At 39.9% G+C, this 254,160-nt stretch overlaps 4 protein-coding genes across 10 annotated transcripts; 3 read left to right on the top strand and 1 right to left on the bottom strand.

Annotated features, from left to right (window-relative positions):
• Positions 1–61,388: 61,388 nt before the first annotated feature.
• On the bottom strand, positions 61,389–81,184 carry OSTF1 (osteoclast stimulating factor 1). Of its 2 annotated transcripts, XM_080362582.1 has the most exons (10): positions 81,012–81,184; positions 70,975–71,021; positions 70,285–70,335; positions 70,138–70,201; positions 68,251–68,304; positions 67,700–67,807; positions 67,186–67,235; positions 66,993–67,071; positions 66,426–66,524; positions 61,389–63,620 (listed from the first exon to the last, which is right to left on the bottom strand). In XM_080362582.1, exons 1-10 carry the CDS (start codon positions 81,043–81,045, stop codon positions 63,562–63,564), a joined length of 645 nt encoding a protein of 214 aa, XP_080218708.1. In that variant the 5' UTR covers positions 81,046–81,184; the 3' UTR covers positions 61,389–63,561. The 2 variants fall into 2 exon arrangements, with proteins under 2 accessions (XP_080218708.1, XP_080218707.1); XM_080362581.1 differs by lacking the exon at positions 81,012–81,184 and having other exon boundaries at positions 70,975–71,335.
• Positions 81,185–81,438: 254 nt separating this feature from the next.
• NMRK1 (nicotinamide riboside kinase 1) lies at positions 81,439–90,675 on the top strand. Of its 6 annotated transcripts, none has more exons than XM_080363157.1 (9): positions 81,440–81,539; positions 83,961–84,020; positions 84,417–84,507; positions 85,146–85,194; positions 86,610–86,781; positions 86,860–86,931; positions 87,949–88,055; positions 88,958–89,092; positions 89,505–90,675. In XM_080363157.1, the coding sequence occupies exons 2-9, from the start codon at positions 83,992–83,994 to the stop codon at positions 89,522–89,524; spliced, it is 675 nt and encodes a 224-aa protein (XP_080219283.1). In that variant the 5' UTR covers positions 81,440–81,539; positions 83,961–83,991; the 3' UTR covers positions 89,525–90,675. The 6 variants fall into 6 exon arrangements, with proteins under 6 accessions (XP_080219287.1, XP_080219283.1, XP_080219285.1 ...); XM_080363159.1 differs by having other exon boundaries at positions 89,003–89,092; XM_080363160.1 differs by having other exon boundaries at positions 81,468–81,539; positions 84,393–84,507.
• A 5,958-nt stretch (positions 90,676–96,633) lies between these two features.
• CARNMT1 (carnosine N-methyltransferase 1) lies at positions 96,634–118,328 on the top strand. The gene is made up of 8 exons (XM_080363156.1): positions 96,634–96,969; positions 99,640–99,835; positions 100,837–101,000; positions 107,548–107,688; positions 112,297–112,475; positions 114,089–114,202; positions 115,076–115,179; positions 115,464–118,328. Exons 1-8 carry the CDS (start codon positions 96,638–96,640, stop codon positions 115,563–115,565), a joined length of 1,332 nt encoding a protein of 443 aa, XP_080219282.1. The 5' UTR covers positions 96,634–96,637; the 3' UTR covers positions 115,566–118,328.
• A 214-nt stretch (positions 118,329–118,542) lies between these two features.
• Positions 118,543–227,155, top strand: TRPM6 (transient receptor potential cation channel subfamily M member 6; the record flags this gene model as incomplete). Its single annotated transcript, XM_080363155.1, has 39 exons — positions 118,543–118,926; positions 157,320–157,399; positions 158,203–158,241; positions 165,238–165,421; positions 165,798–166,011; positions 166,855–166,979; positions 167,749–167,920; positions 169,244–169,418; positions 170,772–170,895; positions 173,162–173,234; positions 173,354–173,454; positions 178,857–178,991; positions 179,503–179,556; positions 181,416–181,556; positions 183,320–183,454; positions 184,478–184,758; positions 185,801–186,029; positions 186,642–186,797; positions 187,695–187,829; positions 188,854–188,982; positions 190,997–191,248; positions 192,210–192,384; positions 194,029–194,143; positions 195,814–196,013; positions 198,324–198,456; positions 200,216–201,360; positions 202,078–202,190; positions 203,113–203,239; positions 204,133–204,230; positions 206,562–206,620; positions 207,983–208,008; positions 212,640–212,690; positions 215,152–215,217; positions 217,448–217,734; positions 217,996–218,078; positions 218,611–218,816; positions 220,745–220,796; positions 226,018–226,124; positions 227,034–227,155. Exons 1-39 carry the CDS (start codon positions 118,594–118,596, stop codon positions 227,153–227,155), a joined length of 6,432 nt encoding a protein of 2,143 aa, XP_080219281.1. The 5' UTR covers positions 118,543–118,593.
• Between the last annotated feature and the right edge of the window lie 27,005 nt (positions 227,156–254,160).

Below are 254,160 nucleotides of genomic sequence, written 5' to 3' on the forward strand. Positions count from 1 at the left end.
CTGTGAATATGGTAACAGTTGTTAAAGTTTTCCTTTGCTGGCATGATTGCTTGAGGGTCTTAATAGTGTTCAACATACAACTGACCTTAGAAATGGAAAGGCCTAATATTTCCACCTATGCTGTTCACATGAGTGTTTAAAAGGACAAACTTTAACAATTAACAAGTGCTTAGGTGATGTATATTTAAGATTCACCAGTGTGAAAACTGCTTGGCAAAATCCATACTTAAAACTTAGACTCTGTCTAAGTATATATATAAGTATATGTATATGTATATAAGTATACATATATGTATATACACTTATACACACATAGATACTCCTAATATATAGGTACAAGGACAATATTGAACAAAAACTTATTTTTCCTATTCATTCAAACCCAGAAATGTATCGTAGAAATAGAGCAAGGATCATGGAGAGCTACAGAACAGACCCTTCTTCTAAGAAAGGACTGTAACAATGAGGTTTGTGTAAGACAGATATATGGATTATTCTCTAGAAGTATTTTTTAAATAGTTCGCTTTTATTGTCTATTTTAAAGTGCCATCAGGGGTGCCATGTATGTTGAAACAGGCAGGGCAGGCTGAACTGTGAAGGTATTTTTCTCCAGAAGATAGAATCTAAGACACCAGCTACTGCAGAACCTGCTGTGCATTGTCCCATGAAAACATGCTAGAAATAACTGAAAGTTGAGAAGCCCTTTTTTTGCAGTACTTCACAAATGTTTGACCAAAGTAGAGCTACGCATATGCACCTCTTGGCCTCTAACAGCTCTTAGTAGTATCTGGGAAGGCTCATCATTTGTTAGCCATTTGACCTACAGTTAGAGGACCTTCATAAGGAGTCTGGAAGATTTCTTTCTCGGTGATGTTCAGCAGTGAAGAGGTGTTTGATTATCTGCATGTTTCTGGAGTAGGTAGTAACAGAATCAGAACAAAATCTATTTTGTTTCACTTGCATGCTATAGGGAAGCCAAAGAATAGAAGTAATGCTCTTTATTTGCTAAATCTATGAAGCAGTATGGTACAATCAAGTGCGCTACAGCAGATGAGGATAATTGCTGGAAAATCCAGGAACTATATAAATTCTGTAACTGCTGTTTCAGAAAAGCAAGAAAGGCACTGAAAGACATCACAATCAGTATAAATTTTTTGAAGCAAGGCAGATTGGAAACCTCCAACTGGGGGAGAATTAAGTTACATCAATTTGATTTGAGTGAAAGTACAATTCAAACAGAGTACTGAAGGTAAGGAAGTAACTGTAACTAGGCACAACTAGCCTGAGAAAGCAATTGGGTATGAATGCTTTAAATTTTTATTTATTCATAGCCAGTTGAGCTGCTGAAGAGCTAAATCTGAGCTTTAACTTTGCAGAAACACAAAGAACAATATTTCCTTGTTTGTGATCTTGATTTGAGAAAGGGTGTTGACTCACAAAAAACAACTTCAGTGATAATGAATGACCTGGTTTTTTTTGAGAAACCTACTTCTCCATTCTGTTTTGATAAAATTAGAGAGTAATTCCACTCTGTGATGATATGCTGCTTTTAGCAGTGAGGTTAGTGGAGTTAGGAAGTGGATTGTCTTTGGTAAGGAAATGAAGTTTAATCTGAACAACTGATCTATACAAAACGGAAAGGAGAAGTAATCACTTCCTCTCAGGAGGAATGGAGTCTCAGAAGCTAATTCTCTAATAAATGAGATAAGGGAACTGGAGGCCAGTACTGATTAAATTAAAGGTTTGAAATCAGAAATTAACAGTAAAGCAAGCTGTCTGGAGAGAAAACTGCTACCAGTTAGGGTGTGTTGTGTAGGGGATCACTCAAACTGCTTCAAAAAGAACTGGCAGAGACTGACCCTGTAGTAGAATTTGAATCCCAAAAGAAACTGCATTATTATGCACGGAAATCACTAGAGAAGAAAGATGGCACTATCTAATTTAACAGAAGTGGCCTATATTTAGTATTTAACCCCAAAGTAGTGCACTAGAATAGCTAATTTAGATTGATAGAAGTATAAAATGCAGTGATTTCTAGAAACTTTCAAGGACAGAATAAAGCGGATGTGTGGTTTGAAGGCACTGGGTGAAGCAAAATCCTGAGAGAGTCCCTTTAGAGCTTCTGACAATAAAAGATACACTTGACCTTCAGACTATCAGCAAACTCAAATTCTTAAAAAAGATGGATTGAAAATCAGTTTAAACAATAACAAGGACAGTGACATTTTGACTGCTTTCTTGTGGACTGTCTAGACAAATAGAAGACCTTAAGTATTAGTCAATATTTTAAATAGGTTTATTGCATAGAGTGTACTCGGTTTTTAACATTGGGACTTATTTTCATATACTATATAAAATGTATTTTTTGTGCTGGCCTGGAAAAAGTGGAGGATCTTGTTAAATTTCTTAGACATAGTGCATCAGACTCGTGAGTTGTTGAAGATGGGTAATAGCAACTGCTCTTACAAGCTCTTACCAGCTGACAAGAAATGCATGTGAAGCACTTTCTGACCATATCAAATAGACTTCTTAGTCCCATTCAATGAATCTTCATGTTACTTTTAGATAGCCATTCCCAATGGCATTTCAAATGTATTAATAAGTTATTTCTCTTCTTGCTGCCAATCAGGGCTTCACATTAGCTCATCAACAGCTGTTTTTCAGATATTCTGAAATCTGTTCAGCTGAGTCCTTAAAACAAAAAAGAAAGTCCAAGAACTCCAATAGGGGGAAATCTCAGAGAAGTGCAATAAGAGAGATGATGTAGAGGCTTTTTCATTAAACTGGCTACCCAGAATCATTAGGATTAAGTGTTTTCATTTTACATGTTATGGTGACGTAGTATTGAATTAGAGCATTATTAAGTTGTTCTTTTCTTTTTTCCTTCCCCATCCACTCCCTGCTCCCCCTGTTCCCCACCCCACCTCCATCCTGGTTTGCATCATTTTTGCTGTTTTAAACCACCACAGCATTATAAAATCATACAGCTTGTTTAAAATAAATAGTAATATTCTGTCACTTGGTGCAAATACCACTGCAGAGCTGCACTGTAATTTCATGGTTTTTGATATGTCCAGTAACAGTAGAATAAACACTTTGAAATTAGCAGTTACTTTCTCTCTCTTTATAATTATTTACAGCACCAAAGCCTGTTGTGTTTACCTTGAGAGTCTTATAAGGCCCCCTTTCTTTAACAGCCACAGTCATGATTCATTCTCATTCTGTATGCTTGGGAGTTTTTAGCAGTAATTCAGCTGACACCAAGAAGTTAGTACAGATCTAGGCTTGTCACGTCCAGCCTGATGACAGGTGTAGTAACATCTGTGTGACTCTGGTCCTTTGACCAAGTTGCTGCAGTAGCTAGGCAAGGGTCCCAGGGCTTGATCTCGTGGTTCCTCCCAGCCTCTGAGGTATGGTTGGCATTTAGGGTAGTAGAACTCAATGCAACAAAAACTATTCAGAAAAATAATTATTGGGAAAAATTTGTTTATACTGGGCAATAGCATTTCTTGAAAAGGATTTGTAGAATGATAGTCTGGCTTTCTGTCTTAAGTGGTAAGGGTTTGGGTTTGAATTAATAGGAAAAAGAAGTTTTTGTTCAATACTGTCCTTGTTTCTGGAACTGAGTACTGGACTAGAATAATTTGTTTAGCAAATGAGGTATGGCTACATGATGTCATAACATACTTAATCCTATGGGCTGTGTTCTTGGAATATACGCTTTGGGTAAAACAAAAAACCTAAAAGCTCCCTCTCAGGTATTCAGCAAATAGAGAAATCACCACATCAAAGCCATGTTGAAATAACTTACCTCAACAAAATAAACAAATGTGTTGGCAGTTCTCATTCTTCTTTAAAAATTGTCTCATTTTAGTATTGGTCCCTCTTCAGTTCCATCCAGACAAGTAAATAAAACAAAAAATAATAGAAGTCTCTCCCAGTTACTGAGAAAATGGAAAAACAAACAAACAAACCAAAACAAAACAAAACAAAAAAACCCCTAATACTGGGACTTTTCTTCATGCTTTCCCAAGGTCTAGTTTCTACACACCTGGTTTAAAAAAAATGTCAACACAAAAAATATTATAGAAAGAAAATCTGAAGTTCCTCCACTGGAGAAAAAATAAAAAAACAAAAAAACCAAAAAACAACAACAAGACACAACAAACACCACCACCAACAAAAAAAACCAAAAAACAAATAAAACAAACAGTCAACAACAAAACCCACACACATACAGAAAAAAACCCCCACCCAAACCTTAGGAATGGAAAAAAAAACAACCTCAGATTCTTCTGAGATGCCTGTCTTCTAAAGGTAATCAGTTCAGCTGTGGTTTCTGACTTTCCAAGATTTCTCTCGTATTGTGCTCAGGATTATTTTTCCTTTTTAGTTTACCCTTGCTCCCTTTTAACTTTTGAGACTAAATAAACAGTGGAAGTAAATGCTTTCACAATTATCAGTTAAAAAGATGCTGTCATGGTTAGTTGGGCTTTTTTAATCATTACCAAATTTTAAAAAATCTTTTTATAACACTGCTGGTTTAATAATTTCCTTTAGGATCATACCACTGAAAAATCATTTCTAACTGAACTCATCCACATCTGAAATACAGAGAAACAGAAGAGATTGTTCTACAGCTGCCCAGTTATGAGCACAACTCTGCTGACATAGGCTTTGTCTTTTCTAAAAGGTGAGGGGAAAACAACTTTCTTATTATTTTCACAATACTGAAACTTTCCATCTAAGCCATCATGGTATATCACTGATCACAGCTGAGCTGTTTGACTTAGTGAGGAAAGCGGATTTAATGAAATTTGGTTGTGCACACAGTTTTCCAGATTGAGGATTTCTAATGAAGCACAGTATAAAAACACCACGGCATCATGAACATACACAAGGTAGGCAACCTGAAATCAATCAAAAAGTTCATCACAGGTTTGATATGTACATGTACTACTTCATCTGAGCCATAAATACCCAAAGTGTTCTGATTTCCCCTGGAAATTCCTCTTTGGTGCTTTTTTTCTCCATTTCTCATTCTTCTTTTCACATGATTGTGGTTTTGAACATGTGGCACATGTGAAAATCTGACTAAGGTTTCAAAAAGATGTAAAACCAATTGTTCCTGCTCCAAGCACATCCATTACTGCACATTTTAGGACATAGGACCTCAGAAAGTCCTGCTAGACTGACCAGATTACTGGGTAGGTTCAGTTATAGTGTTATTACCAATCAAATTATAATCACAACTGGAGGCTTTAAAGAGATGAGGAGCCTGTTGTGCAAGGGCCTACATTGGCACTGATGTCAAGGAACATTGGTTACTATTGATATCAGGATTTTATTTCTGGTAATATAGAAAGAATAAGCCATTTTCTCAAGGTCACACGACAGTTGAGTAGCCAAAGCTTAACTATAATCTGGATTTTCTGAAATCCTGCTTTACTGTCTTATCTATTATACCATATTGTATTTCCTGTTTTAATCTGGTAACTCAAGAATTCCCAAAAGGCAAATAAAATTGGAGGCCACTTCTGCTTCTTTCTACATAACAGCTCCTTCTTTTGCAGTGTCTGCAACTCTGTAGTGCAACATTGCTCTTGCCTTTCATTCTCAGCTGCAGTCAAATGTCAACAGTAAAGACAGAGTTGTCTCCCATGCGTAAGAAAAATCCAGTTTCCCCTTGCCACAACCTGCATTACACATGCATGATGCAGGAGGGAATGAGGCTAAGGAAGTCCTCAAGAAAAAAATGTGGTTGTTTTCCAGAAGGGTATTAGTGCATTATCTTGCAAGCACTCACAAAGTACTGAAATGTTTTCAGATTGTTTTGTCCGTACCCCTGGTGAGCATGGGACATAAAAATGCAGGTGCACTGCAGAAGAGAATTGCGATGTTGCTAGGTGATTTCATATAAAATGACTGATACACTTGTGTGTCTATTGGTATATTTTGTAAAGCTGTTAATAACATATCAAGTAGCCACAACAGATGGAAATCTAACTTGAACTTCCTATCTTATTCCAGAATAATCCAAGGCAGCAAATATTACTCTGTAGTTAAATTGAAAAAGTACTGCAGACAACCCGTAGCAGGATTATTATGATGTGAATTAATAATCAGACCTGGTAAAAACAGCAATTCTCATATTTCAACACTAAAACAAGCTGACTCGTGGAGCACACAGGAGCAGATCACAGCATGCACTCTACACCAGTAAGAGCCAAGCGCATAGTGACAACATGGCCCTCTGAAGTACAGCCTCATATAATCACAATAGCAAATAGCAATTTGCCCTCTAATGAAAGGTAGAGAACACAACCTCATAAAAACAAATTAAATCTCAGCATCAAACAAGCAAGCAATGATATAAAATAAGAGTAAACCTTACCCAGGATACAATTACTTCAGAATGTGATTTCTCAGACGTCTGTTATCTATATGTTTTCTCAGTTATTGCAGGCAGGGTTTGTAGCATCACCTATCATTAAGATTGCTTAACATCTCTCATTAAAAGACCTAGTTTCCAATTGCTTATAACTTTGCCAAAATATAACATTAGGCTAAAGTTTTATGTTGGATGTCTGCTTTGTGTAATTTATAAAATGTTAACCAAATATCCTCAGCTGTGTCTAAGGTCGAGAACGGAAAGAAATGAAGTTTTGTGGAAAAAGAACAAAGTTGGGAAGAGGGGCTAGAGAGAACTAATAGAGCTTGACTGTTAGTACTTATGTTTCTTCATTTGAGGTGAGTTCAGGTATTTCTGCAGATGACTATACTAAACCTGTAGACATATGTTTAGTGTCCTGAATACAGCCTAATTGCCTTCTGTAAACTGAGGGACTGACAGAGAACCTGAAAGTCTTAAATAAGACAAAAAAAATAGCATCTTCTGAGCACTCAATACAGCTTAGCCTGTTGTAACATTCCAGGTACTAGCTAGTAGTTTGTGCTGGACTTGAAATATAGCTGTTATTTAATCTCTGTGGCCTTTTTCACATAGTGATGAACAAGATGACTGTTCTGAAAATGGACTCTACATTTATAATGAAAGTAATCAGACCATGCAAGACATTCAATCAGATGTTGTGAAGGGTAATGCAATATGGCTGGCCAAATCCTGATGTCTTCTAAAAGCACTTATTTCAGATTTTTAGTCTTCTGAACTGATTCTGATTTCACATAGGTTTTACAGGCTTAATGGAGGTGTGTCAGAAAGCAGATTCACTTAGCTATTTTGGCCTTTTGAATATAATAGTAAGAAATGTCTTCTCTCTCAGGTCCCAAGTTTAGTCATTGAAAAGAGGTACATTGATCATGTAGGAATTCGGGCTTTCCCCCCCAGAAATGTAGCAGGATCAATAGCCCAACTGAAGTACACCTGTACCAATGCACAGAGCATGGGCAACAAACAGGAGGAGCTGGAAGCCACTGTGCTGCAGAAAAACTATGATGCAGTTGCCATCATAGAAACATGGTGGTATGACACCCAGACCTGGAGCTCTGCATTAGATGTCTATAAACTCTTCAGAAGGGATAGGCAAGGAAGGAGAGGAGATGGGGTAGCTATGTATGTGTTTTTATATCTAAAGCTTGATGAGGGTGACAATAGGGTTGAGTGTTTATGGGTAAGAATCAGGAGGAGATATCCTGGTGGGAGACTGTTACAGACCACCCAACCAGGATGAAGAGCCAGATGAAATATTTTGCAGGCAGGCAGCTGGGAGAAGTCTCACGATCACTAGCCCTTGTTCTCATGGGAGACTTCGACTTACCAGGTGTCTGCTGGAAATACAACACAGCAGAGAGGAAACAGTCTAGAAGGCTTCTGGAGTGCATGGAAGAAAATTTCATGATACAGTTGGTCAGTGAGCCAGGTAGGAAGGTGCCTCACTGGACCTGCTGTTTGCAAACAGAGAAGGACTTGCGGGTGATGCAATGGTTGAAGGTCACCTTGGGCATAGTGATCGCAAAAGGATCAAGCTTTTGATTCTTGAAGAAGTAAGGAGGCTGGTCAGCAGAACTGTTACTTTGGAATACAAAGAGAGTCCAGGAGTACCAGGAGGCTGGTTGACAGAATCCCTTGGGAAGTAACACTGAAGGGCAAAGGACTTCAAGAAGGCTTGTCACTCTTCAAGAAGGAAATCTTATAGGTGCAGGAACAGGTTGTCCTGGTGTGCTGAAAGACAAGCTGTTGGGAAAGAAGACTGGCCTGGCTGAATAGAGAGCTTTGTCTGGAACTCTGGAATTAAAGGAGAATTTATTACTGTTGAAAGAAGGGACAGGCAACTCAGGATGTCTACAAGGATGTCCTGAAATTATGCAGGGAAAAAACTGGAGAGACCATAGCCCAGCTGGAGTTTAATCTGTCTGTTGCAATAGAAGGCAACAAAAAATGTTCCTATAAATACATGAACAACAAAAGGAGGACTAAGGAGAATCTCCATCCTCTGGTGGATGCAGGGGGAAACATAGTGACAGAGGATGAGGGAAAGGCCTATCTACAAGAAGGGCTGGAAAGAGGATCCAGGGAATTACAGGTCTTTCAGTCTGACCTCGGTGCCAAGGCGCAAAACATCTTGAATGCCATCAAGAAGCATGTGCAGGACAAGCAAGCAGTCAGGCCCAGTCAGCATGGATTTATGAAAGGCAGGTCCTACTAGACTAACCTATCCTCCTTCTATGACAAGCTGACCCACCTAGTAGATGACAAAAAGGCTGTGGATGTTGTGTACTCAGACTTCACCGTATCCCACAGCATTCTCCTGGAGAAGATGGCAGCTCATGGCCTGGATGGGTGTACTCTGCAATGGGTAAAGAACTGGCTGGAGGGCTAGGCCCAAAGAGTTGTGGTGAACGGAGTCAAATCCAGTTGTTGGTCGGTCACAAGTGGTGTTCCCCAGGGCTCAGTATTGGAGACAGTTCTGTTAAATCTCTTTATCAGTGATCTGGAGGAGGGGATTGAGTGCACCCTCAGTAAGTTTACAGGTGACACCAAGTTGGGTGGGAGTGTTGATCTGCTTGACCCAAATTCTATTAACTCATGGCATGGGCAAGCTGCTTTATTCCTCTGTGTTATCCTTCTTCCCTCCGCATTCTTCTTGTCATCTCTTCAGAAGATTAGAGCCTATTTTAATTTATGTACCTACCCACTCCCTTTTATGATGGGACCTTAATTTTTAGATTTTATTCTGGTATTGCTAATTCTTGATTTCTGTATTTGTTGAGAGAGCAATCACCGCTTCAGAAAGTTATAATTTAACATGAAAGAGTTAATAATAAAAGCTTAGAGTCTGTCAAGCAGAAAATCCTGATTTTACTTCCCTTTGAAGTTGAACTGCATGAGGAATATGGGTAGGAATGAGATGCTACATTACTATCACAAGCAGTATTTCACTAATGTTGAAAGCAGCAGACTAGACAGTAATCTGCCTAATGTTGCAACATCAACCTTATCATTTTATTTAGAAATAGAATTCACAAGCTGACTCTGATTGATCTAAAGTTTAAAATCTTTTAAAATATACCTTACTGTAGGGTCAGGAAAGAGGACAGGCAACCTCTGTGTTGTGTTTGTCTTCATAGTTGTTTTACATAGACTAAAAGAGGTACATAACAGGGAAGACAAATGTAGTGTTAAAACTGCTAAACATAGAAAGTAAAGCCAAGGTTAGGAAGTCAAAACAGCTATGATCTGCTTAGGTCAATAATTATTTTATGATTTGGTATCGTAAAAAAGAAAACACTGTTCTTTTTGACTGCAGGAATTGTTACACATAGTTATGAGCTAATTCCAACTATGGGACAAAATCATTGTGCTCTGGACACTAGCTTTTTCACAGCCTTAGAAATTAGACTTAGTTAGTGATTGTTTCCTGGATGTCATTACAAATTCTCAGAGGCCTTTTTTAGAATATATTACAAATGCTAACAGATTTAGCATTTTTCTGTCAACTGAATATTAAGTATTCATAGTACAGGAAAAAATAAAAATTAATGACAATAAGATGAAGCTTTAACAAGCAAACACACGTTTGGTTTTTTTTTAGGCTCAATGTTCTTTACTGTTTCTATAAATGATCTGGATGCAGGAATCAAATGCACATGAAGTTTGCTAATGACACTAAACTAGGAGAAGCTGTGGACTCCCTCGAGGATAAAGAGGGCTTACAGAGAGATATAGGTAAACTAGAGGGCTAGGCAATCACCAGCCTCATGGAATGTAGCAAGAGCAAGTCCAGGATTCTGCACCTGGAACAGGGTAATCCTGGTCATATGTACAAATCTGGGGACAAGAGGCTGGAGAGCAGCCCTGTGGAAAGAGATCTGGGCGTTTGGGTTGGTGGCAAGTTGAATGAGTCAACAGTGTGCCCCAGCAGCCAAAAGGGTCAACCATGCCCTGGGATGCATCAAGCACAGCATAGCTGTCTGGTTGAGGGAGGTGACTGTCCCACTCTACTCTTGTGCTGGTGCAGCCTCACCTTGCGTGCTGTGTGCAGTTTTGGGTGCCTCAGTATGAGTAGGACATCAAAGTATTAGAGTGTGTCCAGAAGAAGGTGGCCAAGATGGTGGAAGGCCTTGAGGGCAAGACTTACGAGGAACTGCTGAGGTCACTTGGTTTGTTCAGCCTGGAGAAAAAAAGGCAGAGTGGTGACCCTATCACACTCCACAACTTCCTCAAGGAGGGCAGTGGAGGAGAAGGTGCTGATCTCTCTCTGGTGACCAGCCATAGGACACAAGGAAATTGAACGAGGCTTCATCAGGGGAAGTTTAGATCAAACCTTAGGAAAAGGTTCTTCACTGAGAGGCTGGTCAGTCACTGAAACAGGCCCTCAAGTCATGGCACCAAACCTGTCAGAGTTCAAGGAGTGTCTGGACAATGCTCTTAGTTACACCATTTAGTTTAGGAAGTCCTGCAAGGAGCAGGGAGTTGCACTTGAAAATCCTCCTGGGTCCCTTCCAACTTGGGATACTCTATGATTCTATGATCTTCCTTATCATATGATGTGAGCTGCAGCATCCTTTGAGGATGAAGCAATTTATGGTGTGTAAAAGTCAACACACATAAGTGCCAAAATTTCCCAAACTGTTGAACAGCTTCATGTTATTCAACAACTCCTAAAGCCACAGTCCTGCCTTCAGGTATACTGCCATGCATAAACTCTGCAACAACTCAAATCAAGAGTCCAGTGGGAACTCTTCTCCTTGAATCATTCTCAGAGCCTATTAACATGCAGGATGGTCAATCCAAGCATGGCTTTGTGAACCTGCAACTCTTCTGAGGCTGTGATGAGGACTGAATCTGTCTCACCTTCTGACCATTCTGCTAAGAATGGAGAACCCTTCAGCCCATGCTCTTATCTCAGTGACAACCAGCCTCAAACACCTGCTGTAACATGGTAGGGGAACCTACTTCAGATCTACATAAAATCTTCTGTTGCCTTCCCAATGTTGAGAGCATCCCAGAAAGTTAACTTGATTTAATAAATGGGTTTTGAGGAAAAGACTGGAGATAATTAAAGAAGCATTGTGTAAGGAACTAATTAGTGTTGGGTGCAGAAATTGAATTGCTTCTCCATCTCCAGCCACTTTGTATGCCATGCAGTAACATCTGCTCGTGACAGTAACATCTAAGTACCTTCCAGTACTGTAGTAAACAACAGTTTGCCCTGTTACACATCTTCCTATTCTAATTTGTTTCCCTGAGGACAAATGTGTTGTGGAGTGGTTCTCACTTTGAGTTTCCTTCTGGGTACTGTAATACATATGTTAAGAAAAGAAGTTCAAAGAAAAGAACTTTTCACGTAAGCTAACTTCTTCCTCCTCCCTCAGCCACAGAAATCATAGGTCTAGATGCTACTTTGAACATCAACCTTTGAACTTCACCATTTCAGATTCCCCAGGTAGCTGTCAGCCAATAATTCAGTTACATATGTATGCTCAGACAAGTTTCCAAGTGACACTTCTGGGAGATCTTTCTCAGGAACCAAGAAAACTCATTCTCACCAGGCAGCTGGATGTTGATAGTAGTAGAAAAATTCCAGACATGTTTGACTATTTATGAGATAAATAACAGTTTATTAGGAAAGAGAGATTGTGACAGACTGAGATTCTGCATGCCCATTGTTAATGTTTTGTCATCAGTCCAAGCTGATGGTAAGAGAAGGAGGTAAGAAACAAGTCCTCTACCTTGAAATGAGAAGAAATTGCCACCTTTGCCTGGCATTTCACAGTATTCTAAATAACAGGATATTGTTTGAGAAGCACTGACACAGCTGCAGATTTTGGCTGGAGAGGTGTCTCCATGCAACCACAATAATTATTACCATTTCAGGGAGGCTGATGAGAAAGTCTTTGGATTAGTATCTTTCTTGCTATCAAGGGTGCCTCTGACCCAGAAACAAGAGGAAAGAGTCATATTCAAGTTATCTATTTAGACAGGAAATGAAATACACGTTTTCTGAAAAGGGCAGAAGGAATTAATGATAAGATCACAGCAAGTTCTAATTAATATCTTTCTAGTCTGCCTTTTCTTCAGGGTTTGGGAAAGTGTCCTCTTCTTAAACCACTGGTATTTACAGCTTAATGTTTCAGAGTTTCCTGGGTACTTACGGCCTACCTTGCTTCAATAAAAGCAAAGAGATACAAAAGCTATTTTTGGTAGGACCCAGATGAACTAGTGCTGGTAAGAGCTGACCAGTTCTTGCAAAATGCTGTACCACCAAGACCCCAGCAGAAATCAAGTAGATACAGCTTTGTTAGAACACCCCTTGATTTTTCAACACTTTCGTTACCAGTTGCAGGTTTCTTGGAATCATAAGCTTTAATGTGATAAGTTTTGTGGGCTTGGTTTTGTTTTGACAAACCTCTGTGCAAACAAATGAGAGATCAATGTACGTCATGGCAGCATTCTCTGGAGACATAAAGTCGTATATAAAATACTACTTAGCACAATGATTTTATTAGTCATTTTTCACCCTAAAGTATAGTGACTTTTTAGTTACAAAAGTGTTATGCAGCTAGAGGGAGTATGGTCTTCTGTTTGCTAAAATGTGCTTTTGTGAAAGACAACCACATTCAAAGGTTTGTTTTTTTTTCTGTTCTTTCCCTGACTGCTCTTTGTCAATTATGTTCAACCCGTCACCCCCAACTCTCTCCACTCCCGTATACTTGGCACTGCATGTACTTTGCAAAGCTACAAGGCAGGCAACCATAACAAAAAGAGACCATTACATTTCTTGAAAACAGGAGCGGAAAATTCCTTTTTCTATTTTCTAGGGGGAAAAAAAATGAATGTCACATCTATATATTTCATTTAAAAACAAACATCAACAAAAAATCGGATCAGCCTCTTCTATCCCAAGGCTGCCTTGCAAACATACTTTCACTGTTATGCATGAAGGATGACAAATTTAGCTAGGGCTTGAAGAAAGAAAATTCAACTGATGGCAAGTAGACAAAGCCAATTCTCTTGGTTATGGATACATAAAGGAGTCATGAAAAGGAAGAGAGAGCAGGAAAAAAAAAATGAAAGAACAGAATGCACGTTAACTGGTTTACAGTAAGAGCTGTTCCTCTACCCTGTGACTGTTTTTCAGAAGAGACATCCCAGGTAGACATAAATCTTGCCAGTCTACTGGAAACAATGTTTCACCTATGAGACCCAGACCTTAGCCTCTCAAGTTTTATGACATAAAAAGACATCTTATCTGGAAAAACGGCTATGAAAGACTAGTTTTCTAGATCAGGCAGCTCTTGAGAACTGTTGAAGCCCTTTAAAAAGGAATTTTGACTGCTTAGCTCTTCAGAGGCTAGCATCTGCTGCTGAGACCCACTGGAGCAGGTGGTCTTCCTCTCTCAGAAAGTGGTGCTGAGCGCCAGGCAGAAATGGGCACTTTTGGAAGCACCACTGATTGCTTTCTACATAGTTATTTAGTCTTCCCATCAATGTGGCTTAACTGACATCAGCAAAATTTCAGTGGCATGGAAGCAGTGCAAGAGAGTAGGAAATTGAGCATGAGCCTCTGAACACTGGGAAGCAAACCTGTTTATCTTCTTCCTAGCTTACTGTCTTTCTGCCCTTTTTCTTTACACTCAAATACTGACATAAATTGTTTCTCATAGCTGTGTCTTTTCCTCTTGTACTTAATTAACATTTTTAGTAACTTTTTAAAAATTAGTGTTCAAACTTAATTGAAACATCCAAACAATTGTTACAGTTTGGTGTGCTGCGTTTCTGGCATATGGAGTAAAAGCTCAGTTTCAGTTGTAGCAGATTAACTGGGGCGGGGGGGAGGGGGGAGAAAGAGCAGCTATATTAACATGGTTGCATGGGATTTTTTCAGTAGGGATGTTGCTGATTGTGGATGAAGTTCTGGACAGCACTGGGATGCAAGAGTTACACTCACTTAACAGATTAATTGCTGCAGTTTACAACCAGCAAGAAAAATCACTGACTGGATTTAGGGTCCAAATGGTTGTTTTATCGGTGTAGACCCATGGCCTGGGTTTACAATGAGTGTCAAGTGACCTTAGCATCCTCATTGCTACATTGTCCAGTGCTATACTTTTACTTACCTTGTGGTGTATTTTAGACTCAGGTGTTCACCCACCTTTAGCCTGCATGACATCGCTATTCGTAATTTACAGACTTCCACAGAACTCTTGTATTAGCCTGTGCACAGGCATGATACTGTCAGAACAATAAATTGTGGTTTAGCTGCTTATGACAAATGCACAGAAATGCAAGAAGAGTAATTACATTTTTCATTAAATTTACTTCAAATTTAGGCATTGGTTATGATAAACTCTTACATAAACCATTCTACAATATTTACAGGTCATGTGTCAGAACAAACATCTTCTTTACTTTCTGAGCATTTTGAATGACTAGCCTTTGTCTTCGCAGCTTGAACAGTTCAGTGACTTTGTTGCCAGAAATCTAAGGGTACACACTTTAGAGAGAAAGGGATATTAAAACATGTCTATGAAGTCTTCTCCAGGAGTGACCTGAAACCATTTTAAAAATAACACTCAGTTAAAGTTTGATATCTTTTAACCCTGTCAAAATCCAGTATTGTAACTTTCAGCAAAAGGCTAGGATCCTTTCTTTTATGAGATTCTCATAAAGACCCCAGAAGATCTGTGACAGATCAGATTTTAAGGACCTGACAGTGTTACACATAGGAAAAACTTCTGATTACTGTTCTTAAATGCTGGCCATCAGCGCTGTGTCTGGGGCAGATCATGTTTCAGAAGGATGTTTTGTGTCTGTGGAAGCAGGAAGACACTCTCTGGCAGGTGATTTACATGTTCCATTAGTTGTTCTTTGGTACGGTTGAGGGTTTACGGTGGTACCATGATTCTCCAGGATGCTGGCTACCTGACAGCAGAGCCATACCCTGGATTACAGCCCTGCCTTGGACTATAGTATGTCTCTGTAAGAGAGAGGCAAAGCCTGAGCGTGGGCTGTCCCATTGTGGGGCTGGTCAGGGTTCTAGGATAAGATTTGGTGCTGATGTACAGAGCACCAGCCAAAGGAGTGTTCCAGGGAATGGAGCACCTCCTCATCCCACTCTGTGCAAAGGAGATGATGTGGACTGCATGGGTAGCTGAAAAGATACAATACCGAAGTGGGACACACCAGACAGCTTCCTTTTAGTGGGGTGCAAGAGACTTGAGTGTTCTGCAGTTCCCCACCTGTCAAATAGGATAAACTCTGTCAGGTAGGCTAGTGCTGTTAGGAGGACATGCATTCATCTTGAAGGCCATAGGAAGCCCAGGGCCTATGAAGAACACTAGCAAGAAATAAATGATAGATTTCAAGAATTGTGGGCATCTTCAATTAATCATACAATGCCTGTGCTTAATGCACATACTACAAAAACAGTGGTTTATGCTCAGCTTTTGACCTGCAACTGAAGAAAATGTAACATTTATCAGCTGTAGCCATGGTGCCTCCTCCAGGATGATAAGGATGTTTTACTGACCAGAATTCAGAGAATGAGAGTACTCATGAAGATCTGGCAGAATTCCTCGTGGTAAAAGGATCATTTTAATAAGGTATATTTAGCATTCCATACTTAATTGGGCAGAGAAGAAAATACTTGGCAGGGATTTGCTTTACATGCTGTATCCACTTAAGGAACAAGAAAAACATGACTCCTTGGAGGAATCTTCAAATTATGAGCAGTTCAACAAAGCACCTGGGGGACTGCATTATGTGTGCATCACATAGAGAGGTTGGCACACAACTCCTGCACTCAATAAAGTCTTCAGTCTGAAGGTCTATACTGGCTAATAAAAAATAGATAAAACAGTATTAATGAGTTAGTGATGTTTCAGTATTCCCCTTTTACAGCTGATTCTGTGCAACTCAAAATTGTCAGAAACATCTGATAGACTACTGGAAAATGGTGAGCATTTTCAAGTTGGAAGGAAGTGTTTTGATCTGGATTAGCAGTTCAATGAGAACCTTTGCAGATGGGAGGTTTAGACTGTAAGGAGGCAAGCTCTTATCACAGAATCATGGAATGATTCTATTTGGAGACTCTCAGGATCATTGCATCCAACCATAACCTAACCTAATTTTAGCACTAAAACATGTCCCTAAGAATGTCGTCTGAATGCCTTTTAAATCCCTTCAGGGATGGTAACTCAACTACTTCCCTGGGCAGCCTGTTCCAGTGCCTGATAACCCTTTCCATGAAGAAGTTTTTCCTAATATCCAGTCTAAACCTCCCCTGGTGTAACTTGAGACCATTTCCTCCTGTCCTATCACTTGTTACTTGGGAGAAGAGACCAACACCCTCCATGCTACAACCCCCTTTCAGGTGGTTGTAGGCATTGATAAGGTCTCCCCTCAGCCTCCTTTTCTCCAGGCTAAACAACCCCAGTTCCCTCGACTGCTCCTCACAAGACTTGTGCTCCAGGCCCCTCACCAGCTTCATTGCCTCCTCTGCACTCTCCCTAGTATTTCAATGTCCTCCTTACAATGAGGGGCCTAAAACTGAAAACAGGATTCGAGGTGCATCCTCACCAGCACCAGGTACAGTGACACAATCATTTCTCCAGTCTTTTTGCTGCTGAAGAGGTTAGAACTGGTAATGATGCCAAGCTAAACTGAAAAGTCTCTTATAGTGACTGAATTGACTAACAATTTTCTGGTTTTATCTTTCGCACAAATAAGAAAAATGAAACAAAATCTTCACTTCATTTAAGAACAAAAAGTGGAATAACATGATGATTAGGAGTTCTTTATGAGTGGAAATCTGGAGTTTAATTCTTCTTTTCTTTTCTCTGATTTGAAAGGAGTGAATCCAGTATGTTTATCTCAAACAGCACAGCCCTGAAGAGCAACTCCTTCCATGTGTCATGACATAAGCAGGTACCGCCTGATTGATTTCACATAGAATCATGATATGCCTCTTGTGGCACTTCCCTTCAGTCTCGTCAGATATTTTGCACTGTTTATCCATACTTCCTTTTTCTTACAAATTAAGCACTAAATATTGTATTGTAGTCCAGAAAAAAAAAACCTCCACTCAGAATTAGTGGCCACTAATTCTATGACTCTCATAGAAAAACTTATTATATGCTCTACCAATGTTACTACTGTCTTTATTTTAATTGTACTACCTATAGTTACTACTGAAAATTGTGGCTATTTACAATCTGATGTTCATCCTGATCTCATTGGATTATTAGTTTTTCACCTTGGCTAGGGGTTAATTGGTAAGCAGGTCTGTGGTATACACAGAGTTAACACAGGAGATGTGAGATGGATGGAAAGGAAGTCATAAATCCTCACCACAGATTGCTTTATTCTCTGACACAGATCCAGTGAGGAGCACTATCTCAGAATGTTAATATGTTCCAGGTCATTTCAGGATGCCATCAATGGCAGTGATGTGTTGGCCAAGACGTGGATTAGATATCCTAATAAAAGTCTTTGATGTCTAGATTCACTAAACTAACAAAAGCTCTAATAATAACCTAACATGGTTTACAAATACTCTTTGATAATGGAGTTTTCAAGAAGCCTTAGCAGGTCTTCGGACTGGTTCTGACTTCGGTCAGCCCAGGGTGACTGTGATCCTGAGTCATGCACAGGGCCAGGCACCAAAGATGTGTGCTTGGTTATTTCCAGCTGTTCTTCATGCTCAATAAGAGGTGAAGGAGGACAGAGGCTCTGCTGTGGAAGACACTGTGAACATGCTGCAAGGCTAAGTGCTTCTTGTGTTTGTTTGAACTTAAAGAGCTTCAAAAGGCACAAAAAACCCCAAAGAAACAACCTAGCACATGCTACTTACCTTATAGGCAAGGCCAATAGTCAGTGTCTTCTGTCTAGATTCTCATAAAACTTAAAATGCAAACCTGTGAAGGAAAATTAGAGGGGTACTGTCATATCTTTCTCTGTAGTGGCAGTATTAAAAACTGATACCAAAGACTTCCCAGCTAGGAAATGCACATTTTCCAATTTATCTCTCACAACTTGCAGCAGTATATCAGTATTTCTACCGGTACTAAAGGTATTTTTTTCCATAGCAAGTCTTCTTTTGCAGAGAATTACTCCCTTTATCACTGGGGCTAGTATACATTACTTACATTTAAAGCATTTATGGTTTTGTGCATTAAACAACAAGGTAAAAATTGATCCACAGCATTGGATTTTGTTGAGTAAGAGTCAGATGTAAGTCACATTGACCATCAGAACCTACTTGTGTCAAGAGTGTACCTGAGTTACTCCCCTGGCCAAACTTAAAAATGAAGAAAAAGAAATACAAAATTATTGCATTCGCTTCTCAGATAGGTCTAAGCAATGAAAGTAAGGCATTACATAAAAACTATTTTTCTAGATCAATAGCTACGTTAAAACAATGGGAACATATTTGCTTGTTTTGTAATAGACTTGTTTCTCAGTAAACTGAACAAGAAGAAGCTCACATCTGTAGGGGTTGAGGTCAGGGGATTTCTTTGCAAGGGTGCTGCTCCTGGTATGTAATTAAAACCATAGAAGAAATCTACCTAAACAAACAATAGCTCTGTTATGACAAGACTTGCCAGATGGTGCTTGGTCATGGAGATTTACAAGTATTTTTGGTTTTTTAACATGTAAGTGAACTTCCTTTGAAATAAATTTCTGTTGCTGAGAGTGGATTTATGCAGGGGAAAACAGGGGACTTTGGTTTCTGCTTAATCCTCCCTGTATTTAGGCAGTCAGGAGGATAATATAGCTACCTAGCATGTCAGTGAATTGCTCCTGGAATCGATTGGGGAGCAAGGATTGATTGTCCCTCTTCCAGGGATACAGCTGCCCACAGACCAGTAGGCTCAGTGGTACAGTGTGGTGTGATACTCCACATCATCCACTTCTCTCTTGTTCCCAGGAAGCACTGCAGGTCTTTGACATGTTGTTCTGCTAGGGAAAGAGATCTACTGAACACATAACATGTTTTGTGCTCAAAGAAAAGGGCCTTGTTTTCTTCAAAAAGGAAGTGTGATTTGGGGGAAAAAAAAAAAAGGAAGGTCTAAATCCCCACTTGGGACTTACCTGTTTTCTCACTGAGGTGTTTGATGGACTTCTGTGAAGAACAGCACTTCTAGGGGGGCACAGGCCAGAGCGGGCTCTGTCAGTACCATCAGTACCAGCTGCCAGGTCAGGGTGGTGAGGCTCCCAGTATGAAGTGCCACTGCCCCAGCAGTCCCTCTGGAGACAGCACTCCTGGGGCACCTCTATTCCTGTTCCAAAGGGAGATTTTAAACCTGGAAATTGTCGCCTTCTCTTCCCCACAGTCCCTTCCAAATTCTCTTAGCTCAACAGTTCTCATTTTTTCTTCCTCATCTTTTGAAAATACCAACATTAATCAGAGCAGAACTTCTGAATTTTTATTAGCTCTCCTCAGAGAGAGGCAACGTGCTTTGTGCTTCCAGTAAACATATCAGTCTGTCCCTACTTTGCAGATGAAGAAGGTATAAAACACAGATAAAGCAGCTTCTTTGAGGTTGCACAGAATATAATGACAAAACTGAGAACAGTGGTGCGGTCCCTCAACTTTTGCTCTGCAGCTGTTGCTCCAGGGAAGGTATCCTGTGTTTAATGCAGAGATCACATGATCAGAAACTGTGTCGAAGTGTTTCCCAAATCAGGAAGATTAGTTTAGTTCTGGGGTGCTAAATTCTGTTTCATCTCAAACCTCCTGCTTACAGAAAAAGTCAAATGTGTGTATTGCATGTTTGGGTTGTTTCAAAGAGTCTGGGTCCAGATGTGCAGGGAAGCAAAGGCTTGAGATACAGCTGGGCTGCAGCACATTAGTTGTTAATCAATTGATAAGTAACATTCTTGAAGCTTGTCGTTTATGATGGACCAAGAACTGTCACTGATCATAACTGAACTATTGTACAAACACAGCTGTGGCAAAATATTTTGGACAAATATTCGACATGATGGTGAAGTACATGGCAATCATGTGGTATTGTCTCATTAAACTACTGTTTTGTGATCAGCTCCACCTGCCTGTCATTGAAGATGTTTCCTATTGCAAGCACTTCATTTTTAAGCTGAGTTTTTCTGATGCGGCTGTACAGATCGAACCTCAGAATGAATTTAAAAATTAACCTATATGAGGCCAGTGTGCAAACTTCTTCTCCACTGACTTGTCATCTGCTATATATGTCAAGATGACAAGTAACTTTATGAAATGCTGAAGTTTGTCCATTTCATGCGCTCATGCTTTTCTCTTATCTTGTCAGGGATCCAGAGAAACAAAGGTGTCCAGATGCTCATGCACCTTAAAGAAGAAGGATATTTGCTTCCTGTTGCCTTTTGGGTATGACTAGGTCACCAGGTGATGCTACACCCAGAGGACAGCCCCACATGTATCCTTTTTTAAACAGTTCTATTTCATTACAATTATAAAGCAGTTACTAGTATGATTCTACGTTTAACAATTGTAGAAATAGATATTATCTATTTCCTTCACAGCAATGCATGAAAAACAGAGGAGAAAATAAGCATGGAACAAAAATGTGAAAATAACACAGAATGTAAAACTATTAAGTACAATGAGAGATACGTAATAGAGGTAATTAGAGGCAGGCTGACAAGATTCTGCTCCCTTGATAAGGAAACAAACGATTCCGGCCAACATCTCCCACCTGAATTGTCACTATACATTGTTTATCTATGGTTTCACATACTGTTTCTTCTTGCACTACCTGCAACATGACTGATAAATAACTGATAAGTGAATACAGGTAATGCACAACCTTAGAAGTTGCAGCTGGACTTTTCAGGGAACTGAAGTTCAACAAGACACAGATTATTTTGTAGACCAGGAGGTGTGCAGCGGTGCCTTTCCAGAAGCTCCTGCTGTGCTCTGCATCTGTCTCTCCGCTGTGAGGCACTCAGTGATGTGCAAGAGGGTTTTCCAGATCTGGGTAGAAACAAGCTTGCAGCAGCACAGAGATGCAGTAGCAGTGGCATATATCAGTGCAGTGGGGGCTTCACAGCCTCTGGAAGAAAGGTGGCACTGAGATGGATTTACAGTGTGGGCTCAGCAAAGCAGTGGGAAAAGCACTGGTGTTCCCCACTAGCTGGGCAATCAGTGAAGCGGGAAGGGTCTGGTAGCAGAAAGCCAGGGTCCCGGCCAGGGATGTGGGTAGAGGTCTGAGGCAGGGAGGCTTGTTGCACCTCTGAACACCATCTCAAGAGAATTGCAGTTACTGACTTTTAGCAACAACTCCCAAGAGCATGAAACAAGTTAAGAGCAATCAGAACAGAGTAACAGCCATGGCTGTAGTGGCTTGGCTGGGAAGAGAGAAAGGATCAGGCACCAGTGCCTCTAGTCCTTCCAAGGATCCTAAGGGATTGTGAGTGAAGAGACACAGCAGTAAGTGATGAGAGTTTGGTTATGCGGAGATAGAAATAAGAGTCAGCTCTGAGTCAGGACTTGAGCAATATTTTATTTATTTCAGAGCAGGACCCTTCATGGGATGGAGCCCAGCCCTTGTTGTGGCCATTGGCAGCAACCAGTGTATTACATGGAGCTATGCAAATATAAAAGTTATAACTTCTCTTCTTTGTTGTTTTATGCTTCCAAACTTTCACATGCTGTCTAAGAGTTAATTCAAGATAGTTACGTGGAAGGAGAAACATATGCATGGCTGTGACTGACTATCCCAGCCACACACTAGTTGTGGCACATACAATGCTAAAAAATATGCTGTGATATTAATGAAATGAAGAAAGATTAGGCCATGCCTTGTCTGAACATGACATGTTGCTTCACCAGTTGTTGGTTTTATTTATTGGTTTACCATTGTCCTGCAATTTGTTTCCTTTAATCTCTGGGGAACCCCATTGATTTGTGTTAACTGTCTCCATGCTTCTACCTTGGTGATAACCTTCAGGACTTTCCTTCTTTGAATCTATTCTGTGTCTGTCTCTGTCATGATGTCTTTTGACATTCAGACAACAAATGGCAGACTCCACAAAAAGTCTCAAGGAGCTGACTCTCTTTTCAAACCCAATTTCATATTCTCATGCACAAAAAACAAACCAAACCAAACCTAACAAACAAACAAACAAAAACAACAACAACAAACCAACACTTTTACACGTCCCATTTTAAAGGAAAATTGATGTTATTTGCTTTTGCCTCTCTTCTACATGTCTGAATTTCTAAGCTCTTCAGTCCAAACATCATGTCCAGCGTTAAAAGTTTTATGGGCCTAACATGTATTACCCTGATCCTAGTCTATGGTCCTTGTGCACCATAAACAAGCACAAATTCCAGTTATTGTAGTGAGTGTCCTGGTTTTCTTAAAAACAAGTTTCTCTTTCAGTGAATTTTGCCTGTCAGCTAAAGCCTTCATATTAACTGCATTTTCCGGGAGAAGCAGACACATGTTTTGGTAAACCTAGCAATGGAATGCAAACTTATTGATAAGGACGGATGGACATCTCGCGAGAGGGGTGACGAGAAACAACTGACCAACTGTGTATAACATTCCATTCACGTGAATACTTCATATAAAAGTGGGAGATCACGAGGATCTCGCCCCTTTTCCCTTTTTTCTCCTTTTTCCCTATGGCCGACATTAGGAGAGGACCTTGCTAGTTGTCCCTGCGAACTGAGGCCTAGTGAGAGACTGAATGCAGCTCTGGTTGGCTGTGGAGTCTAATCCAGGACTTTGGGTGCCAGCTCTGCAGTTGCTGAGACTTTCAAGATTGGTTTTGTATATTTTGTATTATTTTCTCTATTCTTATTAGTAGCATTAGTAAAACATCTTTAATTTTTTCCAACTCTCTTCTCTTTGTTCCTCTTTTCCTCCCAATCGCCTGTCCTTAGTGGAAAGGGGGGAGAGGGAGGGGCAAAAGTGGGAAGGCGGGGGGGGAAGAGGGGGTTAACAATACATCTGCCAGGGTTTTATTGTCACCCCGCAATCTTAACCCTCGACAGTGGGGGTGTATGGGATGTAAAGGCTTCAGTATTGTTGAGTTTACAAGAGTTTGATGTGAGCTCATCTGAAAGTATGCATGACTGCTCTGAAGGGGATGAGGTTTTGTTTTAATTTTAACAATAGGTTACGTCTTTCCAAAGCTGTTTTTGAGCACTGTGCAAAATGGATCCATGAACAAATTTGGACTCGCTGGCTGAAAAACAGTCTCTGCCATTTCTGCCTTCCGTCTGAAGTAGATGATGTGATTATATGGAATAGGCAGTTTCTTAAATAGCACTGTTGTTTTTGTAGGTTAGTAATTTTTATAGTTTAAAAACTTTCATGATGAAATCACGTTGTTCTAGCCCAACAGCTAAGTTTTACACACTGTTGGGGCTGCTGGGTTGCTCAGATGGATGGCACAAGCAGATGCTGTCTTTGCTACCCTGCTGGCCTGCACTGAACAAAAGGGAGGCATTTTTTCCCTTCTCCAGTGGTTTGAGAGGTCAGCGTGTTCATTGTTTAAGTGACACTGACATAGAAAAATAACATAAAGGTATCCCTATATGCTCAGCTGTCACTCACTTTTATCCTCAAATTTTGCTTAAACTGAATACTTGGTAGGATGCCTTTTCTACTACTATTATTGTTACTATTACTGTTCTTTCAGCATCTGTGGCTACTTTTAGCTCAGGGCCACAGAGTCAATGAGAAACCATTTCCTCTGGCACAAAATTACTGAATGTCACTGTGTTAAATCTTACTCCAATCAAATAATAATACATATAATTAAGAAATTATGGCATTGCTTAAGTGTCCCCAGCTCTTTGATCAAAAGGTCTAATTTAATTTGAAAACATGTGGCTGTGCTGATGTCTGGGCCAATCAGTCTAGACTTGAGCAATGTGTGTGGGCCAGATGCAGAGTTTGGCTGCTCTCTTCACTGAAGTTTCAACCTCCCTTTTGAAATTCCTGAAGTGCTGGAAGTGGAGGCAGTGGGTGTTTTTATTTCATTTATTTGTTTTAGACTGAAGACAGCAGCCAGATTATGTCTGATCATAGGACTGCTTTATCTGGTAAGACAAGATGAGCTTTGGAAAAAAAAGATTCTCCTCCAGAAAAACAATGAAATTTCAAAAATGGAATGTGAGGAATTAAATGATCCTGGAAGCTGAAACCTTGGACACTCGCACCTCTGACATGAGTGCTTGGCTTGGTAAATCCTCTGTCCAGCTCAGCCTGCCCTGAGATGTGTTGGGAGCACAGGATGGCCTCCCATGCTAAACCACAGGGCAGGGATGGGAGAGGTGAAGTTGTCTCATGTCCTGTTTACTTACATATTTGCTTAGTTTAACTTCCAACCTCCAAGATTCACCTGCATGGTCCTGTCCAGGTGATGATTTGTGTATTGGAATATAGCACCAGACCTGAATATATATGAGTATCTTGAGTGTTCAGGGTCTGTCTTCACTGTAACAATTACTGATGCAGAGAAAAAGCACTAATTCTCTGGAGCATTCATACCTGAGCCATTTTGAGGAAGGCAGAAGGTGACCACATTCATATACCAGTAACTGAGGTTATAAATACGCACCGATGACCATGGCTTTACCCAGACTCCACCAGGTGCTCTGACTCATCTTGCTCCTGCATGGCCCTTCCCACTTCAGCCTTATTTCTCCCTCTGGGAGGTGAAAAGATGTGTTATAAAGAAACTCACAATGGAGAAAAAATGTAGGGTGCTTGTCTCCAGCTTATATTTAATAACAGTAAAATCAAGTGGTGGCTGTATTGATATGAAATATCAGAATATCAGCTTGAAATCTGTTTTATTAAATAGCTTGCATGTGGGCAGATTATGTGTAATTTTTAGTGTTCTTTATTAATTTTCTTTTTATTAAATTTTTCAAGTACAACAAGATCTCTTATGATATTATCATTTTCAAATAATGATAGCCTGTTTGCCTTGGGCACTGGTGGTTTATAAAACTCTCAAGCTAAGACTTGTTACATTTTCATAATTAAGGCTCTATCCTGTATTCTTTGATATTACCACCCTCTATTACCTTTAGAGGGAGTTTTGGATATATAGGCAATCTGTTATGGAGCCCATAATAACAGAGAAAAAAGTGAGCTAACTCTTTTCTTATCTACAGCTGTATACACTAATAAAACGAAGTCTACAATATGTAATTAACTTAGTCGTGGACGATATATTTAGTGAGTACAGAAAAAGATTGTTCACTTGAACTAAAGACTAACCAACAAACAAACAAGAAGAATAAAAATACTTTATGAGTAGTTCAACAGCCTTGCAACATTGTTGTCAGAAACATCACTCAATTCAGCTACTGCTCTAGCATTTCATTCGGAGCCTGTGTCATGTATTTGTGACAAAGAGATGTTTGTTCTTGATCCCAAGCTTTCCAATGCCTAATTAAATCACTCCTGAAGCTGAATCACAGTGTATCTTTTGCATATAGTGTTCTGTGCCTTTTGACTTAGAGGTGAATTTAAATCTCAGTGCTTTTGTTAAAGATATCAGTCTTATAGAGGGAAAAACCTAAATTTGCTTTGAGCTTCACGCACTCTGTCAAGTTTGGAAATATAGTAGCAGCTACAGATGAGTAAAGCAGGGCACATTGGCTAAACCCATGGAGAACAACACCAAGAGGTCCATCCTGGCACTGTTCCTGCCAGGGAGATGGCAAAGCAACTGCTTAACGGCTTTTCTGAAATCTCTCAAGCAATTGCTCTCTCTAAAAGACCCATCTTATCTAGCTAGTCACTGAGTGTTTTCCTCTTTAACAATTCTATAATTATTTGTTTGTTTTGAAACACATTTAGCAAGAAGTTTTATTATTCTGTAGTCTCTTTAAAAAAAGCTCTCCTTAGGTGCTTTAGTTCTGAGGGACCAATTTATCACAAGTCAGATAACAAGATGCAGACACCTGCAGACTTCTCTCTCCGTCTATGACAAGACTGTGGGCTATTCCTTTTCCAAAAAATTGCACACAACCAAGACTCACAAAATGAAATTATTTTCACATGTTTCAAATTATCTTAAATATGTTCCCATGTTTTCCAAAAAGTGTTAATATGAGGATTTAATTCTAATTAATGTAGCTTTTCTAAAGCTAAGAGTGTTTTAGGCTAGAGAAATGCTATTCTTCGTGTTATTCTTAGCTAATTCTGTAGTAGACTTGTACATCATCTTGCCCCTTTCAAAGACCTATGTCTGGACTGCAGGACAGCCCAAAAGACTCAGGTGTATAAAACTATTTGTTGTAGCTCCCAACTGTCATTCTGCAGTTGTAGATCTTGTGAAGTCAACGAATTTTGCTTTCAAAAATGTCAGTACATCAAATTCTAACCAGAAGAACCAACACCATGAATTGTAGTTCAGCAGCCACCATTATTTCAGAAAGTTGCCACCATCTTAACATCTACCATGTTGCTAGGAAAGCAGGAAAAAAGATTATTCTTCTGAATAGCACTTGTTCAAGAATATAAAAAATTCAGCAAAAATACTGTCTGAGATAATAAGATTAAGAACAAAAGAAAACTGAAATCCATGCAGCCTCATCAAACAGAGCTAGACTGATGATTTCCCTTCTGCAAATAGGAACTCATCTCTGATGTCAACAAGTGAGGCTGTGCTGGTCATATTGGGTTCTTCTGAAGAGTGATGGTGTTGAACAGCATCCATTGGTGGACAAGCCCTGAAGACAAGGGCTTATCTGAAAAGCTCTCTTGCTTTGACATTGACTTTAAAACTTTGTACAAACTGATGTCCTGCCTCCTCTAGTAAAACCTGTCTTGCTGGAGTTTTTCCAGGTAGCATTAAATAAATTGGAGGACATAGAGGAAAAGCTCTGTATTCTTCCTAACAGAGCCAACCAGTCTGCCTGGGATGAATGGAAATGGTGTTTCTCTGGATACCAGATTCAAAGGCCCAGGAGCTCTACCTTTATATCAGCATTTCTCCTTTGCTGATTTTGCTGTTAAACACAGCCCTGTCCCCCTCATGGCCCCTCTCATTACTTCCAGCCTCTTCCAGACACAGTCAGGAAGGTTTTTCCTCACTGAGCTGCCCTGAGCAGGTGAGCAGAGATGAGGGTGGGTGGGAGCGAAGGCTGCCAGGGCGCAATGGGGAGATGGGCAGCATGGTGTGGTGCAGGGAGCGGTTCTTGTAGCTGTGCTCAGCAAATCTGTCTGCACATCAGGTATCAGAGCTATCAAGAGTGACTACGATATCTTGGTGGTTAAGGCATTCATTGCATATCTGGGAAGTGATCCAGAGTGCGTGTCAAACCTATGGGCTTTCACTTCCAAAGGCATTCCCAAAACTGTCCCAAAAGGAAAGCTTTTTATTTCCATTTAAATGGAACACCTGATTCAGCACAAAATACATTCATCCTTTTCTTTTGTTCAGGAAAAAAAAAAAATAGAGTTCATGTAAATGTTGAGTTTTCCTTGGTTTTCTCCTCACCTTTTGACTTCAGCTTTTGAACACAGTTGATAATTTATTCACATACCCTTGGTCAAACACAGGGGCTTTGCTATAATATACAGTTCCTTGCAGAGAGGACAATATTTTTTTAAATTCCCCTTATTGTTTCACCTAACAGTCATGGTACTCAAGATGCACTTTTTTTCAACCAAAGGAGCTCAACAGAATCCTAAAAATTAGCCTTTAATGGTAGGATAAACATGCTGATGAGTATCAGGATTTCATTCTGCTGATTTGAAATAAGCAATTGCTTCTGAGCAGCAAAGAAAGTCAAAAGTGTAACCAGAGGACATGACTTTAGGAATAAGAATGAACAAAGTTGCAAAAATTAATATCTTCATTGACTTCGCATGACTTACAGGTGTCTGGGAACTTGCTAACAAGGCTGCCAGTACTCCAAAGTTTCGGAATCACTCTTTTTAAATAAAAGTAGCTAGGGGTATTTCTTCCAGAGTCAGAACAGTCTCCAATATGTGTAAAATATCCCTAATAATGCATAACTATCTGCTTATTCCAAAAAGCTGTAATTCAACCCAGAGGCATTACTAGCAAATATGATCAACTTTAAGAGCACAGTTTAGGGGGCTATGAAAATTAAATTGCAAGAAACATTTCTGGGAGTGCATTATAGTTCTTGCTTTTCAGTTGAGAGCAAAGATTATTATTATTACTGTACTGGCATTTGTGAGAAGCTCATGCAACAAGGGTAGATTATTGCATAGGGAGATAAAGGACACAACGGCTTGAAAAGTGTAGTGCTGACAAATCCAGATTACAAGGAATCAATCAAAATTTTGGAGAGCAGCAGAAAATGAATGTGTGACCAACACTTTTTCTGCCATTAAGATTGTCACTCTTTCATTTATCATTTTTAGATCATGGGTCAGGTTTTCTTGTCATTTATGAGCAGAGTAAATGAGGCCCAACTTGAACAAAGTCACTTAATGGCAAGCATTTTGGCAGCTTTGCTGCTTAAGTCAGAATTTCATTAGTGATATAGGGATGGAGGCACTGACACTGGATACATACTGGGCATGTAATCTGGGGCCCCTGTGCTAACACGGAGACTAATTGAATCATGGGTCAATTGATGAAGAAAGCTAAGGTAGCTGTAGCAAACTGCCAATACTCCATCTACCATAAAGTTTAAAAGGAACAGACCATAAAATATTTTATTGGATAGGGAAATGTCTGGACACCTCGTGTCTCTGACCCAAGAGCTTATGCTTTCTCTACCTGACTGTGAGCTGCAGCTCCAGTTTTACATGCCAACACGACAGTGGGATTTGAAGTAGGTGGAATTATCTCAGTTTTTTAAAGTTCTAGTTGTCCAAGTAAATACAAGTACTGGATTAATTTGTCCTTATGTTTCCTAACACTGCAGTTTTCTTTTTCTTTGTTCTTCTTTTTCTTTTTATTCCTTTTTTTTTTTTTCCTTTTTTTTCTGATATTTCTGAAGAATTCTGGTCTGTGTGCATGGACCTCTGTGCTTAGTTATATATTCATGTTATGTAAGGTGGAGGTGCTTGCCTGGTATTATGTAGAGCCATGTAGAGATACAGACTTAGCTCCTGGAAGCAGCATAACCAGTCATTAAGACTTTCCCTTAAGACTTTATTACCTCTGTATTTTGTCTTGTCTAGTTATTCCCGCCACAACGATAAGGACCAAGCTGCTGCTTGCTGGCTGCAGGACTGGCTTGTAAGGGTCACCTCTGTACCCCTTTCTGGGACATAAATGTGTTCACTAGGGAGTACATCCAATAAAGCTATCAACATCAAAATGCAATAACCAGCACAAAAGACTAGGGATTGTAGAAACAGATCACTGTGCAGGTATTTAGCTAGGTAAACGAGACTAAGAAGAGCCGTGAGCCAAAATCCATGGCACGTCTTTGAATTTCATCCCTGGAAATCTTATTTTAGAGCAATAGTGAAGACAGGTAGCTGACGTTGCTCTGCACCCATGTCCTTGGGTGTACACACACACATGCGCATCTACACAAAACCTACTATATCAATGCACAGGCATATTCTGTAGATCCTTGTTCATTCCTGCAGTATAGTTGGTGAACTGGAAAATTCAGTATTTATTATAGTATAATATTTTCACTCTTCTGAAAAATGTCCTATAGTTCAAAGTTACTTGGATTTTTGCTGTTGTCAGTCTGAATGGGCTCACTAGAAGTCTCGCACAAAAAGCGGTTTCTCTTGTGTTAGTTAATTCAAGATTATTATATGTAAATTTTCTCTATGGGTATCAGAATCATAGTGTTTGTAAATATAATGGATGATTAATTAGCCTACATGTACAGAACAGCTTTTACTTCAAAACATATAATAGACTCTTCTGAGTTGTCTAACACAGTAAACTGTCATTTTACTGTGGTCCTTTTATGATAGGGAGTTTATGCATATGTGTCTGATTTTAGGAGATTTTCTGATCTAAGTGCAAACCAAGAAGGTCTGGATGACTAAAGAATTTAATCTCTCAGCCCTGTACCACCTTCTCAGCCCTAGGCTGGCTGGACAGCAATTGAAAATTATTGCTACTTGTTGCATCACACAGTATAATGTGAAATGCTGTAAATTCTAGCACACTGCCCAGTGGGAAGATAGAGTAGTGGTCAGCTGGAACAGTGATATGAGGAAATGGAGGAGGAAGTGCCACTCCTGAGGCCCAACACCAATATTTACAGTTGCATTTGCTGTATCCGTACCTTGGTAATCCTGGATGGAAGATTTTATTTTCCTTTAAGACCCTTTCGAGTAATTTCTGCTCTCCCTGCTTACCCAGTTGTACTGCAGAGCTTCTCTTGTTCAGCCAGGCAACAACCTGGGCCCTGCAATAAAAATAACCAAACGTAATCACCTACGACATGAGATGCAATGGTCAAACAGCATCTCAGTAATTGAAGGGCTTTACCAAAGCAGCTGTGGTGAGATTAAGGGCTTCCTACCACCTGCATTAGGCAGTTGTCTTGATGCCAGATGAGACTACCCCAACAAGGCAGATTATGACCATGGTGTGTGGGCTGGGACAGTATTGGGTTAAATAGCTAAATACCAAGTCATCTAAGCAATGTAAGTGCAACTGCTTTAATGAACTAGTATTTTATAAGTGTTTCAACATTTCCACATTCTAGAGTGATGTCAAGTGTTAAGATAACTGGAGGATGCTCTTGACTCCTCCAAGCCATGGAAGAAGAAGCTGGAGGAAGTAGTTCCAAGGAAAAGAAATAAGTTTTAACTGGAAAGTTTTGAAGATCAGTCATCAAACAGCATTCCAGTGCTCTTCTAGCACTGGGCCTTCACTGACTCCTTTGCTTGCATGTTAGCACTGCTCAATGTAAAACCACCCCCTATTTTCATGGGGCCAAATCTAAACCTTTCTGGAATGGAGCGAATTCTGCAGATGGCTCCCTGTAGGAGTAGAACAAATGTGTCACAGAATTAAGCATGCACCAAGGCCAATAGCCAGTCTTTGGATTTTTTGCATCTACAAAAATATTTTTGATTATGTAAGAAAATCATAACTGTTTTAAAAATAAAAACAAAATAGCAGATTAGGGTAGAATTTCTATCTTTGCAAACGCATCCCAGTTAAAGATTGGACTTTCCACATGAAGCGTGACATAAGTAGTACTAACAGACCATCAACATGTTTTCTTGATAAACTGAAAGCATGGGGTTTTTTTTTCTGCTGAATTATACCCAGTGTTTTAACTAACCTCACCTAGTACAATCCGACCACCATGAAGGGCTAGAAAACTAAGAGGTTGTTCATTTTTTGCATATTCTACTGGCCTATGGACAGTTGTAGCTACTGGTCTCATTCCATAGCATAAATTCAGCTATTACAACCTATTTTGGAATCGGAACCAGAACTGGAGGTGACCAACATTTTAAAATCCTGTAGAAATGAAGGTGAAAATGATTTATATTGCACTTACTGATTTTTTATTACAGAAACAGATGCTGGAGTTTTAGTGGCTGAAATAATCAGCCACAGAGCTAGTAGGTCATCAGTCTGCTTTCCCCACCAAGTGCCACAACTGTAAAACAAAATGCACATTCCAGAAACTACAGTTTTTATTGGATATGCCAAAACTAGCATCTAGAGGATAAGTATATAGATGGGGGGGAATGGAAAAAATCATAATAGCTTTGCATGATGTTGCTTAGAACACTACATTTTGTAAATCCACTGTGTCTCCAACCAAAACACGGAAAGTGTTTTTCCTTTGGGATGGAAAATTGGAAAGGAAAGAAAGGGTGAAGTTTTATAACAAAATAACTGAGGTGGCACAGTGCTCAACAATACTTGCTACCTTCAAAACACTACAAATCGTGACTCTCAAGAGCTGTTAATTGGGTATTCCCCCTGGTATTGCAGAAGCTTAAAAGCAGAAATATGAAATAGATGTTGATGATGCACTCGGGAAACTGAAGTAGAATTTAGGATTTGCTAGCTCATTTACCTGTGCTTGCATTATGCATGTCTCTACATGGGACATTCTTACTTGTGAGGCGCAAACAAAACAAATACAGTCCACTGGTTCAAACTACATGGGATTTTTTTTTCTACATTTTGAAAATTTTATCCAGTTTTCATGTGGTTGATAGCAAGGGAGAGTGAAGGCACCTACTGAGACAATAGGGGAGCAGTGAATTAATGATAAACTGAGACTGAGAAATAAAAAGACTAAGTGAATGTCCTTGCAACTGCGTTATTTGGAGAAGCTCTTGGTACTTAAAAAGCATTTTACCTAAAAGATGTGTGGCTTGCAATTGTTGAAGATACGAAATAAGTTAAATAAAGATAAGGCCAGAAGAAATCTTCTGATGTGACTACAGGTCCAATGTTTTACTGACGATTAAGGGGATTTCAATTCACAAATCCTGAAAGATCCAGGACTAGGGGATTTTAGAGTAAAATGGTGGGAGCTAAATCTCCTGAGTCCCTCCATATGTTAAATTCTAAACCATTCTGAAAATTTTACTGAGAGTCTTTATGGGCCTCCAACTGGCAGTTCATATGAAGTTGCAACGTGTACATAGTATGTACAATGCAAACTGGAATGAACAGGAGGATGCATGAAACTTGCTCCGAATGACTGTCTTTACTTGGAGGAAATAAGCTGATTCTGCAAGGGACACAGATCAAGGTTATAGGTCCTCTTCAGAAAGGAGAAAGGTCAAACTATTTCCCAGTTATTGTTCTGCTCATTTCCTGATCATGCAAGAAACTCTGTTTGTTGAGATAAAGCGCTTTTTGTGCAGGTGTACCGTCCAGTTTGTAACACCATTTCTGCCCCTGTGGGCATGAGCTGTGAAAGCTTTTATGTCTGTCTTGGGTCAAAAAAATCTGCACATACTTCCTTTGGGAGTTAAAAGCCCAGACTCAATAGCACCTTCCAAATCATCCATTACGAAAGCTCATCAGATGAAACCTCAAGAGCTTCAGCTACAGTATTGCAATTAAAAGCCTGGCCCTGGTATGCAGAGAGCACTTGCTGCATGTATGAGCAGAACCACTTCTGGCACTGTCAAGCTGCACCTGCCAGAGCTGAGGTTGAATGGCAGTTCATAGGTAACCAGCAGATTACAATAACAAGCAGCTAAAATGATGCTTGTCTCCAAAATTAAATGCAAGGTAATGAGTTGCCCTGGTTTCAGCTAGGATAGAGTTAATTTTCTTCCTACAAGCTGGTATAGTGCTGTGTTTTGAATTTAGTATGAGAAGAATGTTGATAATACACTGATGCTTTGGTTGTTCCCAAGCCATGTTTATAACAGGTTAAGGACATGGCAGCTAGGAGGCTGCAGGTGCACAAGAAACTGGGGGCTGAGGGGCAGAGCCAGAACAGCTGACCCAAAATGGTCAAAGGGATATTCCACACCATATGATGTCATGCTCAGTATATATTTTGGGGGAAGAAGAAGCAAGGTAGGGACATTCAGAGTGGTGACATTTGTCTTTCCAAGTAATTATTACACATGCTGGAGCCCTGCTGTCCTGGAGATGGCTGAATACATGTTGCCAATGGGAAGCAGTGAATTAATTCCATGTTTTGCTTTGCTTCTGTGCACAGCTTTTGGTTTACTTATTAAACTGTCTTTATGGCAATCCAGGAGTTCTCTCACTTTTTCTCTTCTGATTTTCTCCCCCCTCCCAGCAAGGGGGAGTGAGTCAATGGCTGTGTGGGGCTTCGTTGCTGGCTGGAGTTAAACCACTACACAAGTTCAATTGGCTGATGAATCTTTTTTATTTAATCAACAACCACAGTATGTCATTGACAGAGCAGAAATAAAGCTTTATATTAGAACACAGCAGTTTTGCTTCTTGGTAGAAGATACCTATCCAGGACACTTCTGATATCAGGATTTCTTTGGCTTGTCCCTGCTGTTTACAGACATGAGATGGGAAGAAAGAAAGAGCTCCTGTTGAAGTTAACCTGCCTTAAGCAATCACCAAAGGACCTCTAATAAGAGACACTACAGAGCAGTATGATACGTTGTGGCATTTCCCACACTGCTGTTCCTCCACTGTGGGCCATATTGGCGTGAAACAGCTACAGACTATGATGGCAGTATCCTAAGGCTTTGATGTTGCTACCTGGCCAACAGGAATCTGTCCCCACTTCTGGATGTGGTGTTTCCCATAGAAACATAACTTGAGGAAACCTTTAGGGAAAAAGGTAAATACAGCTTTGCTTAACATCATAGAAGTAATCCACCTTACACATAAATTTCCCAGACAGGAACATAATTTATGACCACCCTGAATCCAAAGAGGATTGACAGGTTGTTTGGGGTTTTTCATTTGGTTTGTTTGTTTGTTTGTTTGTTTTTGTTTTCTTGAAACAAATAACTGTTGCACATTGGGCATGACTCTTCACCACCTTCTTGCAGCTGATGTGATGATGTCCAGACAGCAAGTGGCTACACCCTATAAAGATGATAAATGAGGGCTCTAGGTTTTCATAGACTTGTATTTTATCTGCAATTTGGATTATTTCAGGAGAACATGTAACACTTTTCTCAACAGTCTAAGATGCTCCTGTACAGTGTTTTGTGTTGCTCATTTGTCTGTGTGCTCTTGCCTGCTTCACAGAATCACAGAATCACAGAATGTTAGGGATCGGAAGGCACCCTCAAAAGATCATCTAGTGCAATTCCTCTGCCGAGCAGGAACACCTAGATGAGGTTACACGGGAATGTGTCCAGGTGGGTTTTGAATGTTTCCAGAGTAGGAGACTCCACAACCTCCCTGAGCAGCCTGTTCCAGTGCTCTGTCACCCTCATCGTGAAGCCGTTTCTTCTCAAATTTAAGTGGAACCTCTTGTGTTCCAATTTGAACCCCTCACCCCTTGTCCTACCATTGATTGTCATCAAGAAGAGTCTGGCTCCATCCTCATGACACTCGCCCTCTTTATATTTGTAAACATTAATAAGGTCACGCCTCAGTCTCCTCTTCTCCATAGTAAAGAGCCCCAGCTCCCTCAGCCTTTCCTCATAAGGAAGTTGCTCCACTCCCGTAATCATCTTTGTTGCCCCGCGATCAGTGGCATCTGGTTGTCAATCAGAAACATGATGTTAACGTTGTCTGTAAAGGATCTTTTAATATACCACACTGGCATCTAACTAATGTAATTTTGGCTGGCTTTTTTCTTCCCTTTCTCCAAATACACTTCAAGGTCATTTCCAGCAGATCGTGTAAGGGTGGAAAGGGTAATGGCAAAGTGGTAGATGTAGGTGGTCTCTGGCCTGGTGGTGTTCCCTAAAGCCCACAGGGAAAGAAGGGCTGTCAAAGCTGAGTGGGAAACAGGGATAGCTTGCCAAAGAGATCTGTAATAGAATTTACATGTTAGTGACAATCTCAAATAACTCAGCAAAGCTTAGAAAAATCTACCAAGTGAATTACCTCCTTTATTTGCTTTTCTGTGTTCTAAAAAAAAAATAAATCTGTTGTGAGTATTCAGCTGTCACCATTTCACGGCTGGAAGCCCAGACATGTTAACAAGAAGGCAAACCCACATGCAATTATGTGATTTTGGAACACTCGGAAGACATCGCCCTGTAAACAAAATGCACAGTGCATCATGTAGCCTATGTGGTGACATTGAAGGTAGTGGGAAATATCACCTGATGTGATACTACAAAGTCCTATTTTGCTTCCTGAATTGCATCTTATGAAGGTTGTTGTTACAGGTATAAAACTGTAGATGCTAACATTATTAAAATTGAAGCCTACAGAAATGAGAATTTGCCCTATAACACTACAGTTATGAACTCACCATCGGCTGAAAACAGGACAACCTCAGGACAAACCTCAGGACAACCCTGGAAACCTGTCTGGCACTTATCAAGTTACCAGCCTGAATCATAGAATCACAGAATCATAGCATAGTTTGGGTTAGAAGGAACCTTCAAAGGCCATCTAGTCCAGCCCCACTGCAATGAGCAGGGACGTCTGCAACTAGATCAGGTTGCTTAGAGCTCCGTTTGGCCTGGCGTGGAATGTCTCCAGGGATGGGGCATCTACCACCCCTCTGGGCAACCTGGGCCAGTGTTTCACCACCCTCATTGTGAAACATTTCTTCCTCATATCTAGCCTGAATCTCTCTTCCTTTAGTTTAAAATCATTACCCCTTATCCTATTGCAATAGGCCCTGTTAAAATATCTGTCCCCATCTTTCTTACTGGCCCCTTTCAAGTGCTGAAAGGCTGCAATATGATCTCCCCAGAGCCTCCTCTTCTTCAGGCTGAACAACCCCAGCTCTCTCAGCCTGTCCTCACAGCAGAGCTGTTCCAGCCCTCTGATCATTTTTGTGGCCTCCTCTGGACCCTCTCCAACAGGTCCATGTCTTTACTGAGGCCTCCAGAGCTGGACACAGGACTCCAGGTGTTCATGTGGCCTCAGGAGCAGCGAGGCTGCACCCTTTGACAAGGGTGATGTGTGCCCGGCGTGCTTGGCACACCTAATGCTGCAAGTGTTCACTCTCGGTCGGACTGGCATGGCAGGCAGGTGGCAGGCAAGAGGGAGGGAGAACAGGAGAGGCCTGGGCTCATGTTGATTGCCATTTCTCTTGCACAGCGTAAGGCTGATAAAATAGTTATCTGGTACCAGTGGTAGGTTCATCAATTATGTTATAAATTAGTTTATGTAATAAAATGGAGAAACTGATCTCTAAATATGTGTTTCTCTGTGTAATGTGGAATAACACTCCCGTGTTTATCTTGTAGAAGAGTGCATAATGTTATGTCGTAACCAGAGAATATAGTTTTACATTGAGACCTAACTTTAGTTATACAGGAATGTGCATACTTAGGCAGAATTGGGGATGCTTACTGTAATATTTACAAGTGGTGATGGGACCTAAGTGTAGAACTAACCAGTAACCTTTAATGAACTATTTTCATGGGAAAGTAAATGTAACCAGACTTTTAAATGAAAATGTTTTTTAGATTCGGAGTCATCCTAAGAAGTTTTTCTGGGCCAGGGGTGGAATTTGTGGTCAGCAGAAAGCAAAGATCTGAGATCAGGGCTTCCCAAATCCCAGCTGAATACATTACAATCAGATATTTTACTTACATGAGAAACAATCTTCTGAAAAGTCTATTTGCCAATACAATTCAGAGCAAATAAATGCCAAAGGCAATTCTTCCTTTTCCTTGTTTGAAGTGGACTTCTGATAAACTTCATCTAGAGTCTGAAAGCACCTAATGGTTCTATTATACTTGACCATTATTTTTGCTATAAATATTTAACTGTAATCTTACTATTAATAAACCTTGCAGTTTATACGGAATATTTTTTGAATGCACACAGCAAAACCTAACCTGTGAATTCTTTAAAAGAAGGTTGATCTTGCAACGGAAATACCATGATTAATGGGTTGGTCCTTGCATTTCTTTTTAAGTGTCCTGCTGTCCTCTTAATCAAATGAAAGTGCATGTAGTGACCTGTAGTTGGAGGCAGGAACTGTTCATAGGGAGAGATTTTTATCTTTTTTCACCTGTCTTCATACGAAGCTCATTTGCAAAAGCTTTCACAAACTCCATGGTATGAATACCCTTCAAAGGCAGAACTCCTTTGCCTCTACATCATTTGCAGCCTAAAGGGATCACATTGGACCATCTATGATCTTTTGTCTTTCTAACATTTAGTCCAAGCAATCAGAAGGGGAAAAGAGCTGTAAAACGACATGGCCATCTACTGATAGAAAACTGTATAGCTTCTAGAAGATGTGCAACTGGAAGGAAGGGAGCATAGTTTTCAGTACTTGTTTAACAGGAGTTTTCCGAAGATGCCATCCTCCACAGTGGGAAATTTCACGAAGACCCAACAGCATTTAAGGAAGAGCAGGTGTAAACTACAGATCATCAGATTACTACTTACAGTTTATCCATCTAGGAAAGAATACTGGTAGAATTACAGCAGCATAAATCCTCCTGTGGATAATATGTTGTTGATATGTGTGTGTATGCATTAATTTAACTGTTCTAATTTTATGCAGGTAGTTATGCTTTCAAGTGCTCAGTGCGAACACAGCCTAGAGGTAAGCAAGTCACTGCAGGATTTCAGATACTTGAGGAACTCCAAGGTCCCTTCTTCCCCGTTTCTTCTTTTTACACCATTGGAAATGATCAAAGATTGTAGAAGTCCCTGGACTGTGAAAGTGGTTACACATGATACAACGTAAAGCTTTAGTCAGTCTTCTAGGTGGTGTACCACTGATACTCTGCAAGAAATAAAGACCTCTATTCAAAACTATAACATCTCCAGTTTATATTTTACTAAAAACAGCTGAGAAAGATGTTAGATATTTAGACACTGCCTTGGTAGAACCAATATCGAAAACACCTAAATGAATGGATATTGTGAAAAATAAAGCCATGACAGTATTAGAGGGGTTACCCCTCAAGTTTGCTTGTGACTCATTCTTCCTGACCCTCCTGAGCCTCTTCAGCATTGCTGTGACACAAATGTCAGCAAAGTAATTGTCTTGGGGACTTTCAGGCCGATTCACATCTGACATCTCTGTGAATGCACTTTTCTCTGCAAGGATGTATAGAGAGCAATTAATGGTTCTTCTGTGCGCTGTTCTGCCAACTAAGTTTTGCACCTAAGGATCAAGTTTGATATCAGCTGCAGCCATTTCAGACATGGTGAAGTATCATCTCAAGGGAGACTATATCAATTAGCCCCGGTTTTAACAAATCAACATTTTTTTGCCTTTAAGGGGAGGGAGGGGTCCTTCCAGAAAGAAATCACCTCTTCGCTCCATACTGTGCATGAATATAAAAATTATCTGAAGAGAAGGTGAGATGACAGAAGTAGGCAGAATTTAAATGCCAAGCAGAAACTAGAAATAGCAACATTTGACAGAGGTGAGAATAAGCTGCTACAGATTGAGGCAGAGATGCAATATCTTTCAATGAGCATTAACACGCTGCCTTAAAACTAGAAAAACAGAGTTTAACTTTCCCTCATGGAGTAACATGATGAGTGGATCTTGCATATGAACTGTGCACTAATAGCTGGATGCTTATGTGGATATGTGTATACTTGTACTCTGTGTGAAGGAAAGAAGTCAGAGAGGTGTGGTCAATGGGGCAAAGTCTAGTTGGAGGCCTGTACCTAGTGCAGTGCCTTAAGGGTCAGTACTGGGACCAGTATTATTCAAATATTCATAAATGACTTGGATGAGGGAATAGAATGCACTGTCAGCAAGTTTGCTGATGACACCAAACTGGGAGGAGTGGTTGACACACCAGAGGGCTGTGCTGCCATCCAGTGAGACCTGGACAGGCTGGAGAGTTGGGTGGGGAAAAATTTAATGAAATATAACAAGGGAAAGTGTAGCTTCTTGCATCTGGCCAGGAACAACCCCAGGTCTCAGTATAAGCTGGGGAACAACCTGTTAGAGAACAGTGTAGGGGAAAGGGACCTGGGGTCCTGGTGGACAGCAGGATGACCATGAGCCAGAACTCTGCCCTTGTGGCCAAAAAGGCCAATGGCATCCTGGGGTGTATTACAAGGGGGGTGGTTAGTAGATCGAGAGAGGTTCTCCTTCCCCTCTACTCTGCCCTGGTGAGACCGCGTCTGGAATATTGTGTCCAGTTCTGGGCCCCTCAGTTCAAGAAGGACAGGGAGCTGCTGGAGAGAGTCCAGCGCAGAGCAACAAAGATGATTAAGGGAGTGGAGCATCTTCCTTATGAGGAAAAGCTGAGGGAACTAGGTCTCTTTAACTTGCAGGAGACTGAGGGGTGACCTTATTAATGTTCATAAATATATAAAGGGTGACTGCCATGAGGATGGAGCCAGGCTCTTCTCAGTGACAACCAATGGTAAGACAAGGGGTAATAGGTGCAAACTGGAACACAAGAGTTTCCACTTAAATATGAGAAGAAATGTCTTCACGGTGAGGGTGACAGAGCACTGGAACAGGCTGCCCAGGGGGGTTGTGGAGTCTCCTACTCTGGAGACATTCAAAACCTGCCTAGACACATTCCTGTGTAACCTCATCCAGGTGTTCCTGCTCCGGCAGGGGGATTGGACTAGATGATCTTTTAAGGTCGTTTCCAGTCCCTGACAGTCTGTGATTCTGAGTGATTTTGTGTGTGTACATGTGAGTGCTCCTGTGAGTATGATGATGCAGATACCTTCTGATGTATTGATATACAACAAGAGTCACCTTCCTTGCATCATCTGCTACTGCCATGTCCAGACAAGTGCCTCAAGATATTCCGATAAATTTAGATACATAATTCATTTTAGGAAGAGTGTGGACATAAATATATGTATGTGTGTGTGGAGAAGATTTACTGGTAGTTGAGTGACCCTCTATGATCAGATGGATGAGCAATGGACAAGTGGAAAGGTTCACAGGCTGACAGCTTCTTAATGTCCATGTAACTAGGAGCCCAAAACAAGTTACATTCATCCTCAATGCCTAAGAGGAAGACAAGAGCAAAATCAGTTTTTTCGTTTCCTGCAAGGGCTGTCTGAGTTACTCTATTTTCTGACGTGACTTCTCCACAGTTAGAAATATGCACTGATAAATATTGTATCACAGTGGCTATCTTTCGGATGGAAGCTGGAAAACCCGTTGTCAGAAGAGGATAACAGCACTTGGTATCTAGCTCTGGGTTAGGTCAGTAAAATAATGGAAAGTGACCTTTGACAACTGCCAGCTTTTAGGAAATGCATGTGTTAGGATGATCAGCTGAGGAAGGAGCATATATGGTACAATGTGACACCAAAGGGCTGAAGTTCACCTTGTTCTGTTTTTGGTCTTACATTCTGTTTTATCTTTTTCTGCGGTTGAAGTCTTCCTGTTAACCAAACTCTTCCTGCTTCACTCTTTGAGAAACCCTCAGCAGTTACACAGCCAGAGGCTCCGATTACTGAGCTACTTCAGTCTAACATAAATCCATGCTAATTCTAGGAGAAGCGATGCTGCTTCACCACCACTCATCACTGCTGCTGGTACAGGCACTTGTGAGGCCATATGTCAGGATGGGTGAAGCAAGTGATTCATCCAAAAATGCTTGGTGTGTGTCAGCAGGAGCAGTATTCACACTGGATTAAAGTAAACCTGCAGCTTGTGGCCCAGATGGCTTGTGGCCCAGGTGTCCATAAAAGGCTGTGTGGGGATGTGGGAGCTGATAGACAATCAGAAGGGGCACATGAAACCAGCCATCTGTCACGATCATCACATCCTCTAACACAAGAATATGTCATTAGTCTCCTTGCTGTGTCCTGGGGAGGGAATTAAAACACTTGACCAAATGATGCCTCTAAATTTTTCCACATTTTTCCTTCAGTCCAGCACGGCCTCCTTGTTACATCGAGACTCTGCCTTCAGCCTAAGCAGCTTTTCTATTATCTTGAACTTTATCCAGGCGTCTGACCCAGTGTCTGCCTTTGTGGTCATTTGTTTATTGAAAGCAATGACCTAATTAGACATAAGAATGAGATCTGTCCTATATAAATGATCTAGGTATTGGTTAAACGTTGGTTTCAGTTCAAGGTTAGCTATCACTTGTTCACTTTTCCAAGGTTTTCCATTCTGCATCGCTGGTTTCTGGGGGCAAACTCTGGTCCAGGTAGCTCTGACAGGCTTTGTGAGTGTTGATTTTTTGGTTTACATTTGAATGCACAATTCGTGCCATGTGGCTTGTAGGAAATGCCTTAAATCTGTTTTTTGAAACACTGAAAAAATTGCCTGTCCTGACTAAAACAGGTGAGGTTTCCCCTGAAATTATGAAGAGAGGGATTTACTAGATCTGGCTGAGGCAAAACCACTGCTAGAAACTTTTGTATGAACAGTGCCCTGTACCCTGAATGCCCTTACCTTAAGCCTCCACAAATTTCAGATCTCCAGGAAAAATATGAATCAGTTGTCTCATAACAGTTAAGAATAAAAATGTTCTTAGAAAACGAAAGCTGCTAAATCCCAATGTGCTCACATTTCCTGGGGAGCTGACTGGCTTCCAGCGATGATAAACCAATGCTCAGCCCACGGGGATGTGGAAGATTTGAGGGCATCATCAACAGGGAATTAAGTGTTAGCTTTTTACTGACAGTTTGCTTGTGTAAATGCAGCAACCGCCGTGACATTTCTCAAAAAAACAAAAAAAGGGTATTTGTAAGATTAAAGTAGGGTTTGGTCTTTTTCAGGAGAGAAAAGGCAACAGAAAAGGTATTGTATGTGAATCTTGATTATGTTTGAAAAGCTGAGATGTCTAGTACTTCAAATTGAAAGTTTTCTGTCACAATATTATGTAATAAAATTGCTGAATATGAGGTAGTTGGTATAGGTGTCAGACTCCCAACAACTTACCAGGAGTCTGAGTTCATGGGTATTGCTGAAATTTCCAGATTACAAAGATGAAGAAACTACTGTTTTCTCTATCCAACTAGCAATAATGATGGACCCTGGAAAATTATTGGTCAGCCTTGCCTAAGGAACCTTACGAATGTGCATAGTAAAACTAATAAAAGTAATATTGCCATCTACCCCTGGCTAATCATCAGCAGTGGGTAAAACTCTCTACACTTGACTGGTCTCCAAGGGCTGGCTCTTGGTTTTCCCATTCAAAGTGCTTGGCTGGTCACTCTGCAGCAAGATGGTTTGATTCAGGAGGGGATCAAATCTATGCTAGAGACTTCCAGTGGTGAATACCTGGCCTTTGTAAGCCCATGTTTTAATGAAACAGAAAAAGTTTTACAGCCTATGGTTAATTCCAGGGTGGTTAGGGAAAGACTGCTAGAGAGCAGTTTGTACCGTCACAAACTCAGATTTCAGAGGACAATGTAGACCTTTCAATTGCAATGTTTTTAGTGTTAAATTTAACAAGTGGTATTATAATATCTTATAGTTAATGTATGGGAATATAGCGGAAGATTGGCGAGGAGGTTGGTTAAATGTAAATATGCTCAAGTGACTTGCAGCTGTCTGTAGAAAAAACACATACACCACACTTATTGTTTTACTGATCCTGTGTGCTTGATGAGTAGAACCTCTGTGTTAGATAACACAGGCCTGTGAGAAACTCTAGGCACCTTATCACTATGTCTGAGATTCCCGCTTTGTTGTGAGAAAGAGCGGGAGGCTGCGCCTGCCTGAAGCCTTGAAATACACGCGAGCTCAGCAGGCCCGGTGATCTTCCAGCAGGGCTGAACTGACCAGTGCCTGTGTCCCCGCTTGTGTCACCTCTGCCTGGGAGCTCAGGTGCCACTTCGGAGATCCCCCAGAAGAGAGGTAACTGAAATAAAACTCACTCTTTGCAATGCATTCGTGGCCTCTGGCTCTTCTTGTGATGTGCCTGTGCTTGTGCACACAGTTAGTAAGATTACTTTTAAGCATAAAAAAAGCTAGTATTTTTTAAATAAAACATAGCTCTAACCCATTGGATTTTCTCCATGCCATGGTATACAAAATTCAGAATTTTGTGGTACCAAAATTCAGATGGCTAATGTTTCTGCTTCTGAAGCACTTCCATGAATTTTGATATTCTATGAATCCACAAGGGATGGAGAGCAGTTTGTGATATACAGTACAGTTACTCCATACTGACTGGAATATATCTTATTATAGAAAGGAAATTACCTACTAGTTCTATACCTTGCTGTTTCTCAGAATTCAGGATATTAGATTTTTTCATATGAAATTAATTCAACCACTTTAAATGAAGACAAAACTATTTTCTCTCTCCCACAGCCTGATTGGCTGACCATATTTTAAGTCAGTTTTACCACAAAATAAGGATATCTCTCACTGATTTTCATTTATATTTTCAATATTGTATTTTAGAAAACAAATATGCTCATTGCTCTTATTATTTTACCAAATGAGCATTTCCAATAAAATTGTTGTTTATACTTGTGCAATAATTGTACGTGCAGCCTGTGTTGTGTTTATATGTTGGAGCACATGGTGTTCCAGCTTTTAAAGAGAATGACTATGTCCTACAGAACCAGAGGTATCATTCAATAGACTTTTTTTTTTTCTGTATGGAAAATGAAATTGAGTATGACTTTTTAATTGGATATGAGAGCTATTTAGGTGTACTTTGAGACTAAATCTGATGTGCCAAATGCGTTTAAAGACTGAGCCATGAGCAATGTGTTAAAATTAGAATAGAAGCAGTAGATCATACAGTTTGGTTCCTCCAGCACACTGTTGTGGTTTTTGCAATGACCTATACCCTATTTTTCATAAAATGACCAACTGGTCACTTACCGTTGGTGCTACATTTGGTCAGTTACACCGTGTCAGAGACTGCACCTTGTAAGCAAGACCATATTTTTCCTAATCTCAAAAATAATGGATGTATCCCCAAATAACTGGGGCTTACACTTTACTTGAAATTTTAGATCTGCTTCATACTTGAGAATTCAAAACACACTCCGTGTTGTTTGTGTTTTATCTAGCTTTTGAATACAATTGCCTGAGTGGGGCTGTGTAAAGTGAAAGAGCGTTTGTATATTTGAGTGAGATGGTCCAAACCACACGGCGAAAAGGCAAAAAAAACTATGGAACAACAAGGAACAGAAGGTTAGCATCCAGAGGATCTTAATGCTTCTTTATGGCACCACTGTAGTTGAGGGAAAGATCTAAACATAAGTGATACAAAAGTGAACAGCTAGTCTGTACATGATAAGCATTTGGTAATTCCACAAAATAGGTGATTTCTTTGTACAGCATGAATTAGGATTACATATTAATAGCAGTTTTGTGTCTTCCCACAGCAAGAGTATTGCTAGTATTGCATGTCATTTGGACTGATGATAATTTAGCAGAGGTATTTAAAAATTGTTTACAGGATCAAGACTAATCTTATTAATGGAAAGCTCCTTTTAATTCATGCAGCTAATCGAGAAGTCAAAAGTTAATTTGTGTTTCATTTGGGAATGTGAATTTGTGTAATAAGTGAAGAAAGGCAATTTACAGTAGAAATAGCTTTATAATCCTGTTTTTCAGATGCTGTTTAAATTGGTGATATTTTTATAAGTAAGCCAATTTTCAGCCATTAATAGTTATCAACTTTGCATCATTGCTGCATACAGTTACTATGTTCTGTGCAAAATGCCTGCCTTATGGAGTTTGCAGCTCATTGAAAGTATGTTTCAGAGACAATATGTGATGCTTCCATGTTAGGGTGAAAAAAAAAGGAGCTGTGAGAAGAAGAGGGACAAAAGTAGAAATAATATCCCTTCAACTCAGTTCTCTATAGCTTTCATAATAATTTCAAAGTGTAATTCTTCAACTTTGAAGAAACATTTCTGATCGTGTGTTTGCTAAAAAAGGGACTAATGAGGCAGAAGAATTCAAGACAGTAAAATGCATCCAAATGTGGCTTACTTAGTAAGCACACGTAGAGGTAAATTGAGCCACGTTTTAGCTGTTGCATAACAGCACAACAGTTAAGAATTTATGGAGTTCATCTCCCAGTTCATATTTGCATTCGTAGATTTTACTAGACTGATTCTCAAAGTAAAGTTAAAAATGTGGGTAAGGATTACAATCTTGAGTTCTAATCAAGCACAGGTGACAAATTGCACCTACACCTTGGCACTGTGAAAGGAATTTCTTCTAATGAGATTCCTTGAAGAATGCTTGTTGCCTTCAAGAACTGAGTTTTCCTTCTGGCTTCTACACCAAAACAAATCAGGCAGTTGGCAAATCTCTCTGCTGTTTTTTTTCCCAATCTTTGAACAGAGGTAACAGCATTTTCCTGAAATTCTTCCCTAGGAATAAAATTTCTGATGACTAGTGAGCAGGAGCATGAGCAACATGTGGGACTAGAAATTAGCCTGTACAAAATGTCTGATGCTCGATCCTTAGATTCAAAAAACAGTGTAAGGAAATTGCTGAAGGATGAGGGTGGATAATGCATAGCTAATGGCGATAAAGACCCACTTGTGGTGAAATACGCTCCGATAAACCCAATTTAAAAACTAGAATGATCCAATGTCTGTGAAGGAACAGGAATACTTTGATTCAGAGAGCCTTTCTACTCCACTTAGCCTATACTCTGTTTTCTTCTAAGCATAAATTTCTACTGCATTTCAGTATGCAATCATTTATAAAGATTATTTTTAAAAAATTTTTACCTTCTACACTGATTGATGATCTTATAAAAGCTTTTTACTAAACTTAAATCTTTCCTTGCATTCTTCTTAAAACTCTCTATGTGAATCTTTCTATGTCCCCATACATGACCAACTGAGACTGACTTTTATTTTGAAGCTCAGCCTCAGCATAATCAGTATTTCCAGGTTTCCATGATCTATTCATGTCTGGTTTACAGAGGGAAAATATTATTTCCACTTCTGTAGTGAGATAAGAATGATACAAAAGAGGTTTCTACATATTTTGTCTTGAAAACTTGTTTTTCTCAATTTTTTTAAAACACTGGGCAGTTTCCTAACGTAAGCTCCTAACATAAAATTTCATACCCAGTTCTCCATCAAATTTCAGCATTTCAACTATGTTCAGAATTTTGGAAAAATCAGTGTCACCCTCTTGTAGCTCTGTGAAGCAGACACCTCAGGCTTCACTGCATTTTCAAATTTATTTAAAAGTAAGTTTCAGGAAAGATGGTCTAAGAGATCAAAGTAGAACTTGCCTCTTTGGCAAGCTGTTGTCCATCACACAAGTCAAGATAAGTTTCCAAGGAATTTCTTTCCCATTAGATAACAGCAAACTCGATAACAACTACTGCCACCATCAGTAATTTGGGAAAACAAGAGTATATTCTGGTAAGTGAGTGAAACAAGTCAAAACTAGTAAGCAGCTTCCCACTGGCTTAGTGTTTGCTCTCCAGGGTCAAGTACAGGAGGGAGAGATTGGAAGAAGGGAGAACTGTACAGCCAGGAGGAGCATGAAAGGCCCTTTATTTGTCCAGGCCAAGTTCCAAAATTAACATATTTCTTTTTCTAGTGCCTTCATGTCAATTCTTTGACTTATCTGGGACTGAGGAGACACCAGCCTCTTCAGAAGAGGAAAGCCATTCCATGGCCGGAGGTCTCCTGGGAGCAAGGACACAAACTTGCTTGTGAATGTTAAACTCATCTTTCAAGCCGACACCTGACAAACAGTACTTGTCATATCTTTGTGATAAAACAATACCAGTGCACATGCCAGACCAGCCTTTGCCAAGACATTTGCTGTACCATTTAAGAAAAGTTTTCAGAAATGTAATTCCTTGTAATCCAACATATCTACTTCAGTTGCAAGGGTAAGTAACACAGTAACTTAAACGAATAACAAAGTGACTTATCTGAACGTGTGAAATTTTAAAAATAAAGATGCAGTCCTGATTTTATGAAAGGATTTTTTTATTGCAGGACTTGATTGTTTTGTTTTGTTTTGTTTTGTTTTTAATTTTAGGACTACAAAAAAAAAAAAAAAAAAGAAAGCTGAAAAAAAATCACCGTAATTGCTTTGTGCATGGTGTTTGTCAAAACACAGGGCAGGGGGTTCAGACAGGTTTTTACACCAAGAGCAGGATTTAAGCAAAAATTGCATTGCTTAGTGTGGCTTTATAAAGAGTTTATTGCTTCTGCTTTCTCACTCAAGTGACCAGAAGAATGTAATACAGATGTTCTTTAACATAAGGGATGACTGGTCACAGTAACTAAGCGTCAAATTAAAATTGCATGCATTTTTCTCAGAGCAATTTTAAGAGGAGGTAGAAAATCTGCAACCATTAAAAAGGTATGTCTGAGATCACAAAAGAATATCCTCTCTTGCAGTACTTAAGCACTACTGAGTGCTCTTCGAGCATTCACAATATAATTCTGAAGCTACTTTAAAGTGCTGCAGACAGTGTGCTTTAATCTTATGGGGGCATCCAGTAGGATACAGAAAGGAAACTTGCCTTACAGGTTGCTCATCTTCAAGTTATCAAGTTTGCAAAAACATATTAGCTGTTGCAGTAAGGTGCTTTTTTTTTTCCATGTAGTGTCTTTGTTTCAAATTAGTTCCTCTAATTACTTGAATATTTGAATGCCTCCCTGTAATGCTGGGAAGTTTATGGGGTTTATTACTAAAGCATTTTCATTGTCTATTTTTAAAATTACTACTTTTCAAATAGAATATCATAGAAAACAAAAATTTTATAGCGATTTGGAGCTACAATGCTACAACAACTAGAAGTTGTGGGAAAAAAAAAAGAGTTTGTACTGTATATTTCAAATAATATATTGGTAAACATATTTCAAGCATCTTCCTGAGCAGCTCTCCTTTTTAATGACCACTGATACTGTGTAAGTAGATTTAAGAATTAGTATAAAAATGATGGCAGCTATCAAATGAGTCATAGTTTTTTTTTCCTGTAATATGATAGGAGAAAAAGGCCTGCGTCAACATTTTTTCTGAGGAGGTTTGCAACACCTGGTCAGGGGATAAATTCTAGAAAAATTGAGGAGGGTCAGCAGCTTGAAGAGCACAGGCATCAATTCTAAGAAAAGGCTAAAACTGACTTCTACTACTTTATCACTGCTGGAATTTTGCACAAGTCTTGCCAGGAAACGTTACTTCTAGAAGTCTGTTTTTCTCTTAACTGAGTATATTTGTAAGCCTTTTCTGGCCATGTAAGGATTCATTTCCTAATACTTGAGACAGCAGTTAGGATGGGAGCCTTGGAGCACACAAGGAAACAATACACTCAGCCTTTCCTAGGAGAGAAAACTTACTGTAAGAATTCGTGCTGTAACATTAAATGCTGGGAACAGGGGCAACCGAACTAAAACCAAAAAAGGTCAAAAGTGAAAGAATTAAAATCCTGCAGTGAAGGCAGGAAACATCTTCATTTTCAAATTGAGAAAGACAGATGTTAAATGACGGGGAGTGAAACAGGAAGGCAGGAAAGAAGCGGGGCCCAACACAGTTATAATGAAAGAGGATACTTGAGCCAAATAGATTTAAGCATATGAAAAGCAGGAAGCTTCTGAAACTAATGTTGCCTTCGCTGCATTTCCAGCAGGTGAAGGGAATGTAAAGACTCATTAGGAAAACAGTAATTTATTTCCTCCCTACTGAGCACGGTGAGGGTGCATGGGCCAGGTTTATTTACTCCGTGGGTAAAGCTCAGGTTCAACTAGAAAAGGAGAGCAAAACTGAAGTCACTGGTGCAAAGTAAACTTCGTAAATTCTGTATGCCAAAAGCTTGTCAAACTGCCAGATCATTTGGCTGCATTTCTTGACAGAAACATTCCAGCATGTTAGAGCAGTGAAAACCAGAAGATCTAACAAAAATTTTGTTGCACCTTAAACTGCCTGTTTTATACAAGTGTGACTAAGGAGATGCAAGGTCATACTGTTTTGCAAGTATGTTAATAATAATTACAATACAGCAGCAGCCAGTTGAGCCCTCACTTAGGAAGATGAATGTGCAGACAGGACACTTGGAGCAAATGCTCTTAGATCAGAGAATAAAGCAGGGAAAGGCTCCCTTCTGAGCATCTGATGAATGGATCATTAACACATGTGGCTGTCAGACTAGCAGCAACCAAAAAAGCTCTCTTTACCAGAGGAAAATATACCGCAGGGTGTCATTAATGTGCTCTGACCTAATGGCTCCGAAATGCCCAGTTTTCTGACACACTCGGTGTTCCACACAGCAGGAGTTTCTTTTATTTTTAATATATTATTTATCCAAGTGTGTACTGTCTGGAGTATCACAGAAAAAAAAACAAAACAAAACCCACAACGTTTTGATAAATCTTCCTTCCATGTCCCAGTGCTAACAAGAACTTGTAAATGGGAATAAAACTTGGTAAATGGAAAAATTTTAAAGTGGGGTAAAAAACATTACAGTAGCTACCCTAGCCTGGGTTGCCATCAATAAATGGCAAACGCTCACTCAGTCAATTGACTGAGTATGGATTTATCACCAGGACAAACATGGTGACACTGTTCCTGCTGCCACTCATGGTGACTTCAGTGTCGGGTCAAACTAGGGGCCTTCACCTCATCTGGCACAAGTAAACATGAAGAGGGTTTGGCTCACCATGACTTCTGTCTTCAGGCAATGAAGCTCATACACAAATTTTCCAGCTGGGAAATTGTATTCGCCCTGTCCCAATGAACTGTTTTGGTCAAAAAAAAGGCACCTCACAGTGACTGCCAAATCATCTGAAAGGCAGCAGAACAGTCCCTTTCTCCTCAGTCCTCTGGGCCCCTCTTTCCCCCAGTTCAGGTGAAAAACTGCATATTAACACAATTTATCTATCATGTGTGGAAGGGATACAGTACTGTAACTATAAATTCACTCAGCATAGTCGACTGTGGGTAAGGTGAATTGATTTTCCATTCTCTGTCTCTCAAAGCTTATTTCCTTGAAAAGAGACAAGTCTGGATACAGCCTTGGTAAGCAGTAAATCAAAAAGTCTTTTTTTCCTTACTGTATATTTGGATAAGTTTCAGTGACCATTGCTTTTGTTTTTTTAAAATACTTTCAGTATTTTTATACAATAATGTATCCTAAGGTCACCCTGGGGATGTTGGGAATAGTCAGCAAGGTTAAGAGCTCAGAGATTCACTGAATCAGCTCATGTACTACAGCTTAGGCCTCATGTTTGAGCAAAAGTACCTTGTTATTACTTATAATAGTCTATAAATTCTCCTTTCTCCAAAACCTGGAATATTTAAGGTTTCTGTTTAGGATTTTGGGGTTTTGTTTTCTTAATCTTTAGTTCTGTATATTTCCTAGGTGTTGAGACATTGTAGTCAGTGCAATAAAAGTTCGATTATCATTACCTACATACCATTGAAAATACCCTGTCATATAAGCTCAATTTCTGACTCAGGCTGTTTATGATTCAGTTCAGATACAACAAATATGGTTTATAAGGAGTAGCAGAATTAAGAGAACCCACATGGTACCAGATTATGTATCAAAACATCTTCAATTTAATTTTGAGTGGGAATAGGGTTGTCTGAGTAGAAGGGCTTTGCTCCAGGAAGACAGTTGTAGTAGTAATAATGCTGAGGGTAACAACGGGTAGGATTTGGGGTTACATAGAAGGGCCAGTAGATCAACATCTGATTTACAGGAAACCTCTAGCAGCCCTGCTGTTCACTCAAGGAGCTCGTAAAACTGAATGTAGACAGGCAAGGCACCTGATCTAGGAAACACACGTGGACATCAAGACATGTCTGCCACCCAGGGCTGCTTTTGAGTGAAGCCTAAAGATGCACAGTTCCTCAAACACCACGACATCTTGCTCAACTCAGCTGCCAAGCAGTCAAAAAACTGTCAAAGTAAGTGGCGCCTGTCTGCACAAACAAAAACCTGCGTGGTAGGGAGCACTGTCAGCTTTCTTAAAACGCCTCTTAAACTTTGCTCTCATCAGCCCCCTGGCCACACAGGCACGTGCAATGCTGAGCAGCAAGGGACGCTGCTTACGGCCCCTTGCTGCTATGTGTGAGGTGATTTTGCTTTGAAGCAGGAGTAACTCATTCTCATACATTTTACAGCAGAAAGCTAGAAAGCCAAGTTTTGTTTGTTCTTTTGATTTCTCATTTTCTCTCTGGTTCTATTTTTCCATCCAAAAAACTATTTCATTTCCACGTTGTTTTTTTTCTTTTCTTAGCACTTTGTTGAAGCTTGACCTCTTTTGCCTCCCAGCAAAATGTAATACATTGTTGTACTACAGGTGTTGCAATAAGAGAAATGCGAACCAAATGTGAACCAAATCATTTCACCATAATCTTATAAATAGGACACTTGTGAGCTTGTTTCTGTCATGGATTCACCATTGAATCATGGAAAATAAGTACTGCTTGGAAAATATTTTACAAACAAACAGCACGTGCCCTTCTCCAGCCAGCTGAGGATTTGCAGGAAGGTCACTTGGTGGGTGCCGGTGGTGGACCTGCACATGGGTGGTTGCAATGCTAATAGGTGCAGTTCAGGTGCAGCTCAGGTGCAGTCAGCATCAGTTTATGCTGCAGGTGATAGCTGGCTACCCTAAGCACAAGATATGAGCAGCAGAGGGAGAACACCGAGGCTGGGAAACCTGGGAGCTGTATTTAGTGCTGTTAGCAGTGACCTCTTGTGGCTCCGGCAATGCTGTGACGGGAGAATATTTTGCTTGGGGTGGGATGGGAGGCTGCTGAGAACAGTCTGCATGGCAGCTGTCTTATCTGTTGCTTTGCATATGTTGTTGCCCACTTTCCCCATCCTGCCCTCCAGCATCGATGTGTGAATTATCCACCTGTATGTACATTGAATCTCTCCTTCTAAGTCTCGTCTGAGGAAAAGGGTAAGTTGCTTGAGAGGTAGTTTTAGATGCTGCTAAAATTATGGGTTTTCAAGACTGTTTCTACCCTGCGTTTCTACCTATTAATTTCTCAGTCAGTCCCTCGTGTATGCTGGTAGTTTTTGGCCACCTTAAATTCAAAACACAGGTGCTAACAGGCTTTCTCCATGAAGCCTGCCCCTGGTTATGTACAAAATTTCTGGGAAAGTACAGGAGTTTTTTGAGAGGAATATCACAAAACCTGTGATTTCTTGGACATACGCCTGGATGTTACTGCAAGAAACTTGACAAAGACAGGGGTCCATGTTGTAAGACATCTAGGGCAGGGAGTGTTTCAAGTGCATAAAACATCCGCATGACAAAATCAAGAACAGCACTGGCAATATCTAACAAGTCCACCCTGCTTCGAGGAGTCTGGTCTATAAGCTTATATCTCACTGACCTACCCTAATTAATCACTACCCAGTGATCAGATAAGGAATGAGAAGATTGGGGGAGGAGGCAGAGGGTGCTCCAGAAAATGTCTTTAGAGAAGTCATGGGAGCTGCTCTCAGTGTCAGATATCCATGCAATGGCCACTGCATGACTGAGTTTATTGTCTGCATTTTCTGGTCAATCCAAGGAATAGTCTGAGGCGGGTGGGTGCAGAAATTGATGTATCGGGAAGCTCTCAGGAATTTCTGGTAGAGTTTGAGAAATGCACTTGTCACAGAACAGGGGTTTGGGATCAAATGAGTAAGAGGTGAGGGTAAAAAGGAAGACAGCTCTTTTTCTTTGGACATTGTCAGATTAAAAGGAGGAAGATAACAGGATGCCTGGTTTTAACTTATCATTCCTCTTCTAAGCAGCCAACTATTATAGTATTTGCCTTAATAATTCATGTTGCTGAGACTGCTGCTCTGCTGGTTACATGCCTGCAAACCAGCACTGTCCTGAGTCCCCTCTGTTTCCTCTCACGCACAGATGACACGCAGAGCATGGCTTACTGCAGTAACACAGTTTACATTCATATAGTCCCGCTTTCCATCTGGCAGACTTATGTTCCACAGTCAACCTTTGGGTGTCCCTAAGCTGTTTTTTTAATTGTATGGCTTTTTGCAAAAGTTGTGTGGCTAAACAAGATAGAATGATAGAGGGTAGTGGACACAGAACAAGCAGTGCAGAATCACTCTCGTTGCTCATACCTGTAAGTGCAATGTTCTTCTGCACATTGCATCTCTGATGTGTCCTGTACAGTGATTTATGAATTATCATCTGTGATCAGTTGCCATTGTCAGTAGACAGATGTGTGCCTTAAACAAACTGTGAGTGTGAGTCATTCTGCTTGTGTTTAGATGTTTAAATAAGCAGCCACTGTAGTCCTTCTGTCACTTCTGGAGTGTCAGTTAGGTCTATAGCATTTTGGGGCATTCGATTTCCAGATTGTAGCTACCTAGTAGGAACTGTCTCAATATATTCCTTAGTAAATACAGCACAAGTTATTCATACTGCTGCATAGGCATGGGCTTCCTGTGTTTTCATGTTCTGCTACGGAGACCTTGAACCTGCTCCCAAGGCTTTGGGATGGTGTCAGCAAGTGTGAAGATTTGAAAAATCTAAGGAAAACAGCTCATTAAAAAGGCTACATGAGCATCATGAAGCTGAAAACCAGGCAAAATAACAGATTTGACTCGAGATTTTATTGCTGTAACTTCCAAGAGTTAGTTCAATTTGCTTGGAGCTTTGTCGAGGGATAGGTCCTAGACCTGTAACAATTGTAAGGAGTGAAACCATCAACCTGCCAGCAGCAGAGCTGAGAGGTAAGCACACAATAGGTATCTCCGACACCTGACCTCTTTCTGGGAGCCATTCTTTTACACAGTGCTACTGTCAAAAGAACCACAGAACTGCTTGCACTCTTTAGTTCTGTTTATATCCAAAAAAGATGAAGTATAATAGCAGATCACAAACAGATTTCCAAGTATTTAAGTTTTATCAAATTTGAAGAAATCAAGGCCATTCAAATGGCTTTTTGTCATCCTCAGACACGAAGACTAGTGCAGAAAATGGATCAGTCCCTGAGAAGAATGCCACAAAAGTATTTGCAGACAGATCCCCAGCACACAGATAAGTTGTTGCTTTGTATTTTATTAGCATTTTCTAGATCCTCCAGACTTCACAGAGTTTTCCTCCACTTGTATGTATCTCATAGCTTCAGGACACAGTAGCAATTACTAAGAAAACGTATGAGATTCTTCCAGTATCATGGACTGATCATAAAGAGGAGGTGAAAGCCTGTAGTCGTTTCTCACCTCACACCAGTTAACCAGGTATGAGGTAAATTAGGTGACTCAGAGGAGAAATGAGCGTGGCAACACATGGGGCAATGTAGTGTGGTCACTGTCACCTTTTACAAAATGGTAAGTAACATTTATAGTGGTGGGCAAGTCAGGTCAGTGAGTTGCAATAATGACCCATCAGACAAATGGAAAGAGGTCTTTCATGTACACTTGTTAAAAGCACTGTTGAAAGAAGAGATTGGAAGGTACCATTGATTGTATTCCCTCAGAAGAAGCTCAGAAGTGTCCATCAGTCTAGAAGAGGTGCACAGTGGAGCAGATTTAAAGAAGGATGCAACTGGTGTCTGAATGTCACCCAAATACCTTACTCTTGACATTCTTCATAAGTGAGGAAAGGCTGGTATATATTACCCCTCACATTACTGATGCTTATTATCATGTGCTTTCTGAAAAGCTGAGGAACAGCTGAACCCCAAAGTGGAGCAACAGATCAAACCAAAGGTGATACTGGAAGTCAGTGAGCCAAGTAGTTCTCTGTGGGGTAGCCATCGTTGTCATCCCAAAAATGGAATGGGGAAATCTGGCTTAAAATTCTAGAAAATTAAGGTCACTTCAAGAGTGTGTTGCACAAAGCCCCAAGGATGTGTGTCCCAAACTCTTATTAAATGATACAGAATACAATTTTTTATTGCTGGGTTTCACAGAAGAGCTGTTGGGGACACCTGTGCTCAAATCCAGTTACTTCAGTGATCTGCTGCTCACATCCAAAACAGGCAGCATGCCTGGTGATTGTATTCCTCTAAAGAGTGACTGAAAGTGTTGCTTGAGTCTTTTATAAGTTTCTACACAATGAGACATAAGAGACTATCTTAACTCTAACCTCCAGGTGTGTGCTAGCTTGCTTGCGGACAACATTCCCAGAGTATCTGGTCAGGGAATGGAAAAGTTGATCTGAATTTTTCTAAGAATATAGAAGCTGTCATTCTTTTACAGAGAAAAGAGGTGATCAAGGAAAAAAAAAAAAACAAACCCCACAACAAACAACAGCAAAAACCAAAACCAAACAAACAACTAAACAACAAAAACAAACCCTACAACAATGTCAACCAACCAAATGGAACTCCTAAAGCATATTGGAATTGCCTTTTATACTTCGGAGAAGGTTCTTAGCTCGGAACAAGCTTTAGCTTTAAAAAAATATTACAGTGGAAATACACACCAGACTAGGGCTGCAAGTTGTAGTAATCCAGAAGAAAGAGGAAAAACATACCCTTAAAAATTAGCAGAAAAGTGGACCTGCGAGAGCACTAAAGGCTTTGTGTGTGAGGCTTTGTTTCTATATTAGTATTAAAAGCTTCCATTGAACTGGTAAAAGACAATCAAGTGTAAGAATGCCACTTATAAAATTCAACTCAATGAAATTAAGTCTTGTAGCATTACACACCAGGAAGCGGGATATAGAAAGTTTCAGGGCTTTTATTTTGTATCCCCTACCCAAGACACCCATCCTATTCTCATTTAACTTCTGATAACTTTTACAGCACATCAGCCAAATTCCATCACAAAATCTGATTGCTTGGGTTGCAACGGTTGCAAGTGGAGAAGCACTGTATAAAGTGAGCTTGTAGTGCTGGCTTTGCAGTGATATTAATAACTCCTTCTGCTACCAATCGATAAAGTAGCGAAAAAAGAATAAAATCTCATTCAAACATGCACGCACACACACACACAAAGCCGCAAATAAACTAACCAACCAATTAAAACAAAACCCAAAACCACTAAAACAACGCAATGCCAAATTCACGCCAAATTTGCCACCCTCAGCTGCTGTGTGCCAAAAGGTATCTGGGATGACTAACTCATTCCTTTGAATACAGCAAGGATTGGCAAGAGCAAACAAAAAGGCTGAGAATGCTTTAGAAATTCTCTCTCAGAAGACAAAATTAATTTTAAGGAGAGATCACAGCCTGAGCAAAATCACAGTTCCCGATTCTCTAACTGGATTCTCTTCATTCCTCCTTCCTGGGTGCACAACTTTGCACCTGGCTTTCTTAAAAATAATGCTTCATTTGAACAGATCTTCATAAATAATAAACTGCACCATTATTTACTGTTTTGCAAGTTTGTTATTACATCCACAGATCTGGATGTAAATAATTGATATAATTTGTAAGTGTTACATAGTTTTCAGCATTTAACAGATCTTTGCCAAAACAGACCTTTTCCTAACATGTGAGACATTAAAAATACCCTGGGTTGTAACTGTATTTGAATATTATGTCACAAGTTATATGTTGTATGAAAACAGATATGCTGTTTCTGAAAACTGGTAATCTTCACAAATAGCATCATCAGGTTTGATGAGACACTCAGGATAACTGGTTTTACATTGCTAGCCTTTATTAGTAAACTCCATTGTATCAAATTTCTGCAGGCTTACTGCAGCTGTGCTTTCCCATGTACGGACAAAACACTAGTTTTCTTCTGTTTGACTGGAATTTTCTGGTGTTCAGGGTTATGTTCCAGCTTTAAATACTCATCTTTAATAATGTTAATAGCCTTTCATACTAAGGAGCTGGAAAATATTGCATCTTGGTACATGTTAATGGATAATACGTGGCCTGCGCTTATCAGATTTTTGATGCTTGGAAAAGATCAGCCAAATCCTCCTTTTCAATTAATTTTATTACAATCTCCATTTATGCTCTCTAGTGCAGAACTGAACATGATAACAGTCTGGTGAATTAGGACCATGTCAAACGGTTGCAACAGCTAACAGAATTAAGGTAACTAAGAATGCAGTGACTTGTCTTGCCTACAAATTACATCTGCTCTGCCTTTAAAAGTGAGAATTAAGTCTTTCCAAGTAATTGGTAGAAGGTCAGGAAATCAAATTAGCAGAAAAAATGTTTTTAAGGAAGGAAAGAGATACAGAGTATCTGGACACATAGGGGAGCAGGAAATTACTAACCACAAATCTTCCTACTGATGAGAAAAGCCATTTGCAGTGGTTCTGCCTCTGCAGTGGTTTGTGCTTTTGAATTACTCTTGTCTGACTGGAGAACGCTCTATAGCCTTTTAGCAGGATGAAATCTGGAAGCATTTTGATTACTCCACAACTTTCCACTGCTGTAACTCCTTGTGGAAACTTTAGAAAAGTTCTCACAGCATTTTAACTGAATTGGCCACCTTATCTGATTAGATCGAGTTGTTAAAACTGAAGTAAACGCTACCTCAGGACTTCAATCAATCTACATAAGTTTCTCTTAAGTACAATGCCTGCAACTCAACCTGCCTCTCACACGACTTTTTCATTAATAAAATGGTTACTGCTCTCACTTTCAGCATAACTGCACACAGTCCAGACACATTTTTTTTTCTTTGTTACTCTTTTGTTTTAAACTCATAGCTAGGCAGTATGGTGTCAGATCTCCATGGGATTTTCCAGGAAAATAGCTTTAGCAGAAAAGCATAAATTAGCTTTTGTAGAGAAGTAAAAATTGATAGACTGAGAAGGAAATGTACTACTCTTCCATGAATTTCAGATTACGTGAAGTGTGTCATAACTTTACCTACTTTAGGGAAATTATGTGAAAAGATAAAATTAAAACCTTCAATTAAAAAAGCCCCAGGTAAACTACTAACACTCCAGAACTACTTGTGATATAGAAGTCTGCTGAATATGAAAGGCATTAAAATTGGATGTAAATTTTGAGGATTTAATTCTGATTTTATGTTGAACATCTTCAAAGAGGGTTAAGGATTCAGTTCAGCATGTCCTTGTAGACATGAAGTCAACTGGAGGTCTGACTGCAGCAAAGCTGTGAGCAGAAATATAGTACATTAAGCAACACAAATCGTGAAAACAAAATCAGGTCTGTACTGATCTTAAAAACAGAGTTACTCCATTTCCTATGTATTTTCACTGGTTTCCAGAGACTTCAGACCTTCAAAACAGAAATATGAATATAATAAACTTTTAAATGTTCAATTTGCTTAGTGGTACTTCATGTCTTCACATATGTTTTATGCGAAATCTCACTAAAGTCCTTTAAGTTAAGAGTCAGTCTTCAGAGAGATGAGGAAGAAGAAATATGGATTTTCAATCTAAGAAATAGCACATACTCCAAATAATCCACCTCTATAAGAAAAAGCTCCCAAGCGATGGTGGAGAACAGATATAGATCCTCTGATATGTGCTTCAGGATTTCAGTGAAAGCTCTAACTCTCAAGGGAACAGGGTGAGTTATGGACCCTTTTCTGGCTGCAGAAACTTAATGCACAGGGAACAGCTGAGCACCAGTATCCTGCCAAGATCTGTGATGTTCTACATGCACTAAAAAACCCACGTAAATTACTGTTACCTTTGCAAGAGGCTCCCTCAGCCTCCAACCTCAGGAGGTGGTCACAATCACAGGAAATTGCCCCAATTCTGTAACTGAGAGGATCAATATTGGTTGGACCACACCAGTTTTTCCGGTGACATTGCTCATGGGTCAGCTAAAGATCACTCTCACAGAAACCTGTCTCCCAGGAGAGTTCTCTGGCATGCTACAGACCTGCTCTACAGAGCCCACAGGAAACACATTAAACTTAGTAGAATGAAGTAGAATAAAGTAGTGATGCAGCTTTCTACAAGAGGCTGCTGGCTGGACTTCAGCATCATTTATCAGACAGGAAACATGAGGCATCAAGTAAATGGGTACCTGGTAGTTTTTTCCCTGCCATAGGCAGACACAACCACCATTCCAAATTCTGCCCTTGAACTTGTGATGTGAAGTTACATTTTTCTGAACTGCTTTTGTACTATCATCTTATTTTTAGATTCTCTGCTTTTTTATTGTGTAACTTAAAAAAACAAATAAACAAAACAACCAACCAAATTAAAAAAAAAAAAAACAACAAAACAATCCAACCCAAAAGCCAAACCAGACCAAAAAAAACCCAAAAAACCACCTTTTGCCTTTTCATCTGTTCAGCAAATGAGGATACTGACTTGGTATCGAATTAATTTAATATAAAACTAACTTATTTTGAAGAATTCTGTTTGAAGTTATTCAAAACCATTTCTACTTGTTTCTGTCTCCCAATATGGTCAAAGCACAGTATGACTAACATGGTCCTAAAACACTTTCTGTAACCTCAGCTTACATCTGTCTCAAGAAGCAGCAAATTGATGGCCTGTTACTTTTTACTGTGCCCTATGTACAGTTTCAATGGCTTCATTAGAAGCTGTCAGTGGCTGAAAACAAATCATTAATTCAGTGATGTACACCGAATGCTCAAACATCTGACTTTGTAGCACATAACTGAAATGATCACAAGGTCAGGCTAAATTACTTTCAGCAATCTTCGGTCCTTGATATACAACACAAACACAAGCAACACAATGCTGTCTTGAGAAATTAGGATTTGGGTGGCAGGGAGGGTTCTAGACTGGAGAGTGTGTTAGGAAATAGGCCACTGAGTTTAAACATTTAGTGTGAACTTAACCGTTCTAAGCATATTACATTTCAGGTGATAACTGAATTCTGTAAGGTGGGTTTTTCTTAGTAAAACAGCATAACTTGAAGATTATCTACATGGACTCTCTAAGAACCATACTAAAGTAAATTCAATAAATATCTCATTTTCTCCTGTAGAAAACATGGATTAAGCATTTGATTTTTGATGAAGTAGAAAGAAAATGTACTGTTTTAGTTTGAAAAAGCCTCAAATGAATCAGAACAATTTCTATCTTCAAACAGCACTGCACTTCCAACTGGAACAGAGCTGATTTTCAAAAGAAAGGCATGCATGTATTCAACCAGAAGCATGAAATATGGAATACCCTTAAATGTGCAGTCAGCAAGCCCCATGAGCTTGACAACTTTCACTTTGCTGCTCTTCTTAAAAGCCTTTTCTTCTTCTTGTTACAAACCTGAAAGCAGCTCTCCTTGGAAGGAGTCTTATATTTATCCAAGAGCCTGCAGTGACACACACATCGGAGAAAAGTAAGGGGAGTAAGCAGGTTTGCATAACTAGTAAAACATCGTATCATCTTACTCCAGCTGTAATTTCCTCTAATTAGAAAACTTTTGCTCTGGGTTTTGTTTGTTTTTAAATCAAAACTTAACTGCTAGAGTTAGGCAAAAAGTAATTTATTGCCTGGAAGTTTGCACAGTGATTTGTATTTCACAAGATAAGTAGAAAGTTGCATGAGGAAAAACAAAGTCGTGAACAGAAGAAAAAAGCAGCAGTAATTTTGGTCCTAAAACCAAATTATAGCACTTGTTATCTGCCTTCTGATGTTATGTGCCTCCTCCAGGACACTCCAATGAGGACTTTACAGGCAAACTCTGAGCCCAGCTTCTGCTCTTGTCACCATTATGCCCTTGCAGCACCTACATCTGTCTGCAGAAGAACAGTCTTCTCGCAGCAGCTAATTCCACAGACCTTGCCATAACATTAAATTTTTAAATCAAATGCTGCAATTAATTTGAAGAATGTTGATCCCATGGCAGCAGAAGGTATCATGTTAAGACTTCCTTACGAATACAAACTGCCTCCAAAGCTTGATAGAGAAAACAGTGACTTGGAAAATGTCACTCTCTCCATGACAATGAAGAATTTTGACCTTGTGACCTTCATTCATGCAGGAAAAAGATGCGTAACACTTTTTTTTGCTTGCACTGTGAAATTGCATCATGTTAATCAACAGTATGTATCATGTGTCTTGAGTGTGGCAGAAGTCTGAGTCTAAGCTATTGAAAACAGCTGTCCATAAAATGTGAAGCAGGACAGTCTCTGTCTATTACAGGTCATGTTCAACCATGGTTCCAATGAAAGGTAGAGAGAAAAACTTGGTGTCTTTGGTTTTTATTTCTTCCTCTCTAGGATCTTCAAGTTCACACAAAATAAAACATTACCGTTCAGTTGACCACAGTATTTCACAGGGTTAAAACACTCATACTATGGTTATAACACTTAAACAGTTTAGAATCATATCTGCAGACTGTTTGTGCAATGCCTCCATCTTACACGGTTCTCGTCAATCAAATGCTGCCTTCTTTGGTAAGTGCTCATTTAACAAGCTTTATTTGTATCTAGTTCTTTCCAGAATAATAAAAATACAAAAATCTGGTTCAATATATTTTGAAGTGGGATGTTATGAGTGCTCTAGGCTTCTTTTAATCACTAAAAGACTTAGTGTGATTTTCATTTATCCCCAGTCTTTCACAAGTGCTTTTCATTTATCCCCAATCTTTCACAAGAGCTTTATTTTTTTTTTTTTATTTTTTTTTTTTTAAGCATTGCAGACTGCTGTGCTGGACTCAATCTGTCACAGTTGCTCATAGGGAAGTTAGCAACAAAAAAGGAAAATGAGATTGTATCTCATATACTTGTAACATTTTCTTACCACTGCAGTAAGGAAATATCCCTCAGTATGGCATAATATTTGGCAATTTGAAGGAAATACTTATTTTTAACTCTGCAGGGAAGCTTGAAAGTGGCCTAATTTATTTTTTATTTCTCTTTAATTCACAGGAAGAAGCAACACATTTTTTAAATGTTTATTCAGCCTCAAATACCTCTTCTAAAGATTCCTGTGGTATATTTGATATACATCTTCCCTCATTCCTTCAAATATACTTAAGCTTTGAGGTAATGTAGGAAAAAAATATAAGAACACTTTTAAAAAATAAAAGCAAGAGATCAGTAAAAAAAAAAGTTATGCAGGATAAATAGAAAAATATTCTGTATTCCTTTCACTAAGAATAGTTTCAGCACAAAGCATTTCAAAAAGCAAAATAATCAAGTCGTTAAGTCCAACATTAAGCATATTTGTCAAGCAAAACTGACTTAAGCAAGCATTTCACCTGAGTTTACATTTCAGGGATTGAGCCCACAGCAATAGAGAAAACAAAGCGTCCAGGGCAGATGATCCCATGTCATTCTACCCCTTACTTAGAGGGGTACACAAAGGAATGGGGGGGGGAATAATAATAATATATATATATAAAAATTATATATATATATATCTCAAACCTTGTCTTGTTGGTTCTGTGTGGGCAAAAGATGGTCACTTTCTACAGCAGCATCTCTACTCATGCCTGTCAGCCAGTACTGACTCTGCCAGTATTATCCGCACAACAGAAGCTATATCCAGAGAGATTTTGGGAAATTACAGCAGTGGTGTCCTGCTATCCCGGAGCGACCTTTCAGTTTGAGGAGTGTATTCATGAGACACAAGGCACTTGCTGGGAAGGCCTGAGATGAAACCTGTGAATTTAGAAGGTGGTCCTCTGCCCATTCAACAACAAGGGTATGCCACATTTCACCTGTGAAATTATTCCAAGGGAACTCTGATTTAAAATGTGGCACTTTCTGGCACACATGAAGATTATTCCTCTGGAAAGCATGATTTCATCCTCTCATTTATATACTATATTGCAAGACTGCAACAGTCTAAGAAAAATATTTTTACAGTTGTAAAGATATGTTTTGGGAATGACATAGGAAACACAAGATATAGTTCCTCAAGCTGAATCAAAAAAGCTAATCAGAGTCTTCATCATCGAGGTATTCCTCTGCGTTACTTAATGTTCGGACTGTACCTGGAAAGAAAGAAAGTTCTATCTTAATCCAGGATATAATCAGGAAAAGCCTCATATTTACAATGCTTGCAAACCAGCATCTGAGAAACCTGATTTCTCTGACAGTTAGAGATACTAAGGCTACACAGATGGGGCTGTAGGTCTGGATCTCAAAGACAGGACTAAGCCAGTAGCCACATCACCTACATATGTGATTTGGCCTGTTCCTGTGAACTTCAAGAGCCATCTTCTGGCTCAGTGGAACCTGTACAGCAGAGCTGGAACTCTTTAATTCCATTTTCTGTATGTATTACCTTTGAATTGCAAAAGAAAGGATGGGTAAGTTGGTTGAAAAGCCTCTATGATTTTATTCTGAGTGCCCAGCTGGCTGCCGTTCTCTGCTTAAAATCAAAAACATTCCACCTGTTCTCTCTGTCTTTTCTCACCTAGGGTTTTTTCCTGAATAAATATTTCTTAGCCCTATTTATGAGCTTTTGCTATTGAAGGACAGCAAGCAGAAAACAGCAGTATTAAAGTATATTCACGAGATGTGCAGCAGTGCTTGGAGAACTACATCTACCTTTGGGACTGCACAAAGATAAACAGCATGGGCTTTTTGTGATAGATAATTATTTGGCTACAGATTTTCAAATATATGGGAATAGAAATACAGATTATATATAATGTATATTATATTGTACTACAGGGAACCACGAGATCCTAGTCAGTCATAGCTTTGCAATAACATATTAAAACAAAGTATTAAAAATATTGGGTGCAGGCATAACAAGACTGACATAATTCACTGAAGTGATAACCATATTATCCTGGAAGAAGAAAAATAAGTGCATCTAAAACTAACCTGCTCAATGGTTTTGGTAAAAGAAATCTAAGACAGAAAAATATTTTTCAAAGGAAGAAAGGAAAGAATTTGTAGAGCCCTGTGCTGAAGGGGCCATACTTAAAGAAGAGACAAATCTCATTTCTTCTGGATAATTAATTGTTCCCTGGTTCAGGAGCAAAAATGACATAGTCTTTTTGCATTTCTGTGACAAGATTTTAATAACTTTCATTTCTTAGAATATACTTCAGTAATCATAACATTTGAATGTGTGTGTATACATGCAAAACACGAAACTGAACATTTAAGTGGAAGGAAAGTAAGCTTCCCTGGATAAAAAATTTTATAGATGGACTATGACAGAAGCCATTTCTACATAGGAACAGATTTGAAACCAGGGACAGGAAAATTACTGATATCAGAGTGAATCTGGAAGATTATAATTGTTTCACTCACAGTCACTGGAAATACTGAAATGTACTGAAGAATGAAATGAATAAAAATAACCAAGAAAACACAAAATACAAGAAGGGTATACAGATCAGCGGTGTCACAAAGATTATAAAAGGCCAATTAAGACAGAAAAACTAACAGGGAAGCTAATACTGAAACTGCAGGTAGACTAAGAACATCAGCTCTTTTATCAAGGCAAACAAGAAAGGAGAGTGTGCAAGAGTACCAGAGACTGGTGACAGAGAAGTGATGAAGGATGAAAAATCAGTCAGCCACAAACCAAAATTAATTTGGAGGGAGTGAAGCAAATGCACTAGAAGCAAAAGATTAGTTACCTAGCAATCACAAAAGGAAACATAATTATTAGAGACATTAGAACAGAGAATACTCCTGCACTGGGTGCCTACAACTGATGAAGATGAAATAAGTGCTTCTAACAGAGATTAACTAACATTAGAAATAAATATGGAAACAGAAGAAATTCTGCCCTTTGTAACAACTGCTTTCTTAGGAGTCAAAACTGATGGAAATAATTTGTCAAGGTTTTCTGGGAAATCATGATACTACTTCTGTCAAAGAGCTGGACAGTATTTTTGCTGCAATTACTCTTCTTGGTCTTCTAAAGCTGCAGTCAGCTTTTCCACCATTAATTCCCAGATCTGCTAACTGCTTACAGGTTAGCATTCCTCTGTTCTCGCTTAGGCCTGTGACAATACAGTTGCTAGTCTGGATATCCCACTGATACAGGCTGTAACTCAGCATGTGTTTTTCAGTAATTTTTCATCTTATTTGTAAATCACCTAGGGTTTCCACCTGAAATTCAGCCTCCTGAAAGCTACAGATAACATTAATCATGCAATACCGAACAAGTAAGTCTCTGCTATGCTTTTAAAAATATCCTATCTCTTTAAATGTTTTGTACATGGACACTGTGCTATTAGAAGAGATGAACGCAAGTGGGAGGCAGTGAGACTATTTTGATAAAGCATTCTTTCTTTATTTCTCTATTAGAGAGCCACTCAGAGAGACACAGAAATAAGAAATTTAAAATCATTAGCAGCAAGAAAACAAAAGAAGAGCATCTGTTAGTGTTTGTTTGGCTTAGTTTGGGGGAACAGACAGGCGTAACGGAGAACATACCACATCATTTTACTCTCATACCCTGTCCCTTGTGGCATACTGCTTTTAAAGTACTTTCTATCCTTGCTTTCTTCCTGTCTCTCCACTCTGAAGTGCCTGTCTTCCATTTCTTTCCCTTTCCTTACTATTTCACATCTTCTGAACTCTTTTGCCTCTCGCTGACACCAGATGGCATTTTGAGTGCTCAGCAACACTGAATGTGATAAACCACAGGTCTCTATCACAGCTCTGCTGAACTAATCCTTTGAAGGGAACTCTTCCAAACACAACCCTTAGCCTATGTAGCCCACAAGTGTTTTTACAGCTATGAACATAGTGATACTTAGTTGAAAAATTAAATGTCCTTTAAAACAAAAAAAAAAAAGTATCAGAGTAAAAAAAATCTGAAATACCTGCACTCTGTTTCTTCTTAAGCAGGGAAGCGCAAGCTGCATTGGTTGCCATATCTAAAGCCAGTTTCTTCTCATTGTTCTTCAGATCTGTTCTTGCCCCTTTATAATATAAAATTTTCATCATGAATCACTGTCTCAGCTATCTCTTGAGCAATGGTATTATGATACTAGTTTCAGTAGCATGAGTGGAACAGTAATGGACAAGGGAATCTCATCTGTGGACCATTCTGAAGCATACTAAGAGCTATGGATGCTCTTCCATGAGCTACAGTTGGCTAGGGAACTCGCTGGCTGCTCTATCTTTCCAGGAAGCAGGTGTCATTGCTGTTCTGGGGTTAAGTGCTTAATTTTGTCTGTAAAGCAGGATGAAATTTATCTCGAGCAGGTAAGATGTCTACTTTCCAAATAGCTGCCATAATTTTCTGCAAGGCTTACAAAGTCAGGAAGGTAAGCTGGCTAAGGATTTTACCTGAGTTACAGCAAAACAGTTAAAAAAATACAGATTAATAAACATTCAGGAATCTAGTCTGCCACACAAATTGTTGAAACCTTGGTGAAGATCTTTACCCTTTGCCAGCAGCATCTCTACAATATCTGCATAACCTTTCCATGCAGCAGCATGCAAAGCTGTGTCTCCCAATTTGTTCTGTGGAGTTAGAGGAAAAGCAACAGGATTAAAACACAGCAAAAAAACCTTCAGCTTGTACCAAGGATTAATAACACCACACCTCTTCTGTAGAGGTCTGTTGGTTTAACTTACCTGTTGGTTTAACTCTAGATTTGCCTGGGTAAACAGAACATCCACTATATCTGCAGAAAACAGGGAGAGGGAAAATAAAGATAAAAACTTAAGGAAACAAATGGGATTTTTTGCAATTGTAGTATAAATTTTGTCTAAGATTCAATGAAAGAGACATCCAATCAGCTAACGAAGATCTGTAACAATCAGACAGCATTGAGCAACCAACCATTAGTCACAAAGAAATGCTACTGCATAAAATAGCCAAAACAATACAGCACTTCTTTTTTGTTTGTCCTGCTTCCCACTCTGCTTCTAAATGTTGCACTGATTTGAATGTCTGCTTCAACAGCAACAACAAAACGCACAGCGTTTGATGGAGCTGAACCTTCCCTCTAGCTTTAACTTTTAAAAGAACCAGAATGATCTTTAAAAAATCCTGGCTTTATTATTTAGTACTGCAATTTCAGCAATCAGTCTAACAAGCAAATGAAGAAAACCATTGAACAGTCATTTTGAATTAATTCTCTATTACCTTTGTGGCCTCCATGGCATGCCCAGTACAAAGCTGTGTTTCCAGCTTTGTCTAAGCCATTGACTCCAACTCGGTTATCCAAACACTCTCTCAACCAGCTCAGGTTGCCTGAAAGATAAATTCAACGTTCATTGTTTTTTTTTCTTTGAATAAAGAACCATTAAAGGCACATAGTTCTTTCTGAAGGGTGTGAGCCCTCCTATGAACTTATTAGGAGAATAAGTGTTTAGCACCAACACCTACAATTCATAAAACAACCAAAGTAATAACAACCATATTTACTTCCACGCCCAGAAGACCTTTAGACCCCTGTGTGGTTAAATGGATGGTACCAAACACTTTTACTGTGTATACAATCACGGAGTGGCAATTCTTTCAGGCTGTAAACCAGCTCAGCTTCTGAAAGCTGCAAAACTTACCAGATAACTTATCCAAGATACCAGACAACCAAAACAGACAGGACATCTTCATTCTAAATATACGATTATTTTGAAAGAAAACAAACAAATCATCCTTCAGCACTATACAACTAAAACTCAAATCACACTTACCACGTTTGGCAGCTTCATGCAGTGGGTTATCAATAGACTCAGCTTGCTCTGCCACTGAAATGAAAAAGAGAGTAAATTCTAACTACTTAGAAACTGAGCAGATATTTCATACCAGTGTGGAAATAAACCTTTGATTTATTCCAGAAGAACCAGTAATACATATTCGACTCTAACGTGAAAGGAGATTTGTGACTGATGGACTAGTCAGATGCACTTCAATTTCCTGTGTATGGGAAAGCAATTCAGAGAAGAGCTTCAAAGAACGGCATCAAATCAATCAACGGTTGCAAGCCACCAGGAATCCAGAAATATTTCATCTCAGCTGTTATTTCTCTTTCTACACTTGTAAGATGGTTTTGAGCAACTGCATGTGGCTAGGCTTTAAAACTACAGCTTGCCATCTGTACTTATGAGTGAATTATTTCTAAGAGGTCTGTGAAGGGTAACTAGAAAAGTCCACTGTCAACAGGCTTCTTCTTTGTTTTATGGAGACTTTTTATTTTCCCTGGAAAATTGCAGGAGTTCTGCAAAACAAAACTGCTTAAACAATGTATGTAGTGATGGGCAGACTGAAGTTCAGGCTTCTATAGACCTTTTCTTAATCTCACAAGCTTCATGTTTCACTACAGAGGAGCAGAGTGCTTTTCAGTAAAGCACTCTGGAAGCAACTTTTCCAAACTATCTCAATAGGAACACAAACTGAATTTGCAAGTTTTTTGCCTTATTTTGAATATTACACACTTCAATGTTGAAAAGAAATTTGAGTATAGGTAAGCATGTATAAACTATCCTTGTGAGTAGCAGTGGCCACCTCTGAGAGGTGGCAAGAGTAGAATCAGTCTGGAAGTCACAAACTGTGCTGAAATTTGATGCGATGTTCTCACCACAGGCTTCTATTCATGTACTTCTACTTATCACAAGTCAGTGCAGGGAACTGTAGCATTACTACCATAATACCTTCTAATGAAGAAGCAACAACATAAAGCTACCGCAGTTTCTAATGTATTAGCAGTTTAGATGCAATCTTTCATGTGACACTACTACTCTGCCCACATTTTCCTGGAAGGACTTGGAAGTATTGTGCTGTGTTGTCTGTACACATGGCCTTCCAAAGTGATTTTAGTTGAATCTGAAAAAACAATTTCTGTTCAGTCCAAACTGGTACAGGATATTTAATCCGCAAGAAAACAGTGTTTTCTGTGGCTGAATATATTCATTAAGAAGAAACAAATGGCAAACAGAACAGTTCTATCACTTAAGTGGGAAAAAAAAAAAACCCACAAAGGTCTACAGAATTGCTCACAATCTGTTTTAGCTTCCTGTCCATATGCAGGTTTACTTAACAATTCCAGTATTGATTATCTATCTCTGTAAGAAGCCACCGCACGCTGAGTCAGACTTCTTGATCTGAAAGCTACTAAGGGCTGTGGCTGTCCATCCTGTCTGCTAAAAAAAAAGGCAATATACAGACTGAAGTAATATAGCCAAGACACTGCTAATGAGAAGATCTTAAACACTGCAGTGTGTTCATTGAGAGTATTAAGAATACAAGTCAACCACTTTCATGCGCCACCTGTAAAACCATTATTTAGATCCATCCAAGTGCTCTTGCCCTCAAAACTGAGAACATCTATTGCTGTTACCTGCACAACCAGAAACATGAACAGTGAGCAAACTCAAGGTGCCTTCAGGTTATAAAAACATAAGACAGCCTGTCCATTGCTGGTGTACAGTGCTGACTGATACTGTAGATGTATCTGAAACATTTTGGTAGAGGACTGTTAAACGCTAATACTGTGATCAGTTTCTGGAAATAAGTGTATCAGTACTCAGTGATTTCCTTTGATTGTGAATGATCTCACCACATGAAAATATTATAAACATTACCATAGTTGCTTGGAATTAGTCCAGTTCTCCCTTTGCAAGTTCCTTTCCACCAATTTGTATCACTCTGCAGAGAAAAGTTAAAATATTTCAGAGGGGATAAGCTGCATCTCAGAAGTATTCAGACTGTATGGGATGTGTTAGACTCACCATGTCTGAGATGTAAATGATATCTCCTTCTTCAAAGTACAGTTCATCTGGCTTTAAAAAAATAAAAAGGAAGAGTAAACAAAAATCTCAATGCGTGCATTTCAGTAAAACAAATACTTGGAAAAAGCAGAGTACATTCATCTCTTCTTTCCAAAGAACGATAAACCTAATTCTCTAGCAACTAGACAATATTCTCGCAGTCTTTCATACTGTAGTTTGACTTGCCTACAGGTAACTTTCTGGAGCTGTGACCTTCCTAACAACTAAAGAAAAAGACTGTGGCCTTTACAACAGAACATTGTGCAACAAAAGCAGTGAAAAGTATCTTGTATTTGTTAACTTCATTCCCTTTTTGGTTGGTCTCAGTTCATCACATGTCTTAGTTCTCAACGCTTTGTTGGCTTTGGAAGAAAAGAAAAAAGTCACTTAAACTGCTGATCTTAGATTGCAGGTAACTGACATTAGAGAAGAAAGTATGTTGCTTTTAAAAAAGCTGGACTTAAAATAGGAGAGTGGTGATTTATCAGACAGTTTTAGTCACATTAAGAACCTACATCCACCAACAGGCTTTTTTACTGAAAATATAGTACAGCAAGTCTAATACATCAACCCTAGTAGAACTGAAGAAAAGTTATTATAGACAGGACTAAAACTAAGCTGCTCAAAACACTAAAATCTAGATGTACTTACCGTTCTGGGCTCAAATGTATACAGGGCCCTGAACACTTTAACCTGCCCTAAAAAAAAGAAAAGAAAAAACAGTATCAGTATCACATCTTCTAAACACAGCATTCATGTACAGTCCTCAAAGCCAAATAAATTACTTTTCTTAATCCTTAAAGCTGCTTGCTGAATGAATTTATGCTATGTCTCCATCAATCAAAATCATGATGAATAAGACTTAACCCAGCAGCATGGGTTCTGAAGGCAATGGGCCAACTGATCAGTGAAACGTAAGCTGTCTCTTGTGCACACCTAACAGTCTTCACAGATCACCATGCAAGTCACCTAAAGCGTTGCCAGTGACTTCTGAGGCAAATTGTAGTTTCAGTCATATACACTCCCACACACTCATACATGTTGGATACATTAATAATACCTATATTGTCAAATGATACAAAGTTAAGGGAAAAAGGAAAGAAACAAAGCAACTACCAACATTTGCAATATGTTCTCATCCTTACTTCAGTTGTTACTAATTAGGAAAATCATGCAGTAGCAAAGAAATCATTGCATGTGAAAAAATGGCAAATGGTCATCAAGTCCTATTTATGGAATGTACAACTGACATGGCACTCTGTTCAGATGTTTAAAATAAGCTATAGTATTTACAATTCCACTAAGTGGGCAATGTTTATTTTAATAGGACAGTTTTGAAGACACTGCCAGCAGCATCTAAGCCAAGAAAAGATAACCTTAATGCAGGGAGGTACAAATGTTATTGCATAAACTGCAAAAGAAGTATCCCTATAAAAATTAAAAAAAAAAAAAATCCATATAGGCACATTTCAAGAGCACAAAGCAGAAAGTATAAGAAGAGTACAGGAGAAGAAACATGTATCTTATGTAATTCTATTAGCTGAACTGCCGAAGCCCACTGAACTCAGTGGAGAAATGTATTATGTAGATTGTTCTGTATTGTTTACTTTTAAATATCTTAAGGATGTAGCTGTATTTCAGGGTCTTCCACTATACTTTGCATGTTTATATAGATTAATTAGTGATTGAAACAGTATTTGCTGCATCAGGACAATGCATTACCTAGACCACACTTAGCCCAGGCTAGTTTGTATCCTCAGAGAAACTGATGAGCTTACTATCAAAGGTTAGTACTGTATAATAAAGTGCATAAAAAAATCTTGTGTAGTATAATACACAGAGAGAACTGAGTAATGCGACAGCAGGCTTCCTTGTATCTCAAGGATAAGCCTTTAAGCTTCCATGAAGAACGACGATTGCTTAAAATTTTTTTGCCCTTTTTTTGCTAGATGTACTCTTCATTACCCCAATTGTCAAAAATCATACTGACAATAGTAATCATTTTCAAAAGTTAACTTAAGGCCTTTAGAACTGTCAGTTTAAATTTATATATGCTGACAGGCTTGAGAAAGGAGGAAGGTACTCAATTGTATAAGATGACATTTTGCAGTATACTCCCTGTCTTGAGGTGGCTCTTAAAAGATGTTTCTAATAATTCTGGATATTCCTCAGCAAAAGCCATGCCACAGCACATATTTATGTAGTGGCATTTACCACATCACAACTACTAAGCAAAACTTTTCTGTAGTCCTCTGTCTCAGGCTTTTTTGGGGCAAAGCGTATGTAAAAGTTTAACCATAAAATCAATCCATGTAAATCTTCTAAATTGCTAGATGTATACAGAAATTGTATATATGATTTTTCTTCCAATTTGTAACTGTATCCCTCCCAGATCTTATTTTTTAATAACACTGTACATCTTCAATTTGGCTTTACTGGTTCTCTTTCTCACACAACAGCCGTTTACTAGAGATAAAAGGTCCAACACTTCTTAGACCTTTGCCTCAGAAACTAAATACCTGCACTGTGGCAACAGCTAATAAGGATGAAACTTTTGTTCTGTCTGTTACCCATACAGAAATAATGAACAACAGTAAACAGTAATGGGTCTTAGATCTAAGAGCTTCAGAATTAAATGTCTGAACTGCAGCTGGAGATAATTTAAATGAAACAAAATAAAACAAAATAAAAAGAAGAAAACAAAACAAAATAAAACAAACAAAAAGAACAAGATGGCAAAACAGGATGGGTGACATAGAGTACTGTCCCTTCTCCTTGGCTTTCTTACACAGATGACAGCAAAATGCAAGACAGAACTGCACACTGGCGACTCTGGCAACTTTAACTTTCACCCACGGATTTTCAAGGTTTTATGTAAGTAAAAGGAGGAAATGTACAGCAAAAGGGAAGAATAAGAAATATTAAAAGGGGAAATGAGAATAGGGAAAAAGACAGTGAAAAGCAAGAAATACAGATATGTGTGTCATATGTGTGACCTGTAATGATGTACTGCATCTCTGTCAACAGGTCTTCTAAAGCTATCACACCCTAAGGCAAAGAAAAGAAGAACAAAAACACTGATGCCGATAAAAGTCTTGTTGACATGTTTTTTAAACAAAAAGGAATTTACACTTGTGGGGTTTTTCTGTGTTTTGGTTTGTTTCTCTCTCTCTCTCTTTTTTTTTTTTTAAATTCTGTATATCTGAAACAGAAAGTTACTTCCGTAAATGCCAAGCTGTGGTATCACACATAGTGCAACACATTCTGAAGTATTTTCCAGTCATCAAATACAAAGTACAGATTTTTGCATGTATAGAACTGCAGGTCTGGTTAATTTTGATTTTACAGCACAATACGTGGGAGTTAAGCACTACTCATTATTGGCACCAGTCTTTTAAACGTTTCTTGGTAAACAGACATTAAACCTGGTTATGCTTCTGCATTTAAGAGCTAAGAGCAGGACTTCAGCACTTGGTATGGCCATTATTTGTGCCAAATTTTAAGGAAAAAAAAAATCAGTGTAGATTATTTAAAGTAACAAAATGTAAGGACACAAAAGACACATTAAAACTCAAATCTCCGTTCTGCCAATACTGATGAATTGTATCTTACTATGTACATGAGCACCAGTAATCACCTGAAGTACTTTTATCTAGCAATGCCCATCCCTAGACATGCAGATAGACTTATTAATGCGTGTCCTTTGAAGAAGCAAAAAATTATAAAGTGCTCAATGACCTCCTGTGCTCCTCCTTACTACCATCTCTCCACTATGAATCACGTAGTATGATTTATGTAGGATGGAGAAATAATACATTAGCACTGATCTGAACTTATCAAAGTTGACTTACTGCACATCCTCATGTATTTCGAGAAGACACAGTAAGTAGAATACACAAAACACAGGTACCTTTTCAGGATTTCAAGGCACCAGATAAACATTGATTTTATTCTCAGCATGACTAAGGAGGGGAGTATCCCTTTTAAAAACAGAGTAAATGGAGGTCCAGTGCAGTGATGTGTCTCACAGTAATTCTTTTTCTAAGTGCAGGGACAAATTTAAATGGTTCTTCTCTTCAATCCCATACTTGAGTCACAAGGCTATCTTTTCCCTTCACATGCAATTTGCATTAAACATCTGTAAAACAACTATCTGACAAATAACAAAGGTAACTTACTATACATACTAAACAGATGCAACTATTCTTAGCATACAAACTTCCCCAGCCATAATTTCCCAAACCCTCACCCAGCAAAACAACAGGGTAAAGGAGTCAAATTAACAATTCTCTCTAACCAGCAACATAAACCAAATAATTTATCAGGCTAGGCCAAACCCATGCCTTTCAAATTATTTTGGATAACGTCTCCTATAAACTTCTTCTGCTTTTATGAGAAAAGGAACAGGCAATTCAGATTTCTAACATGACCCTCTCCCAGATAAGTGCATAAAAGTGAAGAAACTGAGGTAACAGCTTCAAAATGCAGATTCTGATATGTATTGAACTAAAGCAAGATCACTGCTGTGCTTTGTAATACAAAGTAATAAAAAAGAACATTTTCTCAAAAAAGCAGGAGTTTTTGTTCTATTCTAGAACTTTTGAGGTTAATTTTTAATTAATTGCAGCATCATTATGAGATGGTTTCCAAATAAGCGCTAACTATTTTCGCAACACGGAGTTACTGTTTCTCTCACAGTGACGCTTCTTTTTCCCACTTCCTTTCTGCTCTTTTACCCCAGCTTCTCCATACCATCATCTTTTATCTAACTTGCCACCAAAGCATTCTCTGCTTTCTGCTTTCCTCTTATTTGCTTTCACCCCTCAAAGAAAAGAAAAGAAAACAACAAAACCAAAACAAGCAACCAAAACAAAACAAAACAAAACCACCAAACAAACAAAATGACCCACTCTGCATGGCATTACTTATTTTGGCATTTGAGTTAGGCTGAACTTTCAGCACCAAATGGGAGGGAAAGCCATTTCATTAACTGTCAATTTATACTACTTCCTCGACCAAAAAGAGGTGCAAGAGCCATTTATTTTATTTAAGAAAATAATTATGGCAGGAGGCCAATGTTCACAGCAGTTTCTAAGGCCTAGCCCCAGTGAACTCATGTGAGTCTTTTGTTACCAAAAACATTTTATGATTTCAGGCTTCACCTGCCATTGACAGACACAATCAAATCTCATTGAGGCAAAAAAGATTTTACAAACCAGATATTGATTCTGATGCAGCATATTTTCATTAGCTACATTTAATGAGCAGCTCTAGACTACCAAAAAAATCAGAGTAATGAACTTACTTTAGATAAACAGGCTCAGTGCGTGTCACAAAGCACTTTCAGTGCCTGTAATACAGGGAAAGGGTAACCTCCCTACTAAAGAAAATTAGAATTGGCCATGGTCATCTATGGATAAATTAGAAAACTGAACGTCTATCAACTCCTATAAGGGTTCAAGCTAAACCTGGGCTAATTGTCATCAGCCATCTTCTCCCTTGCTCCCATAAGGCTGCACGAGAGCAGCTGAAAATCAGGTACTGTCTCTAGCACCAACTTGATGGAAAATTACTAATTTGAATCCCCACATGTAACAAATGAGACAAAGAGAAAATATGTATACAATTTAGGATGGTGTGAGGGGGAAAGGACAGTTTGCATGTTCCAGGGCCTATGCTAGTTTTAGAGTCTCTCTCACAGAATATGCATAAATGGGAATATGAATTTTGATACACGGTTAGATTTCTCTGAAGGAACCAAGAGGCATTTTCTGCCTCACCTCACAGAAAGCATGATGGCAAAAGGACAGTGTGCTTTTTTTCTCAATAATGGCCTAAGAACCTTCAAATAAATTACATAACCTGGCAGTGTACACCAGCAATTCAAAGTCACAATCTTTTGGTCAAGTGATAATATCAAAGGTAAGATACAAGTCAGAATAATTTTTTATATACTTGCAGTTTGCCTTAGTAAGCAAAGAGATGTTTGTGTTATGATCTGCATGTCTCTTAGGAAATGTACAGTTTCATTCAAGGACATTATTGGCCAGACTGAAACATTTTTTCTGGCTTCTTAGGAACTGGAAAATAAGGTGGTTTACATCCAGGCCTTCTAGCATGAATAACAGTAATGGAAATACATTCTACTGGACTGCTACTTGTATTTTGGCATTTTGCTCACAGGATCTTGCACAGAGACACAACGGAGTACAACACAGCATTTGAGGACTGCCACAACTGAGACAGTTCCCACTTTAGAGAACCATCTTCCATTTCTAAGTAGTGCTTGTTAGAAAGGGGAAGTGAACACACGGCACACAGAGGGGAGGAACACAGGGGAGGAAGCAGGGAGGGTATATTAAACAGACAACAAAAAAGCCAATGAATCTGTTCAGGGACATGTTGAAAAGAATGCAAAGGGTAGGCTGTGCCAGTGTGGGTGACAAACTGGGGTAGCCCATGAACAACCATGGACTATACCACTGAGTATCTGGAGCTGTAGGAACAAATAGTATCAATATTTGTTTATAGAAAATCAGAATTAAGAATATTCTCACAGAAGATACCTGTGAACACAATTTCCCAAATGAATTTTGGCTGGCACAATTTGATGCTGAAAGCTTCTACTTCTTACGAAAATTATTTCTGCAAATACACAGAATTTCTTCACTTGTAGGAAGCTTGTTTTTTGCTCCAGCAGTTTGCAGTACGAAGAGGGTTTGGGGTCAGAAATGAAAATTTAAAATTCCTGTTGAAAGCAGACTTGGAACTGTTTAATTGTTCCTCTGTTGTCTCTTTCACCTTAGAGCTGATGACCACAGCGTATTTCCCCACATTCACATACTCACACCTCCCCAGCTAATAGAAACCTTTCTTTGACTACAGGTCTGCATGTGACTCAATGAAGGTTTTCGGCTCCTGTGAATGCTATCACAGCTTCTACTTTACCTAAGATTTAAGGTGAAGTGAACCTGATTGTGAGTCAAATTCAATATTTATCTTCAGAATCCTCTTATTAACTGTGACAACTACTAGTGGCTTGAAAGTCAATAGACCTACTTCAAGAAGTAACCCTTTATATTACATATGTTATGTTTCCTCCTGCCTCTCTTCCTCTCTATTGGCATAATTTAAAACTGTAAATTCCTTGGGACAAAGACAGGTCTTTCTCCATAAAATCTAAATGTTGTGTGAAGTCTAGGCCAGGATCAACGAACCTTACTCACTCCATCTGGAGAACATGAAAATAAGTAAAGTTTCTTTAAAATATCAATACACCACTTTCATCTCCCCAAAAGCTGTCGCTGCACAGTAGGAAAGGCCCTAATGAAAAACACACGATAAGATAGAGAGCACAGTTCAATGAGACAACTAGCAGAAGACAATATAGCTTGCCAAGTTCAAAGGACCTAATAAGTAACTTTTGTAAATAGGATTAACATCCAACACAATGTTTAAGAGGTTTATGAACTCTGCAATAAATAATGTAGTTTGAGATATCAATAGAATTTTTGAAAGACAGAAGAGAAACCGTACCCTTGCATAACACTGACAGAAAATAAAGTGTCTACAATTTTCAACTCCCACTTCACTCCTTCAGTAGCAAGTTTAAAAATAAAATATAGTTAGAAAACAGTAATAATACAGACCCCCAAGAGAAAAGCAAAGCTAGGCACTTGTGGGTTTTTTTTAAAAAAAGGTCTCAAAACACTAGAAATTAAAAGCCTTCAAAAGCATCTAAAAACAGTAATTACCCTTTACTAAAGGGATAACGACAGAACCCAAAATACTAGCTCAAGTGTTGGCAAACATATCAGATGACTGTCTAATACACATTGATGTCAAAATCTGTAACTGAAATCCTAATATGTTGTGCATGCTACAAGATTAATAGAAGAGCCTTCCGTCAGATAAAATGCTCTCATGTACTGAAGAAAACCACACTTAAGGCTATAGCTAGTTAGTGTTTCTCCTTTCACACCTCCTTTTTTCCACACGTTTTTAAAGCACTATCTAGTCATCCAAGTCTTATGTCCAACACCCCTATGAGGAACAGTGAACATTCACTGTTTTAGAAAGGATGAATTTCACTTCCCAGCCACCTGCTATATCTCTTTTAATCTCTACCTAGCCTGCACTTTTTTTTTTTTTTTTATCCTGAACACAGAGTAAAGGACTACAGCAACCAATGTCTTGTTTTTCTTCTGTCTTGAACTGTGGCAATGCAGCAGCAAGGCAAGCAGGTTTGCCACTCTCTGACACAGGGTCACAGCCCAGTTTACAGACTGGATACCTGATAATAGTCAGTGATGAAAAATTAACACAGGTTGATCGAATGCACTAGGACATTCCACGAAAGCTACCAAAAGAAACATCATTACGCTGCTGTTGCAAGTGTTTCAACACTGCAGTTTCTGTGTTTTATCTGTCTTTAGTTAGCACATTTTAACATCTATAATACTGAGGGACTGAATGACAGTACCATAGGTGTAACTGATATTATAGACAGAACAAAGCCAGACATACAACTACCGAAATAGTTTGGAGTATGCTAGAAGGCAGCCTGTTCCTTAAAATGCCTTGAGAAAAAAATAACACGTTAGCCTCCATAAGATTCTCTTCAAAAATTAGGGATTTGGCAAAATTAATCTTTTTACCCTTAAAGAGCTCTGAAAGCCACTACCTTCTCTTATTCTCTTCCTCTTCCTTCTTCAGCCATTTATTTCTACCCATTTCCGTTTGCTGTGTCAAGCACTCATGCGGTAAACCAGCTCAGCAAGTTCATTACACATAAAAATAACCTAACATAGAAAGTCAGAGCACAGATCCAGCTTGTCACGTCATTAAATGGAATGGAAAGGGGGTGGCAGGCAGTGGAGGGGGTAGGGAACCTGTCCTTTTGATGGAAGTATGCATTTTATTACATCAAGCATACCACAAAACTCCACACTGGCAAACTAGTGAGAAACACCTAGTATTAGACATAACACATCTGAGTCTGAGAGCTCCTGCAGGTCAGGTCGGGCTAGAGCCTTTAACTCCTATAGAATCTAAGGTTAAATTTAATTCTTTTTTTTTTTTTTTTTTGTAGATAATAAAATTGAAGTATCAACTTAATGGGAAAAATCTATTGTTCTTACATATTTGGCTGTTAAGAGGCACACCACACCCTTTCAGTAGCTCACAGATTTCTTCCGTATGGGTTTTCAGTGAAAGTCCACAACAGCAATCCTTCTATTACTGCCTTTTAATTTCAAGTAAGCTGTTTTCAAAGAGGCTTTGCAAACTGCAAGGCAGAGGAAATTCTTCCAAGGATGAAACTGCATTCAGAGAGCTTTAACACATTTTCTTCCATGGGAAGGTTGAGATCGACGGTTTAAATGGCCTAAATTAGGTTTGCACTTACTTGAGTTCAAATTAAAACTTGTTTTGTGAGCTGTCTAGTTACAATACGCAAGTAGTTTATGTATTTAGTTATTTCTAAAAAAATACTTATTTCAAATAATATTTAAAATATTGAAATTCAAATGTATCTAGGGATCAGATAATCATATTTTGGGAGACACCAGCTAGTCCTATCTATTTAATTGCATCCACAATGAATATTTAACTTTAAAGTAAGAATTCAGCCTTTCATACTGGGAGATGATATGCAAACATGAAAAACAGCAATTGAATTTTCCTGATCAAGTCCTTATTTAAAACAAAACAAAGACAACTCTATATCTAATGGCTTAAATTTTGACAGAAGAATGTACGTTTACCCGAAATATGCCATTTATATTCCAAGGTTTAAAATTGCAACTTCCAATGCTTTTTTCTACTTGTTTTTAAAAAAATCTGTGATTGTTACTAATTTTTTGAAACTGACTTTGCAGTAAATTAATCTGAAAAGGCTGCAGGCGCATGGAATTTATGCATTGATAACTAAATGCACTAGAAAGGGCAATGTGCACATCTGCACCAGGATGTGGAAGGACACATCATGAATTTGGCTGCGGAGAGTCCTCCAAGGCAAAGCAGTGGATGCCACAGAAGAAGAATAAAGTAGCACGGAGCTATACTATAAAACCATTTTCATCCATCAGCGTATCGCTAATAGATGCAATCACAGGGCAAACGTCAGGGTATTGCAACGCCTGTTTCTCAAGAGGTTAAAAGGTTTCCTGTGCCGCTCATCGCACGCCAGCCTCCCCTCGAAGGCGCCGCTGCACCGCGGCGCCCGGGCCGCGCCTCACGGGACGACGAGCGGGGACGAGGAGGCTCCGCGACAGCCCGCGACACGGGGGTCCCGTCCCCTGCGATGGCTCTGTCCCCGGAGCTCTCGAAGGTTCTCCCGAGTCGGAGGAGGCGCGGGATCCCGCCCAGACACGATGCCTGCGTGACGAGGGCAGCTCCACGAACGCTTCCAGCGGAGCCGCGGGCGCTGGAGCCGCCGGAGGGGCTGCCCGCCCCCCGGCACCGAGGAGGCGATGCGGAAGTTAATGGCGGCGGGGCTGGGAACAGAAGGGGTAGGCGGCCCTGCTCCGCTCCCCGCCAGCCAGGCTCCCGGCTCTGACAGCACCGACCCGAATCCCAAGCCGTCCACGTGTCAGCAGGCAGCGGACCGCCCCACGCCCCGCACTGACTTCGCGCTATCGCTGAGGCGGTGGGGGGCGACGGGATGGGCCGCCGGTCCCCTCCCTTACCTGGTTTGGCCGGTTTAGGTGGTGGCTTGGACATGGCTGGGGCTGGGCCGAGCACGCACGGGGACGCGGCGACGCGGCGATCAGCTGCCTACAAGCAGGACCGCGGTGCCAGGCAGGGCGGGCGGCGGTGCAGGCCCTCGCTGGGCTCCCGGAGCGGTGCGCGGCGGGCGGCGGCGGCTGGAGGAAGGAAGGGCGGCAGGCAGGGCGGCCGGGCGGAGCCGGGCGGGAGGGAGGAGCCGGTGCTACAGGCAGCGCCCCCCAGCGGCGGCCACTGGCGCTTCGCCAGCCCCAGGCAGGGCCCAGCCAATCCCCGCGCTCGCCCAAGCCCCGCCCCTCCCCTCCACTCTCTCCCCCTCCCCGCCGGTGCCGTGGCGGGCGGGGCGCAGGAACGGAAAGCGGGCTGAGGGGGTGGCCAGTGGGGTCTCGCGCCGAAGAGGCGGTTGACAGCGGCCGTGCCCGAGGAGTGCGGGCGAGTATCTGCGGAGCGGCCGGCGGGCGGGCGGGCCGCGGCGTGACCGGGCGACACCGGTGAGTTGCGAAGTGCCCTGTACCGGGCGTGTGACAGAAGCGTCCCGCCCGCGGGGGCTGCCACACCCGGCCCGGCGGTGGGCGCGCCTCGGACAGGTCCGTAACCGGGAGTAAGAGGCGGGGCGCCCGCGTGGGAACTCCTGGGCCGGGACCGTTTCCTCAGGGTACCCTCACGGTGTCTTTACGCGGTGGTTAAATGTTAACTCAGCGGCTCTGAGGTGTTGTGACCGCTGGGAGAGGTGCGGGGCTCCGTGGCAGTCGGAGCGCACACCGCTTGGCGCCTCCGCCAGCCCGGGCGTGCGGTGATGGTGCTCGGGAGAGGGGGTTCCTACCCGGGTCCGGTGGTGCCTTGAGGGAAGCACGCCTCAGCTGTTAACCCTGTACTGGACCTTTGTCACGCCATGCTGGTAAAAACAGGGTGATAGCAAGTCTGCGTTAGAGTTATCACAGGTTTATGTTCTGTTTAAAAATGCTAAACTGAGCCTGGGTAGAGTCATTTAGGATTTTTGTGTTGCAACACTGATGACAAATTTGCTTTTGCAATTCATGTTATACATTAGTGAAGAGGGAGGAGGAGTTGTGGAGTTTTTTAATCCTGGTGGGTTTTGCCTGAAACTGGGACTGACTTTCACATACACTATGACGTAAATTAAAGTCCAAAGCTCAGCATGTGTCCAGATGTTATTTAGTTTGTTATCTAGCTTTTTTTGTGGGACAAAGGCTAGACGTTTGGAGCACAAATCTTACTGATGGTTTTTAGAAAAAACTTTTTTTTTTTTCAAATGGACCAAGCATTGTGATTGCCTGAGAACAGAACATCTGTTTTCACTCTATGAATAGATAGGTGATACCATAAACACGTGATGCATCACTGAACTTCTTAGAAAACCCCCTCATGCTAACCTATAAAACTTGCCAGTGCTAGCTACTGTAGGTATGCAGCACCGTTGTAGAGCAATGGCTGTAATACTGATGATGACTTGAACTGGTCATTATGTCTTTTTTAATAAATTTTAATATTTTTTTTTTATTTTTTAACAAAAAAAGCATATAGAGCAACCATCCAAAGATCACATCACAGACCTGAACTTCCAGTCATTACACCAAGAGCAAAAGGATATTATTATTTTTAAATGTTACTTTGACAGAAATAGTGTCTTTCATACTGATGCCCTGTAACAGTCTTTTTGTAGTATAGTACTGATAATTGTTTGTCATGAAGAGGAGATGGTGTTACCTACTCAGTCCTTTCAGGTCTTAGGTGTCATAGGCCTTATCTCCTTAAGTGACCTAGGAGGACAGAGCAAGTGAAAAACAGGGTGTTTGCATGCCATTGAATAGTTATTAATTAGTGTGTGCTCATGGAAAACAATGTTTGACAAATGTTAAACTGCTTTGACAAACTCTGTAGACTAGTGTTGTCGCAAGAGAAGTAGCCTCATTACTACTTGTCCTGCTACACCATACTTTTGCAGGCACAGGTAACTGGATGGTAAACTGGAGGGAATTTGTTCAGCTGAAAACCAAGTCTTCACCTCCCTTTACAGAACTGTTTTTCAGCTGAAGTAGTTTTACAGTTCACTATGGATTCTGCAAACACTTGATCCAGGAGAAAGTTCTAGGAAAAGAGCCAGGGAAAGACAAGATTGCGTCTGCTGGTAGCTCTGACTGCTGAGTGTGTTCAGCCACCCAGAGCTGCAGGGTTGGTTTCTTGGCAGCACCAGGGATATGGGTAGACAAATGTAACCTTTTTCAGACTTTCCGGTTTTGATCTTTCCTGGAGAAGACCAAGTGCTACCTGGCCCTTGACGGTGCTAAGTCAGCTAGGATGGCTTAAACTGACTTTACAGATTATTCTGTGTTGGAGCAGAGGATGATCACTTGTATGGTCTGTGATGTTAACTCTGACAACAAGGGAGTGGTGAATTCTTATGTTGCTGAGACCAGATTCATGAAACAGTATTTTAATGTAGGGTTTCTTATAACCATTAATGAAATTTTTAAAACATCTTTCTCCTCAGCATGTCTCCTGTTTCTTTTTCAAGTTTTTTTTGTGTGTTTGTTTTGCCACCACAGCTTCTGTTTACTTAGTCTTTTTTTATACTGTTAATACTTGAGTTAGCAATTGTGCTTTTCTTTAGGGACTCCTGTGATGTTAATATTGGTAGAACTCTCAGAGTTTCCCCAAGATGACAAAAATACTTTCTAAGGTAGCATGCATTGAAATCTGTGATGTGGCATCTATGTTGCAGGCTTTTTTTAGCATTAGAACAAGCAGTTGAGCTGCTGACAGTAGCTTTGCAAAATTAAAAAAAAAAAAAGACAAAAGGACACAAAATAAGTCTTATCTATAATTGGTATTTTTTAATATAATAGCTGCTTTGCTTGTTAAGAGTTTTCAATGGCTGCTATTTTTGACAGTGAAAAGGAAGAACTGACAAGAAAATAAACTATGAAAGTATGGGTTATTGGCCTTGGAGGGTAAGTATTAGCAAATTAAATTTCCTCTACAGCTCAAGATTGATCTTCCTTTCAGAATGATGTAATTTCTATTTCTGCATGTATATTTTTTGAAAATAGATTACAAATACACATGTATTTGTCTCATTTTATGGCACGTAACTCTTAAGGAATTGTTCTGTCTCAGCTGGAGATGCCAGTTACCACCTCTTTCTAACCTCTTTCCTGGAACTGGTAGATTTACTGTCTGAAAGCTGTTGGAACCTTCCAGAAAATTTCTAGAGGTAGAGAGTATTTAATGTGGATACATTCTTAGGGAGTTTGGATTGTGTCATTTGTGTGTGAGCTTGTACATATGTTTAAAAGATTGATATTTTTTTTTTATTCATGCAGTTTTTACTATGTTTTGTAACTCAGTGTAACAAATGGGGGGAAAACAACGCTGGCAGGAAAGCTTAAGAAAATGCTTCCCAACTGTGATATAATCTCTCAAGATGACTTCTTTAAGGTAACACTATTGACGGAAAAAACTGATAGGTAAAAGTAGTCTTGAGTAGATTTTACTATAATTTCTTCTCTTTTCAGTTCTCCTATCGATAAACTTTTAAAATGTATACTTCTTAAAATAATGTTGACTTCATGAGAAAAACAAAGAAAGAGAGCACTGGGGTAATTGAACTTTCAGTGGCCAAAACCACTGAGTATACTCAGTAAAAAGAAGTTTACTATCTTCTTTGATACCTTTTTTAAATAAGAAACAGGTATACGTTGGATGCATGTTTCAATTTACTTTGTGCTATTCAGTTTAATGATAGTGTGTTAAACCTACATCCATACAGCAATAAGTAGTTCTTTATCAAAACAGAAAAACAACTTTTGCATTGGTGTTTGTTAAGGAGGGTGAAGCAGTTCTTATTTCTGGAGTAAAGCGCTAATGAACTTAAGAGGTGTGATTTGGAGAGTTTGTTACTATAAGTGAAGTATTTGTATTTTAACAGTTGTATACAGCAGTTTAATTTTGAAGATAAATATAATGAATTGGGATACAAAAGTGTATAACCCTTATGTTTGTAACTGAAGAGCATATATCTGTGACAGTGGTAATAAAAGTGGCCTTGAAAATATTCTATTTTTTTTCCCCTTCAGCCAGAGTCTGAAGTAGAAACAGATGAACGTGGATTTAAGCTCTATGATGGTCAGTAGCTTGTGTTGCTTTTAAACACTGTGCTGAAATTCTGTTGTGCTCAGCTTCAACACTTCTTCCACTCCACCCTGCGCCCCTCTTCCCTTCTGAGCATGGCAATAACCAAATGGTTGTTTCAGAGCAATCCTTTTCTCCGTTTCTTTCAGCTCACTGGAATAAATAAGGAAACTTGCTCAACTAGTGAATAGCTCAAGTTACTGCTTGACCTTTCCTTTTCTCTTTTGAATCTTTTCCTGTATTTCTACAGTTGTGTCTGGTGCACTAGCAAAAAGTACTGTTAAAAGCCTTGGCTTGCAGCACTGGCATAAGCTTAACCTCATCACTTGCTATGTAATGATTTTTTTTTTTTTTTCACTTTGATAATGAACTCATGGGCTATCAGCACTGAGTCTTTTTCATTGTCATATTACACATCAGTCAAAACTTGGGTCTAATCCTGATACCTTTATTTCATGTTAGATCTCACATAGAGGCCAAATGTTTTGAAGTTCACAGTTAATGCTGGCTCAATGTAACAATTTACTTTTATAGACTTCTAGATCCAGATCCATTTTAAGCCAGTGCTTTGATTCAGGTCATATCTAGTTGTGAAGAGTTCCGTATTAGCTAATCTCTGATACTTGGTGATCACAAAATGTATTACTCAGAACATTGGCCAGAACCTTAAATTGTACCTGAAAACTGACTCTTACCACCTATGAAGTCTCTGGCTCAGCTTCTAGACTTCATGAAACTGGAATGTGTAAGTGGAGGGATAAATTGAACATTCTGGTTCAAATATCTGGATTTAATGCTGCTCATGAAAGCTCCTCTAAAATGTGTTCTCTCTTATGTTATCTCAAAGGCTGCCTTCTCTCTACTATTCAGTATTTATTCAATATATTCTTACTTGTCTACAGATAAAAACAGGTGCTGTGTTTTATTGTTTTGCTTTGTATGCCATCCTACTTTCAATCCATCCGTCCCCACCCTCCAAATATCTGAACCCGATAAAAACCCAAAGCAAATAATTTTCAGTGCCTGCCTTTTACATCTGTGTCAGTGACAACTGACAGAAGGGTAAGTTTTTACAATTTTTGTGGACTAGCAGAATGCTCCCTGAAGTTCCTATTGTCAAGAGGACGGCTGTGAAGTTTGTTTACACACTTTTTTTGTGCCACAAAGACACCACACTCACCAGAAATACCCCAATCCTGGGGAAAGCTTTAGTTTCAGAGTATCATCAGTTGTGAACATGGAACTACTTATATGCATAAGTGAGGATTTTTGGGGTAATCCTGTTCCCTTTTGTTCAGACTTGCATGTAGATTATTTGATTCTTACTGATTAACCTAGGGGTACTTGGGGTTTTGGTTTGGTTTTATTCCTTGTTTTTAAGGGGTGCCTAACTTCCTGTTTTCATCTAGTACTTGATGCCCTCTATATGGATGAAATGGTGAAAAGTATTCATGATTGGATAAAAAGCCCAACAAGCTCAGGTGCTGGGACAGAAAAGCCACAGAATACATGTGACAATCTGAAAAATACCGAAGATGTTTATATTTTGATTGTTGAAGGCTTTCTGCTATACAATTATGAGTAAGCAGTATTCTGTAACCTAATATATTCAAAGCTGCCCTAAAAAGGAAGAGGGAACTAAATATATTATTATCTTAGGCCACTTAATGATCTGTGGAATAGAAGATATTTTTTGACGCTTCCTTATGAAGAGTGCAAAAGGAGAAGAAGGTAAGGTTATGCAGTTATTGCTCACAGGGGTTCACTGTATTCCCTAACCTGGAGTGGTTCTTTTGTACTAGCTTTTCTTTGGTTCTTGCCAAACATAAGCTATTAAGGTCGTCTGTCCTCTATGATTCCCAGTGAAAACTGTGTGGGTATTTAACCAACATTAACAATAGCATGCTGAGATGTATAGAGTTATTTTTTGCTTGTTTTGGTGTTTTGTTTTGTTTTTGTTTTAGAGCACAGGGATATTTAAGTGTTAATTTTTTAACAAACACTGAAAATAGAATTTATTGTCCGGATAATTTATTTGAGATTACTGACTGTGTATTGGAGTTAAACTATGTTTAAAATGAGAAACCATTAAAAATATATTAGGCAGTATTACCCTTGGTTGGATACAGCTATGTGATGATTATTGTTAAAGTAACAATGTCCATATGTGATTTTAGTGTATACTTTGTTTAAACCGTGCATTGGCTGTACCATATACCTGATTTAGAGTATTGAGACAGTGTCTGACTTGCCTCCAGATTGGAGCAATACATGTGCACAAAGTCAGATTCATCTGGCTGAGTGAAGAAATCCTCCATTCAGATGGCTTTGGTTAGTTCTGCTTCTTGGTTGCTCGCTAGACTCACCTCTAAAGGACTTCAGTGTTCAGGCTGGAAGTGACTAGACAAAACTGCTAGTAATTTAACACTTGATAAACCTGTATACCAAATAAAAAAAGAAAAAGTAATTTGTTTTGTTAATATTTTCAGTGCAGCTTAAGTTATAATTAGTACCTTTTTCAATTAGAAAACAAACTAAACTTTTACCTTATCTTAAATGTAATTTGTTTGGCAGAAGTAGATGAGTTAGCAGATTATATTAAAACAAAAGAGCCTCCTTTACTGCAGCAGTTATGCAGCCTGCTAGTCTGTTTTTTTTACTGTTTTGGTTAGATGCTCTTATTAAACCATCTGACACTAGGAAAAAAATGTAATGCATGTACGGGAAAGCAAATATATTTTTGTGTAGCACCAGAGTCTATCAGCCAGCAGATACACCGGGGTACTTCGATGGACACGTGTGGCCTATGTATCTGAAATATAAAAATGAATTGGAAGAGAATGCAAGTAACGTTGGTATGGTACCCTTAATTTTAAACTTCTGATACGCTTAAGTGTGTTACTTGTGCAGTTTTTGTTGGGTTGTAGGGCTTTTTGAATGAGACAAAGTTTTCTTCAAATTTTTTGTGGCACTTGGACAGTAGGTTTGGAGCTTTTGTTGTTTTATTTTTCATGTCTATAGGGCTTTTGTTTTTTCTTTTTTAATAATGATAACTATGAAGTTAAAAAATAGAAATGTTCTGATTGCTAAGTCCTTTTAACAAGCTAGTTCATGTGTGTACGTGTGCATACATGTGTATGGCTAAACAGGAAGCTTCTGAGACAATAGCTGTTGCACTAGCTGAATTCTTCAGAACAGAATTGAAATCCTGCTGAAGGCTGAAGATACTTTCTAGGTGCTGGATGTGCAAACTACAGCCATCAGTCTTGCAGAAGAAGTGTCCAAGCTGAGCCAGCTGATAAGGCACTGCCATGGGCTTGTGTGCTGTTCACACTTGTACAGCTCTTGGACTGCCTTCTTCGGGAAGGCAGGGCCTGAGGGAGGGCGGGCAGAGGAAAGAGATGTCAGGTTACTCTTCATCAGCAGAAAGAATAGTGCACTGCTTCTTACTGTACAGTGAGAATGGGAACTGCAGTGCCCTGCCTTGACTTTCTCAAACCCTGAAACTGAGGAAGAACCTGAGTTCTTCCACTGCATATGTACCTTTCTGCTGAATTATTCCATTGCTCTAGAATTTTATAACTAGAATATATAATATTATAACTAGAATATTTTCCCCTTATGTTATTTTTAACATGTAAAATGAATTTGGGAAATTAAAAAAAAAAAAGAGAGGTACTGTTCTTGGTTTTTATTTTTAAATCGGTTCTGATGGCACCCATAGGAATACTGAAGACTTTGCCAATTGCTATTACAGATAACTGGCACAGAACTCATGAAAACTTTTTCTTTCATCTTTTAGTTTATTTGGATGGAACAAAATCACAAGAGGAGCTTTTATCTTTTGTGTATAGTGATACAATGCAAGAATTAAAAAAGCTGAGGGAAGGAAGTAAGTAATGTTACTGTAAATTGTATCTGCTTATCCCATTCCAACTTAACAAAAAGCTAATCTTTTTATGTGGAAATACTGCAAGGATTATGTAGATCTATTTCTCCTTATGTATTATTATCCTTATACACATTTGTCCATTACTTTAAGTCACCATAATCTATAATTTTAAGTTCCTTGAAGCTGGATGTTCTGAAATAATAGGTGAATCCACTGTTATCTGATGATGAAATAATAAAGAAAAACAAAGAGGGGAGCAGAAGGAACATGGGGCAAAACATCAATGAAAGCAGACATGTTGGTCTATTAGTTTCTAATATACAGTACGTTACATGCAGTATGTACAGTGATGTCATGTGCAGACAGAGAATGACACTACAGGTTAAATGTATACTTTTCATTTTTATTGTAGATCAGCAGGTTACAGCATAATGTAAAAGCCTGGGTTCCACTTCATATGAATTGAAAACCCCAAGACTGTTAGACTTGGCAAGCCAACCAACTGAGCAGATGTTGTGTACGTCTACAATAGTAGTTCATACAACACAAGTGGATTTGTAGCGACTATTAATTCCGTAAGCCTCAGATGTTGTTGAGTAGTATCGACAGTGCATTATTCTTTAAAATGCCATTAATCAATTGTGTTTTGTTGATCTTTAAATATGATTGAATATGTACATTTTAAAGAATATAAACATGTTAAGCATCCAAAACTAAAATATAAATATGCAGTTCTGTTGGATTAATATGCATATTTGAACATGGATTAATGCAATTTGAAATGTTCATATAGAAATGACAGTGTTTACCCCTATTTTTATGAGCTTCTAACTGCTGTTAGACATAGAGGAATTAGCTATATGTTAGCTAATACTAGATCTAAGGTTGTATAAGCTTTTACACTGCTTACTCAGGACCTGAAACTGTTATTGAATACATCATAACTGAACTTACTTAGACTTGCTAAATACCTCTGTGGTGTTTGTCAAGTAGTTTTTGTGTTTTGTATTGATTGGAGCAGTTGGGAATGGATATTTTAAAAAAACCCGAACACCTAAAGAGAAATCAGGTTGCTGGAAAACATGGGGGAATAAGATGGAGAGAATGCAGGTGCATCTCCAACAAGATTAAGTATATGTGTTGTGTAGAGATCAAGGATCGGGATGGTACAGACTACTAGACAATACATGCATGCTTCAGGGAGAAAGAAGGAAGAAAGAATTCTTATTAATAGCTCAGATTGAAATTATAGTAATGAAGGTGTTCAGAAAGCAGGTATGCTAAATGTATGCTAGAGCTCTGTTATAGAATTTGTATACCTTTAGATAAACTAGGAAACTGGGAAGTTGAACCATATTTGGTTGCTGAATAAGTAATGTATTAACTCTTACATTTTCTTTACACTATCTTAAATTTTTATCAGCCAGAAAAAAAAATCAAACTACACACATGAAAAGCAAAGGATGGAGTGTATTCCTTACTATATGTCAGCTGAACTGATCACAGTGACTGCAATGTAATCTTTTATTGTTAACAGTATTAAGACTCTTAAACCTCTATATAAGAAAAAAGTCTTAAACAGATTAGAGCTGTGTAAAGCTGTGTTTAAGACAAAGTGCTTCCAAATACGATTTTGTATTATTATTTTGCAGTAAAAATACTTGAAGTTGCATTTGTTCAAATTCAGTGATGGACTGACTGACTTCAAAGTGTATTTTTGCTTTTATTTCCCTTTGAAAAGGCTACAACCGTGAGATACAATAATGCTTGGATGGTTGTGGTGGGTTGACCCTCGCTGGCCACCAGGTGCCAGTCAAGCTGCTTTATCACTTCCCCTCCTCAACTGTGAAGGTGGGGAAAAAAAGGCTCTTGGGTCAAGATAATGGCAGGGAGATCACCCAGCAATAACAGTCACAGGCAAAAACAGACTCGGCTGGAGCAAATTAATTTAATTTATTGCCAGTCAAATAGAGTAGGAAAAGAAGAAATAAGAACTAATATTCACACACCTTTTCCCCCACCCATGCCTTCTTCCCTTGAGTCTCAGTTTCTCCAGCTTCTACCAGCAGCACAGGGGGATGGGGAATGTGGGTTGCAGTCACTTCACACATTGTCACGTTGTCTCCGCCAAACCTTCCTCCTCACCCTCTTCCCTGCTCTGGCCTGGGGTCCCACCCACAGGAGACTTGGAGAACTTTTCCAAGCTGGGTCTTTCCCATGGGCTGCAGTTCTTCACAAACTGCCCCAGTGTGGGTCTCTTCCATGGCATGCAGTCCTTCAGGAACAGACTGCTCCACAGCCTGGGTTCTCCATGGGGTCACAAGTCCTGCCAGCAAACCTGCTCCATCCTGAGCTCCTCTCTCTGCAGGGCCATAGGTTCTGCCAGGAGCCTGCTCCAGCACAGGCTTCCCATGGGGTCACAGCCTTCTTTGGGCACATCCATCTGCTCTGGTGTGTGGTCCTCCCTGGCCTGCAGGTGGGTGTCTCCTCACCAATGGACCTCCACATGGGCTGCAGGGGACAGCCGATCTTACTATGGTCTTCACCGCAGGCTGCAGGGGAGTCTCTGCTCCAGTGCCTGGAGCACCTTCTGCCCTCCTTCTCCACTGACCTCGGTATCTGTAGGGTTGCTTCTCTCACACGTTCTCTCTTTCAGCTGCTGTTGTGTAGCAGTTATTTTCCCTTTTTAAATGTGTTATCCCAGAGACACTACTGCTGTTACTGATGGGCCCAGCCTTGACCAGCAATGGGTCCATCTTGGAGCTGACTGGAAATGGTTCTCTTGGACACAGGGGAATCTTCTCGCAGAAGCCACCCCATTACCAAAACCTTCCTACATAAGCCAAATATAATATGAAAGGAATAAATTTTTGTTGTCGCGTTTCCCATCCCTTCACAGAATTTGTAGGCTTATGGTGCCCCTTTGATAAACTTTTGAAGTATTTTGTTACATGGAGAAATGGGTGTTGGTTCCAGAGGAACATAAGGAATCCTTTTATGAATTGAGAAGGATAGGAAGTGAAGAGTTAAGACTTAATGGGCTCCTCTTAGGAGGAGGAAACATTTCAGTACTGGAAGTCCTTGAGTGATTTTATTCAGCAGGTTTAGCCACGATTGAGAGGAGTGAATGAACAATGAAACTACCCAAGTTTGCAGACAATACCTAGCTTTCTCAAGCGGTCTAACATTGGTCCAGTGGCAGGAGTGCAGTTTTGTGAGATCCTTCCATGGACAAAAGTGGTAGATGAGTCCCAGTAAAGTTTTATGCATTTGAGGTGTAAATCATTTATCAGACTATAGATGGTACTGAAGTTGTAGTTCAGCAAATTGTAGTTACAGCTCAGGGCAGAGACCTTTGACAGTTCTTCTGAAAACATGAACCACAATGTGAAGCTGCATCAAAATATTAGGTAGGCGTCTCATGAAAGGGTATTGTGAACAAGACTGGTGGTGCTGCTTTGCTCTTGTGTAAAACTAGTGGACTCAGGTTTTTGGTATTGGGCAGTTCCAGTTTCTACATTTGGAGGGAGTCCATAGTGGAGTTAAAAGAAGGGCAACTAATGTGATCAGGTGAATGGAACATCTGCTTTGTGAGGAGAGACTGAAAATGCTGGGACTCTTGTCTAGGTTTTGGTTAAAACAAGACCAGTTCTCTTTCAGACAATTTTTCCTTCAGGTAAGTTCTTCTAAGTAACTGCATTTTTCTGAAGTGGGCTGCATGTTTTCCAAACACTGTCCACTATAGAGCTGATAACACCTGATGTTTACAGTTTGACTGAGCTAATGGTAGGAATGGTATGCAGAAAAGGCCCAGGTTTATCTTTTATTGCTGTAGTGGCCAAGGCTGCTGATACTTGTTTCCCTGAAAATAAGACCTACCCTGAAAATAAGCCTTAGCATGATTTTTCTGGATTTTTGAGGATGCTCAAAACATAAGTCCTACTCCAAAAATAAGCCCTAGTTACAGTTCATTTAAGAAGACAATTTAAATAGTGTCCAGGCAGGTATAGATGTAAAAAAGTAATAAGTTTTGGAGCAAAAATTAACAAGACCCTGGCTTATTTTCAGAGAAACAGGCTAAACTCCTTATTTCCCATAAGTGAGTGGGTCGTACTTGCAGGGAGGGTTGGACAGAACAGGTGACCCAAATTGACCAATGAGGTATTCCATGCCATACACATAATACACAGTTTAAAAGCTGAGAGGTCATGAAGGTCTCACTTTATTTGTCCATGTCCGCCATGTGAAGAAGACCCTGCCTGTTCTCTTGCCTGCAATCCTGATCCTGGTTGCAATCCATGCCCTCCTGAATCCTGTTTCTGTCTAATGTGTAATCTAGTCCAGGACTTCCTCGTGTCTGCCCTGCAGCCTCTGCTAGCGGCTTGCCATGGCCCCCGTGTTGCTCCAGGAAATTCAGTCTTGGTGTTGTATAGTGTTTCTTTGTTTATTAGTATTATTAGTAAAGCTTGGGTTTAACTTTCCAGCTTGTAAGTCGCTTTCTCTTGTCCTCCTATGGCCTTTCCTTAGTGGGTGAAGCAGGGGGTTTAATAGAGACCATCTGCTACAATTTATTGTTGTTCTGCAATAAACGGTGACAAGACTTCACTCTGGAGATGAGAAGACTGAGAGGAAAAAAGGTGAAGGTTTACAAAATCTTCAAAGCCATGAGTCAAGTGAATGCAGAAATACTATTCACCACGTACAAATACTAGTTTAAGGGGCACTCCTCCACGTGAAACAGATTGAGGTAGTACTTCACACAATGGTGAGCTCCTGAGATTTATTGCCATAGGAGGCAGATAGTACCAGCAGGTTCAAAGGGATTGGGAAGATCCATTGATGCAGGACCCATAAGAAGCAGTAAAAGAAGCGGGCGGGGCTGTATAAACTGGCCAGGCTCCCCTGTGGTGCCTAAACCATGTGTCCTCTTGACAGTTGCTACAACAATTCACATTAGTGGGAAAAGAAGATGAACTCTTCTGAGTCTCTTCATGAGATAAGGTGTTTCAGGTGCCGGTATAAAAACTTACAGAACTCCCCTGCAATGTGTGTATGGTAGCAAGATGAATTTGCTTTGAAGGTGTTACAGCCCCTTACAGGAATAATCTGGTCTGCCCCTGGCCGTTGTCTTTTGATGGCCAGGGCTGTGCCAGCTGTAAAGTATGTGAGAAAAGTTCCTTTTCCCTAGGTTTCTCATAGCAGGGACTCGGGCATGGATTCCAGAAATTCTTCTAAAATAAAAAATTTATTCACAAGGTACAGTGTTGGCAGCTTGAACTGGGTGTTTCCTGAAGAGGGGACCCTCAGCAGAGGAAAATCTGTGACAATTATACCCCCACAGTCCAAGCCACCACCCCCTGCCTGTCACTCTGGGCCAACTGCAAAATTTGGGTCTGGAGTCTCACTGTTCTTCATTGCATCTCTTCATTTTTATTGGGCAGGCTGTCAGTTAAACCTCTGGCCTTCATTTGCTGTTTTTCACCTGCAGTTGTAGAACATAGGTTCTTGGCAACAGCCAAAACATTCCTCTGGTTTGTCTTCTGTTAGGTGCAGTTCTGTTCCATTACTTACCTCCAGGTATGCAGCTGCCATTATCCTCTCTAGCTTGAAGACTCTCAGGCCTTTATTTACAATACAGAAAGTTCAAAGTTTCACAGCTTACAGAAGTTATGCTAAGCAAACTTACTTATGCTACGCAAATTCTATATTAGCAGTTTCTAAACAAGTTCTACAAAAAGCAGTTGTCAAGGTTTAATTGCAAGGTGACAATAAACCGTGGCAGATGCTCTCTGTTACCCCCTCTCTTGCCCTCCCCTCAGATAGGAAAAAGTGATAAGGAGGAAGAAAAAGAGACTCCAAGTTGTAAAGGTTTTAAAGGCTTTACTAATGCTACTAATAAATAGGGAAAATGGTACAAAATAGACAAAACCAATCTTGAATGTCCTGTGCGGAGAAGACGTGGCTCCAGTGGCTGCAGGGCAGGCACCCAGAAGTCCTGGGCAGGACTTTACAGCAAACTGGAACTGGATTCAGGGATGCAGAGTCTTAGGCCTTGGATCCCAGGCATGGGTGACAAGCTCCTCTCCAGATGCCAGCCATGGTTGAAGAGAGTGAGACCCTCATGATCTCCCTCTTTTATAGGGTATATGATGCGTATGGGATGGAATACTCCGTCAGTTTTAGTCACCTGTTCTGTCCGCCCCTCCTTGCAAATACACCGCTTTCATGTGAAATCTTATCAGAATTCCTGGTTGTTACAGTAATAAATCTAAACATGAGCTTCTTGTGCATTCCACTGGTCATCTCATCAGTCCTGGAGCGACCAGCATCTCAAAAAACGTGCAGCTGACTTCAGGAAAGTGCAGTTACTTAGAAGAACTTAGCTGAAAGGAAAATTCACTAAAAGAGAACTGGTCTTGTTTTTAACAAAACCAGGACAGCAGTATACTAAATAATTCAATAAGCTAAGGCAGTGTGTTCTCTAACAAGTGTTCGGGGAGAGCTGTAGGACAGGAGCCCATTTTTCGTTTGTGAAGAAAGGATTTTTTTTGGAAGTCATGTTGCCTTCTGCTGGCTGCAGCTTTAGGTTCTCATAGCCAAAGGAAAGCTTTGCTAAGTGTCTTGCATATGTTTATAAACGTGGTGGTGATAGAAGTGGTGTTGTTCTATAGGAGGCTAAAGGGCTGCAGGTTATACAGGGTGTTTCAGAAAGATGGCCCCAATTTGAAATTGCTGTATCTCTGCAACCACTAACTGCCCACTTGAAAGGGCAGGGCACAGAGTTTCCAGTTATTTCAACCTGATTACTCATTAAACCATTTGTAAATTTTTGTGTAATTGTAACATGTTGCCATCGTCAAATACAGTGCTTTCAAACTGGGCCTACCTTTTTGAAACACCCTGTATATAAGAAGCGCAGAAATGCAAGTACAGGATTAGTTTGACATCAAGAAGGTGTCAACATGTCAAAATAAGAGAAAGACCATTGAAATGTAGTGTTCATAAATTCTTATGTAGTAGCAACAAACTTTTTTATCTCACAGAGCTAGTGCTGCCAATGTTAGCGTACCAAAAATCTTCTCGTGTTACGTTACTTGGTTAATTGCACGAGTACCACCTCCTGCATGGCTTTTAGCAGATGGTTGATGTAGGACAGTGCTCTTCAGGCTCTCAAACCGAGGAGGGGATGGTCCTTACGAAGGAAGACGAGATTATCTCCGGGGGTCCCTTCCAACCCTGACCAATCTGTGATTCTGCGATCAAACATTGTCCGAGGCTCCCGCTCCTCCGCCACGGGGCTGCCCCTTTACTGCCCACCTCGGCTGGGGAACGCCCGGTAGCCCCAGCCCCGCCCGAGTGACGCTCCCGGCCCCGCCCGGCCCCGCCGCGCGCCGCAGTGCGCCTGCGCGTGATCGTCTTCTCGCGAGACTGCCTGCCTGATCGCACGGTCCAGCGCGCTCCGTGCCGCCTCCCTCCCTGCCGCGCCGGAAGTGAGCGCGGGAGCGTGCGCGCCGGGCGCGACCGTTGCCGGCGGTGGTTGCGGGGATGTCGGCCACGTGCGCTGTGTCCCGCAAAGCGCAGCCGCCGCTGCCGCCGCGACCCGCGGCCGAGAGGGACCCGCCGGCCAAGGCGATGCGCAGGGGGCTGCGGCGGGGCCACGAGGAGGAGCGGGAGCAGCTGCCGTGGCCGGGGGAGAACGCGGGCGGTGGAGGCAGCGAGCCCGAAGGGGAGCAGGCGGCCGCGCCGAGCGAGGAGCGGCGGAGGCGGCAGCCTGAACAGCCGAGGGTGCTGGCGGCCAGCGGGGAGGAGGAGGCGGAGGAGGAGCGGCTGGAGCGGGAGCATTTCCGGAGGATCATCAACGCCTTCCGATACTACGGGTAACCGAGACCGGCCGCCGTGTGCGGAGGCCCTGCCGGGGCCCCGTCCTGTCCGCCGCGTTCTCCTCGCACCTGCCTGGCTCCCAGGGCTCGGGAGCTCGCCGGCCGTGCGGGCGGCGCTCCGGAGCTCTTGGCTCCTGTGAGCCTGTGGTGCGTCCGCCTCCCGCGGTCCTGCTCCGGGAGGCGCCGTGCCTGCGGCGGGAGCGGCAGCCCGGGTCGGGAGGGAACCTCCGCTCCCCTCACCCCGCTGCGTGCGCACGAAGCTGCCTCGATGCCCTTGTCAGACAGGAAGCACAAAAAAGAAAGCCCAAGGCACCTCGAAGTGCGATGCACCTGAAAAGGGTGTAGAATCTCTCTTTATAAGTCAAAATGCTTTGAGACGCTGTCAAGTACTCGAAACGACAGTAGCACCTGCTGGCAGAGACGCAGGATTGTTGGGGAAATTTTTGACAGACTGTTAATTTGCGCTAAAGACCTGTTGTTAGGGCTAATGGATGCTATTTTGTTATAACTTGGGTTTTTTAGACAGCTATTGAGTCAGAAGGTGTCTTTATGGCCCCATAGGTGTGAGGAAGGACCCAGCTTTATGTCTGAATGCATTAGATGGAAGAGGAGACGAAAATTACTCAAACTGCTAGTAGGGGGGGACTGGCTGAAAAAGTTCAGTCCTCTGTAGTACTTTGGTAAACAGTCTCTGTTACTCTAGGTTTGGGAAGCAGATTTGGGATGTAGCTACACTGTGTATTTCTATGCATCAGTTGACAAACCCGCATCATGTGAATTTTTATTATGTGCTTCACCTTTTCTATTAACATTAGACAAGTATAATTTTTATGTGATGGTTCTTGGAAGGAGTGGGTGATTTTTATTCTGTTTGCTGTTTTTATATAGGGATTTTTTGTTTTCCAGGACTACTGTTTGAGTGGGAGGTTGGTCTAGATGTTACTTCGATGTATTTTTCCAAACTGAATTCTGTAATTCAGTTTGGCCATACTAAAGACTTTATGTTAGTGCAACAGTCAACTGTAGTTTTCTTACATCCGTGATGTAATTGCATCCTCAGGCCTTAGAAGCTCGGAACATCTTTCTCAACCTGAGTTGTTTTTCTGAGTTGTTTTTGAATACTTCAGTTTCAATAAACACATAACAAAAGGATAGGGCTCAAATTTTCAGTACAGAAATTGAATTAAATTACCTCTGCCTTAAATAAATAACACTGAATATAAGCGAAGTTACATATCTTGGTAGTTAAAAATAATTTAATTTGAAACATCTGTGTGAGTAAGGCAATAACACATTTTCAGGTGAGTCCACACTAAAGTTACTGTGGTCTTGAGGCTTCATTACTTGTATGTAGTTCTGATTACAGTGAATTATTAGTCCTGCTAGAAGGTTGCAGTTCAACATGAAAGAGTGGAGTATCATGGTTGAAAGAATTTTTCTGATAAAACTTTCAAGATTATGTTAAGCTGAGCTTATATGCTTTATATAGTGGATTAGTTTCTTTTTGTTATTGTTCCTTCTCTTTTTTTTTTTTTTTCTTAAATGTAATTTAAAACTGGTTTAGCTGTTGCAATGAACACGCTTTTCTCAGTAGCACATATGTAATGTTGGAGATATTAACTCATCAAATTTCTAGACTAAAATTGCAGCAGTTGCAACTTATGCTCTCTGATGGCTAGTTTTCAATTCCGTGCTGCTGACACAAGAGTTTGAGAAACTGAGTTATGACTTGACCTGATAAAATGATTTGCTGCTGCCAAAAGGGGCAGTATGGCTTGTCCTGGTTTTATGACCTCTTTAGAGTCCCTATGACCGTACTCAGCCAACTTTCCTTGCTAAACTGGCAGAAATCAAATCAAGCAAGTCTGTGTCAGGGTCTCTTCAGGGTTAGCAAGTTAAATGAGCTTTATGATAGGTCTGCTGAGTGCTAGAACAAGGTGGAGGGCAGCACTGTTTTGGGTGAGGAGAAGGAAGAGAAAAGAGAAAACAGACCTCTTTCTCCTGGCAGTAGATTCATCTTTTTAGTGGAACTTTTATTTTGGGGAAATGGAAGAGTTATTTTTAGCTTGGATCAGTTACATGATCAAGTAACAGTACTCGTACTTGAGGGGAATATGCAGTTAAAAGAAGGTAGCTTAGTATCTTAGTGCGACGGCTAGAATGCCAGTATGGTCCAGCTGTGACTTGTACGGTTCTTTCAGTAGTAGTTGCTTTTGAATATCCCTGTTTCCATTCCACTTCTTGTTATTTTATCCAAAGCTTATCACTACATTCAGCAATTCATTCCATTAAAATTGAATTTGTGAAACAATCTGGCTGGTCTTTATGGGTTGGAGACTGGCTGTTCATTAAATTTTTTAGATCTATGTATTGATCACCTGTGCTGGAAGTGAATGGCAGATGATAAAACTGCAAGAAGAAAACAATGGCCCTCTTAAACGGCGACATGTTAAAAAGAGTGGTAATATAGAACTAGGCCTTAAAACAACCATTTTGCCTAAAAATTATTGAAAACCCGTTTTCTAGTGAGGAATTACAAAATCTGGTCACTTTCTGTGTCTAAAGAAATGAATAATTGTAATTGGAGTAGTTTAAAGTTAATTATCTGTATTTAGTGTGTGTATTGCTTCTAAATATCTCAATGACCTTAAACTTTTTGGTTTTTAGAACGAATATGCATGAACGAGTGAACAGAACAGAGAGGCAGTTTAAATCTCTCCCAGCTAACCAGCAGAGTCTTCTTCCTCAATTCCTTCCTCACCTTGACAAGATTCGGAAGTGCATTGATCATAATCAACAGATACTACAGACCATTGTGAATGACTGTGCTCATATGTTTGAAAATAAAGAATATGGAGAAGATGTATGTTAAAATGGACTTTTTCATACTCCAAATTTAAATTTTGTATGCTTTTGGATTTTCTGCCTTATTTTTTTGTAACTTTAGGCTTCCTGACTTTCTTTCCTTTTGCCTTTCTCCTTTCTTGCTTTTTGTTTGCTTATGTTTTCTCACTCTTGTCTTTCACATCTTGTAGAGCTGATGTTTAATAAAATGATTTGTGGTTAGTCCTTTAGTTACTGTTAAAAAAACTAATGGTGAATCTGGCAAATGACAGTAATCATGTATTGTGAAAAAGCAGTTTTTCACTCCAGAGTTCTAGCTCTACCCTTATTACATTTCGAAGTTATTTTTTTCAGTTGACAGTTTAGAGCATATTGTCTGTCTTACTGTAGGTTCTTATATGTTATTGCATTCTAAATCAGTTACAATTTTAGATAGGCCAAGTATTTTTAATGTTATCATCTGAAAACTTTTTCACTACTTATCTGCTTTTTCAGTGTGGCATCTCTACCAAAAAAAATTGCACTCAGACTGGCAGATATGGAAACTGAAGTCCTTTTTTGGTATCTGCAGGCAGGGTACAGTAATGGGCAACTCTAACATGAGCTGCTCAGTATTGCCTCATGAGTACCTAAAGGGATCCTCTTCTCAGTGTAAGCAGTTCAGACTCTGCACTAGCAAAGCCCTAGTCCTTGAGTGAGGACTATTGATTATGCTCTGCTATGCCATACTTTTTGCATTGTTTTTTTGATGTGGAATCTGGTCTCTTTGGTGCTGAACTTAAACCAGCAATTTTAATTTGTGTAGGATTCTAGGTTGGATTTGAGCCCTGGTGCCAGGAGTGAAAAGCGAGTGCTTTGTCAGCTAAAACTCCCAGCAGGCCTTATAGCATGGCTTTTATCTGTTTTTTTATTTTGTTTGTTTGCTTGTGTGGTTTTGTTTGGTTTTTTTTTCCCTAAGACTGAAGAAACTTCATACGTTTTCCATTAACCTTTTTTTTTTTTTTCTTCCACTTTAATCAGGGAAGAGGGAAGATTACACCAGCTTCAACATTTGACATGGATAAATTAAAATCCACCTTGAAACAATTTGTGAGAGACTGGAGCGAAGAGGGAAAGCCTGAGAGAGATTCCTGCTACCAGCCAATCATTAGTGAAATTGTAAAGAACTTTCCGAAAGAAAGATGGTAATAGTGTTTTAAGACTTTTTTTTTTTTTTTTTTAATTTAGGTGTCCACTGTTGCAGAAATCTAACAAAGTTTTTATGAAGTAATGAAAAATTTGGATTTAAAAATATAGAAATTACTATGAATACAGTGGAATTTATTTTTTGATCAAGAAAGTTTTTGTTTCTAGTGCAAGGTGTTGGAAAAGAGCATAATCATAAACTTCACAAAGGAATAACAGGTAAACCAGGGATGATTGTTTTTTTGCAGCTTGATATGGTGGGATATCTGTTCATGTTTAAGTGACCTTGGGAGGCTGTGGAGTTAACTCAGTTGTGCTCAGTGAGGTAAAGTTTGCAGATTCTCAGAGGGCATGTACTGCATGAACTGTAGATAAAAGGAAGGATCTTTGTGACAACAAATATGAGTATTGTCTTTCATGGTAGAATAAGAAAGGAGGGAAGAAAACTTACAAGCTCTAGTGCAGCTTTATTGCACTAAAAATTTATGCTCTAAATACTGAATTCTAGCCTTGATTTCAGACAGATGTTACAAGGTAAGTCTTGAAAAGAGCTTTTCTGCATCTGTGAGGGTAGCTTTGTAACCGCTTTAGCTTGTTAATGCCACCAAAATAGTAATTGGTGCAGGGGTTTTTTTAGGTAACTTTAAGTAGAAGTATACTGGTAGAATCTCAGAAGATACTGCTGCTGTAAGAATTCTGTGTGTAATGTTTCTGCAACTTAGTCAGCCAAGTCATCATAAAGTACTTTTCAGTTTAAACTTAACACTTATAATGGGAAAATTTGTGAACTTTGTACTCATAAATGTAACAGGTCAGAACTTAGGTTTGATATAGCTGGGTGTTTCCATGGGCTTTCTTCTTTCTCACTAATTGCTAATAATGCACTTGTGCCAATTTGAAAGCAAGTTCTGCTGGTCATCTTTTAATTTTCGTTAATCAAGATTGTTAGTGGTTGCAGAACATGGAGTGGTTATCATTGATTTCTCCTTTGCTTTGGGTTAACTTGTCTCAAGGTGGACGCACCACTAAAGACGCTTTTTCTGAAGGTAAACTTTCTGCAATATGTTTTTAGTGCTAATAGTGCCCCATGTAAGATAAAAATGAATTAGATACTATAGGTTACCTGATGTACCTCTTATATGCACATCTGTAGGGAGAGTCATAGTTTTGAAAGTAATCATTCTAATCTCGAAGATAGCACATTTTTCTCTGTATGCTGGCTTTTAAAGCATTTTCATTATGGGAGAAGTAACTTAAGTCACGTCTTAGAGATTCATGACTGAATTTGGAAAGTCTTCTAATTTATCATCAAGGATCACTATTTCAAAACATCCAGTTGGTATTAGGAAGCAACATGTGGTAACAGGTTGGGTGAATCTGAAGTTGATAGCTTTGTGCTTCTTCACCAGGAATTCTGTTGTTGTCGTCAAACACACCTGATATGACAGTGATTCTGTCCCTGTTGTCGTGGCTCTGAATTCCCAGTTAGGGTTTTTTGTCTCTACAGAAATCTCAAATATCTCCAGTAAAAGTTGGAGTTTGTCAAATTAAACATTTTTTATTTATAAAATATGTATTACATACCTATTTATTTAATATTAATTATTGTTATGGAGCTGTAGTAGCACTTATGTAAAACCTGTTCTCTGTGTATGTATTGTTACTTACTGCCATCAGCTCGCTCTTTTTCCTAGTAACAGAGGCTCTCCAGCTCAGGTATACTTAGCTTTTTGAGGCAAGAAGCAGTGTATTAACTGTCAGTGCTGCCGCAGCCTTGTGCAAGAAGTAATTTCCCTGCCAGGGCCGGCTGACTGGCCAGTTTGTTCCTTTTTCAGAGTTTTGAAGGGGAGCAGTTGTTTCTAATTGAACAGATAGACATGGCCTGAGCGGGCTGTAGTGAAGTTAGTCTGACTGTTGTGTGTAGTGGATGCAAAGTCCATTTCCTCTGGAGAGGACTCACTGTGGGCACTAATAGGGGAAGATGTTTCTTTGGAGTTCCAAGTGCTGCAGTCTCTTGAGATGATGAAAACGCTGGAGTAAAAGTGTATTTTTGGCACTGGGTGATGAAAATAGCTTTGCCTTGGTGTCTTTTGGGTTGAAAATTATGAATAAATAATTCCTTTAAATAATAAATAATTCCTTTAAAGTTGTCAATACAAGTCACCTTTTGCTTTTTAATGTTTTCGATGGAATTATACATTCAGTTTCTAGTTAACAATATTTGTTAAGATTATTGATTTCATGCATTGGAATAATATGAAAAAGGAGTTTAAATTTTTTAATCTATCGTGTATATCTCGTTCCATGCATGCTCATGTTGCTTTGTTGCTCTTTGCATGATTGGCCTGTATTGGTTCAGCTGTTATGCAGAGAAAGGGAAAATAAATGAAGTGCTCTATGTTCTTGCTTTTCTGTCATGTGGAAGAGATACAAGCAAGGGTAAATAAGAACAGTCTTGTGATAAGGTGCTAGCTATCTTGTTTTTCAGCCCAGTCTTCTGAGAAGACTGTCGTCTAAAAATAAAATAGCAGAAGGTGTTTCTACCTCCCATTCCTCTTCAGAGAAAATTCCTTCTTTCTGCTTAGCACCTTAACACAGACTCTGTTAACAGGATCAACAAAGCAGTTATGTGAAGTCCCATGAGACAAGGTGTTCCTGAAGAACTGATAGATTTCATTTATTATTCGTGTTAGAATTAGTTTGAGCTCACAGGATGTCTATAATGTTGTCTGCCTTTTGATGATGCCATTTAAATTTCTTGGATTTCTTGGATCTGAATGAAACATGATTACTGCTTTCTGTAGGAGAAAATACTAAAACATAGATACATATTATTTCTTGAAATATTATTATTTCTTGTTTGTTAAAGCATTTTTATGTGAAACATTAAGTTGAAAATCTAAATGAGCATACTGATGTATTATTTTTTTCCTACTTTTGTTTTCTTTATTTTCTTTCACTTCTACTGTAACTGTTCCTCCTTATGGGAGAGGATGTAAAGATCATCAACTTTTGTCCAAAAGGAAGCAAAGAAATTATTAACCTTTTAGTTAATTATAATTCCACAGTGGAGAACGGTAAACCTAAGGTATTTTCTCCAAAGTTTTCTTTTATTCATTAACTTGGCCTCTGAAACCACTTGAAATTTTAATCTATCATGCAGTCCAGCAATTCATTGCATTTTCCAAGACGCTAAGTAGGACGGCCCCAGTCACTAGTGCTTAGTTTCCATTTTATCTGAAAAACACAGCTTATTATTTGTTGTAAGGCTGAGCTTGGCTATACTTTCTGCATGTGCTCAGCCACATTTCAAGGTATGGTAAAAGTTCTGCTGTTTACCTTATATAAAATGCATCTGTCTCTATAGGGTTTTTAATCTCATCGTAATTTGTGCTTTGCCTAAACTTGCTATAAGCATTGGATTTAAGAACAAACTATGTCTTTGGTGTTACTGCAGTCCACTGAAGGCTTTGCAAGTCTTTACATGGAAAACAGCTGCTCGAAACAGCTGCTTCTCAGCTGCTAAGGTTGGAGAATAGTTGGTCTTCAAATGATTGTGCTTTTTAGCTATCTTCATTATTTTATTTGAAAAATAGTAGTTAAAAAAATTCTGTGAATGTGATTATGGTAAGTAATGAAAAATACTATTAGACCTGTTCACTATCTAAATTTACAGACATTACAGATAGAAGACATCAGGAAAGAAGCAATCCCACAGTGTGATTCTATGCTGTTTTCACTGATTTCTGTGTGTATGCTGTATATTAGCACTTACCAGTCTTGGCTAACACAGGGTTGCAGTGTTTATTTAGTTTATGAAAATGAGGTTTGTGTTTAGTCACAGACACTGACCTTTCTTTTACTGAACTTCAGTCTACCCCTTCAGCACCATCATTTTTTTTGTTAAAGCACGTTAGTCATAGAAATCCTCCTGCTACTGGCTAGTTTGGGGGTAGTTTTCACTGTGGATAACCATGGATTATTATCAGTTATCACAGTAATTTTTTTAGTTGTCTTTGCTATTGCTGCAATTACATATCCACTGGAAAAAAAAACCAAACAGGTCTTTCTAGCCTCCTAAGTTATCTTATTACTTCAGCCAGTTTCTGTGCTGGTTTTTAGCTGTTCCGATGATTCAAATGATAGCATAATACAGGCCATTGAAGTGCTCCCACTATCACTGGGTTTGTACCTTCATTTTTTAAAAAATCCTTCATTTTTCACTAAAAATGCCTTTTAAGTCTTGAAAAGCTAAAGGTGTTTGAACATTGCTTTTGATAGCTGGACACTATCAACATTCAGTACTTGTTATGCAGTAGGTTTGCCACATATCTAATTTCTCATTATAGCTCTTGAACCAATTTGGAAGGCTGATATCAGTGTTATGGCCTCAGGTTTGATTATATTGTGTTCTATTAGCTGTGCCCTGTATGCTGAAATGAAGTTGGTGGCCACCACCAGACCCTAGCAACAGATATGAAGAGTGTAGATAGAAATTAAATTGCTAACAAGTTTCCAAACAGACTTTAATTCCTTACTAAAGGTGCAAAGGGAAATTAAGTTAAAATCAACTATTTTCTAGGAGTGGGAATTGGGAAAATTAGTTCAGAGATACAAAAGCTTTATATTTACAAGCAATTTAAAATAAACTCGCCTGTTAGAGGCTTTATCTTGTATTAGGATGAATAAAGGTGCAGATTTCAAAATGTGATTACACCTGCATAGTTATTAGATTGTTTTAAGAGAAGTGTCTTTTCTAATCAGTGCCACTTGGAAGTGGCATAGGGCTTTTCAACCCACTCATTGTAGAAGCATCCACATATAGCCGCAAAAATCTGTGTAAAGCTAATCTGAATACATCATAAATAAAGTTATATATAAGAAAATAAATAAAGTTAGAAATACATTTAGGATAACATTGTACCACTACAAATAGAAAAAAATAAGATTGTGTTTTTTCTAGCTTCCCTTAGAAAGTAGATTTTCTTCCTTGTTCTTCTGAGTTCCTGTTTTCAAAATTTTCATCTTGATCTGGTAGTTTTCCCCTTAATTAACATTTCTTTTTTCAGTAGGACTTTCTGGCTAACTTTCTTCTGGCTTTCCTTCTAGAAAAGAGGTAGGGAGAACTGTTGCTTTGGAGAAGTGCTCTTAAGTATTAGCGAAGTCTTGATTTCCTGCTTGTTAATCAGAAAATGAATCTTAAAGTATAATGGAATGGAAATGAAAATCAGAAATGAGAACAACTTTGGTTTTCCATCTGGGAGGCTTCACTAGTTAGATGATTAAACCACAAACTGCAAGTCACTGTTAAAACTGCTTGCTTTGTTTGTGTGGCCTTTAGAAAATAATAATGCTTTGTTTGGGGTAATGTCTTCAGAAATGTACTACTTCTCAGAATTTACATAACTCCCTCACTCCTCTTCATGCTTATGCAGCATGTTCTTTTGAACACTTTCTGGCATCCTGAATTTTTATGTAGTCAAAGACTTTGCATTTTGTTTCTATTTTATGTTTGGAAGTACTGATTGTGGCTTCCTTTGTTTAGTTGCATATAAATTGGTACATGTATGTTTTGTCTTTGAAGGTGCCACGCAAAAGGGAGGGTGGTCTGAGTGTACACACTTGGCTTGTTGGTATATGAAATTATGAAGTCTTGTTTATCACTGGAAATGGAAAAAAATATTTATTTTTAGATCATGTGTCTTTCAGTTTGGTGTCGAAGCAGTTTTTGTTTTCTAAGTGAAGCTTTGATTGTATTGTGAGGGAGGGCTGATGGTTAGAATACGTATATATTACCTTTTCTGCCTGAAAGAGGAGAGAACTTTGAGATTCCTGGTTCTATTTATTAGTTACTAAAGTTGGAGATGGGAGAGATTTTTCTAGGTATCTCAGTAAACACACACTGCTGGATGTCTTCTGGTTATCTTCAACTTGATACCTAGACAGGGAAAGTGGAGGGTTAGGGGCATGCAATGCATTTTGATTTAGAAAATCTTACGTCACTTAATGTGCTTGAGTAAAATCGGTGAACAGCATATGTAAAACCCACAATTGCTGAGAAGGTAACTACTTTAAGGCTTTTACAGTCCAAATTGCTCATCACCTTATGGAAGTTTGCTTTGCTTTGTGTTTCAGATGTCAAAATATGTGTTTTCCATGTAATGTAAGCAAGAAGATTTCTAGAATATTTACTAGCAATCAGTGCACCTCATAGAAAAATAAATGGTGATATTTCACAGTGTTCTTTCTTCTATTCACTTAAGAGATTTCTAGGTTGATAACTGCGAAAGTTTGCAGAAAAAAATGTTTTGTAATTATGATCTGTATTCTGAATGAGGGCTGTATATGTTCTTTTGAGTAATTTTCTGTGGTTGTTTTGACTGTACAGTTAGCCAATCTGAGAACTCACTTGGTTTGCATTTAAAGTCATACAGGAAATATATTAAAATATCTAAGTGTATGGGGAAAAATATTTAACTAGCCCTCTGTAAGTTTTGTTAAGAGGTATCAGATAAAGACTTAACTATTATTTTTGTTCTGTTGCAGGGATATCTCCAAAGTTAATATCCTGGTACCTGGTGCTGGGCTAGGTAGATTGGCGTGGGAAATAGCTATGCTCGGTTATGCTTGCCAAGGAAATGAATGGAGCCTCTTTATGCTCTTTTCTTCTAACTTTGTACTCAACAGGTACATAGCTTATGTTTTACTTACTGACTGAAACCTAGGGAGGCAAAATTATAAATGAGAGAACCTTGAATAAATAAAACTCAAAAGAATAGATTTGTAAGTCCTAACATAGGACACACATAACCACTTCTGAGAATGTTTTAATAAAAAAGAAAAAAAGACAGTGGGATAAATAGGGGAGGGAAGCATTGTATTGTGATTCATTAAAATTATATCAGGTAATATGGCTTTTGTTATGAGACTTAAATCCCTAGATTGTGCTGCAGATCTTCTGCATAATGTTGAGTAGATTTTATGATTGATTTCACGTCTGTTTCTGTAAAATGCACACTTAATCACTGGTGTCAAATATGAACTAGTTAGTATGTGCATGATACTTAGTGGTGGTGATTAATAACACAGGAAACCTGTTGAAGTGTTACATTCCATACAAAAATTTTAGGCACTGTTTTGACATGAAAATCACTAAAGCATACTAATCCACTTTTTAGGCAAGTCCTGTCACTGAGTAACAGCGAAAATCATATAGTTAATGTTCTACAATTATGCTGCGGTACTAAATTTGAATGTAGTAAATTTCACTTTACAGGTTTAATTTAGAGTGATGTTTCTGTATTTGGTATTCTGTCACCTGCATTGGAAGAAAGAGGAGGGGGGACTATGGTGGGCAAATATGAAAGAGGTCTGGGGGGTGTTTTATTTTAGGGGGGAGCTGCTACCAAGTTCAGAGAGACAGAATTTGCCAGTTAACTCATTCTTCAATCTGAGTTAGACACCTTTGCTGAAAACACCGAAACTATTGGCTTTTATTCTATATTACTGTGACATTTTGGAGCCCTGTTTGTCCACAGAGACAAATTTGTCTGATTGTCCACAAATCCATTATATTAATAGCTTACTGTTCAGAAACAAGGAGAAAACACTGTTTATTACAGCTGCTGCATGTGTGCTTAAAACAGTAGTGGTCAATGTGATGAAAACAGGTGTTTGGTATAGATTTTTGGTCTTTTATATTATTCTTAAGTGACTCATCTGCTGGTGAAAGTGTATACTACAGTTGAACTGGTCTAATGCCTTGCAGCTGCTGAAAGAAGGTCACATTCTTCTTGTCTTTACCTATACAGCCCTCCTGGCTCTTAGGCTCTTTGAAACTTCTGAAATCATTTAAAGCAGCAGAAAAGTATCGATATCCCTTCTTTGGGACCACTGATCAACTGTCATAGTGGTTCAAATCTGAAAGTTAACTTCACTCCTAGTTGCCTCTGAAGGCATGGGTTTTGTCTTCCTTAAATAATGAGTCTTGGGCCTATATGTGGAATTCTCCTTAAGACCCATGCTTAACTTACAGTAGTAATCATTCTTAGCCTGTAATGCTCATATTTTTCTAATGTATATAAGGTATTTAGTGAAGAGGTGTATGTCATTTAGACTTACTAATAGTATCATATCTTGAATAGCAAAATTCAGTGTTGCTCAGCTGCTGTAATCTTCAGCTTTGCTGGGCAGATTATCAGTTGCAAGTCTTCCTGCTAGCATGGAAGAGAATACTGCTAACCTGACTCTTGAGTTTCAGCTGGTTCAGTTGAAGTCTCACCAGCCCTTGCTGCCAGATCTCATTGTGGACTTCTGATGTCTGTTAAAGTTTTAGGGACTTTTGGGATCTATCATTTTAGTCTTAAGTGGCTGTTCCCAGTTAGCCTTCTGAAATGGACATATTTGCCTTCTTGGAACTAGAAAAAAACAGCAACGATCAGTATGAGCTGGAGATACTAGTTACGGAACAGTTGTAAGAAAGAAAGATTTTGCAAATCAGCTTTCAACTAGTCTTAATTTAATTAACTTGCGTTCTCAGTTGCTAAAATCATGAGAATTTTGCTAACGTGTTTACAGTTTGGATCCACCTTCTTTCTCTGACTTTGGTTTATATTTAGGAAGACAAAGTACTGTATTGAGTGTCAAGCCAACTACTGCAGTGGGCTCCTAGCTGTGGTACAGTGACTTAAGTCTTCTGTACACAAAGTGGTATCTGATGATTTTTATACGTGTAAAAAAACCTTGATTCTCTTAAATTTTGAACTTTTGTTAATGTGGATAAAGTTACATAACATGGTATGGAGAGAGTGTGTCAAGACTAGCTATGGTCACTGTAAGTATTTGAAATTAATTATAGTGCATTATTCCATTGAGGAAGCTCTTAATTTGAAAATAAATTGACCCTGGAATAGTTAAGCTACAATGGCTGCAGCACTGCTACAGTCCTTGTATGGGAAATTGTGCTTTTTCTTGTATGGATAAAGTTCTAATTGCTCTTATATTTTTCTAGTGTTTAGATGACTTCTGGTTATAATGGCAGAGGTGATCACTGGCAAGGTACAGACATATGTAATTTAGATGTTTTGGAAGAGCAAAATCTGAAGAGCGTAATCTGTTTTCCAGCTTCTGGAAAGCATACTGAAGTTTTCAGGCAGTCTAGAGCTGGAGGACACACGTTACTTCCCTTTGACATCTGGTAGGAGGGGAAACAACGCTATGCTGGTGTCTGTGTGGAGGAGACAGGAGCAGCTCGTTGATTTGCTGTTTCCTGCAGCTGGAGATTCAGAGTACAGGGTCAGTAGCCTCAGTCCCATAGCCCTTCACTAGCAGTAGTCCCACTTATTTGAGAAAGCTCAGTTGAAATAATAGAAAAATCACTTTATACTGAAGTCAGAGTAGGGTTAGTTCAAAAAAGTTTTAATACCAGTAATGTTCATGCTAATAATTGACTTATCTTTACTTTCTGAATATAATGTAGTCTAGGTGAATCTTGACGCTTTGAGAGAGCTGCTTAATTTATTGCATGTCCATGAATACATTAGGATTAAAGCAGTTAAGCATTTTATCTGTAAATCAGTTGCCAGAAGTAAGATTTTACCTACCCATTTTTTCCAGAACCCTGTTTTTTAACTCAATAGTGAATAGTAAATGCCCTACCCCTATGGAAGAAAGTGCATCACAGTTAAATATATTAGAAGGAGAACTTAGTAAAAATTACTGAAACTGGAAAGTGAGGTTTTCAGGCTTGAATATGAACACGAACTGGTCTTCTGTGTTAGGTCGGGAATTCCTTTTGGAATTTTTTGAAGGTCCACATGAATATACTTTGCGTGGGGGAAAGAAAAAGTACGAGGAGATATGTGTTCCCTCATAGTATAGCCCAGAAAAAAAAAAAAAAAAACCAACTTTCTAATCTGCTCAGATCTCTTATTTTCTTTATCTTACTTTTAGGGAAGTTTTCATTGTTTAAAAAAAATGGTCTGAGGATAATACAAATCAACTGGAAGCATACGGAGAATGCTAGAATGGTTAACACACAGCTTTTATTGGCCAACATGGAGGTTTTGGGTGTGTTTTTGTTGTGATTTGTTGGGGGAGGAGTGTTGGTTTTTTTGAATCAAAATAGAAATTCCTTTCTTGAAGAAATTATGCCCATATTATGAAGGGTTTTTCCATGCTTTTTTTTTTTTTTCCTCACACTGACTGCATATATCTGATTTACATTTGTTTATTCATTATATATGGAGACAGTCAATGAGTGCAGTATGCTGCTGCTCAAATACAGGAGGTTTTGTGTTATTTTTTTACTGACAAATGAAATAAAAGTATTACATGGAGAGGGTAAAAAATGTTATTTCAAAGACTTTACCAAAGATGTTTTCTATCCCCTAGTCAAAAGATGGTAGTTCCTATAAACTGGTAGATTACTTGCAGCTTGTTTGATATGTGTTTTGTGGGACAGATGTGTCCTCTGTTGTTTCTGAAAGGAAGTGGCTTAATTTTTAAATCATGAACTTATTTTACAGAACTGTGGGAAGTGCTGCCTTTTAGATGTTAATGGTATTTTTTTAACTCTTTAAAATGAGTTGACTTAGTCGGATCAACTTAGAAATTTTATTTTACAGAGACGTGTACACAGCATAATTGCAACACTCTGGATGTTACTAACTTAAAATGACACCCACTGCAAAACTAATGTGCTTTACAAAATGGATTTTATTTATTTTTTGAAATCTAAAAGCACCCTTTCAGTTAGCATCCGAAAAATGATTTTGTTCTGCTGTGCTTCAAAACCCCTATGATTATGGTTCAGAAAAGATACAGAAGTCTAGAATGAGAACAAATGTTTCCAGTAAAATTCATGGAACTAATCTTACTCAATTTTTTTAATAGAAAAAAAAATGATCCAGAAAGGCTTAGCTTTAGTGAATGTGCTAAGTCACAAATTTCATTAATCTTGCAAAACAGTCTTGTGTATTTTCTTTCTAGTGGAGAAATAAGTCCAGGAAAAGGGTAAAAAGTGGGAAAATAACTGCCTTTTTAATTTTAAGATTTTATTTTTGTAGTGATGATTTGTGTGTCAGAGTAAAACTGGTTTCCTTGATCACTTCATAAATTGATGGACAGTCTGAAGTATTATGAGCTATACAAAAGTGCTTTAGAAAATGTATAGTATTTGCAAGAACTTTATCATCATTACAGTGGATGTTGGCATAAGTCTTTGAGTCCTGCATTTCTAGATCATAGATAAGTGTTTAGTTGAAACTGAATTGTGCTGATTTCTGTATTTTGCAGATGCTCTGAAATTAACTCGTGTAAGCTTTATCCCTGGATTCATCAGTTTAGCAATAACAGAAGATCTGCTGATCAGATACGTCCAATTTATTTCCCTGATGTTGACCCTCACAGTCTTCCTTCTGGTTCGAACTTCTCTATGACAGCAGGGGATTTTCAAGAAATTTATTCTGAGTGCAGTGAGTAAATGCAAACTTCCAGGTTATCCGTGTAACTATATTTTCAGAGTATTCATTACAGGACAGTTAATGAATACAAATAGAAGGGAACTGTTATCTACAAGCATTAAGCAAAAAGTACTAGTTGCTATAAGATTTTCTTATTCCAAATCACATTTTCTTTTCCTCTTAGTTATAAAAAAATATGAACATCTTCTTGCTTAACAAATTTTTGCTAAAGTAGTCTCTTTCAGAATAAGACAGCATAGTAGTATTACAGAAAGGTTTACTTGATTTATAAAAGTGAGGTTACAAATAGAATGTAACAAGTAACTTCTTTAGTGTAAAAAAATAGAATTTTTTTTTTAATTGACTCATTTTCTGTTGTAAAAGCAAAGCAAACTTTCAGTAGTAGTAAATTCTAAATGAAACATATATACTTTGTTAATATAATAGTAAATATTTCAGAAGCACATGATGGGGACAATAATTATGAAGGACTGAGACTTCTGTTGGTAGAACTAACCACTTATTTGTGATACCAGGTTAATTGTGCTGTCCTCATTGCAGCTATGAAGTAATGCTTTATGACTAACCTAATGCTGAATTAGCCTGCAGAAGACTATCCTATTTACTGCTTGCTCTGACAATTACAGATTGAGGATTTGAGCAAGGGTCATACTTACCCATTTCTTTTTATCTAGTCTAATATTCTAATATATGCCTATTTAGAAGTCACTGTTTTTTCCTTACACAGTATTGGATTATCACCTCAGACATGTATCTTCTGCCTTTTGGTCCCTAGTAGACAAATAGCTGTTTTTCACTAGGATTATATAGCTATTGATCTGCCCTTTACTTGCAGCTACACTTGCAGATATTTTCTTGTAGGAGCCTTCCTTACAGTTGCTTAATTTTCTGAAGGTTCTTTCTTACATTAGAACATCTTATACTAGCATAAGTTGACACTTCTATTTTTTTTTATTTACAGAACTTTAAATTTTGCAATTTCAAGGATATATGTTTACAGAGAAACAGAGACTCATGCTCTACATGGTAGACTTTGAAAGATTCTGCTTGTTAAATTAGTAAAAAACAGTTGGAGAAATACTCAGATACTGGATAAAATGTGGTAAAGCTATATGATTTGTGAAAGTACACTTTAGTGTACAGACTTGTGTTGTTCTAGGTATTAACTAGAGAGACCCCAAATTACTGGGTGTTTTTGCAGTTGTATTTTTAACAGTTGGGGTAATGAAGTTTGTAGCTCAGATGAGTAATAGCACACTTGGGCCTTCATTTATATAAAATGTTCTATGATGTTTACATTTTACAGTATATAATACCAATCTCATATGTGTATGAAAAGTTTTATTAAATGTGTAAATAGTGTGTTTAATATTTTAAAGTTTGTATGTGTATACACATATATACTTAGGTCACCGGAGCCAAAATTTACCTGTTGTTAACATAAACTGAAATGAAATATTTTATTTACTTGTAAATTGAATGAAGAGCTTTCAACTGTTGTTAGTTCATGTTGAGTGTTTTATCAAGACTAGGCTTAAATGATGAATTTTTACAAGGGTAGAAACACTGAAACTAATCTCTTGTATAATTTGCTTTTTATACAGATACCTGGGACTGCATAGCAACTTGCTTTTTCATAGACACAGCACATAACGTTATTGATTATATTGATACTATATGGAAAATACTAAAGCCTGGAGGAATATGGATAAACGTAGGCAAGTGTGACCAACCTCTCTTCTTACTAGCCCTGACTTATATTTGATCACGTAACAGGCATCTAGTACTTGAAAGGAGTTCTGGGAATTAATGTCTGTGCTGAAAACTCCGTAGAGGTAGAAACATCTACGGCTTGGAAGTTATCTCAGATGTATTCAGAATATGTCCAGATGTTCGATAGTTACAATCAAATCAACCCCATGTGATATTTAAATACAGAAGTAAATCTTGCTGGTGGCAGGTCTTGCATTCATGAATCAAACATTTGTTGTTTCACATATGTAGTGTCTTGTATTATTTTTTACCGTTTTTCAAAAAAAAAACCTGACTTGCTCTGTGTGTAAATACATCCTTACATTTTTTTTTTCTTACTCTGTCTGATTTGTGCTAGCTTTGGGAATCAGATCTATGTATGCCTTGTCTCAAAAGAAAAGAGACTTACATTAAGCCTCCCATGGTGAAGAAATAGCAGACAAGACTCAGGAGATAAAACATTTTGTGTCAGTCATTACACCAGTCCTGGCCAGTTCCAGAATGCAGGCAGAACTCCCAGGTACACCACAGCATGTTCTGCCTCCTGCTCTATGGAGACAACAGTGATGCTAGGCTGAAGAAGTTTTAGGATACAGAAAACACAATCTGGTGTGAAATGAGACTTCATTTTTGAATAAGCAGCTGAACTAATATGTTCTTATTTTGCATTGATTCTGAAATGATTATAAAAAATCACATTTAAGTGACAGAAATGCGTTCTTCTGTCTGTATTTGAATGACTCTGGATGTAAGCATTCATTGCATTTTCAGTATGTGCTGTTGATTTTTAAAACATTTTCATGTTTTTCATAGCCATTTCCATTGTATCTTTACTCTAGGTCCTCTCCTTTATCACTTTGAAAACTTGGGAAATGAACTTTCTATAGAATTAAGCTATGAGGATATAAAAAATGTTATACTGCAATATGGATTCCATATAGAGGTAAGAAGATGCTGTAGTTTGCAATGAGTAGCGTTGGTATCAACCAGACAAACTCCTTTGAATAAGCCTTTATGTTAAATATAGTTCATCATAATGTCATATACTGAGAACTTCTAGGATAAAGGTTTTTAAGTGTGTTGCAAACTATTTGCTGTCCTAATTTTTTAAAAAGCGTTTATAGATGGGCCTTGAAATCTAGTAAACATCTAGCAATTTATTTGTTAATAAGAGAAGCATGTACAGTTCTTGTAGAGAAGGTATTTTGAAAACTGCGTTTTTTTCAGGTGGAGAAAGAATCTGTACAGACAACTTACACTGTGAATGAACTCTCCATGATGAAATACTACTATGAATGTGTGTTGTTTGTGGTGAGAAAACCAGAATAAAAGTGGTCTGAATACATCAATCAGAAAAAAAAAAAAAAAAAAAAAAGAGAATGAAGTGGACTGGGGGATGTCTGGACACAACCTCAAATCAGTGGTGCCTTCTTAATAGGATTTAGATAGTGTCTATTTTCTTAATGTCTCTGTTGCTATCCAGACATGTACTATGCCATACACATTTGTAATATACTCATGAAAAAGGAGGAGGAGATACTGACATACACTGTCTTTATGTTTAGAATGCATTAAAAATAAAAGCAAAAGTGGTTTCTTGGGAATAAAATGTAACATTTGCTATAACCAGGCTGATTCTCCACATATGCTGCCTGATTTTTAATGGATTTATAATTATTTTCTTTATTTAATGATGTTAGGAATGCATAGAGGTGCTTACTGTACTAGCTGTGTCACATTTAGAAAAGTATTTCTAAATATATACTTAAATTATGAAGTCTGAAATGTTTGGAAAGTGATAAAATTATTCTTGATAGATACAGTAGCCATCAGAACTGTTGCAGCATTTTCTGTAGAACTGAAAAAAAGTAGATGGTTATAGAAATCCTAATCTTTGTACCACTGTTAACAATTTAATCAAAATAAAGAACCTGTACGCAATTTGAAACACTATGTGAAAACAGAGTACTGAGTAAAGGAGAAGCAGCATGTCACAGAGAAGCGGTATGTTAACATCAGTTCAGGAATAACACCAATTTTTATGAATCTCTTAGTGTTGAAACTGAAATACGTTAGGTGCTGTCTTAAAATATATTGATATTGAGTCACCTACTTACTGCTTATGCCAAAACAGTGAAGCAGTAATGTTTCGCTAAGCATAATTAACAGAAAGTCAGGTTATACCTTGATCTCTTTCCTTTTTTTGAAGTTGGTAACATAGCTGAGTTCTCAACACCATTTGTAGGTAGTACAACAGAAAAATCTGTTTCTCAAAGGGGAAAAAAAAATTACCTGTAAATATTGTGTTCTGTAACCTAATCATCTCTACCAGCATGTGCAGGCCAGTTGGTAAAGCAGTTTCCTTGTAACTACAGGCACTTTACCACTGTGACTTTAGTGACTTCTTGATTCCTTATCCTACTTTTTTTTTAACTCAGCAGATGTGGCTAAGGTGATAATTTACAGATTTTCATATTATACAAGATTATGAATCTTCTGTCACTCAGAAGTGATGTAAATGAGAAAACAAATTAATAACGGCTGAGAGGAGGTATCATGTGAGCCATTTTATTTTCTTAATATATTGATTACCATAAGTATCATTTTCAAAAATTTCTTCAAAATATAAAAATGTCATGATAAGGAATCAAGGGGGTTTTCATATTTGATCATAATGGCACTGGACAGTAGCTTGCTTGCTTCCCCTTAGTTCTAATCCTTTTTTCATGGCGATGTCCTAGTCACAACTCTTTGATAGATCTATTACTGGCTTTCAGATTTTTTTCCATTAAGGCCAGAAATTTGTGCCTTTGTTCTGAAATTGAAAGTCTGCAAGGAGGGAAAACACAAACTTTTTTTATAGTTTCAACACTGCATAAGAAAACACATGCCTGAGTATGTTCAGTACTGTATCTCTTTCTGCTCAGAATTATTGTTGAGAATAAAGGCTTCTTGCCTACAGAAGTTTTCGATTAGAGCTTTGCTTAAAATAGTCGTACTGTGTCTTCTTCCTAGAAGTGCACCACCGAGATTTAGCTCCATAAATGAACTGTCAAAGTTCTACCCTGCTCCAAGAAAAACGTGTTTGCAACACTGCCATTGCAACAAGTAGATAAATTATAAAAACCCTTGCACACCTAAAAATAAAAATTGCTCTGATTTCGTTATTTTAGTATTTATTTTTGAGGGACTTGGTGATTCTTTGCTTTCATTCTGATTTTTTTTTTCTGTAGATAGAACATGATTAGTATTTTACTTTATTTTCAAAGTCCTTGAAATAAAATGAGATTAGGCGACTGTGGATTATGCTTTTGCTGAGTAGCCTATAGATCTGTAATATTGCCCAGTTTCTGCCTCCTCTGCAGTCTGTAGTTGACATGTGATTTTCTTGTTCTTCATAAGTAGGCAATTGCACTCTTGCTTTTGGGTTGAATGTTAATATCCTCTGTTCTGCTGGTTTTGTTCTTGGCCACCTCGCATTGTCATAAGTGCCATTTTTGGTGTTATTTTTAGGAAATTTTTTTTTAGTTATGTCAGCTGTATAGTGGTGTGCTTTCATTTCTCATCTAGAGAATGCCGGTTTCCCCCCAATGTTTTCCTTTTAAGATTTAACAGTTGCGTTAAGAGATGGAAGCAGAATAGCTTTGTCAGTGAACTTCATGAGTAGTGTTTTACCTGCAGTACTATTTACAAATGATGAATTTGAAGAATTTATATCTTTATGCATGGGGATAATTGTGTATTATTGACTGTGATCATATTCCTATTTTGAATTGTATACATGGGGGAAAAAAATGCTTAAGGTGTTTGTCAGCTGAAGCCGAGACCATTTCATTGAGGTTGCTATTAAACCGCACATGGTATTGGGTGTGAAATAAAATGCTGCATAATCTTCGGTGTGATACTTCTTTACATGGAGCAAATTTGACAAATGTAAAGTGTCCTGTATTTTTATTTATATATAGTATGCTCTAAAATCAGTTATGAAGGAAAGAATGGGAAGTGTTGTGTCTGCGTGAGCTTCCCCCCGTTTTCAGTGTCTGTAACAGACTTGATTTTTCTTGGATATTAAAGTTTGCGGTATGACTTGTACTCGCTCGTGTTTGGTTCATCCTCGGCCATGGGTGAGATGTCGTTCTCGGGTGCCTCATCCCTGCCTGAGCGGGGCGGCCTGACGGACCGCGAGGGCGGGAAAGCGGCCCCGCCCCCAGCGGCCCCGCCCCTTATGGGCCGTGGGGCCGGCACGGCGCGGGCGGCCGGCACGGCGCGGGCGGCGCATGCGCCCTTCCTCGCGCGGCGTCGGTGCGTGCGCGGCGGGAGACGCGCGCTCCGCGGGGGCGCCGGCGCTCGGCCCCTCATGGCCAAGCGGCGCGGGGAGCCGTTGGTGTGTCAGGTGCCCTCCAAACGCCTCCTGCGCGAGCCGCCGTCGCCCGCCCGCGGTGCCGCGCCCGAGCGGCGCCCCCGGGGCGAAGCGGCGGCCGCCAGCCCCGCCGCCCCGAAGCGGAAGCTGGAGGAGGTGGAGGCGCCGCCGGGCAAGCGGCCTGGGCTGCGGGGGAGCAGCCCCCGCGGGGAGCAGGGGGATGCGGGGGGCAGGCGGCGGCGGCGCGGCGGGCCCGCGGTGCCCCAGGACGAGCAGACGGCGGAGGGACGCGCCGGTGACCGGGGCAAAGAACGGGCCGCCGTTGCTGAGGTAACGCGGCGGGGCTGGGACGGCGGGAGGCCGCCGGGGCGGATGCCGCGGTGGGCGGGCCCGGGCTGCTCGCCTCCGGGCAGGGAAAGTCGCCGGCGGTGCTGGTGGCAGCCGAAGCGCTGCCGTGGGGCCGCCGGGGCGCGGGTGTCCCGGGGAGGCTGGCGGGACGTGCGGGCGGAGCGCGCGGCCCCCAGCCCATGCTGTGCCTGCCGCTGTCGGTCGGTCGTGGGCTGTAGCGCTTTTTTTCTGTTCTTCTTATCCCGAGGCAATGAAGTAGCATTTCTAGTTTTTGGATTTGTTTTGGGGTTTTTTTTTTCCCCTATAGAAAAACTGAAGAGAAACAGCCTGTCTGGAGTTCACTTTAGTTAATCCTATCTTCAGCCACATTCCCATCCTAAAGCATGGTGAAAGCCTGAGGAGTTTATTTTGATGGTGACTCTTGTTTGAAGTTGCATATCAGGCTTACTACTATATCTGACAACTTACTTTTTTAAATTTTTGTTCAGGGTGGGCATTTATTAACTATATCAGAGCTATCTTTTAACCAAAATGTCTAGTAAGGGCAGTGGTCAAGTGAAGAGGATCAGTTATTTAATGATCAGGATATAATTGAAATACACAGTTGACTCCTGACACTGCTAATTGTCTTTGAACAATGTACATTCTTCTCCATGGCCTTGACCACATTTTACACAACAGGCCAGAAGAAAAGACACGGTACTAAGAAAGTTTTCTTTTTGGGAAAAACAAAACAAAACAAAACAAAGTGATAAGTCAAATTTGGTGCCTGCCTATAATTGTGATATATGTAAACTCACCATTCCTCTCACTGGAACCTTTTCAGTAAGACCAGAGTATTTAATCCAGTGATACAGATGTTGCTGTAAGTATAATCAGATCAGATAGACTTCGAACTCCACTCTTAGACTCTGCTTTTGAACAGTTGGGGTCTTTGATAGTATAACACCTTTCTATGATCTGTAAAGAAAGTTGTGGCTTTTCTTTCTCAGGCTGTGCCTTGAGATGTTTTCATATTTGGTTGTTGGAGGGGTTTTTTTTGATGCAGGAGCAGGCTGTCCCTGTGTGCCAGAAGGCAAGCAGGCGGGGAAGAAGGCTGGCCTGGCTGACTAGAGAGCTGTGGCTGGAACTTGGGAATAAAAAGAGGATTTATAACCTTTGGAAGGATGGTCAGGCTACTCAAGAGGAATACAAGAATACTGTGAGGTTATGCAGGGAGAAAATCAGAACGGCCAAAACCCAGCTAGAGCTGAGCCTGTCTGCTGCTGTAAAAGGCAACAGAAAATGTTTCCATAAATACATGAGCAACAAAAGGAGGGCTAAGGAGAATCTCCATCCCCTGATGGATGTGTTGGGGAAACATAATGACAGAACATGAGGGAAAGGCTGAGGTACGAAATGCCTTCTTTGCCTCAGACTTTAATACGCAGAACAGTTGTGCTTCAGGTAGCCAGCCCCTAGAGCCAGAAGACAGGAATGGGGAGCAGAATGAAGCCCCAGTACTTCAAGGGGAAGTGACCTGCTACACTACTTGGACACTCACAAGTCTATGGGGCCAGATGGGATACACACAAGGGTACAGAGGGAGCTGGTGGAGGTGATCACAAAGCCACTTTCCATTATTTATCAGCGGTCCTGGCTAACCGGGGAGGTCCTAGTAGACAGGAAGTTGGCAAATATGACACCCATCTACAAGAAGGGCTGGAAAGAGGATCCAGAGAACTACAGGCCTGTCAGTCTGACCTTGGTGTCAGGAAAGGCCATGGAGCAGATCATCCTGAGTGACATCACATGGCACGTATAAGAAAACCACATGTGATCAGGCCCAGTCAGCATGGGTTTATGAAAAGCAGGTCCTGCTTGACCAACCTGATCTTCTATGACAAGGTGACCCACCTAGTAGATGACCAAAAGGCTGTGGATGTTGTGTACTTAGATTTCAGTAAAGTCTTTGACACCGTATCCCACACCATTCTCGTGGAGAAGCTGGCAACTCATGGCCTGGATGGGTGTACTCTGTGATGGGCAAAGAACTGGCTGGATGGCTGGGCCCGAAGAGTTGTGGTGAATGTAGCCAAATCCAGCTGGTGGTCGGTCACAAGTGGTGTCCCCCAGGGCTCAGTATTTGGGCCAGTTCTGTTTAATCTCTTTATCAGTGATCTGGATGAGGGGATTGAGTGCACCTGTAGTGACTTTGAGGATGACACCAAGTAGGGTGGGAGTGTTGATCCTCTGCAGGGTAGGAAGGCCATACAGAGGGATCTGGGCTGGCTGGATCGATGGGCTGAGGCCATTTGTCTGAGGTTCAGCAAGGCCAAATGCTGAGTCCTGCACTTGGGTCACAACAACCCCAGGCAGCACTACAGGCTCGGGGAAGAGTGGCTGGAAAGCTGCCTGGCAGAGAGGGGTCTGCGGGTGTTGACTGACAGCTGTCTGAACATGAGCCAGCAGTGTGCCTAGGTGGCCAAAAAGGCCAACGGCATCCTGGCTTGTATCAGGAATAGTGTGGCCAGCAGGACTGGAGAAATGATTGTGCCACTGTACTCAGTGCTTGTGAGGCCCCACCATGAATCGTGTGTTCAGTGTTGGGCCTCTCATGGCTAGAAAGACATTGAGGTGGTGAAGAGAGTGCAGAGAAGGGCAACGAAGCTGGTGAGGGGCCTGGAGCACAAGTCTTGTGTGGAGCAGTCAAGGGAACTGGGACTGTTCAGCCTCTAGAAATGGAGGCTGAGGACATCAGGCTGTTGACGTCACTGTCTACAACTACCTGAAAGGAGGTTGTAGCATGGAGGGTGTTGGTCTGTTCTCCCACGTAGCAAGTGAAGAGACAGTACAAGGGGAAATGGCCTCAAGTTATGCCAGGGAAGGTTTAGATTGGATGTTAGGAAATAATTGCTCACAGAAAGGGTTGTCAGTCATTGGAACAGGCTGCCCAGGGACGTGGTTGAGTCACCGTCCCTGGAGGTGTTTGAAAGGTGTTTAGATGAGGTTCTTAGGGACGTGGTTTAGTGCTAGAGTCAGGTTATGGTTGCAGTTGATGATCTAGAGGGTCTCTTCCAACCTAAATAATTGTATGATTCTATTCTCTGAAAAGTAAATTATCATTTGGTTGAGATTTTCTATGATATTTTCCTTAGAAATCATTCTGTATAAAATGGTAAGAACAGTTAATAACAGAACAGCTGAGTAACTCTTCCTTGTTTCAGTTTCTTTTACAAAAGTTTCTTTTTATTATTTTGTACTGATGTGATACATGTTAATGTTTTTTTGCCTTTTTATTTGTCTCTTTTCAAAGCAAGAAGAAGAATTCTGTCAGTATAACTCATTCCTGTATTGGAGAGCACCATTGCCTACTATTGATTTGTCTGATATTCAGAACCTACATGGAGAGACTCCACCAGAAGTTAAAACTCCTTCAAGGACTGATACCATGGAGACTGAAATGGAGACCTGATCCATTGTTTCAGTTGTACATCTACTTGCAGGAAACTTGTTTCCATTGGGATTCAGGTTTTTGTACTTGGGAGAAAAATAAGCATGCTTCTGCCTTCTTGAAAAAACAGTGTTATGTCAGTCTGTGAAAGCAACTCTGAATTGCGTGAGTGGAGGGGATAATCACTATTGGGTACTTAATAGTAAGCTGTTGGGAGGTGCACAGTGTGGAGGATGCTATGATGTCTAGCAAGAATGCTTGAAAACATTGAGACAGACTAAAAGAATACTAGAGAAAAGTAAAACTTTGGAATACACTTAGAAGAAACAGGTGAATATGTTACATGTCAAAAGGAAATGGAAAATTGTTTTGCCTGTCCTGAACAAAAAGATGTAACTGTGGTACCCAAAAGTGAAATATTTATCATGTGAATTTATCATAAAAGCACACAAACTGTAGTGATTTTTAGTGTGGGGTTTTTTTCTGTATAATAGCTCAACCAAAAAATAAGAGCCTACCAAACCAGACAAAACATTCCCTTTTCTATGCAAACCAAAACTAAGTGTGGCAGGGAGGGGGAAGGAAAAGGGGATCTTCTCTTCTTTAAGCTGACACTGCTCTGAAAGTTTTTCACATTGTCCTTGTGAAGTTCTTTCACCACCTCCTTTTCACTTTACCCAAACCAGTGGGCTGTGAGTTTCTAGGTTTTTGGTCCATTCTCAAGTTAATGCTGTTCTTTGTGGTGTTAACAGTGGCATTGAAATGGCTGGTGTGCACAGATGTGTCAAGGAAACTTAATGCAATATAAAAGTACCACACACACTTTTCAAACTTAACTGCCTGAGGTGTAGCTTTTGTAGAGACCATGAATCTTGCAAAAAATTTTTACAGAAGTTCATTGAATTAGTGTTTTTTGCTGTGAATGGCAAACTTCATGCTTGTCTTTGTAATTTATTTACAAGTTGAAGTACAATTAGAAATGCTTATCTTCAATAATAGACTGAAGCTGTATGAACAGAATGTCAGATTTTGCAAATGTGATTTGTCTTTAAGCATAGAAAACACTGTATTTTTGCTGGAATTATTGAAGAAAGCAGCTTGTGTTGTTCTAGTTTTTTTGTTTTTTTTTTTTAATAATGTCATTGCCAATGAACAATAAAGTTTTGCCTGTGCGTATTTGAAAACTTTGTGACTATTACTCTGTGAAGTTCCTGACTTTATATCTTGGGATCGTTATTTCTATAACTTTGTCTTTTTATTAAGTCTTTGCTCAGTTTGTCAGCTTTCTTATAAAACATTAGCAAACTGTGATTTGGTAACTTTTTTCAGTATTTGTGCTGTAAGCATCTGTGTTTGTTCTTTGTATATTGGTTTAGATGTTAGGGTCTCTTAGTACCCTCAGAAGAAAGGAGGTGCCTTAGTGACAGGCATTTCGTGGCACTTGTTTGGATGTGCTTGTACTTGCTGTCAGATATCTGGATACATATTTAAACAATTTATTTTTCTCACACATTTTTAATTCTAATTTTTTAAGTCTGAATACATCAACTTGTCTTAGGAGGTACTGAAAAATGTTTTTAAAAACAAGCTCCTCTTCTGGCAAGAATGCAACTGCTATTTTGTGTTTTCTACAACCAAGCCAAGTAAGTGAAGAAATGAATTTATTTATTTATTTATTTATTTATTTATTCTTTTACCCTGTATTTGTGGGTTTTACGGTATGTCATACCATCCAGTATTCTCAAGATCCAGTATTTTGTGGTATCTTTGGAGACATACTTTACTCACTTAAAATCTGCTCGGAGCTTCATACAGAGGGGGTATGTCCCAGCAACGGACAGCATTTTAGCACTAAAATCTCTCTCTGCTATATTCACAAGACAGAAGAGATTTTATTATTGTCTTTAAAGTATAAATTTGAGGTATTCCATCACAAAATAAATAAGCCCTTCAAAACAAATAAAGCTTGCACTGTGTTGTAGGCTGTATGTTTATTTGCAATTTATGCAGTAGGCCGGCACTTGCCTATTTGCTTGTTCCAGTGGTGGGCTCTGGGTTATGGGCTGGAATGTTACAGCTACTTTCACAGCATTTGCTGTGATGATTATTTTTTTTTCCATTAATCTGTTTGCAAATAGAGGCAAATCTAAAAGGTTTGTAAAACATTTTGAAATTAGTCTGAGAGTTTGGGTTATACATAAGGCTGGGCAAGGTAAATTGGAGTCCTGATAGATTACATAACCTTTGCATTAGAGTTGTCGAAAGGTGTGGTCAAGACATGTCCTTGCTCAGTGTCTGGTGTCTCTGGATGTCTTATATCACTGGGGGCTACCAAAACACTGGTCTTGGCTTTAACTCCATTTTGTCTAGAGAGCTCTTGTTGAAGAGCTGTACATAAACTATAAGTAAGCTTAAGATGTTTTAATTTGCATGTGCACTCATATCCAGTGAGAATAAAATGTTACTTTGAAATTCTGAGACAACTTGGAAGTGGCAAAGTACCAGCCAACTTACGACCTTCATTTGATAAGCTTTCAGGAAAAAACCTGTTTAATTCTCTCTAGGTAACCTGGAGTTTCCTTTTCTCTAAGCCGTTCCTCCGTAAAAAGAACAACCAGTGTTACGAGAGTAAGAAAATGTCTAGCATAGCAACAGAGATCATCTGGGTATTACCCAGGCTGATAAGGGTGTTGCATCTGGAAGCAGCACAGTAAGGGTATGGGCATACTGATGAGAAGTGAAATGCTGGAGTTAAATATGCTTCAGAGCAGATTTAAACAGCAAAGTAGTATTACTTGCATGTCTGGCTTTTTAAATTTTCTGTCTCATTCTAAACTTGAGGCCTGCTTTGTATGGTCTGATTTGTGTTAATTGAAGGCCTGCACTATATTTGTGGTTACCAAGATAGATAAGCATCCAGGAGAAGCTTAAAGCTCAGTCCAAATCAGGGAAGTGAGAACTACTATGAAAACCAAGCTGCATTGATGGCCATGTCTTGGTAGACTGTGGCAGAAGGAAAGTAAAGAAAAAGTGGGTAATGTAAGACGGGTGATGATGAAGTAATTTAGGAAATGGGTGCAGGCATAGTTGGCCAGGAGAACAATGACATGTAGCAGGATTTTCAGCGTTGGCTCTATCTTCAGCACAGCAACATCCACAATAATTTGAATATAATGACATATAATATAAACAGTGAGTTTATTAGGTTTCTCACTCTTTTGACAGTTACTGCTTGGCAAGGCCAGTAATTTAATGGACATTTTAAAAGTCCATGCTTATGTATTAATATATGGGGAGCTGGAAAATCCACAAGATCCTTCGTGTAGAAAATAAGTGCAAATACATGCTTCCAGGTGCCACCAAACATAATTACTGTCCAGCATTTGGCAGCTAGTTCTGGTTACAGCAGGTTCGTTATGGGGAACTCATGTATATTTTTGTGAAAGCATCTGATTACAGCTGCAGTAAGAGATGCCAAACTGAACACAACCTTTTGGTATAGCAGAGCTAATGTTCAAAGAAGCATTTCAAAAAAGCTGGTGTGCTTGTGCTGACTTAATTATTTCCATGCCTACAGTTATAACCTCAACTATAGGTGGCAATACATGTACATAGTAAACTACAGTGAACCTGGAAAATGTTTTGGGTATGCTTTTATTCTGAACTGCTACTGAAAATTTAAGCAGTGACATCATGAATGTTAATCACTTCTTTACTGTGATACATACATAAAGGCATATCAAGCCACAAGTTCTTGACTGTAAGGTCACACAAAGTCTTCAGCATAATTGGAGTAAAAACATTTTGTTGAATTTTTGGCTCATCTCTTGTTTCTCTTCACGCCCACCCGCCCCAAAAAGAAAAAGCTGTCAATTTAACACATGGGAATTTGTTGTCACTACTTCTTAGCACCATTTCCATTTGATACTGGAAACAAGCTCTATCTGATTGTGCACTGGATGGAAACCTCGGTTGGTCACTGAAGGCTTCTTGAAATGTACTCATTAAATACGGGGAAGAAAAAGGTAAGGGCTAATTAATAAGACAACTCATTAAGTAGTGTTTAAATGCTGGTATATAGGTAACAATATATTTGAAATGTATGAGGAAATTTCAAATTACTCTTGTAGGAGGGTATATCAATTACTCTTATTTAAAGGTTGCATATTTCAAATTCCTATTTCAATCTTTCTTGTATTAGAGAATTTGATGTTGACACAGCAAACTATATTTTATTTTCTGATACTTAATTTGCAAGTGAACTCACAAGTACGTTTGAAATGCTCTTGGTCAAAAACCCCACAGCACTAGTCACTTTGAAGGACTTAAAAATCATTGCTAGTTCTTTGAAAGCCATACAGGTCATAACTTTTTCACTACTGAAGGCAAAAATAGTTTTCTTACTATAGATATGTTACCATTCCCAGGGGATGGAGGCAAAGTCAGGATTTTTTTGTAAATTTATTTTGATTTTAAGAATCATTGTGGTAGATTTCCTGGTTTTGTTTTGTCTTCTTTTATAATAGTGAATTTTTGAAAGCAGGGATATGGACTGGCTAAACATTACCCTTTTTTCCAGTTACATGAATACTTGGGGTTCATGTTTGGGTTGGAATATGATGAAATAAGTGGCTTACCAAGTAACCAACTGAGAAAAGTAAACAGAAATAGTATTGTACTACCCTCAGTGAAGTGTGAGCCAGAGAAAAGCTTTTTCATGCAGAGCTATGACTGGAAATGAACCACATCTATTCACTGTTTTCTAACACAGGTGAATTTTCTCATGTCCATCATTTGAGCAGTGTACAGTACTCTTCCAGTTAAATTGGAACACACAATAATTAATTCCATTGGATCTACCTTAAGTGTGAAATGTCCTTTCCCTGAAGCTTGATGCTATATAGTAGATATCTCCTTTTGATGCTTCAACTTGTAGACTGTTGTGTACACATACACAGGCACATCGCAAGAAGAGCCAGAGGCCACGAATGCATTGCAAAGAGTGAGTTTTATTTCAGTTACCTCTCTTCTGGGGGATCTCCGAAGTGGCACCTGAGCTCCCAGGCAGAGGTGACACCGACGGGGACACAGGCGCTGGTCAGTTCATCCCTGCTGGAAGATCACCGGGCCTGCTGAGCTCGCCTGTATTTCAAGGCTTCAGGCAGGCGCAGCCTCCCGCTCTTTCTCACAACAAAGCGGGAATCTCAGACATAGTGATAAGGTGCCTAGAGTTTCTCACAGGCCTGTGTTATCTAACACAGAGGTTCTACTCATCAAGCACACAGGGTCAGTAAAACAATTCCTGTGATATATGTGCTTTTTCTACAGGCATCTGCAAGTCACTTGAGCATATTTACATTTAACTAACCTCACCAAATCTTCCACTATATTCCCATACAGCTGTGAAACTTGCTTTCAGTTTCTTTTACTTCTTGGCATTTAAACAAACTAATTTTGCTTCTGATTGCATAAAAAAGCAATTACAATGTAAGAACTACTTTGGCATAAAGTACGCTACCAGAATCCTATGGTTTCATGATTGCCAGTTGTAAACTGCATTTTTTTGTTTTATCTAATAGTCACAAAATGTTGCATCTATGTATCCTGTAATCGTTTTTCTACTTCAGCCTTTTAGGAACTGGAGAAACCTGTGATTTAAAAGAGGAAAATCTACTTCAGACAAACTCCTGTATTTCCAAATGTGTAATGTGCAAATACAGAGACACTAAAGACAGCTTTTCATTGTTTAAATTGAACCCATAAAAATACTTCTCAAGTATGATTATGAAATATCAGGCTATGATATGAGAAGGTATGGCTAACAAGCAAGAAGTGTTTACACCTTGGATATCAATAGCAATATCAAACTTGAAGTGTAAATATCATTATGCCTTAATTTATATGACATGGCAAGGCTTCGGGGAGAAATTATGATGGTTTTGTTGTCCAATACATTGTCGTTTTTTTTTTCTTAGAGTCCATGCATACAACGCAGGTATGCCCAAAGTGCTTTAAGGATACAGCTTGGCCAGTGGAGTCCCTTAGAGTCAAACAAATAGGGACTGAGAGAGCTTACTAGCATATGTATTTTCATGCCAGCACATAGCATAAAAGGTAGAATAAGCTCCCCAGTATATTTCTCATTATTTTGAGCTGTGAGACAGATTCTGGTACCAGCATTTCAATGCATTCCTTTCTCCCGTGTTTATATTATGCAGCTCATCTGTGAATTTCTTGGATTTGTCAGTGCTAACTACTCCAATCTCAAATAATTTTGAGATGTCTGTTTTATCTTTGTTCAGCTGGTCTTGAATTATTGTGGGGCCAGAATGGCTAATTTATAAAGGCCAGTCATTTCAATGAGTTTAGCAATCAAAACACCCAAATTCCTTAGACCACATTATATGGTGATTACCAGTGTTTTATCGTTGACTTAAAAGAGTGATAATAGTGCATTATTAGATTTTCAGTAAGGAAAATAAGAAACACTTTGCCTTTTAAAGCTATGATTTCGAAGGTCTCTGTATTTCAGTGGTACTGCTTTTCTACAAGTTAGAGTACTGGAATTTGGCTTCTTCAGATGTAGTGTTCTAACTTAAAGATCTGCAAATACAGTGTACTCATTGTCGCGGTTGAGATGGACAAACGACATGGACCAAATTCTTTCCAGATGAAAGTAATAGGTGCCATTTATTGCTACAAGTGCATTTTTATACAACTCTACCAGTTCATGTGTCTTCTCACTATTGGTTACAAGTTACAGCACTAACATCTCATTGGTTAATTTTTCTATCATCCATGTTATTCTTCTATCCCCTTCTCTCTCACGGGTACATCTCTCCTCTCTCCGGATATTCCTTTACTCCCATCCTTCTCAAGGGTAAATCTTAATATCTCAAGGCTGATCTCTACTCTCATATTTTCTGTCAAGGATTCCACAGACCCACTGCAGTTTCCCACAACTCATGCTATAGAAGATGTGTGCTTTCAAGACAACTCACAGTAGTGAGCAGTAACTATTAGTGTTTACAAGAACAGGTCCTTGTTTTTTATCTTGAGTAGTCAAGAAAACAATTAACAGTATTTTTACTGTGTTTTCATTAAAAAGTAGGGTCTATCTGATCACATAAAATATTTTTTAAAAAATCATCAGTCACATCACTTTGAGCCAACAATGCAACCAGACTCATTTCCTATCAGGGTGGTCAGCTTTTCCTCAGAAAAAAAAAAAATACATTAGCTGTTTTCATATAAGAGGTAAGCATTTAAGAGAATTATTTCAGTTGCTAATACAGATTTCTTTGATGTAAAAAACTACTATTTTAAAAATACAGTAAAACAATTAGCAACCGCATATTGGTATAAAATTATATAAAGGCCAAGACCCTGGGTCATAGCAGCAGAATATTATTGTAGAAATGGATGATTTGTGCAGGGAAGAAATACGAATTAAACTTCTTAATTTGTTGAGTAGAAGGAAGCTTAAATTTACTTTGCTTTCTTCTTACAAATCTAGGTACCTAAAGGTGAAACGTAAGCAGCCAGCAACAAACAGCTAAGTTAATCAGTTTGAAGGTTCACAATATGCTGTGTGTCTATCATGTAGTATGGGATAGCTCCTGAAAACACAGCCTGAAAGCAACAGTTATCATAACAGCACCCTGCCTAGCTGATGCCTGCATCTCAATATTGTTACGTGGTACTGCTGCCTGTGGTTGCCTACTTGCAGCTTTCAGCGGGAAGTGGTTGATGTGATGCCCTGCAGACCAGATCCAGCTCACAGGGTGAATCCATATGGTCAACTTGCCTCTTGCATCATGGCCTTGCCATCAGGCTGTGCCAGATGAGGAGCCTTTGCCCAAACCCCACAGTTGCTAGGACAGCCTGTGAAGCCCAACAGCCAAGCGTTTTGGACTCACCCGCATGTCAGTCAGCAATTATATCTTGCAGGTATAATGTGCCTTCAGCTGCCCTCAGCCTTTCGAAGACTGGCCAGGGACAATACTAGTCCCTGAAAATCACTCCATCCTCTTACACTGGATCATCTCTCATTGCTTTAATTCTTCTGCAGATGTGTTCTGCTCTGAGAGCATCTGTGCTCAGTGTACTTGACTGACACTCTAATAAGTGTCTTCAGGTTTTCCTCTTGCCTCCAGGCATGGGTCAGTAAAGGACAGAGTTCTTTCTTTCTATGTGAAACATGGTGCTCCCTGTACATCCATCACTGTTTGACCCTCAATTTTTAGGTAAATAACTTTAAGTTAGCTCAAAATAAAGAGGTCACATGGACAAGGTTCTTTTTTTTTCAATCTCAAGCAGGGTTTTTTTGTTTGTCTCATCTGAAGCTTGAAGCATTTGCTTTAGCATGTCTTTGAGTGTCAATAGTAACACAAACCTCCATCCTCCCAATTATACCTCTGTGAGAAAGATGCATTTTATCTGGTATGAAGAAAGGAGGGAAAGAAGAGAGCAGATTTTAAAAATTGTTTTAAACTGAAGATTTGAAAGCTCTGGTGTCACATCTGGAGAAAGTATCCCTGAAGAATCCATATGCCTGTCATTTGACTCAGGCCAGGAAGCTGACAAGCCACAGCTCATCTTCTAGGAGGACTCTGAAAGATGACACACATGAAAAATCTGTTAACCAGTCTGAGGGATACAAGGAATGGTAGGATGAATCCTGTGACTGGTGTGCCATGATGGATGGTTACAGCCTGTTCAGAAGGGGCACGCAGGGCAGGACAGGTGGGGGGTGGCACTGTATGTAGCAGAGGGGCTGGAATGCACAGAGCTGGTGGTTGGCAGTGGCAAAGCTGAGAGCCTCTGGGTAAGGATTAACGGACAGACAGAGCAGATGTCGTTGTGAGTATCTACTATAGGCCACACAGCCAGGATGATGACACTGATGAGTTATTCTTTAATGAACTAAGCGAAGCCTCCAAGTCATCTGCCCTTGTCCTTATGGGGGACTTCAACTTGCTAGATGTCAACTGGGAATATCATACAGCTGACACAAACAAGTCTAAGAAGATTCCTAAAGCATCTGGATGACAACTTCTTGGTGCAGGTATTAAGGGAACTGACCAGGAAAGGTGTCTTCCTAGATTTGATTCTCACTAACAGAGAGGGTCTTGTGGGTGAGGTGGTGACAGGTGGCTCCCTTGGCCACAGCAAACACAAAGCAGTCAGGTTCAAAATCTTTGCTAATGGGAGGAAAACTGCCAGTAAGGCCTTAACACTAGATATGAGGAGTGCAGACTTCAGGCTGCTCAGAGAAATACTTAGTAAGGTTCCTTGAGAGAAGCTTTTGAAGGCATTGGGGTCCATCAGTGTTCATCCCTTTTTAAGTGCCACCTACTAAAAGCACTGGATCAGGCAATTCCAAAATGCCAAAAATCTAGCAGGCAAGGCAAAAAGCCAGCTTGGTTGAGCAGGGATCTTCTTATTGAACTATGTCGAAAAAAATTTATATGATCAGTGGAAGCAAGGTCAGGCAATATGGGGGAACTACAGGGATGCTGCTCACCACTGTAGGGAGGAAATCTGTGCTGCCAAAGTATAATTAGAATTGAAGCTGGCTAGTACTGTGAAAGACAATAAAAAAGGCTTTTTAAAATATATTAATGGCAAAAGGCAAACTAGAAGTAACATTGGCCCATTACTTGATGAGCATGGTCACCTTATTAACAGGGACATAGACAAAGCTGAGATGTTTAATGCTTTCTTCACCTCAGTCTTCAACACTGATGATGGACTTGGGGTCCCCCGTAATCCTGGGTTAGAAAAACACGGCTGCAAGAATGATAAACTCCCAATAAATCTGGAACTGTACAGGTTTTGCTACTCCCTACAAGTTGATGCAGCCTGATGGAATTCATCCAAGGGTACTTAAGGAACTGTCTGTGATTTTTCAACATTCTTGGGAATCTGGAGAGGTCCCAGATGACTGGAAGCTGGCAAAGGTCCTAATCTATAATAAGGGCAACAGGGCTGACCCTGGCAACTAGAGGCCTGTCAGCCTCACTTCTGTGCCTGGCAAAATCATAGAGAAGATTGTTCTGAGAGTTATTGAAAAACATCTGAAAGACAACACAGTCATTGGTCCCAGCCAGCACAGGTTCATGAGGGGAAAGTCTTGCCTGACCAACTGAATTTCTTTCTGTGACAAGGTTACCCACTTATTTGGCCAAGGGAAGTCTGTCGATGTGATCTTTTTGGATTTCAGTAAAGCCTTTCATACTGTTTCTCACAGTATCCTCCTGGACAAGATGTCCAGCACACAGCTGGATAAACACACAATGCAGCAGGTGAGCAATTGGCTGATGAACCGGGCTCAAAGGGTTCTAGTAAATGGGGTAATGTTGGGCTGGCAACCAGTCACTAGCGGGGTTCCATGGGGATCCATCTTAGGGCCAGCAGTCTTCAGTGTCTTCATAAATGAGTTAGACACAGGACTTGAGAGAATACTAAATAAGTTCACCAATGACACTAAATAGGGAGGAACTGTTGAAACTTTCAAAGGCAGAGAGGCGCTGCAGAGGGATCTGGACAAATTGGAGAACTGGGCAATCACCCATGAAGTTCAACAAGGGCAAGTGCCGGATTTTGCACCTGGGACACGGCAGCCCTGGCTGTACATACAGACTGGGGGATGAGATGCTGGAAAGCAGCTCTGTGGAGGGAGATCTGGGGGTTCTGGTCAATGGTAAGTTGAACATGAGACAACAGTGTCCTGGCAGCCAAGAGGGCAACCATGTCCTGGGTGCACCAAGCCCAGCATTGCCAGCCGGCAAGGGAGGTGATTGTCCCGCTCTGCTCTGCACTGGTGCGGCCTCACCTGGAGCACTGTGTGCAGGTCTGGGCAACACAGGATAAAAAGGATATAAAGCTACTGGAGAGTGTCCAGAAGAGGGCTGTGAAGTTGTTGAAGAGTTTGGAGGGGAAGCTGTATGAGGGAGGGCTAAAGTCACTTAGTTTGTTCAGTCTGGAGGAGACTGAGAGGAGACCTCATGGTGGCTACAGCTTCCTCACAAGGGAAGGAGGAGGAGCAGGTGCCAAATTCTTCCCTTTAGTGACCCCAAGGGAATGGCAGCAAGATGTGGCAGGCGAGGTTTAGGTTGGACATTAGGAAAAGGTTCTTCCCCCAGAGGGTGGTGGAGCACTGGAACAGGCTCCCCAGGGAGGTGTCACAGCCCCAAGCCTGACAGTGTTCAAGAAGAGACTGGACAACACCCACAGACACATGATGTGAACTGTGGAGTTGTCATATGCAGGGACAGGAGTTGGCCTCAATGATTCTTGTGGGTCCCTTCTAACTCAGGACATTCCACTATTCTTTGATTCTGTGAATGACAAAGCAAATGGGAGAGAGGCAGTGTTCCACAAGGCTATTCTATAAAACCCTTAAGGCTTTTTATTCTCAGAAGCAGGGATTGTGTTAATGTTCGAGAAAGGCCCATCAGAAACTTAGAACATACTTAAGGTGTTACTGTTTAGTTACACATATCATCTGAGGAGTCATCTGATACTGAAGTAAGAACAGCAACTGAAGTGGTTGTCCTTCAATCCTGTATCTTCCTCATGCTTTTCTCCATTATTATTACCTTATAAAAATAGATCGTGCTTCTCTGTCACTGTGACAGGTTTCTTCTCAAGAGATAGAGACTGCTACATCTTAAAGCTGCAGAACACACTCCTACACTGAGTCCTCCTAGGCCTTCTCCACTAATTTTCCCACCTCTATTAAGAAAATTGAGTAACAGAGACCAATGATGCCATCTGAAATGTTATTTCTCAATTCTGGACAGTGATGTCCTGCTGTAGGAAGCAATACACTGGTTTCCATGGGACTATGACTATAAACACAGAAACTATTTGTGATTGTAATGACACTAAATTTTACTGTCACATTTTGGGTCTGCACTGACTTCAAAGGTATTTACAGAATGCATTTCGGAACAATTGATGGTTGGATATTTGTGACTGACCATCAAGCTGACAAAACCGACACCACTATATTCCTGAGTACTTCCAGACTCTAATAAAAACTTTTTTTAAAGCCATTTTTTCTCATAGAATAAGTTCTGCAGACAGTCTTCTTGACTTTAATTCCTCGTGCAAATACAATGTCTGAACTATCTTGAAGGATTTTGAGCCATGCTCAGGTATTGGTAACCACTTGTTGCAATCACTGAATGATATGACTAAAAACACACCGTAAGAACAAGTGGCTGTGTATAATTCAGTGTCCAAGTATGTCCTCATTCTTGCCTCCTGTGAACCATGTGAACCAGCACCTGATGGACATTTATATGACTGTCTGGGTTCTGTCATCCCTAGCTTTAATTCAAAAAACCACAGTTTATTTGTGATGAGGGAAGTAATGTTCTCCTTCTTGGAAAAGCGTTTGTTGGCAGATCAGTGTCCAATATCAATGTGTAGTTAGCAGAAGGAGGGAAGATTTACTCCATTCAGACCGGGAATAATCACTACTTAGTTGCACACTGTGAGATAAGCAATAAAATATGACTTAAGTTCACTTCAGAAGGTTGCCTCTACAAACTCTAAGGCGAAGGGAAAAATTGAGGCAGAAGGTTCTGTTCTAGTCCAGAATCTGCATGGTAAAAGAAGACTGAAGTTGTACTCTATAAAGAAAAATAATCTGCTACCGTGTCTTTCCACAGCATGCTAAAGTAGTAGTTGAAACAGTCAACACCTGATGTGTGTGTGTGTACGTGTTCAGTGTATCTGCTGCAGGCCTTTGGTGTTGGATTAACTCAAGAGAATTTTTCGTTTATGTTGGAAATTAAATAAGCATAGTGGCAGGCTGATTTGCTGATGATGATATGGACAGGGAGAAATCTAGAAGCAGTCTTTACCAGTTTTATTCAATGCTCCTCTCTTTACTGCTTCATCAGTTCTTGAAGATCTGCTTGGGCACCAAGGCAAAGGTAAAGTTTGATCATAGTCTTATGAAACTCAGTCTCTTCAGCATGTTTGGAGATGATGAAACAAAGAAACTGGGAGTTCAATATAAAACAGATGAGCTCATAAGATGTAGATTAGTTTTGACTTTTTCATTTTAAAATCTCAACATTCCTTTAGTAGATACTGCCTGATTAAATACAGTTGATGGAAAAAACATAGAATCATAGATCATAGAATCATTTTATTTGGGAGAGACCCTCAGGATCATCGGGTCCAACCATAACCTAACACTAGCACTAAACCATGACCCTAAGAACCTCATCTACATATCTTTTAAACACCTCCAGGGATGGTGACTCAATCACTTCCCTGGGAAGCTTCTTCCAGTGTTTGGCCACCCTTTCCATTAGGAAACTTTTCGTAATATCTAACCTGAACCTTTCCTGGTGCAACATGAGGCCATTTCCCTGTGTCCTATCACTTGCTACTGGGAAAAGAGACCAACACCCTCCATGCTACAAACTCCTTTCAGGCAGTTGTGGACAGCGATAAGGTCTCCCCTCAGCCTCCTTTTCTCCAGGCTAAACAGCCCCAGTACCCTCAGCTGCTCCTCACAGGACTTGTGCTCCAGACACCTCATCAGCTTCGTTGCCCTTCTCTGAACTCTCTCCAGCACCTCAATGTCTTTCTAGTCGTGAGAGGCCCAACACTGAACACAGGATTCAAGGTGGGGCCTCACCAGCACTGAGTACAGTGGCACAATCACTTTTCTAGTCCTGCTGGCCACACTGTTCCTGATACAAGCCAGGATGCTGTTCGCCCTTTTGGCCACCTGGGCACACTGCTGGCTCATGTTCAGTCACATGTCAGTTAACACGCCCAGGTCCTTTTCATCCAGGTGCTTTCCAGCCACTCTTCCCCGAGTCTGGGGTTGTTGTGACCCAAGTGCAGGAGTCGGCACTTGGCCTTGCTGAACCTCATACAATGGGCCTCAGCCCAACGATCAAGCCGGCCCAGATCCCTCTGCATGGCCTTCCTACCCTTCAGCAGATCAACACTGCCACCTAACTTGGTGTCATCTGCAAACTTACTGAGTGTGCATTCAGTCTCCTTATTCAGATCATTGATAAAGAGATTAAACAGATCTGGCCCCAATACTGAGCCCTGGGGAACACCACTTGTGACTGGCCACCGACTGGATTTGAATCCATTCACCACAACGCTTTCAATCTGGCCATTCAGCCAGTTCTTCACCCAGCAAAGAGTACATCCACGCAAGCCATGACCTACCAGTTTCTCCAGGAGAATGCCGTGGGATACATTGTCAAAGGCTTTAAGAAGTCTAGGTAGATAAAATCCACAGCCTTTTCCTCATCCACTAAGTGGGTCACCTTGCCATAGAAAGAGATCAGGTTGGTCAAGCAGGACCTGCCTTTCATAAACCCATGTTGACTGGGCCTGATCACGTATGGTTTTCTTGTATGTGCCATGTGATGTTACTCGAGGTGATCTTTTCCATCAACCTTCCCCAGCACCAAGGTCAGACTGACAGGCCTGTAATTCTCTGGATCCTCCTTCTGTTTCTTCTTGTTAGATGGGTGTCGTATTTGTCGACCTCCCCAGTTAGCCAGGACCGCTGATAAATAATGGAAAGTGGCTTTGTGATCACCTCCACCAGCTCCCTCTGTACACTTGAATGGAGCCCATCTGGCCCGACAGACTTGTATGTGCCTAAGTGGTGTAGCAGGTCACTAACCATTTGTCCTTGGAGTACTGGAGCTTCATTCTGCTCCCCATTCCTGTCTTCTGGCTCTAGGGGCTGGCTACCTGAAGCACAACTGTTCTGCGTATTAAAGTCTGAGGCAAAGAAGGCATTTCGTACCTCAGCCTTTCCCTCATCTTCTGTCACTATCTTTCCCCCCCACATCCATCAGGGGATGGAGATTCTCCTTAGCCCTCCTTTTGTTGCTCATGTATTTATGGAAACATTTTGTGTTGCCTTTTACACCGGTAGCCAGGCTTAGCTCTAGTTGGGCTTTGGCCCTTCTGATTTTCTCCCTGTAAAGCTCGCAAAATCCTTGTAGTCCTCCTGAGTAGCCTGACCCTTCTTCCAAAGGTTATAAATTCTCCTTTCATTCCCAAGTTCCAGTCACAGCTCTCTATTCAGCCAGGCAGATCCTCCTCCCCACTGGCTCATCTTCTGGCACACAGGGACAGCCTGCTCCTGCGCCTCTAAGATTTCCTTATTGAAGAGCGACCAGCCTTCCTGGACTTGTTTGTCTTCAGGACTGTCTCCCAAGGAACTCTGCCAACCAGCCTTCTAAACAGATGCGAGTCTGCCCTTCAGAAGTCCAAGGTAGCAGTTCTGCTGACCACCCTCCTTACTTGTCCAACAATAGAAAACTCGATCATTTCATGCCCAAGGCAGAGTCCAACTGACAAATTACCCATGAGTCCTTCTGTATTCACAAACAACAAACTCATGGAGTGTGTGGAAGGCAAGTTCCTGACACAGCTGTTTTGATGGGGGTGCAGATTGGCTTATCCTCTGCAGCACCTCCAACTTAGTTGTACCACCTTCCCCAATATTATATTGTTCGGTTCCACTTGCAGAACCTCATACCTTTTTTGCAAGGGACCCTGGGAAGCTGAGGAAGTCACAGCAGAGACCCTCCTCCTGTGCTGGGCAGGAATGTGCCACAATTACAACCTGTCCTGAGTCACTATGTTCCACCATGCAGAGAGAGGGTAGGCAGTCCTCTGTGCTGTGAGCCCTGTCTACCTGCTGGGTCTGCCCAGGGGAAGCTAGGGTGTGACTCTGGTAGTCTATATTCCTCTCGTACTCCCTGATACTCCTCAGCCTCCTCACGTTCTGCCTGAGCTCCGTCACTGAGTGGAGGAGTTCCTCCACTTGGGCACACCTCCCACAGCTGTGCTTGCTGCTGCCGTCCAGTATTGGCGTAAGAGCAGGGCACACCCTGCCGCCTGACACCTGGGTGGCAGTGTCCTCCTACCAGATCTCAGTCATCACTTGTGCTGGGGGCTGGCCTTACAGATGCCATGGCTTTCTGCTGGCTGGATACCATACCCCCTGGTGGAGCTGGCAGAGTTTCCCCGCCCTTTCTGCACGTCCTTCCATGCGACCTGCATCGTCCTGCTCTATTTGCTTGCTCTGGACAGCAGGTATGATCTACCAGAACATAGTGAACAGAGTGGGTATCTGGATGCTTGTGCCTACAGGCACTCCATGGCAACAACAGAAACAAAGCCATTCCTGTTTTGGTTAAAGTTTCTGTTAAGCGTATTATCCTCCTTTAAGATTGGTTTTGGTAGGAGATTTTTGGACTTTGAAAACAATGGGAGTTTATGCATTAATTAATGCAGTCATACTTTGACATGTCTGCATTTCATTTACTTAGGACTTGAAAACCAGAAGGTGTGAACCTTTGTTCCCAATGGGCATCCAAGAACTGAGCTGGCCACACTGCTGTTGAAGTGACGGTTAGACACTGGGAATGTAAGACTTATGAAAAAAGAAGAAGAAAGTATGGACAAGCAAGATAGCGCTGATCGTAAGGTAAGTCTGTAGAAATAGGACTGATATTCTGCAGTAGGACTGCAGGAGAGAACAGCTCATCAGTTTCGATTTCTAGACCCAAGAGGATAAAAAGGACATGATAGTTATGTGGACTTTGAACTACTAAAATATCTGTTATAAAACACACCACACGTGTTTTCCTATCAGTGAAGTGCTGGGAACTGGGTGCAAGAATTTGCAGAATGAGAACTCGTTTGTACAGCTTTGCAGAGCAGATTTTTAGGTCTTTGTATTAGATTACAAATGCTGAGTCTTGATTTCAGGGAAGAATGAGAATTTCTCATGTCTGACAGAAGATGCACAACTTAGAAATAAATGGCAGAAATTCAGAATTAAGAAAATGCTTGCAGTTGGAGGGATATATACACCTATCTAAGTTCCAGTCAAAGTCCAGGGCATCTGCATGTGCTGGGATTTCCTACAGGGTTCAGGTTCATATGAAGAGTGGGCCTGGTAACAGTGACTGATATGTCTTACTAAAAGAACACTTCTTTATTTCATTTCTAAACAATGCTGAAAAAAGTAAATTGTGCTGAAAATTTCTATGCTGAGGTAGGATGACTCATGTGAGAAAAATTAATCGAAAATAATTTAATGTCTTAAAAGGTGCAGCTAGGGAAAGAATGAACAGGCTGTTCATCACCTGCTAAAATTTCTAGCGGTGTATTCTGTTATTGGAAGCCATAATGCTTTTTTAAGGCCTGCTATGTAAGAAGTACAAGATAAGGAGTCTAAAGACAAAACAGAAGCAGTGTAAGAAGCAGAAAACTTATGTCTGGCAGGGAACTGAAACAGTTTTCTCATCCTCTTTGTCTTTCAAATAGTAGTTTATATAAAACCACTGCAAAATATAACAGCGAATGTTTCTAAAGGCTCTGAGGCACACCTCAAGGGCGAGCAGGCTTTTCTGCTCTGGTTGTCAGGGTGCTGCTGAGACTGGGTGCTTGACCTGACAGTGGGAACATCTTCTCTCTGGTGCTCTCGCAGGCTCCCTGTGCTGAGCGAGCGCGGTCTGAAGGCAGGACTCTCCTGTAGGAGAGGAGGATGTGGTAGAGCTGGGAACCACAGAGGAACATGAGACTTGTCTGGGCAGGAAAATCAGAAATGGAGGGATCACAAAATGGAAGAAACATTTAGAAAGAGTAAGTGGGTGGGAAATACAGATAAAATCCAGAGAAAGGTAGACATTTGAGTCACAGTCAATACAATGGCACAGCTGAAATGAACAAAATGAATGAAACATTAGGTAAAAAGCGGGTAAGAGGGCAGGGCAGAGTAACTAAAGAACTGAAGCGCTTTAGAGGAACAACTGAGACGCACACAAACTCGAGCCAAAAACCGTATTCGGAGCTTGGGATACTTTCGACCCGGTTTCTCGACGTGATGAAGAACTTGGCAGGGTGGTGAAGCAAAGCGCCGCTGGGGCCGGGGGGAAGCGTGTCCGCGGGGGGCTGCGGAGCCGGCACCGCACCCGCCTGTCGAGCCGCCGGGGGAGCGGCAGCGCAGGCAGTGCCGGCGCTTGGCTGTCCCGAAGTGGAGAACCTCGCCTGCGGCAGCGTGTACCCTCCGATAGCGGGGAAAAAAAACAAACCAAGCAAACAAGCAGCCAAGAAGCCGGGGGTAAAGGACGGCGCCCCGCCACTGCCGCGCCCCGCGGACGCAACGCCCGCCCTCCGCTGCCGCGGGACAAGGATCGCCGCCGCCGCCGGGCATGGCGGCGTGGCGGGACCTGCTCTTCTCGCAGCTGGACTCGGTCTGCCGCGGCGGCCGGGACTGGCGGGGTTGCAGCTGGCGGCACCCGCCCCGCGATCGCTGCGCGGCGGCGGAGGATCGGTGGCCGCGGGCTCCCCCGCAGAGACCCCGTCGGGGCTGCCGCGAACCAGGCGCCCCGCAGGTGAGGGCGGTACAGGCGGGGACGGGGCGCGGAGGGTGGCCTGGCCGGGGTCTCGCCGATCTCCGCCCAGGGACGGGCTGCGATACCCCCGCGGAGGGCGGCTGCAGCAGGAGCGGGAGAAGTTGTTAAGGCTGATCCCCTTGGTCCTCATCGGGATCAAAGTCCCCTCGGCCTGAGGGAGAAGCAGCGGGTGATGGGGTCACCAGCTCACCGGCGCTCGGCATGGAGAGATGCTCTTCTTTCTGTAGTGGTATACACTGCACTCACCCTGTCATGACTGGAATTTGAGCCCATCAGTAATGGCATCAGACTTCATCTGAAAGTCCAGGCAACCTGGGGAGTCACCAGATCTGTTGGACTGAGGAAAGTTCAGGCTACAGGGGGCTGTTTTGCCAATGATTTAATGCCCTGTTTTCCATGCTGATCACCGCCCTGTGCTTCTGCAGGTGTGGACTCGAGTGATTTTGTACACACACCTGCTTGTATTCTAGCAGCCATAAGAGGCTTCCAGCAAAAAGGATTGCCCACGCTTCTAGCAGGATATCGCATGGTGATTTTGTGGTGGTGCCATTTGAATGCCGTGAGGTTTACAATGGTTAGATGCAATATGTAAGATAAGTGCCTCTGGCTCCAGTAGATGTTCACTGTTCACTTCTTTTTACCATGAGGCTGACTGAAGCCTTTCTTAAAAAAAAAAAAAAAAAAAGAAAAAAGAGTAAATGTATGTGATTGAGACACTGGGATTTTAAGAACATATCTTTGCTACTATATGTAAAATCGTGAGACTGGATGCTATTTCACACAGATCATTCTGTAGCAAAATATGTAATGTATCCATTTCTGATATGTTTACTGATATAAGAAGCACGTTTACAGTGGAATATTCTTTGTATTTCTGTTTATGAATATAATTTTCAGAATACGCAGTATGTGCTTGTACAATAAGAAAAAACGAGCTAGTGTGTGAAGTCTGGAACACCTGAAGTTAAACCACAAACTCCTTTCCTTGGTACCAAAATGGACTGCCCAGGTTTTAGAGATTTAATGTATTTTGGACCTCCCAGGGGAACTGCAGTGTTACCTATAAGAATAAACTCATACTGGTGTGAGACTATAATGAGTTTAAGGAAACACCTTTTTTTTGTTTGTTTTTTTTTTTTAAAGAAACATGTACTCTGAAGTTGTGAAATCAGTTTATAGACTTTTTTTTGGTATATTTAAACTAGTAGCAGGCTTATATTGTAGTATTAAAACACATGATAAGCAGCAAATAGATTATGTTCGAACTTAAGTTTCCTTAATCGTTTTGTGGCTTGATAATGGACAAATGCCAAAGCTTTCTTGGCTGTCACAAGGTAGGAGGCACAGAAATTACTAAGTAGTCAATGTGCTGAAGTATTTTGTCCCTGAAGTAAGGAGTATAAGATTAGAAAACATAAGATTCGTACAGAACCATACCAGAGAAAGACATTTCTCTGCCAGATTCGCCTTTTTTTTTTTTTTTTTAAAGTTTGTTTATGTTGCAGGAACAGGGAGCACATTATTTGTTGTCTCTTCTTCCTCCCCACCTCCTGACATTTGTGACCACCTAAGTGGAAGGCAAAAAGTCATGTAGTAGTTTAAAAGAGCAGAAGGTAGATGAGTTTGTAATTTCTACAGCTTGTAAAGGAAAATGAGGTCTTAGTAGATGTCTGTCTGTCCATGCATGCAGGCAATTGTGCAGTGCTCACAGTACTCAGCTCTGGGCTGCAGGTAGTGTTTTCAAAAACATCTAAACAATTTATGGGCCTAGGTCCCAGTTTCCAAAAATGTTGTTGAAACATAAGAGTGTAGGTCCCTCTGGCACCAGCGAAGCTTTGCATATGTCATGGCCGCTTTGTTTACACAGAATCTCAGGCTCTGGGCAGCTGCATCATGTCACTCCTCTGTCATTCCAAGGAGTTCTTGTTCACATAACCGCAGTCGCAGGTACCCAGAGATAATAGAACATGGGTTTTAATGGTTGTGGGGCCAGAGTTGTCCTCGATTTATGGTATTGTCTTTAAAGTGGGGTTGTGGTACAGGACAGCATGGCGGGGACGGCTGCAGCAGTAAGAACAGGACAATCCCTTTATGTTGCTAATCGGCACAACTGATGACTGATGTTACAAACAGGATGGCACAGACCAGGCTGGACTGCTGTGTCCCATCTATCGTGTCCATCAGTGTGGATCTAATCTGGTTACATTTGCTGAAGCTGAACGAAATTTCCCAGGGGACAATCTATGTGAACTATGTGTAATACTCTTCCTACTTTGTTTCCTAAATACATCACTCTGTCATCATGATTTTTCATGACTCAGTCAATCTTCAATTTGTTTTTCACTCGGTAGCACCATGTCAACTGAAGACGTGGGTCCCTCCGGGTATCCCCCAACAAGCCAATCTATAGGCTTTTGGGTGCTACTTGGGGAGGTGGTAGGTCCAAGCTGAGTAATCCAATTTTTGAAGAATTGCACTAATGAGTCTGAGACTCCTCAGGCTGTTCAAAGCACAATGGGAAGCTGAAGTGCCATGATTTAGCAAGTTTTTATCTTCCCTTGGTGTTGTTTTGCTCTGTCAACTATTGTGTAAAGCTTTGCGGATTCTTGTAATACGTAAACATATTGTAATACATAAACATATTTCTGTGTAACATGCATATTATGTGAATCATTGCGATCCACTTTGTATGCTTTGATTTACTAGTTCCTTTGCTTTATGTTCTCACCTCTAACATTTTACCTCAGTTTTTGGGAGCTGGTCACAACTTCTGCCGGTCCTGAAAGAAAAGTAGCGCATTTGGGAAGCCATAGCTCTAGGTAAAACGCTTAAACCTCAAGAAAGGCAGGATTTATTAGGCACTTGTCTTCATTCTTTTCTTGGGTCTGGCGTTGCTTTGTGTCTCTGACATAGTGCAGTTGCTGTACCTGCTGTTCTGAGTTGTCCAGTTTCCTCTATCCATTGTATGGGAGCAGAAGGAACCATCTAAAAACTGTTTTTGGGGTTTCTTGCAGTTTTCACTAGGACAGAAGCTGTGTGCTCTCATGCTCCTTGCTGATAACTGAAAAACAGAAAAGGGGGTTTTTAAAATCCATTGATGATGTGACATCTTGTTGTCACTGCTTCCAAATCAAATGTTCTTGGGCTGCTAATGAAATGGGTGTTTCTGTTTTTTCCAAATTACTAAATCTCAGGGATGAGAATTGAGTTTAGCCCTTTTCAGTGTTGCCAGTAATGATGAAACTGCATAGGATCTGTGATGGAGCAGACACTCAGCTGCCAGCCTTCGGTGGTTTCAGGTGTAATGGTCTGGAACTTGGTAAACAAGGCTATGGCTGTGCCTTGGTGCCAGGCCCTCAGAGTCAAAAAATAACACATTTTCATTAGGAAAGTGGTTTCCTAGCTGCCATGTAGTGCTAGGGATTACACAGAGGCGATGATGGACTTGGTCACGTCTATAAAGGGCTGGTAACCTGTTGTGACTTCAGTGTTGGGTCAGGTTGCATTGCTGAGGTCTGATTGTGGATATAGTTTTTTTTACCAGCCTGTCTGGGGTGGGACAATCCCAGATTTGATCACAGTCCTACTGCTATGAACTACTGCACTTGTTGACATTACATTGGTGCAATTTAAGCCCCACAGAGGGGTAGAGGAGCTTCTACTGGTACATCCCACAAGCTTACAAAATACTTTCGTCCCTCCACCTGCTGACTCACCAGCATCTTGAAAGGGCTGGGTGGCGGTGGCAGGTGACCTCAGCCCTTGCTGTGAGCTTGCCCTGTCCCTGCCCCTGGCAGTGCCCTCCTTGCCCCTGCTCCAGCTCTTGCCTCACCCCTCAGGCCAGCGTTGGAACACGGATGGAGCCAGGCAGCTTGGTGAGCAGGGTGCGCTCCCGGGAGGCTGTGGGGCTGCGAGCTGGGGAGAGATGTCGGTAGCAGGATGGAGCAGAGACATTTTGGGTTGCAGGGCAGTGTGCCTCGGAGCGCAGCCTGGCGTGGTGGGCGCCAGGAATCGCAGCCCTCCTCAATGCCAGGAGGGCAATGGTGGTGGCTGCCAGGTTGTCCTGCACAGCCCAACATAAACAGCCCTTGCAGGTGCTCCTCGCTGCCTGGCCCTGGGGAAACACACATTTTGGGGGTCCTTTTGGCATCTGTTGCAACCTCTAGTGCAACAAGCCAGGTAATAAGGCTGGCATTGCAAAATGCATCTTGGCATGTGAGGCCGAAGGTGCAGAAAGACCCTGTTCAGGGTGTGTTCAGGTGGCCATGGTAGTAAAGGGGCAGGAGGACACTTCCATCCCTGCAGTCCCTGACAACTGCTACCTGGCTGTGGCTGGATCTTCCTCCAGCTGGGTCAAGTCAGCTGTTTCTGGGTCTGCAGCATTCAGTGGGTTAGCAATATGACTTACATTTAAAAGCAAGACAGGAAAGCTTTTTTGCAAGGTGGTGGGTGGGCAGGACTGAGGAGACTGATGAGCCACGGCGGTGTAGGAAATGCAGAGCTATGAGTGTGCCTTCAGCCTCCTCAGAAATTGTCCAAACCTGCTCCGTCTCTTGGGAAGATGGGATTTCAATCTTGTGACAGTCTTGCTGTATGCAGCTGTCAGGCCCATTAAGATTTCATTGCTGTGTGAGACAAGTGATGGAGCAAGAAGGGCAATGCTGTCAGGAGTGAGAGCGGACAGTCATGTGGCTGAAACGGTGAGCTGTGTGGCTTGCTCACATCCTTTCAGTTTCATAGTATTACAGTTTAATACAGATTGCTATCAAGCTGTGACTTACTGGAACCTTCATGCTTACTCCAGCTGAATTTCGCAAACTGAGTTGGCTTTCCACTTTAGATACTTCAGATACTCTTCAGAGTCACCTCTTTAGTCAATGTTAATCCCTGTTAATATTAATCCCTGTGTTGTGAAAGTGTAAAACAAACAAAAGAAAGCTCTGAAAATTACCAGCAATTATTTTTATTCTCTTCCTCCTGGTTTAAACCAGGAAGAACTTTGTGCTGTATAATCTTGAATTCTTCACTGGAGGAATGCATTTGACCTCTGTGATTGCTCAGTGCCAGGTAGGTGAGACCCAGCTTTAAAAATAGCAAGTTTATTACCTCTTTGCTAACATTAGATGTCGAATAAAGAAGCAGCGCTGGCTTCCACTGATCTCAAAGTAGGAATCTGAGCAAAGCCTGAAGCATCATCTTGACCCTCTGAATAGCACACCTGAAGCATCATTTTCTGCCTAAATTTTGACTTCTTTAAAATGATTGGCAACAAGATTGTTTCAAAGGGACACATAACTTGCCTTGATTTTGTGGAATTTTCTTATTACATTGCATTGGTTAACAAAAGAAGACCAAATACTTAATATTCTTTGGCATATGAATGGTACTACTGACCTCCAAAATATTGTCAGTCAGGTAGGTGGGAGCGTTCATTCAGAAAACCCTGCAACTTTTGTCTCTGAAAGAGACACAGTAAAATAAAGCCGTTCCTATATCTAAGGATTTATAATGATTTGCAAGTATAGTTTGGATTAATTTGCCATTTCTCACCCTATTACTGGTGCCAGCTCTTGTTTGCCACAAGTTTTGTGTGTATTTTATAATTTATCCCGCAGTTTGGACTGTTTTCCTTGTGTTAAAATCCTGAGAAGAATCTTTCTGTATCTTTATGTATGACTAGCTTGTTCAATAATCCACATTTATGCTGGTCATTGAATTTACTTTATAAGAGGAGATGATATACAGTATTATATTGTCTTTTATTAATAATGCTGGCAATGTAAAATGTCAGCTTTTAGCTTAAAGCACAGATTTTTTCGTTGCCTGTATGGGCCACAGTTATGAAACTGCCAGATCCAAACTTTGTCAACAATTGCTGTGCTTCTAGAGCAGTGGGTTTTGGAGTGGCCTGTTGAAGGTGGAAGGCCAAATTATGTTTCATGTCACAGAGACTTTTTGTCATTTCCAGTTGGAGAATGGACCAGGAAACCGTTTTTAAGTAACTTGAAAATGTCTAATGCCAATGTAGGATTTTTAGCAATGTTTTGAGGGCCTGTTTTCAAGGATAGGGCTGAGGAAAATTGTGATTGGAGATTTCTTGCGTTTAGCTCATCTGCAAAAGCCTGGGCTGTTGGCAGAAATGTTAAGGTGAGGGCTTGTGTGGCCTCACCTCTCTAGTCCAGTGCCATGGGCTGTGCAGCGGGACAACAAGAGTCTCCTTGGACCCTCCACCTGCAAACCAGGGGTCCCTCCATGAGCACCTGCACCTTGAGCTGGGCATGCCCTTGGGGCAGTGCTGTTTGATGTGTTTTTCCAAAGCATTACATGTTCAGGGATAGCAGAAAGGCTTAGTTGATTAGTTAATAAACTTAGAAAATAAAAATTAATGAATTAATTAAAGGCCTAGTATTTCAGACTGAGCTGAGCTTTCTGTCAGTTGGCTTAGGTTTGTGCTCCAGTGGTCAAGCTGGGGCTGCTTTGACAAGGGAAGAATTTTGTATTCAGTCTTTCCTGTGTTTTGCTGTCATGACCCCACCTCTATTTGCATTCAGAAATATTCTTCCAATTGAGTTGTGTGGTCTACTCTGAGATCAGAAGCAACATGTTGGAAAGCTCATTAAAGGTGAAGGGTTTTTCTTTTACTGGCTAAGTTTGTGATCAAAATATTGGAAACATTTTTATGAGCCTTCAATGTAAGGCCCTGATCCAGAAAAGCACTTAAGCATACATACTTAGCTGTTAAGTGCACTTGATTATATGTGAGAGAAAATGCCATAGCACACTGTTGGTTGAAAACGGAATTTATATCTTTCTGAGAAGCTGATACGCTCCATTTGTACTAAGGAAAATAATCTAACATCTCCTCAGTATGACTAAAGATTTTTAACAATTTCCATTATCCCTCTCTGACTTGGGGTCTGCATTTACTTTGCAAGCATAGGTCACTTTGCTTCTGTTAGTGCAGGCAGTGTATCTGTGAAGATCTGAAAATGTGTTTACAGTGGATGTGTTTCAATTAATTACTAGGAAACAATCGCAGAAATTCTGCTGTGATCTGAAATGGTATGTTATCTTTAAAAGAGCAAAATAGCAAAACTTTCCACTGCTATTGAATGTGCAGTCTGCCTGCAAAGGCAGTTTGGAATTAACTGGTAGTTGTCTTATTAGTGGACACGGTGAACACATTCAAATGAAATTATTTGCACAATACTTTGCAAGTCTTTTTGAAATGTAGTGATGAAATTTTTCTTGCCAATCGAGTTACTTGTAATGCAGTATTCCCACAGATGTAGAGAGTCCTGAACACTTGGGCAAAGGAGTGGGTAAGAAAGACTGGAAAAGCAAAATATGCTAGTTACTATCAGATACAGTGATGTACTGTAGTGATGGAGGCCAGGGGAACTGCAGCATGTGTTACAAAACCAGGCTGTTGTTCTCTAATAGGTTAGCCTGAACACAAGGAAATTCTACAAGACCTCAAAGTTTGTTGAAAACCTTACATTGGGTTCGTATTTTATTGCACATGACCCTGGAGTTTTACAATGCACTTCCACCCTACATGGATCTGCAGTGGTATTCTTTATTACAATCAGTTGTTATATTACTTCATACCATAAGCATGCATGTGATGGATGCTGAGCCAGAAAGTTCCTGCCCTGAAAAGTTTATGCAAGACAGCCTGCTAAGTTGGAAATCTCTTTAATGCTGGCAGTAATTTACCAGTTGCTGTGGGATGCAGAAATACTGCTGAAGTCCTGGTTTTACTTAAGAACTATTATGCATAAAATAGTGAGACCTGCAAGTCCACCTTGGCTTTTATAGCTCAAGATATGTTTCCAGGGGTAAGGGTTCAAGAGATACCCATGTGCTTATAGGCTGAGCTCTTGTGAAATAGTCTTGAGTGTTAGCTTACAAGAACTCTGGCTGCAATTCAGGTATTTAATGTTCTTGCAAGTGATTTGCTCTATGTGTAGTTAATTTTTAAAAGCGCTTAAGATATTTTAGGACACTGCTGAACACAGAGGCTGGATGCTTGCAGTGGCTGTAATAATTGTGTATTTGAATAAGGGTTGGTCACACTCTGCACTACGCTTACTTCTCACCGGTATGCTTTCACCAGAAAATGGTGTCTACCACCTTCCCGGGCACTGAAAATCAGTTTTGGATCTTTTGGGTGTTTCTAATTCTGGCCATCAGCAAGTCCTGAGGCAATTCTACTAGCCCCATGGTGATCTCTTGCTCTGATTTAATAATTTTGAGGGTAACAAATAATTTTTTAACTGGAGAGTTATTTGATGGTTTTTTGGTTTTTTGTTTTTTTTTTTTTTTTTGGGCTAAGATTTTGCTAAACCTGCCTAGCAAGGCAAAAATATTGGCTATACTAGTTCATATCTTCAGGAAAATACATATTCTTGAGAAGTGACGTAGAAAAGTGGTTGTTTGGTGGATTTACCACACACACACTGTGTGCAGAGCTGAGGTGTGGTGCTTGGCAGCACTTTTCAGCTCTTGGAGTAGTGCTCTGGCTAAGACACAAGATAGAAATTGTTGCTCTCTGTTAGCAGTGCAAATTTGTTGCAGTTTCAGTAAGCGACTTATAACTCGATTGTTCTGGCTAGTTTCCAGCAAAACTGTACTTTGCCTAAATGAACTAACCTGTTACTTGAAACTGGCTAGTCATTATATGATTTCTCATTATATGCCCCTGCCTGGATCTACAATGTGTCATTGCGGGCAACTGCTGCTGTTTCATCCAATAAATGGTTCTATTTCAATAATGGATAAGATTATTCTGACACAGAAATATGTGCCTTTTCATTTTGTTTTGTTGGCAATTGAACAGTGTCCGGAGCAGCGTGCTGTTTCATTACAAAATGTGTGTATCCGTGCCTTTCACCCCAAAGGGGACCTAACTACAGCTAACGACACTAAAAATTTGTTGTTTAGTATTGGCGGTGTAACCTAGTTTTCCTGAGGTTGGTACTCAATCAATGAACAGTGCTTATTGTCTAGTCTTGAAGGGGCTGAATGTTTCCTGCAGATCTTGGTTTAGTAAAGCTAATTCCGGAGCTCGACAAATGCACATTAGCCCCTACTTATCAGTGTTTAATTGGTGCAGTGCATCTAAAGGCTTTGACTCTGGCAAGTCCTTTACGAGGGGATGGGGCAGTCCCTGCGGCAGAAGAAAGCAGCGGCAAAAATTGAAGCATTCGCCCGTTTGTGCTTGATGAGTGGTGAAATCGGGGCAGGTGGTCCCAGGGCTGTGTCTCCTGGTCCTCTGAGACTGGCAGTGTATCCCTGCTTGGTGGCCCCAGCAGGACGGGCGTGCGGTCCCTCACCTTGCTGATGGAAGCCCTGGGTTTCGGAGGACAGATTACCTCTGTGCGAGGCTGAGGTTTTAAGTTTTGTCTGCTCTCACTCCCCATAAGCAAGAGTGGTGCAGGTGTTTCTCTGGATTTTATGCTCTGATCTCTTTCTTTAATTCTGGAAACCTTAATTTTTGAATGCTACATATGTTTAACCAATTTGACCTGGCAATGTCCCTTTAATACCATATTATGCAAGGATCTCAGACTTTAAAGATATTGGAGAAGTGATTAAAAGCAATTTCTAAAAACTACTCATGTGCCTTAATTTTCAGAGCCAGACTATTGCCACTCCATTGACTAAATCAGTCTAGAAATCTCCAAAGCCTCTTCTGTGGCAGGGAAGTATAAGCAGCAATCTTAATCCTCAGACTGGCAAGAAATGAGAAGGCAGAACTCCCAAACAAAGGTCTCAGGACTTTCTGGAAAGGAAATTGGAAGGAGAATAGCAATATAAGCTTGGCTTCAGTTCTTCTATATATCAGAACAGAAGCTTGCAAGTCAGAAGGAATATGTGGGTGTATTGCTGTCTCCTACAGGGTTTGGTGGTAGAAAGGATATTGGTTGATGCTCTCTGAGGTATATGTACCTCACTGTAGTGATGGGAGAAATTTTAATTTGTTGTTGATATTTAAGTAAATGATGACAGTTTTGAAATATTAGCCAGAGTTTTATGAAGGGAAATATGTGTGTTCCAGAGATATTTTACAAAGCTAGGAAGCACGAGAAAAAAAACAGCAGTACAGACGTCTGCTCTTTTCATTTTTACTTGCTCAGCCCTGAACTCATGGATGAGTGTAAAAAGCATAAAGGTTTAAAACACTTTTCCTGATTACATAATTAGTTTAGAAACATAGGTAAAGCCTGAGATTAATAAATTAATGTTATTGTTATGGTGTAAATGTTAGATACCAAGTGAAGATTTCACCCTATACAAAATTAAGAATAATGGTAACTGTGTTGCATCTTACAGTGTTTCACTTTTGAAATCTGTGCTTCATGAGATGAAATACGGTGATTTAGTCTTGTATTTTATTTTTTCCTATGGTTGATTGGAATCTTAATATATATATTTTGAAGTACTACCATCGGTACAGGAACTTAATCAAAGAAAAAAATGGTGGACTTTGCAAATAGTGTTTTTTGCTATATTCACGTTTATCATTTGAGATGAAAATAAATGTTAAAATTCCAGGCTTCATCAGGATCATATCACAGAATCACAAAATGTTAGGGATTGGAAGGGACCTCAAAAGATCATCTAGTTCAATTCCCCTGCTGGAGCAGGAACACCTAGATGAGGTTACACAGGAATGTATCCAGGTGGGTTTTGAATGTTTCCAGAGTAGGAGACTCCACAACCCCCCTGGGCAGCCTGTTCCAGTGCTCTGTTACCCTCACTGAGAAGAAGTTTCTTCTCATATTTAAGTGAAACCTCTTTTGTTCCAGTTTGAACCCATTACCCCTTGCCATACCATTGGTTGTCACTGAGAAGAGCCTGGCTCCATCCTCATGGCACTCACCCTTTATATATTTATAAACATTAGTGAGGTCACCCCTCAGTCTCCTCTTCTCCAAGCTAAAGAGCCCCAGCTCCCTCAGCCTTTCCTCATAAAGGAGATGCTCCACTCCCTTGATCATCTTTGTTGCTGTGCGCTGGACTCTCTCCAGCAGTTCCCTGTTCTTCTTGAACTGAGGAGCCCAGAACTGGACACAATATTCCAGACGCGGTTTCACCAGGGCAGAGTAGAGGGGAAGGAGAACCTCTCTAGACCTGCTAACCACCGCTCTTCTAATACACCCCAGGATGCCATTGGCCTTCCTGGCCACAAGGGCAGAGTTCTGGCTCATGGTCATCCTGCTGTCCACCAGGACCCCAGGTCCCTTTCCCCTACACTGCTCTCTAATAGGTCATGCCCCAATTTATACTGGAACCTGGGGTTGTTCCTGCCCAGATGCAAGACTCTGCACTTGCCCTTGTATTTAATTAAATTTTTCCCTGCCCAACTCTCCAGCCTGTCCAGGTCTCGCTGGATGGCAGCACAGCCTTCTGGTGTGTCAGCCACTCCTCCCAGTTTGTTGTCATCAGCAAACTTGCTGACAGTGCACTCTATTCCCTCATCCAAATCACTGATGAATATATTGAATAATACCGGCCCCGGTATCGACCCTTGAGGCACTCAAGTAGATACAGGCCTCCAACTAGACTCTGCCCCGTTGACCACAACTCTCTGTCTTCTTTCCTTCAGCCAGTTCACAGTCCACCTCAGTACCTGATCGTCCAGATCGCACTCCCTCAGTTTAGCTGTAAGGATGCTGTGGGAGACTGTGTCTCCCACAGACTTTACTGAAGTCAAGGTAGACCACATCCACTGCTCTGCCATCATCTCTCCACCTCATTATGTCCTCATAAAAGGCTATGAGGCAGGTCAAGCATGACTTCCCCTTGGTGAAGCCATGTTGACTGCCCCTAATGACCTTGATATATCCCTAATATCCTTGATATGCCTTGAGATGACATCAAGGATAACTTGTTCCTTCACTTTCCCAGGGATGGAGGTGAGGCTGACCGGTCTATAGTTACCCCGGTCCTCCTTCTTGCCCTTTTTGAAGACTGGAGGGACATTTGCTTTCCTCCAGCCCTCAGGCACCTCTCCCATTTCCCAAGACTTGCCAAAGATGATGGAGAGTGGTCCAGCAATGACCTCAGCCAGGTCCCTCTGCACCCATGGGTACATCCCATCCAGACCCATGCATTTATGGATGTCCAGATTGTTTAATTGCTCCCTAACCCACTCCTCATCAACCAAGGCAAACTCCTCCATTGTCCTGACTTCTTCTGGGGCCTCAGGGGTACAGGGCTCCTCAGAACAGCCTCCAGCAGAGTAGACAGAGACAAAGAAGGCATTCAGTAACTCTGCCTTCTATGTATCTTCTGTCACCAAGGGACCCACCTCGTTCATCAGTGGGCCTACATTGCCTCTGGTGATAGTTTTATCTGCCATGTATTTGAAGAAGTCCTTGACCCCTCTCGACAGGTTCAATTCTAAGGAGGCCTTAGCTTTCCTAGTTGCTTCCTTGCATCCTCTGGCAACAGCCTTATAATCTTCCCAAGTGGTCAGCCCCTCCTTCCATGGTCTATAAACTCTCCTCTTTCACTTGAACTTGCCCAGCAGTTCCCTGTTTAACCATGCAGGCCTCCTGGCTCCCTTCCTTGACTTCCTGCGTGTCAGGATGCTTTGATCTTGAGCCTGGTAGAAGCAGTCCCTGAACACTAAGCAAATATCTTGGGCCCCTTTACCTTCAAGCAGCCTTGCCCATGGGATTTCCCCTAGCAATTGCTTGAAAAGGCCAAACTTTGCCCTGCTGAAGTCCGGAGTTGCAATTCTGCTCAGTATTTTGTTCCTGCCACACGAGATCCTGAACTCCACCATCTCATGGTGGCTGCAACCAAGGCAGCCCTCAACCTTTACTGCTTCAACCAGACCCTCCTTGTTAGTGAGGATGAGGTCCAGCAGCGCTCCTCTCCTAGTCGGCTCCTCCATCATTTGCATCAGAAAGTCATCATCAATGCACTGGAGGAACATCTTGAACTGTGGCTGGCTGGCTGAATGGTCCTTCCAGCAAACATCAGGGAAGTTAAAATCCCCCACAACAACCAGGGCCTGTGACTGTGAGGCCACTCTTAGCTGCCTTTAGAACACCTCGTCAACTTCCTCAGCCTGATCTGGTGGCCTGTAATAGACACCCACAATAGTATCACCCTTTCCAGCCTGCCACTTAATTCTTACCCTTAAACTCTCAACTCACTCCCATGTGTGCCTGGACAACACTCAATACATTGTAGTTGCTCTCTCACATAGAGAGCAACTCCACCAACCATGCCTGGCTGTCCTGTCTTTCCTGAGAAGGACATAGCCATCCATGACCACATTCCAGTCATGTGAGTTGTCCCACCCTGTCTCTGTAATTGCCACCAGATCATAAACACCTGACCGAACACAGGTTTCTAATTCCTCCTGCTTATTCCCCATGCTGCGCACATTGGTGTACAGACATTTCAAAGAGCAAGCTGAGCACAGATAATATGCTCTTTAAGTGCTGCTTTTTAAATGTAAAAATTACAGGAAGCAGGGAGGTAGAGGAGCGCAGCATAGACAAAACTCCAGCAAACTCTTTCTGTAAATAAGGAAAGAGTAATGTGGGAATATCTGTATGGGAAGGTATTATGTTTCTTTACAGGGAGGAGTGAAAACTCCCAGTATTGTCTCAATTGCATTTTGAAATGCTTCCAGTCCTCTTTACTGAGAATCCCAAAGTGGAGTTAACTGAGATGAGTCTTGTGCCAGGGGAGTCTGTGTGCCACTGGGTGAGGTGCATCACTGGTGCTTCAAGATTCAAAGGTCAAATAAGTCTCATAGTGAGCTTGTTCATCTGAAATAAATGGTAATTTTGTCAATGTTCTCTATAGAGACACAGTTAGATTCATGTGATGTGATATGAAGCTGTAGGTGTTTTTTTTTTCCATTGGCTTCGTTGGACCTTGAGCCAGACCCACTGTGACTTGAGTGGTGTGATAGCTGTGATGTGTGTTGGTTGCTGCCCTTACTGCCTCAGTTGCAGAAAAATACAGTTTCTTTTGGACCAAACTGAAAAAGGACACACAAAACATCTGGAATTTTAAGTGTTGATATTTTTGTCTTAATGCCCAACTGCTTTCCAAAATCTAAAGGAAGAGAATTTTTTTAAAACAAGGTATGATTTTTAGGAGACAGCTTAGAAGTTCAAAAAAGTAATAGCAGAGAAGAAGCCTTTTCATCTCCCATATTAGATGGTGTAGCTTCAACTCACAGTGTATTGCCATTGCTGGGGACTGTAAGTTAAGTTTTGGGTTGAAATAACCACACCAAACAGCTGTTGTCTACCAGATGACCTCTCCCCCCTTTATAATTATTAATTTGTGTTTTATCTTGTATCGTGTACTTATGATGAGGAACACTGAGCTTTGGAGATAAAAAACTTGTCTGAAACCCCTTTTCAAGTGCATTCACATACAGATTAGCTGAGTGCCAGTGCCTTGCTCAGCTGGCAGCATGTTTTGCTGTTGGTGCCCAGGCTGATGAAGTGCTTCCCTGTTACACTGGGCTGTATATCTCTAAAGCTGGCCTTCACCTCTGGAAAGATATCCAGATAATGCTTGCATTACAGAATCTGTTGTGCTGGAGGTAAAGTAGCTTGAGGGAAACTACTGGAGACTGTGTGATGCCAACAACTTGCTCAAAATTCCTTTGAACTACTAGTGCTCTTACTAAATTAAAGTGACAGCAGTTGGATGTTGTTCTTTCACAAGGCTGAGCATGTCGCTTCAACAAATGCTATAAGGCTTGTCAAGGTCTTGGACATTCTGTCACACCCTTTCCTGTTAATGAAAAGTTTAGTAAAGTTCATTCCTATCCAAAGCAAGCCATAACATAAAAAGATTTTTTGTTCCCTGGTTTTGATTGAAAGCCAATTACCAGAAATAGTAATGGGTTTCAGAAAAATCAGAGTCCCAGGGCATTGTAATATTAGAAACATGTCCCTGTTTTGACTGGTAGCTCAAACAACTAGAATAAAGTGGTTTAGAAAGCACGAAACAATCCTGATTCCTAACAAAAATACTACTGAAAGGTTTTTGAGAGCAGTGTGTACCTGCCCTCAGGTACAGAAATTTGTTCACTGTTTCCAAGGTTTTTTCCTGTGGATTTAATTTTTGCACTTTGTATTGAAGGTAGGTCTAAGATAATTAATTTTCTTGCATGCCTGTGTTCTCTCCAGCCCTGAGGATCTTCCACGCTGCTACTCCTTCATTTGAAGCTTAACCAGACACAATTCAATTAGTTGCTTCCAGAAGAATACACATGCACACCAATACCAGCAAACTGCTTTTTAATGATCTCTTTCATCTTTGTCAGTGGGGGCCTGTTTCAGAGTACATTAAAACCAAAGGTAGGACTCCCATTAGTCTTGGTGGAAGCCGAGTCCCCACCTGCAGACAAGCTGACAGTTTGTTCAGGTAGCTCCCGGCCCTCCATAACTGTGTGACTAGCTGGGAGATTATACAATGGTATTTAGGGATGTGAAACTGAAGTAAAAAAACCTCAAACGGGACTGCTTTATTAAGGATCATAATTCCATTCAAGAGATAAAAGAGAGCTATTTTCTTTCATAAGAATTATTGCTGTATTCCATCCATAAAATGCTCCCAGCAGTACTCTTAACAAGTTGAATTACTGGCATTCTCATGAATTGAATTATTTTCTAAGGCATTGTACGAAGCGTACATTTTACAAACGAGTATGGAGACACCATAAGTATTTTTACAGGGTAGGCATTTTACAGAGGAATCATAATTTTTAAACATGAGGAGTGAATAAGGAGTCAATGTTTATTATTTGATTACTGTTTGCCTTGTATGCCCAGTCATAAACTGGGACCTTATGGTATCCTGCCCTAGAGAGCTTGCTGTCTGTGTATAAGGTAGGCAACAGATAGAAGGTGAGATGAACATGAGAAATGAGATAGCAATGGTCAGTATAACTGTATTTACTCTTTATGTCTTGGGTCCCTGCTTTTGCATTTCACTGTAGTCCTCGTTCAACAAACATATAACCAGGATTAATCTATTCATAACTCTGTTAAGAATGATAAAATACGGAATCAACTGTCTCTTTCAGATAAAAAGAAAATCATGCCTTTTTTTGACATTTACAGCTTAAGTGAGATAGCCATTTGCTAGACTTCTGGCAGAAGGGAAGTGCAGTCCTTTAAGCAGTTCTGATTCACTCTCACCACTTCCTCTATTCTGCATATTGTACCTCTGTGATTGGCAGATCCCCTAAGTAATTTTCATGTTTATTAGCAAGAGGTGGGAATAAATTTTAATGTTGTTCTTTCTGTGGATCTTTGTAAAGCTTGGGGCTAGGACTCTTCAGGGCTGTAGCTTCAGTTTATAGTGTCTGCTTTCATGTAACACAGTGGTGGGAATCATTGTGAGTTATGTGTAATGTGAATATAACTATGTAGACATTCAAGTGCAATTTTTGGCATTATGTTCTTAAGTTCAGGAATACAATTATGTTTGAAATGTTTTTTCAGTCCTCCAAATCTTGGATTGAAGAGGTCTTCAGTAAAAGAGAATGTGCACACATCATTCCCAGTTCAAAAGATCCTCACAGGTAAAACAATGAATTTCACTTTCTTTCTGTTAGATTTAGAAAGAATCAGAAGAATTCTTTAGATGTGTTGTGTGTAGTTTGGATGAAGTTCTTTACAGTTGTGCAATGCCCAAGTTCGTAATTGCTGGTGTTTTTGGGTTTTCACAGATACCATCATCAGTACATTTTAAATTAGGCTGTTCATTTGAATTAGAAATTGGCAACAACTGACCTTCCTATGCTTCTCAGATATGTTGCCCTCAGTCCAATAACCAGAACTGTGGTAAGGCATCCAATTGAGGGACTGAGTTACATGGAGATACTGCTGCATGGGAATTCCTAATCCTGCGCCACCAGTTTCTGCATTCCTTAGAATAACGCCTGCCACTGATCACGGTTACCTGAGTTTTCTGCTCAGGCTGGTGTAGTGTGAAAAGAGTAATGAAAAGATCAAATCCTCAACCTGTGTTTTAGGACCTGAGAAAGGAGACATAATTTGGCATTCCAGATTGGGTATCTAGTGCATGGTGTTGCCTAAATAAACTCAGTCAAGTCACATTCTGAGGATGTGGATGGATGGGTAGTGTAGAGTAGATAAGACATAAATCATCTATGAGATGCAGATTTGAGATACAGTCCGAGAAGTAAAATGCCAAACAAATAACTGAAATTTCGCAGTACATCTTCCAGGATGAGTTCAGAAGAACACAGCCTTTAATGATATTGATGATTATTTTTTCACAGGTGAACTGATACTTTATGAATACCACTAAAGATGTTTTCATTTATACAAGCATGTGCTAATTATCCATCTTTTATCACAGGTGTCCTGCAGGATGCCAGGTGTGCCAGAATTTAATCAGGTAGGAGTGCATAAATACGTATCTGATTTTTATAATGACCTGAAGTTAGTGATAGGCATTCCTGGTCAAGGAAGTAATTACAACAAAAATAAACTTCCTCTTATATTGTCAAAGCAGAATTTCTGGTGGTGTACTGGAGAATGTTTAGCATAAATCAGAGTAAAATAAAGCGTATTATAACCTCTAATTCATTTGTAATAGAAAATTTTATGCAAATACTTTATGTGGATTGGTTTGTCTTAATCTTCTCCTGAGGAATGAAAGGCAGAAATATGCCTTTAATGGGAGACAGTTCCAGGTATATCCTGGTTGATATGGTGGAGACTGAGATGAAAAAAAATGTAGAACAGTAAGAATTATGGAAAGAGGAAGAAATAAACAAAGGGAAAAGAAAGATGGTAATATAAACATCTTTGATGAGAGGTTTTCTGAAGATTTTTCATCTCTCTAGTGGGCATTCTGACCTTCTGCTCTTGGGAAGGCAAGGAACAAAAATTACCTCACTTTGGTGCTTTTAACTTGTGTGTGGGTTTGTATTAGCTAGCTGGTGTTCCTAAACAGGTTTTGACGCTGTATGCCTGTGATAATAAATTATCAGTTGTTGGAACAAAAATTTTATCTTTCCTTGACATTTCTTTTGTGTTAAAGGCCTCTGAAGGCTGAAGCAACAGCAAACAATGAGTTTCTGATAACTAATGAGGAGCAAGCTGGTGCTAACTAGTCCTGTCACCTGCATGAGTGCGATTATTTGTTTTTTCATTCTATTTCACATTGTATTTTGCTTCTAAGATTTACGTCAAACAAGAGTCTCAATTTCAAAAAAGCAAATAAGTTATTCCTTGAAATCAGATCACTGTAAAAGGTTGAAATAAAGAATGGTGTTGGCCTTGTGAGTAAGGCAAATTATGCGTGCAGCATCTGTTCAGAAAGGGACAAATCCCTCTGAGCGAATGGTCATGTGTTTATTTTTCTTTAGAGCAGAGATTCAAAGATTTTTGCAGGTGTTCTGGAAACAGAAATGCAGGGAGGATTTTATTGCTTCCTGTTAACCTGCAGATACATAGGTGGGTATCTAAACTGAAGTTAACTTGTGCTTAAAATATGGTGGTTTAACCCCAACTAAATTGAGACCACAGCAGTTCTGCAGTCCTTAGCTTCCCCCACCCCCGCAGGGTGATCATGTTGTTATTTGGTCTGGAAAGCTCGTTGGTATGAAAATTAACCTGGGTGGGGTGGAAAACCAAACCAAGATCAGCTTTCCACCAAATCAGCCTCCTAATCAAACACCGTTTAGCTGCATGAATGTGAATACTACAGTGGGAGAGCAAGGAAGAGGAACTGGAAATGTTCAGCCCACAGGGTGGGTTATTTTTTCTTTTTTTCTTTTTCCTTTTTCCTCTTTCTTTTATATTTTTTCTTTTTCTTCTTTTTTTTTCCCTCTTTTTCTTTTTTTCCTTTTTCTTTCTTTTTTCTTTTTTCGTTTTTCGTTTTTCTTTTTTTAATTTTTCTTTTTTTAGTTTTTCTTTTTTCTTTTTATCTTTTTTCTTTTTTTCTTTTTTTTTTTGTCTTTTGTCATTTTTCTCTTTTCTCTTTTCTTTTTTCTTTTCTCTTTTTCTTTTTCCCCTTTTTTTTTTCTTTCACCTTTCTCTGTAAAGACATCCCATACCTTTGTGAGGTGCTTTTGTTTGGTTTTGTTTTGTTTTGGTAAACTTGCAGTTGTTTCTTTCACTTTTTGCTGAGCTTTTTCATGCTGTTCAAATTCATGTGAATCCTATTTGTTTGTCTGCCTATATATGCAGAATGTGTGTGGGTGGCTGAGGTTCATTTTAGCCATTCTCTTGCAAGTAGGTTTTCCCAAATGTTAACTGTTCTTGTCTAGTACGTCTTAAGGTGTACACAGAGCTTTATTCTAGGAGAATTTTTCTGTTCCTAACAAGGGTGAAACAATTTTCACATGAGTGTTATAACTGGTTATACTGTATTTATTGGATATTTAATGAAGCAGATTTTGTGCCTCCTGAGATCTGTGATTTTCCATAACATTCCAAACGTGATGTGATTGTACTTGATGCCTACTATAATTTGACCTAATATTGTAGGCAAATGAGGACTGTTAATGATTTCTTACTTGCAGAGAACTTCCAGGGTTTTCAAACTGTTTATGAGTGGGTTATGCAATGGTTTGCTAAGACTAAGCATAACAACTGCATTTAATAGTTGCTAATCAAATTTGAGTAACTTAGTGGCACCTTTGTCCATACTTCCCTGGTGTGTTGAAATGACCTTCATCTGCTCTTCAGGGCAGTGCTCATAAACACGTCCCAGGCAGCATGTGGACTGGTCTCACTACATGAACATTCAGGAAAGTGGTGCTGAACTTTTGCATCCTTACAAGTATGAGATCTTCTCACATATTGTCACTATATCTGGCCTTTTAGGAATATATTTTGTCCACGGTCTCTGCAGTGCTGCCTGCTAGGGCACCAGATTTTGTAATCTGGCTACTGCAGTTATTTTTACCTCAGTGTCAACCCTCCAGGTTTCCTTTTGTCGCTCAAAGTGTGACTTCTCCAGGAGTCTGCTTTCATGTTGCTGATGTTGCTCCCTCCTTCACTTTAAGGCAAAGAAGGTAAAGTAATTGCAAAGATGCTTTGAATCAATACCTATGATATATTTGTAGGATCATAGGGTAACTCAGGCTGGTAGAGACCTGGTGAGGTCTCCAGTCCCAGCCCAGAGCAGGCTCAGCTGGGGGGTCAGACCAGGCTGGCCAGGGTGGGTATAAAACCCTCAAGATCAGAGAGAGCCCACCTTCCCCAGTCCCTGCCTCTGCTGCTGGGTTGTCCTCTTGGGGAAAAGGCTTCTCCTTATCTCCAGCCTGAGCATCCCATGTTTCAGCTGTGCTTCTGGCTTTACCTTCCTGCCGTGCACATGTGAAGAGCCCAACTGCATCTCCTCCATCCCCTCCCATTGGTGCTGGGTGTGCTTCTGGATGCTCCTGAAACCATTCCTCCTTCCAGCACTCCCATACCCAGTCCCACAGCCTCTTCTCACCAGCCCCACTGTCCATCACTGGGTTGGTCACTCTCCACTGAAGTCCTTCCAGTTTGCTGGAAGGAACAGTCCCTGCCTTGGCTCTTGGGCCATGTCCTGCTCACACCATCACATGCACCAGTTGCCCTCATTGCTGCCTGGGCACACAGGTGGCTCCGGCTCAGCTCACTGCCCAGCAGTGCCCAGGTCCATGCCCCAGAGCTGCTCTCCCCAGGGCTGCACGTGCCCTCCATCCCCTCCGTCGGGTCACTGGTGGAGATGCTCAACAGTTTGATACCAGCCTCCAGGCAGTATCTAGCCCATAACTAGCATCCTGTGAGCCCACCACCCAACCAGGTCCTCACCCACCAAAACATCCTCCCTCTCAAAACAAAATGTCCTAGCCCAGGTGCAGGAATTTTGAGAGAGGCAGTGCTAAAAGCCTGGCTGGAGTGAACATATATCACATCCACTGCTTCCCTCTTGTCCCCATGATTTTGTCACAGAAGGCAGTCAGGTAGGTCAGGCATGATTTATCCTTGGTAAAGTTCTACATTGCTGTCTTCTTCTTGCTGTTAGCAGACATGGGCTCCAGGAGGTCTCACTCCCAGACTTTACGTGGGACTGTTTGGGACCTCCCTGCTCTCCTTGACCTTTGAGAGCTGATTGAGAGTAGCTGCACAAGGACATCAGCCACCTCCTTCAGCACGTCCTGTCTTCCTTGAGCCCCATCACTATTGCCACAGCACAAAACTTTAGAGAAAAAAATCCAGACAGCTGTATGTGATGTTGTGCTTTGGTTTCCTTAGCTCTCCTGAGAGCCTCTTAGTCTTGGCTTTTGACCTCCCAGGTAGCTCAGGAGTCCTTAGCACCTTGTCCCCTCCTGCTGGATGGCTAGAGAGAGCAAGCGTGCCAGCTTGGAGCAGAGCATGAGCAACTTGGGAAATAACATTCCTCTTGAGTTGATACCTCTTGCTATGGTAGTCTCTGAGGTAAAGGCAGCTGCATGTACCCTGCACATCTGTGTGTCAGGTCTACATACAGTTCCTCTGCTGCGTGCTCAGCATAACTGAGCTGTTCTGAGAGCAGCTCACCTCTGGGTGCATTTACATGTAAATGTTAAGTGTGTAATGCAAATTATGTTGATTACTGAAATAGTTCAGTGTTCATTTGACCTCTCAGTTTCAAGGTTACTGCACTAATTTGTCTTGTCAGATGGTTAGTTCCTTTCTGTAGGATCTCAGCTTTGGAAAGACAGGTTGCTCTGGCACTTGCTGCTGTATGAGGGGCTGTTGCTGTACTGTTCTGTGTACAGAACAGTAATGTGTGAGACAGATAGTAATTCTGTGCTCATATCTTGATGATGGGCTGAAATTAATTCAGATTTTAGAAAGTGTATTCTATGGATGATGAGCCTGATTATTTTTCAGTGCTGTGTTTCCAAGCACTGCTATTTGCTGAATCAGAAGGTGTAATGTGGCATTTAAGTGAGTAGTGCCATTTAATGTAGTATTTAGTTAGGACTCTACTGGTTCTCTGACTGTCAGAATGACCCCTGGAAGAAAGGTCTTGTTATTGTGAGACCACTCTAGGAGCAGTACAGTGACCACAAGGTATTTTCAGGACCAAAGAACAATAGGTTATCTATGTTTATTTCTCATATTTCATCAATTTTTGCCTGAGATTTGCTGTGTCTTACCCTGGAGTTCCCCCAAGAAGCAAGCAGAAAAAAACTGAAGGAGGGAGTCTAGTATCTCAGCTGTAGAGAAATTTGTCCTCTGAAGACCAATAATAAAATAAAAACTATCTCTTTTTTTTTCTGATTCTTCCTTTGAGGTGTGCAGGGAGAGTCTTAAACAGGTACAGTCATTGGCCTCATGCTCCTTGTGGGCCGATTTTATCCAAATCTGCTTGCCTTCTGCTATCTACTTTGCAGCTACATTGCTCTGAAACTTTTAGTTCAGATTTATCTCTATAGTGACTCTGACTGTGGATTCTGAGTCCACATGTTTTTTGACAAGATGATGTCAGCAGTGATCTTCATCTGTGTTGATCCCGCACAGTCTTCTGATATAGTTATGTAATTGTATAGCTGTAAGTGACTTAGTGTGTTGGACTAAGGCTTATTCTCCAATCTGTGTGTGACTTGTCTTGTTCTCTAAGTTCCAGTTTGGAAGTTTTTTGCTTTAGTTCGTGGGCTTGTCTTGGTTTGCCTAAGAGAAGGCAAAATTACAATGCGTTTTTCTTTTGGGTTAACCAAAACGAAGTCCCCAAATCAGAGGTTTGTTTCAGCAGCTCTTGTGCCACCTCTGCTAATCCCTGTGTTTTTTTTTCTGCCACCACCACAAGTACAAATTGTTGTGGAGTCATGCAGAGCAGTCAGATTGAGCAATACTTCTGATGAGAGTAATTTGTCAATAAAATCCCCTCTGTGAGACTTTTCCCTCCCCTGGCTAGGTAATTTCCTTTTCATTTTTCCCGTATTCAGTTGTGAGCACATGCCTGGCTTCTTTCTTACAAATCCCTGGATTTCTGTGATATCCTACTGATTGTCTCAGCTAGGGAAAAGGTGTAGGTGGTCCAGGTTAGCTAATCCACATTTAATTAGGCTGACAAAAAATTGTGCATTTTTTGTAGTCCCTATTGCCTTCTGACTTGTAGCTAACCATCATCATACGTGTCACAATACAGCTCAAATAATTTCTGCAATGATAGGCTTTGAAAAATCTTTAATTCTTCACTGAATAAGATTTTTAATTGAATTATTACTTCCTCAAGAGTGTGTAAGGCCTCCTTCTCCAGTCTGCTTTTGCAGAGCATTGAATCAATTGAATGAATTTGCCAGTGCTGAAAAACTGGAGTGCAAGCATAATTTCATGGTTTCTGGGTATCAAAAGTGCCTTTCTAAAGCAGTTTATTTGCTTAATTTGCTTAGGTTTGTTTTGAGATTTGGTTTTGTTTGTTATTTTTAATCTATTTCTCTTTCACCAGTTATTTCTCACTCATCCTCACAGAAGACCCTCTGAATGTAGCTCTTCAGGGTTCTGCAGGTGTTGTTTATGTCTAACTTGCCCCTAGGTCTACAAGTAGAACATCTGAGTCCTGAGGCAGTCATTGAGTTCAGGTCGTCGGAGGCTGTTTGGTATCTTAAAGACTAAAAGGGAAGAATTTATCTCTATTTCCCAGGGTGTATTAACTTCTGAAATGCCTAAAGGAAAACTGGACTGTCAGATGTCACTATAAATTAAACTGAAGTTAATCCTGTAGAAGAGGCTGGAGCCTGTTGAAGCCTGTATGACAGTAATACTGATTGAGTTTGGAATCTGGGTAATTCATCCAGTTGCAAACCTTTAACGCTAACTGAGCTTCTGCTAAATTTTCCTTAACATTGCACTTCAATATATTCACTTAACTGGCATCCAGGAGTTATTGAAAAGGTCATGTTGGAGTTCTCTCTAGGCTGAGGTTTGCACCTCTCCACATAATTAATGATGGTAACTCCTAGATCTTCCTTCAAAGCTAGAATAAGCTGTGGTAATAACCATAGCAAACCTTGGTGTCCAGAGAAGCTCCTCTGTAATCTCACATATGAGAGCAGTAAATCTGAGCTGCATTGCTTGGGTCAGAATTGCTATATGGGACACTCAGACTGTTACAGAGTCATGCAGAATTACAACATGGTTTGGGTTGGAAGGGACCTTTGAAGATCATGTAGTGCAACTCCCCAGCTGTTATTAGTGTTCATCAGGTAAAGAACATGTTCAGTATCCAACAGAACATATTTATGATTTAATATAATGTCATTTTTTCATTGCTGAGCTGAGTTAATTTTTATTATATTCTGTGTCAGCAAGCTACAATATCCTTCTTTGTAGAAAAAGTATTTGGGCTATTCTGATGGAGATCCTAGAGTTGCATGCAAGTGTGTTTGTTATAAAATATTTTCTTTATTTTTAATATGAGATGTTGCTGTGGACGGCTGATTGGAGATCACCCAGGAGTAGACTGTAGCTGGCCTGTTTGTCAGACTGCCTCTCAAGGAGATGATGATGAAGAATGGTCTGTGCAAAAACACACAAAGACGAGTCCAACAGATGCATTTGGTACAATCAATTTTCAAGATGGAGATCACACCTACCATGCCAAGGTAATAAGTGCTGGGTTTATGTCTGACTTCTCTTTATAATTTCAGCATTTAAAAAAATAAATAAATAATAATTTAAAAAATGGTGGTTTGGGGTGGATATCAGATTCTTTGGCTTAAGAGAGCAGTGGAATCTTAAGTCAAGTTAGAGTGTATGTATAATATTTTTACTTTGAATTTCACCACGATTAAACATAATCTGAATTGTTGATTGTATTGCTCACTGATGTATTTTTGTGCTATCATATTAGCAGTGTTTTAAAAGTTCTAATTCTACATAAAATCTTTCAGACATTAATGCTGAGAACTTTGACTTTGTAAGATGTTGCATTTAATTCTCTTGGTGGATGTTTATTTTACCCACTATTATTTCTTCCAGTATATTAGACTCTCTTATGATAGCAATTTGGATCAGCTGTTGCACTTGATGGTTAAGGAATGGCAGATGGAGTTGCCAAAGCTAGTGATCTCTGTTCATGGAGGCATTCAAAATTTCAAGCTTCCCTCAAAGGTCAAGCAGGTTTTCAGCAAAGGGTTGGTGAAGGCTGCTGAGACTACAGGAGCATGGATAATTACAGAAGGCATCAACAGCGGTAGTATAATTATTTTTGTTTGTCTCAGTCTTCCTCTGTGTTCTTTCTCTGCACGAAAGCATATACAAATATATAATGAAATTATTTGATAACTTGTGATATTTTAGCACAAAATAAGGCCTTTTCTTTTGAAGGAACAATGCATAATTCCAAGAGTGACATCATGTTCCTCTGCTGTTGTCAGGTGTTCTGAATATTTTTTATATATATACACATATATTTTATTAAGGTGTAGAGTATTCTGCATGTAATAAGAAACATTGGTAGTAGATAGCCAGAACTTATTTGCAGTCAGTTTTGTCTGATTCATTAAGATATTTAGGTTCTGAGGACTGTGATTGGTGGTTTTTAAATGGTTTTCAAATCTAAATTTAACTTGTGTTTTATAATTTAAAATTATTGAATCATCATAATCAATTAATTAGCCTGTTAGTATAGTATCTGAAACTTTTTGTAGACTACTCTCAAAAACTGAGGGGGTCAGTAGGCCACAGAACTGAAAGAGTTTTACTTCTTTAGCTTTTGTGCAATCTGGTGACCTTACTGAAGAACTGTCTGTTGCATTTGTGTAAAAATAATGTTTTTATGGAGGGAGATAGCACCATTAGCAATATATATGGGTGTTATTAATTACGAATATGTGTTGAGTTTTAAGCATTGATGCATTACATCTGAGCCTCACAATTCCTACAGTGCACATCAAATATCCAAGTGGGATGGGATGGCTTGTTTCTGGTTAAAACGTGACCACAGAATAAATGAAATTATGGGAAACCCTTTCACTGGTGTCCTGTATCAGGTCTCTGAATGTAGAAATAACTGATGATTTAATTGTCTGTTTAGGAGTGTCCAGACATGTTGGGGATGCGCTGAAAGGCTGTGCCTCACCACACCTGAGAAAGATCTGTGCTGTTGGGATTCCTCCATGGGGTATCATTGAGAACCAGAGGGATCTAATTGGGAAAGATGTGAGTTGGACACGTTTTCATAATAAAAGCCTACATGTTCAGGGGAAGTTTGAGCTTTCTTGCGTACTTGGTTTTCTGCTTCCTTCATTCACTGGCTTGATCATTTTTCTCAGTAACAGAGGCTTAGGCTTTGCTCAGTATTAGAATTCTGTGGCATGTTGAAGCATTGTATTTTGCTTTTTGTGTGTCAATGAATAGTTTAAAAATGTTTATTTTCTTACAGGAAATTGCAATTCCTTTTTGAAATGTTGTAATTAATTAGGCAATTCTCTTGTGATGGCTAGTGATGTATTTCTATGTTCGTGTGATTCAGGATGAGCAGTCAGCTCAAAGGTATACACAAATAGTCCATTAATATGCATGATTTTTATTCATAAACCAGAACTTTATGTGAGTGCCAGTGTGAGGGCATAATCTATATAACTGTCTAAAAACACTTGACTAGTAAGGTGAAATAATTCCTGATAAGTAAATGCTGGCATGTTTTAATGGGACTACACCCAGGAAAAATATGCCATTGTGTCTCAACTGTTGCAAAAAGAGGGAAGCAGTGACTCTGACTGAGGACTGCAGGCCTAATGAGAAATGCTCTCTGTGGTATTACCTGAGGTTTTGTTGCTGTTAAGAATAAAATGAATAGAGCAGCAAAAAGCATGATGGGCGCTTTCAGAAGATCACAATATGATGAAGAAATACATACAAGCAAGGCAACGTAAGTCATGGTATTTTGTTGCTTTGTTTGAAGATCTTTTTATTTTTGTTTTCTTAGGTAGTTTGCCTGTATCAGACTCTTGGTAATCCACTCAGCAAGCTGAGTACCCTCAACAGCATGCATTCTCATTTTCTAATGGCAGATGATGGGACAGTAGGCAAGTATGGGAATGAAATGATGCTCAGGAGGAATTTGGAGAAGTACATATCACTTCAAAAAATACACACAAGTGAGTAATGCTGTGGTCAGCTTTATGGAAGAAAAACCTGTCCTTTAAGTTCTGTAGGTACTTGATGTTTCCTGTTACATGTTGTACATCTTCATTTGCCATAGATTTCACTGAGGTTGAAAGTTATTAATTGCACGTGTCTTGAACTTTGAGTGTCAGGAAAATGAAAAGGGCAATATTTTTATAAAGCGTTATGCATTCGAGCTAAATTGCATTTGAGTTTCTTAGTTGTCTAAATTTAGTCTAAACGCTAAATTATTTAGTAGATACTGAGCATTTGCTTACTTTGCAGTTTTGCGTGGTCTCTACATGAGGACTGAATAGTTTCCCAGCATTTTGCTAGGTGGAAAAATGGTCACATTTAGTGGAATTTGAATCCTTCTTCCCCCGTTTCTTACTTACGTCCTTGTCACTCTTCTATATTGCAAGCCTGTGACCTCCTCAGGTACTGAAAAAAAGACTGGTGGAGAAAGGAATACATTCAGCCAATGTTTGTCAGATTGCATAACTTCTATTGTTTGCTTATACAGTAATCAAGTTATGGTATAAAAATAATAAATGAAATATTTATTACATACGCAAGTATTTCTTTTTATGAACTAGAATGTATACATTTTTTTGTGGAAGTTCACACTTAGTGATTTAAATCTTGACTTATGTTAGAGAGACATTAGCAAAGTTATGATGCTGAATCCTTGTTTCCTTTATCTGCTCACATTATAGTATTTACAAACTGAGATAACTACCCAATTTCTAGTGTGTTCCTACTTAGAACTTATTACTTAGGCTCTTATATATTTTCTTACTGTGAGTTTTTGCAAGTCAGAGGGGTTTTTTTGTTTGGTTGGTTTTATCTTTAGGTTTTTTTTTTTCCATTTTATTGCATCTTATTTGAAATTTATTTCTTATTGCTAAAAAAACCACCCTGCTGCTGTAAAACTTGAAAAGCTCTGTGAAGAAGTGCCTGATTACTTTTCTATATGTGTAGATAAACGGATATTGACAATATTTCAAACACCATTGATGTTCTTATGTTAGAGCTATTGAAAAGGACAGAGAGGTATTCTGAAGGATGTTTCTTCTTTCCAATGCTAGAGTCATGTACAATGTTATTAGGGTGTTTTTGTGGTCTTTTTGATCTGGTTGCAGAAGTTCTGTGAAAGTCTTAAAAAGTGTAAGTCAAATTAGAAATGGTGAAGGCCCGGTTTTGTCTCAATTGAACCATGTATGAGACTCCTTCATGAGTATTTATTTACCAGATGTTCTGATTTTTTTAATGTGATTGAGACCTGTTTGTAACTGGTGAGGTGTGTTTTGAAACAGGAATGGGCCAAGGTGTACCCGTGGTTGGGCTGGTTGTGGAAGGAGGCCCCAATGTGATCCTAATGGTGAGGGAGTATGTGAAGGCCAGCCCAGCTGTCCCTGTGGTGGTCTATGAGGGCACTGGCAGAGCTGCAGATATCCTGGCTTTTACCCACAAACACACAGGTGATACAGGGTGAGTAGTGGCATAATGCTCCTCCTGCTTGGTCTGTCATATTGGGAGGGACCTGAAAACACCTGTCTCAAATCCTCTGAGATAATTCCTAATGCTTCTAGTAATTGTCTTTTGCTGGCTTTTGCTTCTGCGAAGTGAGAACAGAGTTTCTTCCTTCTCTGCCTCAAACTAATGCTGAAAAGAATTATTGTGCCAAGTTTACTCAGACTTTTTTTTTAAGAGAAAAAAGAAACTGCATCTAGCTGTTTTGGGTTACTGTAATGTTTTACACCTTTGGCACGGGACACTGCTGGGTGACCCCAGAGTGCCTGCTTGGGTTTTGACTCAATCCTTTCTCCTGCCATCAGTATTCTGTAAGTGGGTTTGCATCTGGATCGCACAAAGCTGTTGAGACTAGGGCTGGGGTTAGTTGCTGTAGGAGCCTCAGCCTATGGTAGGAGAAGGACTAAGATTCCTTGGCTTTGGCTTTGGTTTACCCAGTGGTAATTCAGATCTGTCATCCTTGTGTAGCTGTAACTCTTAATGTCACCTCCAGTGCAGCCTCAGATGCACACTCTATTAAATCTACCTTGCTGAAATTTTTATGTCCAAAATGGAGATAAATATATATATATATTTGTAGAGATAATGATAATGATAATAATAATATTTTGAAAGTTTTTCAAAGTCAAAAGGGCTTTTAAAATAAAAAGTCCAATTTTAGAAAGGTGACCCGGGTTTGTTCCAATTAAAATAAAGTATGAACAATTTAATAAACTTTATATCTTAATGGTTAATTTATTATATTTTTCAAGTATTATTTTAGGGGGGTGGTATTTTTCCCTAGTATGTTGTACTGAGAACTTCTTTCTTCACTTGCCTTTTCTTCCATATTTTTTATCTTTAGAAAAAAAGTCCTAACATTTCAAAAGTAAATGAAAATATGGACAGAGAGGTTAACAGAAAGATAAAAGAGGTGGAAGGAATGGGAGAGGTATGAAGCCTAATGAACTAATAATGAGGAATTTTATTTTATCCCTGTATGATTATTGAAAGAAAAGAAATTGCTAAACTTTTAGTGGTTTTTAGCTGTATATTCACAGACGATCCTTTGAAAATTGTTAACTTTTTCCTTTGTCCTATTTCCAATAGTATATATCTATGATCAGAACTAATGCCTGTGTGAATAAAAATTTATGTTGTGGGATACCTTTGCTTTGTTTTGTTGAAAGAAGACAGGAATAAGTCAACAGAGAAGTAGAAATGGAAGAGATTTCTCATATGTCTCTGCACAAGTTTCATCTTTTGCTGAGGTGTCATTTGGGCTGGTAAGAAGCAGCTAAAAATATTCTTGCTTGTATATCTGTTTTTCAGGGACCTGCGCCCTCAGGTGAAGAAGGAGGTCTTAGTGATGATTCAAAACACATTTAGCTTGGGACAGAAACAGTCCAGTCATCTGTTTCACATTTTGATGGAATGCATGGAGCACAGAGAGTCTGTGAGTGGGGTTCACGATCTGAGTTTAGGGTGTCTTCGTTTGCTGTTATCTTTGTTTCCTGTTTCTTTGGTGGGTTAGAGTGGGCACAGCAGTTGTAGAAGTAATGGTGTTAACTCTAGTAAAAAGTGTCTGTGCTAATTTATATATTGCGTAGCTCCACAGAGCCTGTTAACTTCTAAAGTCTCAGTGGTTGCTTATGAAATGACAGTTTTTTCTGTTTTTAGTGAAAGGCCAGACATCTGCTTTTGCAGGAAAGATCAAGCAATTCCTGCTTTTTTTTTTTTTTTTTTTCCTTCTGTAGTAGTGTCTTATTTGTAGTTTAGAAATGTTTATATCTATTCTTCTCCTCATAACAGGTGCTAGAAATTATCTCTGAGTATTGAAATGTTCTTTAGAAAGGTGCCGGCATGTTTAGTGGTCCATTTGCAAGAAGAATCCTAGAATGGTTTGGATTGGAAGCAACCTTGAAGATCATGTAGTTCCGACCCCCATGCCACGAGCAGGGACACCTTCCACTGGACCAGGTTGCTCAAAGCCCCATCCAACCTGGCTTTGAACACTTCCAGTGTTGAGGCACCCACAACTGAGCAGCCTGTTCCAGTGCCTCACCACCCTCACAGTAAAGAATTTATTCCTAACAATCTAATCTAAATCTACCCCTTTTCAGTTTAAAACTGTTAATCCTTGAACTATCACTGGACTCCCTGAAAAAGAGTCCCTCCCCATCTTTCCTGAAGATGTCCTTCATGTACTTGAAGGCTGCTATAAGGTCTCCCTGGAGCCTTCTCCAGGTTGAACAATGCCAGCTCTCAGCCTGTCCTCACAGGGGAGGTGTTCCAGCCCTCTAACAATTTTCATGTCCCTTCTCTGGACCTACTCAAGCAGGCCCATGTCTTTCTTGTGCTGCAGGCCCCAGAGCTGAATACAGTACTCCTGGTAGGGTCTCAAGGAAGCAGAGTAAAGGGTGAGAATCACCTACTTCGACCTACTTGCCACAGTTGATGCAGACACAGGATGCAAATTGGCTTTCTGGGCTGCAAGCACCTGTTGCCGGCTTATGTCCCATTTTTCATTCACTGGTACCCTCAAGTCCTTCTCCTCAGGGCTGCTCTCAATCCACTCATTACTCAGCCTATATCTCTATTTGGCATTGCCTAGGCCCAGGTGCAGGGCCTTACACTTGGCCTTGTTGAACTTCATGACATTCACACAGGCCCACCTCTGAACCCTGTCATGGTCCCTCCAGATGGCACCGCTTCCCTCTAGAGTATCAAACACACCACTCAGCTTGGCATAACCTGCAAACTTGCTGAGGGTGCACTCCATCCCACTCCATATTGCTGACAAAGATGTTAAACATCACCAGTCCCAATACCAGCCCCTGAGGAACGCCACTCATCACTGATCTCCACCAGCCATTGACTGTAACTCTCTGAGTGTGACCAAGTGGTCCACCTGTCAAATCCAATGTCTCTCCATTTTAGAGACAAGGATGTTGTGAGGGACAGCATTGAATGCTTTGCACAACTCCTGGTCCCTGACATCAGTTGATCTTCCTTTATCCACTAACACTGTAACCCCATCATAGAAGACCACCAGATTTGTCAGGTACAATTTGTCCTTAGTGAAGCCATGCTGGCTGTCACCAGTCACCTCCTTATTTTCCGTGTGCCTTAGCATAGTTTCCAGGAGGATCTGCTCTGTGATCTTGACAGGCACAGAGGTGAGGCTGATCAGCTTGTAGTTCCCTGGGTCTTCCTTTTCAGCATTTTAAAAGTGAGGTTCGTTTCCGCTTTTGCAGACACTGAAATCTTCACTGGACTGGCACTGGACTGCCCTGATGGAGTACCAAGTATTTGTTATGGGAACAATGACAATTGTAGCAACGATCACTAAAATAGAAATTACCAAATGTGTTTTTATTATCTTTTGTTTTACTTTATTTGAATGTCTGTTTTCTAGTGGAACACTGAGTAGATATCAACCATGTTGCATTTTTAGGTTTCTCAGCTTTAAAGGCCACTCAAAAGGAAATAGACTCATGTTCTTATGCAGTAAGTTGATGCCAGTTTGCCTGGGATGTCATTGTATTAAAAAGCAAAATGGTGTATTTTCTGTCTGAAACAAAGGAAAATCATGGCTAGACCTTTGCTGTTGTTTGTGTTGAAAACATGTATGATTTAATCTACCGCAGCCCTTACCAAGAAGAAATAACTACAGACTTCTCTGCCTTACCTCAAATAGTATACTTCTGCAATTCTAACAGATAACCATATTTGATGCGGAATCAGAAGATCAGCAGGACGTTGATTTGGCAATTCTGACTGCACTCTTGAAAGGTACCTATCTAAAATTATCACCTGTTTTCATCTGACATATAATCCTATTGGCTTACCTTTTCAAAGCAAAGGGTAACACCAATGTATGAAAAACGCTGGGTCTTTTGCTTGTTTCCTAGGTACAAATATGTCTGCTGCAGATCAGCTAGATTTGGCGTTGGCCTGGAACCGCCTAGATATTGCCAAGAAACACATATTGGTTTATGGACAGCACTGGAAGGTACTATTATCTTTTAATTTTCACAGTGGCTTTACACTTTATTTTGATGATTTGCATTTGTTAGGCTTTAACTGAGGAATAGTTTGGTGCTTGGAGTCAGTCTTCTGGAGTAATCATCTTTGATTTTGGAGAGGCATTATTCTTAAAGTTGTGAAGTATTCAGCTGCAGAGTGCATCAGATGAAAAATCGAAGAAATTTTATTTCCCCAGAGAAGAGGTGATATCTAAAATTCCTGTAGTTTTTTTTCTGCTAGCTTTTCCAAATAGTTTCAGTAGCCCTTCTGGACATGTATTCCTCAAGCCTGGGTTGACAATCATTGATGGCCAATGATATTCATTGTAGATCAGAGCACGCTTTTCTCCAAAGAAGTAAAGTCCAAAGGAGTCTTGCCTCTGTTTTTCTAACTCTAGTCAGAAATACAGAAATCATGGTCCTTCATGGTGTTACTGGGTAAAAAAAAAAAAGTAGAATTAGCTGTGGTAACAAGGCATCATGGCATTATTTCAGGTGTTGTTTCTTGGGAATGGCTGCCATCAAGGCAAGCCACTATTTAGACCCATATTAACTATATGCATGTGAAAGAACTTAACAGTAACAATTTAGTCAGTCCTATAAATTGTGTTTTTTAAACTTTCAGATGTAATCTGGTATTTAAGTATAATCCTTCCTGAGTGAGTTTTTATGTACATAATATGATTTTTATAGAATATATATATAAAACTCTATGTGCCTCAACACATGCTATTCCCATTTGTTATGAAAGTAAATATTTTCTTCAAGAAAATATATCTGATGATCCCAGAAGTAGTTTCTAAGTTTTCCCTTCCAAGAATTACAAGGTTAATGTTTCCAGTCCTGAATGCCCTTCCTCTTTCCCTCTTTACAATGTAAATTTTGGAAAATCGACAGGTGTTTTTTTTGTTTGTTTTTGTTTTGTTTTGTTTTGTTTTGTGTAAACATAGCTGGTTGGTTGATAGAACAAGAGAGCTGAACTTATTGATCACCAGTCTGTATTTTCGTGTGGTGTATAAGGCTGAATACTTGGAGGACTATGCCTGACATGTTTACAGTTGGCCACTCCTGAATTAACATATTTTCTGTGTTACTGTTACCTCTTCGGGCTCAGTTCACTAGCTGTGAAGTGGAGACAATCATGTCATGTTCTTGCACAAAGCCTAGTAAAAATAAATGCCCACTGAAAAGCAAAGAAGGAAATTGCTGGTTTCATTTTCAGGATTTGAATAGTTTGTGAATAATAAGGGATGTGCCAAACCTGGAACAATGAAATTAGAACAACATGTTGAATTGCTCCCTGCTGAGAGAGCATTGTTCATTCTGTGCACTGAATAAGACTAAGCACTCTGGTGAAACATAGTATATGATTGAGCAATGAATAATTGTACCATGGTGATGAATTATCTGATAACTTTTGAGTGTTTTGAGTGCATAATATTAACAGTGTTTTTGTCCAATGGACTTTTGTTTTTTTGGATTATGGGAAAGATTTGTGTATATACAATGATGTGTGCATATTTTTACCTTTATGAATTTTTTTTTTTTTACAATACACTGTTGTATTTTGACTCTATGAAGAAAATGGGTTTTTCCCCCTATCTTCTTTCATTGTTTTATAGCGTGTACATTTTTTATTTGTATTTATTTAGTTTTTTTTCCTTCAACAGCTCTGCTGTGAACTGTTGATAAGCTTTACTAAAGCACATCTGTGTAGGATGTTAAAGGAAGCGGGACACCATCTATCTTACTGCTTGAAATTCTATACTATTGGAGTAAGAGTGAAGCATTATGCTTTTGTCATTTTTATTGTTGAAGATACATGTTGGCAAGGCCTGCGGGTCTGCATGATTCCTTTGTGTTTACATGAGAAGTGTGGCAGGTGAAGCTTGCTTTGACTGGTAAATTAGTATAAATGATATAAAAATAGAATAATAGAATAGAATCATAGAACCATTTAGATTGGAAAAGACTTTTAAGATCATCAAGTCCAACCATGAACCTAACGCTGCCAAGTCTACTCCTGAACCATGTCCGTAAGTGCCAACTCTGCATGTCTTTCACATACCTTCAGGGATGGTGACTCCACCGCTTCACTGGGCAGTCTGTTCCAATGCCTGACAATTCCTCTCATGAGGAAATTTGTCGTAATACCCTGAAAGACTTCAGTCGGTTGTCCCAAGTAACAAGTGTCAGAACAAGAGGAAGTGGCCTCAAGTTGTACAAGGGAAGATTTAGATTGGATATTAGGAAAATTTTCTTCACCAAAAGGTTTATCAAGCTTTTGAACAGGCTGCCCAGGGAAGCAGTTGAGTTACCATCTCTGGAGGTGTTTAAGTGTAAGTGTGGTGCTTAAGGACATGGTGTAGTGGGATTTGGCAGTGTTAGATTCACGGTTGAACTCTTGAAGGTCTTTTCCAACCTAAAGGATTCTGTGATTCTATGTATATGGGAAATGACAAATAACATTTTCCTAGTCACCATTGCTTTATCACAGAAGGTTTTAGAGAACTATTGAAGTGTTCCCCTTCACTCCTGGCTTTCCTGAAGTGATTATCTGTTCATTTTTTTCCCTATTTCTGACAATATTTTCTACTCTTCTGTGTTTTTTTTTTTTTCAGGTCATATAGTCATCTTTTGGTATAGACAGACACTGTACCAAATATTCAAGATATGGTGTTCTTCATTGAAATATTTTGTGAAATACTAATATTTAGACATTCTGTGTTCATCTAAGTATAAATCCTAATAGTCTGTATCCCTCTTTCACTTGTTTCCAACTTCTATCCAGCTTACATTAATGCTCCACTAACATTTTTTCTGAATTAATTTCAAAACTGAAGCAAAGGTAGGGTTGTTTTTCCCAGACGCACATTTTTTCTCATTTACCAATATTGAATTTCACCTGTTTTTTTGGTTGGTTAGTTCATATTACGAGATTCTTCTGTACCTCTTCCCAATCAATTTTATGATGATGATAATTTTTTTATCATCAGCAAGTGTTGTCAAAGTGGTAATCAATATGTGGGATTTTCTTGGTCTCCCGCCACTATTAATAATCATTTTCTATACAATTTTTTCAGTTGTTAAACAATTGGAGGACCTTTTTCCTTGTGACAGCTTGATTTGTTTGGAATTCCTTCAAAAAAGCCATCATCAAAAACCTTTGTGGGGATGCAGACATCCTGTATTGATCAAACAGCCTTATCCTTGTTGTCCCTGCCAAAATTCTGTTAGAGTTCTGATTTCATTCTACAAAATAACTTCCTTGCTTCCTCTTACTCTACTAGATTTACCCATGTTGCTATTATTGCTATTCCTTATTGTGCCTTAATTTTATTTGTCCTTACAAAGTTCTAACTGTATTGGTATGCCATACTTTGACAAGTTGTACACTCCTTTGACTTTTTCAACAATTCACATATTTTCTACCATGTTCCATTCTGCTGTTAGGGAGGTTGATTTTTTCTGTACTTCAGTTCCCTGGTAACTCTTAAGTGAATACCACCTGGTCCTGATAATTTGCTACCACTTTGTGGATTACGTCTGTAATATTTTCTACTGACACTTCAATTTGACACAGTTCCTCAGATTTGTCTGCCATAAAGAAAAGCTTTGATGTAGGACATTTTCTCACATGTTCTGTAGTGAGCAGTGAGGCAATGAATTAATTTGCCATTTCTGCAATAGACTTATCTCCTTGAATGTTTCTTTTATAGCTTGGTCATCCCCTGGCCTTACAGATTCACTGGCAGTTCCCTTACTCCTGCTCCTCTGCTTCTGATTTGTTTGAAAAAGATCTATGTGCCTGTTCATACCTATTTCAGTGCAATTGTTCAGCACCATTTTGAATGAAAAGTCTATGTCAAATAATGAGTGTGTTCTCCTCTTCAAGTAAGATGTAAAGAGCTTGTAAAAAACAAGCTTTATATCTCTTGTTGCTTCTTCAAGTGAAAAATAGAATGGCATATATTCCTGAAAGTTTTTCTTCTGACTAAGGAGGAGAAAAACGTTAACATTATTTTCTTCATGCATTGTAAAGAATTTAAAATAAAGAAGAAAAAAGAAAATGCACAAGCAGAGTTTTAAAGTTTGCTTTTGACTTAGTTATTTTATTAATTAAAGAGGAATACCCCTCTGGCTGTTAGGGTCTGCCAGACCTGCAGTTTCCAGGAGCTACGATTTGTATTAGATTATTGTGGTTGTGTATTCAAATTTTGAATTAGATATTTCAGGAGAAATTTTTAAGTGATTTTCCATGCAGTCTTAGTATTTTTTTGTCTGTTTAAGTGTTTTAAGGGAACATGCACAATTATGCACAGCTTTTTGCTATTTCTTTTTAGAATTTTGATCCTAAAAGTTCAGAAGGTATGTGCTGCAACTATGTTTCTGCTTGAATGTCAGCTCAGTCTCAAATGGACTTTACAACAAAGAATGTCATTCCAGTAGTTAACGGACAGCTGTCTAAACCTCTTTGGACATGCTGCCAGCATAAGGAATGACTGCTGGAGGAAATTTAATACAAGAATGGTCACTTTGAGGTATTTCTGGAAGAAACACCAATAATTCAGGAATAGGGCACAAGTTTTCTTTTCACATGTGACAATTCTGTAATATTTATTGCTCAACTTCTAATATTGCTTCTGCCATACGTAAAAAAGTACATGGAAAGGACTAACTTCACATGCCAAGTTAGCATTAGCACCTGCCCAATTTGTGAGCCAGAACCCTCATTCTGCTCACCCCACTGCATTTTCTGTGCATACATGTTCTGTAAAAATTCTTTATATGGATTTGTATGAACCTCATATATCCAACTCCTTTGCTGTTTTGCATGTAGAAATCCTGCTGAGCTCTGTGCATGTGCCACGAGTAGAGTGCTTTCACTAATTTGGACACTGTTGTAGGTAGACCTCTGCTTCATCGTGTCTTTGAGAGAGTTTATCCTAATGTAGATTCTCTCTCATATTTAAGAAGAAGTCTGCTTTAAAGAACTTCAAGTTCTATAGCGATATCTTGAAATACAGTACCTTGAAATGGCTTTTGTCATATGTTGAAAAAGAAAGGCTTCCTTCCACCTCCCCTGCATTATCATACATTAGCTTCTTAAAGAGTAGGGAATGTATTATCAGAGTCTGGTTGTAAGGTTAGACTTGTAAAAGTCTCTACAGACATTTGGTTTATGGAGACTCAGTTTTACTTCCCCTCTGGGTTGGAGTTTTTACACAGATGCTTCCTCCAGCATATTTTTCTTTTGTACTGTGCACTTTAAATATACATGAAGACAAATCATTGTGATAAAGGAATGTCTAGCTGTTCAGGCATGTTTTATTTATTTCCAAAAGCAGATAATTTTCTAAGCTTTTCCTTCATCTCTGTCCTTCTGGAGGTTGGTGCCTTGGAACAGGCAATGCTGGATGCTTTAGTGATGGATCGTGTGGATTTTGTGAAGCTGTTAATAGAGCATGGAGTGAACATGCACTGTTTTCTTACCATATCTCGTTTGGAAGAACTCTACAATACAGTGAGTATTTGAAATCCCAGTGTAGAGCTCTAGATAAGGATGCCAAGAAAGAATACTGTTTTCTTTAATTAAGCCACATTTATATGAAAGATTTTTGAAAAAAACAAATAATTAAAAATTAATGAGTTTTGATCACCTTTTATTGTAATTTTGATTTTTAGAATAGTGTCCAAGCTTTTTATTTTCAATTAGTTGACATGAATCAGACTGAATACTTGCCCAAAGCTCATGAGAAATACATTCTGATTTTAATCTGGTATGTGATACATGCTTATCTTCCTGAAAATGATATGTTTTTTAACCTAAGGGATACCAACTTCTTTCTAGAATATGGCAAGATTTAAGATAGTAGAGGTGTTGCAGACTGGTGTTGAGATGTTTTTGAACAGGTTTGTGGGGAGAGTTTGAGTGTAGCTTATGCTGAAGATCCTTTAGCTGTTTTCTTTTACTATATTGATTTCCTAATACAGAGTGATATGTTTGTTTACTCTCTTTTCTTTCCACACCACAGAAGCAAGGACCATCAAATCTACTTTTGCATCACCTAGTTCAAGATGTGAAACAGGTAATAGACACAGGAAAGGCTGGAGAGCAAAGATGGTAGCTTACAACTTCAGTGTCCACTGGCATGCTACTATTAGGTAATAGAGAAGAATTTTGCGAATAGAAGTGACAGGTTCATTACTATGCTCCTATATCTACTAAATGGTTTTATCTTCATCCTACTGATCCCCTTAGGCAATTAACTAGCACACTACTACTGAATGCTCCCAAAGGTCCCATACCTTAATTTCAAAGCCAAGGAGTTCATCTAGATCAGACTGTCTCAAGTTACTGAAGTGACATTATGAAATGATGGTAAAGAAGAATTAGCAAATTAGTGCCATAATTATTCATGTTGCTTTAAGGTTTTATTTTTTTTTCCCTCAAAGCTAAAAAAGTCTCCCCTTGTTGAGCAGTAACAAAAAGATACTGTGACAAGATATATTATTATAATGTGCTGGAGAGAACAGAAGGTGGCAGTGGATGACTACTGCATGGAGCACTGGCTCTGTTAGTAGTTCAGTCTGTCAGCCTTGTGACTTAGCTACACAGTCAATTTATTTTCTGTTTCTGTTATATATTGTACCTCACAGCACTGCTTAGCCAGGAAGGGATGAGCTGTTCTTTCTGCAGCTTTCTCCACTGCAGGAGATGCCTAGATCCAAAACTAGATCAATTGGCTAATTCTTTCCAGGGTATAAATGCTAAGGTAAAATATAATGGTAAGTCTGACTGTTTGCAGAGTTCTGTGGTCTCAAGTATTGGGATTTCTAGTATTATTTTCTTATTGTGGGTGACTTTCATGTCAATCCCATTTATGGTTCTGTAGATAGGTGTAGGGTAATCTGATCTCCAATAACAAGCTACTTTCTGTGTTTTCCCATCTTTGAGATCTAATTTATGTGACAGATCTTGAAAATCTCAGTGTTGAAAATACATTGAACATTTCCAGGCTGAAAAGTCTGTCTTTCTCACTGATACTGAAGTGATTTTCTCCTTGATATGACTTGTCTCCTAAAACCCATGGTCTGGTAACATCTGAGGACACTCTGGAAAAACTTGGAGTGTGATCTAAGGGGAAGTATTTGGCACTTAAATGGAATAGGGGAATTTAGGTAGAAGATGGGTGAGCAATCTCAAAACTTCTGCACTCTTAGGTGAGCTAAACTCACTTGAGACATGCAAACAGATCTAAACACTGAAAAGCCTTTTTCTCCTGTACTTCTATAAGTATGCATAAGTGCTCTGTGAATGGGTTGAGCAGTTGCACTCTTATTGAATATGGTACCGCAGTAGCTAGGACAACCACCAGGGTGATGTGACCATGGACTTCACAGTATTTTCTCCACTAGTGTGACCAGCTTTACTGGTGCTTCATTTGAATGGAGATACATGGCAGAGATTACCAGTCTCCAAGAATTACCCTACAACATTAAGTACAACATTACTCTACAATATCCTTCATCCACTTCATTTTTAATTAATGAATTGGCTTAATGCGCAAATCATACCCTGCTTGTTTTCTCTTGTTATGAGAAGAAGATGACTTTTATCAATCTCTCTGGCTGGTAGTGACTGACCTGACCATTACGATCACTGTTGAGTGCAGGTGGTCTTGTGAACATTGCAATATATGTCCCTGTGTGTTGTGGGTGCAGTGAACTGTAGACATCACACTTTTCAGGCTGAAAATGTGGATGTGCCTGTGTTCTCCCTCCTAGGGGAATTCCATATGCCTAATGAATGTGTGCACTTCCCTGACAGATGCAGGAACTTCTAGCTCCAGCTTCTTCCAGACTCTCCTTATAGTGGTAGAGCTGTGAGATGTTGAATGTTGCATATTATAGCATCATGAAATGCTTGTGACATTTGGTGTTTCAGAATACCCTGTCCTTGGATTACAAGATATCACTGATTGATATTGGGTTGGTGATAGAGTACCTCCTTGGTGGAGCTTATCGGAGCAGCTACACAAGGAAGCATTTCCGAATTCTCTACAATGATCTTTACAGAAAACACAAGGTAACTTCTGAGAAATGGCTACCACTGGTCACCAAGAAAAGCCAAACATGACACCTGAAAGTAGCCCAGGTTGTCATTGTGGTTTGTCTGAAGAACATCACTTAAATGTAGGCCATGCTTGCCTGCTTTATGAACCTCTTTGCCAGCTGTGGAGAGATTGCAAATAAAACAGACATCCCTTCTCAAACTACTTCCTGCCCCTCAAGAACACTGGTGATTGTTAAATTAACTATTCGTTCAGTGAATTTACCTTTGTGCTCAGTAGCAGTGTTGTGTTCTTTGTCATGCATCCATAAAGACCAACAAGGCTGTACTAACCACCATTTTCCCTTTTGCAAAGCATTTGCATGTTTCTACTCTTGCAACTTGAACTGCCTCACAGAAATACTGAATTCAACAGGCATTGGACGAGATTTAGAGCATGTCAACATGACATAGTGAAGAGCAACATGGAGATCCTTGACCCAGGTTTTGAGCAAATGTCTTAACCTTTTAGAAGGAGCTCAGTGTGAGTGGTGTGTCCTCCAGCCCAGGCCAGTGAGATATGTTTGCCTGGCAGAGCTTTTTTCCGTGATGCACTGATCATCACAGGGGAAGTCTCATGCTGCTTGTACCAGGCTGCACCCGTGGTGCAGTGGCTTTGTTCAGGCAGAGGGTTGTGCTTGGACGTGTGTGCCGTTCTGCACCTTCTAGATGTCTAGGATGTTTCACTCTATGGCGTAGCATTGTGCCATGCCTGCATATGAGTAGCATCACCTCTACAAGCAAACAAACTGCCTCAGAAAAACAGTATGCAAACATACTGGCACTTTGATTTTCCTCATTGACTTTCCAAAATGAGTAGCCTGAAAACAGCCCAAACTTCTCAATAAATTAGCTGAATATCATTCTCAGCATCACAGAAAGAGCAGATTTACCACATCAGAATTCTGCCTTGTTTTTGGAGTAGAACTAGATTTTGATTAAATTACTTCCATATGTTAAAAAACAAACAACAAAAACCTCTCATCCCAACATACTACTTTCATGACTAGTAGAAGTACCTCAGAGTGATCAGGGAAAATGGGAAGAAATAATTTTTTGGAGTGAATAGAGACACATAGGCAGAGCTTTCTGGGAGTCTCTGGCTTAATACAATGCTTAAAAAGAGATATTTGAGATGTTGTAACACTTTTCTCTGTATCCTTGTGAAATATGACCTTAACAGAAATGAGTGAAACCACATAATCATGTAACTAGGAACTTCAGGGAAGACAGTTAGTGATTCAGTTGGTAACATTCTTTCCTCTCAGTCAACACTGAACAAAATGCCAAGGGATGCTAGACATGCCATCCTTTGGAGGAAATGGTCAGCAAAAAGTTCGGAGAACTTCCGTTTTCTAATGGGTTTATGTCACTTTTTATAAGGGTGGTACTTGCAAGAGCTTCCAGGTTGGGTGATTCCAATCTGGTGCAAGCCATGTTGTTGTAATTGTTGGATGCTATTGGGGAAATCAATATTTTGAATTGAGAGATTCAGGAAAAAAAAAAAAAATATCATAAATAAATAAATAAATACATATATGTATTAAGTTAGATGTGAAACAGGCTGTTTTTATCTAGATGGTATAAGCTCCAGTGGTAGTTCTAGTGATTTCTGATGCACTAGTCTTCAGTAACATCAGTTTCTAAACACACCATTGCAATCAGAGATAAATACAGGAAAACTTCATCTCTAATTTGCATTTCTCTCCTTGTGTTTTATGGAATGCCTTTGGATCTAGAGAGTGCTCTCCAGATTTTCGCAGAGTTTGTCTCACTCCCTTCATCAGAGTAATCAGACAGGTAGCAGAATGGGATCTGCTGAAAGTACTTTGCATTCTCAGTTCTTCAGAACAGCACAGCCTTACAAATACAAGGTAATATAATTGCTTATTCTAGGCTTTGCTTAGGACATATTTGGCTGCTAATTTTATTGAGACATTTTAGACATATGTTGGTAAGGCTTTAGTTAACATAATTCTATTTGAATTCCAGCGGAAGCAACATTTTAGTGCTTATTGTTCGTGAAGTACAGGTGTTGCAATTTTAATGTTGAAATCAAGCTCAGACTCCTCCTGTGATACTTTTTAAGTTCCACCCATGTGTTGCTAAGGCCTTTTGTTCACTGAATTGTAATATCATTAAATTTCTGAACATCAAGTGTGGGTGAAAGCTCTTCTTATTTGGAAGCAACAGTACAAATTCTCTGACTTTCCTGATGTTTTCTCATGAATGCTTATTAAAGTAACTACAGTAAGCCTGCGAAGAAAAGATACAGTTCTGATATCTAGAAAATGATGACAGAGTATTTTCTTTCAAAGAAACAATGATAACACAGCAAAGATTGTTACATATGTAAATTTGGCAGACAAAACATAAAGTAGAATGAGTTTAAATGGATTTATTGGAATTAGGCTGAGCCAAAATGAAACCGTTGTAGCTCTGGGACAACCTCACTTACACCAGTGAGAGTTTGCCTTTAATGGAAAAGTATCCAGACATGAATGTAGAGCAAGTTTGCATTACCTTTGTGGCAGACAGTAAAATCATATTTTATTAAGTATCTCAAGTGCATGGTGTATGTTTCAGTCTACTGATTGCTTTTTCTCTTGTCATGACGCAAGTACAAGAAGGGAATGAAAGTAGGATCTTGGTATCACTGTGGCAAACGAGGCTATAAATGGCATAGGTACAGAGCAAGGAGTGTTTTCTCCACTAATGTTACCAGCTTCTTAGCACTGGTAATCTGAATGTGATCCTAGCTGTGGTTTATGACTTAAATGTATATTACGATAAAATAGTTTACTAGTTGCAATTCAAGTTGCATGCAGTTTTATTTATATGAATCTGAACCTCAACCATTCATTGAGATTTTCTTTATTTGAAAAACAAATTTGTAGGAAAGATCCACTGCTTTCCATAAGTGTAAGAAGAAATCAAAAGAGGATATAAACTTTGCAGAGAACTATGAGTCATCTGGCTTTATCTACCCCTATAACGACCTTCTGGTTTGGGCAGTATTAATGAAAAGGCAGAAAATGGCAATGTTCTTCTGGCAGCATGGAGAGGAAGCCATGGTCAAAGCTGTTGTGGCTTGTAAACTCTACAGGGCAATGGCCCGTGAAGCTAAACAGAGCAACATGGTGGATGACACTTCAGAAGAACTCAAGAAGTACTCAAAGTATGGGTTCTCCCTTCACTTCAGTTAATAAAGTTCTGCAGTGCTTAGAGTGGTAGATATTTTCCTAATCCACTAAGAGTTTGTGCGGTTAGTGGTACAATGGAGTGTAAAATAAATACTATCAGCTTCCCACTTTTCCTATTATGTAATGGAGCTATGTATGGGTATGCAGTCTAGTCAAGAGTTAAAGGAAATCTATTAGCATGTTATCTAGTTGCATATTTGAAAATTAAAATATAGGTGAGTAATGTGTGGCTTGCTGTGAATTGGTCAAGTGGAAGACTGAAATTTCCCTTACAGCTTCTCTTCCAGTTCAACTTGTTAAAAAGCCATATGGCACGTATGTATTGGGCTTTTCAAATCTGTAACATGTGGTAATGTGCAAACGAAAATCAGTGCTTAAATCCTGCTCTGTATAAGACCTAAAGAAAAACTGTATGCTGAAATAACCAAGTGAATAAAAAAATGAAGTCAACCAAGAATTTTCTTCATGTTTGTCATTCCATGTTAGTGTTTTCTGGTAGTTTTTCTTTGTAGACATCATGCTTCAGGTTTAGAGTACAATAGGATGTGCAGTCTTGTTTTGCATGTGGTTCCTCACCTTAATTTAAAGGAAGGTGTATCTTCCTTGAGGGATCTTCGCTATGGAGATGCTTAAGAGCCAGTGTAAAAGAAGACACTTTTGCAGCTGCCTGCTATACTTGCCCACAGTGACAATGAATCTGTTGTTGAAGGATATACATACAACTTCACAGGGTCCATTTTGATTGCTGAGTGAGATTAAGAACCAAAAAAAATAAAAAATTAAAAATCTAGATGACTCTAAATCTTGTGATTAAGACAAAATAGTTAGATTTGCTCCCCAAATTATTATTCACTAGATATATTGATAAAGCAATGGGAAAAATGAGAGAAGGCATGCTTACTGAGATTGTTAGCTGAACTTTTGATAGTGGAGTTTTCAAACCGACCTCTTTGCAGCAGTGATTCTGAGTTTTGACTGATCACTGTTATGTTAACTGTTAATTCTTTTCTGCTTTAGGGAATTTGGACAGCTTGCCTTAGATGTCCTGGAGAAGGCATTCAAACAAAATGAGCAGATGGCCATGAAGTTGCTGACCTATGAACTGAAAAACTGGAGCAACTCAACTTGCTTAAAACTAGCAGTGTCTGTGGGGTTGCGGCCTTTCATATCCCATACTTGCACCCAGATGCTGCTGACTGATATGTGGATGGGCCGCCTGAAGATGCGGAAGAACTCCTGGTTTAAGGCAACATCACTTTAGCATTTTCTGAGAATTTAAATGCTTTTTACATGCTTTGTACATGTCTTTGTGGTTATGAACGTGTCTAATGCAGTCTCAGACAGAAGTACTTAGGCACGGATTGAAGTGTGCACATGTGGGACAGAAAAGAAAGACAGGGAGGAAAGACAGTACTTGCTTCTATTTTACTTCTTTGCAAAAGCAGTTGTGGGGTGACCTTAGGAGAATGCACTTTGTGAGGGTTTTGGTTTGGTTTGGTTTGGTTTGTTTTTTTCTGTTCCCATTCTCTCGTCACTCTTCAGTCCCTCCCCACCTGCTCTCTCTGCCCTGCATCGCTGATTCTCCAGCAGAGCTGCTGATGGGAGGGGTGCTCTCCGGACATGGGGTGCAGTATCTAAAGTATCCCCAGATACCATGACACTCTCGTTAGCCACAAAATAGTCAAGAGCAACACATTTATTTGCAGGCTGCAGGAGTGTGATACAGAGATCCCCTGCACCAGTGGCTCCCTCCAAGGCCAGTGGAACTGTATTGGGTTTGTGCTGGCACCATGCATACCTGACTCTGGCCTCAGGTCTGTGTTATCACTGCTGAATTTAGTTCATGTCTCTCTTTTAGGTCATTATGAGTATTCTTCTGCCTCCCACCATCTTGATGCTGGAGTTTAAAAGCAAGGCAGAAATGTCTCATGTACCTCAGTCTCAAGACTTCCACCAGTTCACATGGTATCATGGGGACCAGAGCCCAACCAGCTCTAAAGATGCCTTGTCTCTGGTTAGTGTCTGATGATCAGTCATTTGTGTGTTGGAGTCTCTCTGTTTACTGCAGTATGATCCTGAGGAGTGAGGAAAAGGTGATCAGTTGGAATTGTTGGGGCTGAACTCTCAGGAAGTAGGGGTTTGATCCCTGGTTTGGATACGAACTGAAGTGACCTTCGAAAAGTCACTTCATCTGTCCTGGGTGTTACTTCTGTTCTGGTCATAATGAGAAAATCCTTCCCAACCTCACAAAATTATGAGAACAGTATAATTACCTGTCAGTCACACAGGTATTTTAGGGCACAAAGTCTACTCAAGCTGCAGATAAATACCTATGTAATCTTGTATACCAAATAATCTGAGAATGGTTTCGTATCATATACAAAACCACAACTGTAAAACTCCATTCAGGTTGCCCAGTCGAGCTGACCAAAGCAGGGAGACAGCAGAACTGAGGCAGTCTAGGTCTTATCCTCTCCAACTCACTCCTTGGTCCCAGTCTTCCTGACCAGCAGCCTCTGCCCTGCATTTCAGCGACAGCCTCTCCCCCTCTTCATGGCCACCCTTCACTCTTAGTCTCTCCTTGACATTTTGCTTTTTGAATTACATCATAGCCCTTCCAGAGGTCTAGCCTCCGCCCTTCTTGTTGAAAAACAAGGTGTGTCTACTTCTGCATCACTTGAGCCTGGCAGAGATGCCATGTAAAGCAAACCCTAAATCCCTGTTTGTAGTAGAAAAGTGTGCATTATTGCAGTTTCCATGGTTGTAACCAGTCAAAATCAAGGTACATTAATGGTTTGTATATCCAGAAAAAAGCCCAAACATCTCTGCCTATCTTCCCTCTAATGTAACATAACCTTTGCAATCGTAACTCATGGTTTCTTACTTTTAAAAATGGTCTTTTCTTTTCAAGAAGGATTATGATGTGGAGAAGGTTGCTCAAAAGTCTGATGAAAGCCAAGTAGACAATGGACAAGGAAACCTTCCTGGAACTCGAAAAATCTATGAATTCTACAACGCACCAATTGTCAAGTTCTGGTTTCACACGGTTGGTCATCATGCTAGAACCTGAATTGCCAGAATCCTCTTTTGATTTTCCAAATACCACTTGATGTTGCTTTTACTTTGTAGCCTGCATGGATTTGCAGCCAGTTAATGGTGGGGGTGGATGGGAAGACAGTTGAATATTTCTCTCACAATTAAGTAGAAAGTTTTACAGCTAAAGTAATGCAGCTGTGTTAAAAAACCAAACAAAAAACCACAATAAGGAACTAAAGAAAACCCCAAGCACAGCTTTTTAAGGTGTTTAATTGCAGGTGTAGAGAGAGAGATTTGAAGCTGGCCTTAAATACCTTAGAGATATTCATGTCACTTTCTTTAGGAACTGTTTCAGAATTAGTGAATATTAATCTATGGGAGATCATTTGTTATAGAGAAATATGCATTTATTAAATCAATTTTAGTAACTGACACTGTGTCAGTGTAGCTTAAGGTGTTTTAAGATCAGGCTGCCTGTTGGATCAGCCCACCCTGTATATAAACTATTACTCCTTTAGTAGGGTGTGGCTAACTGCTTTATAGGTCATTAATCTATTATCTCAGATACATTTCTAATGTGTTCTGGTACCTTAAAAATATATGCTTTACACCTGATATTGTTCTTCCTGTGTTTTGGGAGGCACTGATTAACCAGCAGGGTTTCATATAGCTTTGAGAGCGCTTACTTCCTCCAGCAGAAGGTTAGGATAAAAGCATAGAACTGCCTTTACGTTCAAGTAATGATGGCAGATATAATAGCCTGTTGTATACATGGATTTGGAGTCTAGGTGAGCTTGCATTGCAATAGTTCATCTTCCCATTTATTCAGTACTAAAGCACCAATTTCCAGATGATATTTAAGGATATTCCTACAAAAAATATTTGGAGAACTGGAGGGAAGTTTTGGGGCTCAAAATTCTGACCGTGCCCTTGTACTTTGAATATATATAGTCAGGCTAATCACTTGTTAATATGTTTGCAGAAATTTGTTGGAGATTTTTGTGCCTATAGGTTATATACTGTGTGTTTTGCAGATGGCGTACATGGTGTTTCTCATGCTCTTCACTTACACTGTGTTGGTGAAGATGGAACCAAGACCAAGTGTGCAAGAGTGGCTTGTTATCATTTATATTTTCAGCACTGCTATTGAAAAAGTCAGGGAGGTAAGCTTTTACATTCACACTTCTTATCTATAGAAGATATATTATAAACCAGAGAATAACATAAACTGAAAAATTCAAATCCTGCATTTTTTGTAGAGAGTTTAGCACAGGAAAGAGTTATACAAGGCATTTATTTCTGAAAAGTCTTTTATTTGAAGACCAGTACTTGGGCTTCAAAAATGCATCTGAAAGTTTGTTCTTAAAGCTATTTTTCTGTGTAATGCCAGTGGTAATGTGCATGTCACTTGAAAGTGATTGTGCTGTATTGAGATTTGGAGCCAAACTGTATGCACCTGTCTTTTTTTTTTTTTTTTTTTTTTTTTTTTTTTTGAGTGGACCACTTCTCGTAGTAAGTATGGAATTTGTCTTTATATATTTACTTCGGGTGTAGACATTGTTATCACTTAATAGGTGTTATGTATAGAATAATTTATGGCTCTCCATCAAGTCTAACTGAACCTCTACAAACAAAACGGAAGAAAAGCCACCATCAACTTCTGAACACAACTTGCAATCCAAACCTAAGGGTGGGAACAAATCCAGCTATGGGTTGCCCAAATTATTGTGTCTGATCAGGCATATCTTCATTGTAGGTTCAGCATATAATAAACAATATTGGTGTGAATTATCTGTTACATGACAGTAGAAATGCTGTAGTTCTTGGGGAATAAAACTATGAAGAAACCCATTGCAGTTCTGAGTGAAGGATTTTGTTACAACAGATCACTTAGGAGACTGCAACATCAGTACAAGGGAGGTGAAGGATTTCAAGGGGTAGCAGAGATGCTGGGAATATATTGAAGCTTGGATAAATACACACGTTCTGTGGCTGCACAAGATAAAGTTGAAAAAAAATCTACACAAGGATTGTCTAATTGAGAAAAAAATTGAATGGGAAATAGCAAGAACTTTTAAAATGGCTGTTGTGCTGTTGCATTGTGTTGATGGTGGGACAGAGGAAACATCAGTTATTTCTAGTGTTAGCATTCATTGGAGACTTTTACATTCATGTCTTCTGCTTGATTTTCTTCGTCTATATGGTAGTTCTGATCTGCTGGCAAAGACTTTGTAGGACACTGTGTCTTACACGTGCAGCTACTTAACTGCTGAAGTCCTTGTTATATATAACTTTATTTCTCTAGATTGTATCAAGTAACTGTTAAAGCCTTAGGCCCTGACCCTGCAACTAGTTCCTCATGTGAGTTAGTCCAGCTGAATTGAGTAGGATCAGTTGTTTACATTAATGTGTTCGTGTGCGTAAATTTTCGCAGGATCAAGGGTAACATTTGAAAAACTCTCCTTTGCTTGCTACTTATCAGTGTGATCTTACATAGCACTGCATAATTGGCCTCACTTGTGCAATGTGCAAAGGTTTTATTTACAGCCTCCCAAAGATTCCACTTCACACATTTGCTCAGTGAAGCTTAAAATCCCTTTGGGGCACCTCACAGTTCAAGGAGTGAACATTTCCTTCTTTACCTTGCGAGTTGCCAGTGCTTCTTTTTTTAGTGTGTCCTTGGTGGATGGAATACAAGGATCTTTCTTTGTATTTTCAGTCTGAAATAAAAAGCATTAGTTATTTTCCCATCAGCAAGGTTAAGTTGGTACTTTCCATGGCCAAGGGGCTTTTTAAAGAGCTCTTGCAGGTCATGGCCATTCCTCTAGAAAATGCTCATTAATTTATAATTATACATATGCTTAAGAGCTCTAATCTGGCTGCTCTTTTTTTTTTTTGCTGAGGAATATGCTCTTCAGTTAATGGGTTTGGGCTCAGAATCTGTTTTTCCATAGGCAAAGCTATCCTATGGTGTGCCTTAGCAATACAACACAGTAGGTTAAGTACTAACCTCAGTTAACAATGAATGGAAATATGCAGTACATGGGCCTGCAAAAAAAAAAGGAAAAAAAAATTATTCGTTCCAAAATATCATGACACAGTTCAGACAGAAAAGGTTAAAGAATGTATCTTCAATTTTAACAGTTTTGTTGGGTTTTTTTTCCACATTCTACTCAGGTATTTATTTCAGAACCTGGAAAATTCCACCAAAAAGTGAAGGTGTGGATTTATGAATACTGGAATTTTACTGATTCTATAGCTATCGTCCTGTTTATGATTGGTTTTGGTTTGCGCTGGTCCAACCCTCCTATTCAAACTGCAGGGAGGCTACTTTACTGCTTGGATATAATATTTTGGTATGCTCGGCTCCTTGATCTTTTCGCTGTGAATCAGCATGCTGGCCCATACCTGACAATGATTGGGAAAATGGTAAGTATTATGCTTTGGAGCAATATTTTTGTAGTTTAGGCATATGTTGAGGAACATGTGAAGGTCAGAAGTGACAGAAACGAATTATGGTCGAAGGAGAGGTCACCTAGTAATTTGTAGTGAATGTATTGCTTGAAAATATAATGTCTTTTTCTGTTTGTGAGTTGACCATAATCAGGTTTCAGTTCTCTCTAATTTATTCATTATTTGAATTTATTCACAAAAGACATTTTTGCTGCATTCCTTAGAGAAGAGTTGCATTTGAGTTGAGTTTCTGATATGGCTTGATAATAGGAGAAATAAAAATCACTGTCTCTTGCAGATGGGCTCACTACTATGGAGCATTCCCCTAGCTCTTGGAAACGGTCTCATTATTATTTTATGTTTTGATTCAAATAATTATATCCCATTTTTAGCAGGCAAAATTTCTCTGAGATCAAAGTTAATTTTTTTCTCTTTTGCTATAAGAACTGCTGCTGAACTGCTGCCTAGTCTTGAGGGACATCTGCAGATTCCTGCTGTAATTTCCCTCGGTTATTGGGAACTATCTTATTAATACTTTTATATTCTGTCTTGCATAGTAATTCTGATGCAGTGTTAGAAGGCAAAGTAATTTTCACTGTTATTCCTTGCTCTCAGTTTGGAAGAAATACCACTGAAGAAAAGCACCATCATAGAGTCTCTGCATTTTTCAAAGCTTGCTTAAGATCTTAAGAGGGACTTGAGAGGCAAGTAGATCTTGCAGCCTTTTTGGTTCAGGATGACTTTAACCTCTATAAAATACCTGGGTAGTCCAGGTCATAGAAATAAAATATTTTCATTTTCTCTATCATATTGAATTATTAGCTATGTTTTTGTATTCTGCTTTGTAAAAGCAGTTATTGACACTCTTCCCTAAAATGTATGTCTCCTTTACATATAATTAACACAGCTAATTCATTCATGCAAAAATGTCTTCCAGACAGCAAACATGTTCTATATTGTGGTCATGATGGCCATAGTCCTATTGAGCTTTGGAGTGTCACGAAAGGCAATCCTTTCCCCAGAGCAACCTCCTTCTTGGACTCTGGCACGAGATATTGTATTTCAACCCTACTGGATGATGTTTGGTGAGGTCTATGCTGGAGAAATAGATGGTAGGTAATTTTCACAGTACAGCTCAGCAGTTTAAATTTAATACGTGCAGAAACATGTCCACTTTGGGCTACTAGATTTTTGACCACATATTGAGTCTATTCTTTCTCAAATAGTTTTGGTTCGAGTATATATATATATATATATATATATATATATATTTGTCCTTAATGAGTAGTGCTGCATGAATAAAGGTGAGTTTCTTTGTTTAAAATAAAGATTAAGCTTTGAAACCTTCAATGTTATCTTTTCAAAGGAAGTGTAATGCAAAGCTCAGATGAAAACACATAGGAATTAACACTGAGCTAGTTCATGGTCAGGGTATCTGGCAGTGAAATGAATTTCCAGTTAGGTGAATCCAAAGCTGCTGATCTTTTGGAGAAATGACTACAAAGTTGCCTTAAAGGAAGAAAGAATAAAAACAAAAATGAAAAGTAAAAAAAGGAAAATTGTTTTTCACCATATTAAGAGTTAACCACCTGGCATTATTCTTAAACAGATAAACCTGTTGAACACAGGAAAAATAGAACTAAACAACGTAAGTAGGAAAAATGTTATATCCTTATCATGGCTTTGACCTTGGCTCAGTAAGAGAGAAGAACCAGACACTCCAGAAGGCATTTCAGCATTACAGATGGAAGGCGCTTTCTTGCTGGTTAGTGATGGGCACAAGTAAAACAGTCCCTAAAACAGAAAAATAGGTTTGCAAATAGATAAAAATATTTAATATACATAGTTCAGCAAAGCTATGGTTCATGAAAATAATGTAAGGTGTTGCATCCCTTATTATTGCTGAAACAGTCACATGATGGCTATGTGTTTCAGTTGCATAAGTCAAAATTCTTTTAAAGAAAAGCACACTGTTAAGTTTCACGGTTTAATCCATTTAATCACTTATTAATCCTAAGCCTTTAGAAATTTGACACTTCCCAAATAAAGCTATGATTTCTCTAATGACTCTTTATGCTGCGGAACATGTCCTGAATTTAGGACTGCTGCCTTGTAAATGTGTTTAAAAATTTCCTCAAAAGTGCAAAATTTGTTTAAAACTTATAAAGATTGAAAAGTATTTATTTTGACATTGACAATTTAAAAACATTAAGAAGGATTCCTTAGTTTCAATGATTTGTTTCTTCATCTCACAGATGTAGCCATATATTCTTTTGCACCTGAGTCAAAGTGATCTTACTGGAGCTCTGAAGGAATAACACTCCAGTACTGACAAAGCAGACTTTGGGCTGTATCCTTTCCACAGTGGAGCCAGTGAAAGCTTTGCCACTTGCTTTAAGGATCAAATATTTCAATTTCAGTTTACTTGAGCATGCGCCATCTCCCAAGTACATTTCTGCTGCATCATTTTTCCCCTTAACAAAAGGTGAGGTGACTGGCATAAGAACTGACATGTATGAAAAGGTGTCTCCAGCTTCCAAATTGCAATGGAAACTTTGGAGCAGTAGTATCATCAAGAGGTCTCACATCCCCTTTACGCTGAGGTAGTCTTTTTAGTTGGAAATTTAGTAACGTACCTCTGTGAAAGTAATGAGGACTGTCCTGTTTCTTGCTGGGGCAAATGAGGAGCACATACCACTGCTGTACTCTGATCTGATTTCCATGCTAACCATGCTCTGTATGTCCTTCACTTTCAGTCTGTGAAACCAATGAAGACTGTCCTCCTGGCTCCTTCCTCACGCCATTCCTCCAAGCTGTCTACCTCTTTGTGCAGTACATCATCATGGTCAACTTGCTGATTGCTTTCTTTAAGTAGGTACCATGGTATGTTGCTGCAAAGGCAAAAGCAACTAGTAGATGTTCTGCCAACACTTCTGCAAAAGTCTTCTACCAAAAATGTCCCAGCAGAGACATGCTGATGGTGACTGTTACCCTATTTTCCATGGGGGTTCAGTGAATAAAGAACATATGGTGGAAGCAAGAGCGTGGGAGGAAAGGGCTCATGAGCAGACACCTGAAGTGTTTTATCATTTAAACAGAATCTGACTTTGTGAAAGTGGGCAACTCTAGTTGGCAAACAAGCAACATTAATTCAGCTGTGAAGTATTTGTTGTGTTGAGTGCCTACATAGTGTTCATCATAGAGCAGCTCAAGATTTAGTTTGGCATATAAGTAAAGAAGCTATTCAAGGGAATAGGGTAATGACTTCGTATGACCATGCTCTTCCTTTAGGAAAATATTTGAAAATTCCTATTGTTTGGTGCCATTTAGTATGTTCTAGACTGAAATATTACTGTAGTGTTTTTAACTATATGCTATTTAATGTCTGCTACCCGAGTAGGAAGGGTCTTTATAGTAATTCTGTAGTAATTGATCAGTGTCTTTATAGTAATTCTAACCTTGCAAGTTTTAACAGGGGAACCTTTGTAGTGATCAAGTTCTGTAAAATATTAGTAAAGACCAATCTAACTCAAGTAGTTAATTATTTTTTCCTAGAGTTCTGGTATTTCTGGGGAAGAAAAAATCAGATGTAGATTAAAAAAAGTTACAAATGAAGAAATGTAGTGATTAATATTCAAGAAAACTGAAAGATCAAAACTCTATTCCCATTTCCAATTAGAAATCCCTTTCCTGAAGTTGTGGCAAGGCATCAATTTATTTTATTTTTTTTTTTAATACACAGCTGTGAAATTATAATTTGAATTATTTCTAGATTTAAACCTTCAGCAATGATGATATGTTAATGCTTCTGCCTAGTGGTTTGATTGTTTCAGAAGTGGGACTGAAAATGAGTATGAGCAATATATTTAATTATGCTCCCAGAAGCAAAGCTGATGTTTTTGTGATTATATTCTGGGTGTGTAGTATGATGGTGCAACTGAAATTACAGTGCCAGAAGCCATGAAGTTATTTGCACATACTTGAGCCTATGATAGTAGATAAGGGAAATTATTCAGTGCAACAACAGTCACATTTAGTAATATCATAGCTCCAAAGAGTACCCTGCAGAAGAATTGTTCGTGTAGCTGTGTCTTGCAGCATGTATTTTGTTTAGAGGCAGTGCACTGAAGAGCAGTGGAACCATTTTGTTAACACTCTTCCTTTAGCCTGACTCTTACACTTAATTCAGTCCAAAGAGGCAGACAATGTTGAAGTCCCAGTTAGACTATGTATTAAAGTTTAAATAATCTGGCTGAGATTTCAAAGCTACTTCAGGGATATTTTTTGCCCAGCTCCTATTAATGTGGATGGGAATTGGATCTCCAAATCCGTTAGGCAGCTTTGAAGATCTCATTCTCAGTGCACTAGCTGCAGGCACATGCTGCTGCTTTGTTAAATGAAAGTTGCTAAGCTGATTTACCTCACTGGAGGGATGGGACTTCAGTGTCAAATTAGATCTGTAGACAAGCATCTTGTGCTGTATTGAGAGTATTCCTCACAGGAGTGTTTTACTCTCCTTCCCCTTCTATCTCTCTTCTCAGTAATGTTTATTATGATTTGAAATCCATATCGAACAAGCTCTGGAAGTACAACCGGTACCGCTACATTATGACCTACCATGAGAAGCCGTGGCTGCCCCCACCTTTCATCCTTCTGAGCCACATTGGACTTCTCATAAACTGCATCTTCCACCATCGACCCCCAAATGAACTGGATCAAGAAGAAGGCGACGTTGGACTAAGTAAGCAGAGCTAAGCTGGGGACCTTATAAAATAGCTGATGAGGAATGTTTTGACAGCCTCCCATAACTTTATAGCTCAGTTCTTAAAAAAAAAAAAAAAAAAAAATTATCTGGGTAGGAGGCTGGTTTTATTTGCAAAGCTGAATTTAAATTGACTGTCTGAGAACTATTGTAGGAAACCATGTCTAGAGGAGTGCTTTTCTATGTATGTGGCTTTTGCTCTGCTGCACACTGTGCATCAGTCAAGACCAAAACCCTGAGCTGAAATAAAGTGACGGCAGCTTTTTCTGTATAATGGAATAACCTTATTTTGAAAGAAATTGAACAACACTAGAGGTATACATTTCTGTACATTTGTCTTGAAAAGACCAATAACTCCTTTTTAATTGCCCAGAGAAAATAGTTGCAGAGCCTAAGACCAGAGGAGATGCTGTGATGGCAGATACAGGGAGAGAGCACAGGGGCCTCCCACCTGCTCACCACATCTTCCCTTTCTGCATTACCTCATCACTGCACCTTAACCCCACCACCTTCACCCTTCCCAACCTGGACTTCTCCATCCCAGAGTCCTTCCTAATGCCTCTTTGAAGCGATGCTAGTTCCCTGTCCCACTGTCAACAGCTCCTGGATCTCTGGCAGGAGATTGTGGGGCGGGGACCACAAGATGTTTGGATGGGAATGAATATTCAACAGTGTGGCTAGGTGGTTTGTGGGGTGAGGCAAGGGAATGGGGAGGAGCTGGTGGCTGTAGCCTTATCTTAAAAAACACTGGGAGACATCGACACATAGTATTATGCAGCCTCATCCTTTTCAATGCAACGTACATCATTGATACCTAATAACAGAGGTGAGCAGACCCTGCTTGGGTTATGCTTTGCCTAGGATTTTCTCTGCTGAACATGAATCCCTGAAGATATCTGGTGTGCTCACAGGTGGTTACAGAGTTCAAAAATGGGCTTAACTAATCAATGCTGAGCTGCTTTACTGCTGCTCCCAGGCTCAGCTCTTCCATCATGGTTGGATACATCAGCCTGCCTTTGAAGTGCTTTGAAGTACCACTGCTCATTTCATATGCATGCATAGTATAAGTCACTGACGTAGCACAGTGGATGTCTTACTTGTAAGGTGCATTAGGCACAAGGAAAACTGAAACACTGCTTAGCACATCTAAAAGCACTTGGGTAGAAGAGGGCTCGTGTTGCCTACACTCCTTTCAGAAAGAGGCTTTTTTCCTGTTTATGTACCTTTGCATACCTTTTCTATATACCTATGCATTACCTGGTAAGTTTCTTCAACTTACATTTGGTGTGATTATAACTAACTGGTTTTAGCAATAAGGATCCAGTGCCACCCTGTGGAAAATCAATGAAAGTGCCGAGGTAGAGAGTAAAATCTTGGAGGCAAGAAAACAGAGGGGTTAAGGGCGAAAAGAGCATAGGAGGTGATTCAGTCTTATTCGAAGTGAGAGGAGGACGCCAGAACACTGCGGGGGGCTTCCCTGCTGACCTGTCTGTTGCAGCTGAATACCACACACTTGGAGCAAACACTGTGGTGACACTTGGCACAGATTCCCCCCCTAATGGGTACAGTGAGGACCCTGGAATGTAAAAAAGGAATGAAAAAAGAGCTTGGAAGATGTAAATTTGGATCAGAGGAGCAGCTTTCCAATGTGTGCATTTCTTCATACTGACTTATAATCAATCTGTTCTCTGAGGAGTCTTGGTGTGCTAAAGAGTAGCATCAGGAGCAGCCCAAGCTGTGAAGCTCTAAACTTCTGAATGTGTTCTTTTTCACCCAGTAATTTTGCTTGATGCTTCATACATATGAACACGTGAAGCAATTAGGTGAAAAAAAATCTTAGTAGCTTTGAGTACCTGAAAGGATTGTAATTGCTATAGGTAACTAGCCCTCAATGAATTATAGTGAAATCTTTGTAAGTCTTGCATATGTGTATATAAGTTTTGTGAGTCACACATGTATAACAAAATGAAGGAAAAAGTTTAGGAGAAAATATGTTGTTGTGAGCTGCCATTTGGGTATGTACTTTTGAGGCTTTTAAAGGGAATGCACTGGAATTTTTGTCAGTGTGGTTTTGCTCTCTTCCTAAGGAAAGATAAAAAACACATGTACATGTATTTGTCATATTGAGTCTTTATACATAAGCCCAAATTCATGGAGTTAAATCTGTTTCATTCTTGTAAAAAGATTGAGAGAAAATCTGTTCTGACAGTTTTCTTTTTTCTCGTGGATTCTTACAAATAATTGCATTTGTCAGCATGCTTCACACCAACTCCTCCCTCCTTTGTCCAGAGCTGTACCTGAGTGATGAAGAGTTAAAGAAACTCCATGACTTTGAGGAACAGTGTGTGGAAGAATATTTTCATGAGAAGAATGAAAGCCTGAGTTCCAGTGACAGTGAAAGGATCCGTCTGACAACAGAAAGGTGTGTTTTGCTGCAGAGTTGTGCTCTTTGTGTAGATTTCTCATATAAAAAGACATTGAGAAGCTAATGCTTTTGGAACAGGCTACTTCTACTGTGAACACGAGGAGCAATAGACTACACAGGCCTTGCAAATATGATGGAAATGTAATGTATGTGTTCAAACTGCGTGGCAGGCCTGGCTGAGAAGCTTTGCTAGCAGAATTACATCCCCAGATGTATACAGTGTGCAGGTGGCTAAAGGGGTACAGTAAGGTATTGCTCAGTTTCCCTTTTGCATATGAGCAAAGATTTGTGATTTATAGCACCACAAAGACATGCCACAGTATGGCATAAAATACAGATTTTTATTTAGAGGGTCAGCAGGGTAGGAACGCTGTGAGAGTATTGCTTGTGATTAAATGTAACTGCTGTTTACAGAAACAACCATATAACCATCTGCAAAGAGTGTCTGGGTTTGCAAAATGTCAATACACAACTGTCGATGGGGTTTCAAAACTCTCAGTATTAGCCTAATTTAGCTTTCTATTGAAATCAATAGCAAAGCTGCCATTACATTTAATGGAAAGAGTTAAAGAAAGTGAGCAGTATAAAAAATCTTACTGAATGCCAATACTGGTCTCATCTAATAAATTTGTTTTGCGTAGAGAAAGGTAGCCTCTTAATCTTTGCGTGTTCATAGTCTTATTTTCTGCATACTAAACCAAAACACGCAAGCAAAATGAATGTCCCCTGTAAAAGAAATAAAGTAAGTAACTTTGTTTGAAAGCTGCAGAGTCAATTACAGGAAGAATAAATACAGATCTGGAAAGGAATTCTTTTCTGGGTGCAACTGTAAAACACACTTCCCAACATTGCATAACATTAATACAATGAATTAATTTAGAGGGATAAAATATTGTGGAACACTGGTATTTAATTTTATTTAGCTGTTGGTTAAATACTACATCTTTTAGTTACGCAGTGACAAAGGAAAGGAACAACTTTTGCATATTGCCTGCAGCTAGTTTATCATTGTCTTAGTAATAAAGCACTAGGGAGACTATCTTCAGGAGCTGCGAAGATAACGATTTGGTTAAAATTATGTCATTCCAGGCCGAGAAACTCTTGCACTGTTCACTGGGGATTTGAAAACCATAAAAAGGGCTTTGCTTTTGGGGCAGTTGAGTTTTACTTGATGGGAACTGATGGCAACAGACCTATAGAATGTGTTCCCAGAGGCCAGATAGGTTACTGAGAGGACTCTTTTCCCAGTAGTCTGCAGTATTGGAGAAATGGAAGAGTATCCTTAGGTTTGTTTGAGCATTGTCCTTCTCATGCTCACACAAGAAATGTAGAGAAGCTAGAGAACTGGCTGACAAGAAGTATACTTAACAGCATTTTATATTTACAGCAATGGCCAATGCAGCATTTCCAAAGCTGTGTGCTGTTGTGTCCATAGTTTAGTAGTTCTATGGCAAGGAATGGACATTAGTAGGAAAATAGTAATTTAAAAAATAGATACTCATTGAGCAAAAAGCCTGTTACTTTAAAAGTTACTGGCTGTTGGCCCCGTAATCTGAATAATATGTCGTAAGTCTGGATGGGTTTTGTCAAATATAACTATTAATGGGAATGGAAGTCAGCATTAGAAAAGAATAAAGGGCTCTTTGAAACACTGATTTTTTAAAAATGTGATAATGGCTTCTTTCATGATCTGGCAAACAGAAGTAAAGATCTGGGTTTTGGTACTTTAATTATATATATTTTTTTTTCTACCTAGAGTGGAGGAGATGTTTCTGCAGCTTAAAGAAGTGCATGAGAAAGTATTTTATATCAAGGAGTCTTTAGTGTCCCTGGACAGCCAGCTAGGACATTTGCAAGACCTATCTGCCCTGACAGTGGACATCCTGAAAGTACTTTCAGCTGCAGACACTTTGCAGGTGGAAGAAGCTTTCCTGGCTGACGCAAAACGACAAACCTGTAGGAAGCTGCCCCATAGCTGGAGCAATGCACTCTTCTCCAAGACCTTGAGCAGCCTGGAGTGTTTGTATGACAAGAAGAACCAGTACTACAGCATGCCACCCTCCCTCCTACGGAGCTTGGTAAGGAGTCAGTGGCCATCAGAGTGCAAAGACCACATACTGAGGACAGAGAGTAACAAGATGGTAGAATACAGCTCTCGAAAGACAGAAACAGAAAGTGACACACTTACTTCAGGAGTATCATCTGAGACTAAGTCAACCCCTAGATACGGACAATTTTTGCTGGTGCCACCTGACCATCAGGGAGTGGCTTTCTCTGAGGATATGACCTTCAACTTGTCATTTTTGAGCACTCCTTCCAAGTACAGGGAAGATGCATTCAGAGCTGAACTGCGAAGTAGAAATGTGAGGCAGCAAAACTTGCCAAGTGTCAGCCACATTGGAAAAGAGCCAGAAGATTATGAGTGGAGCCAGAGAGACACTGTTATTTGTTTGCCATCAGAACAGACTGATGATGTAGAGGCTGATCATCCTCTTGGTCTCCAGCCATCCCTGAATAGTGAAGAGAGTGCAGCACCTTCCTCTCAGGACAGGGAAGAAACTGAAGGTGGTTATGTGAACTGGGGATTCTCTGAAGGTGATGAAAAAGGTGTTTTCAGCTCAGGGAAGAAACAAAAGAAGTCCCTGTGCATACATGCCACTTATAACAGTGACTGCAATTGCACGGGTAGTCCTCCCAGGCATGTCCAGATAAGAGAATCAAAGTCCTTCTCCTACAACTCTGACAGGTCATGTCACAGCAGCATCATCTCTCAGAACAAGCTGAAACGCAGCATATCCTTCTGCATCAGCCCACCCTGGAGAGACTGGAGTTTCTGCAGGAGCAGCAGCTTACAGTCCTTTAAGAAAGAGAAAAGAGGGAAAACCTGCAAGGCCATGGGTGGTAATTATAAAACACTGAACCTGTACAGTATCTTTTACTGGGGAACTCAAGACATTATAAAAATACTTCCTTTGCACCCAGGAGGTATTAGCTGCAGTTGAGGGTAGTAACAAGAGAGTCCAGAGCTATTTTTTCACTTTCTTTCTGCTGGGTCTGACAGCTGTAGGGAATTTCTGAAGTGTGCCTGGTACCCAAACTGTACCACTCCTGTGCTTCAGTCACCCTGATTCTCCTCATCTCATGGGAGCCCTGTGGCTGTGGCTACAGAGCCAGAGTGACAGAGAGACTGTGCTCGCTCCAAGGAAGTCTCCTGCCCTGGGGAAACAATGCAGGAGTTGCAGGAGTCAAAATAAATTACATAATCCCTAAGAAATATGTTAGCAGTATCATTGGGTCAGACGGATGCATGGAGAGTGAAGAGGTATACATTTTTATAGCCAGTTTCAGACTCTCCACCACTGAGTTTGCTTACTAACAGCTACAATATAGCAGATTCCAGTTCTAAGTATGAATAGTGTGAGATGATGGATAACATTTGTTGTTTTATGTCTTGTGATGGTGTACATCTTCGCACTGAACTGTATGAGTATAAGCTTTGGGTGTCACAAGGCTTTCTCAGCTTGCTTTGGAGACCTGCCAACTCTCAGTCTTATCAGATCTTCTCTTAGTAAACAAAAACTCTGTAGCTTAATGGTGGTTTTTGAGTCTTTCCCACAGAGTCTTCACCATCCAGTGAGCTACACCACAGTGAGGCAAGGAAGGCAAAGCAACAAAACAGAGACAGAAAGTCTTTGAGAGGAAAGAAGAATAAAAAACCCCTTCAGGTGCCGGTATGTGCAAATGCAAGAGAATCACATATCACATAGCTGTCTTTTTCATTCATTAAGAGCAGTTGTGCAGTGTGGCTTAGTTGAAAATGCTGCACAGAAATCGGTGTGGTTATTTTGTGTGTCTGGCTTTGGTTTAATTTCCCTTTTGTTTGAATGTGTGGAACTTCAGTTTTGAATGTGTTCGACTCTATGGACTTTGCTAGATAGTATAACAAGGTGTTACTGATTTACACAGAAAGGAATCAGTCCTTGCACTGTAGCTGACAGGTGGACTTGTGGAGACTTCTTATGATCTAGGATAGACTGAAGGAGTGATGACCTGTACCCAAGTGGTGTGCAACTGTAAACAAGCAAACCAGGACTCCTATGTTATCTCCTGCCTACAAGAGTCCCACAGTCTTGTCTCTGAATCCATAAAACATTTATTACATTACAGACAATATATTGATTGTGTCATATGTATAGAGCAGCTTTTGTAACGGTATGTGTATGTAGATATATAAAAATCTATTTATAAAGTTACAAAGAGATTCCTAGGATGTTTGTCAGCTGGAAAGAGTTATCTCTGTCTAATGCAATGAAAGCTGAAGACTTACATGTTTACATTAAATGTTCAGGTCAGCAACAGATCTTAGATTTGAACTTTGAGACCTAATACCTCTGAAGGTATCCTGAGGGACTTCAGACTTCATTTTAAAAAGGTGTAGTGCTAGATCTTTCATCAGTAGTATTTACTAGACAAAAACAATGTGTCTTCTGCAACTTGTAACAAAAATGAGAAAATCTATCTGTCAGCTGGGAGCAAGTTCAGTCATTGGCATTTCAGTGATGCTCTGAAAGGCCATGTCACAGGCTGTCAGAGGAACTGCAGAGGTGCTAGTCATCCTATAAATTGAGTGTCATTTTGTCTGTGTTTTGCCAGGTGATTAGAGTGGATGGTTGTCCCCAGAACACCCAAGTGAGCTCAGAGCCTGCAGAGATCAATGTCTGGGATGAACAAGAGAAACACAGCAAGAACTGGCTCACTGTGTCTAATTTCAGTCAGCTAAGTATGTGATATTTTGCAGATGGTGAAATTCAGAACAGCTTTTAAAAAGCAGCAGTAAATAAGAATTCACAAATTCAAAGTGTTATCCACCACTTTCACTTTGTGGCTTAATTTTTACAGAATGAGAATTAGATTGTGGGCACACATAAGTTGATTATTTGCTGTGTCATTGCAGAGGTAAAAGAGACATAGGCTGGGTGGAAGGTCAGTTAAATCTTTCTGGGAGTGCTGCCTGAATAGAGTATAATCCTCAGGAATAAGTGGGAAGCAAGGAAGATGACATCCTTGTCTCCTCTCCTGAGGTGTCTTCTAAAGTGGCATCCTGGCTAATTACAAAATTAAACTATCTCTTGAATTTCTCAAGGCATTTACACTCCCAGGCAGTGCTGCAATACTGTATCTGATGGCAGATCCTCTGCATGCATTATTCATTACTCATTGCTCATAAGCACATCCTCCAAAGGGTGGAAATGAATTCTATGTCATGTCTGTTGGAATGAAAAGGGAATGGCATTCTTACTCTTCTTTTAGCAATTCTCCAGCTTTTTCATTCTAAGAAATCCTTTGTACAGTTCATCTTACCTTCCAGCTTTTCTGTTACGTGGTTCCCTGGCTTCACCCTGAGAGCTGCTGGGAGAAGCTTCAGAGAATGCTGTGACTCAGAAGAGTGTGGTCTGAGAAGGGCTGCGCTCCTCTGAAATCTGCTGACAGAATGGAAACAGCCTGTTCAAATCCTATGAAATTCTGTTTCTGCTTTTATAGCCTGTTACGTGTTTGCTGGGGCAATATGGTATATAGGTGTTTATTTTATAGCACTGCGTAGGTGCTTAATTTGTAGCAGCAGAGCTGTTCATTTACACTCTGGAAATAGCTGACACATGCCCTTTTGGCTAGGTTTGGAACGTCTCAGTTACATGCACCAGAAAATGAAAAATCAAGACATCGGTAGACATAGCATACCATTCAGTGATTACCTGAGGCATTCTCGAGAGGTAAGACCAAAGATTACATCTCCTAGTACATCATTTTGGCTGAGATAAGCCCAGGGTAGCTCTACTGAGGTCCCTGGACTTCCTACTATAGGTTCTTCATTATGAAATGCCTCTTGAGAAATGAGGAACTTTGTTGTCTGCTGGCACAGCCCATGTGTGCAAGTAAATGAATAATTTAACAGCTGTTAACACTCTATTAATATTATTGAAGTAGGATATTAAATTATTGAATCATAGAGTGGTTCTGAGTATGAAGCAGTTGGTCAGAAGTGATGCATGAGTTGATGTTTCATTAGGCAGTGAGTGAGCACACAGCTTGATCTTGAACCCATAAGCAGAATTGATGAGCAGAGTGAAGCTATATAGCTCCTAGTCTGTCACTCAGAGATAGGGGGTTTGTTTGTTTGTTTGTTTGTTTTGCAAAGTGAGAGTTAAATATTGATAATAATTGCAACGTTTGGATTTCTTAACCACTGACTTATAAACATGGCATCTTATTATTTATCAGAATTAATTCACAGCTCCATAATGTAGTGGTCCTCTGCGTATGTAAATCAATATAGGCTCATTGACTTCGATGGAGCTAGACTAATATGTCGTGAAGACTGGGGACAGGAATCTGGATTATAGAAACTTCCATCTGTTTTAAAGTGGTGTAGCTAATCGAAGAAAATGTATCTTTCATGATATTACACAGGGATATCTCAGAGGTATGAAAGGAAATTAAGAAAGAGTATATTAAGAGAGAGAACTGTGAAATAATCTTTTCGTTTTCCTTTTTAAACAGCACACTTGCTTGCCTGTTTTACTTATAGCAATCTCAGTTATTAAAATGGTGATCTTTAAAAGCCTAGTTTATTTTTTTCACTGTAAATGCTTTCAGTTGCCTTTTTTTTTTTTTAAGGAGTACAAATAAACCAGATATTTTCAGATCTGCTGTTCTGTGTACTGTAGAACTTCAATCCCAAATAGCGGGGAAGAGAGCCTGAATCTAAATTTTAAAATTGGCAGGTTTTTGTATGAAAGAGTGGAAAGAGAGAGGAAGAGAGAAATAGAAATAATTTTCCTGATTTTCTATTCTGGAAAACCTTAGCCTAGAGTTTAAAGCAATGAATCTTTGAAATGTTAACACAAGGTCAGACAAGCAAAATAAAGGCACGGTAAGGAAAACTGTGTGAAGGGACCAAGTAATCCAGTCCTTCAAAATTCATGTTGAGATATCTCAGGTAAAACTCAAGGGTGGGATTTTTAAAGTTCTCAGAGAAATTCCACTGATTATAGCAGGATTGGAGTTAGACTGAAACTAGTCACTTCCAGAACACCACCTTCAAATTAATTATTCTTTCGCAATACAGTCTCCAATACCCACTGAGTTGCTCTGCCTCTCTTAAAGTCCTGTGTGGGTTATGAGATTTTATATATATCACTGATAACGATGTTGCTGCATCCAACTGTTTCATTTGGAGCATGATGTATTTTAGAGAAATATGTTTTTCCTAAAGTGATGCTTTTCAGATTTACCCATTGAACACCAGTGGTTCAGAAATCCCTCCTGATGGGTAGCAGGGAGCAAAGAAAAGGTGTGTGTAGGAAGGTTTTTTGTCAAAGATTTTTTTCGTCTGCAAAGTGAGCTACAAGGCAAAAATACGAGTGAAATAAAAAAAATGTGAGTTAAGTTTCAGGTAATATTCAAAGCTGAATTTTAGCTAAATTATCTTTAAACTGCATCATCTTTGAACTTTTCTGGGCAACTCTGTTGCTTTTGAGGGTTGAAATCTGCCTGACTTCAAAAGAATAAACTCATTTCTGACTAGCACATTAGGAGGACCAGGCTAGCCCAGTTGTCCTTAATATGGCTGGAAGTCTAAAAGACTATTTGCATACTTCTTTAACTATAAGACCTGGAAAATATGTAATCCAAATACCCCTGGAGAGCTGCCCAATGTATTACCTTCTTCTGTTAGAGAGTTTTTAACAACTGTAAAGCCTATCCCTAAACTGGAATTTGCAATATGAAGAGAGTTCTCTGATACTGTCCATATTAGCAGACCCTTAACACACTTTTGTGAGGGTATTGAGATATAGGTGGGTACCTGCGTATTTTGTTCAAATGTATGGAGACAGCATGGCAAACTGTAATGTGAGCAAATCGGTTCCATATTAGTGTAGGTATGGCAATGTTGTGATTCACCAGCCTGTCAGTGTCATTATTCATGCTAACAATAAGTATATCAAGAAATGCTTTCAAGATTGTACCTTTTTGAGTTGTGCAGTGTGTATATGACAGTGGTGTGCAGATTTTACCAGTAAAAACATCTCTCTTCTTTACAGGATTTGAGTAATAGCATATTTGGAACCACCAAGAAAAGTAATCTGAACAGGAACTGCTTGTATGTATTAAGATATTCACATGCTTTTAGAAAGAGTCTTCTATATATTCTGCAGGCTTCAACTCCAGTTCTGCACTATCCTTAGGATGAGAAATTTATGTGAAATGAAGAGTTTAGGCAATTCAGTCTGTTTACATTTCTCTAAAGAAAGCCTTATTAATTGATACAAAGGAGATCCATTTACACAAACTGTATAACTTTAGGTAGACACCTCTTTTTATTCCAACAATGATCCAATTTTCTAATTCAATCACTAAGATCACCATAACATCTTTAATTAGCCATTATTCCAATCTAGTGAGCATAAAAAGTTATATTTGCTTTTGCTGTGCAAATTGCATATTTCCTTTTTTTAATAATTGAAATACTAGCAGCTCGTGAAAGCTTCTCTCATTCTCTGATTAATCTATTTTTTACTGACTCTGTACATTTACAAAGTATTTAGCCTGGTTTTCTTAATGGGTTTTCAACAGTTATTAAGCTTTGATTATATTTAGTGAAAGTATACTGCTTTCAAAAGTGTTTTCAATTTTGTTGTTGCTTTTTTGATTCTTTCCACCTTGATTGATCTTAATAATGGGGATATTTTTCCCACATGCAGTGCTACCTCTATTTTTCTTTTATTTTTCTTTCTTGTTTTGATCAACTTCTTTAATATCTCTCTTATTTAGTAACAGTGGATATAATAAACAAAAGACACTAGAAAGCTGTCACATCCCATGTGATTTCACCATGGAAAGAGGAAAAAAAAGAGAGACTGTGTTTTTTACCCATCCTGTGTCATTTATAGGCAGTACGCAAACTGCATACTTACCATCAGGACTTATAGGCCATTGAGTGGCCTGATTCTGTCACTTAATCTGTTGTCTTCAGTGGGATCTCTCTGGTCTGTGAGGTGAATCATTCCTCTGTCTTCTGTAACAGTGCTTTAATGTTGATGCTGATGCTGTAGTCTTTCTGCAGCCTTGCTAATCCAAAGGACCATCAGTTTAAAAACTCTGATTCTGTGCAAACAATATTAATGGCGTAGGCAGCTTTGAATACGTCTCAGCATTGACTGAAAAATGGACAGTTGTGTATGTGATTGAAGTGGTCTTTAACTGACACTGTTATTGCAGTGTAAACGGCATGAACAGTGGTGCAAAATCATAAGAGCAGCTGAATATAAGCAGAGAAAGAAATATGCAGAAATTTGTGGCTGCTGATTGTTGAAATCAACAAAGTTGCACTGAGGGTTATTAAGTTTTATGATTGCTGACCAAACCTTTGTGAGTTTTGCCTTCACATGGATCACAGATGTGCTAATGTTAGCTTAAAGACAGAAATTTTGAAATAAAATATTGAACTTTTGCTTTTAAACAGGTTAAGAACTTCAGAGAAAACTGACAGTAAGTTTTTGGTTGCTTATCACTCATTTTATTTCCTCTCTGCAAATTGCACTCTGATAATTTTGGAGTACAAAATCCAAAAGGAAGTTATTTTACTCTAGTTGAAGGGTTATAGGAAAACGTTCAGCTATTGTTTCATATGTTAGTAATTTGTACTTTAAAGTGAAAGGGGCTTTGTTTGTTTGTTTGTTTATATGAGGGCATGTTTTCTTCATGGTAGCTGCAAAATCTTAAAATAATTTATTTTTACTCTAGTCTGCCAAGTTATGTTATCCTGTTCAACAGGAAGAAAATCTTCAAGATGATAGTAATGCTTTCATCCCTGGCAGTCTAAGAGACCTCTGGAGTTAAAACAGGCTGTATACCTGAAAACAAATTTTTAATGTACGCTTTATTTTTCAAGTCGCACTTTGGTGTGATTCCTCTGTTTTTGTGATTTCCCTGAAATTATGAAATCAGTGAAGGATAACTGGCCATTATGAAATGGCCAATTAAGAAATTCAAGGTCCACATAATCAAAGAAACACAGAATGTTAGGGGTTGGAAGGGACCTTGAAAGATCATCTAGTCCAATCCCCCTGCCGCAGCAGGAACACCTAGATGAGGTTACACAGGAATGTGTCCAGGTGGGTTTTGAATGTCTCCAGAGTAGGAGACTCCACAACCTCCCTGGGCAGACTGTTCCAGTGCTCTGTCACCCTCACTGAGAAGAAATTTCTTCTCATATTTAAGTGGAACCTCCTGTGCTACAGTTGCCTTTTGTCCTGTCATTGGTTGTCACTGAGAAGAGCCTGGCTCGATCCTCATAACACTCACCCTTTATATATTTATAAATATTAATGAGGTCATTCCTCAGTCTCCTCTTCTCCAAACTAAAGAGCCCCAGCTCCCTCAGCCTTTCCTCATAAGGGAGATGATCTTTGTTCCCCTACGCTGGACTCTCTCCAGCAGTTTCCTGTTCTTCTTGAACTGAGGGGTCCAGAACTGGACACAATATTCCAGATGCGGTCTCACCAGGGCAGAGTAGAAGGGAAAGAGAACCTCTCTTGACCTGCTAACCACCGCTCTTCTAATATACCCCAGGATGCCACTGGCCTTCCTGGCCACAAGGGCACAGTTCTGGTTCATGGTCATCCTGCGGTCCACCAGTAGCCCCAGGTCCCTTTCTCCTACACTGCTCTCTAATAGGTCATGCCCCAATTTATGCTGGAACCTGGGCTTGTTCCTACCCAGATGCAAGACGCTACAATTTCCCTTGTTATATTTCATTATTTTTTTCCTCGCCCAACTCTCCAGCCTGTCCAAGTCTCACTGGATGGCAGCACAGCCTTTATGGCATGTCAGCCACTTCTCCCAGCTTGGTGTCACCAGCGAACTTGCTGACAGTGCACTCCATTCCCTCATCCAAGTCACTGATGAATATATTGAATAATACCGGTCCCAGTACTGACCCTTGAGGTACTGCACTAGATACAGGCCTCCAACTAGACTCTGCCCCATTGACCACAACTCTCTGGCTTCTTTCCTTCAGCCAGTTCGCAGTCCACCTCACTACCCGATCGGCCAGACCACACTTCCTCAGTTTAGCTGTAAGGATGCTGTGGGAGACTGTGTCAAAGGCTTTACTGAAATCAAGGTAGACCACCACATCCACTGCTTTACCATCATCTGTCCACCTTGTTATGTCCTTGTAAAAGGCTATGAGGTTGGTCAAGCACGACTTCCCCTTGGTGAAGCCATGTTCACTTCCCCTAATGACCCTCTTATCCTTGATATGCCTTGAGATGACACCAAGGATAAGTCGTTCCATCACCTTTCCAGGGATGGAGGTGAGGCTGACTGGTCTATAGTTACCCGGGTCCTCCTTCTTGCCCATTTTGAAGACTGGAGGGACATTTGTTTTCCTCCAGTCCTCAAGCACCTCTCCTGTTTCCCATGACTTAGCAAAGAAGACAGAGAGTGGCCTAGCAATGACCTTGGCCAGCTCCCTCAGCACCATCGGGTGCATCCCGTCTGGACCCGTAGATTTATGGATGTCCAGATTGCCTAATTGCTCCCTAACCCAGTCCTCATCAACCAAGGCAAACTCTTCCATTGTTCTGACTTCCTCTGGGGCCTCAGCAGTACAGGGCTCCTCAGGACAGCTTCCAGCAGATTAGACAAAGAAGGCATTCAGTAACTCTGCCCTCTCTGTATCTTCTGTCACCAGGGCACCCACCTCGTTCATCAGTGGGCCTACATTGCCTCTGGTGTTAGTTTTATCTGCCCTGTATTTGAAGCTCTTTCTGTTGTCCTTGACCCTTCTTGCAAGGTTTAATTCTAAGGAGGCCTTAGCTTTCCTAGTTGCCTCTCTACATCCTCTGACAAGAGCCTTATAATCTTCCCAAGTGGACAGCCCCTCCTTCCATGATCTATAAACTCTCCTCTTCCACTTGAGCTTGCCCAGCAGTTCCCTGTTTAACCACGCAGGTCTCCTGGCTTCCTTCCTTGACTTCCTGCGTGTCAGGATGCTCTGATCTTGAGCCTGGTAGAAGCAATCCCTGAACACTAAGCAACTATCTTGGGCCCCCTTACCTTCAAGCAGCCTTGCCCATGGGATTTCCCCCAGCAATTGCTTGAAAAGGCCAAAGTTTGCCCTGATGAAGTCCAGGATTGCGATTCTGCTTCCTATCCTGTTCCTGCCACATGAGATCTTGAACTCCACCATCTCATGGTCGCTGCAACCAAGGCAGCCCTCAACCTTTACCGCTTCAACAAGACCCTCCTTGTTAGTGAGGATGAGGTCCAGCAGTGCTCCTCTTTTAATTGGCTCCTCCACCATCTGCATGAGGAAGTTATTATCAATGCACTGGAGGAACCTCCTGGACTGTGGCTGGCTGGCTGAATGGTCCTTCCAGCAAACATCAGGGAAGTTAAAATCCCCCACAACAACCAGGGCCTGTGACTGTGAGGCCGCTCTCAGCTGTCTTTAGAACGCCTCGTCAACTTCCTCAGCCTGATCTAGTGGCCTGTAATAGACACCCACAATAGTATCACCCTTGCCAGCCTGCCACTTAATTCTTACCCTTAAACTCTCAACTCACTCCCATGTGTGCCTGGACAACACTCAATACATTGTAGTTGCTCTCTCACATAGAGAGCAACTCCACCACGACGCCTGGCTGGCCTGTCTTTCCTGAGAAGGACACAGCCATCCATGACCACATTCCAGTCATGTGAGTTGTCCCACCCTGTCTCTGTAATTGCCACCAGATCATGAACTCCTGACCGAACACAGGTTTCTAATTCCTCCTGCTTATTCCCCATGATGCGTGCATTGGTGTACACGCATTATAGTATGGGTTATAGTGGGGAATTACTTTGTTCCACAAAAAGTGGAGTGCTAGTTAACTTCACCTGTATTTGTTGCCTTTCCGTCTGTCTTCCAGTTTTCCTGTCATGCTACTTAGCTGTGAGAGGCTGAGCAGATGGGCATCTACCTCTTTTTGAGGCTAGCTGTGATGCAGAAGTGAGTTGCTCTTAGGCTTATCTCCCCTTCGAGCACTGCGCTTTCCGAGCCTGGCTGTGCACAAAACGCTGCAGTGCCGAAGTGCACTGCTGCAAGCTTAATGAGTTGTGGGGCAACTCTGTGGAGCGCACCGTTGCTTTGATTAAAATTCAGTTTTCCCGTTCTCAAAAGGAAGGACTTCTTAGCCCCCATTTGCCTTTTCATGTTTGTTGTTTTACTACCTACAAAATGCAACAAAACTAGTTGGGTCCAGCAGGGAAGAGACCAAAAGGGACCTTAAATCACCAAAGGCACTCAGTGGAAATACTGGCCCTTCCCCCAACATCTATTAATGTTTCTTATTTAAGATTTTTTTTTTCTAGAAAAGGGAAAATAAGCAAATAAAATAGAACAAGAAGTGTAATGTTCACGTATTTTGATGAAGATTTGATTTTGATTATTTCATTTTTCAGAATTAAAACTATACGTATTTTCTGAAATCTGACGTTTTGAAATGTCGTTTTCTGATAGAACCAAGTGATTTCATCTAATTAATGGAAATGTGCTTATTAATCTTGGTTTTATTAAAAATATATTTTTTTAAAAAGAAAGATTTTTGGACAAAATTTGATCTAGCTGTGCCTGTTAAATATATAACCACAGGAATTGTTTCTCTGTTTATATTTTAACAGCATTTTAGACACTATGAGTTAATGGGACTGTATTATAATAGCTTGGGTGTAATTGTATAGTTAATGGAATGTTTAATGACTGAGGATGAAGTTGGAAAATCATGCCTTTGGGAGGCTGTGAAGCATGATGGACAGCAGCGTGCTTTTAATATCCCAGAGGTGTAATTGGCTTAGAGAAGCTACATGTCCTTGAGGTTAATATCACAAGTTTCCCACCATTTCCTTGAATAAATAAGTCATCTGGCTGTGTTACATTGATGACTGAAATCTGCCAACATACTCTACATTATAACATACTTAAAGCCTGGTAGTAATTCTCCTCCTTAGAATGCTGAGACAGTAATTCTGATTAATCTGTTTCATGACAAACTCTGGGATGGAAGGAATTAAAAAATCATACATTTATTTCTGCTATAATAATTAACGTAATGATCCTTTAAACATTATTTCAGATATCTTTGCCTGCTTGAAAACATCTCAAGATCTGCATCATCACTACTCAGGTAAGCAGGAGGCACCAGAATGATAGCTGAGTAATTTAACAAATTAAAAAGAACATTGGTTCTTCCATTGTCATCCTCTGTGATTCTCATTTTGAAGAGTTGCAAAATTGCCCATTGCTAAGAAGGTTCTGTGTTAATTCATGTCTAACACTCCAGTGAGGAAATTATGAATTATTTTCTTGCTGCTAATTGCTGCATTCTGAGTATTTCTGGCAAATCCAGAGCAGAATGTAGACCATCACTTTCAAAATATTAGCGGAAATGAATAGTGCTCTGATTCCTGGGGAGGCAGAAGAGGCATTTATTTGTTTATAGCTGTCATTTCCCCTCACACCTCCCACATCCTCCTTTGTACTTTCTGGAATTGGTTTCTTCGGTTAATTTGTCCTGTACTAGTTAATCTGTGTTTATATACCTATGAACTCCTGGAAATCTGGCAGGGAATAAATCATTTGGATGCTAATTGCCTGCAGTCCTGTCTTTTCCTGGGCTGAGTATGCACAGATTTTCCCACAAGGTGTGGATTTCAGTTTTTCCCGGAGGAGAGCTGAGCAGAACATGTCAGTAGATGTCCCTGTTGCCTACAGGACTCAGCTGCCTCTAAAAGGAGGCTGAGGGTAAACCAGAAGCATTAGCAGCTTCCTGAAGTTAAAAAAGCTGTGCAATTTTCACTGGGAACAACACCTCCTGGTTTGTAATCAGTGTACAGGAGTAATTTCTCTGACACCTTGGCATTGTTGCAGTGATTAATTTGGCTCTTGTCAGGCATGCTATTTGAGACTAAGTGGGACTTTTTAGCACTGATGAGGGTGGTTTCCACTATGAGTTAACAAATGTCTCAAGAGGTTTCCAGTGTAGATTTTTTTCCTTTGGAAGTTCAGGGTGGAATTTAGCAAACTAAGCCCAAAAGTTTTGTACTACAATTCTGCACCATATACTGCTTATGCATTATTTTTGCTATCACATTGTGCAGGCAAATACAGTTCTGCCTCTCTACACACCCAAAAGAACTTGAGTTTTGACCCAAACTCAGCAGCTGGTACAAGTCCACTTCACATTGGTTCTGGAGGCTCTAGACCAGGGATGTCAAACTCATTTTCACTGGAGGCCTTGTCAGCCTTGTGAATGCCTTCAAAGGGCCATATGTAATTTTAGGACCGTATAAATGTAGCTATTCCAACATATGGTCCTAAAATTACATTTGGCCCTTTGAAGGCAACTGCGAGGCTGATGTGCCCCCCCCGCCTCAATGAAAATTAGTTTGACACACCTGCTCTAGAGTGATTGCTGGCATGGTCTGACCAGGACAGGTCTGGCAGCTCCTCTATTCGCATCCTTGTCCCTGCTATGCACTAGTTTTGTGACTAGAACATATTCCTAATGAGGCATCAAGGTAGAACCCTGAACTACACTCCGTGTTCCAAAACTATTCAGGCATGTTAACCAATACCTGTTGAATTCAGAAAAGATAAACAAGAAATGCAGTCTGAAATGCAGATCTAAAATGAGGACCTTAATTCGTGGGTTGCCATGTCATGAGTCCCCTTTGCTCTCTCCTTCTGGGCTAAATAATCACTAATTAATATCTGCTCAGAAGAGTAATCTTAAAAGGATGGACAGATGGTGTCCAGGCTCTGGAAGAGTCTGCTGTTAGGGCTTTACGTTGCTCTGCAGAGAAACACAGCTCTGCTGTGGTTCACTCTCTGCTTTGGATGCTAGTTTTGTCTTCAGCCATTGAATAGGGAAATTAAGCAGTGAGCACTGTAGCATCCAAATTGCCTTGTTCCCTGGTTACCCTCTTTGCAGCTTACTTCATACCTCACTCCCCCTTCCTGATAACTGAGTCATTGTGAAGACAAATCCATAAATATCTAGTTGTTGCTCTGAAGTTTTGAAAGTGTTCGCCTGAGAAGCAAGCTGCCAATTAGGGAGATATAATAATGTTACTGATGTTGTTTGGCGAGAAGCCCAGATGAAGAAACAGTACTCTGTGCAGGGCAAGCTTGGATTTTCCTGCGATGCCTTGCTAAATCCCCAGGTGCTTCTGAGCCTGACAGAGACAGGCAGGGAGGGCAGCTGGGACCAATGCATCTCTTTGGCACAGTGTGAGTGTCACCACCCTGGAGCTGGCAGGAGGAGGAATTAGCAGCAGCCCTTGATGGAAGGAGGAGGATGAAGAGTTAGCAGAATCTAGCCGGAGTGCAAGGGGCTTGTCCCAAAGAGCCCATTTCCTTGGAAGAAGGGAATCAATGCATGGGAGAGTGGCAGCTGATGCTTATGAGATGCCACAGGTGTGCAAAGGGCATTTGCTAGCTGGGTAGAATGGTGCTCAGATCTGACACAGGATCACACTGCAGCCTCCTTGGCTTTGCACACTACAGTAAAGCGTGGCCAGATATTTCTGAAAAGCAGCCAGCTTATTCTTTATTCAGTATAGTAGTGAAATCTATGTTGTTTGCAGCTGTTGAAAGAAACAACTTAATGAGACTTGCTCAGACCATACCGTTTACACCAGTCCAGTTCTTCGGTGAGTACCAACTTCCTGGTTATGTTTTTTGTCTTATAAATTGTCAGTGCATTATGTCTTTAAAGACTATGTTTGAGAAATTTCCTTAGATTAATTTCAGCAATTCTTTTCTAAAAGAGGTGAACCAGGAGAGAATTGTAATCATGCAATAATTTGGGAACATTTGGAGGTTATCTGGTTCAACTCACTCTACAGCAAATTCTGATCAGGTTGCTGAGGGCCTGACCAATTGCCTTTTGAATATATCTATAAATGGAGAGTCCTCAGCTTCTCTGGACAACCTCTTCCAGTGTTTGACTGGCTTAATTGTGAACCTAGTATTTTTCCCAGTATTTGTTGGTGTTTCCCTTGCTGTATCTTGTATGTGTGTGCACTGAAGTGCTTACTGTGATCTTTAGAGATGAGGCTAACTTCATCTTCTCTATGCCTATCATTACAATAGCTGAAGACAGCAAAAAGGTTCCCCTTAACCTTAATACCTGCATGCTCACTCTCTTTCTTTCTCACAGACACAACCATGTAAATATATATGTAGGGTATCCCATCAAGTAGAAAACCAGGTTTCGGTTGAAAGGGCACTACTCTATGCAGTAGAGAGAACTGTAGTGTACCAAGGAAAAAAGAACTATGCTATAATAGAAGAGTGGTAGAGAATAAATCATTTGGAAAGGTTCTGAAACTAACGTGCAGTATTGGTTTACAGCAGCAGAAGCTCTGCCTCTAGACACTTGAGATCTAGATGCATTCTTTTCAGTGGGTAGAATATTTTGTCTCACAGCAACTGATTGCTGATACTTGCAGCAGCACAGGATTTCTTGGGACCAGATTGCTGCAGATAATTAAGATAGCTATGAGCATATTGAACATTCTAAACTTTGAAGCTCCTAAGAGACACCTTTCTAGGTATTAAATTGTCAAAAGATAATAAAATTAATAATTAATGTAAGATTAAAAAAATGTGTCTAGTTATAGTGTTTTTATTCAAGTGTCTGTCTTTTATGTAAGACACTGGCTTTTCTGTTGCTTTATTTTAAATTAAAATATGCACAAATTGTGGCATTTGACAATATCTACCTTTATGTTAACTGGTGAAGGCAGGCTTGGGAGCAGGGAGGAAATCTGCTAATCTGAATCCAGTTCATCTTTCCTAATGCCGTTCTTTGCCATTTTACAGATGTAGTTATCTCATCACACTTGCGAGTGAAAACCTGTTTTTTACAAATTAACATTGCAAATAATGTGAGTTGCAAGAAGGAAAGCCAGATTTTAAAAATCGGTCCACTTTTCTGTTAGTTTACAAATTATGGTGACAGAAAGGTGTCTCACTTATGCTGGAAGAGAGGAATGCTATATGGAGTAGCAGTGTGACCGAGTTAAAGCTCACCAGGTTTGTTCTGCTTTCAGAAGTATGTTATTAGCAGGAGCAAAACACCTGAAATTTTGTGCAGTACAAATAACATTATAATTTATAGAAAAAACCACAGATCTTAGTTTAAAACTCCCAAACTCTAAACCTCTTGTTAATTTGCTTTAGCATGTTCTTCTAGGATGCCTTTCTTCGAGGAAAGTCATGTCCTTTTCAATTTAATTTCCCTGGCTCATTGTGTTCAAGTCACCAAGTTTGAAACAATTCAGCTGTCTGTTAGCATGAAAAGGTGACGTTCTTCGGCCCTTAAATTTTGTAGTCAATAACTATCACAAGCTGTGAGTGTTTGGTTGCCTTGTGTGTGTGTGGGGGGGTGTTTGTTTCTTAAGCACAATTACAGGGGAAATACTGTGTTCCATAATCTTGATTAACTTGAAACAAGTCTTACTACAAATTCCCCTTCCACATAAGAGGGAGCCACACTCAGGGTATTTGAAGTTCATACACTGGAGTTAAAATGGTAAACCTTTAAAAATAAATACTTTTAAAGCTCAGGCTTCTTTAGGTACTTAAAATCTGTGGCAAATGAGATTGATTTATGTAGACCAGAGTATCAACAAGCTTTGTTTGTGTAGAAGCGTGCAGGAGGTCTTAAATTAATCTTTGTTTAGTCTTAAGCAGAATGTATGTAGTAAGTAGTATACATTTAGGCTGGGTAGGTTTTCACAGAGAGGCTCTCCTTTAAAATGTGGCTTATGAAGGTGTGTAAAGTGGTATGTTATTTTAAGATACCAGATGAAAATGCACTTCTCTCCTGTTTCTGCAACAAGTGACTTCTGCTAACAAAACTTCCTTTTATTTAAGCTGGAGAGGAAGTGACGATCTATCGGCTAGAAGAAAGTTCACCTATGAACCTTGGTAAAAGCATGTCTTCCTGGTCCCAGCATGGCATGGCTGCAATGATCCAGGTCTTGTCACAGGAGGAGATGGATGGGGGTCTGCGCAGAGCCATGAAGGTCATTTGTACTTGGTCAGAGAATGACATATTAAAGTTGGGACAAGTATTTATTGTGAAGTCTTTTCTGCCAGAAGTGGTTCAAACTTGGCAAAAGATCTTTCATGATGGCACAGTGTTACATCTCTGCCTAAGGGTGAGTTTGGACTTGAAGGCACACTGACTGGTCTAGCCTGATGTGCCTTAAATGTTATACTGCTTACATGTGAATGTCTTCGGCATGGTTGACATGTGGTTTGATGTTAACTTTTGGAAAGGAAAAAGGTTTTGAGGAAGATATATTTCCCATTTGTAAACATATACAATCAGATGTTTGTTTGGTTTGCTTGTTTTGATCAAGTCATGGCACGTTTCTTCATGAAAATGAAAGTAGTGCTGATAACATTATTTTCTTCAGGAGATCCAACAGCAAAGGGCTGCCCAGAAGTTAATCTATACCTTCAATCAAATGAAGCCTCATACTATTCCCTATACTCCAAGGTAAAATCACTGTCTTTATGTACTAGGTGCCATAGGTCTGTCTTCTTAGCTGTGTGCCAGGCATTCTTCTCCATAGTGGATTGAAACAGCTGCTGCTTAGACAGTCTGATGATAGTTAAACAACATTTTTAACAGGAAAGACAAGCAGCTTTGAACTTAGTCTTTATAGCTACATGTGATGGCAAAGTAAGCTGCTTTGCAATGCTATTCCTGAGACTTAACCAAGAATTGCCTTTTATACACTTAATGTAACACAATTTGATATAGCTCATTTACAGAGGGCTGAAGTAAACCAGATTATGTTGTTTGTCCATAAACTATGTTTTCTAATCAAGTGCTTTCTTTTGAGAGTTATCAAAATGAGAAAACCTCTGTGCTGTCTGCCATTTGGTACCTCCTACTGTTCAAAACATTCCAGCTAGGGAAGATGTGTCCTCCTTTTTGGTATATTTGCTTTGCATCACACTGTGTGCTGACTGTGAGGATGTTCATTACCCTGCCAGCTCCTGATAGACAGCATTTATATCTACAGGTTCCTGGAAGTTTTCCTCATCTACTGCCATTCAGCGAACCAGTGGCTAACCATTGAGAAGTACATGACGGGCGAGTTTCGGAAGTACAACAACAACAATGGAGATGAGATCACGCCCAGCAGCTTGCTGGAAGAGCTGATGCTCGCTTTCTCTCACTGGACCTATGTGTACACACGTGGGGAGCTCCTTGTTCTGGATTTGCAAGGTGACTGCTAGCATGGGATCACCATTTGAAACCCAATGAAAAGCAATTTTATCGAAAGAGAATTTCATATTGAGGAATGGGCCAAATTCTGGTCTCAATTGACATACTGGCAAAGCTCAAAACGCCCTGGATATCTGTGCACTGGTATATGAGTATCCACAGAAACACTCTGGATTAATGTATGTGTAAGGGGAAAATAATTTGGCTTCAAATGCATCTAGGCTGAATGGGCAAAAGACTAGGTAGATGAAGTGTTCAGGACCATTTCACCCAGCTCCAGAAAAACACTCTACAGTTAAGGTATTTTTGTCAAGATATATAAATAATAGAAACTCAAGCATACCTATGTATCTATGCACACTTAGTATATACGTATACCTGTCAGAAGAGTGCGAAGTGCTATCTGTATTTTTTTTTTTTTTTCATATTAATAAATCTGTAAGCAGTTTACATAAGTTGGAAGCCTGAATGCTATTCACAAAGTCTGGTGACTCCTTCAAAGAACATGTGATCGCTTTACATATGTAAGTGGGAACATGACATATTTTAAAGAGATAAAAGTTGACAATGTTCAGAAGATGAACAGCACCCATCAAACAGTATAAACACAATTGTTTGTCATTTCTGTCAAGAGAAATGTGTATGGGTAGACAGAGACTTAACATATTTACATTTTACAGCATTCAGAAGCTGTGAATTACAAAAAGACATGCTTATTATGCAAAATAAACCTATAATTCCATCCATGCCTTCATTTGGTTTTAGCTGCAGATGAAAAAAAAACCCCACACATAAAGAGTGTGTCTTCACTCTAGCCTGCTAGAATTTGTCTGAAGTTTGCTTGGGTTTTTTATACAACTCTCGACAGTTCAGACCAACTGTGTTGGCTCAGACATGGACAATTTAAACATCTATGTAAATCTCATCAAGACTGGAGCTTCAGTTTCCATCCCAAGCAAACTGAAATCTGCTTTAATTTTGGCCTCATGTTTATCTTGTACTTCTCTAATCTGGAGGAAAAGTGCAAGGGCTGCTCCCCTTGAATTTCTAATAGGATTAATTTCTATCACTATTTACTGTATAATACCAGGGCCATCTCCACATACACATATACCACATCTTGTCTAGTCTACATCAATTAAAATGATTTTCATTGAAGAGTACTGCAATTTCAGGGTTTTTCAGTCACAATATGCTATTTCCATAAACTTTATTGTTGTTTGTTGCAGAATATAAACTTACCATTAGTCACCTATTGAAATAAAAATAATTGCATATCATATGATCATGGACTTATTTTGTTAGTGTAAAAGCACACCGATTTCCTCAGATATATGAAAAAAACTTTCTGTTAAAATGGTAGTGTGTCACCAGTTTGGGGAAAATGACAAAGGAGGTATCAGCATTCAATATCATAATTAAATTGTTTGTTTAATATGCTCCGATGGCCACCAGAAGAAAAAAGGGATAACAGACCTAAGCATTTGCACATCACAAAGCTGTGGCTTGTTGTTTTGTTTTTTTTTTTTACTTTGAAGAGAATCTGTATCTGAGAATAGATCAATTGATATAAGGAATGTCCACATATGATATAACACCTATAGTCCAACTTCAATAGCAGTGTTACAGTGGTTACATTTTACTTAGTTGAGCTTCATCATAATATTTAGTGCATTTGCATAAACCCTCCATCTACATGTAAATAAATCCCAAAGCAGCTGAAGTCAGGACTGTAATTAGAACTCTATATTTTTGCCAACACTCAACAGATTTTTATACACGTAATGATTTCTTTTTAAGTCAGGATCACTTTAACTACAACACTTTATGACCTACAAAGAACATGGATAATTACAATTCAGTTAAGTGACAGATTATGAAATCATGTCTACCTTCTTTTATAACATATTCTGTTGACTTTGTTGTAGGTGTTGGGGAAAACCTTACAGATCCATCTGTGATTAAACCTGAAGACAAAAAGTAGGTTTATTTCTAATGACATTATCATTCACTTCAGAAATTCTGCTAACAGTCTGTATACTTTGGGTATCTTATTTGTTACGGTTTCTGTGAGAGATTTAATTATTTTTTGCATAGTGTTTGGGCTGTGGGCCGTAAGTGTCCTAACTCTCTGCATGTGGTGTGTGGTGTATGAAAGGTGGGGAAACTCCGTGTTGCTGTGCTGGCAGCATGGCAGTTTTCCAGGGCTATGCAGGGAGGGCAGGAAAGGGAGACAGAAGACCCTGTAAGTCTTTTCACAAATTTGCACCAAAGAGGATCATCGCTAACTTGAATGTAGCAGTCCGGTTTCCCCTGCCTGGTGGGGCACTGTGTTATTGATTATATGGGGCCACAATGGCTTGAGAAGATGAGGAGAGGGCCTCTGGATCTCCGGCCTTTCTGATAGATTCTAGTGGTGCATTTAAGCATGCTGCACGTTACAGTCCCACAGCTGTGATACAGGGATGGTAAATCTTATGTGGAAAGTTACAAAAACTAGAGAGACTACAATGAAGCAGCAGTCAGCCTTCATGCATTAAATTTCAGAATCAGAATTATGGCCGTTCTCCCATACTGGGACCATGCTCCTTACTAGCATTTGCTGTAGTGAGAGAAGAAGCGGTGGTGTTGATGGTTGCTCTACTGCAGGATCCTCCTCTCTGCAGAGTCTTCCTAAATGCACACATGTCTTCAGCTGTGCCCTCCTGTCCCTGCCCCTCCACTGCCTTGTGCTCAGCTCGGTTGCCTCTTGCTCAGCTCATGTCATCTGATTGAAGGTGTGTCTCATGTTTGTAAGGAAGGAAGATGTAAATATGAATAGTCAGATTTAATACAAAGACCAATAAACTATAGAAATATCAGATGACATGCCCAGAATTCAGAACAAGTTAATAATGGCAGAAGGTTCTTAGTTCTGGGACTATTATAAGTATTTAATTAATAAGATCAGTAATAAATAACCGCATTAGTGTTGTCTGAATGTTTAATTATCAGTGTAGGCATATTGGCCATATAATATTTATTTCAGAAGCAACATCAGAAATATGCTGAGCACCTCACAGTGACAAAGTCTTTGCCCTAAGTAGGTCATGGAACTGTGACAAAAGCACAAGCATAAGTAGCACAGGGTAGAGAGGCGGAGAGATCAGTCATGTACTTGTTCACGAGATTTTAGCAAACATTTTTAAGGTATTGCTACAGATATATAGAAGTCTGGTTTCCTACTGTTCAAGTGCATTTTTTGTATTAGCGGTAGCATAAACTGTAATAGGTATTACTGAAGACTGCAGCTAGTCATTGAACACAGTAACTTCGCAAGGCAACTCAGCTTATCCTGTTTAAAATAGGAATAATATTTATCTACATTAACTTGTTCATTAGTGTCCTTCTGGGTTATTTTTGTTATAAATAATTTTGACATGCTTAGTAAAATTTGATCACACAGATCTTATTTTCAGAAATTTTTGCTGTTTTGTTTTTTACCATCTGCAAAACAGTCAAGTTCTAGTTAAAGAACAAGTGTTGATTAATTAATCAAAACCAGCTTGATATTCTTATGTTCAGAGAAATCTTCAGGACAGCAAATTGTGAAACTACATAGTTTTGATTCAGGGATCTGAGGGAATAAGGCAGTGAAACCATGGATAGATTCTGTAAGCAGCTAGCAGATACCAAATTCTAAGAAACACTTTCTAAAATAGTCATACAATGACAATGTAAAAGCACTCTCTTTGCTCTAACCTTCGTTTGCTCATAACACTTCTGGCAGTAGCAAGATCTATTTTAAGTTTTTGTTTGTAGGTAAGATACTTAATCAAAACCTGTGCACTGCCTCAAAAGTTGCTTTGAGCTCACATTCTCTCAGAAGCCTAGGAGAAAATAGATGACATCTGACTGACAGGGCTGATTCAAATTTTAGCACTAGTTACAGTTAAATTATTTATGCTTTGCTTCTTTAATTCCATTGACTTAGTGGCTCATGTCATTATCTTGTAATGAGTCTTCTCCTTCATGCATCCTGCATGCTGTATTGAAATGGACTTTGTAGTGGCAAAATGTGACCTCTAGCTGTGTGACAGTACATTGTGTCTTGGTTTTATATACGGTACCAGAACAAAAATTACAGACCTGTTTGGAAAGTATACCTGATACTATGACATCTGAGACAGTTCCTGAGCTGATGTAAATTGATGTTAGTTGATGGGTATTTAACATAAATTGAAGATCTGTCCGTGTGCACTGCATAGGATGTATGAAGTGATAAAATGATGCAGGCATAGTGTTCACAAAAAGATTTCCTTTAACAGCAGAAATATTAATAATTGAGGCACATCAGTAAGGTTGTAACACAGTGCAGTCCCTGCAGACAGCTGTACCACTCAAACATTGAGAAGAATTGCCTCCATAGGCCAAACTCTGGATGCTCTTCTTAGCATATGCTTCTTGCCAAATCCACAGTGAAGTCCACACAGATAAAACTTTCACAAATGTTGTAGAGCAGATTCAGAGATGAGAAGAATAGTGGACTGAGCTTCAATTTGGAAAGAATGAATGCATTAGGCCTGCTGAGGGAGGTGAGAAAAAGCATGCTGGCTGTCAAAAATCTCACTACAAACGTGAAAAGGCAGAGTCAGTGGTTATAGGTCTCTTACTCTCCCTTGTGAAAGCTCTTGAGGAGATCGTGATAGGTTGGAGGGTTTAGTAATGAGTGGAGACTATGTTCTCTGAAGCTACTTGTTAGCATGCATGTGAAGAACAAATACATTGAATTTTTTCCAAGCTCTGTACTCCAACCAAACAATTTACAGCTGAATTGCTGCCAGTAGACAAAACTTTGCTGTAGAAAGCTACACAACTGAAACAGGTGGACTGGAAGCTAAATCCACAAAAACATACTGAATAAATTACTTGGGCACCTCCCTGGAAGGGTGCTGCTTGCTATAAAGCTCTCCACAGCTGTTTACCTTCCATTAGTAAAGCCCTGTAGATGTCTTTTTGTCTGCTTTGAGCATTTGTAGCTCTGGACTACAAGGAGCACTTGTTGCATCAGCACAGTCTGGCCAGGATGAGTCTAATACAACCTGGTAGGCATTTATGGAGCATAACTGTTAGGTAAGATTTTGCACAAAAGGAAGAACATGTTTTGTTTTGGTTTGGTTTTTTTTAAGTCCATTAGCTTACATTAACACACTTGCTAGAGGTACAGGAAAGCTGGGATCAATATTTGTCCCTTCTCGGAGACAAAATCGGACCTTTAATAACCTGGAGAGTGACCTTGTTTATAAACTGTTTGTAAGGTTAGAAGCCACCCAAAAAGTTTGGGTGGTTTCTCTTCTATATCAGATTGTTCCTGGCTTTACAGGTCCTGTACAGACAAGTCTTAAGGCCTTCCGGGGATGACCTTAAAAAATTCCAAGAGCCTCTGTTTTCAATAGTTTGTTGTCATTAGTGTCTGAATGATCTTTTCCTTCTTGAAACATTTCTTTCTGGTCCTGTGCACTGTAGACAAAGAGAAAAAAAAAATGCAACAAGCTCATAGATAGTCACTATTGTCTTCAATTTATTTTTTATTATTATTTTTTTTTTAGGCCAGCCCCTAATCTTGTAGTGTATGCCATGATTTCTAAACTATTGGTCATTCTTTAAATTTTCCTAATTTATCCCCATATATCTTGAAATAGTTTTCCAAATTTAAGTACAATATTCTTCTTGAACCATTGCCAGTGCTGACTAGAGAGAACAGATAGTTCACATACATTGCAGGCAGTATCCCTGTTTATCTCACAACAGCATGAGAAAATCAAGTCTGTCTTGTGCTACTTGCTGCCCCTCGTGTGGAATAACAGATCAAGGGAAGTAACAGGGTGGTTTTGTAGCCTTGGAATTAGTGAAGTCTTCTCAGTTTCCTATAAAAGCCCAAGAAAATACTTAACTGTGTTCTGTTCTTACTGGCATTTTACCAGATTATACCAAAGGACAGAAATGGCCACATAGTACTGTGACATTTAAAGTATGTATATGGAACTTAAATAATATTTCCCTTTTTGCCTCATTTGATGTACTAATTTGCAGTAAAGGCTGATTAGACAAGTCCTTCAGATAATCCAAGAGATAGATTGTCTTTAGTGTCTGCCAGAAATTAGAGATATACTACGCTTTCTGTAGCAGTTTTGGCTGATCACTGCTTTTCTCCTTTGTAAAAGGGGAGAGCATTGTACTTGAAAACTTCCTTGTTTGGAGAGAATATATTTTGTTAGTGTGGATTACAGATAGATTTGAGAGTGTTAAAATATTTTTCTGTAGCTTCTGAGAGCTATAATTGATATCAGATTTTAAAATGTGTTGTTTCCACTCTGCATATCATTAAAATAAAATGCTAGCAGTTTCTTTGGAAGTATTTCTTGTGTGCAGTGCTCTGTTATGTCTAGGATGTCCATTAAATTATTGAGAATAATGTTGGAGCAATATGAAAATTAATGAACACTGATCTTTCAGACTACAGTAAGAATCTGTTATAATTACGTGATACTTCTAATACATGTGTATATAACTTGCTTCTGTTTGTGTCAGCTTCATTCAGAATATAAATACTCTTCCACAAATGGATCTCCTAGTAATGTTGCTGAATTGGCCTGCATGCAGACACACAGAAATTAGCGTAGGAAGAAGCCAATAAATTTTAAAGTGTTGCTTGTCAGCAGTGTACTGTGGTGGTTTTTTTAAAATTTATTTTATTCTTCTTCATTCTTAAATAAGGTAAAACTAAGTCCTTGATAGGTCTGGTTTGTTCCCAGATGCATACCGTCAAAACCAGAACCAAACCATTTGCTTGATGAGAACGAGTGGTGGCCGCAACAGAGTCACTCAGATTCTGGTGTATGTTGTCTGAATGTCACTGTGCCCAAAATTTCTTTGAACGTTTTAGTGGGAACTGCTGGGTCTGTTCTGTCTTGTGCTAGAGCATCTCTGAGATGCAGCAGCAAGGAAAAGTGGTATGAGGTATATGTAGGATAATACTTTGCCAGAACTGGCAGTTTTCTTGTCAGAAAGCTAAGAAACTTGTGGTACATGCTAAGCTTTGATTGTCTTTATAGAAAGGGCTAATATCTCTGATTTAAGAAAGGGAAAACATCATAATTTCACTCCCCTACAATTGCTTTTTTTTCCAAGTTCCTTGATTATTTAATAATATTTCTATTAGGTCTGGAAAGATGGCATTTGGACCAGCAAACCTAGGAGAAGGTGCAATAAGAAATTTCATCACAAAGCATCGTTGTAACTCATGCTGCAGGAAGCTGAAACTTCCAGGTATGCAAAGTAAAGATTGATTTTTTTTATCGATGTATTACTTTTTTTAAGTGCAACAAAGTAAAGGCCTAGGCATGCTATAAAGACAAGAACCGAAATCGTGTTGAGTTGAAAGATTATAGTAGGCACACTCTCTGTGCAAAAGCAGATATGACAATATTGCTCTTTGGCTTTGCTCTTGCCCAGAACCTGTGTAAAGGTTGGACCCTTTCAACCTGATGTTTGCATGCAGCACAAAAACTTCTACCCATTGAATTCTTTCCTCTGCTTTGCAAAATGACAGCTCATTTTCCCAGGGTCATTACTACTGATAACATCAGCAATAATTTTGAGAATAAGAAAGAGTATTTATCTAAAAATTGACAATGCATTCCCCAGGGAAAAACTCACTGAAGGTTTCCTGGCCCTGGGATAGGGTGCTGTACCCTGTAGGCTTAACTTCTGCTTAGTTGGATTGCCTGTTATTTATGTCGGGTTTGATAGAATGTGCTTCTGTTTGATGTGGGGCAAATTTAAAAGATTCAAAGCCAAAACATTGCTATTCTGGATGAATTTCCATGCACCTATTTTTTTTCAAGGAAAAAGCTCCATGCCTAATAATTGCTGTTTGATTCTGAAACAGAAACTGAAGTGTTATTGTTTTTCATCATTTGTGTCTGTGGCACCTAGAGATAATGGAGGGAAAAATAATCTGAATGAGTATAGTCAGGGAAAGTTTGTTCATTTCAGCTCAGAGCATTTTGGGTCCCCCCAGGGCTTTCATGCCCCTGGCTCCGATTTGCCCCACTGCAGATTTCCTTCCTCCTGGAAAGAAACTGCCACCAGTCACTGGGTTGGACACTGCCTGGGGTGTACATGCTTTTCAAACATTTTCTTTGCTGCATCATTGAATTTATTTGCTTGCCATAGATTTGAGAAGAAGTGACTACATACTGGAAAGGATTGGTCCAGCCTTTGAAACAGAAATGGAGACAAGCACCAGAGAAGCTGAGGATGCGGACGAGCCTTTAGAGTATGACACGCGGCTGTGAAGTGGTGGCTGTGAGCTGACCCTGTGTGTTGGCACGCTCAAAAACCTGCCCCTTTTCACTGCCGTAGGCCAGTCCAAAAGAACAAAATGCAGGTGTCTGAGTGCAGCATCTATCTGCCCTCAACAGACCGTATAGGCAAGGAATTAAAAAAAACCCCTCTTTATTTACTCTCCTTTCATGCTCTTGTGCTGATCTTTCTGGTACAGTTCAGTGAATTGCCAGGAGCAGGTCATCCCTTAGCTGGATGAACTGTCTCATCATTAATTTTCAGAGGAAGAGACCACTCTGCCCCATGCTCACTTTTCCATGGGCATAGGAGGCTCTCCAGGAAACTGCAGAAATATTACTTTATTGTTGATTTTGATGCAGAGACAAACCAAGAATGTATGAGTAATGAATTAATGGTTTAAACAGTAGTCACTGATATAGCAGGTAGACTGAAAAAATTCATGGGAATTTCACCTTGAATTCTTTTCACATACCAAGAACAAGTCAAACAATGAAGGATTAGATGGTGGACCCACATTTTCAGTTGATGAAATCAATAAATATATGATCTTTAATACAAACATAAAGAGTAACCTTGAATGTGATTCAACTTCTAACCAGGACCTGCCTTTGTTTGTAATATTGTATCTTCAGCATGTTTTAAAGTTGTAATTGTCAAAAAAGATTTTGGAAGTCACAAATAATAATATTTTCCAGTAAGCATTAGCTTCTTGTTTTCAATGTCAGGCTGTATGTAGGACTTTTGTCTAACAGTGGTCGGATTCTATGTTTGTGTTTGCAGCATCAGTTTTTATTGATATAATCTGATTTCAGTAGAAGTTCACAAACCACAAAAAACAATTATGTGCAATATGATTTTTCTAGAATAAAGATTGTAATGAAGTGCTCAGCAGAAGTATCTCTCATACAGTTAGTATTGTATTACAGATCACATCTATCATTAAATAACTTTGTACTTTCTTACTGAGTAGAAATACCTGATGTTGAAAAGTTAAGAGAAACCTATACTTGAATAAGAAACAAAGTAATATTTCTACCACAGCTGATAATTTTTAATGCGTAAGGGGATATTTGTTATGATTTATCATTCATTTGGTATATTTAGAAAGTGTCTGTGTACACACAGAAAGTGTCTGTGTACACACAGAGTTAGAAGTTACATGTTCCCAGGTTTTATATTGTTTATGATATGATGATGGTATTGAAGTAATCACCTATGCTATGCTCAGCTGAGATGCCTTCAGTTCCTGAGAGCATCCTGAAGACATTTTTCTTGCTTTTTATCTTTTTAAAAATAGTTTTATAAGATTTTGCATGTTGCAAAAAATGTACTTCCCTTTAGATTCTTTGGAAGCAATCAAATGTATCAAAAGGCTTAGCTTGTCTGTGAAAAAGATTATTTAGTTGTATCTCAACAGAATGATGGTGGATTTTGAGCCCTTGATGTAAGGTAGTAGTTCTTCTTGCTGCTATTATCATCTCAAAATTTGGCTTTAGGGAGAAATATGCTTACATTCATATATATATATACTTACATACTTCAAGGAAGTAATTTTCTATAAAGGATCTCTAACTGATAGTATGCCTTTAAATTCAGTTGAGTTAAATGACACATAAACATATCTTTAAAGCCAAGGACAATTTTAAGTCCTATGCTGATAAAGTTATTTTCCTCAATCATTGCCATAAATTCTAAGTGCATGTGAATTAGACACAAAAAATAAACCTCACATCAGGCTGGGCCTGAGTATCTTTTGTTCGTTTTGAAGGTGTGCACAAGTCATACTTCAGATGATCTTTTCTTGACAACCCTTCTGGTCCCTTCAAGCATGAGTGGCTTCTGCATTCACAGCAATACTTGTGAGAATTCTTAAACCATATAGCTCAGTGTAGATTCATCTTGCTCCTTCTTTTTATGTACCTGTCAATTTGGGGATCTTGCAACATAATAATCTGTGTTAAAATATGGTTGATATAAACATGTTTGGTATTTAATTTTGCTCAGTGTGAAGTACTAATGTGATGAAACATGGAGGTATTTGAAACTGTCTCATCATACACTTGTATCTTAGCACTGATTTTTCCATGCATAGAGATGTTGACTTAAAAATTCTAGTGATTCTGCTGGTTAATTAATTTTGCCTCATCTTTCTTTTTGCACTTTTTTTGGAAGGGCTGATTTACATTTCAATGAACTCTAAAATTGGGTATTTGGGTTAAGACCTTCCCCCCCAGTTTTGACATAGTTCAGTAATAAATTATAATGAAAACAATCTGAAAAGGTTATTTTAATGTCTTTTGAGTCCTTGATGTTTTTCTTACTACACACTCTAGACATTCTTTAAATTGTCTTTTTATGTCTAAACATTGACCTCAGATTGAGGCCTATGTCCACTGAAAACATGAAAAAAACCCAGCAGCCTTTAACAGAAACAGCAATAAGCTGCATACTAAAACTGTGGTGCATGAGGAATGAAAGATGTTCAGAACTGGGTTCTTCTCTAGCTGCTTGACAACTAGTGCAGAAGAGGAAATCTTGCATGGCAAACCATAGGGTTTTCTGATTATTAGTTTCAAATGTTTGTTTTTACTTACAAGCATATTCAGGAATTCATTTTATTCTTCTGGTGGGTTCAAGAAAAAAAATGTCCTATTTACTTTGCTTAAATAAGTAGGCAGTAAAGTTCTGAAAAAAAAATTGAAACCGAAGTATTTATAAACTCACATTTTAATATGAGCTTAAAAGAAGCTTATTTAGGAATTCTGTTGAGATTACTCAAAGCAAAATGTGTTTCTGGCAGCTGCTGCATTGGGGATGTAAGTTAAACATTTGAAAAATACGCAGAAACTGCGAACCTCATTCTTAGGAAGGCTTTTTTTATTTTCTTCTTTTTCATAGTTGTGGTGTATTCACGGTTATTCATTTATTGTTAGTGCAACAGAGACAGAAGGGATATTACATTTGTATTTTCTAGAAATGGATTTATATGTTTTGTCGTTTTGTCAATCTATTTCATACCATTTCAAAAGAATAAAAATACATTTTCAAAATGTTTCTGTTCTTTATGGGTGTGGATGGAATATTGTACTCCCCAGTACTAAGTGAAACAAGTAAAAGTAACATACAGAAAATAATGCAGCTATTTTCGATTTTAATCCCAAGGTAATAAACAGGTATTAATTCTATATTTATCATGTGGTTTCCAGCTAGCCTTTTGTTTTAGTGATGTAGTAGCATTAGTTTCTATTCTTGTAGTCAATATTCTTGCATCAAGAATATTTCTACACCTGCACCATAAGTAAAAAATTATTTTTACAGAAGCAGAAAGTAGATACTCTGTGAGATATTTTATGTGTTTACTAGGTCATATTTTATTAGATGTTCAATAAACTTTGTAATTTTTTTTTTAGTTGAGATCCATGCTCAATTCTTTGGCAACTTGGTAGTTAGCAAACAAAATCACTGTTGCAGATTTTAGAAAAAGAAATAGAGTCACTTTGACAGTCTTATTTTCTACTCCAGTTCTAGATCTGTGATGTAAAGAGCCTGTGTAGCCACTGTTGTAAACCAGGGGCTGATATAAATGAATGGCATTCCATTGACTTCATTGTCAAATGTGTTGTTTTGTATCAGCTATCTTTTATACTTGATCTCCTTTCTTAGGATGTTGATGCCAGTTGCTTTCTACTTGAAGAGTGATCCCAGAAATAAGGAGTGAACCAGGCTTTCTGTGGTGGTTTGACTCTGGCTGGATGCCAAGTGTCCAACAAAGCTGCCCTATCAATCCCTTCCTCGGCTGGACAAGGGAGATAAACACTCATGGGCTGATATAAGCACAGGGAGAGATCACTCAGCAATCACAATCTGTCCTGGCTTCAGCTTAGATGAAGATAATTTTCTTCCTATTAGCTGGTACACTCTGTGTTTGGGATTTAAAATGAGAATAACGTTGATAATGTTGATAATACACTGATGTTTTAGTTGTTGCTAAGTAGTCCAGGACTTTTCTGTTTCTCGTGTCATGCCAGGCATACAAGAAGCTGGAAGGGAGAACAGCCAGGACAGCTGATCCAAATTGGTCAAAGGATATTCCATAACATATGATGTCATACTCAGTATATATTTTGGGGGAAGCTAGCTAGAAGAATCAATTCTTGGGGATGGGCTAGGCATCAATTAGCAGGTCATGAGCGATTGCATTGTTCATAATTCATTTTGTATATTCTATTATTACTAATGTTGTTAATTTCTGTTCCTTTTCTGTCCTACTGAAATATCTTTATCTCAACCCACGAGTTTTGCTTATTTTTTTTTTTTTTGAATAATCTTCTTCATCCCACTGCTGTGGGGATGTTGAGTGAGCTGCTGCGTGGTATTGAGTTACCAGCTGGAGTTAATGCATGACACCATCACGGGCAAAACAGACTCAACTTGGCAAGATTAGTTTAATTTATCACAAATCAAATCAGAGTAGGATAGTGGGAAATAAGACATTAAATCTTGAAACACCTTCCCCTCATCCCTCCCTTCTTCCCAAGCTCAACCTCACTCCTGATTTTCCCTACTTCCTCATCTCCAGCAGTGCGTGGGGACAGGGAATGGGGTTTGCGGTCATTTCATCACATGTTATCCCTGCTACTACTTCCTCCTCACACTCTTCCCTGCTCCAGCCTTGGGTCCCTCCCACAGGAGACAGTCCTCCATGAACTTCTCCAAGCTGGGTCCTTCCCACAGGCTGCAGTTCTTCATGAACTGCTCCAGCGAGGTTCCCTTCCACAGGGTTCCATCCTTCAGGAACAGACTGCTCCAGTGTGAGTCCTCCATAGAGTCTCAAGTCCTGACAGCAAATGTGCTCCAGCCTGGGATCCTCTCTCCAAAGGGTCATAGTCTCCTTCAGGCACATCCACCTGCTCTGGCATTGGGTCCTCCCCAGGCTGCAAGTGGATCTCTGCTTTACCATGGACTTCCATGGGCTGCAGAGGACAACTGGATTCACCATGGTCTGCACCACAGGCTGCAGGGGAATCTCTTCTCTGGTGCCAGAAGCACCTCACAGAATCACAGAATCACAGAATCGACTGGGTTGGAAAAGACCTCAGAGATCATCGAGTCCAACCCTTGGTCCAACTCTAGTCTGTTTACTAGATCATGGCACTAAGTGCCATGTCCAACCTCACTTTAAAAACCTCCAGGGACAGCGAGTCCACCACCTCCCTGGGCAGGCCGTTCCAATGCCTGACCACTCTCTCTGTAAAGAATTTCTTCCTAATATCCAGCCTAAATTTCCCCTGGCAGAGTTTAAGCCCATGCCCCCTTGTCCTATTGCTGACGGCCTGGGAGAAGAGACCAATCCCCACCTGGCTATAACTTCCCTTCAGATAGTTATAGAGAGTGATGAGGTCACCTCTGAGCCTCCTCTTCTCCAGACTAAACAAGCCCAGCTCCCTCAGCCTCTCCCCATAGGTCTTGTGCTCAAGTTCCTTCACCAGTCTTGTTGCTCTTCTCTGGACCCGCTCCAGCACTTCAATGTCTTTCCTGAACTGAGGGGCCCAGAACTGAACACAGTACTCCAGGTGTGGCCTCACCAATGCAGAGTACAGGGAAAGGATCACTTCCCTTGTCCTGCTGACCACGCTATTTTTGATACAGGACAGGATACCGTTGGCCTTCTTGGCCACCTGGGCACACTGATGGCTCATGTTGAGCTTCCTGTCAATTAGTACCCCCAGGTCCCTTTCTGTCTGACTGCTCTCCAGCCACTCTGCGCCCAGCCTGTAGTGCTGCAGGGGGTTGTTGTGACCGAAGTGCAGCACTCGGCACTTGGCCTTATTGAACTTCATCCCATTGGAATCAGCCCATTTTTCCAGTCTATCCAGATCCCTCTGCAGAGCCCTCCTGCCTTCCAGCAGGTTGACACTCCCTCCCAACTTGGTGTCATCAGCAAATTTGCTGATGATGGTCTCAATCCCCTCATCTAAATCATCAATAAAGATGTTAAACAGGACTCGACCCAACACTGACCCCTGGGGAACACCACTAGTGACTGGCCGCCAGCTAGATGCAGCCCCATTCACCAGCACTCTCTGGGCCCGGCCCTCCAGCCAGTTCTTAACCCAGCGTAGAGTGCACTTGTCCAAGCCACGGGCTACCAGCTTTTGCAGGAGTATATTATGGGAGACAGTGTCAAAGGCCTTGCTGAAGTCCAGATAGACCACATCCACGGCTTTCCCCTCATCCACCAGGTGAGTCACCTGATCATAAAAGGAGATCAGGTTGGTCAGACAGGACCTGCCCCTCCTAAACCCATGCTGGCTGGGTTTAAGCCTCCTGCTGGCTGGGTTTAAACCTCCTGCCCCTTCTTCCTCACTGACCTCAGTGTCTGTAGAGTTGTTTCTCTCACATGTTCTCACTCTTCTCTCTGACTGCAACCGCTGTTGTGCAGCAACTTTTTGCCCTTCTTAAATACATTATCCCAGAGGTGCTATCACTATCACTAATTGGCTCAGCCCTGGCCAGCAGTGGGTCCACCTTGGAGCCAGATGGCATTGGCTCTGTCAGACATAGAGAGAGCTTCTGGCACCTCCTCACAGAAGCCACCTCTGTAGCACCCCTCAGGCTACCAAAACCTTGCCATGCAAACCCAATACACCTTCACAGCAGCTGTCATCACACAGAGCTGTCAAGCCTTTCCTTATTACTACACCTTTTGCAAGATCTGCTATAGCTTTTCAGGTTTTCTTTATTGTATTTGTTATTCTGGAAGACAGTTTGATCCCATAATTTATGGTAACTGTTCCTGGGGAGAAAAAAATTTTCCTCTTTGATATTGAAGAGTGTGTAAAGAGCTGCAATGCTCTGTTCATTTGCCTACCTGGCATTAGTTTTGTCTGCAGGGACACAGCAAGTAAACCAGTGTTTTAAAATAACCTGGGTTCATTTAGATGCTGGTGTTCAGTTGTGTTGAAGTTCTGAAGATTAAAGAAGAAAAATCAGAGGAAAGTCCTGCAGAAAAGCAGTGACTTTGTTGCCTAAAGAAAGTCTGGCTGTGTTCTTTATTTCAGGGATTTAGGTAGATGGCTGAAACCTTTCATTCCTCAGGTTGTCGTTGAACAAATCTGATTTGGGTTTTGACAATGTGCAGGCAGTCCATAGCTAGCAGAACCAAGGAGGAGATGAGAGAGAAGGGGAAGTTGAGGTGCAGAGAACAGTGACTTATGAGCCTTTCTCCTGCTGTTTTTCCTGACTGAACACTCATCCCACATAGCCAATGTCACCTTGTTTCTGTAGCCTGTTGCTCTACTAAGCACAGAACATTTGTGTGTACCATCCATCCCAGGTGGCCTGGCTTCAACAGGAAAGTGTTTCACCCAATGAAGAAAAAAGAGATGCTTCTCTTCAGTTGATCCCTGCTATGAAATTTGAAATATTACCTGACCTCTGAAAATATCTGTGCAGTGAACTGCTGTGTCTCATGAACTAGGACAAACTGCTCCATTAAATCAGCACTGAGCTTTAACCTCACAAGACACTGGAGAGTGAAATTCAGTCAGAATGTGAGATCCTACCCTAGAAATGAGAAGAATATTCAATTTCAGATAATCTCTGCAGAGCAGCTCAGATTAACACCTGGCCTTGTATAACCATCTTCCACAATACAGAGAATGAATTTCAGCAGATATGATCAGTAAACAATATAAATGCCAAGATTAAACTCAAGCTATACAGGTTGGCCCAAATTAAATCATGATCTGACCTCACCTGAACCTGCAGGACAGTGACAGTGTTGGATCCAACTGAGCTCAACTGACTGTGGGAGAAAATGAAATTAGGTGACTACAGATCATCCCAGCCTGCACCCACCTAGAGAAGGAGATTTAAACTCTTGTGGCAAACCCCTCAGATTAGGCCTGTAGCTGAGATTAAATAGCCATAATGCATAGAAGGAGAGCTGACTGTGACCAGTCTCAATCTTTGAGGAGCACAAATGGCCTGGAGTTGACCTGTGAGGAACGTTAGCAGAGTATAGGCAGAATATGGCCACAAAATAGTAAAGAGAGAAGAGGCCTAAAACGGATCTTGGATATCTTCTATGTATCAAATTAAGGGAGTGGGAAGGGGGAGCATATACTACTTAAAGGTCCCCATTGCACAGAAACTGACCAAGGAGAGCAAAGGAGGTCAAGGGTGCTCTTCAAAGACCCCATAACAGCAAATCAAAGCCAGAGATAGCCACAAATTACCCCAGTGTTAATAACTGGATTTAAGGTTGGCCTCAAGTGACCCTAAGAAAATGCAGTCTGGATTAACTTCAGATGACCTCTAGTAACCAAAGAAGGCCAAGCTCAAATGTTCATTTTCTGTAACTAACCAGAATTAAGGTTGATCTCAGATGACTCCTGTACAGGTTAATTCCGTCTGAATTTGATTTCAGGTACCTTGTGGAATGAAAACAAGGTCCAGGGTGATCCTGAGCAACTTACTGGGTGTAAAGCTGACCTTCAATGACCCCAGACATCAAATGAGAACAGCATTGTCCTCAGATGACCCTCAAGCAGATCACTGGATATCATGTTTTCTTCAGGTGACCCGTTATCTAATTTGTCAGCATGTTGACCTCAGATGAGTCTTGGGACTCAAACAAGGGCCAATTGGGCCTCAGGTGACCCTTATAACTAATTAGGATTCATGTTTACCTGAACTGACCTGTGCCACAACCATGAGGGTTGACTTCAAATGACCCTGCAGTGAGAGCTGCATCTCTGATTGAACTCAGATGACCTCAGACAGGGCAACAAGGACTGTGATGGACCTCTAATGACCCCTTGGCACCCAATGAGCGCAAGGTTGACCTCAAATGACAAACCAAGCAATTAATTAGACCTCAGGTTTACCTTAAATTACCTCTGGGTACCGAACAAAGGCTGGGCTGACCTCACATGAACCGTAACAGACTCTCTGGTCGACCTCAAATGAACCCTGGCTGCTTAATTGCATCTCAAGCTGACCTTAAGCGATCGTCTCTCCTTCAAATGAGAATAGTATTGACCTTAAAGGACCCCTGTGGAGGTAACTGAATGTCAAGTTGACCTCAGATTACCCTGGTTTCCCGACAAGAGCCTAGTTTACCTCAAACAACACCTTGTATATACCTGGGTCTCAAGATGATGTCAAATGACCTCCCCCGAAAAAAAAGTTAATTGGCCCCAGGTTGACTTCAGGTGACCTTTAGCAGTGATTTAGCCCTCAAGTTGACCTCATATGACATTATTTAGTAGCTATGGTGAACTCCAGTGATCACAGGCAGGTTGACTCATGTTATGCACAAGTGACCCCAAGTAGGTATTTGGATCTCATGGATCTCCTGTTCACTTTAGGTGACACTTAAAGCCTTTTAACTGTATCTGAAGTTGATTTCAAATGACCCCTAAGAAAGAAACTGGGGCTGATCAGTAGCCTTAAGTGACCCCTAATGGGTCAATGGTTCTCATGTTGATGTCTAATGACCCTAGGTTGCAAAAGCAGATCTGTTTGGCTTGCAATTAGCTAAATGTGCCTCAGGCTTACTTCAGTTGACTCCTAGGAAGCTCACAAGGACTTTGCTGATCTCAAATGATCCCCTTGTCAACTGGTTGCATCTCAAGTTAACCTGAGACGACCCCTACACAAAATATGAGAACTGTTTTCACCTTGAACTGATACTGAGGCAGACATCAGATTATCCCTGTGAAATTCACTGGATTTAAATTAGACTTTAAATGATCTGCAGACAGGAAATAAGGGATGTGATTGACCTTACATGATTCCTTGCATTGGTAATTGACTCTGAGGTTACCTGAGATGACCCCTGGTCATGCAATGAAAGGCAGGTGACCTTGAATGACCTCTGTGAAGGTACTTGTATCTCACATTGATCTCAGATGATCTCTGTAGAGCAAACAACAGCCAGGATGGTCCTGGTTAACTTATATAAACATAGATTAGCTCAGTTTGTGAGTGTCCTCTGAAGTTCATCTAGTCCACCTCTCTGCACAAAGCAGTTACAATTTGATCAAGTTTGAGGGCCTCAGCTCCCACGAGAAGAGTTAGAGTCCCCCAAAGGCACTTTGTCACATAGTTCTTTTCGCAGAGACCTGATCTCAGGTCGCAGCTGCACTTTGTCAGATCCAGCTGAACTGCTACAAGTAAGGGAAGGAGGACACACAGCCTGCAAGGGCACTAAGGGCCCTGACACCCTTTCTGCCACAAAGGCACCCTGTAAACTCCTGTTAGATTTTTTTGATCACTGAAAATGCGGAATCATAGATCCTTTTTTATCACTAAAAACATTGTGTCCTTTTCCATAAAGCTGCTTCTCATCCAGCTGACCTCCAGCCTATACATCTGCATCAAGTTAGTCCACCCCATTTTCAGGACTTTGCATTTGCTTTGGACGCACTTCACAATGTTCCTGTCAGACCACTTGTTACCCAACCTGTCTGTGTCTACCAAATAGCTCTTGCATCCTCTACTTATCACAATTTGTTGTCCTACATTAACTTGCTAAGAACACACTCTATCCAATCAGACTTGTCATCTATCTGTAATTTTACTTAATTTTTGTCAGACATCCTAACAGCTCTTCACCCCAGCTTACTTGTGTCCCCAGCAGTGTAAGCAGAGGCCATGTGGCGGAGCCTGGGACCTGTGGATCTGAGGCAAATCGGAACTATGTCTGACTTCAAACAACTCCTGAGTGGCAAAAAAGGAGAGCTGATTTCTGTGAAGGGCTACAGTGAGTCCAACTGACGACAGTATTTACTTCAGGTGACCTCTGATCCAGAAAACATGGGAAGCACTTAAACTGAAAGAACCTCTGACTGATAAATTGGTGTAATGTTTGAGCTCCTCTGTGCATCGTATTTAAGAGGAGAGCAGAAAGAGAGAGCTCACACTTGGCATGAATCCCAGACCACTCAAACTTGGGAAACTGCTTCAAACAAAAAGACAGGGTCTTTCAGTTTCTGTGGTTCTTGTTCAAGACAATGCAGTTGTGCTTGACTGCAGCTAACTGCTCTGTGTACAGATGCGGTAGGAACTGGTCTCTGTTAATCTCAAATAGTAGGCTATATCTCTCAGTTTCTACTCTTCACTGGTGGTTGTGTGCAGAACTGTATCAGTATGTTACTTCAGAGAACCTCAGGTCACAGCATTCATTGGTGTTTGATCTTAGCTGAAGATGGGTAGTGTTGGGTGTGAATATATCTTTAAGCATGAAAATTTTCACTTGCTTAACCTCATTTACCTCCACAATCAAACTGTGGCTCAATGGTTGACCTCAAATAATATCTGAGAAGCGTATGTAGTAGATTGATATTTGTTACATCTGACCAGCAGTCTGGAAGAACAGTTAGATTAGGCTGACCTAATTATAAAGATTTGGGCAGTTGTTTAACAGTATATCTACATATGAAAATAGGACAGCAATTGTCCCTGTTTGGGCCCTACACATATTTCTTGGGTATCATTAACATTTGAATGTCCTGCTTCAGTGAATTGGGTCAGCAATTGATATTCATTGACCTTTGAGTCCTAAACTAGGGCAGGCATTGACCAGTGCCAGCCACAGATGACCTCAGAAGGTCCAGTGAGAAAAGTCCATGTGACTTTATGTGATCTGTGTAAAGATGATTAGCTATAGTTCTTTTGAGCTAAACTGAATGGAACTACGATTTTTTACCAGTGCTTCCTGAGTAGCAAGTTGGGCAGTAATGGAGCTTTGCACTTATGAACCCTGAGATCAAATGTGGAATGTAGAATAGTATTCCCTCAGTGTAGAATAGTAGTCCCTCAATAATTAACTGAGAGAGTAATTGAACTCATATGCCTACTTAGAATTGGAGAACAACCCTGTTACATCCTAAGCAGCTAAAAAGTGCAGTGACCCAACTTTAGTCTGCATCCATAGTTAATCACTTGACTCCATTTCATGAGGTGGTGGCAGGATATAATCTCAGTTAATGCTCCCTCTCTCACATTGGAATTTTGAGACATAAATTAGGCCAATGTGTTGAAAGTTAACAACATCTGAACAGCAAATAGAGGCTGGCAGCTACTTTAGGAGAGTTTGAGCACCAAAGCATGTTGGAACTTAACCTCAGATTTCAACTGACTGGGACATATAGTCTGCAAGTGACTTCTTATGAACATGAATAGGAAGATGGACCAGGCAGCTGCAATTCCTGAGGTCACCTGCTATCAGCTCTGTGTTGGACTGTCTGATGACTGGCATGCAGTTTCCCTGTTCTATTCTGGTATTTCACTGCAGCTGCCAGCTCAAAATTTACATCTTCTGAACTGAGAACTCTCAAAATGTCATTCAGAGTTCTACATCACCCATTAAAAACATCATTTTTACACAATTCTGGGTAAGAATCAGGCCTAAAGGAAATGCACAACTGTACCATTTGCTTCAGTGAAGCCAGGATTTCAGTCCAGACTTCAACTAAAATATCTGTCTACCTCACCATCTAAACCTCTCTCTGAACCTTTCCTGAAGTTTTCCTCTCTCCTGACACACTTGGATCTGTATTTTTTTAGTACTATTAGAACTTCTGAAATGCAAAATGTCTTTCATTCTGAAGAAATAATTCCAAGTGAAGATGCAATAATATCCAAACCAGGACATCTTATTCTGCCCATCCTAAGTAAGAGTATCAGAATTATTTAGGTGTTTAAAATACCTCTAATAGTTTGTGTCTAATACACCCTTCAGAATCCAGAATAAATCTTAATAATTAATATCATATTAGGTTTCCTAAAAAAACAGACATGAAATTAACTTAATATTTGAACAATGGAAAAATTTGCTGTGAGGTTCTGCACCTTCTGCTTAGAGCACTGGATTACTTTCCATCAGGCAGATTCCTCAGAGATATATACAACATGAGTATTTCTGGTAGGTTCACTGAGGTTGTCTGCTTCTTGGTCACTTAATTACACAGCAGGTCTAGTCTCTGTAATCCATGCTGCAAAGGTGCCTGTTGTCATCTTTTGTCAGCTCCAACTGACTCTCTTGGCTTGTGTGTATATCTATGATTCTCTGGATTGTTTTGATTTCAACCTAACACAACTTTTCTGACCACTGCGTGTTCTGCATGAGTAAAAGTGACCTTAGAGTAACAGACCCTGAGCCACAGAAAATCTCAGGTAGCATCAAGCAAAGATATTGTCCTTCGCTGCTCCTTCATCATTAGTCTAAGGAACCTGTACACCTTCCAGCCACAAGTATGGCAGGTGAAACCAGCCAGAAAGGACATGAACAGTACAGTCACAATATACAAAATTATGAAGTCTTCCATATTTCAAAGAATTCCAGCCCCAGTTTCAGCCTAACTTGTATTTGCTACCTTGCTTTTTATCAGAAATGGAAATGCTTTTCTTTCATGCATTCCACAATATATCCAATACTTTGACAGATGTCTCACATTGTGTGATATGTTTTCACCCATACAGAAAGAAAAATTGCTACTTCAAGCTCCATTAGAAATTCAGACTCTCATTTATTTTATGTACTTGGATAATCCCTCCTTGGATGTTTAATGTTTCCTTTACTTCAATAAACTTTGAACTTACAGAACACCAATAATATTTCCTAGGTGATTCAAATGTACTCTGAAAAAAATACAAATATATAGCCACCGGAAGAGACTGAAAGTCAAAATTGGAAAAACATATCTCTTCCCAAGTTAGACAATTACCTGTCCTCAAACATGTCATGGACTCTTGTAGTTACTTTACCCCTACAAGAATGTTACAGCCATAGGGCATAGATCAAACAACTCTCACTGCAAGAGAAAAGCAGAAGAGCCTGTGTACTGGTGTGTGTGGAGCGGAGACTTTGGTAAGGATTGGGATAGAAGACTGGTATTCCCTTGGTGGCTGGTTCTAAGGTGATGGAGTTTGACTGGAAGTACACCAGACATGCTTTCTTCATTTAGTGAAATTCTAGCATGGAATAGATATTGATCTAAAATTAATAGACTTTCTGGAGAGCTACATAGAGCTCTGATGTTCAAATTAAATTTCTGTAGACACATCTATATTACTATCCTTTAAGTACATAATAGATCATTATGAAACAAATTGGATAGGCTAAGTACCAGCACAGAATGGATTTGCTGTCTTTTTCCTCTGCATGAATGTGTACACTAATTGGAAACCTTAGGGATCCCAAGAGAGAAGCCAGACAGCTGGCTGTTTACCCTCTGTGTGCCAGCAGATTTCAGAGAATTACTTTCACCTACGTGCATTCTTGCTTCAATTTAATTAATATAACACATTTATGTGAATAAGGATGAAATTGTGCTTTTTGTGGCCCTTAAATGTAGTAGTGTTGGCTCAGATCCATGAAAGCACCGAAGACACTAACAAGAGAATAGTGTTGAGTTTTTCACTTTTCTCCATCGACTGTGTTTGTTTGCTAAGAGGAAGAACTGGAAACAAGCACATCAGGGATGCACAATTTTAATTACTGGACAGCAACTAAAGATTCTCATTTACCATCAATGACTGCTATTAGGTGGCCATCAGGCCTTAATTTTCTTAGGATGTGGCATCTTCATAATGCAAGGCTTACTTTTGTGCTACTTCATAGTTAGTGGTATATATTTTTCAAGCCCCTTGTAGTCTCTTATCCTATAGCTTCCCTTAGCAAGCACAGAAGTTCAACATCAGTCTTAGACTATTACTCTTACCCATCATCTTCATTTTACATGGTTCATACTACCATTCCTCACCTTCTGCTCTCTGTCAGGTGAAAAGTTTTGTAGCCAGAGATGGGTGTTGAATGGGACAGGAAAAAAGGAATGGAAACCTTAGCAGGCAGCATGATTTCCTTTGTCTATTCTGGGCCATCCCTGAGATTTCTTTTCACAGCTGTTGCACTAGGATTGCTATCTTCCAGTCAATACCTGCTATAAGTGCTATAACTCTCATTACAACAGGCTCATGACTTCCAATATTTTCTTGAGCAAACTGATCCTTAACTTTCTCTTAGGGGCAGTGGCAGAACGAACTACTGGCTCCTGTGAAACAGAGGGTCATTTACTATATGGAAAACCAAACAACCCTCTATTCGATGTTCCAAGTGTGACCAAAATATTAAACAACACATATATGCATTAGTTTTCCAGATACCAAGTACCGTTTCTGTTTCCTTCATGGAATGCTGTATCTCAGAGTCCTTACCACAAGTAGGCCTGCTTATGTGATCTTCTCTTTGTTGAATCTCCTAAACCTGAAAGGAACAGCACACTACACTCCCCAGGAAGCCTACTTTAATTAGTTAACCAACACCCTAGTAAGACAGTGGACCACCCATACATCAGTCTTTTCATAAACCTCCCACATGGTTGTTTGCCATATCTCAGTGCTTCTTTCTCTTTTTTTGGTCGTCTTTCTTATTCTAAAATAGTTGTAAATAAGACTTACGGACCAAGCTGGGCTCTTCATGCCTGTAAAGCAGGAACAGTACATAGTGTTATTTGTTTCTTGCTGAAAACTAATAAAAGCCAATGTGCTCTTCACCACAGATTGCATTTCAATGATGGGGAAGGCAATTCCTATGCTCAGACATTAATAATGGTATAAAGTGAAGAAATTCTCTTCTATCAGTGTCTCTATTCTTTAAGTGTAGGCAAACTAAGCAGCCACCTGCTTTTTGAAATAAAATACAGAACCAAAAGGCACATTTTCAAACAGAAATGTGCTAGTATCTGGCAATGATTAACCTTCTGATTTGCTCTGTGTGTATTTGGGTACTAAACCCTTTTGTTCTATTATTTTAGGGTCAGGCACATAATTTGCACAGCAGTTGCATTTCGCTTCCGAATGCTGCTGCTTATGTGAGGTTGGGATTGAGCTAGAAGTAACCTGCATTACGTTTTTGCAAAGCTCATTTCCAGTAGCTTTTTGGCACTGTTTACATAACCAGTTAATGCAATAGCATGAGTTTGGATTTTTGTTGCTTTTCTTCTCTTATAAATAAGAAGACCCAATGGCACACACACCCACTCCCCAAAGAAGAAATGAAAATTTAAAAAAGTAAACAAACAAACAAAACAAAGAAAAAACAAACTATGACAAATCCTGTCACAGGGTTTTTTTGAGACTGTCATGCCTGTTGTTAGGAAATCAGATTATAAACTACACAATCTGCACCTATGTTTTGTGGAATTCATTTTGGGTACAAATCCCTTCCTCATAGATCAGTTCACCCACCTGCCTGAGCACAGCTCAGGAGTCTGTGGCCCAAGGAGTTGTAGCACAAATGTGGAAAGGGAAATATGGGCTTAGAAAGAGACTCCTTCACTCTGCTCCTCAGGAAATGGAGATCAAGGGTACAGCAATGACATCTAATTTCAGCATGCAGGGTCCACAACATGCAAGATATTATAGACAGTGCTCGTGCTAGGTTTCCAAGTAAAATTTGACAGATCTCGTCAAACTACCATTTCCTTTAGCAAGCATCTGTGTTACTAACAAAAAAAAAAAAATCAAACAAAAAACCAAACCAAACCCAAACAAAATGCTCAACAACACCACCCCTCTCCAAGCCTCAAACCCACTACAAAAGTAAAAATCTTTATGAATGTTTACTATTCAATTCAGGAACAGACAAAAACATATGGAAATAAAATAGTAAATAATAAGAAAGCAAAGTGAGTGGGAAGGCGAAAGGTAAAGATCTTTTTTTCCAGCCTTACGAAGCTAGGAAGCACAGCCTTGCAGGTAGCTACCTTTGCCTGAACCCAAACTCTTCTTATTCTTTAAGCCTGCTGTTTCATCCAGGGCTGTGCTGAGATAAGTCTTCTGAGGCAGTGATATAATTACTGTAACAGTGCAAGGAGTGAGGTACTTGTATTTTCAGATTAATTCACTGCAGAACCTTTCAGGGTGTTATGGAGCAGGTGAAGCTTATTGGTTGGCTAACAAGCTCTGAAATGTGATCCATAATATACAAAACAAAATTGCTTGTGGAGAGCATCTGGTAATCTGGTAGCCTTTTTTCTTCTTTTTTCCTCTTCTTCTTTTTTTTTTTTTTCCCTGGACCTACATCTCATACTAGAGCTCTCTTGAAGTTGAGGATTCAGACACAGTAGTTAAGGCAAGTTTAGATGCCCTGCGAGGACAGATATGTAGCTTGAATCCAGTCTGAGGTCCCAGGTGGACTGAGCTTTTGACATGCTTCTTGATTTTGGTAGCATCTCCAGGGCCCTCCAACTGTCATAGCTTAGCAGCTGCCTCCCAGTAATTCTTGGTATTTGGAACAATTACATCCTCTCCTCTTCTTGGAAACAGAACTGGTGTTCCCTTCACCCACAGGATGCAGAGTGGCTGATAGAACTGCAGGAAGCCTGTTGTAAATGTTCTCAGTCACTTCAATTTTCCAAGCTCAAACTTAAGCAAAAATGTTTTCTGTGCATGATGCTCTCTCTATCCATCTAATGAGTACAGAGAGAGGTTTGTATGCTCACTTCTTGCTATAAATATCAGCTGTTTATTAGATACTGTGTTCTATTTAGTTTTCTCTCTTGAATCTGCAATTGTATGCATTTTACTTCATTACCTAGTGGAAAGTCCAAAAATGCTGATACTAACTGGCTATTTCAGGCAGTGTGCCCTCCTCTCAAGCGATAAGGCACAATGAGTAATATCATTTCATCTTCTCTTGCTGTTCTAGGCCATACTGGATTGGAACATCCCAGTAAAGAGAAAGACCCCTTCTCCTCCCTCTCAACCCTGAGTTTCAGTCCCCATCTAAATGTTGAACTCAGGTTAGTAAGAAGGATGGATTAAGGCATTGAGCTCCCATGCTGACTCCATGAAAGCTTTTCTTTGAACTTCTCCATTATCTGAACAGCTCTGTTAACCAAACCTATTATCCTTCCCCCTTGGTTTTCAAGTTGAAAAAGGAAAAGCAACTTCTTTAATGGCCCACAGATTGATGATTAACATTTTACATGTCCCTGCTGGTAAGTAAAAGAACTGCTTTGTGGACAGTGAAAATGCCGGAGAGAAGGAAGCGGGAGTCAACTTACGTTATTAAGTTGTACTGCTTCATTAATCACAATCTTTTTCTATTGCATCGCTCAAAGCCACATCCATTCTACTTCTCGGGAATGGGTTAGATCAAAACCAAGTGCTCTTAATGCACCTTTGACATCTGGCCTAGCAGCTGGCTATCTGCTAATATTGCTCTTAAGAAATGTCAGGAGCCACATTTACTGTGACCATTCTACCCCTTCTGATTTACGCTACTGTAGAGGGCAATGAATTACCTTAAAGGAGCTCCTCTGGAAAGCCCTAAGTTTTATTCCGGACCCCTGCCAGCCTCACTACTTCATGACTATGAACAATCAGACAATTGAACTGATTTGACTTTGCCACTCCTGGAGTTTCATTGCCTTTAACCTTGGGATGTAATGATAGTAATGCCATGCTAAGTGCCTCTCCTACCAGGGGGAATAGGGTTTGTCGGCTCAAGTAGGGCACCCATTCTTGTTAGCTGAAAACTGCATTGATTTGCAGTGAGAGGGGAAATAGATTGAGCATGATTAATACCACTTTGAATGCAGCTTCATTTCTTTCAAGGCTTTTGAAGGTGGGAAGTGCCCAGATGTATTTATTATTTTTTTTAATTGTTAGTTCATTACTAAGCAAGGCTGAGCTTAGCTTTTTTTTCCACACCTCACCCCCCCACACCTGACACATTCTTTGATACCTACTGAAGACTCAATAATATCATCCTAAACCCCTTGTACCCTCCTGTCTCCAGGCAGAGCAATGATGGCTTGGTTTGATTATGGGCTGCATTAAATATCAAGGCAATTGTTCCTCTCTGATGAAGGTGCTGTGAGAGTTTTATTTTCTAGCAGCGGAAGGTAAAGAAACTTTCCATTCTACACCAGGGAGGACATACTACAGAGTCCTCAGCTTTCCAGTAGCTATGTTGCCTACTTCCTTTCCTTGTTACTTTCCAGTGCCATGTCATGGTGTTATCTTTTTCTGACTCTCTGACATAGAAAGAAGCTGGGAGATGGGATGAAGACAAAGCTGAACTGCAGTTTAACAGTCTTTGTGATACCTTGACTCTTCTCAGGCTGAAGGATTTTGACAGAGGCATCAACTTCCTCCACAGATGCTGTGGTCAGAAGAGGCAGCTGTACTCTTCTGTCCAACAGAAGCTCCTGTCTGACGTTCCCCTGATAATTGGGCAGGAACTATTGTGCTTGCTGAGGCCTCTACAGGGACCCTATCTGCTCTAGGAAGGGCTTTTCTTGTCATACTGCAACCTAAAAGCTCTGACTGACATTTCCCAGCAAATACCATCAGCTTGTGAACCGTATGGTGTAGGGACCAGCATGCATTCACTGCTGCCATTCCAACAATCAGTAACACCCAACAACATGGCAGAGAGTTGTATTGAGTCAATGGGCAATAGGTAGCTTTTGTTGAGAAGGGGGAGTAAAGTTCCACAGAAAATTTGCTTCTCTCACATTTCTCTCCATTGTGGGGTATACACAAATAACACCTCTCAAAAGCCCGCTGTCTCTTGCCAATCAGCAATGCTTGTTTCAGGCCATTCTATAATACAAGTTGGACTTCAAGTCTGAAAATACTCATCTGTATCTGTCACTGATTCATTTAACCCATATTCAGTTGGTTATCATTGTGATTACCCAAAAAAGACAAGAAAAACACAGGGAAGGAAGAACGGTGTAGTGACTTATTCAGGAAGGCTGCACAGTCTCCCAGTGGCACTGGTGAGCTGAACTGGGGCTGACTCATGTTACATGGCACACCCAAACTGCTGTCTTCTGAGGGCAAAGTGGTAATTTTGGAATTTACCCAGATATTTCCATGTGGATCCACCCATACTGCCCTAGCTGCTGGGGCTGCAGCACGTGTGTGGAGGTATTCAGCCAGATGTGATGGAGAAAATGTTTCTTCTAATGTTTCTTCTGATTTCAGGTGAGCAGTGCTATGCAACCTTGTATTTATGGGCTATCAGGGCTGGAGTCAGAAGTAGGTGACTATGAAAATTACTTAATGGTGTCATTTAAATTTCATAAGGAGTAGAATTTGACCCAGCTTCCTTCCAAGGCTAAAAAGCACTGCCACAGGGGTAACAACAAAGACCAACACACCAAGTGGCTTGCTTGTGACCTATGGGCTAGAAATTCCTCCTTAAGCTAGAGTTCTCAATAACTAAGGTCAGTGACAAAGTACCAGTATATGTGGTGTTGAAAGATAATGGGATAAGAAGTTTCCTACCTGCTTTGAATGTTTCCTTGGTGTCATACCAATCTGCAAGCTGTTTGGCCAAAGGCAGATGAGAAACAAAATTCAGCAGACAACCTTCATAAGACAGAGGTGTTCCTTGGTTCACTCTGTGGGTTAATGTTGCCAGTGTCTGGAGCCTGAATGTCAGTGGGAGTTTTTTTAGCTTAAACAGACTGAATTTATGCAGAAAATCTAGAGTGTTTAGCAGCAGATATAAACATTTCTAGCCTGCCATTATTTTATTTTACATTTCTGTAGGCATTTATTAATGTAAATTTTATGCTTATACAATGATTTTCTGCCTCCAGTTCCATCACTGTCAAGTAATGCTGCTGATTTCAGAGTAACTATGGGCTAATACTGCTATAGAAGGAGTGCTCTTGACTGTCAAATATGTCAAGCCTTCCTTGCTTCATATGCTCCTATTTTTCTGCAGTTTACTTACAAATGTTTTCTAAGAGAATCCCTATGAACAGTTTATTTTTAAACTCTATTTAATAATAACACAATGGTGGCAATCGAAGCATATGATTGGATGGGTACTTTGTTTACTTAAGACTGGAAAACACTATTTCTAACGGAAAAAAAGATTGATCCAATGTGAAACACCCCTGCCTCTACCTCTTTGCTGGAGACAGGCTGAAATAAGTATTTTTATGGTAAGTTGATCTTTCCAAGAGAGGGTAATATGTCAGTGACTATGTTGCAACACTGTTCCATATTAGAAAGAACATTACAGCAACTCAAAGAGAGGTCCAAGTTCAGTACAGTACTGGAAAGAGAAGCTCCTGGGATATGGCCCCAAACTCTACTAATAGACACCAGACATTAGCTCAAGTGGATCAAGTCTGTAAATTTAAAATAGAAGAATGAGAGTTATTCTCTGTGCTTTTGATGCAAGCACTTAATGGACACATATTTGGTGACATTTGATAATAAATAATGAGTTGTACAAAGGCATTAAAAAACTGAAGAAGTTGAAATGGAACTTCTCTTTTCATTCTTCTGTGGTGTGTGTTCTGATTCCTAGTCTTTTTATGGAATACCATAAAAAGACATAATATTTTCCTTTAAATTTAATGAAAAAAATGCATCAGGTTTATGTAATTTTCTAGTACTTGTCAATGCAATATTCCTCACTGAAAAACTGTGCCCATAGGAAAATTTTGTTTTTCACTGAAAGAACAGTAGGTCTAATACTAATTGTGCCTTTTTTTTTTTTTTTTTTTTTACTCTTTAGACTGTGTATGCCTTTCTTAGCAGCAGTCACAGTTACCCTCAAAAAGATTTTGGTGGATAACATCTCTGCCTGGGGGCTAAATCTTCAACACCTTTGAAAGTGCAAAGCTTATTTTCATTGTGCTCACTGAATGTTTTCAAGTAAAAAGAAAAGTAACAAATTTGGATTTCTTATTTCATACCAAGATTTTGAAGTATATTGGTTTGGTTCTGTGACCTGTTAAAGTCGTAGTACCTATGCTTTGCTAGTATTTGGAGAAGGTGCAAATAGTGCACATTTGAGTAGTGCTGGATATCCTTTAGCATGCAGCACTGAAGATCAGGAGTGATAACTCTAAATACTGATTTGCAAACAGCCACAGCTTCTCAGCATGCAGTTTCAGTGATATGACAAGATTGGAGGATTTTCCCTTAAAGATGAAAATGTTGTGACTGTTCAGGCTAACTTGTACAGAAGAAGTCACTGTGAGACACTGGAATGATAACTCACCTCCAGGAGAGGCAGAGTGGATTTCATTAATAACCTAGATGGCAGCAAGTGAATGAGGTAGTCATTACCAGGACAGTATGGGTTTATTTGAAAACATCCAAAAATGTTACAGTAAAGTTGAAGACAGTGCTTGTACCTTAAAAATGAAAAGAAATACATAAATAGATATGCAGATGCCAAATCATCTGCTTATCTAAAATGACAGCAGTAGTCAATGATCAGAACCATCATTCCCCAAAAAATAATGTTTAAACCTGATGTCATGCTCATTTTCTAGTAGGTCTTGCTGTTAACTGTATAATGGTACTATGATTTAGTTTGTGGACAGAAAATACTAATTTCTTAAAGCAGCATTTTTCTGCAAAGCTATTGCTTGGTAAAATGTTCCACACTTCCAGAAGCTGCATGGATAGCTAAATTCAGACAGCTATTTAAGCACAAGTCTAGCTTTGAGCTCACGAAGGAGGTATTGATTTCTTTGGACGGGGTCTTGAGCTCAAAAAGCACACACAAGCAAATGCCACTGACTCTCCAAGGACTCCTCAAAAGCATGGCCCTCAACCTCTCCTCTGCTATAAGGCAGGGAGGGTAGAGAAGAAAATTAATTATATGGTGCTAAAGGGCCTTTTAGAAGAGACAGCAATAGAAGTGCCCCTGAAATGTGCTTCGCTTTTTAAATCACCCTGAAGTGCAAGCCACGGCAGTTCAGCATTCATAGCAGGCAAATACATGGCCTGAGGAACAAAAAAGACACATCTATTCCCCTACACATCTGCAGTGTCTCCAGAAACATCTAGTATGAAGCATGGTGCACAAAAGTATTTTGTAACCTGGAAAAAGAAAACTAAATTTCCTCTTCTTTCATAGCAAGAATAGGGGCATGTTGATTAGGACAGTGTGGCGTTTTAATGATGAAGGTAGGATCAAGTGTCTCCTGGCATCATCACATCCTCACAGGCCCTCTTACTTCCCACTTGCAATCACAGTGCTCCTGAGTGCACTGCCTCAAGAAAAAATTGTGGGGGCAATTACAAGCCCAGTAAATGAGAAATCTAACTTCTATGCCAACAGGAATTTTTTATTGGTAAGAGGGTAATATCAACATATATTTGCTAAAACTTCACGATGTTTGGTCATCATCAGCTGTCACAAGAAAGCAAAGGATATGCTAAACCTTGCCCACGTCAGTCAATGAATCATTCAGAGGAGTGTCACAAATCTTATCAACAACTGCTGCAATTTTAGTGATGGCACCTCTGTAACTGAATGCATTTTTGAATGCCAAAATGCAACAAAACCATGGGGGATAGAGCATGCAGTTTTTAAAGACCTCTGATAAAGGCTTTCATTAATTTGAATAAATAAATTCCAGGCAAGCTTAGCATTTGCTCAAAATTACTATTGGTTAATTAGATGAAATGGAAGCATCTTACTCACCAACTTTATTAGGACTGGGCTGAATCTGCTGATCATGGAAGTAGCCTCTTAGCCTCCAGACTACCATTACTTCTGTGAGGATTTTGAAGGGAAATCACAACTATTTCTAAATCACTAATGGTGCCTAATCTGTTCACTTTCCTATATGAAAAATTCCAGGCTTTCATATGAAGTGTGTACGTTATATGCTTAAACTTTCTGTTGACACCTGAACAACAGCACATAGCCGCATTGGAGTTGTCCCAGGTTATGCAAAATGTCCATGTACTGGGGAGAGCTATGAGAGATGTGAGACCCCAAGGAGCAGCAGGTAGAGGTCAAGCAAGGTACCCAAGCGCAATGCAAACAGGACCAACACATCTCTCTCGCCAAGTGAATTGAACCCTTCCCGGTAGAACACCCAGGTGAAAGATTTGCTCAGATTTTTTAAGAATTGTAGCTACACACACAGTCTTAATGCATGTCTGTAGGGGGAGATAATATTTTTATTAGTCTGTTCAATATAATTGGAATGAAACCCTTCTGGGATGAGAGTCCCTTCATCAGGACTAATTGAAGCACGTAAGTCTTCTGTAAATATCACTTCTCTCATATACAGAGACCATTAAAGCTACAACAAAACTTCTGCATAAATAAGAAGTAAACATTTTCCAGGAACAGCAGCATGGCCTGTAACACCAAAATTACAGCTGCCTTCCATAATGAACAGGCATTTCACACCTGCAGCAGAATAAATCAGTCTTTGTCCTCCAAAGCAAACTGCAATGCAGGTTTCAAGGATTTTTTGGAAGATTTCTCTTGGGGATAAGGGTGGGAAGTGAGGTGAACAGTAGAGGCAAAAGAAGTCAGATAGGCAAAAAAATTGCTCAGCTAGATTTTGATTTATCCAGTGCAAATGCTGGACTATTTTTAGGATGTTGAACACATTTCATGAGACCTTTCCTGTTTCAAAGATATTGCTCAAAGTGCATGGTAAGTTATAGTCGAATGCATCCATGATACAACATGATTCAGAAGGCTGCATTTGCATGGGTTTGTAATTAAGTGCCCACCTGTAAGCACATAATCCTTCTGGGACTGACAGCTACTGTTATTCCATGATGTTTTGCCTAACGCATTTCACCACTTCCTCTCTTGAAAGCTTATATTAATTCATCTGTCTTTGAGGAACTGTAATGTGCAAAATGTATACTATAGTTCATACATGTAGGAGTACATCTATTGTGGGCCTAGGCACACTGACATTTAAACTGACAACTGGCACAACAGAGTACTGAGCAACGCCCTGTAAGACTGTCATATAATTGTGCTTCAAAATAATGTTCTACTTGTCTCCTCACAAAGTGTTGATCTCTATGCTATTTGGCAGTCAGAACCTGTGAAAGTTTGTTTGTGTCTTTCAGGAAAAGTGGATATTTTACTAAAAGTATTTTTTTCCTAGTCAGATCAGGAAGATAAGGCAGTCTTAAAACATTGACGACAACAAAACAGTAGGGAAACATGTGCTAGACTAAATCTGTTTATATTGTTTTAAAAATAATTGCTTCTGATTTTTTAACTGAAACAATACAGGTTAAAATGAGTACCTCTGACACTGTGACACTACACTCATCTGCAAATGAGTGTTAAACATCTAGGACTTGACATTCTAATAATGCCAAGCTGCACTTAGAGCAACTCAGAAACCAAACTTGCCTGCTTGCATTGTGATGCAAGAAGCATTTAAACATATAGCTGGCTTTAGGTATATGCATTAATCCTGCTGAAGTCAGTAATACTATAAACATATGCTTAACGGTTTGCAAAATGAAGTCTTCAGATGTTGCCTTTTAAAATTTACTCCTGCTTTAAAGTTAGGGTCCTAAAATAAAAACATAGTATCTTTGAATGGTACTGTCTTCAGTTCAGACAGCTAACATTTCCTGTGCCATCTTTCAGTATTAATAACTACCAGACATACACAAACTTAAAGAATATTTGACATAATTTATTTTAAATACAGTTATCTTCTTCTAAATAAGATAAATTCCATTACATTAATGTGCAATTTGCCTTCATGCAAGAGTTTCTTGTGTTGTTTTGGTTTTCTGCTAGCTGAGGCTTTCCCCAAAACAGAGAAATAAATTAATACATCTAACAATTAGCAGACTTGAAAGTTGCAGCTCTAATTTAAATTGCTCCACTTCAGGTGCACTGATGGGGAGCAACGTGTTACACGTAATTCAATACACTAAGAGAAAACCTGAAAATGTTGTTTAGGTTTTTGGTTTTACCCTTCTCTTTTGGAAATGTATACACTGTACCTATTCCCAACTGACACAGATAATGAAATGGGATGGGGAAAAAAAAAATCACACAACAATTTATTTTCTTATACAGTTTTTTTTTTTTTTTTTAATTTTGCATTAAAGAAAGGAACTTCATCAACATTGATTGTCATTTACAGAAAACATTCAAAAATCATGTGTGCATTATTATGGAATGCTAACAGTATTGAACTAATAATTTACAGGACATAAAATAAGACAAAATCTATTACATTCTAAAGTAATATAGAACCTTTTCATTTGACAGGGATGCTGGTCCTACAAAATTCATGATAAAAAATAAAACCCTCAACGGTCACTTTCTAAATGAATCAGGCTGTATTTTTACTCACACACACATAAATTAGGTCAGTTATATTAAACAAGGGAGAAAGATCAGAAGAAAACTGCAGATGTAAAAATGCTGGATGAACTCCTGGCTCCATGGAAATCAGTGAGGGGTTATGCTGTCGCTTTCAATGGAACCAGATTTTTACCCAATATGTCACGGTTCATTTGCGATTTTGTTTTTTGCATCTACAAGCCAGTTAAGATACATCATAATTATTATACAACTAAGCTTCAAAAAAGTAAAAATCACTGTTGGCTCTAGGAGACATTTGATTTTAGAAAGGAATTTTTATTCCATCTTTGAGAAAGATTCATTCTGAGTGCCATTCATGTTTTCTTTGATTGTTTTTGTCACACTTCTTGACAGGCAATGCAACTCTTATGTGTTACCAACAGTGGTAAGCATGCTTATCAAGTAGCTAACAACACACCCTGAAAATTCAAATCAAATTGATATACAACAATATAGCTACTGCCAAGCACCAAATAGCTTAGGGCTTGGAGATCTGGGTCTTAAAATCTCATTTCACTCTAACAAAATGAACTTGAAATAGGATAAAAACATTAGATATTTGAAAGTGGGAAGTATATGAAAAATCTGTTTCTCTCATAATCCTAAATGCAAGGAAGCATTTTCAGGGATATTTCAAAAATATTAGAAAGTTTTATTTAAATCTAAATATCTATTTTAATTATGTTTTTTCTTTTTTATAAATTGGTAATCATAAAATACTAGCCATTAAAGTCATATTGGAATGCCAGAAAAGCATCCAAATACTTTGTGTCTTATTTATGCTCCTGCCTGTGTTATTATAGCTGTTGGTAAACTGGACATAATTTATTTTTCTAT

The sequence above is a fragment of the Nesoenas mayeri genome (genome assembly GCF_963082525.1).
Source record: "Nesoenas mayeri genome assembly, chromosome: Z".
In the NCBI taxonomy this organism is placed as follows: Eukaryota; Metazoa; Chordata; class Aves; order Columbiformes; family Columbidae; genus Nesoenas; species Nesoenas mayeri.

Excerpts from the sequence above, each read along its gene's own strand:
- OSTF1 (XM_080362581.1), bottom strand. The coding sequence starts at position 71,076 with ATGCTGTGTTTAGAAGATGTGATACTGATACTGTTTTTTCTTTTCTTT. Across the intron at positions 68,305-70,137 it reads ACTAATTCCAAGCAACTATG|TGGCAGAGCAAGCTGAGTCT; the intron begins GTAATGTTTATA and ends TTTTCATTTCAG. Across the intron at positions 67,236-67,699 it reads ATGCCATGGAGGCCACAAAG|ATATAGTGGATGTTCTGTTT; the intron begins GTAATAGAGAAT and ends TGTTTTCTGCAG.
- NMRK1 (XM_080363157.1), top strand. The coding sequence starts at position 83,992 with ATGAAAGTATGGGTTATTGGCCTTGGAGG. Across the intron at positions 84,508-85,145 it reads CTCAAGATGACTTCTTTAAG|CCAGAGTCTGAAGTAGAAAC; the intron begins GTAACACTATTG and ends TTTCCCCTTCAG. Across the intron at positions 86,782-86,859 it reads TTTCTGCTATACAATTATGA|GCCACTTAATGATCTGTGGA; the intron begins GTAAGCAGTATT and ends TTATTATCTTAG.
- CARNMT1 (XM_080363156.1), top strand. The coding sequence starts at position 96,638 with ATGTCGGCCACGTGCGCTGTGTCCCGCAAAGCGCAGCCGCCGCTGCCG. Across the intron at positions 96,970-99,639 it reads AACGCCTTCCGATACTACGG|AACGAATATGCATGAACGAG; the intron begins GTAACCGAGACC and ends TTTGGTTTTTAG. Across the intron at positions 101,001-107,547 it reads AACTTTCCGAAAGAAAGATG|GGATATCTCCAAAGTTAATA; the intron begins GTAATAGTGTTT and ends GTTCTGTTGCAG.